At 32.8% G+C, this 229,716-nt stretch overlaps 11 protein-coding genes, 3 long non-coding RNA genes, 5 other non-coding genes and 1 pseudogene across 29 annotated transcripts; 9 read left to right on the top strand and 11 right to left on the bottom strand.

Moving 5' to 3' along the window:
* Nucleotides 1-2,858: 2,858 nt before the first annotated feature.
* On the bottom strand, nt 2,859-4,209 carry LOC128190091 (uncharacterized). Its single transcript, XR_008244322.1, has 3 exons — nt 4,085-4,209; nt 3,103-3,328; nt 2,859-2,934 (listed from the first exon to the last, which is right to left on the bottom strand). It is a non-coding gene; the product is annotated as an uncharacterized LOC128190091 (long non-coding RNA).
* Nucleotides 4,210-5,152: 943 nt separating this feature from the next.
* On the bottom strand, nt 5,153-5,690 carry LOC128190782 (uncharacterized). The gene is made up of 2 exons (XR_008244389.1): nt 5,580-5,690; nt 5,153-5,481 (listed from the first exon to the last, which is right to left on the bottom strand). It is a non-coding gene; the product is annotated as an uncharacterized LOC128190782 (long non-coding RNA).
* Nucleotides 5,691-10,500: 4,810 nt separating this feature from the next.
* LOC128189637 (uncharacterized) lies at nt 10,501-12,199 on the bottom strand. Its single transcript, XR_008244260.1, has 2 exons — nt 11,215-12,199; nt 10,501-10,727 (listed from the first exon to the last, which is right to left on the bottom strand). It is a non-coding gene; the product is annotated as an uncharacterized LOC128189637 (long non-coding RNA).
* A 705-nt stretch (nt 12,200-12,904) lies between these two features.
* Nucleotides 12,905-16,961, top strand: LOC128187604 (uncharacterized; annotated as a pseudogene).
* A 1,102-nt stretch (nt 16,962-18,063) lies between these two features.
* Nucleotides 18,064-24,749, bottom strand: LOC128189743 (caspase-7-like). Its single transcript, XM_052861477.1, has 9 exons — nt 24,670-24,749; nt 24,240-24,395; nt 23,851-24,049; nt 23,380-23,462; nt 22,953-23,159; nt 22,163-22,382; nt 20,989-21,156; nt 19,132-19,241; nt 18,064-18,692 (listed from the first exon to the last, which is right to left on the bottom strand). Exons 2-9 carry the CDS (start codon nt 24,372-24,374, stop codon nt 18,528-18,530), a joined length of 1,287 nt encoding a protein of 428 aa, XP_052717437.1. The 5' UTR covers nt 24,375-24,395; nt 24,670-24,749; the 3' UTR covers nt 18,064-18,527.
* A 4,292-nt stretch (nt 24,750-29,041) lies between these two features.
* Nucleotides 29,042-45,129, bottom strand: LOC128186675 (uncharacterized). Its single transcript, XM_052856518.1, has 6 exons — nt 43,744-45,129; nt 34,863-34,994; nt 34,402-34,516; nt 32,165-32,263; nt 31,621-31,712; nt 29,042-30,836 (listed from the first exon to the last, which is right to left on the bottom strand). The coding sequence occupies exons 1-6, from the start codon at nt 45,019-45,021 to the stop codon at nt 30,642-30,644; spliced, it is 1,911 nt and encodes a 636-aa protein (XP_052712478.1). The 5' UTR covers nt 45,022-45,129; the 3' UTR covers nt 29,042-30,641.
* A 3,584-nt stretch (nt 45,130-48,713) lies between these two features.
* On the top strand, nt 48,714-48,786 carry Trnar-ucg (transfer RNA arginine (anticodon UCG)). Its single transcript has one exon. It is a non-coding gene; the product is annotated as a tRNA-Arg (tRNA).
* Nucleotides 48,787-52,194: 3,408 nt separating this feature from the next.
* Nucleotides 52,195-52,267, top strand: Trnar-ucg (transfer RNA arginine (anticodon UCG)). Its single transcript has one exon. It is a non-coding gene; the product is annotated as a tRNA-Arg (tRNA).
* Nucleotides 52,268-59,191: 6,924 nt separating this feature from the next.
* On the bottom strand, nt 59,192-86,220 carry LOC128189530 (aromatic-L-amino-acid decarboxylase-like). Its single transcript, XM_052861179.1, has 15 exons — nt 86,008-86,220; nt 82,063-82,271; nt 80,127-80,239; nt 79,952-80,004; nt 79,572-79,636; nt 66,386-66,520; nt 65,123-65,233; nt 64,985-65,017; nt 64,614-64,775; nt 64,302-64,369; nt 64,085-64,155; nt 62,370-62,389; nt 62,101-62,199; nt 60,619-60,720; nt 59,192-60,525 (listed from the first exon to the last, which is right to left on the bottom strand). The coding sequence occupies exons 1-15, from the start codon at nt 86,078-86,080 to the stop codon at nt 60,055-60,057; spliced, it is 1,785 nt and encodes a 594-aa protein (XP_052717139.1). The 5' UTR covers nt 86,081-86,220; the 3' UTR covers nt 59,192-60,054.
* A 15,211-nt stretch (nt 86,221-101,431) lies between these two features.
* Nucleotides 101,432-109,858, bottom strand: LOC128187883 (dopamine beta-hydroxylase-like). Its single transcript, XM_052858534.1, has 8 exons — nt 109,721-109,858; nt 108,530-108,710; nt 108,180-108,290; nt 106,272-106,455; nt 105,939-106,136; nt 105,355-105,480; nt 103,422-103,510; nt 101,432-101,570 (listed from the first exon to the last, which is right to left on the bottom strand). Exons 2-8 carry the CDS (start codon nt 108,692-108,694, stop codon nt 101,478-101,480), a joined length of 966 nt encoding a protein of 321 aa, XP_052714494.1. The 5' UTR covers nt 108,695-108,710; nt 109,721-109,858; the 3' UTR covers nt 101,432-101,477.
* A 23-nt stretch (nt 109,859-109,881) lies between these two features.
* Nucleotides 109,882-118,621, bottom strand: LOC128187882 (uncharacterized). 3 transcript variants are annotated; one of them, XM_052858533.1, is made up of 4 exons: nt 117,242-117,384; nt 116,083-116,301; nt 113,681-114,295; nt 109,882-112,259 (listed from the first exon to the last, which is right to left on the bottom strand). In XM_052858533.1, the coding sequence occupies exons 1-4, from the start codon at nt 117,281-117,283 to the stop codon at nt 112,080-112,082; spliced, it is 1,056 nt and encodes a 351-aa protein (XP_052714493.1). In that variant the 5' UTR covers nt 117,284-117,384; the 3' UTR covers nt 109,882-112,079. The 3 variants fall into 3 exon arrangements, with proteins under 3 accessions (XP_052714493.1, XP_052714491.1, XP_052714492.1); XM_052858531.1 differs by lacking the exons at nt 109,882-112,259; nt 117,242-117,384 and adding an exon at nt 118,490-118,621 and having other exon boundaries at nt 113,005-114,295; XM_052858532.1 differs by lacking the exons at nt 109,882-112,259; nt 117,242-117,384 and adding an exon at nt 116,412-116,539 and having other exon boundaries at nt 113,005-114,295.
* A 46,853-nt stretch (nt 118,622-165,474) lies between these two features.
* On the bottom strand, nt 165,475-167,957 carry LOC128188979 (60S ribosomal protein L22-like). The gene is made up of 4 exons (XM_052860334.1): nt 167,865-167,957; nt 166,169-166,291; nt 165,788-165,909; nt 165,475-165,671 (listed from the first exon to the last, which is right to left on the bottom strand). Exons 1-4 carry the CDS (start codon nt 167,871-167,873, stop codon nt 165,527-165,529), a joined length of 399 nt encoding a protein of 132 aa, XP_052716294.1. The 5' UTR covers nt 167,874-167,957; the 3' UTR covers nt 165,475-165,526.
* Nucleotides 167,958-168,120: 163 nt separating this feature from the next.
* Nucleotides 168,121-172,815, top strand: LOC128188978 (AP-2 complex subunit mu). 2 transcript variants are annotated; one of them, XM_052860332.1, is made up of 11 exons: nt 168,121-168,179; nt 169,369-169,462; nt 169,706-169,971; nt 170,166-170,248; nt 170,342-170,477; nt 170,701-170,848; nt 170,943-171,071; nt 171,260-171,395; nt 171,531-171,628; nt 171,776-171,887; nt 171,995-172,815. In XM_052860332.1, the coding sequence occupies exons 2-11, from the start codon at nt 169,389-169,391 to the stop codon at nt 172,127-172,129; spliced, it is 1,317 nt and encodes a 438-aa protein (XP_052716292.1). In that variant the 5' UTR covers nt 168,121-168,179; nt 169,369-169,388; the 3' UTR covers nt 172,130-172,815. The 2 variants fall into 2 exon arrangements, with proteins under 2 accessions (XP_052716292.1, XP_052716293.1); XM_052860333.1 differs by having other exon boundaries at nt 168,160-168,179; nt 169,356-169,462.
* Nucleotides 172,816-174,048: 1,233 nt separating this feature from the next.
* On the bottom strand, nt 174,049-176,564 carry LOC128189031 (uncharacterized). Its single transcript, XM_052860437.1, has 6 exons — nt 176,339-176,564; nt 175,920-175,985; nt 175,344-175,429; nt 174,989-175,106; nt 174,709-174,767; nt 174,049-174,484 (listed from the first exon to the last, which is right to left on the bottom strand). The coding sequence occupies exons 1-6, from the start codon at nt 176,537-176,539 to the stop codon at nt 174,379-174,381; spliced, it is 636 nt and encodes a 211-aa protein (XP_052716397.1). The 5' UTR covers nt 176,540-176,564; the 3' UTR covers nt 174,049-174,378.
* A 10,639-nt stretch (nt 176,565-187,203) lies between these two features.
* LOC128189157 (MDS1 and EVI1 complex locus protein EVI1-B-like) lies at nt 187,204-197,909 on the top strand. 5 transcript variants are annotated; one of them, XM_052860645.1, is made up of 4 exons: nt 187,204-187,414; nt 191,594-191,696; nt 195,268-195,337; nt 195,552-197,909. In XM_052860645.1, the coding sequence occupies exons 1-4, from the start codon at nt 187,345-187,347 to the stop codon at nt 197,415-197,417; spliced, it is 2,109 nt and encodes a 702-aa protein (XP_052716605.1). In that variant the 5' UTR covers nt 187,204-187,344; the 3' UTR covers nt 197,418-197,909. The 5 variants fall into 5 exon arrangements, with proteins under 5 accessions (XP_052716605.1, XP_052716607.1, XP_052716606.1 ...); XM_052860647.1 differs by lacking the exon at nt 187,204-187,414 and adding an exon at nt 187,999-188,198; XM_052860646.1 differs by lacking the exon at nt 187,204-187,414 and adding an exon at nt 188,943-189,788.
* Nucleotides 197,910-211,643: 13,734 nt separating this feature from the next.
* On the top strand, nt 211,644-211,715 carry Trnah-gug (transfer RNA histidin (anticodon GUG)). Its single transcript has one exon. It is a non-coding gene; the product is annotated as a tRNA-His (tRNA).
* Nucleotides 211,716-213,209: 1,494 nt separating this feature from the next.
* Nucleotides 213,210-213,281, top strand: Trnah-gug (transfer RNA histidin (anticodon GUG)). Its single transcript has one exon. It is a non-coding gene; the product is annotated as a tRNA-His (tRNA).
* Nucleotides 213,282-213,570: 289 nt separating this feature from the next.
* LOC128189082 (complement C1q-like protein 4) lies at nt 213,571-217,578 on the top strand. 3 transcript variants are annotated; one of them, XM_052860531.1, is made up of 3 exons: nt 213,571-213,725; nt 213,821-213,925; nt 214,073-214,566. In XM_052860531.1, the coding sequence occupies exons 1-3, from the start codon at nt 213,635-213,637 to the stop codon at nt 214,507-214,509; spliced, it is 633 nt and encodes a 210-aa protein (XP_052716491.1). In that variant the 5' UTR covers nt 213,571-213,634; the 3' UTR covers nt 214,510-214,566. The 3 variants fall into 3 exon arrangements, with proteins under 3 accessions (XP_052716491.1, XP_052716493.1, XP_052716492.1); XM_052860533.1 differs by lacking the exons at nt 213,821-213,925; nt 214,073-214,566 and adding exons at nt 216,838-216,942; nt 217,090-217,578 and having other exon boundaries at nt 213,609-213,725; XM_052860532.1 differs by lacking the exons at nt 213,571-213,725; nt 213,821-213,925; nt 214,073-214,566 and adding exons at nt 216,607-216,737; nt 216,838-216,942; nt 217,090-217,578.
* Nucleotides 217,579-220,117: 2,539 nt separating this feature from the next.
* On the bottom strand, nt 220,118-224,020 carry LOC128189878 (serine dehydratase-like). 2 transcript variants are annotated; one of them, XM_052861663.1, is made up of 8 exons: nt 223,847-224,020; nt 223,329-223,532; nt 222,794-222,946; nt 222,640-222,715; nt 222,106-222,145; nt 221,677-221,904; nt 220,667-220,791; nt 220,118-220,348 (listed from the first exon to the last, which is right to left on the bottom strand). In XM_052861663.1, exons 2-8 carry the CDS (start codon nt 223,500-223,502, stop codon nt 220,161-220,163), a joined length of 984 nt encoding a protein of 327 aa, XP_052717623.1. In that variant the 5' UTR covers nt 223,503-223,532; nt 223,847-224,020; the 3' UTR covers nt 220,118-220,160. The 2 variants fall into 2 exon arrangements, with proteins under 2 accessions (XP_052717623.1, XP_052717622.1); XM_052861662.1 differs by having other exon boundaries at nt 223,329-223,524; nt 223,847-224,019.
* A 4,591-nt stretch (nt 224,021-228,611) lies between these two features.
* On the top strand, nt 228,612-228,683 carry Trnah-gug (transfer RNA histidin (anticodon GUG)). The gene has a single exon. It is a non-coding gene; the product is annotated as a tRNA-His (tRNA).
* Nucleotides 228,684-229,716: the final 1,033 nt, after the last annotated feature.

Here is a 229,716-nt window from a genome sequence, read left to right as displayed (position 1 = left end):
TCAACTCTCGTTTTAAAAGCTGCAGGTCTGTAGCTCTACACCAAAATGAAATACATGTATAATCTAAAATCCGTCAGACCCCTTCCTCCCTCCCCCCCCCCCCCCCCCGGGAAAGATTTTTCTGCATTAGCGCATGCATATGACGTGGAAATGATAGAGCAACATTGAATAAAAATGTCGTGCTTACATTGTCAAAAATAAGCCACATGATTGATGCATTGGCACATTTTCGTACGTTTCCGGCAGGATACTGATTTTTTGTCTTGTCGGAAAGACCCAGGAAATGGCATACTATGATTGACTTCTTTATTTCTGTTGACAACAACATACATTTAGTAACGGAAACTTTAGTTTATTTTAATTACGTAATATACATGTTTTACATGCATATATACACACAACGTTTTTATCGTCCGCGAAAATTGTAAACTTTATTTTGCCTCACCTGCAAACATTTTTCGATGATAATAAAAAAAACCAACAATTCATAATCAAAATATATCTATGATTATTGACAGTTTACTGCGCTACATGTAGCTTTCTAATCTTGTTCAAACCTAGATTTGTATACGGTGATATATCTATAAGGAATAAGGAATCATTCTTTGAGTATTATGAGGTGATAATTTCGGTCGGGGCGTGATCAAATCCAATAAAGCCCGAAGGGCATTATGATAGATTTGATCACGCCCCGACCGAAATTATCACCTCATAATATTCAAAGAATGATTCCTCATTACTTATTGCCTGACGTCATGTTGCCTGACGTCATGACGTCAGGCATATCTAAGGTTTAAAAGTTGCAATCTCCGAAACAGTGCAGACAATGGGACAAGCAGTATCATGATATTTCACAAAAAAGATTAACCGATGCATGTTTAAGATGTCAGCATTTACATTCACAATTGATGAAAATGTTATATGGCATGTAATAACAACAGCGAGCAAGAGTTTTCAAGTAAAAGGGACGGTCACCATGCAGAGCACGTGTGTAATCCTGCTTTAAAAATAGATCAGCATTCCACCATATTTGAACGGTGAAAGGGGAGGGGGTCACCGCAACAAGTTGTAACATATTGTCTATTACAGTACAATGTAAGAAATAATTGGTGTTGGATTATCATTATTACAAGAGAGTCATCAATTTGGATTAAAACAAATAAATATTTATACAGCTGGAATGTTTACTGGAGGAACTAAATCGCCAAAGCGGGGTGTGACCCCATTTTCGTTTAGTTGGGCGATTTCATTAATCTTGAAAAGAGAACATAACTCGCATGTCTTACTAAATGTACATTACCACATTAAAAACTTACTAATCAAGGTGTTTCTTAATTCGATACATTTCTTCCAAAACATCCAATCCAAAGTATAATGTACATATATGTAGCTGTTACAAAACAAAAGTAAAAAAAAAATTCATCTAACCCTCCCCCCCATGGATCTCTGCCAATGGATGAGTTCATTCGTTGCGTGAACGGTAAAGCAGGATTTCGCGCCAAAATGTCTCATTCATAGTTTTTGTGCGTCGATTAGTTGACGAGTCTGTTGGGATCATGCAAATACCCCAGACCCCACCATGTGTTTACATCACAGGCACGTAGCATCGGGGGTTGGGGTGAGGGAGGCTGCTTCCTCTCCCCTCTTTTTATAGAATAAATGGAAATATCATGGATTTACCCCCCCCCCTCCACTTTTGTAGGAGCAAGCAATAATGAAAAGTTCTGCAAATAAGGAATTCTAATTGAATTGAAGTTACAGTTAGGGTTTTTTTTCATGAATTTGAGAATTCATCCTTTTTAATTGCTTGTCAAGATGATTTTAATGAAGCTGCCCACACACATTCAAAAACAATACGTGTTTGTATACCCTCTCATATTTCATAAGGTTGGAAGTTTTAAAAAATGCCTTTCAGTTGATTTTGCAATTAATATAACAAATACAATTTGCAAAAAACGACTATTTACTCTCCAGCTCTCAAACTTACCTGTACTTAAATGATAAGTGTGCATTCCTAAAAAATTGAATTAATAAAATAAAAGAATTTCAAGTGATATACATGTATATATATCTTAAATTTTCGTGTTCCATTTATAGATTTATGATCAGCAGCAAAAATTAAAATTAATTTCTGATAAGATAGCCTAATTGATACATGTATGCTTCCATTGAATAATTTTGTTTAGTCAGGCAAGCTTTTTGGAAAGCTATTACTTGTATTTATATAATTTTAAGCCATCGTACGATCAAATATTTAGATATAAATAAGCAAACTCCGCTGGCGCCTCAATTTGGCGCCATTTGTATTATGGGTTATATAGTACAAAATCGATACGTAGTGTTATCACAGGCAAAGACACTGGAAAATGTAAATATAAGGTAATAAGGTTATAAAATTTTGGATCAGTGGTATATATCTCCTTTGTTTTGATAATTTGGAAATCAAGGATAGAAAAAATTGAGATTTTGATAAAATCTAATCAAATATTCAAGATATGATCTTGACATTCTCAATGGAGAATTTTTGTTCACTAATCAACGAAAAACAAGAAAAAAAACCCCAAAATAAATGCAAGATCAAAGATGTCGACATCGACCGGGGAAAAATGAACGCGCTTCCGTAACTTGTATTTTAAACACGCTATAATATTCAGACAATTCCACATCAACAACTTTTTTGTATAGTCAGTATTCATTATTTTACCGCATTCCTGATTCGAGCGATGATCATTGATATTAACTGTACTCTTCGTTTCATTTCGATTTATGACAGTTTTGAGCAGATCTTTGTTTATATACTTTCTCCATTTCTTGCAAATCTTTATTAAAAATGCTCCCACCAAAACATAAATACAAACGTTTATATACACATGCACATATTTATTTTCAGAATGAATTTATTTGAACAGTATATACACTCTTTGTCTTTGATAACTGCAAAACAACAAAAACACGATATTGAATATAGTATGAATAACTATAACTTAAATAAGAATAACTATTATAGTACTTTAAGTAATATGCGTGTTTGAGAGAGAGAGAAGAGAGAGAGAGAGAGAGAGAGAGAGAGAGAGAGAGAGAGAGAGAGAGAGAGAGACGCACTATTTCACTGTTTAGTGGGGTGTTGTGGGGTGGCAGTGACAGAGGTGATGGTCACAGGTGGGGTAGTGGTCAACATCACAGGCCGCGCACTCGTCCGGGTGGTGGCATTCGTGGGTACTATGGTGGCAGTAGCACTTCCCGTGGTGACAGTGCGGGAACGTCCCCGCGGCGCATTGACAGTCGGCGTCCACCGTGCAGTCGTCCTTCAGGGCACCGGCTACAAAATCTGATAAATATGACCCGGATACGTTGTAGACATAGTCAAACATAAAAACTCTGGTATCATCGTCACCAAAATTTTCAAACTTCCATATTGTAGATATGTTAAACAATAAAAGCCAAAAGTACAAAGCTGTACATGAACGTAATACGATGAGGGCATGGTCAAAAATTGAGATAGCGACTACACAATGTGAGTTAAAAACGTGAAATGTGATAGGCATAGTCAGACATGAAGGACACAACTACACATTGTAAAACATGAACGCAAAATGTTGTATTTTAACGTGAAACGTTTTAGACACAGTCACATATAACCTTTAATGACTCGACTAAAAGTAAATGGACGTGAAGTTTCTGTGTGGCAGTCAAACATGAAGACTCAGTCTGACAATATTTTCATGTAAATATATGTAAATAAACAGGTGTCAATTTCAACTGTTACCCTCCCAAACAGGCACAATTTATTTTATCATACTGAATGTCTTAATATTAGAGAAAATTTTACTGCTTTAATGTAGAAATGACATGAATTCTACAGCGAACCGTACGCACATAATTTACGCGCATGTAACAATGCGTTGTGTTACCCGTTGCCAACTGTGTTGCTAACGCTGAGGGTGATAGAAGGGATTATCAACTGCGTCTAAACCAATCAGATTTCAGTGTTTAACGTGAACAAATATAAAGCAATGCAGACATATACTTCTAGACAGCGACAGCATGAATTAAAATGTATCATTATTATACATAAGATGCTTACCCAATGTCAAACACAAAACACAGAAAATAACTAAATTCTTCATTGCTTTCAGACAGCTACGAGAGAATGAGACTAAGTGGATCAAGGAACGCGATAGCACTAGAAACAACAAGACAAGATAAGACTGACGTTTTCATTAAGTACATAAATCTGACTTTGGGGACTCAGACGAATGATTCTGTTCCTTAATTGGTGAAATAAATGTGGCTGAGAAGTGCGTGTACCACTATTTCCTAATTACCATAATTAGCTCCTTACATACCACTGTACTTAAACCTTTAGAGTTTTGAGGAAAAAATCCGAAATAAATGAAATTCATCTTTTATGTACAACATTTTCAACAAGCTTCATAGTAACCCTACCGATTTTTTTCCTTGATATATCATTCTAAAAGTCCAACAATTTTCACGAGGTTAAACTCATGTTGAAACCCAGTGGATTGAATTATATATGTAACTGTTATGAAAACAGTTTAAACAGCACAGCGGATATGCTGTTTTTAATTGGAAACATGAAGACCCAGAGAAAGGAGAAATCTTGCCCCATTATCATAGGACCATAGTCAGCGCAAGCGCTGTACCTTGCGGAAATACCGAGCGACTGGATACAAGTCCGAGCTGCTGTAGATCTAAAACATTTATACGGAAATGAAATGTTCTTCTCCTGCATAACTCAGCATCAGATTAGCAGAAAGCATTAATGTAATGACTCAATGTTCAATTTGAGTTGAGCGTCGGGCAACTCTGTACTCTTGAACAACAACCGATCTTTCGAGGAAAAAGGAAAGGAAAGGGAGAATTAATAATTTTGTTATAAATAATCTCTTGGTTTTTACTTATAATCTCATACTGAGACCTCAAGCTCCCAGGGACCAATCGAGACGAGACATCACCTTCTATTTCATAGGTCTTGAAAAAGAACCACTTTACATCGCACCTTCGTAAGGTTCGAACCATAACCAAAAGATCTCTTTCTAAGCCTGGAGTCCGTTAAGTAAAAAACCGCGTCACAGATTACGCAAAAAGTTAGTGCTGGGAAAATAACACACAAAAAAAACCACACACACACTGACATTCCAAGTTATTTATTTTAGCATGAGTTACTTATAATGTACAATTGACAATTTCACGAACATTAAATTATGTTTTGTTGCATCATTTGCTGATTGATGATCCATGTATTGGAAAATCAAGCGTGATGTAAGCAGTGACACAAATGGTTATCACATGAGGGGGTACGATTGTGATCGCATGTGCAGTCGTTGTCAAAGTTACACTCGTGTCCACTCATTTGATGACAGTAGCACTGTCCCATGTGACAGTGTGGCATAGTATTAGCAGCACATGTGCAGTCGACTGTAGTTGTGCACGTGTTTTGTGCAGCAAGAAGTGTGCATGCTGTAGCAAATAGTAAAATAGGTTCTATTGCAATATGTTTCAAAAATATTAATATTCAATGAAAAATGAATCACAAAAACACAGCTGGTGGAACTTACTTAAAGAAAAAATCAAACAAAGACCAAAAAGCTGCTTCATATTGATGACAACAAGACAACTGCAGAGAGAATCCACATGTAAATGTGCCCTTTGATTTATATATAAGCAACTTTAGAGATAACATATATAAACCATTTTGAGGATAAGATCAAGGACATAACATTCGCTGTTAATGCTAACTTGTGCAACTATCGTGATATTTAGGTTCGGTTGTGTCCTATATTAATTCTGTATTTCTTCATGTTGTTTCTTGCATATGCCATATACACTGTAGAAGGCAATGTCTTTTGAAATACATGTAGATGGCAGTCAAATAAAAATTAAACAATTCTTCACTTTATTGCAGAACAAATTCAGAGATAAAAAAACCCCTTTGGAGAGAATATTGCATAAACTAAGTAAACCTATTTTTTAGGCAAACTAAACAGCTTGTTTTCTTACATTGAGAGTTTTTAAGAAATATAAAACATTGGTCAACAATATAAAAAAATATTTTGCACATTTTGTAGATAATGTTTTGTTCTCCAAAATGTCGGTAGTTCATTCGGTTTCTCTTGGCTTATCGCGTTAGACACAGTGTACGTGAAGTCTGTCTTTATCTCAAGGTGACCCTTCGAAGAGTTCACTGAACCTGGGACTTGTCCGCCTTGACCTGTGCAGTAGTCTTGAATGACGTCATAAGAACTGCATGTGTCAAATTATTGTATATCGATGCTTTTTGTCTACTGTGGGTAATTTTAATATGTTTTCTTTGGTGTTTCATGTGGGTATATGAAGGTAGCAATCACAGCTGAACACGGGTTTTGTGAATATTTGTCAATGATCACTACCTTCATAGCCCGTATGAAACATCAAATAGCATTTTGATGTTTTAAATCAAGTTAAATTAAATTTTTCTTTGAACCCCCCCCTCAATTATCCATGTAAAGTGAGTACAATTTATTTAATGTTGTATCTGTAATCCAAGGAGAAGGCGTATTCCTAATTTATATCGGATTTTTTGTTAATAAAATTATGAAAAGTGTGGAATCAACATTGATCATGTAATATGAATTTTTAGGGATTTTTTATTTGAAGGGCATACAATGAGGTTTAAGTTTGTGTCTTTATAAATACATAGAAAAATACAGCTGCAAAATACGGTGACTGTTTCTGGTACGTTAATTTGTATTAAAAAGCATGAACCTATTTTAATGTGTGGGATATCAATATAATGTTAACTCGATCTCGTTGCGAGCAACGAGGATGTCTTCCGTCCGATTTAAGAACTTGAGATACATGTATGTATGACTTTGACTTTGCTTTTTAACAGCTACATATGATTTGAAAATAAAAGAAAGGAGTCTTCATTCTAAGGGCAGAGGCTAGAATGCGTTGAGGAATTTGAAAATTTTGGTGACGGTGGAGCCTGGAAAAGAAATTTTTTAGGAGCCGACCCTATAACTCACTAATTTCTCAGTAAAGTGCTATGGATTAAAGACTTCAGAGCCCTTTTCGTCCCTAAATTGAGGGGCCAGTCCCTTTTCCTTGATGTCAAATGAAAAGTCTTTTGATATTAAACATATTTTGTTCAATTTGTTACCGTTCTTGAGCTATCTGGGAAAGAACAACGTAGGGGCTGGCCCCCTTATATCCTTATCGGGGCCACAAAACGAAATTATAATAGTTGAATATTGTTTAGAACATCATTTTAAGCATCCTTAATTTTATATTGCTTTTCAAAATATTTGTCCTTTTTGTAATATAAGTAATAGAATTTTTGGACTTCTGGCCCCTTAAAACCCCTAATTACGTAACGCATGATTTTTTTTATTATGTATAGTTAAATGAATGTAAGATGAACATTTTTGCTTCTAAACCATATTACAAAATATTTCTCAGTAAAGTACTATGGACGAAAGACTTCAGAGCCCTTTTGGCCCCTTAATTAAGGGGCCAGTCCCTTTTTCTTGATGTAAAATAAAAGTTCTTTTGATAACAAACATGTTTTGCTAAATAAGTGTTTAGAAATTTGTTACCGTTATTGAGCTATTTGGGAAAGAACGTTTTAGGGGCTGGCCCCTTAAATCCATATCGGTGCCACAAATCGAAATTATAATGCTTGAATATTGTTAAGAACATCATTTTAAGCATCTTTTATTCTATATTGCTTTCAAAATATTTGTCCTTTTTGTGATATAAGTAATCAAAATTTTGAACTTATGGCCTCTTAAAACCCGTTATTACGTAACGCATGACTTTTTTTTTATGATGTATAGTTAAATAAATGCAAGATAAAAATTTTTGCTTCTCAAACATATCACAGAATATTTCTCAGTAAAGTGTTATGGAGAAAAGACTTCAGAGACGTTTTGGCCCCTAAATTGAGGGTCTAGCCCCTTTTTCTTGATGGCAAATGAAAGATCTTGTAAAAATAAATTTAAATTGTTCAACATGTTTTAACAAAAAATTTTTGATAAAAAAGATATATAGAGAAAACCAAAAAAAAAAAAAAAAATCATTACATTTTTATATCTTAATTTTCGGGTCCAAGCGAGCTTCGGCGCCTTTTGCGCCAGACATAAATGATTCACTTCAGACAAAACTACAATTATTCATCTACAATTCCTGAAAATTTGAATTTGATATTTTTTGTCATTTAGGAGCCGTTCAACGGACAAGCTGACCCTCTAAAAATCGCTAAAACGTCAATATCTCTAAAACAGAAATGACGTCATTGAAATAAAAAAATTTCAATAAGGTTCAGATCAATATCTATCAGATCTAAAAGTTTCATGAAAATCATTACAAAATTTTTAAGAAAAAACCCCAAAAATAATAATTATAGGGAAGAAGAAACCGAACAAAAACAATAAGGTCTTTCGTTGGAAATGGAAGACCTTAATTATGTGAACCTGAAATAGTTATTATGCAATAAAAATATAATCTTGTCGATATATGCTCAGGTAAACGCATCGTCCCAAGTCAAGGGTTTCTGATCCGCTCCGCTCTACATAAACATAGAGCGGAGCGGATCAAAAACTCTTGACTTAGCAATTCAGGGTAAGATATGTGCTTGAAAATAGTATAAAGGATTTGATAGTTTTTTATCTCTGATTGTCATTTATCTCACCATAGGTCATGGATTTAAATTGATACCTTACAGAAACACATCTGTGAGACAGATGAATCTCCTGTATCGGACACAAATTCTTTGTACGATTACTGGAAAACAAACAATTGCATGTAATTTAATTTTTTTCTTGAGAGAACGTATCATTACACAACAGTTAGATACTCATCGAGAATGAATGAACGTTGTTAATACAGTAGCTACGACACGGGAGATACTGATAATGTATTTATAGCCAAACGTCTGTCTAGATTATTAGTGTATATATTTAGGGAGAAAAAGACCACCAAAATTATATAATATAATGTAAAGGTATTGTGAGTTATATCATATAGTATACTGTAAAGGTGTTGTGAGTTATATCATATAGTATACTGTAAAGTTGTTGTGAGTTATATCATATATAGTATACTGTAAAGTTATTGTGAGTTATATCATATAGTATACTGTAAAGGTGTCGGGAGTTATATAGTATACTGTAAAGTTGTTGTGAGTTATATAGTATACTGTAAAGGTATTGTGAGTTATATCATATAGTATACTGTAAAGGTGTTGGGAGTTATATAGTATACTGTAAAGTTGTTGTGAGTAATATCATATAGTATACTGTAAAGGTGTCGTGAGTTATATATTATACGGTAAAGGTGTTGTGATTGATATAGTATACTGTAAAGGTGTTGTGAGTTATATTATATATATTATACTGTAAAGGTGTCGTGAGTTATATCATATAGTATACTGTAAAGGTGTTGTGAGTTATATAGTATACTGTAAAGGTGTTGTGAGTTATATAGTATACTGTAAAGGTGTTGTGAGTTATATCATATAGTATACTGTAAAGGTGTTGTGAGTTATATAGTATACTGTAAAGGTGTTGTGAGTTATATCATATAGTATACTGTAAAGATGTTGTGAGTTATATAGTATACTGTAAAGGTGTCGTGAGTTATATAGTATACTGTAAAGGTGTTGTGAGTTATATAGCATACTGTAAAGGTGTTGTGAGTTATATCATATAGTATACTGTAAAGATGTTGTGAGTTATATTATATAGTTTACTGTAAAGGTGTTGTGAGTTATATTATATAGTTTACTGTAAAGGTGTTGTGAGTTTTATTTCACCACATCTCAATTTTTATGGTCTGAACTTATACTGCGTTTAAATCTCTTTTTGTCAATCATTTGTGAACATGAATGATAACATAATAAGAAATTATGATGATGACGAAATATATCATGCCCTACAGTCATGTATATAAAAAGTGTGTATTCTCTTATTTATTTGATGATTTAAAAATTAAAGAAGTATAAAAATAAAAAATGGCGTGGTTAATTACTGCACTTGTTTGCATATCATGATGGGGTTCGACAGGGTAGACATTTATTCCCTTCTTAGTTTTTTAAATGTAAACAATTAATTTGGAGGGCGTTTTGTCAGGCAAATGTGTTTGTAAAGTATTACATGTGAAGTTGTTTTATTCAGATCTCTGTTGATGATATAGCTTTATAACCAAAAGTACATGTACTGATACTGATGGCCAACAAAACGCATTGAAGGATTTTGTGTATACTTGTTAGGAACTGAATGTTAATGATGACAATACAAAGACTATTTAGTATTTTCTAGAGGGTTAATATCTATGCATTTATTTAAAAACAAATTGTGCATCAGATCGCAGCACTTTGCTCGAGGGTATCGTTGGACGATATGTCGTCAAAACAAAGCCAATATACCGACTGAGAGTCATATTGGCCAAGAATTAATTAAGGCTTGTCAATATATCGATACAAAAAGAAAAAAAGACAAATTGCATTGTAATGTAACATTTATACGATTACGCCGGGTTACAATGGCAATGATGGTGGTCACAAGATGGCGTCTCATTGTCAGCACACGTGCATTCGTTGGCATGGTTGCATTCGTGGACATGGTGACAGTGACATGAGCCGCCATGACAGACGGCGCTCTGGCCTTCATGGCAATTCGTTGCTGCGCAGTCTGTGTCTGATGTACAGGACTGGCTGAGGGCAACTCCTATGAATTAAGATGGCCACGTCGAAAACTTATATCTTATAAAACTTAAATTAAGGGGGCTGAATGGTCGAGAGCATATTTTTGGCTACATTAATCTCCTTAGACGAAGAGCTTTGTATAATAAAAGATGTTATAGGAAAACATTCAAATTTTGAAGACTTAATATTTAGATTTTTCTTAAATAAACAATAATTTAGACTTAAAATATCTTAAACTAGATCTGATGGGTAATTTTGTCAACCATCCAGCCTCCTTAAATTTGACATTCCAATTCACGAAGCTGTAGAATAGAAGCTTTCCAGGAATAGGTTTGGTATCGAACTCGTCTTCCATTCTTTGTCTGGAGAGCAACGGTTCTACAGCTTTATGACAATGTAAATACTAGTACAAAATATAAAATACATGTATACATACTGTATTTACCTAATATATTAAAAAAATATAATCATAGCCAATTAAAATATATCGATTTTGTTAATTTACGTACCCAGAATACAAATTATACTTAAAACGACAAAGGTTCTCATGATTGCGGTAAGTAATAATACAGGTACTTATCTATTTAAGATCCCAACTCTTATATAGCAGGCAATGTACTCGTGATCAAAGCATTGATAAGGCGGTTAATTTCCCCGACCAAGTTTCGTAATAATGATCCTTTGTTTCACCTTTTAACTAGGTTACCTCATATCTATAATATTTACATTTTCAGTGTCTTTGTCTACGATAAAAGTACAAATTGATGTTGTAATTGAAGGTTTAATACATTTCAGCAATGACTATTTTCATATTTAATCGTATAATTACTGAAATTATTTACTTAGAAGAAACAAGGAATCGTTCTTTGAATATTATAAGGTGATCAAATAAGATCGGGCTTGATCAAATCTATCAAAAAGCCCCCCAGGCTTTATTAGTTTTGGTCACTTCCGTCCGGTTTCGATCACCTCATAATAATACTCTAAGAATTATTATCCATTAATATTCCTTATTTAATGCATCAGTTCACTAGTATAGAGTCGAAATTTGCCAAATATTTCTTTCATCAGTTCAAGTTTCAAGTTCATTAATTCTCTCCAACCACACAAAGATAGTACGTGAGGTACAAAACGTAATATCGTGGCGTCAGAGGAGGGCATGTATACCAAAACAAAGAAGAAAAAAGGGGAAAAAATGATGACATAAATAAATACATATATACAAACATGAAACAGAAAGATTTATGGAGGTGTGACGGTGTCATTGCTTTTTTGAATAAAAATACAGTTTTTTAAAAAGTGTTTCTACATTTCTTGAGGTCATAATTTCGTTAAATTTTAAAATATTTGGTCTGGTACAGTATTTACTATAATGGAACTCTTTCCTAACATTAAACTATATGATTTATATTCTAATAAATAATGACTATCATCTATAATTCTATATTCATTACAAAGTTTACATAACCTTCCATTTTGAGGAATATTTCAACATCTGTGTCTATCGGGGGGGGGGGGGGGGGGGGGATAATTAGTTGTACGAGATTTTGAAAATACATTACTAAAATGTTTTGGTAGTTTTTCTATACTGTATATGTTTCTAGACCCAAGTTTGTCTAAAAAAAAAATCCATATGCGTATTGATATCAGGCACGTAGCATCGTTTTGAAAGTGGGGGGGGGGGGGGGGGGGGGGGGGCAGACTCATCCAAGAAATCTTGACAAGCAAAAAAAAAAAAAAAAAAAAAAAAGGAAATTTAAAGTTTCCAAAAATCTTCAAAATCCTAATCCGTGGAAGGAGGGGGTAGTGTAAATTATACTTCCATAATTTTTTCCCCCCAAATCATGAAATTCCTAATCCGTGGGGGGGGGGGGGGGGGGGGGGGGGGGGGGGGGGGGGGGGGGAGTATGTCACTTCAACTTGACTCCTCATTTCCTTATTTCCATATCAATTTCTTACATACCTCCAAAAAAGTGGGGGGGGGGGGGGCAACTCCATGATAATTCACTTTTTTATATGTAAATTTTAAAAAATGTTGCTGCGAGAAAAGTGGGGCAGCCCCCCCCCCCCCCCCCCCGATGCTACGTGACTGGATATAATATATTACCGGGCTGAAGCTAGCAGCCACTAAGCCCGCAGAAGCTATCAGCCAAAAAGGAAATTCATCAAAGTACTGAGAGTACTCGAAGAAAAAATTATATGGACGATCATTTATCTCTAGCCCCAAGTAATAGAGAACCACGGGAATTACTATTAGATGACGAAGTGTCTTTTTTAATGATCTTGAAAGAAATATACTGTTAGAGTCTGGTCAGGATCGGATGAGAGTAGAGTCTAATATTAATAATAGAACCATTTTAACAAGACCTTGGACTTTCGGTAGGACGTAATTGTCTATTTCTTGCGTCATAAAAAGTGATAAATGACGCGGGTTTCAAGCGAAATATACACCGATTACCAGACAGACAGATCTTGTTGATTTCAGAGATACATTTCTGAGTGGCCAGCAATGAAATAAACAGACCTGCACATTGCTGTTTGACGCAACTACCCAAAGTCCAAGCTCGTGTTAAAATGGTTCTAATAATCGTTTTCAGAATTTGCTGAATAAGAACAGATTCTAATCAAACAAGAACTTCTCTGAATGACATTTTTGGAAATGTTTCTTCTACAGAGAAAGAAAAAATTTAAACAAGGCACAAAAAAGAAACCTTGATGAAGTAATGAAGATCATCTGATCCAGGGAAGTTAAAGCTGCTTGGTCCGATTTTATATCAAATTTTATGCACGCTTTTAAACGATGGTTATGCTAAATATATGTATAATAAGAGACATTGCAGTAGTTTTCCCAGTCAATTAAGCCAAATTTCAATAAAGAAAAATACGTACACAATTTGCTAACAAAACAAGCGACATAAAAGGGTACCCCGTTAATTCGCCTCATGTTAAAATTCACCCCTGACGACGAGACGGGTATGGTTGTATTACGACTTTGACATCGCTGTAAATAAAGGTCGAAATGATCAGGCAAATTACAAATAAACATGTGTACGTTTTGTTCGCTAATACTGTATTTCTGAAGTTTGCTTTCTTTACAATCGATGCATAGCATGCGGGTTGAATAACCCCAATTGTTCGGGGGACGAAACCAGACGGTTTCCTTTTCTAAACATTCCCGTGATGCATTTTGGTTTGTTTTTTCGTTTGCCCAAAAAAGAAATAATTTTATTTACTTTGAATATTTTTAACTTTGAAGGGAGACTGATTCTGCTGGTGTAAATAGGAGAAAGTCCATAACTTTTTAAGATAAATGATTTGTTTAGAAAAAAAAATGATGCTGTAATAACGAAAAAAATCGGACCAAGCAGCTTTAACAGAGATGAATACATACAGTGTTTTCAAATACACAAAGATTCTTCAGATTTTCTTAAAGAACTAAGCTTGGATGATATTTTAGAATAAATGCCTCGGAAAAAGCAAGGAAACAAGGCCTAGACTAAAAAAAGTTGGGGTAAAAATAGAAATTTAGTTACACAACCTTTGAAGAACATTGAAACTTTAGCTTATCAAGGACAGATAGCTGCCCGTATGGGTATAATTGCCATAAGATGTATGCAACAAGCTCTTGGAACTTTGTTAAACTCTATTTCTAGTCAAGACGCTGATATAGTACAGTCAATCAAAGATACGTGTATTTTCTCCATGTCCATAAAAAACTATAGATCAGATGGGCAGAACTGGAGCAGCGACTCAAGATACTGGTTCGGTCACATTAAAAGACAGCAATATTAAAATCAAAAGTCTGCCGCTGACTAATGATGGTGTTTTTGGTAAGAAATTAGAAAAAAAGCTCAAAGAACGCAAAGAACACAAAGACTTTATCAAAGATTTAATTCATGAATTTCTTAACGTTTTTGATTTTACGACATTACGGAAATCTTTATTCTATTCTTAGTAATTTCGTCACGCACGAGTGACTTGGCGCATAATATAAATAGTTTTTCATGTGTTATTTTGGTCATTGCGACGTTCGTTACAAGATTGTTAGGGGTTGATAGTAACCCTCCCTGCCCACCCTATACATTGTACTGCATAATTACATGTTTGTTTTTATGGTATGCGATTATTTTATATATACGTTTTGTTTATTAATGTTATTAAATGCGATTTTGTAATGAACGCACCTAACCTATTTCATTTCGTTGTTGTTTTTCAAATTAGACAAGAAAAGATTTATTTTCGGAGTAGTGAAACGAGGGAGAAAATAACAGAATGGAATGAAAGAAATCAAGAGAAAATTTCCAGAAACTTCACGTGAAAACTCAGGAACCTTCAAAAGACCAAAAACAACTGTTGTCCATAATAGAGGACAAACTATTCAAAGATAAAATTTCAGCAGACGATCTTTTGATTACAAGCAAAGGGATGACAATTCTTGAGCCACTTCGGTGGCCACATCTGTTGACAGAATGAATTCCTTTCGAATCCCAAAGAAGACAAGTAAATGACTGGAATCTAGAACAAGTAAACATATTAGCAATGTTTCCTGAGATACCTGTTTGAGGTCGTCTGAAAATTTTCTGTGAAAATTGGAAGCAAATTACTCAGGACGAATGGGTCTTGTCAGTAATCAAAGAAGGATACAAACTAAAATTTATCCAAAAACCTACTCAGTATGTTTATGGGGGCGAAAAAAATTTAATTGCAACTGCACAAATAGATATTTTGTTAAAAGAGGTATAAGAATTATTAAGCGAAATGCAATAGAAATTGTACCACAACGAGAGAAGCTGACAGGTTTTTACAGTACATTTTTCCTTGTACATGTACCAAAGAAATGTAAAAAATGAGACTCATAATAAATTTGAGACATCTCAACCGGTATCTCAAGATGCAACATTTTAAAATGGACACTTTGAACAAAGTTTTGAATGTAGTGAAACCAATGGATTGGGTCATATTAATTGATCTAACAGATGCTTATTTACATATACCAATTTTTCTAAAACACCGAAAATTTTTAAGGTTTTCTGTACAAAACAGTGGTACCAATGGAAAACACTCCGCTTTCGTCCAAAATCGGCATCAAGAGCGTTCACGAAAATGGTAACAGTAGTAGCAGCTTATCTGAGAATACTCAATATTTGCCTTGTAGTATATTTAGACGATCGGTTAGAAGTAAACCAACGCAAAGAAAATTTGATTCAAGATCGAAAGATACGCTTGAATCTTCTGTTTCACCAGGTTTCATAGTCAACAAAAAGAAATCTAGTCTAGTACCTATCAATTAATTGTTTATCTGGAAGCTTTGTCTCGGTTCAAACAAAAAATAGTACTTCCATCTCAAGACAGAATTATAAATTTGGTAAACACAAACAAAATGTTAATGAATGGTCAGAAAACAGCCAGAAATCGTTTTCAATGGTTAGAAATAGTTTCCTCGTGTATAGATCTGATTCCCAATGCACGTCTATATATAAGACCAATACAATTCTATCTTTAAGTTTTTGGAAACCAAGCTCATTAGATTTGGACAAGGTTAATCCTATTACACAACATCTCAAACTGCACCTACAATGGTGGTTTAATACAGCAAACATTTCCAGGGGCAAATCCCTGCAATTGGAAGAGATATGAATGACCATAACAACAGACGCATATCTAATAGGGTATGGGGATCATCTCAACAATCAAATAGTTCAAGGACTATATATGGGACAGTTGTCACCAGAATTGGCAAATCAACTGTCTAGAGATGGAAGCAGTATTTTTGACTTTGAAACATTTTCAAAAACAAATTCAAAACAAAACAATGTTAATCAGATGCAACAACTTAACAGTAGTCCAGTATATAAACCAAACAAGGGGGAACGAAATTTCATCGTCTTTGTTATCAAACTTGGGATCTTTGGAATTGGGCAATAAATCAAAATACATGTATCAAATTTAAGGCTGCACATATACTGGCGGTCAACATCCATATATCATTAGACTTTTGAAAGGGATGTTTAACTCTATACCACCTAAAGTTCAGGGAGTTCCTGAATGGGACTTTCCTAAAGTTTTACAAATGTTACAAAGTGCATCTTTTGAACCTATTGCTAATGCATCTTTGAAACATTTGTCTTTCAAAACAATTTTTAAATAGCAATTACTACTTTCAGAAGATGCAGTGATCTACAAGCTCTCAAACTTCGAAGAATGGGTCAATATTCAGAAAAAGGGAGTAACTTTCATTAGACAAGGTTTGGCAAAACAAGATCGACCTAATCATCATGGAACAGATATTTGTTCCTGCTTTTCCAAAAAATAAATTGTTGGATCCCAGGAGATGCTTTATTTCTATTTGAAAAAAAAACCCCTGAGATTTCAGAGAAAAAACTTAGAGACGGCAACATGTTATTTTGGAGTTTACTTACACCACACCAACCAGTATCTTCACAGACTACATAAAAAATTACATGAAGAATTATTTCTTCGTGATATGTGTATATAGTGTAAACATCTATATGAAGCCTAGATGCTATTAGGAGAAATACCGGAATTCTTACAAGTTTTTGAGGTAAGAAAAAAATTTCTTTCCCTCCATTTTGTTTAGATTGCTTTAGAATCTAATTCATCCTCATGTATGTAATGACTGGTAAGTATAACGAACGAAATATAATCGGAAAATTTGTATTCAAGTTTCACTTTTATGAGTGAGTTATACTTACCAGTCAACTTTCCCACCTCCAACCCAAAAGAAAATTTTTTAAGAGGGAAGGTGATTTTTCATATAGTTGGGAACGTCTTAATTGTTGCCCGCCTAGATGAACCGATTTGGGCGAAAGGTTTAAAGCGCTTGAATCTTATTCTTTAAAATGCTTGCCCGCGAGTTAGGAAAGATATCATTACGTATATAATGACTGGTGAGTATAACTCATTCTATAATTTCTTGTGAAGCGCAGATCACAAGTATGAATCGCCCAAGCCTTTTTTTTTTTAATATTTACGTATACTGATATAAATTAATCTTAGAAATCCATTTTTTTTTATCCAAAAACTGCTTAATATGTTCGCCCATTTGACTTACTTACTTTTCATATATCATGCTATCTTTCACAATCAAATAATTTTCTGCTGATTTGAAAAAAATATTTCAATGTGTAGTGAACCATTTTAAATGCAGTTATATTCCTGAAACACTTGCTACCGCATGAACTACCAAAGAAACCATTTTAAAAATTTAACACGATTATTACAGACATTAAACATTGAGATCTTTATGCCATTTCTTTTACCAGAGCAACAGTGTCCAAATCTAAACAAAATCTGGCATAAGTATCTTTATAATCTAGAATACAAAACTCAACCATAGATTCGATTCATAAATATTATTCTGTATTTATTCATATCATATAATGGATTGTTTCCATTTCAGTTTTATTAATTCTATATACTCTCTAGCTGTTCTTCACAAGAAGCTGTTTTGTGTTATATGTTAAACTGCAGTTTGAAAAAAAAGTAGCAATGTTTCATCTTCTAGCTTGCTTCGATATCTCTTGTAAAATTAATGACTCCGACAGGTGAGCTAAATCTTGGATTATCTGTTGCCTTTTTGTTTTGAAAATTTAAAACTGTTAATATAAAACAGTTCAGAATTTCATGAAAGTTATTCTAAATGTATATCACTGTTACATATATTCTTTCAATCTTCAGAAAGTCAAATGAATCATATGAGTACACTTGTTCTAATTCACTCTCTAAACCTCACACATGTTGGATAACATCTTTTCAAAAATAGAAAAGATATCCAAAGAAAGTCTTGGGTAAGAAATCAGAGTCAGAAAGAAGCTTGTTGGATTCTACTTTGTGGAACTTCCTCGATAAAATAACCTGGGCAGAAATACAAGTCCTTAGACAAGGTGTAGCTGCTCTCAGAAATCGCCACAAATTCTTTGTTCTGTTTGCTGTCTTTTGCCCTTCCTCGTGATACCAGCTGATTAACCTAAAATATCAGAAACATTGTCTTATAAACCTTAGTTCACATACATGTAACAATCCAATGTAAACCTTTAAGTGCATGTAATAAATAAATTTTCAATCTTTTTTTATCCAGTCCATGTAAGGAGCTTGTTAACATATCAGGAGTAAAAGAACTCTCCAATTATTTTAATTCATTGAAATGTTTGCTCTTTATTGCATTAGTTTTATATTTTTACAGGAAAAATTCAGATCCATAATGATATTTAATCATAAAACACAGTGAACAAATTGACAATTCATGTTATACAATATATGGTGTACGTATACCACAGATCTGGATCTCTGCTCTAGGTCTCACACTTAAATCTACTATGGTAAATGAGTAGCATTTACCTAACCACCTTATAACAATAAGAGGAACATGAGGCAAAAGCCCAGTTTGATACCTGGAAAATTCTTACCTTTGTAAGCATTTGATGAATGTCATTTGTATGAGCATATTTAGCAAAAACATAAGCTACAGCTGTCAGAAACCAGGACCCGTATATTTTGTTCCGATAGGAAACCATGCCTGTTCAAAATTCACATGTACAATTAAATGGCAAAATTTGATGATAATGATTATGAAGATGATGATGAAGATAATGACTATGATTTCAGTACTGTCAGTTTTTATTGAGTACAGTAGTGAAGCACAATTGGTTTTCTTAAGGAGATATTACAATGCATAAGTAAATATTATATGATGATAATGCTGTTGGTAATTATAAATATGAAAGTTGAGAAGATTACACTATGAGAGGATTTTGGTTTTCATGATAAATAATGATGATGTGATGATTATTTTACAATGATGATAATTAAATATGGATGATGCATATATTATACTATTTAATAGCGAGCGCAGCTCGCAGGCGCTCAGCACCGGCAAGCGAAGCGAGCTCTAAGAAGCAGTGTGCGCAGGAAAAAGAACAAGCTAAAGCTAGAGTTCATCAAACAAAATTTTTTGTCTACGCCCCATAATGCTCTCTAATGTTTTCACCCGTGGTGCTATGCCAAAAATGGCCGACTTTTAACTCGTAAATTACGGTGACTTAAAGTTTAGACACACGTTTTGAGTACCGCATATGCTTTGGCGAGACTCAAAAGATTTGTTATATTTTTCGTATTGAGTTGAGAAACGCAAACAAAGACGAACAAAGTCATGGATGACGTCACAGTGCACTCGCGCTATATTTCCCTCGATAAATTTAGAGGTGGATCGAACATCTGTAATGAGCGTACTGGCTATTTCAGTATAGTGTGCGATACCTGCCTCATTGACATATGATTTGTTTTTAATCTTTTTTTTAATATAGAAATTATATATATATATATATATATATATATATATATATATATATATATATATATATATATATATATATATATATATATATATATATATATATATATATATAAATCCAAGAAAAACTTAAATAAATGAAAACACAAAGATCGAGTAAAACTTAATGTTTTACTCGATCTTTGTGTTTTCATTTATCTAAGTTTTATATATATATATATATATACACACACACACACACACACCAGCAAGAGCCATACTTAAATGTCATATCGATCCATTTTAAAACTAATTGTGCATGCATGTACAGTAGGCAGGTAAGTATATGAGTAGGAAGGAAATAAACAATAGGACATTTTGAACTAAATAAAAAGGAATAAAATGAAAAAATAAACAGGTAAAAAAATTATGTAGATATTGCATATAGTCAGACCATTAAATTTAAAAGTGGGAAATTACACACTTACAAACAGGTACCGGGCTCTCTCTCTCTCTCTCTCTCTCTCTCTCTCTGGGTAGGGGGTTGCGCTGTATGTATCATAACCATTAAAATTAGTACCTTTGGCATACTTATTGTAGAGCAATACTCTCTCAAAAATTCTTTGACGTTCGTTGATACCTAAATAAAACTATAAGTTGACAATGATGCAAGATATGTGTAATTCTTACTGCGCTCGCCAGAACGGTAGCACCGTAAAACAAAAATGAAAAAGCATGATGATGATGATAATGATGATCGAAATAGAATGATGTGATAATCATATTATAATGATGGTTATACTACGATGATGATGATGATACAATGATGACAATGAAGAAGTTAAAATTATTCAATTGTAACACATGACGTTAGGTGACAATGTATGAAAAACCAGTTGCAATAGCTCACCTGAATCACTAATGTGATCTAAAATTTAACTAAACAGGAAACCTGAGGGATGAAGAATAAGGAATGATTCTAAGCAAAACTTACCTAAAGTTGATGCCATGGCAACAACCATGTGACTCATTGTAGCAGTGACACTCTCACTTTTGGAATCTGAGACAGTGTTTAAGGACAAGTCCTTCAGTATTTCTCCTGTGGATTTTATTTCCTTTTCAATATCTGCCGTTGTCTCTTTCACACCTTCATCTTTTGTTTCTAAATTCATATATAAGTAAAACTAATCAATTTATTATCATTGATAAATTTCCTTTGCATACATATCTAACATTTCAATTCAAAATCAAACAATCTAATTCCAGGAGCTGATCAATGAATGAATTTGTGACTTTGGCCTGATGACCGAAAATCAATTAGGGTCTATGGCTTCAAGTTTTAGAGTTAATATGATAAAAAGTTTTATTGTAAAGGCTCTACAGAAATTAAAGATACTGTATCATCTGGAAACCATTTCATAAATGAATTTCTGAACTTGATTCATTGACTTCAAATTTAACAGACCTATTCTCTAAGCCTTGGATATGCAACAAAAGGCTAAAGGGCATACGGAAGTTGACATAATTGCGACCTAGTTTGGGTATAATCTCTTCCAAATACTTGTACAAGTATAGCAATGATATGCATATTTAAAGGCATCGGTTTTAATTTAATCAACGTACAGGTTAAACTGATGTTTTAACTTTTATCACACAAAGTTTATATAAACATGTTTATAAAGGCATATATTTTGAAAAATTGACACAAACACACAGAGCAGGGAAATCTAAGACCATTTACATAAATTAGACATTTTCCGTCCTCCCTTCAGCCTTCCGTTGCATATCTTAGGTAGTAGATGCCGATTAAGGGGTGATTATTAATAATGACAGATGTAATGTACTGTTCTGGTTGAATCAGTTGTAAGCTTAGGTGCTGAAGGACCAATCGGAAGATAGAGATGATCACAAAATAATTTTACTGATGAGTTTTAAGCAAAAATTCCACATGATGTGACAGTTTTAAATAAATCAAATATGGCGGTGATGTGTACCTTCTGTATTTTTAGGGTATACAGGGTATATATTTAATATATAATGTCATGAGCCTGTGTAAAGGATGCATCATTTTATGAACATTTAAATCCGTTGATATTTTCATTCTAGGCCTGAAAAGGGCTGCGTAGGAAGACAGACAGACTGATGGACAGACAAACAGACAGATGTACCTCCTCTACAGGCTTGAATAAGAAGGACTTTAGGTTTGTCGGCCATTGCAGTGAAGTTCTCTCCATTCAACATCATTTTGATTTCTTCTATGGAGACTGTTTTGCCGTCCACACCATATATGGCTCCTGATGTTCCATGAGTCATTATCACCAAAACAAAACAATCTGCCTTGTGATGGAAATCTTTTTTAACCTCCTCTTTTAGTAACGCCTTGATTTCCTTGAATGAGAAAATTTACTTTCCAAAACTTTTTAATTGAATTAAACCTAATTAAATTTCTACATGTGATTCATAAAGGGACATACATATCAGTAATATGTAGGTGACATTATTACACCAAGACCCACAACCATTTTCACATTAATTGACCCATTTAACCTCCACACTTAACTTTTGCCATTTTCATGAATATTTCACTATTCATACATGTATAAACATTTATCTTATTTTAGCACCTTTCACACTTATTCCTAGTCTTGCCACTAAAAAAGTACAATACATGTACCGGTACACTACTGTACATTATACAAGTATTATAATAGTTTAAACATACTCATGAACTAGATTTGGAAATTGTCTGGTTAATGCAATGTCAAATACATGTATAAGCTAACACATCTGACAAATCGTTTTACATATACCAAATAACCTTACAAGGAATGACTTATATTTTTTGTAGCATAATGTGTTATGATAAAAAAATCCTTCATCTCAGGAGTCATCTTAAGTCTATTTTTAGTAGCATTGCCTTTTGCATTTTTTCCACTCAATTGGTTTACCGGTACTTACTTCACCCTTTTTGTCCATATGTACATCAACAACAAAGAACATTTGTTCGAAGACCTCCTGAATTTTTCTCTCATCTTGTTCTGTTCCCTCGCGTGTTGCTAAGGTAACCCTTTTTTTACCATTTTCATCTTCTTCCAAAGGTCCGAAAAAAATCTTATTATTGATGATGAGGACCCTGCCTCTAGGTCTCCTACCCATTTTGTAACACTGTTAAAGTAAAACAAAAAATATATTGAGCCAAAAAACAATAACAAACCAGGGAAAACATCCGTCTGTCTGTCTGTCTGATGGACAACAAACAGAATAAGTATTACACACATAATAAATGAGATTATTACTAATACAGAACATGAACTTAATCTAATAAATTGTGTAATTAAGCCTCTGATATTTGCAATACAATAAAAATGATTAAAAACATTGATACCCCAGTTTTTTGGAACCTTGAAGCAGAGCATGTAAGAGGTTTGACAGTCAATCGTCCCTCTAAACTCAATGGATCTGGCCATGCTGAAAATAGGAAGAGTTTATTACACAAGGCACTGTAAAACTATTAAATTATATTGAGGTGTACGATATTTGGTAGATGATTTTTCAACAAAGTAGCATAGATTTGAATTTGCATATTAATTGATAATAAGTGTTTCAATTCTTATTCTAATATGTATGGCATTTAGCTATGAACTTGATTTAGCTACTTTTCTCCAATAAACACTAAATACCGAAAATAAACAGCCAAAAATAAGACCTTTTAATCTTCCTCTTTGTTTATCTGTTTAGGTTTGTGAAGGATCGACTACCGTAAAGATAAACAAAGAGCAAGATAAAAGGTACCTACACATTTAATCAGGTTAGTTAACTGGTCTATATTTTAAAAAGATCATAATAAAGTCTGTACTTTGTGGGAGATCATCTTCTCCGTCTTCCTGCCGATGATGGGAATTGTTCTGTGGTGAGATTCCGGATTTCAGTTTAAGTGCAACATGATCATTATTTGTGTCCTGTAGTACTTTTATAAATATCTGGAATGCTTCGGGACCACGTCTTGGTAATATGTCTAAAAGTTTTCTCACTTTCTTTTCTTTAAGTTTTTCAACCTAAAACAAGTACACACATGCATTTAAGACTCAGAGCAAAATATATCTAATTTTGAGCTGTTCATAATCATGTTAGGCCTAACAATAAATTGTGCATTTTGGATAGAATCTATGAAAAACAGATATGTAAAGTATCATAATGCCATATTTTATATATTTTGATTATTCAAAAAGTTTATTTGATCCATACTTCTACTTCATCTTTCATTCCTTCTGTGAAAATTTCATTTGAAAACAACTCGTTGGCAACATCATCAGGGTTGGCTATGTTTTTCACGAGGAACGTCCGATTTACTTGTAAGACCCTTCTGTCCGCATCCTCCATTATATCCAAGAGTTACGTGGACTTCAACACAACAACATTGGATTTAGAATAACATAAAAATATCAAAATTACCAGGATGTGTAACGTTTTAAAAATAGGCCTAATACATGTATCATTGAATTGAACAGTTGAACATTTTGGAATCCGAATGAATCCTATATTGATCAACATGATCAAGCTGCCGAGATATGAATCAGAACTGCAGAACTGAACCAATATAATAACATATATTGTATAAACTATTTGCTCTTTAACCCAAAAGCATATAAAACAGAAGGCAGATAAAAATACTCACGCGATTCTAAATCTATCTCATATCGAAAGTGGAATTCCTTGGTCTATATTTAGATCAGGGTGAGGTGTCCGGAAGTTTCGCCTCACAGAGAACTCGGCCTAAAGACACTTTGACCCAAGTTTTACGAATGGACACTTTGGCCATAATTTTTTTTTATTATTAAGGTCACTTAGTATTGAAGAAGTCAAAAAGTATTATGTTGCAAGACTTTACCCGTTTAATTTGCCCACGATGGGGACTTGTACAGCTGTATTCTCTTTTGAGAAGTGGACAGGCATAAATGCCTTTCCACTTCTCAAAAGAGAATAGATTTACATGTAGGCTATGCCTGTCCACTTTTCAAAAGAGAATAATACAGCTGTTGTACGGAAACTGATTATCAATTTCTGATTTGTTTTAACAAATTAAATTATTAAATTGTTATTAATAATTGATAATTATTTCATTTAAAACAAATTTTAATTAAACCATCTGTAGAATCAATAGACTTTTTACAGAAGCAAAATGTCATTTCAAAAGCAACTTTGAAAAAGATCAAATGTTCGTCACTATCATACAACCATTTGAAACTTGCATTTGAAAGAAAAGGTTTTGATGGTGTGTTTTTCTTGTTAAGTGAAAAGACAAGTGATGGTAAAGCCAGAGTAAGCAGCAATTATAAAGTTGCAAAGAAGGTTGCTGATTTTTTTTCAAGTTTTCAATAAATATTTATCATGTTGTATTTGTTAAAACATTTTGTGTTATTACATTTTATGAATATCAATCTTATAATATATCTACATGTGTATTACATTAGACTGTTGTCACTCTAAATCATCTCAATTCTGCCTTACTAACATGTGTGTTTCAATGCAATCCAACCACACTATAAATAAGAATTTTCAAATGATTCATTATTCTCCTACTGATTGTGAATTTTATCCATTATAAGCAATATTAGCTTTCTACATGGAAAAAAAATCCAGACACAAGATTTGGAAAAATTGGCGTCTTTAACTATGAATTGGGTTTTGAGACACCCCTCTTCATATTTCCAGAGGTAAATACCTTTTTTCTTTTTTCAACTTTTGATAGAGGAAAATGATTTGAATGTAATATACAAATCATTGAATTTCCATCCTCCAAAGTTTGAAAAATATCACACGAATGGCTAAAGATGACCATTCATTTTTACCTTTATATTGGATTTTGAGATGCTCCGTTTTGTATTTTCAAGGGAAACACCCCATTTAATTTTTCTTCATCAGTTTTGAAAGAGGGAGAAATGTTCTATTTTAATATGAAGCATTGCATCTTCCATTTTTTAATATTTAGCCTAGCATAAAACGTTCTGCAAAAGATGACCATTTTCACCTATATATTGGGTTTTGAGACGCTCCCTCTTCATTTTTTTCTTTAGAGAAACACAACATTATCTTCATCAGTTTTGAAAAAGGAAGAATTGATGTGTGTCATATATGCAGAATTGAATCTTCCATCCTATAAAGTTTAGCCTAGCATAAAACGTTCTGCAAAAGATGACCGTTTTCACCTATTAATTGGGTCTTGAGATGCTCCCTCTTCATTTTTTTTAGGGAAACACCACATTGCCTTCATCAATTTTGAAAGAGGAAGAATTGATTTGTGTTTAATATGTAGCATTGAATATTCCACCCTCTAAAGTTTAACCAAGCATAAAAAGTCCTACAAAAGATGACCATTTTCACCTATATATTTGGATTTGAGACGTTCCCTCTTTACATTTTCTAGGGAAACACCCCGCATTTTATATTTATTTTCAAAGACGGAAGTAAAAGTGTTCATATTATATCAATTTTTCTTTTTTCTACCCTCTATAATTTTTTCTACATCAAAAGAAAGACACCAAATTTCCAGTTTCCCTTTATAATGCATACAATTTTCCAACAAAATGAATACATGTTTTGAGACTCCCCCTATTCACTACAATAAGGGAAACATGGTGACTTCTTTACATCACTTAATTGATAGTGTGATTTAATGTATCTACCATATGCATAAAAATCAGCAAATTCCGCACTACAGTTACTGTATTTTAATTATTCAACTAGAATGGGCCTCGTTATTTGGTATTGTGAGACTTAATTATTAACGTTAGGCGTCTCTGGTTTGATGAATTGTACTAATCATACTGGGCCGACCTTTTAGCCTTTTTTCAACTTTATTTGTACACAGGTGATTTTACCCTTTTTATGCGGACTGGTTGGTCTTGGCCATTTTTAGACTATGTGAATCTCCTTCAAATGAAGAGCTCTGTATGGAGATATAGGAAAATGTTAAACATATTTTTTCTTTACTAACGTTAAATTGTTATTCAGTTTCGACCAAAAATTCATCCTAGAACGTGATTTGTTTAAAGGTACATGTAGATCTGATGGTTAATTTGTTGATCATCCAACCTATGGCACGCCAAATTCACAAAAATGAGCTAAACATGGTTTCACATTTTACGAACCACAAACTGTAGTTAACAATTCGTTGTTAACTATAGTTTTCATTTGTAAAACTATATTTAACGGTTGTAAACTATAGTTAACGAATGATAATCTAAGTTTATCTGAAAGGTAATGATATATTTTGCTGATAAATATAGATTCACATCTGTAAACTATAATTTACATTCGTTAACTATAGGTAAAAGTTGTTAATCATAGTTTCACAATCGGGAAACTATATTTATCAGATAAATCATGTTTTGCAATTGCAAATGGTTGTTTGCAGTGTTAATATTAGTTTTACACTGATCACGTTAACCATGGTTTACATATGTGAAATATAGATTAACGGCGTTAACTATAGTTTTCTGTCCGTAAACTATTATTATAGTTTACAACCGTTAAATCTAGTTTATCGACTGTGAAACTATGATTATCTCATTTTTGTGAATTTGGCGTGCCATACCATCCTCCCTTACGTGTTGGGTTCAATGTTCAACACACACTATAAATGTTGTCTGTTTAGATATTGTTTGTGACAGTGTGTGTTTAATATTTTTAATTCTTCCTCAACTATTCTCTGACAAACGTCATCACCATTTGAGTTGTTTGTTTGAGTAAGAATTATTGGTGATACTAATTAAAATCGAACAGACACCCTGCAATACTATATTAATCACCATGTCATTCACACTGATGCAAATACCACGCCAATCCTTTTGTAAATAGCCTTTGTTACACTCCCTTATTTTTACATTTACATTGTACAGTCGGTATGGTCAAAGGAGAGGGGATTAATTAGTCCAAACATGATATAACAACATCTAATTACAGACACTATGAACAGGTATCATTTCAAATGATGTATCATTGTGTAAAGGCGCTAACCGACTGGAAAGCACAATGGATGCGGCTGTAGCCTAATGAGAGCAAAAGAATGACTTGATATACTGATGCACGTATTTAAACGTGAATGTTTGCAGGGAATTACCTGTTATTGCAGTATGTACTTATGTTTTTTCAGAAGCAAAGGTAACATTCCTTGCCTGACGTGATGACGTCAGGCATAAGGCATATCTAAGGTTTTAAAGTTGCAATTGCAGCCTCCGAAACAGTGCAAGAAAAGGAGATAAGCATTATCAATATTTTATATAAAACAGATTATACGATGCATGTTTCTTCTGTCAATATTTACATTTGTAATTAGGATATAATAAGCATTAGTGAGCATGCACGTTAGCCGTGTTTAGTTGGTGAGAGGGAGTTGGGGGGGGGGGGTGTCATCGCAATAAGCTGTTAACCAGACCATTGTCTATTATGGAAGAGTATAATTAGTAATTGATGACGGATTATCATTATTAAACAGTCATAAGCCTGAATTGGAGTAGAAAAATAATTCAATTAGTCTTGTACATATTCTTTCGTCAACAGCTAGGTCGTGCTTTGGATCGCGCGCATACATACATATATATATATATATATATATATATATATATATATATATATATATATATATATATATATATATATATATATATATATATATATACATATATATATATATATATATATATATATATATATATATATATATATTAATTAAATTACAATCCATTTACGTAAAAAATACAGGAAAACACACTTAGTGATGTAAATATACCACAGCAGGCAACAACCATTTCATTTGTCTTATTGCAATTCGAAAAAACCAACCAAAAAAAAAATCGATAATTGATATGCCCTTACAGAAAATGCTAGTCCGATGTTACAAAAATCCCTATACTCCCTGCCTCATCAAAATAAAGTAAGCAAAATAGGTGTCGAAATTTTCATCTAGATAGCAAGCTATTTTTGCTTCGTTATTTTCCCGAAAAACGGATTCATTGGGTAATAGGAAAAAACCAGTTTTGCATAAATAGTAACTTTATTTTGCTTAAAATACTTCAATTCAAACAATGTAAATAAGTTAATGATATTGCAACCAGATCGTCAATCATTGAATAAAAGATCATAACTCACATCGTGACACTGGTTTGGTCATACACACAGTGACTGATCATGATGTTTTTGTATATATAATCGATAAAACAACCATGTAAATACTTTGGCAGTTAATTATATTATCAATGTACATGCATACATTATCATAGAAACAAATCAACACAGGACTGAAATCCACATTTGGTATTCATATCTGCTTATATACTAGTAGTCTTTATAATACGTATAATTATACTGATGCTGCTCACAATGCAGGTAAACGCCATAATACAATATAATTTAACATACATGTAATATCACTATGAAAAATTGTTTTTAAAGCACTTAATGCTTTTTTAAGATAGTATCGGTCCTATGACACTCTAGGCTGTGCAGTCAAATTGAATAGCGCGCGTTAGAACGGTATGATAATTTGTCTGCACAGCCTGGTGTGCTATGGGGTCGTCGTATATATCCAAAAATTAGCATACAATGCTTATATTTCCTCTGACGTTTTTTGTATGAAATGCTTTTGTATCGTCGCTTTAAGCCATTATATATATCGTCTTTGTCAAGAATATGAATAATAGATGGAACAGCCATAAAACACGCTATTTTGTGCGCTTCTGCGGCTAAACATATACTTAGGAGTGTTAAAGACTTTGCAGGAAAAACTGTTTTGATATAAGTATATATCAAATTGTTAAGGTAGCTTTGAACGTATCATTGAATCCAACAATATCTATTAAACACGCATGATGACGTTTTACGACCTTGGACTGTAGGAAAGATGTAACTATCTTTTTCTTGCATCCAAACAGGTTAAAAATTACACTGGTTTCAAGAAGTAAAATATGCACACATAGTCTAAGCCCAAAAGCGAGACAAATCTTGCCAATTTCAAAGAGCCGTGGCTGAGTAGCCAGCAATGAAATAGATAGGCCTACGTCACACAGCTGTTTGACACTACCAAAGGCCAAGCTCTTGTTAAAATCGTCTGGTGCTCTTACGCCGTGATCAGCTTTGTCGTTATTTAAACAATAAAATGTATGTTTTCTTTGGTGATTCATGAGAATATGAAGGTAGCGACATTGCAGAAAAAAACAAAACAAAATGCATAGGCGGGTTATGTGTATTTTGTCTGCAATGATCACTACCTCTGAGTATGGAGAGGGATTACTGCCAAAAGTCTATGTATCTTGCTTTATTCTTATTATGCTTACCTCTTAATTCTTTAGTTTATCAGATCACTTCATTGTTTTCATATCCATGACTCAAAAAAAAGATATTGAAGTCCCTGATTAATGAGTAGTAAACAATTAATGAATATGAATTATACCGATATTGCCATAACAGTATAGGATAGACGTATTATTTATGAAGAAGCAAACAACTCAGCGACAGTAAAAAAGAATTAAAAAATCAACCAATAGGAATTTTTAATACAAAACTCGTATTGGGACTAAGCAATGCATCAACGACATAAAAAGTAAGTGCTGAAAGTGAAAAATGGTCAGACAGACAGACACACTGACGACGTCAAACAATTAAATCCTCCATCGGATTGACGTCCGTGTTTGACGATTGGGATTTGGAGATCAGGGTGCTGTTAGAATCTGTCAATAAGGTTCCAGTCCTTTTCTTCTTTGGCACAAATTTGCAAACCATGCTATCGTTGAATTCGTCCATATCATCTCGGCCTTTCAACCAATAGGTCACCATTTTTCCCTTTCCCTTAAAAAGGATAGAAGTTGTAAAAAATAGTTTGATGGGAAAGAGGAGAACGAAACATATTTGATGAAAATCTGTTTACAATCTTGAATAAGTAAAGAAATAATTAAAATCCATATTTATGTAAATAGGAGATATAAATAAACCAAACGACAACGAAGTTTCTACCCCAAACCACTACTACGGTATTTTTTCCAAAAAGAACATACTAATTTGTTGATGAATGAACTTGCCATGCAGTTAACTGTTTCTTTTACATATTTTGATTAGTGTGTTTCTGCGACTTTCCCCATAACTTTCAGCCTTAAAATGCAATGCTACATGAAGCATTTATAAGCGCATTATCTTATGGCCCTGCCCCTATTGTCACGTATGATCTCATGGCCCAACTCTAACATCCACGATTTCTCTCAGGATCAATCTTCATTATTGCAAGTCCATTCAACGTCTCATTATTTGTACTATCTGTAAACATATTGCTTTATACATGTAGTTATCTCAAGACTCAATCGTTATTTATATTTATCCTCGCACGGTCCCATCCATTTTGCTACAATTTCTCTCTTGGCCCCACCCTCATGCCCCAACCTTTGGCTTTTATGGTCTTATTCTCTATTGTCAAGAGTCTTATCATTACGTCAGCCCTAATGTTACATGTAGATGTCTTTCACGACGGCAATACCATTGCTACATGTCCTATCAAGACCTTTTGTGCTATACAAGTATTACACCACATTATACTATCTCCGGAGTCGCTGCTACACACATTATTACAGTTTATTAGTACCTTGATGTCTATCTCTCCACGTGGAACAAAAGAAAACCCTCCTATTTCGTGAAGGCTTTCGTAGGTTGGATGACTGCAGTGGATCTTCATAGCTGAAACATATTTAACTGTTTGCATACCGGTAACTTGGCGATACATGTAGGTTTGTAGCTCTACAGGGAAAGGGTTGACAACGACATGTCAACCCAAATTTTCCCCTAGAACTACAGACCAGATAGCATAATTTTAAAGTGAGCAAAAGCATGTTTACACATTTTTTTAGGATACTTTTTTAGAATTATATACGTTAGATCACTTTTTGCTGCACACTGTTCGTATATGCTAAATAATTTTCTTTAACTTGACAACATGTACAGTGATTCCTCGTACTATACTATGATTCACTATTTAATCACAATATAACACCAGTTATAGGGACAATACTCAAGAAATTGAGATAAGAAAAAAAATGATCGATGAACCAATTGTATATGACAGTGTATTCAAAAGATGTGCAATTTAGATGGAACTAGTAGTTGCTTTGCTACTACTAGTATATACTTACGAAGTCCACTTGACTCCATGCGAGAGGCTGTATTGACGGTGTCCCCGAACAGACAGTACCGTGGCATCTTTATACCCACAACCCCCGCAACACAGGATCCTGCAACACAAAGTAACATCCGCTGATGACGGGGTGTTTTATTACATTGAAGCAGTATTTGCCAGGGAATAGTATATTTTGGAAATGTGAACATACATGTAACATTACATGTATGTAGGGAATAAATGAAGGGAAATGAGATACAAATGAATAGTGTCACTGTTTATTCCATCGTCTCATAGCATAATAGTAATATTAAGTGTGTACATACCAGGCTTGGGGCGAATTACATTGTAAAGTAATGCATTACATTACCATTACTTCATGAATTTGAGCATTAAATTACCATTACTTGATTTTTTAAAGTAATGCATTACATTACCATTACATGAGTAAAGTAATGCATTACCATTACCATTACTTTTTTTTTTAAAGTAAAGCTAATAAAGAGTTTTTGCAAATGTTTCAAATATACAACACTCTTTAACATATCTACAGCTTCATGCTCAGTATCAGGTTCAAATTCAATGAATAAACAAAAGTCATTCTTTATTTGCTCAATATATAATCATATTGTGGCAATATGAACAACATATTATATAAGTAAAATGATATTTATAGACATTTGGCATGATACAATATCAGATATGAAATAGAGACACAGGATAACATGCGTAACAAAAAACAATTTATGAAATAATGTTGCGGTTTTTAAAAGCTAAATATAGATATATCCCCAGATGAAACAAATCTTTATGATTTTGGACACTTAATTTTATTAATTTATAAACATATGATTTTTCCCAGTTATATTTCTTAATATATTTTAATCGTATTTCTTTTTCGGAGGACACGTTAAGACAAAAGATTGCTGTTGCACTTTATGATCGAAGTTTCAGAGTGTTCATCTTTTAAATGCATCCATCTTCCGGGCTATACTAAATAAATGTTTTGAAAGAGCAGTCAAAGCTTTGACTGGAAATACTGTTTGACGATCTTTATCTTAGGATAAATTAAGTGCAATAATAGATTAAATACATAAATCTTGTATTTTCGATCAGTCCAAACTAATGTACAGTGTAATTAATATACAAGAGAGAGAGAGAGAGAGAGAGAGAGAGAGAGAGAGAGAGAGAGAGAGAGAGAGAGAGAGAGAATAAGTAAGATTATTTTCAAATGGGTTATAATATTGGAAGTGATATTGATTTTCATCATGGATGGACAGTGCATTCATTTTGCTTTTAAAGGTGCATGTCTGTCTCCTATTCTATTGTGACATAGCGAAGGGAAGGGGATTTGGGTGTTTAGCACTTCTAATAACAATAGATTGTTTTGATACTTAGATTATCCTGGGGGCATAGTGTGTTGTTGACACATTTCTTATTGAAGTGCAAACTAATTGGAGTAAATTGTTTAAATGATTTAAAACTCTTAATAACAACACTCTTAAAAATGTTATGAAATTGTGCTGTTATCTTTAGTAATAAAAACAATTCAAAAATGAATTTTAAAAAACCTTTTTTAATAAAACATGTACAATTAAAACATTTTTTTCTTAATTAGAATTATTTCTTTCTTCTTTGAAAATAGATTTAATCAATTTCAACTATTCATTTATTCATCACATTTTTTTAAAGTGAACATGCATAAATATGCATAGATAGTAATGCAAAGTAATGCCATGTAATGCCAGCATTACACTAGATTTTGGAAAGTAATGCATTACATTAGCATTACTTGTAATGCTAAAATTGTGGCATTACACATTACTAGCATTACTTTGAAAATATGTAATGCATTGCAATGCATTACCATTACATTTAGCATTACCCCAAGCCTGGTACATACATCAATTTTCTTTCATTTAAAAACCATTTTCTTTATGCATCTCTTATTAAGTTTAAAACAAAAACACAGATGTTTTTGTTTTGTAAATATTCACGGCTTCTTCTTGATTAAATGACTTTAAAAAGACAATAGAAAAATTATTCGAGAATACTCACATCGATCAAACTAAATATAGGCTGTTTTGAGCTTTTTGGATAAAACTCGCTTTAAATTGACATAATATTTTTTATGGTACACAAAATAAACACATTAGTTCTTATCAAATGCTGTGCATGCTTTCATGGATTAATAATTACTGTATAAATAGATTATTCTGTAACCAAAGCAAAAACTGCTCGTATTGCACGCACCTGTGTGTATTCCGACCCTTATCTGTATGTGGCCCTTTCCCACCGACTTTGGTAGGGCGACTTGTTTCACTGCTGCCAACAAATCAATCGCCATTGTGGCAATTTCACCTACATGCTGCAAACATCAGATTCAATCTTATTGGAAAAAGACACTGCTCGGATAAACAACAACAACATATTTATTCCATTACAGCCCCTTAATTTTGTGTTCATGCCTCAATGTTTACATCCTGTTTCTTAGAATTCAATTTGTACGAAAAACGTCTTATAAATCGAAGTTTCGTGTTTCTCCTTCGATGTTTTGTCGATTTATTAATCAAACAGTTAAGACAGGAAGTTAAGAGCTTAAAGCACTTAGATTACGATAGTTTCGCGCACATGTGATAACACGTGAGATACTGTCATTTAGCAACTTACGTAAACTTGATATTTGTGGATCTTTGAGCAGAAAAGAAACCAACCTTCTGTCCGTTTCTGTTGGGGACTCCGCTTGCCACCATGTAGGCATCGCCGATTGTCTCCACTTTGTAAACGTCATAGGTCTCTATCCTGACGTCAAATATGGAGTAAATTGTGTTCAGTAGCTCCACCACCTGAGAAAAGACCATTTCACGTATTTCTTACTGAATGATCTAATATTTACATTCTGAAATTTAAACATAAGTCGCAAGTACATATTACATTTTATACATTATATATATGAACAGAATTTAAAAATGATGGCAGGGTTGTTTATTTTCTCCTTCTAACTATGGTTTACAAATGACCGTTCAAATCCACCGTAGAAAGAAGGTGAGATTTTAACTTGAACGTGTACTTAGTCTATAGTATACTGTTTTTAAATTTAAGTAAAGAAAGTCCAAAATATCCTAACTTCCTTTCTTTCACTTTGATTTGCATGTAGAAATCTCTATACACAGTTCATCTTGTTTAAAAGATTTACTAGATAGTCTAAGAAATGGCCATGGCCATCCAACCCCTATCGATAAACTAGTTCTTTTTTTTGCCTCGGAATCGAACGTCGCAACATCATTCAGTAATGCGCCTAATGTGATTTCCGTCTATACGTAAAAAAGTTGGTTACATGTTAACATATTATGCATGGTAAAACAAGACTTAAAGAACCATCAATTAATCATCTTCTCGAACTATATAGATAATTGCTCTTTTGAAAATGTCCAATTTTTTAACAGGTTTGCACCGACAGTAAAAACCATGGAACTGGGAAACAGAAAATTTCTCCTTAAAGTTTTTACGGAAGGAAATAGCCTATCAAAATGAACTAAGTATTGAAAGTGAGTATTGTATTGTAGTTCCATATATATATAGAGAGAGAGCCTTTTTTATACTTTATAATTCCCCTTCCCGCATCTTATTTTAGGCATACAGTATTTAATTTGGACTCATTTGCGAAGGAAAATTATTACTTCAGTGAAATTTTCACACTGAATTAAAGGGAACTATTTTTTAGATGCGCATGATGCAACTTCGTGGATGGTTTTGAGTCTGTCAACATGTGGAACTCAACTTCTCTTTCATTAATAATATGCTGAGAGTATAGTTAGTCATCATTGTGCGAGACCTTCAAAAAGCTGACATTTAACATGTACTAAACAGCAGAATTAAGACAAAGATGTTGCATTTGCAACTAAGATACGGAAGAACTAAACGTTTGATAATAGGTACATATTATGAAAACAACTCTCTCCATTAAGAACCTAATTGGTTGAACAGTTAAATACATATTCTCTAAACCAAAATCCCTTTAACGAACTACCTAATGAATTGTTGTAAAAAGAGGAAAACATCCCTTTGCAAGAAAATCCTGCATATCTGACCATAGATAAGACAGACAAACGGAAAAGATACTTAGGGTCATGATATGCTGATACACTTAGACTAGAGTACATAATGTAATTATATACTTCATTATAATATGATTATTTTGTCAATTTAGCTCAACATACTATAGGTTTAGCTTAGAAATATGAAGATTAACCCACTAAGTATATCAAATACAGTGAAAAAAGTAATAAGGAAAACTAATAAAAGCCTAAGAAGGATCCTGTGATGATTGATACAATACAGTTATGAAGGAGCTCAGCAGACACCGGTTTTCAAACTGTAGTTTTCATTTAAAGACTAAATTACCAATCAGATATATCTTAAAGTTTTAGAAATGATTGTATTAGCTTTAAACTAATTAAAGTGCAAAAAGGTCACAAAAAATTAATGCAGCTTCATACAATTTTTTTTCGTAATCCCTCTATTCATTGTGATCATTGTGAATAATTAAGGTATTCTAATCGGGATGAAATCGATTTTAGATGCAAAAAGATCAAATTAAATTGGCCTTTACCCAGAGGGATGAACACTGACCCCCCATTATCTTTTTATTGTGCACTGATTATTCAAATTCCCTCTCTTCCTCTTTAGTATGTTTTGTCTGCAGATTTCAATGATATACTTCTCAAGAGATTCTTGATTCGAGAACATTGCAATTGAGGAGTGGGATACCTTAAGCAATGCCAAAGGTACGTCAAACAATAATTACTTCCAGTATGATGTACATGTAAAATATTGATATATCTCAAACATATCTACATTATTTTTTTTAAAAAAAGGAAAGAAAGATAAAACTTTTTAAAAACGCATTTATCATTCGTGTTTTTTTGCACTTAAATTTCTAAATAGAAAAAAAGCCTTGCTTATCTCTACTTTGATCAGAAATCGTTGCTTAGATAATTTCAAAAAATTATGCTGCTTCCTTCCAAAATTACAATTTCCTTGTCCTGCTTAAAAACTTCTTGTCGTAACAAGAGGAACATGTATCAATCCCGTCTGTTGAGTCACTTTTTTGGATACTTTTTATGGTGCTTTCAATATATTGAACTTAAAAACCAAATATACAGGCTTGGGGACATGCATAAATCATGAAAAACATGATTTTCATTAATATTCAAGGGTATTAGTTTTCGTGGATAAAGTGAAAATCACAGTTTCAAGGATACGTAAATTTGTGGCCAATGACCCTATCAATACAAAATATTAGTAGAAATTGCAGTTCAATGAATACTTAATTTCAAGAATAAACTTAACAACGAAATCAACGAAAATTTGTATTCAACAAATATTGTTGAAACCACAGTACTTTTATAAGGGAGTTTAGTTGTTTTACTTTTGTGATTGGAGGTTGTTAGTTCTTCCTTCAACAGTATTAGTTGGAAAACTGCGCATATTTTGCTTAGTTTAAAATTTTACCGAGATACTACCGTGACGTATGAACATATCATGTGTTTATGCTTGTAAAAATTACGGATGAATAATTTATTTTATTCAATTTTTCATAAAAGTAGGAATCAAGGACAACCTTTTTGGTCCTAATTTAATATTAAATATGATTTTTCAAGCAGCTTCAATGCGTGTTTTTGTGACCTTTATTAGGTTACCAAGCTTTAAGCCGATTGAGACAAAAATCAATATATATATATATATATATATATATATATATATATATATATATATATATATATATATATATATATTTAAGTTAATTGATACACATTTTAAATGAATGGTCCTACTGATTGAGAATTTTATGATATATTTTACTACACAAAAAATAAGAGAACACTTATTTCTCAACTAAATTGTTTGTAAGATTACAAAAAAAATCGCCGGACACTGCACTTATTCAAAGATAACAAAAGCCACGCTTGTCCGTTTTGGAGTTGATAAAACATACAACTTTTGCATTTTCTTAAGATGTTTTTCCTCTCAAACTTGACATCTGACATTATCGATCTCATGCAAGATCTCTGGAATAAGAATAATTAACAGGGAAATCATCCTTATAACAGCCGTCAGAAGAAAAGATGAAAAGGTAGATTTTGATAAAAGTAATCAGATGAAATCTATCGTCTACTTATTCTTGGTCTAGAAGTAAAACCTTAAATGAAGAGTAATTAGAGACACAGATGTGAATGAGTTTCAAGATGTTGTTGAAATAAATCTCCTCTCGACTGCGACAGACTAAGAAATACCATATATAAGAATATCTTAAATTGAATTAAAATTTCTCTAGGTTTATATCATCTCAATTTAGTTAAAAAAGAAAACGAACAAATATGATATTATTCGGCAAATAATAACAGGAACAATTATGGCGGAGAGATGAAATGTGTTCTTTGATTACCGTATTCTGTTATCGAGGTTAATTCGAGTGTCATTTAACGTATATATCATTAATATAACTATCATATAATAGATTGCTTGGAGAAAAGAGTATTGAAGTAATTGCAAGTAAATACGTAAGACAAGTGAACGTTTGATGTGCAATTCGTATGTTTCATTTACGTTTTTTTTTTAGATACTTTGCTATTCGCAACGTGAAACTGTACTTGCGTCTTAAGATTGTCGTTCATTTAGACACTTGTTTCCAGTCAAATAAAGAATATTTCTTTTTTATTATCTTAGGACATACCGGTATATTGAAATCAAAACTAATAATAAAACTGTTGTAAGCAAATGATATTGAAACGTCAAAAAGAAAACTTGAAAAAAAAATGAAAACTATAACTATTCTGTGAACTGGAACACACAAATGAAGAACGTTTGAAAACAAGATTTATCCTTTGTATCTGATACCATAAAAATTGAAAATTTCTCTAAAATCTAGAAGAAAGTGCGCGAAAAAATCTAATTTCCAAAAAATTAATTATCAAACGATATCTATTCCTAGACGTCACAAGACTATATCTTTAAACGCTGTTGAATTTAAAAAAAGACCTTTGACGAAACTTCATTTCAAAGAAAAACATCCACAACGAATTACTTTGCTTTTGCAAATGTTATTATTAAAATAATGACACATACACTTCATTCATTTTAAAAATAAAAAAATAAGTTCTTTTCTGGTATACTGATGTTGATACCATTATTAAAACAACTTTAAAAAGTTTTAATGGTCAAATGAGATAATAATCAATAATTTAAAAAAAATACTCTCTTTTCACACGAAAATTATTATCATGCTCATGGAAATCACTAATATGATACTTATTGGACAGGTTTATAAAAACGGTGTGGCCAATTTTTGCGCTTAGTCCTACAATACTTTATTCTCATAGGATGTGTTATAGTTTTGTGTAGACGGTTATAGCTGGATATATCGTTCTGCGCGTAAATGTCATTCGCATTTTCCTCCCTCTGTAAATGTATATGAATCTACCTTAGCACGCTTGCAAGTCGAAGTGCTTGGAAAGTCTTTCGCCTTTTCTCTGCAATCTACTCTTCTCCTCACTCCAAAGTTGTATAAATGATTCTTTCTTAGCACGCTTGCAATTCGAATCTTCAGCCTCTACAGTTTATTTTGATATGAAAATAACAATAAAAAACTGTCAACCATTTAAAAAATCTATAGTATCTAGTTCCTTCTCGTCCTATGTTTTTGTTTTAGCTTCCTGATTTTTTTTTTATTTAAAGTACTATTTGTTTGCTTAGATTTTGTTTTAAGGGGAGATGCCTAAAAGCTTCGATTTGACTTTGATGACTGATAAAAATGACAATTTTTTTTTTCATTATCAATTTTTTGGTAAAGTGGTACATGTATCTTATTCAGGGGTGATTCACATGCACAACAAGCTATTGATATAAGTATAGCGTATGTTTAATGTCCGTTCACTGTTAGTTCAATGTATATTTTAATAATGGAGACATGGGACTTGCAGTCAACATAAGTGTAAAGCAAGTAACAAGTGGGATCTCCTTAAGTGATTCATGCATGTCAAATCGCACGGTTATCTGTCAAACAGCCACCGTGCGGCTTTCGGGAAGCGCACGTCCATCCATGATCATAAGATGCACTTGCGTGTCTTGCAAGATTTTCATCAAAATCCTCTAGCAGACCACGCGGAGAAAGAAGTACGACCAATTATGACTAAGGCTTTACGTTACATAAATAAAGGCGAAAAACAAAGTTTGTTAGAAATAACAACAGTGATACTGAGTGGTTATAATGCCCTTCCCATTTCATCTCATAATTAAAAAAATATTAAAGGGATATGTTTTCTGTTGCTTAAATTTGTCGTTTTTGCAGGATCTTCAACATGTTTAAATAGATAAAGCCTGGTTTCTTCTTTTTTCAGTACACAGCCGCATATATAAATAATAATGCAATTATTTAACCTGTTTAATAAATGAGAGAAATGCAACTCGTTTCAAGTTAACAACCTAATTACAGGAAATACTAAGTACAATGGAAAGAACTAAGTTTTGTACACGACACCATTAGCATTCAAAGCCTCTAAATAACTTTGTTACGAACTATAGCTGTCAAAAGTTTTTTAACTACAAATTTTTGTCTCTTACATACTAATTTGAAATTTTGTACAATTAATCGATATGAAGCTTGCAGCATATATTGCTTTTATGTTACAGACAACGAAAATGAAATGCTGACATGGTCATCTAGAATTGCTGATATACTTACACAGTAGGCACAATCGCACGTCTTTGTATTAAGCCCCTTTCACAATTGGCGCACGAGCACTTTACAACAGTTGGCGATCGGAATTTTTTAGATTCGCACGAGCTCTCGCATACGTTGCACGAGCTCTCGCATACGTTGCACGAGCTCTCGCATTCGTTGCATGCGTTTTAGTGCTCGCATCAAGTCTCCTCAAAATAGTGGACATGCACACTATTCAGACGCGACCGAATGCGATATCCAAATCATCGCAGTGCAACGCACGAACAATAGTACGAACGTTTTACAACGTTTTGTGTACTCGCAAGAGTGATGCACGATTTTTAAAGGTCGTAAAACGAATCTCTGCTGTATATGCGTGTGTTTTGCGACCATGAGACTGTTGCTCAACATGTCTTATGTAATCTTGCAATGTTTTACCAGTCATTGCACGACTTTTCAGCCTCAATATGCCACTAGTATACAAAATTATACCCTGTATAAGCATCTCTGTTTCAGACCACAATTGACAATATACATTTATTGCATGATGGTGAGGAAAATATGAAGATTTATTACTCCAAGAAAAATCATATTAACCGAGGGTTTTGCCATATGAACATTAATGCAATGAATGTTTTATTATATCGAACAACATTATTATGATTAAACAAAATACGTTGATTTATAAAAATTGTTTGACTTTTCGATAGCAATAACATCTTGATAGCATGAATTCCTATGTTACTGTCTCACTTTTCTTTCATAATTCATAGATAGTTAAGTTGGTTTTGTGATATAAAGAGAATCATAATTACTAAATATTTTTTATTTTATCATGTTTTTCTACATCGTATGCTCATATCGGCTTTTTTATTCCTATGAAATCGCCCTGTCACGTGACTTTCTAGACCAATCAGATATAATAGTCATGTTAAGGATAATAATAAATGCTGCTGCATCTCTGTTTCTTCTTCGGCAGCATGTTCTCTCGCTTATAACTATGTCAACTGATGATCGTCGGAGATGGGCGATATGTACTCTGACTCGCACGAGCATTCGTATTATGGAACACATGATCGCACGTCCAATCGCATTGGCGCACGTTTAATCGTCCGATCCCCTGGTCTCTCGCGCGATCCTATCGCATTATCTTTCAACAGTCGCTTTCATTGTACAACAGTCGCATATAGACACAAGATATATCGCAAGATTTAACGCGTTTGCATCGCACAACGCTCGCTTAGATCGTGCGAATTTCGTACGAATACTTTTTTTCAAATGCGATTATTTCGGCAACAGGTTACAATTCATATCTTATTTTTTCGGTCGCACGAATATTTTGTCGCTTCTGATCGTGCGCCAATTGTGAAAGGGGCTTTACATGTATCGGTATATTAGTATATGTCACCAATTGCAAATTATAAACTGGTGTTGGCTGGTTTAGAAGTTTGTATTACATATATCGGTACATTAGTATTTGTCACCAAATTATAAACTAGTGTTGGCTGGTTTAGAAGTTTGTATTACATGTATCGGTACATTAGTATTTGTCACCAAATTATAAACTAGTGTTGGCTGGTTTAGAAGTTTGTATTACATATATTGGTATATTAATATATGTCACCAAATTATTAACTAGTGTTGGCTGGTTTAAATGTTTGTATTACATATATCGGTATATTAGTATATGTCACCAAATTATAAACTAGTGTTGGCTGGTTTAAAAGTTTGTATTTCATAAATGGGTATATTAGTATTTGTCACCAAATTATTAACTAGTGTTGGCTGGTTTAGAAGTTTGTATTTCGTAAATGGGTATATTAGTATATGTCACCAAATTATAAACTAGTGTTGGCTGGTTTAGAAGTTTGTATTACATATATCGGTATATAAGTATATGTCACCAAATTATAAACTAGTGATTGCTGGTTTAAAAGTTATGCATGTAGTGAAGTTCGAGAATTTAACTTTTATATTTGATATCAGTTGTTTTCTGACCACCCGCGGTAAATTTAGTGCATACACACGGTTGGTTGGCTTGCAATTGGTTAAGATGTTTCCCAAAATTTTCGCATATTCTTATACTTGTCATAATACGAATTGGGAATTTAGAATTGCGCTATTATTCCTGTAAAGATAATTGTCCTTAGTAAGAGTGCAACATGAAATATGTTTTATAGAATTCTACATGAATTTTGTAGCATTTTGGATAAAAATAAAAACGTAATGTTGAACTTTCCATAACAATGATGTTCTTGTTCTGTAAAAGTTGACATCAATACGTCATTTAATCAAATATCAAATATGTTTCCTTTATTATATGCATTGTGAAATATAAATAATTCTTCAAGAAAATTTTTTAACACCTTCTGACTTTTTAAATCGTTAATATGGTTAAATCCAACAACAAAAACAATATGTGAAATAACATCAACAATAATTATAGAAACAGCAATTACAGTGAGAACAATAACAAGAACAACATATATTCAACTTCCGTACCAACTGCAAATAACAACATCAACAAAGAACAACAGGAACATGAAAACAACAGTTAAAACAATAAAAAAAATACCCACTCCAATGCAACAACAGCATTAAAACTACAATAATATTAAAACCAAAAATAAAATTTAAAACAACAGCAACAACAAGAGTATCAAACAATATGATGAAGAATCATAAGATCTCATAAGTTTAAAACATAATATATTTTTGTACATGCATATACATATTTTTTAAATGAAAAAAAAAATGGACTCAGTTTGCACTCAGAATAATATGGCTTTTACGCATTTCTATCAAACAAAGACACACACAAACCCACCACAATTCACTGGTACAAGACCTTTCACACACAAGTAGAAAATTACCTGCATTGGTTCTATCTTGGCAGATATTGATGTGAAACCCACCACGTCGCTGAAAAATACTGTCACCGACTCGAACGTTTCCGCACACACTCCTCTTCTTGTCTTAAGATGACTGACGACTGATTTAGGAATCATTTGAAATAAAATCTCCTCGGTCATTTGTTTTTCTTTCTCCAATAGCATCGTTTTGTCGGATAATTCCTCTGCAAAGCTATATATCCCTTTTTTAAATGTCTTGACAGTTCCGACAACGATAAACAAGAGAACAAAAACAAAGAAGGACAGAATACAGATACAAACGATTCTGGTGACGTGGAATGCCTTCTGCTCGCTAAAAGAAGCCAGCAAATTGTGTTCATGATGGTGCATACGACTCTGCATGTCGTTTGTGACAAATAGCACATAGGAAACAAATGAACTAAACTCGTCTGTATTAGATATATCCAGGCAAACTGAGCTCAGTATACTGTTATTGTAACCGATGTTGTCCACACTGTTTAAGTAAACCAACTTGACTTGATGATAGGTCCGACCAAGAACTGACCTTGCAGGGTCTATAGTAGCTAATCCACATTCTATAACGTCCATCAGAAGAAAGTAACACGATTCCACGGCAGCTTTGTATTTTAAGTAGTTTGATATATCCGCAATTTTGATATCATTTGTTTCTCTGAGTGTTTTTGTAATGATCACAGAAAATCCATTTTCAAAAACCGATTCTTTCAAAAATTGTATATTTTGAATATCAGTTGCATTCAGCTTACTTGGAGAATTACATAAAATGGTGTCATAAACATCTTGGGCACTGCAGTACTCCGACAAGTAATGTTCGGTACTCTTCATAGCCAAAACTATGCTCTTTTGAACAACAGAGTCATTCAAAACTCTCTCGTGTAAAAGAGTTGTTCCCATATACTTCAACAGACCCAAGTACGTCTGTATTTTCTTAGTGTTGGACTGTAAGACAAGACTGGAGGTGTCACACTGTATGATGCTGATGGAGTCCAGAACGATATCCACTGCAGTCAAGGCTACGGTCAGCACGGCAGAAACCACACAGACCAAGTACACCTTTAGCAGGAGGCGCCGACTGTTTTGTCGGAGTCTTTCGTTGGACAAATGATGTTTGGTTGTTTTCTGTAGATGGTCTTTGGTGTCAAAAATTGGACGCACTGTTCCTTTTGTATGTATTTGAAAATTCGCAAAACAAGAAACACACGCCATCGTCAGATAGATCTTTAGGAAGAAGCAAAGTTTTCTTCCATCTACTGTCCTCATTAATTTGCTCTTAATTGCGACTAATAGGATTTCAAATGACTCGAGTGAAAAAATTCCGTATCCGCTTGAATGTCAGTTCATTAGAACTGCGATCCCTTTCTCTACCTGTACAAGTTTTGAGTCTGTTACTCAGCTCGTTCTATACCGGGTGTTTTATCGATAAGATCATGCGCTCTACCGTGGCAGTAGCAAATGATTTGACTCCGTAATTAACGTCATGAAAGGGACTTTTTCCGCCATCCGGTACACTGTGTGTTTGCAGTCTTTATTTTTTTTTTTAAATCAAAAGGTATATATCAATGCCTATAGTTGAATTTGGATTATACACCAGCTTAAGTGTTGAAGTAATAACATATTTATATGTTTTACCTGTTATAGAGACCTGCATTAACCAAACAACTTTTTGTTTCCTGCTGTTGTATGCCTTGGGATCTCACTTCTTTGAGGTTAATCTTTCTCTCTAATGATATGTAAACCGAGCTTGTTTCACATTATTTGATTCATTTTATGTTACCATTGACTATCAATGACAAAACTTGAAAAACCTGTTGCTCTTTCCGATCAGGTCTGATCAAGATGCGTGAAAATATAACAGGTCTTTGAGGTGCGTTATAAAGGCTTCTACCACCAGCTTATAGAGAAACCCTTTCTAACTTGATTGCTTACAATTAAAAAATCCAAACATGAACATTGAAGATACTTTGTACTTTTCTTACATACATGTTAAATACAATAAACTTTAACATTGTTTATTTCGTTTTCAAGTTTGAAGAATAAATCCATATCTTCTCAACAATCCAATTACCGGTGCGATGCTACAGTCACACCTACATGATGCTGTTTCATTAGGTAAGGTAAGCATTTGCCACAGCTAGCTGTTTCATTAGATACGGATAATTTTACTGAATGTCACTTATTTTTCATCAACGTGAACCGGACAAGTTAATTAATTGTCATGTTAAAACTTGTTAATGGAGACGATGATATCTAAAATGACATTTTCATATATGCAATAAAGGTTTTTCTATAGCCTCTACCATTATACAAAGTAGACATTTCAGAGTAATTATTTTGAAAAAGACAGTCTTCGAAAATTTAAGCATTTGACTTTCTTTTATTTAGTTGCATTTTTACAAATTAGAACTCTCTGAACTCGAGCAATACAAAAAAGTTTGAAATAGAGCAGTTAAGGCCTTTCAGAGTAATTTGTAAGATGTTCGAATTTGGTTTAGTTGATTGAAAGTTAAATAAATCGCTATAATATAAACGTAAAAATGTAAGGATCTTGGTGCAACTGGTTTTTGATGATACTGTCTGTCGTTGTTGTAGTTACCAATATGATTTTTTTTGATCAATTTGATATTAATTTCATCGAATACTTTACATCAATGTTGCTATTTCAATACAAAGATTTCTACAGCTTTACTGAACTAAATTGATCAATACAACTTCCAATTCGTGCTTATGAAAGGAATCTAATTTCTGACAGTGGGTTTATTGGAAAATCACGGATGTTAAGGTTACTACAAGGACATGCAGCATAAACATTTATGTACTCGCCTAATGGAATTTGATGTCACATAACATCAATGCACAAATTACCGGAAGTGTCTTCGTCAAATAATTAGGTTCAAAATGTTGATTCGGATTTTGAAACTCAATTCTTTCTAGATCTTTTTTTCCTGAATGTATTGCACTTTATTGACATTTAGAGGAAGAAATGAAATTTCTGAATCCTCAATAAATTAAAAACTTTTTCAAAATCATGAAACAATTTTTTTTTTGCAGTGGATGTTATCATTTTAGTTGTAATACCTTTTCTTTGAAGCAGTCGTAATACTGATTAATCTTTCTTTTTTTTCAGTGAGTGAATATTGATTTGAAACTTTTTGGTTTTTTTATCAAAGGAGTTGTTATATATTGATTTTGTTCAGACATACTGCAGATTTGCAGACACCATTGGTTCTCAAAGATATATATTTTTTTGTAAAGGTTCACTTCATATTATATATTTGTCTGTAAAAGATTCAAAATTGATAATAAGGGACATAACATACGCAAGTTTTGAGTCCTTAATATTTTTGTGTAATGATTAAAGGGGCATGGTCACGATTTTGGTCAAATTCTGTTTTTATTATTTACAACGCTCTAGGAAATCAATGCATTTCTAATAATCAAATGAATATGAGGGTCAGTCGTTCAGTTATAAGCAAGATACAGGGCTCACAATTCTTTGTAATGTAAACAAGGCTCGTGCCCTTTTTTGTTGACAAAGATTCAATATACCAATAACAATCTGTTTCAAGCTGATTTTTCTAGCTTTTATTCATTCATTTTAAGCATAAATAAACAGTTCTTTACATGTAACTTATTCATTTTAGGTCTAAAACTGACATTTTCACTTCAACGTTCAAAATGTAAACAAAAGCTTTGTTTACATAGCAAAGAATTGCAAGCTCTGTAACTCGCATATAACTCAACGAATGACACCGAAATTCTATTAACCTATCAAAAATGCGTTACTGAAGCATTGTAAATATTAAAATCGAAAAAATTATTTTTGACCAAAACGTGACCATGCCCCTTTAATTCAACGATCTCTAGATACAGATACATGTATGGATATTTGAACATTTCAATGCCAATCATCTTTATGACTAGATGAAAATGTAAAAATGAAAAAATAGAAGAAGCACCAATCACTTAATATACAATGTTTATTCAGAAAGTACAGCTCTTGGTAGTACATCGCATCAATATATAATAATTATGATTTAAATTCAAAAGTATACAATATTTAGACTCTCTTGAATCAAAAGTTGGGGGTTGGGGGTGAAATCACAGGTCAAGTGTTCCACAGTTCACCAATATACTGCTCATAATTCCCTATAAATAAAATATATAATAATATAGGTTGTTTATACATGAAGTCGTAAATATAACAAAGTATATAAGGAATAAAGAATCATTCTTTGAGTATTATGAGGTGATAATTTCGGTCGGGGCGTGATCAAATCCAATAAAGCCCGAAGGGCTTTATGATAGATTTGATCACGCCCGACCGAAATTATCATCTCATAATATTCAAAGAATGATTCCTTATTACTTATATTAATATAATTTTAAGCCATCGTACGATTAAATATTTAAATATAAATAAGCAAACCCCGCTGGCGTCTCAATTTGGCGTCATTTGTATTATGGGTTATATTGTACAAAATCGATACGTAATGTTATCACAGGCAAAGACACTGGAAAATGTAAATATACATGTATATGCGACACCATCCTTCTTCGCGAAAAATGGTAAAATCTTCGAATAGATTGATGATTATTAAACGGAATTGATATTAAACATACCTTAACAATATTTAAATAAAAACATGGTATTCCAACTAATATTACAACACTTGTGTGTAACCATACATGTAATATTGCTTTTTTGTTTTTTTTCTACGAACTTGTGTAAAACAAAAAAGTAAAAAGATAATTTTGCACTGATTTTGACTTGCTCTTAACAAAGGAAAATTTGAAATATTTTTTCTTCGGAGTGCAGATGTTTCTACGCAGAATTTAATTAGCATATCATGTTGATTGTTGTAATGCATTAGAGTACTTCATTTGCGTTTTGCATCATTTAAAGATAATTGCTCTCATTCAATATAAAACATATATATTTAACTTATTAATATGACCGCGTGGCCTAATGGATAAGGCGTCCGACTTCGGATCGGAAGATTGCGAGTTCGAGTCTCGTCGTGGTCACTATGAATTTTTTTTTATTAAACTAATACAATTGTTACAAGATTGTTAAAGCTGACATGAATTAATAAAAGCATTTGGTCGCCATATTAGTTTCGAACGCTCCTCTACTGCCACTGGGGTATATATACCGGTTCAGAGAGTTACGGTCGGTTGCTTTCCGATCGAGGCATTCACGTTGCACGGACTTCTAAATGCATGAACTACACACTGTACATGTAGTAAAATGTAGTAATAAAGAATAAAGAAAACAACAATCAATGAAATACAAGATATATTTATTCTTTGAAAGGATGTCCAAGGTATCTGTATTATTTTGCACAGACAGTGCTGCCTTACTTCGCATGCACATCGAACACGTGTGTCGTTCATACAGAGTGCATAACGTCTGCATCTTCTTGAAAACCCTGGCGACACTACATCAAACACAGTAGCTAAATGATAGTAAATCCAAGAAAGTAACAACGTTTCTATCCGTTCCTACAAAAACTCCCCGTTTATAAAATCCATGCGATAATTGACATAAGACATTGCTCAATCTGCCACAGTGTGTGGTTTGCGCATGTGCGATGTTATAACATACACAGGAAAACGGTCCACGGGGAATTTCTGAAGTATCTGCGCCTGGATTTAAGTCTGTCTTGTTTCGTCGTTTATTGGATATATCTTGCCAGTGAAGTGGTTGTCATATTATTTTTGTTCAAAACGCGTTTTTACAAGTCTTTTCGTCCAAGGTAACGTGTTCGGGTGTATGAAATTCCTGAATGCTGTGAAGCATGAAGAGGGCTCTCGGCCTTATATAGGGGGTGTGTAGCGAAGAGCAAAACAATAGAAATCGACAACTAATATGGCGGTAGTCGGAGATAAAAGGGAAGTAATGCGTATTTATGAATTCATGTCAGCTTTAACAGCTGATAATACTATGGTATAACATGATTTAAGCCTCCTCCGCCGCCCAGGAAAAACCATAGATAAAAAAACCAACAACAGATGTTTTGAAAATACTATGGAAACCTGTGAATCCGCGGCCAAATGCGGAGTCAGCAAACACCACCCATGAATCAATTTGAACACGTACACTCAATACTGAAATTTCATTGCCTAAATACTCCATAACAAGGTAATCTTAGTAACCCCACACTTTCGTAATTGTTTACATTTACATTTTACAGGACAATTATTTTTCGCTATACTTCGTAACGCGAAATTTTTTTTATTATACACCACTGCAAATGTGTTCGGAATGTTTTCTTAATTGCGCTTAGTAGGTAATAAATCGAGAGGTGCTCAAATGGAAGTTAACAAGACGTCCTCGAGATTTGCTATATTCCTGTGAAATTTCGAGTGTTGGTTGATTTTAAAACATTGACCACAATGAACAAAACGCAGATAAAAAAATCTGTATGTTCCATAAATAAAGAAATAAATTATGATCCCGTAGTTTGAAAGATGAGCGTTGCCATTTGCTTTTATAGTGTTATAAAATAAAGCAAGCTTTGTAGGGGTACGTTTTAAGAAATACAGTAAAAGAAATAGTAAAAGTGTACGAAATTTACCACAAAGAATTATGCTTTTCTCAGAAGTAATATTTGTATAGTATACAAATTGTTGTATAGTAAACAAATATAAGTAGACCTCAGTCGGAATAATAATAGACAAATAAACTTTAACTAGCATGTGTAGTCTATAGTATAGTAAAAAACCGTTGAATTTTGTTGTACAGATGAAAACTATAGTTAACGAATAGTTAACTATAGCTTAAGGTTCGTAAATTATTGTTAACAGTCGAAAACCTAGTGTATCAACCATCAAACTATTGTCACACATGACCAAGAGACCTAGGGATAATGGGAGATCCCGACCCTCAAATGAAAAGAAGGAATTTTTTTTTACCACAAATGATTAATATCATTCCAAAGTTACACAATACACGAGTTTGTGAAACGATGTCCATATATCTCGAATTGCAGGAGATCACTGCTTTGTTAATAAATGGTCTGCAGTGTGAAGAGGATTTTGGTGAAACGATCCTTAAGATATGGCTCCACTGGTGCTGATCTTCAGAAGGAGGAGGATGCTACTTTCAATATGGTGAGGATGTCTCAGAGAAGCTACCATATAGAAACTAGGAATACACCAAAAAAATACAAGGAAGACTTAGACGTTAGACCTCAGAGAAGCTGAACCATAGGCACAACAAAAAAGATAAGTATTGCTTAAAGCAAAGTAAAAATGTGCCAGGACCATGTACATGAGAGGGGAGAAGTTTAGATTGCGTCCTTCCCCGTGAACTGCCGTGTCCAAACTGTCGCATGGACTGGGTAACTATAATATCTTAAAGGTCCAGTGAGTTTTGGGAATCACAACAGGATAATTACGATTTTCGTAAAAATCAACTGAACTAATGTGTAAATTTGATGAAACAACTACATTGTATGTTGAGATATTGTTTTGTAAATTTGTCGTGCGATATTCACAAAACCAAACTAACCATAGTTTCACAATAAAAAACTAGATTTTTCGGTTTGAAACTATAGTTAATGATGTAAATCTATTTTCTGTATCTGTAAACAATTGGTAATAATATACTCTATGTTTCAGAAGTGTAAACCATAATTAGCACTAAACAAAAATATTTGCAATCCCAACCATAGTTTATCTTAAAAATATATAGTTTCACGATTTGTTAAACTGTGATTAACAACTTTTAACAATAGTTACATGTAACGAATGTAAATTATAGTTTACAGATGTGAATTTATGATCATCAGCAACAAATACGTTTACGGTTAATGATTCGTTAACTATAAGCTTAGTTTATTAACTGTAAAACTATCTTAAGCTCAATTTTTGTAATTTTAGCGCTCAAAAATATGAGAATACATACATATGAATGGGCATATTTGATTACATCAATACAGGACTTACTAATGATTTAATTAATATAATAAAAAAGGAATTCAAAAAAAGAAAGAAATAAAGTACTAAAAATGCCTTCATAAATGGAAAACCATATGTGTTTCGTAAAAGCTAGATTCTCAAAACGACTAAAAGAAATAAAAATAGATGATACTGGTCTTGTCAATTAAAATTTGTTGAAATTAAAAAAAATATAAAGCATGAACAGTTGTGGAGAGTTTTCAAAATAAAGCTTATTATTAAACAAATTTGAATTACAATAAATATCATACTAAACTTTTATAAGAAAACATGTTCTTTTGGCTGCTATTGCAAGCCATCATATGTAATTATTTTATTGCTTATACGACATGTGCAAAAATTAAACATCTTTTTAAATGGGAAACTATAAAGTATACCTGTCGACTGTATTGCATTTGATTAAAATTCTTTTATTTTTCTCTTGTTTTTGTACCATGGAGAGACAATTGCTGATCAAGGATGAAGAAATGTGACCGCGTGGCCTAATGGATAAGGCGTCCGACTTCGAATCGGAAGATTGCGAGTTCGAGTCTCGTCGTGGTCGCTTTGGAAAATTTTTGGCGGTAATATTTATTTGAAAGTTAATTTTGCATCGTAAATAAAAAAAACCCCACGGTGCCGGATAATTATTCCAGTGCCAATTGCAAGGTGGCATTGTTGCACCCACTTAAGATGCAGTTTCGTAAATATCCATTTATTCCAAATAATAGATATTTAAATGTTAAGAGAGTATACAACTAATTTTGTTTTAAGAGTTTCTCACCAGACAAGTGAAATATATATTATAACAATAATTCCAAAAGGAAAATAAACTTTTCTACAGGAAATACTAAACATTCTATAGAATTTTTTAAAAGTCTTATAGGAATTTCCTATGGGAGAAAAGTATTTCCTGCAAGAATTTAATTCAGACAAGTAGTTTTATTTATAGAGACTTTAGATTTCCTATCAATTTTAAAATCCTAGGAGAATTTTGTTCAAATCCTATCAGAATTTAAATTCCTAATATAATAAGTTCTTTTATTCCGGTAGAAAATTTCTAATATTCTATAGAAGAATTTTTCGTACAAGAAAATATTTTCCTGTAGGAATTCATCTTTTAACGGTGAATATCTCAACTGACAGGTGAGATACATTAATTACAAAGGTGGTTTTAAACTCCTTATCAGCGGTGTATCATATGGCATATTTGAATTTTTCGATACATGCAGCTTAGACGGGTGCAAAAATGTCATCTTATCACTGGCATTATTATCTGGCACAGTGTCAAAAAAGGAATGCAATGATATATATCACACTGTATTAATTAGAAGGGAAAACAATTGCAGACTGTTTTTGAAAATTAGGCCTATGTTTTTCAAGTAAATTGAAAACTAATATTCATTTCTCGTAGCATGGACCATTAAAGGGGCATGGTCATGTTTTTGGTGAAATGTTATTGTTTGCAATGCTTATGTAATGCCTCTCTAATGATCAATTTAAATGTCAGTCGTAGAGTTCTAAGAAAGATACAGAACTCACAAATCTTTGTTATGTAAACAAGGTTCATGTCATCTTTTTGTTTACATTGATTCAATAAACCATGTTCAAGTTATTCTTTTCAAGCTGATTTTTTTTTATCTATCATGAAATAAATAATTATTGACATTTCAACATTATTTTAAATTCGTATAACTATGCAAACCCCGCTTGAGCCCAACAATACACAATTAGCGCCATTGATGAAATGTCTAGGATTATATGTCACATTATTGTTACACGGACCAAGACACTGGAAAATATGAATGATCAAATAATAAAATGCTTTCTTTGGTGATTCATGCGGAATATTAAAGTGGCGACATTGCAGATTTTTTTCTGCAATGACAGATACCTATCATCAAAGAAAACATTTTATTGTTTATATTTACATCTTTTTACCACAAATTAATTAATCAATCACTTCTTAAAAATAAGTTAAATTAACTACATTAATGTTAACCATAAGTACGTTAGCCAAAGAAAACAGCAAAATCGTTACCTATCGGATTTGAGTCTGACATCATCATCATTATTTTGTGCAGTCCGCGATTTTAATTAGGTCGCAGTAGGTTTTGACCAATCGATAAACGGGTCGTGTCAATTTCAGTCCTGTCAGTTTTTATAGAGCTATTAATTAAGGTGGTATGTGACACCTCCATGTTGTGACGTATTGTTTGTCGAAAAAAAATAAAATAAAGAGCAATTTAATTAGTAGTTTCTTTCATTACATTGTCACCTAACAGCATAGCGCAGTGGGTTAGAGGGTTAATTCTGTAAGTTATTAGTTCGAATTCCGCTCGAATTTCTGTTTCAGATTATCAGAACCGCTATACAAAACTGGCGATGTCAAATTAATTTTGAAAGATGCTTTAAATTGAAAGAAAACGCAATTACATACTTTCGTGTTCTTGATTGGTTTTCTGTTATTAATTCTTTTTTTTATTGGCATGCCGTTTTACACGTTCAAAGCAAAGAACGTTCAAAGCAAAAAAACAACTGCTCGCAGTTAACGAGTTTTGACTGGGTTCTGATAAGTCAGCAGTACACATCAAAATAGAAAACATCTTAAACGACCCAACTAAATCGAAGTGATTATGGTAAATTAATACCCCACCAGCCATAGTTATTTATTTTATTCACTAGGAAACAAATCCGGACTTTCAATAGATCATAGGACAATTTTACCACTAAAAATATATACAACGGAGCAAGTCTGACAACGATTTATAAATCAATCAATCGCCCTATACCAGTTGACTAATAAAAAATGTCTTCAGGATGATGTTTACAAATCAACGTTTGATTATGATCTATGTATGGACAAACATCTTCAATATCTAATTAACTCATCTATAATTTTTACAACAAATCACATTGTTTAAATGAAGTAAGATATAATGCAAATTTGTGTGTGTGTATATATATATATATATATATATATATATATATATATATATATATATATATATATATATATATATATATATATATATATATATATATATATATATATATATATATCTAACAGGTCTTGTGCTTTAGAAAAAGGAGAAATGCCGGGCAATATAAAGACTTGTGTCTTTCTACGGCTTGATATGAACTATATTACTTCATGGCAATGACACAGGTATCACATCGGCACTGGCAGTGTGTTTGCTTTATCTGATATATAAAATTACCACATACAGATTTCATATTTTACCTGACAATTCACAATATAGATATAAAATGTATGAGCAAAATGAGTAAATTTCTTTTTTGTTATGCAATGGTTGCACTAGAAGACATCTTTTCATTTTGATGTAAAGAAAAATGTATATACTCTGATTTGGTACCAAAATAATTTTGTAATTAATTGTTTTAATTAAAAATAAATTGCCTCAAATCAATCATGGGGTTAAGCTCCAAATGTGAAACATCTGTGCTATAAATCTTCAGTAACTTAAGAAATAGAGGAAGCTTGGTGACAGGACAGTTGATTGGGTATTCTCAGGTTCAAAATTGAAAGAGATCTGAAATTTTTAAAGTCTCTTCAACATAGGTCATGTGTACAAGTTTTAAGAGAGTTGCACGGTCGTTGCCACTTTAAGGCTTTATTTACCTTCTTTCGTAGGAGAGCATTGTATAAAATATTTGAATTTTTCTTTACCAAATCTTAGACTGCCAAAATTATCAGAAAGTAGGTCAGGTGTGGTGGTTAATTTGTTGACCACACCGCCTCCTGGAATCTTTGAGCTACGATTGTCCACATGTACAGTGTATATGGATTCAGTATATTTTGTTTGAACTAATATTGAATCCAGAACATTGAGTACAGATTTACACATGGACAATATATAAGAATTACACATCTTTTTTTAAAATACGTGTTAAATTTCAATTTCTCGTGAAGTATTTCAAATCGGCTTATTTTTATTCGCCAGAATCAGCATACGTCAATATATTGTTACTTTTTATATATACTAACCTTTTAGTAATATCCAAGAATAACCAACATCTGCCTTTATCTACACTGAACGAGGGTTTACTTGATTTTGTTCTCTAAAGAAATTGAATTAATATACGGTATAGGATAGTTGCTTATGACTTTTTCCGCATGATTTCTAAACGTACATGGTTTCTAAAGGTAGCAGGAACTGCAATGATTCTAATGAACAAACATTGTAATCATGAAAGGCTGAGCATTGGATATTATCTTTCCAATAAAAGAAATGTTACCTTCTTGTGATTGTGTTTTGGTTTGTAAGAACTCTGTGCATATTAATAAAGAAGGAGTCATGGTTACTTTTAAATTTTATGCTCGACATCATCTTTTAATCGAATGAATTCCTCAATAGACGTCCACTAAATTGTCTTGCCCTACAAATCTCCATTATTTGAACTCGGTCGTTATCCATGTTATAGATTCAACAAGATTGTGTTTTATGGTTCTATGATACAAAATAGGAACAATTGATTTCTCGGCGTAACTCTAATTAATTTTAAGCCATGACTTCTATGTACATTATAAAGTTGTCACGCTAATGCTAATGAAAAATCAGAAGTCGGATTCTGTAGAAGTAATTTGCTCTAGATTTTCCTAATTCAGTGATTAAACGGTCTGTTATACAAATTCAGTTTTGCTTGATATCTAATCAAAATAAACATCCAGTCATAAAGTTGAGAAGTGATCTTAATTACAATTTCGAAATACAACAGTGCATGTCATGTGTACTAGGGCTTATATTTCTTCAGCTGTTACAGTGGATAAAGGAATATAGTAGTAAAGGGTTGTTGGTATTTTTGCTGTAGTCGTAATTTTTTTTAACAACGTTTACCTGTGCGCTTTGCCTAACACATTGTTATAATAAAATAAATCAAAATAGCAGGAGTGAGTACGAAACTCCTTTTTCAACTTGACTTTTTTTCTGTTTTACACAATTTAACATTTTTAAAAATCTGATATTTTGTGAAATTTTGGTCAAATTTAATATAAATGTATTATTGTTTTTAAGTTTGATCAAAATGTAGTACAATGTATGTACGGGTGAATTTTCAGCGAAAAAACATATCGGATTTCGATGACTGGAGTTTATTTTTGAAACGCAGATATATGACGGTACAGAAAGTCGTGTGATGAATCTTATCGTAGACATAAATTTCTGAAGTCCATACAATGTCTGTAAAATCGAATTCCACGTGGACATACATGTATTTTTAGTTTTATTTCATACATTATCGGAATATAGAATTGATAGCGACACCTAATAACACCCAAAAGTAAAGCAGTGAAAATAATTAATACAAAAGGCAGAATTTTGCCCAAGATTCTCTTTGGATACAATGTAAATTCTTCTATAAGAGTATTATTACAGGCAAATATATTGATTTTGCATCATCATTCTCTTTTAATTTCTATACTTGGATAGTGCTCATACCGCTCGCTGTCTACTTCCTGTCTTTTAGAATGGAAGTCAGCTGTGTTCAATATGCTAAAGACCAGCATCGACCTCGAGAAAAATGCAGTTTTGGGGGGATGATGTATATATCATCAAATTTTTCTAGTTTTGATTTTTTTAAATTTATTTTTTACAGAACAGGTCTAGAAAACTTGGGTACATTAAATGATACTAAGTAAAATGGATTTTCAATACCCAGTTGTATAGAGGAAAAAGAACAAGTGCGTATTTATAATGTAAACACTTGAGTATCATATCCTATGAACCATAAATTTCACGAATTTTAAAGTAGAGACATTCTTGCTGAGTATCCACATAGCTAATTCGTTGCATAGTCGAAAAGTGTTTAAGGGAAGATAATTGTATGTATTCACTATGTGACCAACGTCACAATATTATAATTATATTTATTGTGATTAGGAAAAAGTAAAAATCCAAAAGGAAAGAAAAATGGATGAAAAAATGAAGTTGCATTGTTATTATTATTCTAAAAAGATTTAAAAAAACCCCGATCATTTCATTTGAAATGAACTTCAATCAGTTTACATGTTTTGTTACCAAGAGTTTAAAAATATTAGCTTACATGCCATGTTACAGCTTAAACTTATATTTATTTAAGGATTACAAATACGTTCATAAACTAGATATAGTTTACAGTTATATATAATATGAACCGAGAAAAAAACCATTTGCAATTGTGATAATTTTTTTATAACTTTGTATACGCATGTACTGTATTTAATAAATAATCAAACTCCCTATTGCTTAAGGTACACTTTTAAATGTCAAAAGCATTTTAATTTGCAAAAATATCATCTAATATTCTTAGTCGGCATTATCGTGGCATTCGCCGTGTTATATAAATACATGTATATTTATTTCGAAGTAATTAAAAGTAAACAGAAAAAAAAATGACTTCAGACTAATGCTTGAGACAAAAAAGATGTGGCAATATCAATGTTCTCCGAGTATTGAATACTCTCTGATTGACAAGATCGGAAAATTGATAATTTCAACAATAAAATACATTTCTGAGAGCTTTCATACTCAGGTGCAGTTAATTAAAAAAGATATTGAATTCTGTCATTTTTCCTTGTTAAGGAGAAAACGACGTAAACAATCGACCATCTCAAACGCCTTTTACTTTAGGTGTCGATTGTCATTTTTAAGGTAAAAATAGAAAAGATTCTTCAGCGAAAATTTTCAAAGAGTATTCTTCCAACTGAGATAATCTTCAAATTGTTCATTTAGACAAACACAAAAGGTCAAAACCCTAATTTCAAAGACTAAACAAGGTACAAATGATAATTTTATAGAACAATGAAATGACGCTGCAATTCTTAGCAGTCTCATATGAACACATCTTTCTGGCTAGATTAAAGCGGCACCGTTGATTTTCTTCGATCGAACCTCTTGTTGTTGTTTTTTTTCAAATAAAAACATAAGACCCAGGATCCATATAACTCACCTGAGCAACAAGGCCAACTGACTAAGAGACTTCCTATACACTGCGCACTGATTTCAAGGTATTTTAGGTATAATTAAATGGGATTTGTCATTAATGTAAAAAAAACCCACAACCACCCCAACCTTCCCGATAACCCCTTGCAATACGGTATACATTGAAATTTGTGATCTGTTATGAAGAACATTGACCCAGAGCTACGTTTTTAAAAATGTATTGTTATAGCAATTTAAATCTACATATATGGTAGGTTATTTTCAGTTGTAGTAATGTTATGGCTATGGAGATTGTTTTGGTAAGAATGACACGTTCTCTTGAAATAACGGTAGATAAACTCAAAATGCACACAGTTATGCAATATTATTTTCTCCAATTCAATAATAAAAATTCATTTGTTTATAGAGAGTTCATATTTCAAACCCAAATAGCTTCATCAAATCAAATGCAAAATAAATAAGAATAAAAACAACAGTATCAACGCACAAGTACTTTATTTATAATTCTTCACATTGATTTGACTTTCTACAAATGGTCATTATCTTTGTTTCTACACATAAACTCGGAGACAACACATGTAATAACATCTAAAAATACGAAGCTACAACCCATGAGGACTCACAAATAAAGTAATAAAACCACATAATGAGATACTAACTCGTTGTAACAAGATACTAACTTGTCGTAAGTTAATTGTTTTTACCTTTTTAGCATTAAGCCTATTCAGCTTTTCTAAATATCAAATTATAATTCTAATATTTTTAAACAATCCCCATTGAAATGGATTTGGTCACTATTGATCCTCTCTATTTTTTCTTTTGTAAAGAGTTCTGTGAAACACCTACTCATTTTGTTGCTTAATGCAAACTTGTTAGTTCATTTGATTACAACAATTTTAATCATTTCACATGTTAGTACTTATCATTATACATGGTATATTTTAATATTTTTTAACATATTTTAAATTTTTTGCAACACTGATGATATAGTGTTTAAATATAGCTTTAAATTTCAGTAATTGTTTTAAAGTGGAATTCATAATAATGTGGATTTTATAAATAATACCCCTTTTTAAAAGGTACACACATATGTCAGAGATTAAAATTTCCAAACCGCTAAAATAAGCCAAAACTAGCATCCAGCTAAAACCTTATACGGTATACACATATATTATGAATGATTTTTTTTTCTCAAACTCAAACAATTTCTTTTTAATGATTACATGCACGCATTTATAAGATTAATTTATTTTCACTGAAAAATATTGTAACTCTATGATAACACTATGATAAAGTAACTGGAATTCCGACAGTCGACACGTGAAAATGGTATAAAAACAACAAAAATAGTATGCTTTTTCTAACTCTAAAATTGTTTTTTTTTATAATAATAAATCGTTTTAACAACAAATTACGTGTCATAATCTAGCTCTGTAGAGTTCTCAGAGGGTGTGCTTCTAGTCCTCTTTTTATCGACACAAAGAGCCTTCAGAACCTTAGTGTTGTAACACTTTGGATCAGAAACCATGCGCATAAACAAACTTCGTCGCAGGCGTGCACGATGCAGGTTGCTTTTTTGTTGATCAAAAATGATTTCGTCATCAAAATCTGGGAATACGTCATCGATATCGGGGTTTTTCTGGTCACCATCGCCAACCTTTTCAGTACATATGCCATTCTCAATATTTTCTCTTTCCATCAATAAAGAACTAGCCTCATTCGATACAATTTTCCATGCAAACTCGACATCCTCATCCCTGGCATTTTGTGAACAAATGGCAAATCGTATGACGTATATTTCATTGAGAAGCGCCGGCACCATGTGCAATTTCCCTGATTCATTAATCATGTGTAGAAGTTTCGCTGTTAAAGAGTTTGGTCCCTAGAGCAAAGACCATTTTCTTGATGATAAAACTTTTGTTATTTTTAAGATTAATAGAAACAATTAACATAGTTAGCAAATACCATTTCTTACCTTTAATCGGAAACATACGAGACCCATGGTAACCTTTCCAAGGATTTCAAATCGGGCATCATTCTTTACGTAAGTCTCAAAAAGTCGCGCCAACTTGATGTGCTAATCAATAAAAAGAGTCAGTACTTGAATATGTTATTAAAATGTAGGTCTTTTTTTTTGGGGGGGGGGCTATTACAGTTTCAATTGCTCATACATATACCATTTAAAAAAAAGTTACTGTGGTTTCATCAATATTCGATGAATAGCAATTTTCGTGGTTTTGTTATTACATTGGTCAACGAAATTAAGTGTTCACTGAAGTGCAATTTCTATTGAAATTTTGTATTGATAGGGTCATTGGCCACGTATCCTTGAAACTGTGATTTTCACTTTGTCCACAAAAATTGATACCCTTGAATATTAATGAAACCACTGTGACAGCATACCATTTTACGAATATAAATGTGCGAAATCTTTTTAAAGGATAAAACTACAGATGTATTTAAAGTAAATAGGACATAATAATTGCGCTATACAAACAGAAAAATCATAGGCATCACGATGATCGTCCAGCTAGTTTAGAGCACCGATTGCTTTGGTTGATGATTCAGCACAAACTTTACTTATCGATAACAGATTAAAAGAAAACGTTGAACAAATGCAAATTATATATTTTATCACTGATTAGCATCAACACGTTTGACAGCTAAATTTCGTTAAAATTAGTAATGCCAAAATCATTAAACTAACAGATTCGCCTCAACATCGTGTTTAAAAATCTTTGAGAGCGAAATTTGTTGTATTCAAGAACACTTCTCGGTAACGTTTGCCTTATAAAATCACACATCATTTACATTCATCGTGATGACACTTATAACTACTACACTGTCTACTTTTTTTTTCACAAAAATCTGCAAATTTACAGCGTTTGTTTTTTATTGTAAATTTTCTACTGGGTAATTTTGCTATGTAAAACTACGACGTATAAAATTGGTAGTTCATCTAGATAACGCCTATCGTAAAAAATAGAGTCCCTGCTGTTTGCCCATTGTAAAAAGTCATCAAAACTTCACATTCAAAGTATCGAAGTATCGGCTTGCCAAGGGAAATAGTTACTGTCTCGGGTGAAGACAGACTTTCTATTGTTCTCTTGGCAGTACAGTGAAATGTTTTGTTAGATAATGATTATTTTTTCATAGCGTTTACTTCTTTCAAGGCACTTGAAGCATCTTCCTGGGGAGTGTGCACTGTATTGACATACAAATGGAAAACACGTAGTTTTGAGGGTAGACCTGTTTGGAGCTAGATGTTGTAAAAAAAATGCCGTGACGTTTGCCCTTTTTATTGGTGTTAGCTGATAAGATAGGTGACAATATATCCTCCAAATATGTTGTCACACAGAAAAAATCTAACTGATTTAAAAAAAATGTTTTTCCTCTATATTGTTATATTAATTACCGGTTTGATACCTTATATCATACTCGATGCAATGTTTTATACCTGATGTATTTGATCTTGAAGTCCTTCTATGCCGTATGTTCGTAAAACAAACCAAATCTTCAGAGCTCGAAATCGTCTGCTTAGAGGAATTCCCCAGTGCTTAACGACACAGAATAAAAGAGAATTGTCCCAAATTGTACAATCTAATTATATAATTAAATAATATAATCTTTTAAAAGAAACAATTTGTATATGTATCATTTAATAACTTTAAAAAAATTATAAGTAACAATTTTGAAATATTTATAGTAAGTTTGGGGAAAACTTACCCGTAGATCCACAGTTTTGTCTAGAGTCAATAAAAAAAAATTGATGTAAAAATATATTTTAATTGACCTTAAATGATATCAGCATACTATAATCTTGTTTTGTCGGAAGAAAAATTTCTGATTTCCTACCTTGAATAATACTGCCACATTTATAATGGATAAAGTTTTCATTTGATATCTAAAGTTTTTAAATTCTTTTTTTAAATTGAATAAATTTTAAGACTATAATTATGTCCCAAGTTATCGTTTTCTTCACTTTTTTATCAACTTTAAACGAAAATACATATAACTGTCAAATATTTCAATTACATCTATTTTGAAATATATGGAATCCAAGATTTCTCTATAAATATGTATTCTCTATTCACTCAAAGAAATTCATTGAAACAAAACAGATTTCTTATGTAAATTCACAGGGAAAATCTGACTTCTTTTTCTGTCCGTATATTACCCAGAACAGCTCGCATTTTTTCACACCTTCATCATTTGGGCAAGCAAGAGGGGAGTTTCAAATGAGAAGTTTTGGAATGTTCAAAATGCTATTTAATAGACACTGTTTGAACTCTGTTGTATTTATACAACTAATATCGAAAAATTTATGAAAATGTACTGCAAAAATAATTTTGGACGGAGTTATTTTGATTTATTGATGATTCTTTAAAATTGTTTAGACTTTGGCCCCTGGCCAAATCTTGGGCTTCACAAGTTTGATGTAGGTTTATATTCTATTTGATTTAAATAGAGAAACTGTAATGTTCAATATGTGAAATGACTATACTGTGACAAAAAAAGGAATCAATGATAAACAGAATATCCAGGAAAAAATAATTCTTCTTAAATACAGGATCTGTTAGACTACATTGTCCATATATTTTTGTCTCAGTAAAGTTGATTTTATTATGTATTGTTGCTCAGGTGAGCAATGTGGCCCATTGGCCTCTTGTTATTAAAATAACGTAATAAGTCTTTTAATTAATAATTTCTTCGTAGGACTAGTTTAAACATTAATAATTTAATTCTGGTTGTAACGCGGCATTTGATTGGATAGAAAAATTTAGTTAAATTGTATAACCTATTTTGCATGTCACAAGACACGTCACAATGCACCAACGCCCAAAACCTACTAATCCGCTTGACGTTACATTTGAATTTTGAACAGATTAATGTCATTATTAAAAGAAAAACGGACTCAATTTGTACAGCGAATTACAGAAAATTAAATTATAAGGAATGTACTCAATATCTACCCAAGTTACACTCGTATAACCTTGGTTGGAGCAATTTATGCTTTTCTATAATCCGCTCTGCGGATTATAAAGCGTAAATTGCCCCAAACCAGGTTATACTCGTATAACTTGGGTAAAAATTGAGTTCATTTCCTAAATATTTTGTGTGCAAAGCATATCAAGTTTAAAACATTTTTGGTATAGCGCTAAGGAATATATTTTGTTAATATTTTTTGTTTATATATAAGATTACAGAACAGTTAATTTAAATGAATACCTTGATTTAAACAACTACCGGTCGATAATGATTTGTCTCTTTAAAATATATATTCAGAAATTAGAAATTTGAACATGGTTTATGCAGTAATCCTTGTTATCATAACACCTCATAATTAATTTCCGGAATACAATTTTATTAAGGAAAATGTTGCTAGTCCTATATTTAGAATTCTATAATATAACAAAAGCCAAAACAATAAATCAACTGACCATCGTGTTTATGCTGCAAATAAAGTGGATCGACTGTCATAGACGAAGTCAACAAGTTCTTGTCACTGATCCTGGAAGGTTGAAATAGTCATATAAATATTTTATTTTCAGAGATCATGCATCATATAATCGTGAAATATTTACCTTGTACTGCATTTTATGTTCAGTAAGTTAAACATGAGAATTTTGACGATTCAGGGGAGTATTTAATACTCACCATAATAAAGAACAATCGAAGTTGACTAACAGCCATTTATTAGGATTGAAGTTGATTGACGTAACATTCTGTAATTTGAAATACAGAAACAAAAACTATTAATTTTCAGATAACAGTATATACATTTATATTTTTTCTATTTCTTTCTGTTTTATTTCACATGAAGCAAATAATAATATAACGTTTTTCTTCACATGAAACTGTTTAATTTTATTATATATGTCAATTCATTTAATATATCGATATGCAAAATCTGTCAAACGATGATATTTGACTGCAGCTCTGTTTTTAAATCTTTTTTTTTAAAATTACCTGTATTCCATGAATGAGGAATCTGAACTCCGGACAAATGAGAGCGTTGCCTGCGTAAGCCGCGTCCAGATGCAACCAAACATTTTCCCGGGAACAGACCTCACTCAACTCCGCAACATTGTCAAAGGAACAGCATGCCGTGGTGCCGAGAGTACCACAGACCTAGACATGCAAATGTTCTTTACTTGAATTTTACGAACTGCTCATTAAAATATCTTGGGAAAATGATGAAAAGTGTAATTGTTTATAGTACAATTTAGGAAATTCAGCTGTTGGCTAAGCTTATTATAGAAAAATACTAGTATCAGAGGATTGATGCAACCATAAGTACTACCTATTTTGTTTTTATTCTTAGGTTTATCCATACTTACAAAGAATGGAATCAGTCCGAGCTTACGGTCTTCCTGAAAAAGATGAAAAGTTTTATTTTTTGCTTTTCAAAATTCAAATCTTAAAATTTTTTCGATATTATTTTTGACTTTTGCCAAATACTTATAAAAGGTAACTGCCTCTATTGCACGTTCCAGAACATGTCCTCTCAAAGAGTAATTTACATCCACGTCCAGCTGTCTCATTTTGACAAACCCCAGCATTCCAGCTTTCTCTACACAAGAATGAGCCTTGAAAATATAACGCGCTAGTATCAAAGCACATACATGTATGATTACAAGTAAAAATAAATTTTGATATTTATTCAGTCAACCTCCTAAGATTTTTAAATCTCTTAATTGGTTTGATATATTCTTTAAATATTGATGTTTTTTTTTTCATTTAATAATAATAGTTATGCAATCAGTTGCAACTTGTTGAAAGCTGCAGTCAGAGAAAAGGTCCAATTTCTTAATGTGGACATCATATTACCTTAAACATGATGAACTTATATATAATCAAAGTACTGAAGTACTGTCGGGAGTTAATTTTATTGATTATTATCAATTTTAAAATCAACGACATGTTTTGCAAATTTTTATAATATGAATTCTCGAACTTTTCCGACAAGAATTTCGAGAAAATCCCATATGACTCATGTTGTGTAATATCTAAAGATAGAAATTAATTCCATCAAACTGTGTATCAGTAATCGAAATGTTTCTAAAAATTGTACACGTCTGGATCCAAGCAATATTGAACTCTAGTCTCGTTCAACCATATGCTCGGCTGTCTCCGTTAATCTCCGACTACCAAGAGAGACTCTCTGCTTGTTGGAGATTTATGGAGACAATTAACTGAGCGTCTGGTTGAACGAGACTATATTGAGCTCTCGCGTAGGAATATATACAACTGCAAAAAACAATTGAATTGTTCGTACTATACAAAATCTGACTATTTTCAAGGTATTTATAGATACTTTTCTTTTGAAAAACAATAGTACAGCATACAGTACACCGAATTTATCTATTATTTTCAAGATCTACGTCTTGTCACCGGTGATTATTTGTGCTTAGGTCCAAACACTGTTTCACTTTCGGTTTGCCAGAGTAACCGCATAGGAGAGTTGATTAAAATCAACTCCTAAAAATCCAATTTTCTTATTCACTTAACTTCGCAAAAAATGAAATCACTCTTAACAAAAATATGAATATTTACTCAGAGGTCCTTCATTGTGTTTTTGGTTCAGTTTTTTAAAAGTGTCATAGATTCGGCCTTGGTATATAAACATTTTTTTTTTGCTCAAGACGTTTAATTATTTTGTTCTCACGCTGTTACAATTAAGGCAAAAAATGAGCCATATTAAATTGAGACGCCTTTCACAAGATGAAATAAACAATTACCAGCTTTGATGAATAGGCGACGAGTTTGGATAGAAGCACACCGTCTTCGATATACGGCAATCGTTTCTTGAGTTCTTTCATGGCTTTGTATCTAGCAGCTAACAACATAACGAAAACACACTCACTAGCCGAACCCTATTAAAATGAAAATTTATTATATAACGTGAAGTTAAGTTTTACGTTGTATAAAGTATAAAAATAAATTGATAGCAGTTACTTTGCTTTTTGTATTAATCTTATAATATTATCATCGGCTTTCAATTCTTATTACAGATGAATGTATCACATCCCAACTGTGTATCTTAACAATTAACGTCAATAATCGGTGTCTTTTTTTCGGGGGGGGGGCACTTGTGCTTGTTTATTAAGCTGATAAAAATCAAAATGTACGATGCATGACGTTTCCCACTTTGTCTTCTTACACGATAATTAGAATTTTGGTAAAATATTTCAGGTGTAGATAAAACAAGAGGCTCAGGGGCCACATCGCTCACCTGAGCAACAATTGCCTTAATTCTGATCAAATTAGCATTACAGTTTCAAAATATCTTGACGACTCAGTGCAGTAGATTTTACTAAAAAAAATCTGCCAATTTTTATCCATCTCTTTTGGTGTATATACCAAGCCCCTTTTGTTGCTGTACCTGTAAGAAGATTTTTCTCTATTCCTACATGTATATACCCCCCCCCCCATTTCGTGGCCCCACTTTTCTCTAGGGAATCATGGTTTCATCAAACTTAAATCTGCATAACCTGTGCTTTCACACTAAGTACTGAGTTTTGGACCGAAAACTTTCCCAGAATATTTTTAAAGATTTTCTCTATATATTCCTATGTAAAAATTTAAACCGCCATCACGGCCCCGCCCTACCACTAGGGACTGTGATTTTGCAAACTTGAATTTACACTACCCGAGGATGCCTCTACACAAGTTTAAGCTTTTCTGGCCAAATAGTCTTTAAAGGTCATATGAAACGATATCCTGACCATATTGAGTTATTTACGGGAATGAGTTCATAAGTGCCTATTTAATAAGACTGACATTGTTTTTTGAATATTTTATGCAAAATGTGAGCGCCACAGTCGATCAAAATCACTTAGTCGGGAATAGGAACATTGACTTACGCGGCTTACCTCCCTTGCTTATGACGTCAGTAAGACCCAATCGCCTTATGAAGCTATGTTGTGAATACAAATATCCATGTCATTTTGCAGCATTTTAAAAGAAAAAAAATACTATTTTAAATAAAAACTTATATAATTATACAATAATCAACCACGGCAGTATTTTTTCTCTCAAGAAATGAAATCGTGTGCGTTTATATTTGATAGCGTGAACCTATTCAGTTTAGAGACGTCGCGGAGAATGAATGATTTTCTTCACAGATCTTAAAGCAAGTACAATATAATTTTGATATATGCATGTATATATGTTTTATTTCAATCTTTTAAATGAAATTGTCAAATTAAAAAATAACTGATCGTCTTTCCCCATTTGGACGTTTGTCACGCAAAATTATTTCGTGCTTAGGGTTGTTGTTGTTAAGGTTAGTTTTCTGTAATTGATAAATGGAGTCGATATACAATGAAGATATTTATTCCACAAGGGTCCAGCATAAAGTCAATTATAAACAAATGATAAAAATGATGACAAATAAAACAGAGTACTAAACAATGAGTCTTTACAAAATATGTATAGAGATGCAACATAAAAAGGACCACAATAAAAATGAGTCTTTGCATACTCTAACACGATTGTAACATATACACATGCTAAGTGAATATTGACCACATTAAATCTGTGTTTTATAAGTACATAGCTATATCATATGATTATAAATAAAAATTAAAATAAGGGGAAAATTAACTAAAATGGAGAGATCGCTTGGCTGTGATGAGGACCATAATTATTGAAAAGTCAACTATATTAAAGTTAAATATAGATCTTAAGTTCAAATAAAAGAAAGCGTAGATAGAAATAAACATGTTAAACACTTACATTATAATTTAGGAACGATCGATTGTAATTATATAATGAAATACGCATTCTCTTAACGAAATAGATTTGTAAAACCCGCATTTCCTCTTGGGCGGAAGTATAAACAATGACTAAATTTAGAACCAATCACGTGGTAATTCCGGAAGACGCTTTAGCAATTATCAAAGTGAGAAGCGGGGAATAGTAATTATTGATAAGTAAGAGAATCAAAAATAAATCAAATAACAAAATATTAGAACAGATGGGAAAATGATTATGAACATAAAATGATTGAGAAAATAAACATTCCAGTTAATATTTTTGGCTAACAATATTTTCTTATCAAAGCATGTAATATACATGTAGATAAATGTAATTTCAAGATAAGGTAAAATTCAATGACAGAAAAAGTTGAACGTTTTACCCTTTAAAAAGACAAATAGTTGTAATAAAAATGCATTTAAAAATGTATATAAAATAATGTCCTACCTGTAATTGATAAATGGAGTCGATATACAATGAAGATATTTATTCCACAAGGGTCCAGCATAAAGTGACGCGCTGGGATCTTGGGACAAATATCGACATAGTCCAGGTGAGGTACATTATAGGTTAATTACTTATTGTATCAATAAAAATAAGAAAGGATTCCCTTGCGAGGGCCTCTTGACAAAAAGATAGGTAAAGCGTGGGTACAGACAAAGGGGCTTAATCCGATGACCTGACACTAATTGAGTAGATCAAACATCAAAAGAAATTTCTAATTGAGAAGTGATTTGTTACGTAAAATTTGTTTGACCTTAACTAGATAGATATTTCACTCATCGCCGTGATAAGTGTGAATATTTACGAAACTGATTATCAAGTGAAAGAAAGTATTTCCTTGCGGCGAAATGGGTTTTATAGTGACAAAAGATATTAGTTACTTTTTGTGCATTTTGTTCCTGAAATAGTTTGAAACACAATTACAATGTAAAGACACAATATGTAGAAAATAGGAAAATTTTCTATATTAAAATATTTCTGATAAGGGGTCAAATGTACATTACTCACGCAAAATTATTTCGTGCTTAGGGTTGTTGTTGTTAAGGTTAGTTTTCTGTAATTGATAAATGGAGTCGATATACAATGAAGATATTTATTCCACAAGGGTCCAGCATAAAGTCAATTATAAACAAATGATAAAAATGATGACAAATAAAACAGAGTACTAAACAATGAGTCTTTACAAAATATGTATAGAGATGCAACATAAAAAGGACCACAATAAAAATGAGTCTTTGCATACTCTAACACGATTGTAACATATACACATGCTAAGTGAATATTGACCACATTAAATCTGTGTTTTATAAGTACATAGCTATATCATATGATTATAAATAAAAATTAAAATAAGGGGAAAATTAACTAAAATGGAGAGATCGCTTGGCTGTGATGAGGACCATAATTATTGAAAAGTCAACTATATTAAAGTTAAATATAGATCTTAAGTTCAAATAAAAGAAAGCGTAGATAGAAATAAACATGTTAAACACTTACATTATAATTTAGGAACGATCGATTGTAATTATATAATGAAATACGCATTCTCTTAACGAAATAGATTTGTAAAACCCGCATTTCCTCTTGGGCGGAAGTATAAACAATGACTAAATTTAGAACCAATCACGTGGTAATTCCGGAAGACGCTTTAGCAATTATCAAAGTGAGAAGCGGGGAATAGTAATTATTGATAAGTAAGAGAATCAAAAATAAATCAAATAACAAAATATTAGAACAGATGGGAAAATGATTATGAACATAAAATGATTGAGAAAATAAACATTCCAGTTAATATTTTTGGCTAACAATATTTTCTTATCAAAGCATGTAATATACATGTAGATAAATGTAATTTCAAGATAAGGTAAAATTCAATGACAGAAAAAGTTGAACGTTTTACCCTTTAAAAAGACAAATAGTTGTAATAAAAATGCATTTAAAAATGTATATAAAATAATGTCCTACCTGTAATTGATAAATGGAGTCGATATACAATGAAGATATTTATTCCACAAGGGTCCAGCATAAAGTGACGCGCTGGGATCTTGGGACAAATATCGACATAGTCCAGGTGAGGTACATTATAGGTTAATTACTTATTGTATCAATAAAAATAAGAAAGGATTCCCTTGCGAGGGCCTCTTGACAAAAAGATAGGTAAAGCGTGGGTACAGACAAAGGGGCTTAATCCGATGACCTGACACTAATTGAGTAGATCAAACATCAAAAGAAATTTCTAATTGAGAAGTGATTTGTTACGTAAAATTTGTTTGACCTTAACTAGATAGATATTTCACTCATCGCCGTGATAAGTGTGAATATTTACGAAACTGATTATCAAGTGAAAGAAAGTATTTCCTTGCGGCGAAATGGGTTTTATAGTGACAAAAGATATTAGTTACTTTTTGTGCATTTTGTTCCTGAAATAGTTTGAAACACAATTACAATGTAAAGACACAATATGTAGAAAATAGGAAAATTTTCTATATTAAAATATTTCTGATAAGGGGTCAAATGTACATTACGATAATTCCCTCCTGGTTCGGAAAATTTTTGTCCTCAAAAATAAAAGTTATGGTAGGGGGTAAAAAAAATGGGGGGGGGGGGTGTAATGTAAAGTTGAATAAGCTAGGTATCTAGTTAAATGAATGAATGCGTGCATACAAAATGAAAAAAAAAAAATAACTATCTACTACTAACAACTAAAAATAACATACAAGTAATGAACCGCAAGATGCATGACTCATGATTACTGATAAAAAAACAAGAATCAATATATATGGTTAAAGAATGAACACATAAGAAAAAAAAAAATCATACATAATATGATACAAATCAACATCTATGGTGATGTGAGAAAATGGCATCAGCGGTTGATGCTAAGGTAAAAAAAAAATAGTCAACATCTATGGTGATGTGATGATAGGGCATCAGCGGTTGATGCTGGGTAAAAAAATAATAATGGGCATCTATGGTGATGCGAGGTAAGGGCATCAGTGGTTGATGCTGGGTTAAAAAAAAATATACACGTGTATAATCAACATCTATGGTGATGTGAAAATAGGGCATCAGTGGTTGATGCTGGTAAAAAAAATAAAAATCAACATCTATGGTGATGTGATAGTACAGCATAAATGATTATGCTTGTCAAAAAAATAAAAAAAAAAAAAAACAACAAAACAAAACAACTAAACATGGAGACTATTAAAATTGGTAAATGAGTGAAAAAAAACAACAAAATTTCAACACCAATGGTGATGTTGAAGTACAAAATAAAGATACATCAGTACAGATGAGATAAAAGCATCTCAAAGTACAAAGTATACAACTTGGCTATATACAAAAATCTGAAAAATAACTATACAGGTACGGTTCACAGTTAAAGTTGTACGACACGTGAGGAAATGAAAAAAAAAATAAATGCCATGTACCATATTTCAAGGGAATACATTCATACACACTTCCACACTGTAAGAATTGTGATCCAAGATATTTTTTTATTAAATGATTTTATTCAATTAACTTGAAATATTGATGGTGAGATAATAAGTATGCCGTGTAAGGTTGTTGTAACATTGAGCAGAGTTTGTACGCTTTGACGGGTGAGAGGTTTAATGTTAATGGAATGTTGACTAATTTGTTGGTGTGTTTGTTTTGAATGGTTGGATTAATCGGGACTATAGATGGTCAATGTTGGGTATGCAGGTTGTCAGAGCAAACAGGATGAAGCATGCAGTCAGTACCAGTTGTGAGTTGAGGGTTTAGTGTGGTGGTGTAAAGTTGCTAGTGAGTACAGATAATGTGCACAGGTCATGTATGAGTAAAATGAGGTCATGTATTAGTAAAAATGTAAGTATGCCCAAGAACATGCAATTAATTCATTCAAAACAATACAGGTGAATAGGAAAGTGTTGGGTAGTCCCAGTGACCTAGGGAAGGAAGTTAAGTTCAGATAGATCAGGAGTTATGTATAGTTGTCAATATTGCTCAAGTTAAGGGCTAGGTTTAACTGTTAACATTAGTTCTATGGAAAGAAAATAATGTTAAATATGTACAAGTATACATAACGAGTGGCTCAGTGAGCAAAGAGAGAAGTAAGGATGTAGACAAGGCGGTCAAAGATTAGGACTTGCAACAACTCAAATTCTTCGTAAAAACATGCAAGCTCTGGTTAAACACTGCAACCGGACAAGTTTTGAAAGAATCAGGGTGCATGTTTGTTATTAAACACTTGTTAAGGTTTTGTAAAGGAGTGTTGAAATTGGGTCTATGCATGTTAGTAGACTGGTTTCTTGTTGAGGAACGTGCAGTTAGTGACTATTAGTTAGATAAGTACATTTTGTGAATTGGTGCTTTGTGATTATAATGGTACTGATGTATTTTGGTGTCTGATGAAAGTAATTAAGGTGTTATGTGAATGACTCCTTGTGTTGTACATTTTGAAAAAAAAAGGAATTGAATGAAGGGTAAGAATGTCTTGGAAAACAAGACTTACCATTTTAAATACAGTCTTTTATGTAGTAAAAGTTTGTAGTGGCCATTATTGTCTTGAAGGCTGGTACCACTGTCACAGTGAAGGGAGGTCACAGTGTGGTCTTCCTCTGTTGTTCTGGAGGTCATTGCCTTGGAGATTGGTTACACTGTCTCGTTGCAGTGACAGGAGGATGTAGTGTGGACTGTCACTAATGTTGTGGAGCCCATCACTAAGTTTGCTGTTGAGTTTGCTTTGATGTCAGCTGTGGCGTCTGTTGACTTGTAGGCCATTGCTTAGGTTGTCAGGTAGACTGCCACCATGGTTGTTGTTGGTCCTGCTGTCAGAACTCTTTGTCGAGGCCAATGTCCTGGTTGTTCTCCTTCAGTATCAAGAGGGACTTGTTCTCTAGTCATTAGTTTGTCATGGCTATAGGTCCTGGAGCTTGCTAGTTGACTCTTCAAAGGGATGAACCGTGTTCTTCCACCATTTGTCACGCAAAATTATTTCGTGCTTAGGGTTGTTGTTGTTAAGGTTAGTTTTCTGTAATTGATAAATGGAGTCGATATACAATGAAGATATTTATTCCACAAGGGTCCAGCATAAAGTCAATTATAAACAAATGATAAAAATGATGACAAATAAAACAGAGTACTAAACAATGAGTCTTTACAAAATATGTATAGAGATGCAACATAAAAAGGACCACAATAAAAATGAGTCTTTGCATACTCTAACACGATTGTAACATATACACATGCTAAGTGAATATTGACCACATTAAATCTGTGTTTTATAAGTACATAGCTATATCATATGATTATAAATAAAAATTAAAATAAGGGGAAAATTAACTAAAATGGAGAGATCGCTTGGCTGTGATGAGGACCATAATTATTGAAAAGTCAACTATATTAAAGTTAAATATAGATCTTAAGTTCAAATAAAAGAAAGCGTAGATAGAAATAAACATGTTAAACACTTACATTATAATTTAGGAACGATCGATTGTAATTATATAATGAAATACGCATTCTCTTAACGAAATAGATTTGTAAAACCCGCATTTCCTCTTGGGCGGAAGTATAAACAATGACTAAATTTAGAACCAATCACGTGGTAATTCCGGAAGACGCTTTAGCAATTATCAAAGTGAGAAGCGGGGAATAGTAATTATTGATAAGTAAGAGAATCAAAAATAAATCAAATAACAAAATATTAGAACAGATGGGAAAATGATTATGAACATAAAATGATTGAGAAAATAAACATTCCAGTTAATATTTTTGGCTAACAATATTTTCTTATCAAAGCATGTAATATACATGTAGATAAATGTAATTTCAAGATAAGGTAAAATTCAATGACAGAAAAAGTTGAACGTTTTACCCTTTAAAAAGACAAATAGTTGTAATAAAAATGCATTTAAAAATGTATATAAAATAATGTCCTACCTGTAATTGATAAATGGAGTCGATATACAATGAAGATATTTATTCCACAAGGGTCCAGCATAAAGTGACGCGCTGGGATCTTGGGACAAATATCGACATAGTCCAGGTGAGGTACATTATAGGTTAATTACTTATTGTATCAATAAAAATAAGAAAGGATTCCCTTGCGAGGGCCTCTTGACAAAAAGATAGGTAAAGCGTGGGTACAGACAAAGGGGCTTAATCCGATGACCTGACACTAATTGAGTAGATCAAACATCAAAAGAAATTTCTAATTGAGAAGTGATTTGTTACGTAAAATTTGTTTGACCTTAACTAGATAGATATTTCACTCATCGCCGTGATAAGTGTGAATATTTACGAAACTGATTATCAAGTGAAAGAAAGTATTTCCTTGCGGCGAAATGGGTTTTATAGTGACAAAAGATATTAGTTACTTTTTGTGCATTTTGTTCCTGAAATAGTTTGAAACACAATTACAATGTAAAGACACAATATGTAGAAAATAGGAAAATTTTCTATATTAAAATATTTCTGATAAGGGGTCAAATGTACATTACGATAAACTATCACCGGGGAAAATAAGGTGTTTCTATATATCCGGCGACAATAAAACTAAAATGCTTTAGATGGTAAAAAGCACTTTATTTGAACTTTAGGTCGGTATAGGTGATTTCTGGGAATCCAAAAACTACACCCGAACAATCCGAAACCTAATTCCTCTCTCCCGACAATAGTGTATAACACAATATAAATAAGAATTGAAAACAATAGAAATTAGCACTTAAGCACGAGTGACATATGTCATAGAGTAAAACTTCAATATGAGTGAGTCAATTAAATCAAAGGTGAGGGTAAGAGTTAATAAAATAATTAAGCAATTATAACTGAAGTGAATTATTGTCTTGTACAAAGGGAAAGGCATATTTATGAATAAATAACAGTTACTCAAATTTCACTCCATGATAATTCCCTCGCGCTTCGAAAAATGAGACGTCCTCGTCTAGAAGATCATCGGAATGATTTGTAGGGAATGTGCGGTCTGTATCTCATCGTCGTTTGCTTAGGTCTTGGCCGGAATATGCAAAATATGTTCTACATTGCGGAGGTCCACAACTGCAACACGGCTTTCTGGGCTGAACCATATTTAAAACGAACCTTTGTCGTCGGTCCCCACACCAGGAAAATATTCCTAGGATTCGAATGCAATAAATCGGTCGCTTAAAAGAACATATTAGCATAGTGGCAAAGAAATCCACACACGAAACACACAGAACGAGAACAAGTGTTCGCAGGATGACGTCATCCCGCTCTTGTTACATGCTGGATGGAATCCAGGCGTAGAGTATGTCCGTGCAAGTCCTGGGATGTCCAAAACTCGAAAAGCAGCGACGTTGGTATATGGTCGTAAAAGGCGGTTGAATCTTCTGCTCTTGGGTTGTATTATCGGCGTTTGTTGATGCTCTTGGAAAACTCGCTCGGTTGCTGGTACGCAGGATCTAACTGCTACAAAGTATATGTAGCAGTCCCGGGTAAAATACCCTTAGGATATCTCCACCAAACTATCACCGGGGAAAATAAGGTGTTTCTATATATCCGGCGACAATAAAACTAAAATGCTTTAGATGGTAAAAAGCACTTTATTTGAACTTTAGGTCGGTATAGGTGATTTCTGGGAATCCAAAAACTACACCCGAACAATCCGAAACCTAATTCCTCTCTCCCGACAATAGTGTATAACACAATATAAATAAGAATTGAAAACAATAGAAATTAGCACTTAAGCACGAGTGACATATGTCATAGAGTAAAACTTCAATATGAGTGAGTCAATTAAATCAAAGGTGAGGGTAAGAGTTAATAAAATAATTAAGCAATTATAACTGAAGTGAATTATTGTCTTGTACAAAGGGAAAGGCATATTTATGAATAAATAACAGTTACTCAAATTTCACTCCATGATACGTTCATGCAATTTATTAATAATTTTGTAAACAACTTATACATGTAGGCCTCGTGGTGTCATTCGCTTCACGGTTATACTGTTTGTTTCGATTTCAAATTCACAAATATGTTACCATTTAATTATTTTTAGTAAGAAAAATTTCTTCAAATGATTTGATTTTGAAACGTGTACTTGTATGTGCGGTGTTTTGATTTTACAACATGTACATACATGTGCGGTGTTTACTCACAGATCCCTTCTATCTCACTTTCTTCCGTAATTTTTTCTTTCGTTCTTTTATTATCATTGATGCTTGTTCTTAATAAAATCTGTTGATTATCTTCACATTCGTTCACAACTATATTTATCAAACAACCGATTTATTTTACCCTTAATCCTTAAATGCCATATTTCCGCGATCTAATTTAATAAAACGTTAATACACGTGTACACAAAGTATTTTCTAAAGCCTGATATTTCTTCATTTATATATCAATAAGTCAGAAATTAATATCATTTTGAAATAAAATTTAAGAACTATTTTGCGGTATTTTACAGCAGCTTTAAATACAAACTATGTACACAATGCCTCAAACATTTTCATTGGCCTGCCTTATACTTTTTAATGTGACAAAATTAATCAAACGAATTAAAATGCTATAATTCCCTTTAAATGTAGCTCAATCATTATCCGTATCGAAGAAGAAAATGATGTTTCTATTTCAAAAGGATCAGGATAATTCATTAATCAGCTGTTAATGTTTGGAGCATTTCTTTCGTTAAATTTTCAATGCAGTATGGGATCTTCATCATGATTTTACTCTGGTGAGAAGCTGATATTAGATTTGTTCATTAACGAAACTATAAGTCATCTGTATTACGAAATAAAATGGTCTCATTTGAAAAGAAAGACACGTTCATATATGCAAAAATTACTAAAATTAAATCGATAAACTACTGTAAAATTACACTAGTTTGAGGCATTGTTTACATCAGTGGGTCGATGTGACGTCATAAATCCACAAAATCAAGAACGATAAGCGGGGAAGAATATTTTCAGGTGCTGAGTTTTCACGGTTATTTCTCAGTAATGCAAAGGCAAAAAAACTCACTTCACGTATTTTAACATTTGTTTATACCAAGCTTTATATTTATGAAAGAAAATCATAGTGTTAAAAATCGTTTCATATGACCTTTAAAATAAGATTTTTAAAGATTTTCTCTATATATTCCTATGTAAAAATTCATCCCCCATTGTGGCCTCACCCTACCCCTGGACTATTTTTTAAACAAACTTGAAGCTATACGATCTGGGGATGCTTCCACTCAAATTTGAGCTTTCCTGGCCTAATAGTTTTGAGAAGAAGATTTTTAAAGATTTTCTCTAAATATTCCTATGTCAAACTTGATCCCCCAATTGTGGCCCCACCCTACCCGCGGGGACCATGATTTGAACAATATTGAATCTACACTACCTGAGGATGCTTCCATTATAATTTGACATTTTCTGGTCTAATAGTTTTTGAGAAGAAGATTTTTAAACATTTTTTCTATATATTCCTATGTAAAACTTGATCCCTATATTCTGTCCCCACTCTACACCCGGGGACCATAATTTGAACAATATTGAATCTACACTACCTGAGGATGCTTCCATTTTAATGTGAGCTTTCCTGGCTTAATAGTTTTTGAGAAGATGATTTTTAAAGATTTTCTCTATATATTCCTATGTAAAACATGATCCCCCAATTGTGGCCCCACACTACCCCTGGGGACCATGATTTGAACAAACTTGAATAAACACTACCTGAGAATGCTTCCACTTTAATTTGAGCTTTTCTGTCCAAAAAGGTTTTGAGAAGAAGATTTTAAAAGATTTTCTCTAAATATTCCTATGTCAAACTTGATCCCCCAATTGTGGAACCACCCTTCCCCCGGGGACCATGATTTGAACAATATTGAATCTACACTACCTGAGGATGCTCCCATTTTAATGTGAGCTTTTCTGGCCTAATAGTTTTTGAGAAGATGATTTTTAAAGATTTTCTCTATATATTCCTATGTAAAACATTATCCCCCAATTGTGGCCCCACACTACCCCTGGGGACCATGGTTTGAACAAACTTGAATCTACACTACCTGAGGATGCTTCCATTTTAATTTGAGCTTTCCTGGCCTAATAGTTTTTGAGAAGATGATTTTTAAAGATTTTCTCTATATATTCCTATGTAAAACTTGATTCCCCCATTGTGACCCCACCATACCACCAGGGACAATGATTTAAACAAACTTGAATCTACACTACCTGAGAATGCTTCCACTTTAATTTGAGCTTTTCTGGCCAAAAAGGTTTTGAGAAGAAGATTTTTAAAGATTTTCTCTAAATATTCCTATGTAAAACTTGATCCCCAAATTGTGGCCCCACCCTACCCCCGGGGACCATGATTTAAACAAACTTGAATCTACACTTTCTGAGGATGCTCCCATTTTAATTTGAGCTTTTCTGGCCTAATAGTTTTTTAAAAAGAAGATTTTTAAAGATTTTCTCTATATATTCCTATGTTAAACTTGATCCCCCTCTTAAAGATTTTCTCTATATATTCCTATGTTAAACTTGATCCCCCTCTTGTGGCCCCTCCCTACCCCCGGGGACCATGATTTGAACAAACTTGAATCTACACTACCTGAGGATGCCTCCACACAAGTTTAAGCTTTTCAGGCCGAATAGTTCTTGAGAAGAAGATTTTTGAAAAATACCAACAAATTTTCAATAATTCTCAATTATCTCCCCTTTTAAGAGGGCGTGGCCCTTTATTTGAACAAACTTGAATCCCCTTCACCTAGTGGTGCTTTGTGCCAAATTTGGTTGAAACCTGCCCAGTAGTTCTTGAGAAGAAGATGAAAATGTGAAAAGTTTACAACAACGACGACAACGACAGACAACGGACAAATTGTGATCAGAAAAGCTCACCTGAGCGTTTGGCTTAGGTGAGCTAAGAAGCCATAGCTTAATTTTTTTTTTAAAGAAAATGGGATGTTTTTTTTTATGTAACCACACTTTTTTAACTACTTAAATAAACATAAATTTTTGTCATTACTAAGCTCCCTTTCCATTTTTGAACTTATAACCTGTACCTAGAATTACACTGACCGGTACCTAGAATTACACTGACCTGTACCTAGAATTTCACTGATCGTGTGTCTGAAGGTTTAGAAGTGTGACGCAACATACAGCAATATCAAATTGATGAAGATTTAGATGTTGATTGAGATTTGAAAAAATCAAAAAGTACCTGTATTACTCCTCCACCTGTCCCTTCTTCATGCAAAAACTGTTTCGGCAGACCGATCGTTTTTCCTACAATTGTTTTATGAATTTATAAATTTCATGTTTTTTGTTTTATTGTTAAATTCTCAATGTACCCATCAATCAACAAACACGTATATTTTATATATAAGGGCTGATCATATTTTTGATTTAATTTTGATGGAACAACATTCCAAGAGAAAAGCGAATATATATATACAATCAATGTTATGCGAATCAGATCGATATGAGATATCATTATTCTTTAAAATGTGATGCTCTTACGATCCTTAGAATAGTTTATTTTAAAACATATATGAATTTATACATTTTAAAAATTATTTTTATATCTTTAAGTTTGAGTACCAATCCAGTCCAAAACGAGTGTTTCCAACTCTGTGCAGGCGGGGCTTGCTGCCTGCAAAATGGAAACATGTATCATGTTCAAATGTGTTACTTACAGGTGTTCATAAAATGGGAAATCAAAAGGCTAAATTAGTAAATGGAATACAAACGAATTACATGCTAAATAGGTCCTTCCCATGAGAAGCCTACGCAGCCAATGGCGTTCGAAAGCATGTCACCAAGGATGGAGGGATAGGAGTTACCCGCGGGAAAGTAGGCGTGGAAATTCGGGTGTTGCCAATGGGTGATCTGACAGATATTTCAACAAGTAATATTTCTATCACATAAATAATGTTTATATTGTTTTTTGATTTCAATTTTTAAAAAAAGTGAGTACATATATATATATATATAGAGAGAGAGAGAGAGAGAGAGAGAGAGAGAGAGAGAGAGAGAGAGAGAGAGAGAGAGAGTAAACAAGGTCTGTACTTTTTTATTTATTGTATCGGTGTCAATTTTTACACAAAAATACTTCTTACAGGAAATTTAGATAAAATGATTTAGGAGGAAATCCGTTTTTCTGGGTAGAGATCATGTCTGCTTTTGTAAGTTGGGCTGATTTTGAACAATAGAATGCATTTGTAGCAACCGTTAATGATACTACGCCATTTCATTATATAAATATCATTAAGCATTGCAATTGCAATGTCTTATGATATAAGATATTGCATTAACCGTTAACACCGCCATCAGTTAATGTTGTATCGCTGCTAAAATGTTAGAAATGTATCATTAGGCGTCACAAATGTACAGCAGCCCTTACGCTTAATGAAACAATCAAATATATACACTATATAACCGCTAATGATACTACAAACTTTATCATTAAGCGTTGCAGTCGCACCTTTTAATGATACAAAATTTTAAGACTTTTACGAAATTTTCTTAAAATTGCTAAGCATTAGTAACATATTATTGTACATGTAGCTATTGCTATTTTCCTTTGTATATTTACTATCAGTAAATTATACACACCTCTTCATCGTTTTAAACCAATACATTGATTTGAGTTATTAACGTATAAAACATTCACATAATTTTTACATTGTCAATTAATATTTTAGAGCATCCAAGATTGTTTGAAACAGGTTAATGAAATTCGGAATGAAAAGGGAATAACTCTCTTTTGAAGAATTTTTTTTTCATCGGGATGCTGTTAAATCTGACATCGATGGGGAAAATATATAAATGTTGTACCTTTAATACTTTTGATATTGTGTTTTTTGAATTATGTTTGTAACTATATATTCATTTTTCTTTGTTCATTTTCCAATATTTACATTCAGTGTATATGTTCCCTAATCTCTTCACTGGAAATCTGCGACGTTCGATTTTCTATGAATACACTTTGATAATTCATGCCCCATGTGCACAAACATAAACGTCTCCACGTGTTTTCAGTTCTTTTTTTTTTGTAAGAATAAATGAAAAGAATCTTACAATAACAATTTGATATGTACTTTTAAAAAATAATCATTAAATCATATCTACTCCTGAACAAAAAGGATTATTCTCTACAAAGTTGCTGGCACTATATTTTTACTTACGGATGCGAGATAAATAGCATGTTAATGTGGCTGTTCCACGTATGTTTCATATCCCTGACAAAGGGCGTATATAATGATTTTACAGCGACAATACACACACGTTTCATAAAAATAAACATCATTATGAATATAAATATAAGCATTGAATGATTATTTTTGGATGTCGTCGGTCCTATGACACACCAAACGGTGCAAACAAATTATCATACGACGCTAACGCGCGGTATTCAATTTGTTTGCACCGCTTGGTGTGTAATGACCGACGCCATCCAAAAAATGAGAATTCAATGCTTGAATAAACTACACGTTTTAAGCGAACACAACATGATAAGGTTATATATTTGAGATACTGCCTTCTTTGATAGAAATATGTGACGCGTTTTTTTAAACAAACGATTTATCCGAAATAATTGTATTTTGGCATTGAGATTTAAGCAACAATAACAGTTTTTATTTATTTAAATATCTTTAGCAATGTTTTAACCCAAAAGGCACACATAAACTTTAATTTGTTGCTGTACTCACACCCGGCATAATTGCTCTCTCGACATCATTCATGATGTCCTCAAACTTATCCCCTGTCCTCGGAGGCTTTCCAGGGAGTCGGTTTCTCAGATATCCTGGATCTACTTCTGCGGTGACCCTTCGCTCTGCGATTGTGTCCATGTAGTTAGCTATAAAGTCCACCATTTCCTTTCCTCTTTTGCGGAATTCCACAGAGTCCATTGCGTTTGCTAATTAGTGCGTTTTGATGAAATAAAGAAATTTTATTTAATTTGATAAATTTTCACGGTTGTTTGTATAATTTTTTGGTAGGTTTCTCACGCTCTATTAAATGAAACCTTCCGTCTAGCCCACCAAACATAGGTTACGTAATTTTTGACGAAAAGGTTAAAAATTACTGGATGTGCTTTGATTAGAAACATTATGTTTACAATGTTAGGTTGAAATTGAATGACAGTATAGATCATATAGTGAACATTTTAAGAATCTCCATCATTTTAAAGTTAATTTTTGCTACATAAAATTCGTAACATTTGTGTCTTTATTAATCATAATGAAAGTCGCCATGGTTGTCTTTATTTATTATGATTGCTAGTGAAGAATAGGCGGTCCAAACCTATGTAAGCGAAGAATTGCTTTGTTATAAATTCTGTTCATAACATGATATCCAATAAGATCATCAATGCCTGGTAAGTGCTTTACTTCTATACTTCTTGGTTTGAACTTTATTGTATATGAATTTATCCGTTTTAAAGTGCAGAAGACTTTTGACGTTCATAGTTACTGTATATATTTGTTTTATATACAGTTAATGATTCGTGTGCATGTAAGTTGAAATGACAAATGGAACGAAAAATTCTACCGGAATTTCAAAGGATAACCAGTAAAAATTCATACACTTAACTGTACAACAGATTGTGAGGACTGAGTAGGAAGAACAAAATGTCATATTTATTTACACGATTATTAAAACAATTTTTGTAGGTTTCTAGAGTCCTAAAGTTATTTTAAGTTCAAAGCTGTCGTGTTCTTTTTCCTGATATAGTCAAATTGAAATTTTATTATGGGCTCGTTGATGTAAAAAAAAAAGATATTGATGAAACATGTGGGCATGTTCCTGAAGCTATCTTAGACTTAGATATGTCTCAGTTTATCTTAAGACATATCTTGGTCTTAAGATAGTTTCTCGAAGCAGTCCTAATTTACGATACCTCTTATAAATCATCTTAAATTTTAGATACCTAAACAGCTGTCTAATCCTTAATAGAACCACCTCGTCTTAAAAGAAAAGGAAACCGATGTCTACATCATGTCTAGTACTTTGGGATATTAATAAGCACAAAGACTATATGCACAATAATGTGGGTGTTATGTGAAGATACAGCATTTCTAAACTGCGTGACCTAATATACCTAGCTATACCTATCTGCTTTAGTTTTATTTGACTCTTAAAAATATTCTCAAATATATGGATGAATTATTTACGTTCGCTTACAAGGGTTCGTATTTTTATTGCTGGGAGGAGGTGCCCGATGCCTATTTTTAGTAACTTTACTATGTGAAGTTAATAAAGTTTGAATTTCATACACCCCGACCCGCCCGCCCACCATCCCCGCATTTAGATACGAAAATTGATAATGTAACAGTAAGAAATTTTCAGACGATTTTCTATCTTAAATTTTGTTAACTATTTCTTGATCTAAATGAGCCTTTTGTAGTTTATAATAAGCGGCGAATTATACCTTATCGAAATGAAATGACAAATTGATAATAAAAATGTAACTAATTATTGTGCGACATTTATATATTTTATTAATGTTTAAAAAAATTATCTACGTTTATTTGATAAATGGGGACACTAGCAGTTGATGAGACTCAAATCAAAATCAATGAAAACATAGACGAGTAGTATGTAATGTCTACGTAGGTACCTTTAATTATAATTAGATAAGCTTCTGTTGTTTGATCATCACTCTACTAATATTTCTAAAGTATTTCTAACATAGCATTATAAGCACATCCCCTTTATTAACACAGTGTACAGCGCATAGAAACTACATGTGTTTTTGCGCTATATAAGTCAATATGATATATATATATATATATATATCTATATATATATATATATATATATATATATATATATATATATATATATATATATATATATATATATAATGATGTACATAAACATGTGTACATATCCACCATTGTCTACATATACCTGCACTGGTAAACATTCTTGAAATCGAAACAATTTCCATTGCGCAGATACGACTCCTCATCCTTTGCTTTACAAATCCCTATCCTCTCCCACCCAACCCTGGAGTAACATGTTCATGAGTTCGATTTTGTATCTTATAACTAAGTGTACGGGTGTTTGAATTTATTTGTCGGAGAATTCCGATTCTAATTAAGGTGACTATGGCTCACCGATACTTAAAATGGGTGATTATTTCAAAATCGACGCGAATATACATGAAATGAATAATCGTCACTGGGCCGGTGGATCAAAATCCACATTAGTAACACATTCATTAAAATGTTATTGCTAATTTTCACATAAGATTTGTTGATATTTTTAAAAAGGAAATTAGTCAAAATTCGGTTTACACCTTAAAGGGTACCTGCAGCCCAGCCGATGTGAAACATATGTCAAAGAGTTTAATAACCAAAATCTAATGCAAAAAACCGCATCGAAATCAATGCAAAAGCCTCCTCAAAGTTGCTATTTTTACCTGCTTTGGGAAATCTAATCAAGAGAAAACAGAATTAGGCGATAACGAGGCTTCAGCGGATGTGACGTCACGAGGTCAACAGGAGGGAAATTTCTTTACAAAGCTAAACAAATTAAATTCGATTTTTCAGCCAAAATGATTGATATAGGTCTGATGTTTTGACGTATCTAGTTATCTTAAGTATTGTAGATTTAGAAATTTGTATCCGTAGTTATTTTATTACAGGCAGATTTCCCTTTAAAGGGTTTTAAAATTTGCTATTCTCCTCGCCTTTTTACCGATGAATACGATATCTTAAAACGCTTGCATGGGCAGATTTTTGTTCATTAATCATTTTTTGATTACATAATTATATCCTTTCACAAACGAGTGATCATAGACAATGACACAGGTAAACAGGTAAACTAACGAAACCACTGCTCCAGACACACGTGTATCTGGGGGCCTTTATTGTAACTTATCTAATCACTTATATTATGACCAAATTTACAATTCAACAATTTAAACCTTTTTCATGTGATCAAGTTTACTAATTATTTCGGAAGTAATTACGTTGGTCTTAATTTCTTATCTAATAAAGCGCAACTTTCTTTCGAGCGCTATGGTAAGCAATTAAACGCTTAAACTCCATATAGCTTAAATTGTTATACTGACAACGAATCATTATGAAATCTGAATAAACTTGAACATTGTGTCTTAGAGAGGTCTTACGATATGCCTTAAGATGGTCTTAGATGAAGTGAGTTTGAAAATAGTCCTTTATTTTTAGGATAAACGAGCGATACACAGATACAATTTTTTCAATTATGAAAAATGCAGCAACATTATTATCGAGTGGTCAAGATTAGAAAAGTAATTTTAAGTCTTAACGCATTTTAAGGTCTTTAAGGTAATTTGTAAAATTATATATTTATATAAAAAGTGAATAGGGAAAAAATCATTTTTTGATGTTTTACATAATGAAATCATATCAGATCAGAAATGATTGCATTTCATACTTAAAAAATTCAGACTGTTGGCCAATTTTTTACTCAAATTTTTAAAAATAATTTAAATACACAGTTCACATAATTCTTATATGTGTTCTTGTCTTTAATTCCAACGGTATTATAAATGAAAATCTGGTCAATTTAATCTTAATAAAACATTCATGAAAAAAAAAATAAAAGGATAAACTGTTTTTTGTGCATATAAGATTTTCAATATCCTAAGGTTATCCTAATATTACCTTTTTTTGTCGTCTGTCCCCTGTCTTCTGTCGTCCCATTGAATTTTTTTCTTACTTTAACCATGTCTCCCATCCCACACTTCGATCCCGTCTTTAAAATTTTCTTCTAAATCCGGGCTGCCATTACAAGCCTGACTAAGCATTTGGGAGCGATGGTTGGTGTCTCAATGCGGAATGCACAAATTTAACAGACGGAAGGAGGCTGCCCGTGACATCAGCGCCAATATGTTCGATGGTCTATAAAATTTTTATTTGGTGTTGTTAATCAAGATTTCTGTCTTTAATTGCTGTCCAGATGCATGATAAATGTTGTCAGCGTAGTAAATAGCACCTTTATTTAGCCTTGTGTATTGATGAGTCTAGTATTATTTGAACACTTCTGGTTTTGTCGGTAAGTGATTTCTTCAAAGGAATATTAGTCGTACCAAGTATATTTAACTTGTTTGGTATGGCATAAAAATAGATTTCAAAATTATATCAATTGTTTGAGTTATCTTGTGGAATAAAACATACTTAAACAAGGTTTTAGTAAAATAATATTTTGTTTGAATCTTTGATATAGATAAAAAACAAAACAAAACCGCTACAAAACATTTTCAGATTTTTTCTCGATAACATTTTGTTTTACGGAGTTGTTACGTAATCTAACACGTTTAGTTAACTTGACATTCTTAGTCACGCTCAGCTTTTCTGATTTGTCATGAACTTTACATTGACATTTTAAGTTCAAACGGATAATTGTTCTAAGGTAGCAAGAGACAATTCCCGGTCAATATTTTTGTAAAATTGAGAGTTGCTGTACTTGAAGGGGTATGAGTATTGCTAAAATTCATGAAATAATTTTTAATAACTATTATTAGTTAGAGGGATATCCCTTGTTGAAATTGGTATTTAGGCCCCTAATGTTACAATGTAAGTACATGTACATGTGAAACAGAAGTCAAATGCGAAACATGCGGCTATGACTGTTGTTGACTTTATACAGTGAAATTGCAAGTTACAGATGGGAGGTAAACTAACGTGAAAAGTAGGTGTACTGTAAGCCAACTTTAATTCGTGTGCGAGAAATATTTGCGAGATTTTTTTAGAGCGTCTTTGTCGCGAATATTTCTCGCCAAGAACTAGTCTTTACCGTATGGGTTTAAAAGGCATGGTCACGATTTTGGTCAAATTTTATTTCTCTGTTTTTATTTTATACAATGCTTTATAAATGCGTTTCTAATGATCAAATGGAATTTGAGTGTCATTTGTTGAGTTATAAGCGAGTTACAGGGCTTATAATTCTTCGTCATGTAAACAAGGCACGTGTCCTGTTTTTGTTTACTTATATGACTCTGAAACGTGCTACTACACCTCTAAAACGAACCGTACCGTTCCGTGCAATAAGCGAACCGTTCCGTTCACAAAGCGAACCGTACCGTTCACAAAGCGAACCGTACCGTTCAAAAAGCGTAACGAACCGAACCGTGCAACTGGTGTAGTAGCACGTTCAGGGTCTGTAGGTTCAATATACCAGTGAAATCTTTTTCAAACTTATTTGTCTATCTTATTCATTTTAAGCATGAATTAAGAGTTTCTAACGATTAACAATTTCCTTTTGTGTTTAAAACTAGACTTTTCACTTCAACATTCAAAATGAAAACAAAAGCTTTGTTTACATAACGAAGAATTGTAAGCTCTGTAACTCGCTTATAACTCAACAAATGACCTGAAATTTTGGTTTTTAAAATGCCTTACTGAAGCATTGCAAACATTTAAATCGAAAAAATAATTTTTGACCAAAATCGTGACCATGCCTCTTTAATATCAAAGGAGTGTGGAAAAAGCGAGGTCACGAAAAAGTCATCGGGAACCAGTTTATCTCCGATAAATCGCAAAATAACGTGATTGCGAGTAAAAATTGGTTTAAAGTTCCTTGTTGTGTAATGATTTTATTGTCCAAATTGTAATGCAGATATAAATAAAACACATAAATCATTAATATAAACTTCTGCTATTAAAACATACAAGTGCGTGTGCTTGTTCCATAATGATTTTAATAACAATTCTTTATAAAATCTGTTGAAAAAAAGTTTAATGCTTTAGACTAGTATATCTAAAGGTTAGAAATATTTTGAATGTCAAACACATCATTTAGAGATATTACATGTATGTCATTATGGTCCTAATAGTTTATTGTCAATCATGTTATGTAAATATTTAAATAAAATTCTACATTTTTTTTTTGCTTTTAGGATCATACTGTAAAAGGTTGGCTTATTACTAGACTGATCATAACTAAGCACCAGCTATAGTTTATCATGTATATAATGTATTGTGAAATGAAGCTTAATTATTGTATACTATCACAGAGTAAAAAAGATTGCACTCATGACCGATTTACCAGATGTTCTCATTTAAATAAAATTCTACATTAGTTTTTGCTTCGTGCATCATACATGTACTGTGAAAGGTCGGCTTAGTAGTAAACTTATCATATCTGAGCACTGGTTTCATCACCAATTACATTTAATGTCGTCTGCATTTTGTTTGCTTATAATTTTAGAGATAAATCATTCAAGTGCAAATGCTTTCAGTGGCAGCTAGCTCTTTAAATACATATATTTCTTTTCGTTTCCATATAAAATTTTTAAAAATTGGTTTCTACATTTGGGGTTCGATCCCGGTGCCTTTGGGTTTGGGTGCCGCGCTCAGGCTGTCTTGACTATTCGGTGTTCAATTTATATCGCGTTTTCATAAAGTAACGGTTCCCTTAGGAGTTAATATTATAGCTGGGAACTATTTTCTTGTAAGGAGTTATTCGGTTCTTGTGGTATTTAAACCCAGGACCCAGGCTCTATTGCCATTCGACAACTTAGCTACGACCAATTAGTCGCAAAATTGCTGATGTTTTTCTTTTTTCTCGTTTTTTAAAAGTTAGCTGATCTCGATGTTCTGGCTTCGGCAAGAATATCTTTTTAGGATGCAGTACTTTTTGCGGTGGATACTTTATATTCGGGGCTGGCTGTTCCATGGAAGAAACCAAATTTACTTGTATATAAAAACGATAATAAATTTGGCTAATGTTGTCACCTCCTTCATTATGCGTTTGTTTCGTTTATTTATATGATTATGAACTTGAAATAATTTATGTTCAGCTGAGCGAAGCGAAAGAGAACATAAAATTTATTTTATGGTCTTTATTCTGTATACCACTGACAGGGATGGGGTAATGGTAATTTGTAATGATAATTGAGTGTAATTAATTACAAATTTTGAGGTAATTGAAAGTAATGTGTAATTGGCCAAATTTTCAATTACATGTAATGGTAATTTAATTAATTACTTTCAAAAAAGGCATGTAATTCCAATTACTTTTCAATTACACACTCATGTTCATAAAAATATGAAGCTTTCCAGTACCCATTGTTCCCTACAGTATCAATGGTAAAAGGTCAAGTTAGGAAGAGTAGTTAAAAAGCATTGAACTATTGTTATATATATCCTACTAAATATTTTTCAAAATGAATTTTTTCAGTGATTCAATATTTAATCATAAGTTTCCCAAATTTAATTAAGTACATGTATTTGATGATTTGCTTGATATCTTTTTTCTTAAAAAAATACTCATTTCCCTTCTTATTAGGATAATTAGTGACAATTATCATTGAATTAGTTTTAAAAAATCACTTTTTAATTTATAAACAAAATCAGTGTTATCTAAATTATATAAACTATTAATTAAGCCATTCTTTGTAATTGATAGCCTAATATACATAGAGCTAATATGCATGGATTGAAATGGTGTGAATTGTGTTTTGATAACAATTTAAGTCTGCCCTCTACCTGAGATTAACCTGTATTTGGCATTGTATTTGTAAAGAAAATATAGTGGATAAAAATGCAAAGGAGAAAGTTTTCATATAATAGTTTTGCATGCAGGAAATACTTTAGTTGACATGATAGGTTAGGGGATATGACTTTCAAATGTTTATTGAATATCAAGGTGATATGGGACACCTTCATATTGTGACTACCGGTACCTGCGTTTTGAAATAAACAATAAAACCAACTTTATATTTTTTCTTTCCAAAAATTGTTAATTATAAGAGTAGTTAGCAAATTATCAAACAGTGAAAGTATTTTGATTATGACGAAATTTTATTAACATTATAGACATACCTCCTTAAATGTTTATGTGTTGTAGATAAATCATGGTTTTAGTAAATTTTGATGAAAATGTAATTTGTAATTTAATTAATTACATCTGCAAAGTAATTGTAAGTTAATTAATTACATTTGAAAACTCTTGTAATGGTAATGGTAATTTAATTGAAGAATTTAAGCAAGTAATTGTTATTTAATTAATTACTTTCCATTGCAATTGACCCCATCCCTGACCAATGAAAAGCATTTATATGTAGTAAATACTGTATGTACCTGCTAAACAGAGAGTCGTCCCTAGACTTTGCCAACGCTTTCATCAGTTGTGACCGCTTTGAAGGTACTAATACAGTCAAGTATTTGCTCTTCACAAACGTCCACGTATTCTCTGATCCATATATAATGCCTGCATCAAAAATTCTGTCTTGTAATTCGGGATCAATTCTTAAAAAGTAAAACAAAAACATTTTGTTAAAATCCATTAAACAATCACCATTAGATCAAGAGCTTATTAAAAAAACCCAGGGTACATGAACATTCAGTTGTACATGTATCATCAATATTTGTTGGTTACCAATTATTGTGTATCTCGTTGCTGAGTTTCTCCACAAAATTAAATGTTTAATAAAGTGGTATTATCAATGATTTTTATTGCATTGATAGGATAATTATAGGCACAAATTGACATATCACCGCCATCTTGGATTTATTTCAAACTGTCACATCAGGGGGAAGTTAAGGCAGTAGATGCCAAATTCAAGAAGTGATTTTTATAAAGTACAGACTGGTGTAATGCACCATTCTGGTTGAATCGGTTGTAATCTTTGGTGTTGAAGGAACGAACGGAAGACAGATATGACTGCAGAATAATTCTATCGATGACTTTCAAGTAAAACTTTCACCTGATGTGACAGTTTGCAATAAATCCAAGATGGTGGAAATGTGTACCTTGTGTATTATTTAGTAAGGGGTACATATTTTTTCTTAAGAGAAAATATACATGTATAAAGTCAGTTGCCTGTGACTGAGGACTAAAAATGATTTTAGCCTAAAATGGCCCTTAAAATTCTTTGTTCAGATATAACATCTGAATTTATTTCATTATTTTCATTTTGATACTAGTGGCCACAATTTCGAAATATGGCATCATAAAATTGACATTTTTTGCTATTTCCGCATTTTTAGCATAAGATGGTTTGTTTTCATACAGTTTTTCTTTCTAAAACCATTGCACACATGCTTAAACAAACAAAATATTTTCATCATTCATTTTTCAAAGTGTCTCTCTATATTTCCCATTAGAAAAATGTCCATTTTTGACTGAATTTGAATGAATTATAAGAATAGTGTCAATTAATTGTTACATAATATATTTACTTCAAGTGTGTGCAAATGAATCGAATAAATAGATAAAAAAATATCTATTATCAACGCTTCTAAAAGGTAACATAACAATTTAATGTACTTGAAACACTTTTAAAAACAAGAGACCCATGGGCCCCATCGCTCAACCGAACAATAGTTCTTTGTAACTTTCTATTTCGTAGCACATGCTATATCTATTTTAATCTTGGAACCCTTTTCTGGGGCTCCAGTATTGGTCCGTGGTTTAACAATTTAGAATCTACAATATCTTAAGATGCTTGCATTGTAATCTCACAAACTGTAGCTTTTTAGTTCTCGAAAGAAATTTTTTAAACATTTCCATAATATATTTTTCTATGTTAAACTTTGAACCTCTCTTAGGGCCCCAGTATTAGCCTGGTGGTCATAGCTCTATTGATTTAGAATCTACATCATTTAAGGATGCTTGCAAAGTAATCTCACAAATTGAAGCATTGTAGTTCTTGAGAAGATTTTAAAACATTCGTTATATATATTTTAAACTTTGAACCCCTGCTCGGGCCCTATTTTTGTCCGATGGCCACCATATTTTATTTATATATACTAGCTTTTGTGTAAACATTGGCATTTCTGGTGCAGTAGTTCGTAAGAAGAAAATCTTTAAACATTTTCCCAACGTATTTCTATGTTAAATTTTGAACCCCGCCTGGGACCCCAGGTTTGGTCCGAAGGTCACAATTTTTATACCCGCACTTTCTGAAGAAAGTTCGGGTATATTGTTGTTACAATGTGCCGTCCGTCCGTCCGTCTGTCACGTTTTACTTTCTCAAACTGCTCTTTCATCTTATAAACAAGCAAACTGAACTTCATTTGGGGTGTCATGTTGTTTTGTAAAAAAGTTTCAAAAAACCTTCTTCATCGAAGTCTTCTTACATTTTCAATGGTAGACAAATCATCCCTTGGAATCTATTACAGGGTATCCTAAAGATGCGCAATAAGGTTTCGAAATTTTCAATTTTGTCCTGGGGGTATTTAAATGGCTGAAAAATGACGGGTTTTTGTTGTTGTTGTTTTTTTACTAAAAAAAAACTGGTTTCTAAAACGTCATTTTTTTTCAGGATTCAAATGATCTTCTGATGATTGGGGGTGTCAAATTGAAGTGTGATCAGGTTCCAGAATTTTATTTTTTATTTAGGGGATCAGTGAGCAACAAAATGACGTTTCTTGCAAAAAAAGTATGGTTCCCAGAACTCCTCTTACAATTTTTGGAGTAACTTCGACATCTCTTGGGATATAATTGGGGCTGTCCTATAGATGTGCAATAAGGTTTCAAAAATTCAAATTTCATCGAGGGAGTCAAATAGTAGCAGAAAATTGACGTTTATCACTAAAAAAATTACATAGATCCTAGAACTCCTCTTATGATTTAATGGATAGACACATCATGATCGGGACTGTTCTATAGGTGTACATTACGGTTTTGAAGAATTAAACATTACATACATACCGTGTGATGCCCTTTAAGGATCAAGAATATATATGGTTAAGGGGTCGGGATCTCAACCGTTTTCGAGATATTCGTGCACTTCCTGTTCGAGGGGGGTCACGACTCCCCCCCCCCCCCGTGGCCCATGACCTACATACCGTTTGATGCCCCTTGATATAAGGAACAAGAATATTTGTTTTCCCTTGGACTGAAATGTCACATTTTCATTGGTTTAAACATAGCACATGATTGCCTCATATATCTCTATATTTGTTCTGTGAGAAAGCATTTAATACATAAACCACATGCCGTAAGTTCTTAAAGTATTTGGAGTAGTTGCCCTTTGAAATTTTTTAAAATTAGAGTAGTTGCCCTTAGAATATTGACGTCACATTGTTTTGTCTGGAGCAGAACAAAATTGCAGCGTCGAAATTTGCTCATATCTCTGCAGAGGAAAGGGAGAAAACATTTAAAATTGAATAGCAACAAAACATTGTAAATAAACATGGGTGAAGCAAAGATTTTTTTAAGAGTATTTGAAAGGTGAGATTGAAAATTTTGAAGAGTTTAAATGAGTTAAATTGGACGAGATGTTAGGCATCGTGTACATGGCTTTGCGTAGATCATCGCTATTTGTAAATAAATATGTCGCTTGATAGTCCTCGGGAAAACAAAACACTTCGCCATCTATGAGATTGATCAACTTAATATATTTCCGTAGTGAGTCAGTAACTAACCTAATAATATTTACAATAGAGTTTACGATTCTTCCAATATGGTTCAGTGCTTTTGACCCCCCCCCCACCCAGAAAAGTGGTTGTCTTACCCCAAATGAGAAAAATCAAACCAGGGTGCACAACTAGATATGCAGGCCTATTGTATTCCAGAGTTTTGAACAATTTTGTTCAGCCATCTCTGAGAAACAGTTTCAGAGCGGGAAAGAAGAAAGAATAATACATGTAATATAAAACCGTACAAAAACAATGTCTCCAAATTTCATTTGGGAGACTTAATTATAAAGATTAATTAGAGATAGGATCATCAGACATCAATAATTGACAATTTCTGATTCTAAAGGGGTCAGGATGACTTATTTAAAATCACATCAAAAAAGTGTCAAATATGTATGACTTGGAACCTCCATCTCCCAAACAAACTTAAATATAAACTGTATCGTGTGCACAGATTTAGAGAAGGGGTGGAAGTGAGGGGTCCAGACACCCCCCCCCCCCAATGAAAATTCATTTATATCAATTGTAAAATTACCAAACATACACCTTGGATCCCAATGCTCTTACAGACATGTAAACGCTCTAAGCCATTGCGCTTCAATGTTAGGTAACATTATTTTGGGGGGGGGGGGGGTAAATATTTAATTTATATTTAATATACTTCATTGTTTATCTCAATAGGAAGTATCGTACATCACAATATGCAGGTGTCCTGCACCACCTTAAAGCTGTTATTTACCTAATAAAATAGTGCAAGTGGATTTGAAGAATAGGTCATAAAAATACATACATGTTACAAAAATAACTGATCTTGTCTGAAGTAACGTACGCAACACAGGTCTGCAGGTCTCATTAGCGGGTACTAGTTTTACCCAGCTCTTCGATTGTACATACATGTCTGTGTTTTCCATATGCAGAAAAGGAGTAGTTAAGATCAGCTAAAGGAATTCATTATTGTGTTTTATTTGGATTATCATTATGATGTTGACCAATATAGGTAAGCATAATACATGTAGTAGGAGTAGCACAATATAATGAGATGCCAGCATACATAAGTTCTACTTTCACTTTCTAAATGTGATCTCCCTTTGACAGCATACTGTATCATCATCTTTTAATATTTAAATAAGCTTATCATCGTTACCTATCCTATCACATTTGTAAAGTTTCTGTCATTTTAGTTGCAAAAGTTATTTTTTTCATTTGTCAGACTTGCACTATTGAGTTGACCCCATATTGACCCTGTATAAACAACTTCTTATTAAATTTGTGTATTACATGTAAGTAAGTGTAGACACTTATCATTTTTATATGAGTTATAATAGGAAGGAAGGAGTATTTCTCTCTTAATGTGTTATAATGCATCCAATACAATGCAGGCCATGACCTTATATGGGACTGTTCTGACCCCACGAAAAATTGAATTAGGCAATTTCCAAAATGTTAATGTGCATCAAGAGAGAAAAAGCAATCAAGAAATGATTTAAAATTTGCTACCAAACACATGTAAGAATGTATTAAGAAGACTGAATCTTTAGAACCAGGTTAGATGGGGGGGGGGGGGGTGAATGTGGAGTATAAACATTTATAATTTGAATCATCTATTGTTATTAATTTTAACTTGTCAATGAATACTACTTATTGATCCCAAGGTAGAAATATGACCTCTGATCATATCTCAATAGATCATTTGTCAAATATGTAAGGTGTAATGTAATTTTTTTAAGAATAACGTACATTTTTTACCAGTTTATAAAAGTTTTTAGACACCCAAATTATATTTTGATTTTAATAGATCATTCGACAATTAAGGGGGTGGGGGGGGGAGAGAACAGTTTATATTTGAGTTTGTTTGGGGGTGGGGGTTCCAAGTAATATATTTGACAATTTTTTAATGTAATTTAAAATAAAACTAAGCCATACTAAAGTCATGAACATGAATAGTATAGAACAAAACACAAACTAATACATGTATATATACATAGGAAGTATTACAAAACATAGATGATTGATCTATATCTGGGTTCTTAAATTGAATCATATATCATGTACATATTATATTATTGTTTCTTTGTTCAAGGCATTTCGGATGGTATGTAGGTCATGATCCCAAGTGCTCTTCCTGAAATTATCAAATATCATAAAAACCATTGAGATCCCCACCTTAATCCAAAGATATTATTCCTCCTTAGGTCATGGTAAGGGGTCATACTGACCCCCTTAGAATCAGAAATTGTCAATTATCTTTAAATTATTGATGATTGATGATCCTATCTCTATTTAATCTTTATTATTAAGTCCCCCGAATGAAATTTGGAGACTTATTGTTTTTGTACGATTCTTAATACATGTTTTATTATTCTTCGTCTTCTTCTTTTTCTTCTTTCTCGCTCTAAACTTGTTTCTCAGAGATGGCTGAACAGAATTGTACAAAACTCTAGGATATGATAGGCCTGCATATCTAGTTGTGCACCCTAGTTTGGGTTAGACAACGACTTTTCAAGGGGGGGGGGTGTCAAAAGGGTGTGGGGTCTAACATTGAACCTTGTAGGAAGAATCGTAGACTCTATTGTAAATGGTAACTTGAAAACGGACAAAGATAATAATATAGGGTTTTCATAATCATATATTGACTGTTACTGGCAATATATAGGGTTTATTAGATCTGACCCCTGAGGTCATCCCCACCCCCCAGGAATTTGAAATTACCATATATCTCAGAAACTGTTATAATCATGACCCCTAAACCATATATATTCATGTTTCTGATGTCAAGGGGCATCAAATGTTATGTAGGTCATGGGCCCTGTGGGAGGTCCTGACCCCCTATAACAGCAAGTCCCTTAATATCTTCAAAACAGTTGAGATCCCCACCCTTAAACCATATGTATTCTTGTTCCTTGTGTCAAGGGGCATCAAACGGTATGTAGGTCATGGACCCCGGGGGAGGTCTTGACCCCCCTCGAACAGGAAGTGCACGAATATCTCAAAAACGGTTGAGATCCCCACCCCTTAACCATATATATTCTTGATCCTTAAAGGGCATCAAAAGGTATGTAGGTAATGGGCCTCAGGGTTAAATTTAATTTTTCAAAACTGTAATGCACATCTATGGAACAGTTCCTATCATATCCCAAGATATGATGTGTCTATCCATTAAATCATGAAAGTAGTTCTAGGATCTATGTTTTTTTGAAGTGATAAACGTCAATTTTCTGCGCATCTAGAGGATACCCTAAAACATATTCCAAAAGATGATTTGTCTACTGTTGAAAATGTAGGAGGAGTTCGAGGAAGAAGGTTTTTTGTGGAAAAAACGTCATTATTTACCAATTATTTGACCCCCAGGACTAACAGAGAATTTTTGAAACCTTTTTACAAAACAACATGATACCCCAAATCAAACTCCAAGAGTTCAGTTTGCTGGTTTATAAGATGTAAGAGCAGTTTGAGAAAGTAAAACGTGACAGACGGACGGACGGACGGACGGAACAGGGTAACAACAATATACCCGAACTTTCTTTAGAAAGTGCGGGTGTAATTAATAACAATAAATGATTCAAATTATAAATGTTTATACTCCATATCAACCCCACTCCTCCTGCCCCAATCAAATCTGGTTCTAAAGATTCAGTCTTCTTACATTAATCATTTGATATTCAGTGTATCATCATTCCCTATTTCATAAGGGGGGGGGGGGGGGGGGAGGGGGGGGGGGTTAAAGACAACATCTGGCGGTCATGTACTTTATACTATTTGATGCATCATAATGACATAAGAAGATATTTTGTATTTTCCTGTTTCATGGGGTCAGAGCAATTCCATTGGGTCATGGCCTACATTGTATTTGATGCTTTATAATACATTAAGAAAGAATGACCCCTTCCTTCCAATTATAGCTCATATAATCAAGGTACTGAAGAACTGACGGGAGTTGATTTTGTCGATGTTTATTTATCTTAAAATCAATGATATGTTACTTTGCATGACAAGTACATGTAGTTTCTAATTTGAATTACGCACATTTTTATAATATGAATTTTTGGACTTTTCCGACAAGAATGTCGAGAAACCCCCATATGAATCATGTTAAAGGGACATGGTCACGATTTTGGTCAAAAATTATTTTTCCGATTTTAATATCTACAATGCTTCAGAAAGGCATTTTTAATAGGCAACCGAAATTTGAGTGTCATTTGTTGAGTTATAAGCGAGTTACAGAGCTTAATATTCTTCTGTATGTAAACAAAGCGTTTGTTTACATTTTGAATGTTGAAGTAAAAATTTCAGTTTTAAACCTAAAACGAATGTGTCAAACGTTAGGAACTGTTTATCTATGCTTAAAATAAATTAAAAGACAGACAAATAAGCAAGAAAGCTTTTTTACTGGTATATTGAACCTATGTAAACAAATCAGGGCACGAGCCTTGTTTACATGACAAAGAATTGTGAGCCCTGTATCTTGCTGATAACTCTACGAATGACTCTCAAATTTAATTTGATCATTAGAAATGCATTTCTAAAGCATTGTAAATAATAAAAACATAAAAATAAAAAATTTGACCAAAATCGTGACCATGCTCCTTTAAATAATATCTAAAGATTTAATTAATTTAATTCAATCAAACTATGCCTCAGTAGTAGAAATGTTTCTCGAAAATTGTATGGATCCAAGCTTTATTGAACTCTAGTCTCGTTCAACCAAACGCTCGGCTGACACCGCAAATCTCTGACAAGAATTTACGGAGACAGCCGAGCGTCTAGTTGAGCAAGACTATATTGAACTCTGGCGTAGGAATACATACGACTACAAAAATATATATATTTGTTCTTACTATCTAAAATTTGACTATTTTCAAGGTATTCATAAATAAGTTTCCTTGAAAAACAATGCTTTAGCATACATTACACCGAATTTGTCAATTATTTTCAAGAACTAAGTCTTAAATTGTCAGCAGCAATGATTTGTGCTGAGGTCCAAACACTGTTTCACTTTCGGTTTGGCTGAGTAACTGCATAGGAGAGTTGATTAAAATCAACTCCCAAAAATGATAATTAAATCTCTACACTTACCGGTGTCTCATTGTGCTACTATACATGTATTATGCTTACCTATATTGGTGAACTTCATAATGATCATCCAATTAGAGCACAATATGAATCCCTATAGCTGATCATCACAAAAGAAATGTTTATGCAATGTCTATTGAGACCTGTAGACCTGTGTTGTGTACGTAACTTAAGACAAAGATCAGTTATTTGTAACATGCATTTATTTTTATGACCTATTCTTCAAAACCCCTTGCACTATTTTATTAGGTAAATAACAGCTTTACGATGGTGCAGGACACCTGCATATTGTGATGTATACTTCCTATTGAAAAAAAACAATAAATTTTAGATATAACATTTTCCCCCAAAATAATGTTACCTTACATTGAAGCGCAATGGGTTAGAGCAATTAACTGTAAGGGCATTGGAGTCGGAGATGTATTTTTGGTAATTTTACTATTGATATAAATGAATTTTCATGGGGGGGGGGGGGGGGGAGGGTCTGGACTCCTCACTCCCATCCCTTTTCTAAATCCGTGCACACGATTATGTACATGTAGGCACACAGAAGCAAATCTAAAGCCTACAACCGCCGCGAAGAGAGGGCATACTTTAATTTTGTTTGTAATAATCATATAGACCATTATACTTTCTATGACGTGAAATGTTAAGATAATTGATTACCTTAAAATTCACATGCAAACAGTTCAACCCAAATTGCTGCTTATGTGTATTATCATATGGGAAGGGATCTCATCCTTCAGTTATGAAAATTATGATTTTTAAATGTATGTTATTTAGGGGCAAACACTTGGTGCGGGTATTACTGTCTAATGACAGCATCTAGTTATAAATTGGCATTGGCATTCCTGGTGCAGTGGTTCGTGAGAAGAAATTTTTTTAACATTTTTCCTACGTATTTCTATGTTAAACTTTAAACCCCGCCCGAGGCCCTAGTTTTGATCTGAGGGTCACGATTTTTACAATTTACAATCTTCACTATATCAACAAGCTTTGGTGTAAATATTGGTATTTTTGTGTATTGGTTTTCGAGAAGAAGACGGACAGACAGACGAACAACAGGTAATCAGAAAAGCTCACTTCAACCTCAGGGGAGCTAAAAACAAAACCTGTCTCGTGCCACCTGAAGGGGCATAATCACTATTTTTGTCAAAAATAGTTTTTCCGTTTTTAATGTTTACAATGCTTCAATAAGGCAATTCTAATATTAACCAAAATTTTAATGCCATTGGTCGAGTTATAAGCGATATACAGAACTCACAATTCTTCTTCATATAAACAAAGGTTTTGTTTACATTTGGAATGGTGTAAAGACAATCCCAGATTTAGACGCTACGAACTGCATTATTATTTCAATACGAATTAGCAGATAAACCAGCTTAACGAGCTTTTACCAGTATATTGAACCAATGTAAACAAAAACATAGCATGAACTTTGTTTACATTACACAGAATAGTAAGCCTTGCATAGCTCTTTGAATGATACTCAAATTTTAATTGATCATTAGAAATGCATTACTAAAGCAACTATAAAACTAGTAAAATAAATTTTGACGAAAATCGTGACCATGCTTTTTAAACTTATTAAATCTTATGTCCTGCAACAATCTGCACATATGCATGGATAACGATAACTTAAAATATATTTAAACTGTTAAGTGATCAATACTGTACGAACAATTCTATAACCTTGCTTTTTCTAGCATCATTTCATCTTGATAAACCACTACTTTATCAGAAACATTTTCTTGAATAATATGGAAAATAATCACCGTCAAAAGTCAATGGATCTTGTATTTATTCTTATTTGGCTTACCTCTTTATTTTTCAGTACATTTACACATGTATATCACTTTATTGCTTTCACATCAATGCTTATCAAATTTCACTTTGATTCTTTTGTATTCTTGATGTTTTGCTTAAGTCTATGTTGCAATTCATTATAAAGCAACTGTTTAAACATGCTTCGAAGTTCTGAGGTAACATGCTGCATCTTAACCACTTAAAAAGTGAACACAGAATTATATGACTTCTCTTTCAAATACTGTTTACAGGTCTACTTATAATGTTAGGTCATGTGAAAAGAATACAGACCGACAGAACCAAAAATTTCCAAAGACAAACAAAAATTGGAAAAAAATGTCGTATCACACATGTCAATGATACCCCGAAAGATGAATATAGGGGTATAAGGCAATTGATACTGGATTGAACAGTTTTTAAACATAAACCAAACGCGAACAAAGCGTTTTAAGTTTTGGAAAACCAAAATAGCTTGAATTTATGAACGCTTGTCCAAAAACCGAACTCATTTGCAAAATTTCATATATATATATATATATATATATATATATATATATATATATATATATATATATATATATATATATATACACACACACACACACACACACACACACTAAATTCAACGATAAAAATATTCTGAAACCAAATCAGTGGTAAAATAATCATAAATTTAAAAAACTATATTTAATGTTTTAAATGTATGTTAATTGTGTGCAGACTCAGTTTTTGTTCAAGATAATATATTGGCAAAGAGTAGAAGTTAAAATGTATAAAAGGCTAATCAAGAAGAAATAAAAAAATGTGGAATGTATGGACAATAAACGGTTTGAAATGCACACCATTTAGACATTTTCACTGTCTCTCCATTCTTTATTCATATACATGTATTAACAATTGATATCTATATCACCCATTTGAATACATTGATCAAATCCACGTATTCTCGGAAAGTAGGACACGAAGGCATAACACATCTCAGCCTGAAACAGACATTAAAAAAGGTTTTCAGAGGATGAAGCATGAAATAAAAAAAATATACACAGAATGTGATGATTGTCAATTGATTGATGATGGTTTTCAGAGAACATATGTCAATTTGACAAACAACTTGTGTGCATATACTATATGGACACAGTACGGGAAATCATATGATAATAAAAAAAGCATGAAACAGAAAAAATATAAACAGAATGTGATGATTGTCATACACAAACAAAGTTCAATAACCACCATATGCATGTATCGATACATTTTAATATATTTGTTGCAAAATCATGCATATCCAAACCTAATCATATGATAATAAAATCTTGGTGTATCTTAATTATATCAGTAAGTATCATAAATGACAGATAACATTATGCGTAAGTTGCTATTGACCAGTACGTATAATATAGGGTGAGGGTATATTGATAAAATTTTTCCCTAAAGGACTAGATATGATTTGATGCCAATTTTTAGCATGTAATACTCAATAAAATTATCTATCTTACTCCTTCTTTCAGAACTATACGTACTAAACATGCCATTTTTTTTTATCTATACTCTAAAATTATACTCAGCAAAGCACACATTATTTGATATATGTAAATTTAAAAAAAAAAGGGAGGAGGGATAGTCCGTTTAAATAACTTCGATTCATAAGATTTCTTGGAATTATATAATGCCCGATTCAGTTCTGTACTCTTTTCAGGGAATAACTTCCTGATTTCACTAAAAACTGTCAGAATTATAAATTCTTATTATTATTGTTTATCTCATATGTGTGGTGTATATTACCAGTGTGATAAACCTTTGCTATATCAAACGGGTGATGCTTTATCAAATACTTCCGGTGCGAACTATTTTTGACACAGCCCCTCGCTTCAACGCTTCAGTGACCTATTTTCGAAGATTTGCTAGTACTTTCAACATAACTATATCTACTACAAAAATTGATATAAAATGAATTTTGTCAAAGACTTAAATTACAAATATGAAGGAAAACACATAACTGCGTAGCAACGTTAGGCGTCGGAACCCGGGCTATTGGGGCATGTTTGGGGGGCCTCCCCCCACTTTTTTGCAAAGTTATACATAACCGTAACCAAAAGACCTTTTTTCTTGTTTGTCAAGATTTTTGATAATTTTAGTCCCCTTCAAACTTTCAATTTGCTTTGTGAAGTTTATAAAACTGCAAATTACGTTAACTATATTAAAGGAGTTCATCCTGACAACGCGATGAAAACAGAATGTACCGGTTGTGTTTATATATAAGAACCTACCGAAATAATGTTTCATAAGACTTTGATTCCACCACCAGTAAGCATCCTTATTCACTATTTTCAATCCCGCAATATTAGGCTGGTGTTTGTGTTATAAAACATCAACAACTGTTCCTCGCTCGAGTCAATTCAAACTAACGAGCATTCGCAACTTTGTGGTTGTCAACAAACTTTATTATCCAAGTCACCATTTCAACTCGTTGGATAAAGCAAATATAAAATCACACAATATAGATATCCTCTATATCTCCGATAAATTATTTAATCTAAAAATCGGACATCACTCTCATTGTATATATCAATAATATTTTGGAAAGAAAATATCAATTTCTTACTGATCTATTATGTTAAAACAGTGGCAAGAACAGCTTATAGTAACGTCTATGACATTTTTACATTACGTTTTGTTCATGGTGTCAATGGAAGTTTTTCCTTACACATTTCTTTTAGTTTTATATTTTTCACTCATAATCAAGAATATGTGTGCAATGTGGACGTCTCTGAACATGATTTTCTTATTCCTGTTTGTCATTTGTGATTTTTGAAAAATAAAGACATTTTGTAAACCTCTGATCCTTCACCAAAATACACCATGTTGTCTTTCTTCCTGTGTCCGTCACGTGAGTTGAACGTGCATGTAAGTTTGATTTCTTCACCTAAAATTGCAGGTAAATAGAATGTTCAAAATTTCACTCATTAAATGGAGAGAGTGTTATAACCTGGAAACATTTTATTGAAAGTGACGTTAAGATTTCTTTCAATGCAATTTATCTATATTCTTTTCATTTCTGAAATTGTTTATTTTAACGGTGGTATACAATTATGAAATTAATCCTTAATTCCCAAAATTTTAATAACGACTCAGATTAGCAAATGGCTATAATTCTGTCATACAATAAGAATGTGTACGTAAAATTTTCACTTCCACATTTATGTGGAGTAAATATTAATTTTAGGAGAACAAAAACTTCAAGGCCAAAATTTTAAAAGTTAAAGGCATTGGTTTATTTCATAGTACCTTTGGACCTTCGTGTAATTACCTTACTTTTTTCGTGAAAGTTATTAATTCCTAAAAATTGTGTTTCATTCAAATAGCCAAATACCTGAAATCTACAATCACAATGCACGTAAAGTTCGAGTCAATTTTATTTTGAAATTCCCTTTGTGATTTCCCTCTGAATATTCAAACAATTTTTTCTATATAAACATGTAATATCATATCTATATATATTTGAATACATGCACATGTTAACACTTTTTCGGTCAAATTATTATCTTTATTTATCATTATTTATCAATTTTTATTTTATCATGTAAAATTTAAACATTTCCCCAAACTTCATTGTATACCATTTCTGATATCCAGGAAGTTTTAATGAATATAAAATGGGGATGGGGAATTAATATGGCGCAAATGCCCATTGGTTTCATCGTGAAATACAAATTCAAATTAGGTATCTTTTTTCATCAAAATCTATTGTTGATAACATATTACAATATATTACAACATATTAAAATTTTACAAACGCTCAATTTTAACTTCAGTCTTAGTATTTTAACTAAAACAAAAAAAAAATGGCCTTAAGTTTTGGTGGTATCGAGCCCTTAACTTAAAAATCCTAGTTTTATAAAGCTGCATAAGCTCTGGTGCTTTAACCATTGAGTCATTTCAATGCTATATCTAACTTTTACCATGAATTTATGGACTTTGTATTATTTTCCTAAAGCGATCAATTGTTGGTATTCCAATTTGCATTTCTAACACAGAGTGTGTAAACACTCAAAAGTATTTCTTGATTGAAATTTGTTCGTTGTTCTTTAAACCTCAATAACATAATAACAAAAAATCTGTTTTAATCAATATATTACGAATATTGCACCTATTTAAGGGTTACAAATAATGCATATTTTAGAGCATTTTTATCTAATAGAATTATAAGATTTGTTGATATTTTTGTTTTTCAGTTTTTTATCCATCCTAATATAGGCATTTTACCTGCCTTATCGCCAATCTTCTGTGATATAAAACCTTGTTTCCTCATCTAATTTTCAAACTATGGTTTTTATTTTCACATGACATGTGATAACGAACAGTGTTCAATATTAAAAGTCCAAAGGAAAAACACAAAACAGTGAGCATCCTCTGCTGATCGATTATATCCGCCGTGTGCTATCTGTATTAATCGGGGAAAACGGGAAAAAATCCGAAGATAATTTGGTGATTCATTATGGTCTCACAATCAGTATAAAAAAGTTAGTCTAACGACTATATAAATCTATGTCCTTTTACATTGGTACTTAGCCAACCCCTCTTATGGTCTCTTTGAGATTATGGTATGTTTTTAAATACATTTTAGAAAAATACTTTTCTATGTCAATACATTAATGGTATTATTTTTGCTAACGTTTCATTGCATAACGAAAATCGCCTTTAATGCCCAAAATTTAATCAGCAAGTGTTTACAAGAGTTGTCTCTCTTTGTACCGTAATCTTACATACCAGGTAGAATTTCCACCGGAGTTCCATGTTCATGAATGGGGGATGCATCATAGACATAATCAGCATCTTTAGCTACCAAAGTCTTAAGACTTCCATTTCTGTAAACTTCTAGTCTTCCATTTATGCCTTTCAAATCAATGATTTAGAGGTGAACAATAATATAGTTTACTCAGAATGAACGTGACAAAGGCATACTAGTACTGGTTTATATAGGGCATATCATCTACGGCATTAAATCTGTCTTGACATAAAAAATGGTTAAAAAGAAGACTGCGTTCTAGAAATTAAAGGTAAATGTGTCATTCGATAGATGACCTGCTTATTAAAAGCCGGGTAGGTTTAAATTCCCTAGAATTTTCTATTGTTGCACAATAACCATGTGATTATTTAAACCAATGAAGTACGTAGATAAATATAGCTTCATATCTATATATGGCTTAAAGGGAAATATTTACTGACCTAAAAAATAGTGCATATGAATGTATGTCCTTGTAAGATAGATTGAATGGGGTAAATGGGGTAGAATGGGGTTGATAAATATAGCTTCATATCTATATATGGCTTAGAGGGAAATATTTACTGACCTAAATAGTGCATATGAATGTATGTCCTTGTAAGATAGATTGAATGGGGTAACATCCCGGTACAGCTGGAACTACAACTCCCCTTTATTGTGGTTTCAGATCGCGGCTGTATCGCAATTTGGTTTTGACCAATTTGGACATTCCCAAGGTCATGCTGTCTCAGTCGGGTCGTATAATAAATTCGAAATCCGCTGTCATCTTTCAATACAATATCGTATAAATTACTAATTGGTAAACATAAAATCAATAAAAATTCATGTATGTCTTCAATATCCAAAACCCGTGCAATTTGAAAATGAGAGAGCCATTCAGAATTTAGTATACGCCAATTACCTGTAATGTTTGCAGCCAAATTTTTATTATTCCAGTGAACTTGCAAAAGCAATTTCGTGAAAGAGTCTTTTCCAAACCTAGCACCAACATCGTTTGGTAAACAGATCGGTCCTCTTACACCAAGAGAATACTGAGAGAGCCAGGCACTGCAAGAAGTATCTAAGCCACCACATGGATGGATGTCCTAAAGAAAGACGATTAGCTAAGAATTTTGAAGGAGTTTTCATATTGTAAAGTACTTAAATTACACATTGTAGTTTACACATGACATCTCGTATAGTTCTATTTTTCCTACATGTATGTGAATTTATCGAAGTGTTTAAAATCATAACTAAATGCATACTTTCCGACACAATCAGTCACTACATTTGGCTTGATTTTTTGGCAATCAACAACATATTCAATTCCTGCATATACATATATTGCATTGCAAACTTTTACATGATAAAGGATACAGTGAGTCAGTGACAGTGACAAAGAGTGTGTTAACTATAAAAACAATTAAGTAGGAAGTCATATGATGACTCTTACTATACCGCTTTAATTATTTGATGTTTATTAAAGCAAAAAGATATCCGAGTGACTCAAATGATTTTAAAAAGCCGGAACCCCTGCTACATGGGCTGTAAATTTCACAATTTGAGAAGAGTACATTATGGACATAGTAACAATGCATTTAGTTTCTCAAGACTGTGAAAGTACAGAAGAAAATACTGTAATATCTTACACATTTTTACTATGTGGCCATATTGGCCCTATTCAAGGACCTGAACTCCTGACCCTAAGGGCTTGACTTTCACAATTTAGGCAGGGGGTTTCGTGGACATCATAACCATGCATTTAGTTTTTCTCCCGCTACCGTGAACGTGGAGAAGATTTTATAAGATTTAATCAAGCATATTTACCCCGCCATAGGGCAACAATTTTGGTCAAAAATTATTTTGCCGATTTTGAAGTTTACAGTGCATCAGTAAGGCAACCAAAATTTGAGTGTCATTCGTTGAGTTATAAGTGAGTTACAAAGTTTACAATTCTTTGCTATGTAAACAAAATTTTGTTTACATTTTGAATGTTGAAGAGAAAATTCCAGTTTTAGACCTAAAATGAATGTATTAAACGTTAGGAACTGTTTATTTATGCGTAAAATGAATAAGAAGATAGACAAATCAGCTTGAAAAAGATTTTTAAGGGTTTATTGAATATATGTAACCGAATACAGGGCACGAGCCTTGTTTACATGACAAAGAATTGTGAGCATTGTATCTTGTTCATAACTCTACGCCTTACTCTCAAATTTCACTTCATTATTAGAAATCATTCCTTAAGCATTGTAAATAACAAAAACAGTAAAATTGAATTTGACCAAAATCTTGACAATGTCCCTTTATGGGCTACAAATTTCACAATTTAGGTACAGGGCCTCGTGGACATCACAATTTCTCAAATTAATGTGGAAGTAGAGAGGGAGATTTTTTTAAGATTTAAAACATATTCACTATATGGCCATATTGGCCCCCTAGGGACTAACCCCTAAACCATGGGCCTTCTACCAAAAAATCTTTTGGCTCCATTGACATCAATACTTAACATTTAGTTTTGTTTTCACTTGCGTGGGAGTAGAAAAGATTTTTGAAAGTTTGGCCTTTTTGCATATTTGACCCCGTCAATGAGGCCCGGGGATTGTTGGATAATACATTTCAAAATTCTTATACTAGAAATGGTTTAAACCACAAATCGTAACAATCGGCCTGGGCTTGTAAATTTTTTCAAGACGTAAAAAATGTAAAATTGTTAATTGACGATGAACAACGGACGACGCATGACGACGGACGAAAGCCAATTGCAATAGGTCACCTGAGTGACCCAGGTGACCTCAAAAGTAAAATAATAGGAAGGGTAAATACCAACATCTGTGCCAAAGTCATGGTCACACCCAAACAGCAGCATGTGATGAACAGCATCCTCGTTCCCGATTAGAGGTTCGAATGCTACGGCGTGATACGTCTCAAGATCGGGAACCTGTTGATTATAGTAGTATAAATGCATGTTATTAAACAAAAAGATAAGAAACTTTCCATGCTTAATTATTTTATAGTAATAAAACTAATTGCAATCTGCGATTTTTAAAAAAAAAAATTCATTAAATGGTATTGACTTAACCAGACGTGAGAAATTAAAACGTGTAAGTACATGTACTTTGGTTTTTTTTTCAAATTAAAGAAATACAAGATTTTTTACTATCTATTACAAAGTTTCACCTGAAACTGTTGACAAACATAAGTGGTCTGTTGTTGGGGGACAGGATGGGGTTGAAGACGGACTTCTAGGACCCGGATATCCGCCTGGTGAACAACAGGGCAAGAAGCCCAGGTCTCGACTATACTCTTTACGACAAAGACCACTACAACCAGTAGGCGTTCCATTTATCAACTTTGCGCCCTTAAAAGTAAACGTTTTTGTTATTATTTTCTCTCTTTTTTTTTTTTTTTTGGTTCTTATTTTTCTTTCTCTGCTCTTAATCCTATATGAATTCCAACTTCTTAAATGCTGCAAGAACATGTTTTATATTATATTATATTATATTATGAACGTATTGTATTCTATACCTATTCATCTCTATATAATTAACATGTAACTGAAATATCAGTTGTAACTTTAATCCTTGGGGAGAGGACTAAAATAGGCATAGCCTGATGTCCAATTCTATTTCATGTGTGTACTTGTTTGAATAATAACATATTTGTTAAATTTAAAGTAAACGTTTGTAAAACTGTTACGCTAAAATTAATGTCACCAGCACATACTGGAGTAATTGGTAACTTAAAAGAATCTTAGCCAAGATAAAGCAGTGACTATAGTTAAGCAAAAATTGACCATACGTCGGCTGACACTAATTTTCTTCTGGTTATGTAATTATACATGTAAGTATCATTAGTCTGCCCAATGTAATGTCTTTTGATAAAAAATATTCTGAGATATTTGGTATCGTTTGTAGCATTCCTTTCAAGTTGGCTCTTTAGAATGTACGCAGTGGTTCGTAGCAAAAATTTAATGCAAAACATAATGCTTCTTAGAGGTACAACTTTATACTACATGTTTAATATGTTGATATTAACATTATTCCGACTCACGTTGTTTTAAAATATTTTCTTTTACATAGCAATATATTTATATTAAAATATTTTCTTTTACATAGCAGTATATTAATAAATCTTCTGAATAACAAGTTAAACGATAAAAGGATCAAGTATATTCATTGCTACCTTTCCCATTAGAAGGATCGGCTTGCTTAACTGTTACCTTTGTGCAGTGTGAAAACACAGCCATCTCGTCTCATAGCTATATAGTCTACACATGTACAGCTCATACTAATTTTTCTTCTTCTTTCATGAAATTTGAATAACGTTTAACTACAGATATACTTTTCATTCACTATAATTTGTTCTTACCTTCTGTTGAATATTGCTAGTTGTGTCAAAACTTTTGTCAGATAATAGAGATAAAGATCGGACTGCCTGTAGAAAACAGGAAACTGTTTCCAGATAATAAACGAATATTACATCGCACTTCCTTAAGAAGGCTCACCTTAATCAGAAGAAAAGAAAGAAAATTGAGGTTTTTAGATTTTATTTTGTCTAGCAAGTTTTCGCCATAACAATATACAAATAACAGAGATTTGATTATCATCAATCAATTTTTACATAACAGAAGAATATGTACAAAAAATTATTGCACGGATTTTCATAACAGTAATACTGGATAACAATATTTTTGGAATTGTATATCAGAACGAAAAACGTGTCCTCTTTTAAATAAATGTCTTATTTAAACAGATTTCTATCACAGTTATCACAGCATTCTGCTAAAAAAAAGACCTGGGGAACATGAATAGCCCAACGGAACCTTGTGTTATGCGACACAACATGACCTGGAGAACACGAGTAGCCAAAGGAACCTCGTGCATCGTGGCATCGTGACATCATCAATAATGTGGCTTATATAGGAAACGTGGTAGCTTGTCAAATCTTTAAGGATATTTAGCAAGCCGGTAAAAATGGTAACCTTTCGCCATCATCCCTAACCAATCAAGCTAATGCTCTCTGATGACAATATATTACATCGAATGTATAGATAATGAGAATGTCGATCGAGCAAATGGCTCTCAAAAAATTGGTCGGGCTTTGAAAATTTATTTTAAAACTTTAAAAAAAATATTCATGAATCTGATGATAATTATTTCTGCGACATCACAATAGCTGTCATCTATTTAGCATGACCATTCTTTTTAATAAAGCTTTCTACCTTCAATCTAGTGTTAGTTCCAAGCTTAATTCATGGACATACCATCCCATATTTGAGAAACAGTATGTCCTTTCATTTCAAAAGAGCATGTAATATGCAACTGCATAGAAATCACGTATGGAATCGTTGGAACTATTAGCAAGAGGACGATTCCATACAAACGGGTCGTTCTAAATTTATCAAAACATTTTTAACAAAACGGTTCTGCACATGATTCAAGGAAAGATACAAAAGCAGATCTAAACAGTAATTGATGATTACTTGATGTGGTAAATCAATGAAAATGAATTAATGATTCCAGTATGAAATTTTACAATGAAAATATGTGCATATGGATGCTTTTGTTTAAAAAAAAATACTGTGGCAGTAGTTAATGCTACATATAAAGTTTGACCGAATTAAAGAGAAAACATCAGATCATGAACTTTTGACAAAAGGACAACGTAACTGCTTTATCACAGGGGCCGAGGACATTTTCATGGACAAAACACACCAGTTCTCACTCATATGGAGAAAAAAAAGATAAAAAGATAATGAAACATAAGGAAAAAATGACACGCCCTTTACATAAGGGTTTTAAAAAATCTTAAAATGGGACCATCATAAACTTGTGACAAATCAGTAAATGTCAAAACATTATAGTGCACTTTAGTCTCTCAACAGAGTTGAATATCTGCAGTGTAGGGAATGATTCATTAAATAAAAAACCACATAAAAATTATTTTAAGGATAATTTTTTTAAAAGAATATTCTCCATATGAGTCATTCCTTCCTTATTTCCCCCTTTTGACATGCTGATTATTTTTTTGATATACTGCTTTGATTATATATCTTTGATTCTGCCATGTTGATATTGTAGTATAAAACGTTTGGAGAGAGGATATACTCTTCCTAAATCTTAAAATTCAAAAGGATCATTAGGAAGTGGTTGCAAACATTTAAATATACATGTATCGAAGTGGATTTTTGTTAATTAACTTTAATTTGAACACATTCTTGATTTTACAAAAATAATCAGATATATAACTGTGATAAGGTTGGAGAACAATCATATATGTTTCGACATGTACCAGAAAATTATACACATCCTATTCTTACAGAATTATCTACTATTATCAGGCATCAGCAGGTGCTCTGTCAACTGCCATTGTTTGTCATTTCACAATAAATTAACAACTACACAACAATTTACAAATCAGCAATCTGGTGTATTTACAATTGTACATTGACAGTGGAACAAAACCAATTCCCTGTAAAAGTAAAAAAAAATTGTTAAAAAAAAAATAAAACAAATTCCAACACATACAAAACACAACAGGCATCAAAATCTACTGGACGAATTGAAATCATTGGTGCTTTTCTCAGGTTTGCTGTGGAATGTCTTGCCTGATCATCTACAATCACAGCAAAAGTCCATTTATCTGTGTTGAATCCCATGTCTATATGACCAATATATATAGAAGGAGATAAAAAAAATGCATATCAATTAATGGAATCAAGGGGACATCAGTCTGACATGTTTTCCTCTTTGATGACACACTCTGGGCTCCTCATATGATCACTACAGACATCAGTTTCATCCAAGGTCTTGCCCCTCTGGTATTCAGCTTCCCATGTCATTAATTTTTCAACAAGTTCATCCGAAACGAGGCCAGTATCATCAACATTGGAACAATGATGTTTGTACTGAAAAAAAGTTCAATATTGTAATACTTAATAATATCAAACATTTCGTTTAATACAATGGATGCCCAAATGGGGAATTAGGACTAACTTAAATCTTCTCCCCAAACGCTTTTTTCATTGAATTTAACCATCATGTCATACCTCCAATTAAGTTTTTTTATTAAGTTTGTTAGTACATCTACACCCATTCATGAATTCTTAAACCTAACCATGCACTTTTTAAGACCTTTTTACCTTACCATGTAATTAAAAAAAGAACAATTAACTTCATTCTTTTTTTGTAAATAAATTTTATTATCGAAATGCAACAAAATAGCAAAAAGTAAATATATAAAAATATACATCAATTTGCCCTAAATGTATAATTTAATTCAAAATATTAGATAAACTTTTAAGATAATAGTGTTCACCGAGTTGAATAAATATTTATCAGACACCACATACTAAAAGGAAGTAACCACATCATCAACTAGAATACCATGCCCGCATGGATAAAATAAATTAGACATTTGACTATATAACTATATAAATATATATGAGCAACATTACAAGTTACAAATAGCTAAGAAACTGTCCACTTGCATATAACACATGAACTAGCTCTCAATTTCCGACTGATAATAATTCTCCTTAAGCTTTTTGTTCCTAGTTTTTTTCTTTTTTGTGTTGTTTTTGCTTTTTTCTACTCAAAAATAGATTTTCTCTAGTCATTGGATTAGAACTATCAACATTCAATACATTCTCTAATGCCCCCAATGACTAGAACTATTAATATTTTAATATCCACACACAAGCAATTGTGCAGTTGTGTCTTTTTACACGACACACTAATTGGAGTATTCTGTTACATAACATCTCTGTTCTCACATAAAATCTAGAAAAATTCTCTTAATTACATGGCAAATAAATATGTAAAATTGTCCCTACATAAACCAATGCTAACTCAATTTAAACCTTATAAGTTATTGTATATAACAATTAGTCTGTCTGGCGTTGAATCTGCTTAGTAACTGTGTCTGCAGACAGCGATCTACGCAATGTCTGTTGTTATAAAATAAATATCCAATGAGAATTTCATCACTTATTAAGGGTGAACACCACTTTCCATTCAAGATTTCATTAAAAAATGTCTCAATTTTGATACTGGATTTCCATCTGAATTGTCTTTACCGATACATGGATATCGTGCAAATATCCATGTGAAGCCAATTCACTTTGGAGGTTCAAATGTTCGCACAGTGAGGTATTAGGTTGATATTAAACTAATCACTAACATTACAAGGAAGCACACTCCACTGAATTTACATCTCTTCAAGAATTGTAGGAAGCTGTGGCACGCCTGGAACTTTTGTGTGAACAGCAACAGACTCTGGATCTCCATTAGCTGGCCAGTCTATAGATTTTGATGCACCATTACTAACATTAGAGGCTTTTGAATATCCTAGATCCATCAAAGCCTCAGTCCCCATTTCCATGGCAGTTGAGTCGCGAAGCATAGACAAGAAAGACGTGTTTCCTCCAGTTTGGTTCATCAGACTGAGAGTGTGCTGAGATGAAGTGACGACTGGATTTCCACAGGTTGTTCGAGTACTTCCTAAAGCTATAGAGTTGCGTGCAAGATGAGGTGCTGGATTGTCCATTATTGCTGATCCTCCTTTTCCAGATGGATTTGGATGGTGATGATGATGATGATGTTGTTGTTGTGGATAATGATAATGGCTAGGCTGTGGTAATGGGTTTAGGTAGCTGGAGTATGTGACACTGCAATCTCCACTGGAATGCGGGTAGTATGGGTACGAACTGCATTTTTCTGTAGATGGAACACTACATCCTGATTCTGTGCCATTTTGTTGATAGAATGTCTCTCTGCACACTTCATGTTCATAGCCATTAGTTATGACTGTCCCAACATCTGGTGTGGTCGTGGGAATAAATGGTGCGCCAGAGTTTTCCCCTTTATTCATCACATTTGCAAGATCTTTCAATAATTGCTCTGGAAGTTTTCCTTGGTCAAGATCAACGCAGTACTGTTTGTACTAAAGACAGTAAATAACAAGATAATTTAGCTTCTGATCAGCTAAGAATCCCTATATACTAAATATCAGGGATATACGATTTATGAAGGATAGTAAATCTTAAGTCTACGCGTTTCCTTTCTGGCAGTTTAACCATTTATTTCCCAGTGCCTCCAATTGTTCAGGTCAGTTTTGTACAACTCACTTGCTATATTTTACATAACTGTGCACTGTAGACCTTGACCAAAAACTAACATTGAACTTTTTTTTTTTACAGGAGATAGTAATACTCTAGAAACCATCAAAACACAGCTGTTATTGTCCTCTCCCAATAAAATAAATAGAAAATTATTGTGATGTTTATATTCCTGTTGGAACCAACTGTTTTTCAGTAAATTAGAGAAACAATCATATCAACAAATAAAAAAACCATGAACCAAAAATTTAAGTTGGAAGAAGGCAATGAAATGGTATCTTGAGGTTAACAGAGTAGAAACATATAATAGGAAAAAAAATTGACAGCTATCAGATAGGTGAATGCCAACATGAGCAGATCCAATGTTGGCATTCACCTAAAATTTATCCAGGGGGAGGGGGTACGGCTGGGGGTTCCAGGGAATGATAGTGTTTGCCAGGGCAGTGGGGTGGATTGTAGTGATGTGTGTGTGTTTGAATGGGGGCTGGGCTGATACCATATCCAATAAATTATACATATGTAAATATATCTGAACATTCCAGATGCCCTGGAGTTCAGACCGCACCCCTCTAAATCCATGCTTAGTATTGTTTACAAACTTGCAGGGTCTAATTCATATGCCTACACCCCAGTAAGTATCACAAACTGTATAGCGATTTAAAAAAAAAATTTACTGAGAGAGTATGTCTATACATTCACACTCTCTCACACATCTATAATAGAATCATCTTTAACAAGACCTTGGACTTTCAGTATGAGTATCTCTATGTTTCAAAACAAGTAAAAAATGATGCTGGTGTTCAGCAAAATATGCAAGATTGCAGTCTTTACTTAAAGTCCAGAATAATCTTGTTGATTTCAAAGAGCCATGGCCGAGTGGCCAGCAATGAAACAGACAGGCCTACATCACATCTTTTTTTGACTCAAATACCAAAAACCCAAGCTCTTGTTAAAATGGTTCTAAATAAACAATTGTTTTTGATAGCTGTCAATTGGTATAATTGAGTCAATGTAGCTATATCATAATAGATGCACATTCTCCCTCCCAGTCAGACAATTTCTACTGTTGACTATTTTGACTGAGTGTAGGGGGGAACACTTTCACTATCAGTAAAATAGCTCACACTTTGACAATAACAGAACAACTTAATCTTGTACAAGGTAGATAATTCTTACAGACTAATCAAAGGACTCTTAGTAAAAAACCATTCAACACAAGAGGAATATTCCAACATACAGTAGAATGCCTCTAAACTAATGGATAGATCATTTTGACAGATTTTGTACAAAATCTGTTCAAAATTTTCGAAGATTCTAGAATCTTTGCTATATAATCAATACATGTACATGTATAACGATAATGACGTCTGCTTTTCAGGTAAACTTAAACCAAACAATTCACCCTCCTGTAAATGTCCGTTTATTGGGTCATTGCACGTTACAACTGCTTATCCTTTTGCTTTTTAGTTCATTGGGTCAATGATTTCGATAAGCAGTGCAAGTGCACTACATTTCTAAGGGGCATAATGCAGCCATTCTTATTGAAACTTTGCAAAACTTTCCTGTTACAGTCAGCCGTTTTCTATTGATAATGTCTGTCAATAGTACTTACCGACTCAAGTTCCTCCCGGAGTTTAAAAATGGCCTGTTCCCTATTTGAGACTAAATCCTCAAGATACTGGTATCTCAATTTTTTCCGCGCGCGGCACTCGCGTGCACTCTGGCGGCTTCTTTCTAGTTTCACTTTCACATCCACTTTGTTTCCTCGGCGTCCTGGCCTGCCCCTACCACTTCGCCTCTGCGGCCGATCAGATGTCAACTTCTTCATATCCTGAAAAACAGTCAGGTTAAAATTGCATGTTTTCCTACTTCAACCAACCCAACATTTTACAAATTTTAGCATATACAGCACTGTACATATAGTTTTTTAAAAAAAAGTACCTCCAGAGACATGTTATGTACGTCTCGAATCCAAAATAAAATTTATTAAATGCAATTTTTTCTCTTTTACACAATAGTTGTTGTCTTTCGTTAGTCAAGTCCTTACTCTAAATGGGGCAATTGTACACAACGACATTATTTTTATACATCTTATTTAGTCACACGTGATTTCACCAAACGCATTCCAAGGTACACGTGACGAAAAAACGCAAACGTCAAAAGAACTTTCTAGAAATTTGACCCTCTCCAAATAATCAAAACAACAAAATTCACTAAATTCCCAAGTTACACACTCAGCTTAACAAATGCATAATAAAAAATCGAATATAATCACGGACACACACACATATATATATATATATATATATATATATATATATATATATATATATATATATATATCGGATAAAAATATTTCATATTAAAATTATACAAATGGTAATATAAATCATTTTTAAAAAAATAATTTTGGATATTGTTTATCTAAATATACAGATATACAAGAATTGGGTCATGCTGCAAACTGACTGAAGTAAAATAACGTAGCATCACTGCGAAAGTAGGATGGTTTGGATTACACAATCATTGCTATTCTAAAGACGACCATTCCCTCGCTTAATTTCGTATCATCAAAAGCAATAGTACCACGTACCATACTTTCAATATTTTCAATTTTTAAACTTCAATCACTTGTCGCATTCATGAGCATTACAGATACTGACATATCCCATGCTGGTTGTAATGTTTGTAAACAAATTTTTTCCAGCAACTGCGCACAAGTACATCTATTGTTAAATAACGCGGATATCGATATTCAATGTACTACTTACTGGATCGTTAGTTGGAATTATAGTTACTCCTTCCTCAGTCATAAATGCTCTATTCTCACTGATCACTCACATCGAACTGAGTTCACTCAAAGAGTTCTCGTTTTTATTTACATTCTAGTTTGCGCTCGACACTTACCTTTGAACCCAATTTTCATTGGTCAATTTGTAGCGCAGTGTGCTATTTTTATAACTATCGCTCTGACGTCACGTCGAATGTTTACTTAATCCAGAACCTTCTTACTCGCCGCGATGACGCATGTACTTTTATATTTATTTCAATAAACAATTTTATTTATACTAATCTGCAACCCCACAGACGACAGAGGCTAAATAGCATTTTATTTAAGACCATTTTAAATATTTTTTACTAAAACCTAAGTAGGTGTTTCAGGTAGGTTCTCTATAAATTAATTAAATATTTTGAATAAATAATTTAAGTTTGCCTCATTTATCATTTGACTGCGTTTATTCAACTTTATCACATGTAAGTAAACTTAGAAAAATTACATATCTTAATGCAATAAATTACTTACATATGTTTATATTGCATGCATTGTATACTAACCATTTTCAAAAATCTTGCCCTCGGACTCTATAAAGAACTTTATAAACGGTCCGCCGAACATTAATTTTGCAGTCTAAACCTGAAACACCGCAAATTAAAGAAAAATGAGAAAGTTCGGACTACCATGTTAGAATAAGTCTAGATCTAAAATGACAAACACAGCCTAAAAAATTACACCAAATTTTAAACACATAAAGGTCATTGTTTGTTTGTTTTCTAAGATTAATTCATGTTCGCAGAATTTCAGAATTACTGATGGAAATTCGAGAAATATGAATACATGTAGAATTACGTGCAGGCAAATTTTGCATCTGCAATATTGCACGTTCCACAGGAAACGGTCTTCCTGTTTACACATGCTGCTTTATGATTTAAATACCAAGGACAATGAGCCGATACGATATGACCCCGTTGTGTGATATGTCGAGATGTTGTGACTCAGTTTGTGGACGCGGTACGTAGACGTGGATGATTTAACACGTCCCAATTCTGCAATACTCTTAAAACAGGTATCAGGTATCAGGTATTGAGAACTTCTATATCACACGGAAAATGTTGAAGGATGCGAAAAAAAAATTTCAGTTGAAATATAAATATAAAAGACAAAACAAGCACCAATCAAAAACATTATATATAATATATGGATGTAGACTAAACAATTTAGAAACAAAATCTACACATACCCAGTCTCCATATCCCTCTAAGATAATCATGATTTCAGCTATGAAAAATTCTAACTGAATCGCTGATTTTATATACACAAGTTCGGCCCAAGTTCAGGTTGGTCAATGACCTATCGAACGCGGGCATACGCACCGGAAGCCCCCCCCCCCTTTCAAAACAAAAACAAAACAATTAAGCCATTCATAATTATTACTTCTCGTTTAAAGTATTAGAAGGCTGGACAAGAATCTGATGCATGCTTGTCGAATTTTAACTAGTTTACAGGAAATGAAGTAGCTTATTCAAGGATTGAATAATTCCTATCATCTAGCGGTGATTGCTATTGATTAACTTTTCTGCACTTGTGAGAATTTTTAAAGGATTCGCTCTATTAACCATGACACTGGATATTGTACTCATTACAGTAACAGTACATATCAGTGCAAAAAGGTCTAATGTATTAAAAAAGTCAGTGAATGTAAAAATGACTTAGCTAACTTACCGCTAACTTACTAAATTTCTTTATAATTATCGGATTTTTGAATGAATAAACAAATAAATAAATGGATCGGAGTTTTTAGAGTATAGAGTTATACAGATAATTTATAAATCGTACCATTGATCATTGATGGAATACACAAGATACACCAAGGTAAGAGGGCTGGTTATTTTTAATGTAGAAGTTCTTTGTAAAAAGATATGGAGAACATTCATATTTTAATGGGGCATGGTAACAATTTTGGTCAAAAATCATTTTTCCGATTTTATTGTTTGCAATGCTTCAGGAAGGCATTTTTAATAGGCAACCAAAATCATGTCATTCGTTAAGTAATAAGCGAGTTAAAGAGCTTACAATTCGATCTTTGTTATGTAAAAAAAGCTTTTGTTTACATTTTGAATTTTGAAGTTAACATTTTAATTTTAGACATAAATGAATGTGTTAAACGTTAGGAACTGTTTATTTATGCTTAAAATGAATGAGAAGATAGCAAAATTAACTTAAAAAAGATTTTTTTCACGGGTATACTAGCATTGAACCTCTGTAAACCTCTGTAAACAAAAACAGGGCACAAGCCTTGTTTACATGACAAAGAATTGTAAGGTCTGATCTTGCTTTAAACTCTACTAGTCTACTGACTCATAATTAAATTTCACACGATCTTTGAAATGAATTCCTAAAGCATAATAAATAAATAATAAAAACAGATAATAGATTATAGACAAACAAATTATATTTGGAAAATTCATTGGCCCTTTCCACTAAAAAGCTTACGACTAAAGACAATTATTTCCTTTTCTATAAAAAGTATCTACGCTGTAAAATATCACAAAAACTCTTATTTTACTTCTACTTTTAACAATATTGTAAATGATATTTTAGAAAAAAAATGAATATCTCTTTTAAACGAAAACTTACATGGTTGTGAATTTTTTTTATCTTAGTCCTAAGATTTTTTGTGAAAAGGGCCACTGTAGGTAGATCTGATTTTTTTCCATCAATTTGTTGACCACGCAACCTCCTTAAGACGGCTTGATTGTACAAATGCAACATATACTATTTAACCATGCAAAATGTATTTTACAATTTTATAATCTGAAGGTAGGAAGATTCACATATAGTCTAATGGTTTCGTCACTCTAGATCTGGTAATGTGTTTGACGTCACTTTCTCAAGACACGCTGTGTAGCAAGCATTTTAAAATGTCACAAGTTCTTCGTAATAAGAAATGACAATATCGTACGGCGGTCGGAGACGATGATGTTTTTTCAGGCAGATTTTATTGCATATGACTTTGTTATTCCTCGGACTGAAATATCACACTTTTATTGGTTTATACATGACACGTGACTGCCGGATATCTTTACTTATTAGGTTTATTACCGACTGTCTACAGAAATATATCGGGTTTACCAATCTGAAAGACGTCTCGACTTTGCCCCGCCGTCTATAAGATTGATCAACCTGATATATTTCTTATGTCAGTCAGCAACAAACCTATATCTCGAAGACTTTCAAATGAGACATTTATTCACAAAAAGCGAATATCTACGAAAATCCTTGTAAAATTGGCCTTACATCTCGTCCAAATTTATACAAAAAAAGTCTTCCAAACTTTCAAATATTCTTTGAAAAATCTTCGCTGCACCTATTTCTGTAGTCCGACAGTAACAATAACTTAATAATAAGTAACACTGATGGTATGTATTATATTTTAATAGTATTATACTTATTGAACAAAATAATAGTATTATGTTTTGAACATCATTTCTACAATTTACGACACCTGATGCCTTGTGTATGTGACGGGTTGGGGGGGGGGGGGGGGGGGGGGGTCTAAGACAAAATGTGGGAACGTTATATCCATTATACTATAATGTGTATTATTCATCTATATGCTGACATAAGGTATTACATGTAGATGTACTTTATCTTCTTAATTGAATATAATGTAAAACTACAAGAAAAATTGCACTCTAAATGAAGTGCAAAATTTGATATCGGTATTTTTTTTGTATACTTGGTCCCGAGATTTTCCTCTGTTCACATTTTGCATAATTACTCGATAATCATAAAAACCTCAGGATTCAAACGATGTTCATTAAAAAAACTTTTATTACCCAAATTGACCCATCTGTTTATAACTTTGCCTAAACCCTCTAAACAGTGGATAACACAACTTGAAAAACTATTTTTTCAATTTATTTTGAATGGAAAAAATGATAAGGTGTCAAGAACATTATTAATTCAGAAATATACTGATGGGGGACTCCAAATGGTACACCTGAAATCATATATCAAATCACTTAATTTATCATGGTTCAGAAGAATTTTACAGTCAACAGATGATCTACTGAATGCTCTTTTTGGTGTAATTACAAAAAGTGCAGTCTCAAAATTTTTGCAGATGGGATCTGATTACCGAAGAAATATTTCAAAAAATATTAATAACATATTTTTTGAAAGAATCATTACTGACATTTAGTGAATACATTGACATAGTACAAAGATAATGAAATATACAACAGACCCCAGTGTGGTTTAACCCCCAGATAAACATAGATAGAAAATCAATATCTTTTTAAGTATTGTATAAATAGAGGATATCTATATTGTGTGATTTTATATTTGCTTTATCCAACGAGTTGAAATGGTGTATATATTCGCGAGGCTTGCCGAGCGAATATAACCATTTCAACGAGTTGGATAAAGCAAATATAAAATCACACAATCATAGATGTTCTATTTATCTCATACAATTTGATTTATATTATGAAGCTTTTGAGACAGTCCCTTATGTGACCCGAATTGTTTGTTTTTTTTTTCAAAGATTAAAAACGATGATGCAACGTTGTGTTATGCGGCTATTGTGACCTTGCGCAATACAATTTAGTACGTCATTCCTGAGATAAATCTAACCGTTTAAATGTAAAGTTTCACTGAAATAAACCGTAAAATAATTTTTTAGCTCTAAATAATTTTTCTTAGAGCTTATTCACTTGATTAAATGGAAATTCCGAAGAGAAGACTTGAATAATCAAGTTTGTTGACATAACGTTACACGAAGTTGCGAATGCTCGTTAGTTTGAATTGACTCGAACGAGGAACAGTTGTTGATGTTCTATAAAACAGACACTAGCCTTATGATTCGAAATTAAAGTGAATAAAGATGCTTACTGGTGGTGGAATAAACTTCTTATGAAACATTATTTCGGTAAGTTCTTGTATATAAACACAACCAGGGCGCTCTGTTTTCGTCGCGTCGTCAGGATGAACTCCTTGATAGTTAACGTAGTTTGCAGTTTTATAAAAATCACAAAGCAAATTGAAAGTTGGAAGGGGACTAAACTCATCAAAAATCTGTGGTTACGGTTGTGTATAACTTTCAAAATTGTGGTTACGGTTATGTATAAGCCCCCCCCCCCCCCGCCTTAATTCACAATACCCCCCCCCCCCCCCCCCCATTTCCGACGCCTATGCGACGCAGTTATGTGTTTTCCTTATTTGTAATTTAAATCTTTGACAAAATCCCTTTTATATCAATTTTTGTAGTAAATATAGTTATGTTGAAAGTACTAGATCTTTGTAAAAACATATAGGTCACTGAAGCGTTGAAGCGAGGGGCTGTGTCAAAAATAGTTCGGACCGGAAGTATTTGATATAGCATCACCCGTTTGATATAGCAAAGGTTTATCACACGGGTAATATACACCACACGTATGAGATAAAAAGGGGTTTATATATGTATCTGACTTTTTCAATGAAGATAAAGAGTTCATCCAGCTCAATGATTTCAATGTAAATTTACCATTCACTATTATACTTGGACTTACAAGAGTCCTTTGTCTATTTGTGAACAATGCTAATGAATAGGATAAAACATTGCCTATTTTATCAATATGCATTTCTAATCTTTTTAAAAGCGACAAAGATGTATAAAATGTTATAAGAACACTGTAACTACAATACATGTACTAATGTCAAACACGAAGAAAAATGGAAAACTCTTTTTAACCTTGATGATTCATTCTGTTGGAAAGCAATATGTGATGTACTTTTTAAATGCACAAAAAACAGTAAGCTGCTTTGGCTGGAATATAGAATACTTCACTGAATTTTAGGAACAAAAATGTATTTATTCAATTGTAATATAACTAACAACAACAGATGTAATTCATGCACCACTGATTTTGAGTCAATTGATCATTTTTTTTACTGTAATAAGAGTAAACAACTGTGAATGCAGTTGGAATACTTTATACCAGTCTATTGTCACTTCAATGACCATTTTCCATTGTGTGAAATCATGTTTGTTTATACAAAAGAAAAAAAAATATATTTTTAATTTATTGATTTTGTTAGAAAGAAATATATATTTTACAAATCAAGAAAAAGCTCAAGCCTTTTTATCGGTGAACTTAAAAAATCAATATATTCATATTATTTAATAGAGAAAAAAGGAAATGCCACTAAAATGATGTTAGATAAATTCACTTTAATATGGAGTATGCTTGATAACGTTACATTACTTTGATTATGTATTTAATTTCGTCTTTATTTAGGTTTTTTTGTTCAAGTTTTCTCCTTAATTAATAATCAAAATACAACTAACATGTATGCATACATGTATCTAAAAATGGAAATATTTTCAAAATGATAATAACTATAGTATGATTTTTTAGAACTTTGTACGTTTTGAATGAGTGTGTGTCGCTTCATGTTTTGTTCAAAAATTGGTAATATGTGAAAAAAAAACTCATTTGAAATTCCAAGATTTCTCGTTTAAAACGCCCCTTTTAGCTAATTATAACCAGCTTTTAATACAAGGCTAAAGAAAGTGATGATTACGGAGATTTTGTATTGCAACAGACCCGGATGATAACGTTGAAATTTGTGCGTGATATTCGGGGTGACATCCGAATGGAGAAAAGATGTCAACATTCCCCGGAAGAAATAAGTTATTGTTCCTGTAAATTTTTAAGAGTGAAAATTTGATAATGTGTGAATGATATTATCTTAGATATTTTCCCTTTTATCTATTTCGATTGCACTTCTTTCACAGATATGTGTATTTTCATTAAAACTCGTCCAAATATGCTGAATAAATATCTTGGTACAGATGTATCATGCAAAGTACATACTTCAACGTAAGAGGACCACGTGTTTTCCTCATGTCTGTACCACCGGTATTTACAGTAAAAGTAAAACAATATGCCGCTAATTATGTCAATGCCAAGGTGGCATTTATGCATCCGTCTAAGCTTCATATTTCAAAGATGTCATGACCTTTGTTTGAATCGTTTGTAACTCGTTTGTTGTTGATGAATCTCACCTGCAAGGTTTAATAATAGCATTTAGAAATTAATTTCTCACGGGGAAATAATCTTCCCAAAGGTAAAACAATTTTCCCGTAGGATATTGAAAATTTCCTACCAGAATAAAAGAACATCCTATAGGAATTTTCATTCCGATAGGATTTGAACAAAACTTCTACAGGATTTTATAATCCGATAGAAAATCTTAATTTCCTTTAGGGAAACCACCTTTTGAATTAAATTCCTGTAGGAAATACTTTTATCCTAATGGAAATATGATTTATATTTTCAAAATATTCTATAGACTTTTTGTTCTGGGAGCTATTATTTTTCCCTGAGATGCTTTGTAAAGGACAATATCTCACCTGTCAGTCGAGACACATTCAGTCAAAAGTGGTTAAATGCTATGGATTTTTAAGACACTGTATCTTAAAGGCGTGCAAAAATGAAACCTTGTTGCAGGCATAATAATCCTGCACAGTGTTTTATATATTGGCCGTCAGTCGGTGATATCTCACAATCCTATGGTTGAAAAGTCATTGTGGGAATTTTTTTCATATATTGAATATTTTGAAAGAAAAGGTCAAAAATCGTTTTTACTCTGTCTTAGATTGTTATTTCTATCACTTTAAGTCAATTTTGAAACACATACTAGTACATTAATATACATATATAGATATAGTATTATTATGACCAGTGTGTCTTTCAAAAAAGAATCAATGTACATAGAAAAATACAGTATTTACTTCACTGACTGTTCACTCTTGTTGACTGAAAAGAAAAGAGAGAATAAAAATTGACATATTCATGAGGGTGTACAATCGAAACATGTAACATTTTTTATCTTTTCGGAACGTTTCAAAACACCTCGCACGTATATATTTCATTTTTGTTTGTCATGTAAAATTCCCGTGGACTTCTCACCCCTGTCCTTCAAACTGATTAACCGTTTTTCGACTTAAATTAAAAAAACCCAATTCAATCAGTAAATGATTGATTGCTTGAAAGCACGCCAAAGGGAAATCATTTCGGTCATTTATTAATATAAATGGCCACGTGCAGTTATTTTTAAGCTCCTTGTAATGACGTTATCATAATTAATGAAATCGAAAGGTATCTTTATAAATACCTTTATAACCAACACGAAGGTGCAGAATTGCAGTTCTGCATTTATAACAGTGTCAGTCGTAGAGCTATAAGCAAGATATAGAACTCACAAGTCTTTGATATATGAACAACGCTCGTGCTTGTATATTTGCTCACTATATTAAATTATTTTTTTCTATCTTCTCATTAGTTTCGAACATAAAAAAACATTTCCTTGCATTTGTCACATTCATTTTAGGTCTTAACCAGGAATTTTTCAAATGTAAACAAAAGCAAGACCAGAACAGAGAATGGTGAGCTTTGTAATTCGCTCAACGATTGACTATCAATTTTTTGCCAACTATTAGAAAATAAATGCATTACTGAAGCATTGTTAACGTTGAAATTTTTTTTTACCAAAATTGTGACCATGTCCCTTTAAATGAACATATATTATAAAACATCATTCACCACAAAATTTTTGTCAACATTACCTTCATGATAATATTCTAATTTGTACACATTTGTGAAAACAGAATATACATTGTAATTAGCACTCGTGTGGGACAGCGTGACAACTTCTTATACAACTAATGGTGGTCTAGTAAAGACATCTTTCTGCGGTGTCATTCGCGGTTTACCCTAATCACATAAACAATAACCATATTTTTTATTCTGTGCCATGTTTCTTTATCTTAACTACCTTATATTTACATTTTAAAAACTTCTTGTTTTAAGTCACCTTTTTTAAAATTTTGATCCTGACACAAGTGTATTTTTTTCTTATTTGATTATTTGAGTAATTCCTAAACATGTCCTTTTGCATATAAACTATAATATTGCATTGCTGGGCAGTGTAAGTTTGAAATGATCAAATAGCTTTTTAATTTCATTGTGTTAAGTTAACGTACAACATTATAACAGAGACTCGATGTCCAGTTCATACATGGATGACCTGTAGCTTCAATATGAATAAACCTATAGACAGTATTGCATGTAAAGACATTTAAGTGATAAACTAAATAATTATACTGGTGAACCACAAAAACATTCTTTTGAATAAAAAGAGAGAACAAGTGAACATGGTAAAAAAAAACTTGGTAGGTAGATGGCACACTTTTCCAAAATATGCATAAATAGAGTGCTTTCTGAACTATATGACGACAAAATTCATATAGATAAACCATAATGGCGACTAGTTTCATTCATTGTATACAATAAATACATAACTTTATAAGTGAACCCTTTGGAATGGAATATTTCTATCCAAAAAATTTGTGATTTATGCCCAAATATAACTGTGTCATACATGTATTGGCGAAATAAAGCTGCTTAATGATAAATTGTATTCGACCCTAGGCTATATCTAATCAAACAACGATAGATATGAATAATAATTAATGAAGATTTTAACATTCACGTGTTTATGCACGAGATAATGTGTGATTTATATGCAATTAAAATTAATCATTATAGTTTGTTTGTTGCTTTAATGACATTTTTGTTGATTCACTCAAACCATATTTAGTGCATGTGCGGATATTGAAAGGGGTGTGCAGACCGATCTTTAAATTTTCAGACTGAGTAAACTTTGAGCTAGAGCCACGAAGCATCAAAATGTGCCTTAAAATTTTCACAAAACTCAAGTTTTAAACAATACAAATTATAATTACTTATAATGTAGGGCACAATATTCTGCTTCAATGCATATGAATTTTTTTCACTTCGGCCCCACCGTTTAGCACATGCGCATCATCAAACATACTATGATCGTTAAAAATAGCTGAAAATTGTAGATTTTACTGCAGTATTTCCCAAATTTGAATGTGGCCACACTTGAGTACCTTTTTGAAACTTTTAAAACTGAGAGATATTGCATAAATTCTTCCGCCTGCAAAATTTCGTAGAGGTACTCAAGTGTGGCCAATGTGTATTTTACAAATTTTGAAAATTTTAATAACAGAAAATAACACTGACCACTCTATTTTAGGGTAATTATTTGCTTCCTTTTTATTGAAATAGCAGAATTTAATTAATAATGATAAAGAATTATTTGTGATTATTTACAAAATCATCATTTTATAAAATATTTGAGGAAGAAATGCATATAAACTGAACTTTAACATGTTTTATCTAGTAATTTTATACTGTGTATTCATGCTTACATCGTGCATCATCAATGACGTCATAGTTTGACGTTTGCGACGTCAGTTGAATCGGTACATGGAATCTTGAGTTCTTTCAGTATTTTGCCAATAGAATTGACCAGTGAAGTCTGCATTTTTAAAAAGCACTATTTCTATGTACCACGGTAATATTCAATTTCAATAGAGTATGAGATACATGAACATTGCTAACAAACAGAAAAAATTAAATTGGCAAAGTTAACATTGTACGTACGTAAGTAAATATATATTCCTATACCTTTATAATTTTATAATAAGCGATAGCATGTATAAGTAGCTAGTTGTGGGTTTTTTGTCAAACGGTGAAATGCATTAAACGAAAGGAAAGATGCAAGCGATTTTTTTTCACAAGTACGTTGTTCCTGAATACCGCGGGAGAAAGACAGTCGACATCACGTGTAAACCGGTGCGTCGATTTACCCAAATGGACCCAAATGAACCCAAATGGACCCAAATGAACCCAAATGGACCCAAATGGCGACCCAAATGGACCCAAATGGCGATTAAAGTGGAAAACAATTACAATAAAATCCTTATTACTAATATTAGTACTTATTTTAGTCATTTCATGGGGCTGTTAGCCGTTATTTAGAAAAATGAAGACCCAAATGGCGATTCAAAAGGCGATTCAAGAAAAATATAAATTATAATAAAATCATTTTTACTAATCTTATTACTTGTTTCATGAGGTTGTTAGCCGTTATTCAGACGAATTAAAGATAAATCATGATGAATTAAATGAACGTAACTGTTGGGAACAATTTCATAACATTTTTATAAATAATTATGAATATTATAGCTCTCTTAATTAGCAGGATAAGAGATGAATAAAACAAATTGTATTAACAGTGTTCAAACGTGATGTTAAAAGTGGCAGTGATTTCGTTGCAAAACATTTAATGTGGTAATATGGGATTATAAAAGAGCAGCATTGTAGGTATTTAAGACCAATCATATGAAAATTATATGAAATAAAATGTTAATCAGTCATGAAATGTACACTTTGTTATGCTAGGTATAGATGACATATCTACATGATCTTATATATTATATAGCAAACAAAAGACCACATTTAATACCTTATGGTTACCTTAAAATCATTAGAAAGTAGAATCACTGCACAGTTATTCAATTTAACACAAACAAATGAATTAGTTCCCTTAGTTTACATTTTTGTCAAGGGAGATAACTCCGCCAAAATTATTATTTTTTAATGAAAAAAATATTTATCAAACCTGGATAAAATATTGCATATACGCTGATCATTGAGTGGAATAGATCTAAGAAATGAACATTACAGACAATATAATACTGTATTAATGATGTTAATGACATATTCATATTTGAGATTTGACTTAAGTCTGCTATGGAGGTAACTTAAGTTTTTTCTCAAATTGAGTAAAAAACAGGACTAAGATTTTTTTGTGAAATGCAGATATTTGAGTTTTCTCAAATTTGAGAAAAAACTCAAATATTTGAGAAAAAACTCAGACTTAAGTCTGAGATTTGACTTAAGTTTGTTTTGTGAAATCGGAGCCAGTAAAGTATGCATTTTTAAAAAGCATTATTTCTATGTACCACGGTATTATTCAATTGCAGTAGAATATGAGATACATGAACATTGCTATAAACAGAAAAAAAATGAATTGGCAAAGTTAACATTGTACGTACGTAAGTAAATATATATTCCTATACCTTTATGTAGAATAAGCGATAGCATGCATACGTAGCTAGTTGTGGGTTTTTTGTCAAACGGTGAAATGCATTAAACGAAAGGAAAGATGCAAGCGATTTTTTTCACACAAGTACGTGTTCCTGAATACCGCGGGAGAAAGAAAGTCGACATCACATGAAAACATGTACATATATGATAAACTTAATTTATTCCGTCAAAAAACTTGATTATTTAATTCCTAAGTACAGCTGTAATTGAATATTAAGCCAATCGTCCCTTGCATAAAAAAAATTTTGCAAATGCATACGTCTTTTCTTTATTAGCCACCTGTTGATCAGTGTTGATTTGTCGCGTGGTCAATGTATTTCCGGTGAACCGTTACATGCAGTTACACTCCTTTCTTAAAAGATCGATTGTGTCCGTTTCGATGAAGACAGCTTTTGGTATACACAGCTTAGAATACATTATCAGCATGTGCTCTATATAGAAGTCTAATCCTAATTGCGATGTCTTTGTTGATAATTTGTCCAAAAAAAAAAAAAAATCACCCTAAATGTGTGTATATCGGTGACTTACTTTTGCCTATAAAATTCTCGATTGAAATCATCTTTGATTATTTTATGCGTATTAAATCTAATTAAAGTTTTTCTTGTATGGAATATAGAAAAAAATCAGATTGCCGGGCCCTTTCTTAAAAAAAAAAAACAACGATGAGTACAGACAGTATTTGTTTCCATTCAACCCCCCCCCCCCCTTCCCTACCCTCTGAAAAAATCGATTTACGGCCGAGTTCACTATAAATCTATAGATATGATAACACAAATTCTACAGGCTTGCTAAGAACTCGACTTTTCAAGACAATTTTACAACATTATTTATGTGCTACTGCTTGATGTTTTAAATAAAAATGTTCATTTTAACCTATCTTCGCTCCGAAATAGTAAACCCACATTCTCTCTCTCTCTCTCTCTCTCTCTCTCTCTCTCTCTCTCTCTCTCTCTCTCTCTGAAATATGATCTTAATTCTCAAGACATTTACGGATAGCTTATCACTTGTAACAATTCTCAAAGGACATGAATATCACTAGAAAAAATGAAATGTAAATGAATAGACATTATGGCATTTATAAGAAATAATTAACTCATAAGAATATTTTTAAAGAAATCGATATTCTTTTTTCATTTAATCAATAAAAATTAAATCACTGCTGTAGTGTCATTCCTTTGTTCCAGCAGTCAAAAATTTTACTTGTGACAGTCTGATATATAGAGAGCTTCTTGATATCAGACCATTATCAGTGGTTACAACACTGTTATTCTTTAAAATCAGGCTGTCTCAGGAATCAACAATGATATTCAATGGCTATATATGCCTCAAACACTTCTGTACGAAAAAATATCACTGTTTCGGCCCTATAACGGGCCTCGAAACTGTTTTATATTATTTAAAACAGAACTGCTTTCGGCATACTAGTTCATCCATTACATAAACACAGTCGCTAAAAGGTTTTATTTTTCACTTGAACAGTTCGTGAACGGTGAGCGCACAGTGATTGCGCTCTAAACGAACGGCGAGTGCACGCTGAGCCGAATTTGGATAGCGCTTACGAACGGTGAACTGAGAGCGAATGCAGAGCGCAAAGTGAACGTTGAACGATATATGTTCTCTATGTGAACGCAAAATGAACGATTTATTCGGAGTGCCCCGGGCGGTATTGTTACATTGTGTTTCGTTTGTAATCGGGAAATAATAACAATAAACTACATGTTTGTATTGTTATAAGCCTAAATATAATATTATCTGACTAAATAATAAGTGAACACTGAACGAACGCAGTGAGCGCATGCAAGGCGAAATCTTTGTGAACGCACGGTGGGCCATTTGTGCACGATGAGCGGGAACGGAGCGGAGCGGAGAGCGCACATGAACGCACGGTGAGCCCACGGGAAACTGGGAAAATAAAACATTTCAAAGAACTGAACCCTGGCATCTAACTGCTGTAAAGCGCCAGGATTGGGTGAAAATATCGAAGCCTTGAAACAAGTGAAATAATCATGTAGAATAATGTACACAGACTGTTACAGTAATGCATCAAAATTCGAGATTACATATATCTCTATTAAATTCAATTACCGTATCTCTGACATATTTATATATTTAATTTTAATAATTTGTGATTAAATTGGTAGAATTCAATGATTAATCCTCAGTTATACATTGCGCATCATCAGCATTTATATTTACTTCATGCAGTTTCAAATTGCAGAAAAAAGAACTTTTAAGACACTGACATATATAAATGTACCGCCGTTATATTGACCTTCAGCACTGGTCCTTGTAATATGTATTAAACTATATTGTAAATAAGCTTTTCATGCTATTTTCATCAATAAATTTATTTTCATAAATTAATTATTATGTCTACATGATAATTTTATTTTATTTTTTTTGTTTATTTTATTAGATTCAAGTCATACGTAGTTTTATCATTTCATGACGTTACTTAACAAAAATGACGTCTGTTCTACATTTTTCATTAAAACAATGCCATATTGTAAACTCCGTTTATAAAAAAGTATGATAGATATCGAAAAAAGAAAAAGAGTTATGCAAAGCTAAGATCCTACCCTATATTTTACCAAAACATGGTAATTTTTAATGATAGGGCATTTTTTGATGCTTCGTGGCTCTAGCTCTTTGCATCTATGTGGTCAAATAGAAACCTTATAAAAAATTCACCTCTTTCCCTTTCCTTGAAAAGTAAAGACCCAAATATTTAGATCATAATAACAAAGAGTAATGTTAGAGTAATGTTAGATATGCAAGATATATATGAAAATTTAACCATCCCACCTCCCTCAAACTAGGTTTTGTGCCTTTTGAGAATGATTGATAATTTTTGTTACAGAGAACAAGTCAACTGTGTGCATGCAACAGCAATGATAATTACATGTATATGCAAAATACACAAGGCAATTTCATTTTTGTTATGGAATACATTTATTATTATACAAAAAGCATTGACATTTATTTTAACAATGTGCTAACGCAAAAAAAAATGATGCTGAAAACTTTATAAAATCACCCAGAAAGCCCAGCAACCTTCCTAACTTCCTAATGCATGCCAATTTCATGTAACTCTTCTGATGTGGTAGCAATGTTGTACCCTTTCTGTAAGAGGGTTATCCCGAAATACTGAGGAGAAATAACAATGTCAAGAAAAGGAACATTGTCCAATATAGCTGTTCTTAATTTACAAATATACTGTAAATATAGAGTAAATATACATGTATTTACCTAAAGGTCATATAATAATAGGTTGTCATTCTGTTGACAATGTTTGGTGACTGGTACATATATATAAATAATGCAAATTTCAACTATTATTACATGGGGCCTAATGCCTTTTCGCCTTATTAACAAACTGGCCCCGGAGACAATAAAAATTAGACGAGCTCACTTTTCTTCCCTATATATTCCATTTGTAAAAGTGAGACTTGCAAAAAAAGTGAGCTACTCTAAGTTTTGTGGCCCCGGGGCCAGGTTGACTGATATATTTTAATGAGTCATCATTTCAGTTTCTAAAAGTGCTCACGTGCAGTTGACTGTGGTCTCTATTCTTACAGGTAAAGCACGGAACGACATGTGCATTTCTTATTAAGCTAGATTAATCTCTCTGTTGTCGAGTCAAACAAAATGCGTCCCCATTTGCATCATAAACACTTTTGCTTACAGCTTTTCGTGTACATGTGGCAAAAGTAAAAAAAAAATTAAAAATGAAAATAAAAAAAGAAAAAAGTCGCGCGTCATAGGTACTCATCTGCAACACAAATAATATGGACTACATTTTAAGATGTAGATATCACGTGTTTTTATAGTTAAATCCACTAACTAAATGCATGTATTAACTGACATAGAATACACAACACTTTGTTTTATTAGTTTATTTGTTTTATGCAGTAATTACATGACCAACAAAATTCCATGAAGAATAATGTCAATTTGTATTTTTATTACACCATAATAAATACATGTACATCAATTCATAAATATATCTCAAATGCAACATATGAAACCAGTCGATATTTTTAGTGTGAATTGGCAGAATTACTAATATGTCCAAAATATACACATAAACTGCACTGATTTGTAAACTATATTTTACATCAAAATATTGAAACATTTGTAAACAATTTTTAAAGAGAACTTAATAATCATTTTCTATATACATGTAAATCATTTCCTTTTATCATATGTATTGTAGCCTCTAACGTAGCAGACATATATATAGGTCGTTAATCTGTTTCACCTCAATGCCATTAATGAAATAAGGTGATTTGACGTAGGTGTGAGTATCACAATTTTTTTTATTCACCCTTCTGACAAAATTTACACTCAATATTTTTGTCGTGTATATTTTTAATGTATTGTCTTCTATGGGATTGGTTTATCTTTTTAAATAGCATTATCTCCAATGCTTAAATCTTTGGTCAACCGCCCACTGATGACGCAATTTGGGTTTTACGACATGCTGGGGGATTTGCTGTATAATGCGAAAAAACGATGTTTATATGAAATGGTTGGAAATTGATTTGTATGAAAATACATGTATTAAAGAAGAAAGATGAAGACGGTTCTTGTATTGTTCTAGAAATTATCAAACAATTCAAATACATGTATTTTAGGTAGTTCCCCCTCATGTTAGATCAGAATTATTTTGCAATGCTTAGGAACGCTTAAATTGCGAATGAGTATAAAACGGATTCTTTGTGTACGGATTTTCAGAAAATGGTTTTTATCTACCTTTTGCAAACATTATATGCATTTGACAAATTGATTTTATGGATGTACTTATTCTGTTTTCCTAGCACAATTGTTAACCAATAAATCACAAATTTTGTTTTAATATGCATGTACACAATCAGTGGTACCCTCATATATTCACCCTATGTCAAATGTGATAAACCAGGTTTATTGAGTTTTTCCACCAAATTGAGATTATTGTTTTTTTATATTGCTTTGGGATGAATATTAAATAAAAATACTAAATAATAGAACTTATTTCTTTTTAATTTAGGAGCTACATATATGAAGCTGCAAAAATGAGAAGGGTCTGATTTCATCATAAAGATACCACTCTTAGCATATCATAATAGAAGGCGTAAGATGAAAAATCATTTATCTAATTGTTGCAAACATTCTTTCTATTATAATACTTCACAACTATATAAAAATATAAGGACTAGAATGTTATCAATCAATGTAAATGGTCGTAGATCAAAATCTTTTCTAGACGGAAAGATGTAGTATCGATTGTCCTTTCCCAGAATACCATACATAGCTATTTGCATATTGGAAAAAAAAGATAATTGAAAAGAACTTCAAGTACATGTATTGAAGTTTTTTAACAATTGCAATTTCTTTGTTATTATAATACAATTGTGTAGAACTACTAAACGTTATAGATATTCTAAAAATGAGATCGTCAATATATCTTTCGATATATATATATATATATATATATATATATATATATATATATATATATATATATATATATATATATATATATATATATATATATATATATATACACACACACACACACACACAAAGTAATATTATCAACGCTAACATGTTACGTTTTAAGTCATCATTTTTAATGGCGTTAAGTAAATACCTGAACTTCAATATTCATAAATGTCATAAATCATTTTTAAAACAAACAAAGAATATAAATACTATCTTTATGTTCAACCGAGGAAGCTGTGGAATATGATTGTAAATACATAAACGTACGTAATTTATGTAATATATGTCGAAATAAAAGAGTTTGTCATTTCTGTAAAAAATAAAAGAAATTAGAGCCCCACTAAATGTTAGGTGTTGCATTATCTTTTATTTAAACAAATTAATTGGCACGGAAATTTTTTTTAAACAAATGCTGTAGTGCAAAAACAAATTCAACCCTCCGAACTAAGAGATCAACGTCCTTTGATCATGAGGGACACTTGAGCTAGGTCATCAACCTTTAGTTAATTTCCATAAAGAATGATTGTTCAATGCGTCTTCAAACTACATCTGGCTTGGATGAATGTTTATTGTAATATTCTTATATTCTTAATTGTTACAAAATTATCAAATGTCATGTTCCGTTGATCAAATGAATATCTTTTTTAACCTCCATCAAGGTCTATAAACTTACATGTACTTAGGAATCTGCGGATTCGCTAAGAACACTGAGGTCACCTTTTAACATGAAATAACCTTTTTGCGCCAAACCTTACATCCGTAAATGAATAATGACTGTGGTACATTAATCAAATCACTGGCAACACTTAATAATAAATATTTTAAAGAAAACACGATTACGGTATGTATGTTATGTGACCTTTTTGTCTTTTTTTTGGCATTTTGTTGAATGTATTTATTTTTTAAAAATTTTGATATGTATATTGTCATGAACACAATATACGTTTTTCCTGATACCTGCATTGTCTTTAATAATTATGATCTCTATTATATGCGAAATATCAAATCAATTGTTCGGCAAAGTTATGTTTCGGAGATCAGAAAGAAATTACAAATATACTTTATTACATACATAGCATTTATTAAATTTTAACATAGTAGTACATGTAATGAAAAATTTTGTTTGACGCAAATGAAATTATAGAATTTATTGCCACAAACATGTAGCAACATTCTGCTTGACATATTTTGAAAATTTGACATTCCATACATGTAAATGAAAGACTGTTCAAATTGCATTGGGTCCGTTTTATCAGTATATTTGCCCCAGTGTGTTACTAAATTATAGTACTTTTGTAATCAAATGGCTGGGATTCATACTCACTGTTCTCCGTGATATATATGCATGTTAACTATTCGGTGTTATGTTTAAAACAAATTAGGACTTTTATGTTCATACCAGTATAACGGTTATTGACATTTTATATTAAAAATCGGGAATACCGTGATTTAAGATGTTTTCTGTTTTGTTTCCCATACATTAATGAATTTATACTGTGTACATATAATGACATACTAAGTAAACGCCAATGAAAATATTGTTTACAATATGGCTGATTTAATTCAATGCCTTTGTCAAATCGCTAATGCGTTCAATGATAAAAAAAGAAATTTTTAAATTTTTTTTAGAGAATGGATTTATCTACTACTAATTACATGCTAAACACCCTCTTAGTGACTACTGAACTTCGTGCAGAAACGTTACTAATAACATTGAAGACAGTATGTGAATAAATGTGACAGAGATTATAGAAAATCTGTAAAGACAGATATAATATCTAAATAATCAAAGAAATATAAAAAACTAAAGATCAATAAAAAATTTGCAACAGCTTTAAGGAATTGAATATAGAACTGCATGCAAAAGGACTTGTTTAATCTAAGAGCAAAATGTAAAAAACTAGTTAAAGGAACGAAAAAAATATTTGGTTCGTAGAACCGACATAAAACAACCAGGTCAACTGTTTTAAATAGAGCAGGATATCCGGCAGCTTACTATTCTGTAGATAAAAACAATAAACCCTTTCTTTGTGTGTGTTACTTACCTAATTGGTATTCAGGTTGTTTTATTACTAGCTGAAATACACCATAAATCTTACATGTATATACATGAATGGATGCATATCTGATGACTGTTATCAGCTTAATTTTCCTTGGGGCTAACACGTTGAGAGCGACAGTTAATCGTAAACATCGAAAAAAAAATTTGTAATGTCCAACAATAACTACAATTCTCTTAATGAAATCCATATATGCAGCAGATGGTGAGGATATTGATGAAGGCATCCTCAACCTTTCGTTGACTCGTTAGCATAAAATACAGTTATCATTATTGAGTTAACATCATGCCCCCCCCCCCCCCCCATAGCATCCCTTCATTGTTTGTATCCGTAGATTATATATCCACTAGCATTATCCAAAGATATTTGTCAAAAATAAATCAAGATATTCAATATTTGTTTTCACTTTATTGGTCTTTGACCCAGATGCTATTAATTTTAATAAACTCCGTTTTCCTTATAACAAATTTAAGCGGGTTTATTAAGAAAATCTGTTAGGGATTCAAATATTCATTTATTGTGTCAGAATACATTATAGATATGCAATGTTTGTTCAAAATATGATGATGATGATGATGATGATGATGATGATGATGATACCGTAAAAATTAAATTAATCACGTATTCAGGGCTAAATATGCACTTAAAGTAAATTGTTCTTGAATCGTTCGAGTAAAATCAATTATCTTAAAATTAGGGCAAATAGTTTTGGTACATTACACCAGTGCCCTTTGTTGATTCTGCAATTAGAGAGTACACAAAGAGCGCCGGTTTAGGTTCAGTGCATGAATAAACCGAAACACCGATAAACGAAGTCAAATTATTTTCACATATTTAATTATGTCTGAGAGAGAGAGAGAGAGAGAGAGAGAGAGAGAGAGAGAGAGAGAGAGAGAGAGAGAGAGAGAGAGAGAGGGGGGTTATAAGTAAGTACGAACAAATAGTTTACTTTTTATATATCTAGTAAGTTTTTAAATTACATCACATAAATAATTTAGTTGAATGAGCTGTGACACAACAGTTTGTGACGTCGATGTCGCCGCCGAGAGGTGACTCAGTATTGTCAAGGTCATTTATATAACTTATTTACAAATAGAGATTGTTTAAACCTAGTCACGTGACGTAAACATTGAGTCAACTAGGCTGATGTAAGCTGACAATTTTCTCTCATACACATTATCTATGTCATAAAAGCATATGGGTAGCGAATTTATACACAAAGACATTGTCCTTTCTGACATATTTTATTTCTTATAGATAAAATCTACAATGTCCATACATATAGATCGCCATTGATTGATACATGCAGATGCATATGACTGCACCAAACTACGGAGGCTGTGTCACAAGGGATTGTCGAGTTCTCGTTAAGCTCTGAAGAGCATTTCAATCAATTAATTATGGTCGTAATGAGCAGCGACTTGGATCTTCAAAAATTGTTTATGCATTGAGTCACAGTCGATTTACAACACAGAGGTCGTTTGATGAGTCTTTCGCCATCACTCCAGTTTATAGAGGAGTGACAAAGAAAGATAAAGTCGCTTATTTTTCGAGTTTAATGTACCGGCATACCTCACGGCTGAAAGTTATTTTTTCTTAAAGATATCACCCTCTTCAAACATTTTATCCGGTCGTAGAGTTTTCTCCAGTCAAATATTTTTTTAAAATACGAATTTCTTTTTAGATTATGTGTTCTTAATTTGTTGTCAACCATGCTTATTTTTCATTATTTAAAACTTATATCAAGATATTTTCTGGATTTAACAGTTATCGTTGTCTAAAAGTCCGATGCAACTATACATTTTCAATATTTTTCTTGTAAATAAGACAAACATCGATTAACTCAAAGTCTCTTACTTATAAACTGTTGACCACAAGGTGAATAGTCTTTGGAATAGTGTTACATTATAAGGATAAAAAAAAGATCGCATTATCAGCTAATGAGGCAACTGCAGAAATAGTTCATATATGTTTATACAATATACATCGTAAAGTAAAGACAAACCTAAAGAAATAGTATTAGTTTTGTAAATTGACATACTTTGTAATATGTCGTATCTTTCATAACTTGCACCCTCCTCTTTAAAAAGTTTTGTCCGATTTTAGAGATGTCTCATCAAATCAGTATTATAAGACAATTAGATTTAAAAAATGAGCATAATTCGTATTTTTAATTGCCTGTGAAGAATTTAAAAAAAATATATATTTACTCGCATTTTCAACATATTTCTGAAATCGGTATGTCTGATTTATCTTACCACAAACTAGGACGAAAAGCGAATAATATTGTATTCTTGGTTCGTTGAGTGCATTTTATATACATGTATAGTAAATGATAAAATTATGACCAGTTTGATACATTGATTTTAATTTGTTTCATTATTACGGAGTTCTTTTTAAACATTAAGAATAATTGAATCTCTGCTAGTATTGATCTGTTGTTATAAATACTGCACTAAGCTAATTGTTCTAAAATATAATTCACAAATATGAGGAAGGAAATCTCAGTTGCACAAGTTGTTCTTAATAAATCAAGCTTGTTTCAGTAGAAAAACTTAGTGTTTTTTTAGAACTTAACTGTGTATAAAATAGACATGCGATTAAAATTTCAGTTTGAGACCCATCAAATAGGATAATATACCGATAGAATAATGTTTCAAATGGCATACTTACTTTAAAATATTAATTTTACTTATATTTGTTTATTTTGTACTTAATTACATGTGCATGCAAATTTCTTTCGTGATTTTCAGTTTTATAATACAAGTAATTTAAAAAAAAGCATTAAAAAATTAGCTTTTACATTTCAATGTTACAAAAATGATAAAATTTCTAGCATATTTTAAAAACACGGGTCTAAATAATACATTGCATATTGCAATTTTATACATTCATTACATATTATGCAAGAAATATCAATTTCAAAGCTTTGCTCTGTGTCCCATAGGTTAAATGTTAAGAAAAATGCAAATTTGTATTTTCGATTGACATTTGAAGTCCTATTACTTCCAGCAAGGCCATCCAAAGAGACAAATAGATGAAAAAATATATTTCATGTCATCTCTTCTATTGAATATCAATATTTCATGAACCTGGATCATTTTTTTTTAAAATCTCGATTAATTTGAAGTGACAATTAATATTATACTTACCGGTACTTAATATACATGTAAAGTTATTTATCTGAATTGTTTTTCTGCTTGTTAATTTTCATTTTTAAATTTTTATGGTATTTACACGTATTTCTAAAATATGTGTGAATATTTTGAAACATACATAAAAAAATACATTTTAAACTTCAAAAGTATAGTAATTTGAAGAAAAACGCTTCATAATACAAACAGATAGACAAACATTGTCGGTAACTTGTTGTTTCATAACGATATTAGACCTTACAAAAAAACACAAAATAATCTAAAAAAAATATTATAAAAATGTTTAAAATTTATAAATGATTCGCGAATTTTTAAAAATTATTACAGTTTGTATATGTTTGGTCATTTTTCAGTCATTGATCTTGGACTTTTAATAATCTTAAATTTTGACCATAGATATTTCTACGACCGGGTGAAAATTGTTACTTGATATATATTTTTCCAAAAAAGTACAAATTAGCCGTGAGGTAGGGTAGTACATTAAAATTAAATTTTTGATGGTATTGTCACTCCAAAGGCTGTATGAATGGTGTCTAGAACTCATTGCACTGTACTATTGCCATCTCAATCTACCAACATGTAATATACTATCACATGTTGGTGCATTAAATTTTTTTTAACATTTTTCTAGATGATGGCCATGAATTGGGTCAATTTTTATCATTCGTCGGTGTTCTTTACGTTTCCTTATTGCACCTGGAAGTTAGTATTGAATGGATTTATCGTGAGTTTAAGTTATTTTTAACTTAAAATATTAAATGTACCTGCATTCTTTATAAAGATTTAGAAAAATGCAAACTGTTGGCGATATGAATGAATGTGCGGAAACAGTTCGTTAATAAAGAGAAACCTACAAAGAACATTCCCGTTTGCCGATGGGATCTACATTGTATTCACCCCCAACTTGTGCAGCTACACATAGCGGGGCGTCTTATATAACAAGTAGGTCACACATGTCAAGTATCGAGCAGAGCGTCATGGAACTCATTCAATGAAAATAGAAGCATCTGCATACTACTATGTCAACAAGTCTATTTGATATAGTAAACTATAAGTACTCTTGTAACAATATTGCAGTTACATGAGTAAAGGTGGAATGCTAGAGTTATTTTATGGATGATTAAAGTATCATTTGTGATACATAACTTAAATAAGTTGTCAAAGAATTTTCCCTACTTTCTAAAAAAGAAAAAAAAATCATATAAAATAACTGAGAGCATATGTCCTTCTTTGAACAACAAAACCCATGTCTGACTCTTGCAATCACAACATTCTCCACACCAGGCTACCTTATTATCTATTTCAATGGACTTATAATTTTTTTTTTATTTCTACATAAAACATACTTGTTGAATGCATGCTATTCCTCTTTCAGCAATGGGATTCATGGTTGCAACTCAACTCTGTTATTTACGTTTCTGTCGATTTTCAGCAAATCCTTGTAACATGAAATATGCATTCGAAGTATAAAATAAGGAATAATTGAAAAATAAACATTGTCGGGTATTTATGCCAGTGCCAAAGGGGCAGTTAAGCAACCGTGTAAGGTGCGTGCGGTTTACAAAGAAAAATAAATCAAATTTGTTATGTGATAGACCATTGTCTTTAGATTACATGTCCATTTTCGTTTTTAACGCAACATGGTAACTTTTCAGTTTTTACTCTTTATATTGCTTAAGTAAGGCATTTCTAATGGTCAGAAAAATATAAATATTTACCATCATTTTTCAAGTTGTAAGCGAGATACGTGGCTCACATTTCTTTGTGTATGCATGCAGTGTTTGTGTAATGTTCGTGCCTTGTTTTTGTTTAGATGTGTTGAATATACCGATAAAAGCTAAGATTTTCTTAGATAAAAATATGGATCGAACCTTGTTTACATGACAAAGAATTATTAGTTCTGAAACTAGTTATAACATGAATGTAAAATAAAAATACATGTATGTTGTTGATGAAATTCACTATACAATGTAGAACAACCAAGCAAACTGTTCAAAAAGGGTATTTTGCCGGCATCATACATACTATTCTGTTGATGACTACAAATAGCCATTTCATCGTGTTAGCTACCTAATTAGTAATCCGACTATTTTATAACTAACTGAAATACATCAGGAGTCTTACTATATTTATGCATGCAAATCCGTACCGATGACTGTAATCGATTGAATTTTCCTCAGGGCTAACACTTTGAGGGAGAGAGTTTAATGTAATTCTTTTAACGAAATCACTATACGTAGCATATGTTTAGAAAATTAATGATGATATCCTTAACCAGTCGCTGACTCGTAAGCATAAATTATAATCATCATTTATTCAGTTTATTCAGTTAACCCCCTGTCCTCTTGCTACAAAACACATTTAGCATCACTTGTATGAATTTGTATATTATATCCACTAGCATTCTATACGTGTCTATAATAAGTCAAGTTATTCAATATCCAATTTGACGATTTTTTTTAGTTTTTAGCCTGGCTGTAGGCAGGCAAATCGCCAATGCTACTATAAATAGCACAACTTCAAAAGTAAAAAAAACAAACAAACAGCGTCAAAGTCAAAGCTTCCGCTTTACCAAATAGTTACACAAAGAGCCACGTTTTGTCAAAATTGTTTGCATTTTGTTTCTTTTTTAAATTTCGAGAGAATTGTCTATCTTTTTAGTTTTCTTAATAATAACGTGTTTTAAAAACAAGACTATGCATTTTGGACACATACTATGCGCATGAATTTCCATGAACTACTTTGCTGCGCGTTGAAGAAATGGGGATTGAATATATAACGCTTGTTGCAAAATTCAAGGCAGAAACTGTTGAAGTTTTTTCTACTATACAGACATATTTTTGTTTTTAGCCGGTTACAAAAATTGATCGCTCTCTGATGCTTTGCCGACATTATAACCATGAGAGAGAGAGAGAGAGAGAGAGAGAGAGAGAGAGAGAGAGAGAGAGATTTTCAGTCTTTACTACACAATATGCGTAAAGACACACCAAAAGAGCCCGGCTTTCAGTACTTCAGTACTTTGATTTAGTCTTGGACCCAAATGCAATTAATTCGTATTGCTTTAAAAAAAACGCCTTTCCCTCTAAAAATATAATAAAGATCTGCATGCAAACAAGTATGTTTAATATGAAAACAAAATGTAAGAAACTAGTAGTTAAAAGAACAAAAAAAAATTTCGTTGGTAAAACCGACATAAAACAACCAGGTCAACTGTTTACGAAAGAGCAGGATATCCAGCATCTTACTATTCTGTAGATAAAAACAATAAACCCTTTCTTTGTGTGTGTTACTTACCTAATTGGTATTCAGACTGTTTTATAACTAGCTGAAATACATCGGAAATCTTACATGTACATGTATGGATGCAAATCCGATGACTGTTATCGGTTTAAATTTCCTCGGGGCTTACACGTTGAGAGCGACAGTTAATCGTAAATATCGAAAAAATAATGTACAATGTCCAACAATGACTACAATTCTCTAAATGAAATCCTTATATGCAGCAGATGTTTAGGATATTGATGAAGACAACCTTAACCAGTCGTTGACATGTTAGCATAAAATACAGTTATCGTTATTGAGTTAACCCCATGTCTTCTTGTCACAAAACACATAGCATCCCTTGAATTCGGGGTTTTTGTCTAAAATAAATCAAGAAATTCAATATCTGATTTCATGTGAGTATGTTTTTTCTCTCCAGGTTTTTAGCCTTTGACAAAACTTCTATTAAATTTAGTAAACACCTTTACCTCTAATAAATTAAAGTAAGTTTATTAAGTAAATTTAAAACATCTCTTAACATAGCCAAATTATTAATTCATACATATGTATATAAGTAATCTGAATCTCTACTTTTTTCTCTGCTATGGCATAACATCTTCAAACTAAGACAACAAAGTACTGTTAAAATTCAAACGTAAGTTCCATCATGGCTACGAGATCCAAAAAGAAATACATGTATATGGAACTTTGACATACCTAAGCTGATAGTTTAAAATAATGGTTGAAACACATTTTGTGTAGAAAATGTATGAATGAACATTCTCTATTTATTCAGGAAATATGAATGAATTAAAAAAATAACCTAAAGTTTAATACGTTGAACGTCGCTTGATATTCAAACTACACACATCTTTTGTCTCTTGAACTATTGATCTTGAAGTGTATGACAAAAATTGTCCCAAAAATGGGGTAAATAGTTTTTTGTACATTCCTGACCCTAGAGTCCCTTGATAATTTCGTATCAGCTTAGAGAGTACACAAAGGGCGCCGGTTTAGTGGTGCATGAATTAACACCAATAAAACGACAAATTGTTTTCACATTACGCAGAGAGAGAGAGAGAGAGAGAGAGAGAGAGAGAGAGAGATTGAAATTTATAATAGATCTGGTAAGTTCTTAGATTACGTCACATAATAGTTTGGTAAGATGAGTTATGACAAAGCATTAGTGTGACGTCGGTGACGCCGCCGCCGCCGAGAGGTGATTCAATAGTCAAGGTCATTCATTTAACTTGTTTACAAATGAAGCTCTTTGTTTACTACTTGTGATGAAAATCGGATCAACAAGGCTGATTTTCACTAGAAGTGCAGGACATCGGGACATCCCCTCCGTCTCTCTCTCAAACACATTAGTTATATAGGTCATAAAACCATATGGGTAGCGTGTTAATGAGTGACATTGTTTTGTCGGTCATATTTTATTTGTTAGGTAAAATTTGCTATGTCCATACATACATGCATACATTGCCACTGATTACTACATGCAGATGCACACGCATGTGACGGAAGCTGTGTCACAAGGGAGTATTGGGTACTCGTTGAGCTCTGAAGAGGATTTCAATCACTTAATTATTATACCGATACCGGTAGATTCTCTTTCGCCTCATCTCAGTTTCAAAAGGCCGTGTGAATTGTTGTCTTCGTCTCTATCTTTAAAATTTCACTGTGCTATGACCACCCCAATCACACCTATGCTATGTTAGGTGCATTAAATTGTTTTAACATTCTTCTGGATGCAAGCATGATGGCCATGAATTGGGTCTATTTTTATCATTCGTCGGTGTATTAACGTTTCCCTATAATTGCACCTGGAAGTTAATAGTCAATAGAGTTGTCGTGACCTTAATTCATTTTCAACTTACAGTATTAAATGTTCCTGCATTCTTTAAAAAAAAAAGCGAACTGTTGGCGAGATCAATGGGTATGCGGAAATATACGTGATTCATCAATAAATAGTAATGTATAAAGATCATTCCGGTTTGCTAATGGTACTTTTTTGTTTCATAATTATATTCACCCCAACGTCAGTCTTGTGCAGCTACACGAGCATAACGGGGTTTCTTATATAACAAGTAGGTCACACATGTCAAGTATCGAGCGGAACGACAGAAACACTATCAATGAAAACAGAAGCATCAGCGTACTACTATGTCAACAAGTTTATTTGATATAGTAAACTACAAGTACTCTTGTAACAGTATTGCATTTACAAGACTAAAGGTTGAATGTTACCGTTATACCATACATATATATACTAGTATTTAATGGATTTATTTCCCCCCTACTTTCTAAAAATAAAAAAAAAATCATATAAAATAACTAAAAGCATGTGTCCTTCTTTGAAAAACGAAACTATGTCAGAAACAGTTCAGAAACTAGAGCAGAGCTCGTGGCAAAGCCCCGAGTAGGTCTTCCGTTGTTGCTGCGAGTTGAAAATATATGTTACGATTATAATGACTATACTTTCAGTTCTGCTTTTGTTATAAAAATGTGTTGTAATTGAAAGTCTGTATATAAAACGTGTTTTGAAAAAAGAAAGGAAGAAAATATTTTAGGAAAACTATTTGTCGAGCAGAGTTTATGTAATCGTTTCAAATATTGTTTAAAAAATGAGATCATGTTTAATGGCGAGTTAAATTTTCAAAGGGTAGCAAGCATTGTTATAAACATTAAACAGTATGTACTCATGATTCATGTCAGGAATTGTATTTCTTTTTTAAACTGAACTCGCCTACAAAACACGTAAACTTTTCTCAAAGATAACTTCTATATTAAAATATTTCTAAATTTTAGAAGACTATGTGCAAGTTTAGAATTGCGTGCTGACAAAATTTACAGACCCTAAAACGTACTACTACACCAAAAAAGCGTGCGGCCAACGTGCGAGAAACGTTTCGTGTAAACCTTTTAGAGTTTCATGTAAACCGTTTAGCGTTTCGGGCAAAGCGTGTAAATCGTTTCGAGCAAAGCGTGCGAGAACTGTTTGAAACGTTCATCAGATTTCATTCGGAACTCTCTGACAAGTTAATTGTTTCAAAATGGCGCGCGTGTTTTACATTACTTTAACAAAATTGAACGAATTTTTAACAAACAAAAGAAAGGTATATGTATTAAAAGACGACTAGTTACAATGTACATGTATATTTAACGTTTTCATGCGATGTTTCAGTACTGAAACAATATTAAAATTCGCTATACATAAAAAATATTAAATACAGTTAGCGAAACATGATTTCTATTGGAACAAACCTAAATCAACTTTAACTTGCACGATCATGTTTTGATAAGCATGTATTTTTATTATCTATTTACATCGATAACTCTTACTGAGACCATTCGGCTGCGTACAAGCAGCACACATAACCTCGGACATCGGGCGAGACCTGCACCTGGCTGAACCTGTCAATCAAACTCTGTGTATTTGTTTTCATTGGATGGTCAGGCGTCTCTCTTTTGTCAAAAGCCAATGGAAAATTAATGAATTCAAGGTAATCGGAATCAGAATTTGATAAAGCACACAATTTAAATGATAGAAAATTTATTAATTATTTGAACAAAATTAAATGTAAACATTGAAAGGAAATAAAAAAATGAATTATTATGGGAATCTATACGCATGGTACTCAATTAAAATAGATTATATTATGATTTTATTATTTTATGTAGTAAAATCACCCTTCCAACTGTTACTCAATTACATAACAATTGTTGACCTGGGGCTATAAATGTTCTGAGCTGTGTGCGCTGAAGCGGCACAAGATTCTCGATCGCATGCGGCAATTGAATTAACACAGACTGGCCGAATAAACAAAGGGGTGGGAAAGTGAAACAAAATGTTACACATAAGAAGAAACCACCAAAAATGTTTTTCGACAGATCTTGATATCTTTTCTCCAATTAAAAAAAAATCCAGCGCGAGCACCTGTCAGCGGGGCGGGAGGAGTGGGGGGGGGGGGGGGCAGCAATGAGTTCGCTTCCACAATGAAACTACAGAAGTGATTAATATGTGACCGATAGAATCTAATCTAAAGTTGTTTAAACTCATGTGAATATTTTCTAAAATAATCATCGAATGCCTCAATTAAGGGCATTCTTTTATCGTGCTAGCACCTACCGCAAACATGTAACATGGAACTTTGATTATAATTTGATTTGATTTTTAAACTACCTTGTACGCTATCGTATAAATCAATGCTTAATCAACTGTAAAAGTAAAATAACTTTATCTTAAACCAATATAATAGTTGAAAACATAATAAAATAAAGTTGTGTCCGTGCAAAATATGAAACATAAACGCGTCATAAGGTACATGTAGAAGAACACGAACCGACCGCGGATCACTTAACAACTCGCGCCGGATCTCCTCAGCCATGTGCGAGGGATGATCATTATTTAAAGGTTTAATATTTGAGGGGGGTGGGGTGGGGGGTGTTGATTTAAAACATTAATTGTACAGTTTTTAAAGTAGTTTACATAAACCAACCAACCATTAGTTTATGTCTAACGATTTTTCCGATATGGAGTAATATCGTTCATTAATATTCATCTACACTCAACTATTTAATTAAATATATACAAGTAGGACAAACCTTTATAACATAAAATTAAAACAGTTCTTGTATATACGGCTATATTAACTCAAACACGTTCATATGCATGCAAGTGTAAGTCGCGGTGTGCGAATCTTGTGTATTAAATAACCGCTTACCGCTAGGTAATGCAGCCGTGGCTGATCTCCTCGGCCGTGGGCGAAGGATAGATTACGTAAAGGTACAACGCACAGAAACGCACAGCTCAGAACCAGAAGATTTGAAAAGTTTGCAGTATAATGACCTTACTCTATCAAATAGAAGTTCTTTATTTTAAACTAAAAACCCACAATTGATCTATGTCTATTATTGCTTTAGAGAATGACATTGCTTTTATTAATTAATTGAACTACATGTATTTCTTACTTGACATCCAATCGTTTAATCTACAAAAGATTTTGTGTAATCAAAACTAAAACAATTCTTGAGTTCGCGGCTAAATAAATTCATATATGAGAGACGCAACTCTCGTGTATTAGATAACCACTGACCGCTAGGTAGTCCAGCCGCGACCACGGTGACCGACTTTCTCGGCCGCGGGCGAGGGAGAGCTTACGTAATGGTACACACACAGCTCTGATTCAAGGTAGATTTTGAATGCATGATGTTTATATTAAAAAGGTAATGCATATATTTTTTCATTCCATATTTTGTGTTTTACTAGAAAAGAAAAAGAATGTTTTGTTTTCCAATTCCCGTTTTTAAGGATTGTGCACTATAAGAACTTAACAACGACTTAAACTCCTAAAAAAAAGCATGTATTCTAAAAAAAAAAATTCTTATGAATTAATGCCTCCTGTATAAACCAGCATACTTTCTGCGGTAACTTCATGCCAGTTGTACGCACAAAGTCTTTCGTTAACTTGTCAAATAAAAACAGGTACATGCTAACATGTAAAGCTTTTTACACTCATACTACACAAACCACTTACAAAATAACATTGAAACGACCTTCATGAGATCCCAACAAACAACTTTTCCAGCGACAGCCATATCAAAATCCTAACCGTTTTTGAGTTATTAAGCAAAATTTTTTAGGAGCCATTGGCCCTTAATTTAAGGGGCCAGCCCCTTTTTATTGGTGTCAAATGAAAGCCCTTGTTATTTTGCACAACTTTTATTCTACATGTCTTTACAAAATTTTTTTCGTTCAAAAGATATAAAGGAAAACATGTCTAAATTTTTGCACTTATTTGAATCCTGTTTTTTGACCCCCTACCTTTTCCTAAATAAAAAACGTAATCTAAAAACATAAACAGATGTGCACAACTACAATGTCTCTGTTATTCAAATTCGTTGGATTCCCATTCCCTGCTATCATAGTCTCGGAGCCTTTGTCTGGAAACAAAAGGCCCTAAAAAAATTTAAAAGGGGAATAACTCTTTAACGGAAAGGGAATTCTACATTTTATGAATTGCTTAAGATAGTGTTTTGTAAAGTACATTAGCCCTGAAAATTTGAGCAAAAACCGTTTAGAAATGAGCAAGATATGAAGCCTCAAAGTTCGCGTCTAGGAAACAAAAAAAAAAAAAGAAAAATAAGAATAATCTTAATTTTTTTCCCGCACAATAATAGAAAGGTCTTCCGTTGGAAACGGAAGACCTTAAAAAAATACGTACATGTCACAAGCAATATTTGCCTTCTCTATTTATCTTGTATTTTAATAGATTGGATAATCACTGTCAGGGGCGGATACAGGATTTGTATTTAGGGGGGCGTGGATAAAATTATTGAGGCAGGGGGTCTGGGGGCCGCCTTGATGCCCCCAGTGGGTCCCGGGCAAAGCTCTGGTGGGGGCCCAGGGGCGAAGCCCCCGGAAGCTCCTGGGTTTTCGTGTATTTTGAAGGTAAAAGTGGTATTTTTTCAGTTATGTACACTTTACACAAAAGCCTATTACATATATATAACAATTTGACACATATTGTTACTTATACCTAATACATGTATTGGATTAAAAACAAAACATTTTAGGCATTTATGAACTCCCAAAATTAACTAGGTTATCAAAGTTACAACATTGTAATGACGTTACGGTATCCGACCCCCTATTAGCTGTTAGAAATATCTGATGCATCAAATCTTCAATATTCTTATATTAAAATAGTCTATTTACCTAGAAAAAAATTCAAAAAATATACAGTTATTCAGAAATTTCTGCTTGCGTCGCAATATGGAAATGACAGCGCAGTCTAGACTTGAAACAAAACAAACCATCTACAGTCATGCATACTTTGAAAATTTTAGGGGGGGGGGGCGTGCGCCCTCCACGCCCCCCTTAAATCCGCCAGTGATTGTTGACCTAAAATTAGTATTCCACTGGCTGTAGCTAACCTTGTAGGTAAATTAAGTTGCATGACATCCTCATACCACACAACTTCAATAAAACTTTTTAAAAAAAAATCAATTTTCATATAATTAGCAATAAAGAAAATCCCGAAGAACACATGTCCATCTCACTGAAGTGTAACTTTGAGAAGCGCATATATTTTTTGGGGGGCAGATATGTCGGTATATTATAGTCTGTAAGTCAAGTAAACTAATCTGTCCTAACTTTGATGATTTCTATGGCGACCACCTGCATAGCATAATGTAGTCGTATTTCATAACATCTTATCCCAAGAAAACATTACATTTGACTTAAAACTTTTAATTATAATATATATTATTCTGTTCATAACTATATATAATAGAAGTTTAGCGTGTTCGACATGTTAATTAATTATAGCCACGTTCTCAGATTACGATCCCGCACCTTTAATGTGAAAATGAAAGTCTTGTTGTTTGAAAATTGACCACTTTGAAGAAAGCACCCTTCAAACTGTTGATTAATTTCATAACAATTGATGATCTGCAGCCATAAATAAGCTGGGGCTATATATGTTATGAGCTTTTGCGCTGTTCAAAGTGACACAAGATTTTCGGAAGCACGTGGCAATTGAATTTACGCAATAAAGAAAGTTGAAATTTACAAAGACTGACCGAATAAAAAAACAGGTGGGAAAGAGAAACACGCTCAGGAGAAAATGTTACACATAAGAAGTCACTATCAAATGATTTTCGACAGATCTGGAATTTTAAAAAAAGAGAGCACTTGGCAGCGGGGCGGTGGGAGGGCAACACAGAAATAAGTTCGTTTTCACAATGAAACTAACGACCATGTAGAAACACTACAGAAGTTATTAATATGTGACCGATAGAATCTAAACAAACTTGTTTCAAAACTCATGTGAATATTCTTTAAAATAATCACCGAATGCCTTAATTCAGGGCATTCTCTTATCGTGTCAGCACCTACCGCAAACATGGCACTTTGATCATAATTTGATTTGATTTTTTTAAATTACCTTGTACGCTGTCGTATAAATCAATGCTAAATCAACTGTAAGAGTACAATAAATTTATCGGTTCATCTGAAACCAATATAATAGTTTAAAACATAATAAAAATAGTTGCGTTCGTACAAAATACCAAACATGCACGCGTGATAAGGTATATGTAGAGGTCATTTGCGCGGGATCTCCTCGGCCATGTGCGAGGGATGATCATTATTTAAAGGTTTTAATATTTGTGTTGTTTTTTTTGTTGTTGATTGAAAACATTATTTGTTCAGTTTTTAAAACATTTAAGACTTACAAACCAACCATTCAAATATGTCTCACGAGTATTTCCGATTTGGAGTAATATCGCTTTTATTAATTTTCAGAACGAATTTTTAATTTACTCTCCAATGTTTAATTTAACTAAATACAAAATGAACAAACTTTTATAACATAAAATTAAAACAGTGTACAGTGTATTAACGGCTATATAAACTCAAACACGTTTATATTCATGTAAGTGTGCGGGTGCAAATCTTGTGTATTAGATAACCGTTTACCGCTAGGTAGTGCAGCCGTGGATGATTTCCTCGGCCGCGGGCGAAGGATAGATTACATAAAGGTTTAACGCATACACACGCACAGCTCAGAACCTAGGAAGATTTGAAAAGTTTGCAATTTAATGACTAAATTCTATCAAATAGAAATTCTTTTTTTACTTAAAACCCACAATTGATATATATGTCTGATATTGCATTAGATTGAGAATGGCATTGGTTTTATTAATTAACTGAACGATTTCTTAATTGACACCCTATCGTTTAATCCAATTGAAGAATAAACCTTTATGTGTAATCAAAACTGAAATAATTCTTCAGTTCGCAGCTAGATTAACTCATATATGAGAGACGCAACTCTCGTGTATTACATAACCGCTGACCGCTAGGTAGTCCAGCCGCGACCATGGTGACCGATTTTCTCGGCCGTGGGCGAGGGATAGCTTACGTAATAATACACATCTCTGATTCAAGGTGGATTTTAAATGCATGCAGTATGATAACTAACATGTAATGCATAGAATTTTTTTTCAATAAGTATTTTGTGTTTTACTAGAAAAGAAAAAGAATGTTTTGTTTTTCGATTCTCGTCTTTAAGGATTGTGCACTATAAGAACTAAACAACAATGACTTTAACTTCTATAAAAAAGCATGTGTTCTAATTTTTTTTCTCATGAATTAAAGCCTCCTGTATAAACCATCATACTTTCTGTGGTAACTTTTTGCCAGTTTTACGCGCAAAGACTTTCGTTAACTTGCCAAATGAAAGCAGGTACATGTTAACATGTAAAGCTTTTTACACTCATACTACACAAATCACTTACAAAATAACACTGTAACGACCTTTACGAGATCCCAACAAACAACTTTTCCAGCGACAGCAATATCGAAATCCTAACCGTTTTTGAGTTATTAAGCAAAATCTTTTTAGGGCTACTGGCCCTTAATTTAAGGGGCCAGCCCTTTTTTATTGGTGTCAAATGAAAGCCCTTAACATTATGCACAACTTTTGTTCTATATGTATTTAGGAAATATTTCAAACTAAAAAGTTTCGAAGCTAAAACATGAGAAAAATTTCGCTATTTTTAAAACATAGATTTCGATTGATTAATTCGAGTGGAATAATTGGAAGAAACTAAAATCCAAAAATCAGAGGACAATATTCAAAGTGTCAATAATAAAGATTTTTAACTATAAATTATTTGCTACGGACCATTTCGGAGCCTTTGTCTGGAAACTAACGCCCCTAAAATTTTAGAAAAAGGGGAATAACTCAAAACCGGAAGTTGCGATTTCAATTTTTTTTTGTGCTTTAGAAACCTAATTCAATTTACAATATACCGTGAAAATTTGAATGAAATCAGATGACAAACAAAAAAGTTATTGAGGATTTAAAAACGTCTAGAAGAAGAAAAATTATAATGAAGAAGAACCATCAGAATCAGTACAAGGTCTTCCGTTGGAAACGGAAGACCTTAAAAAGTAATTTTAGGAGTACGAGTCCCCTGTTGTAAGAGAGATACAGGGCGGGACTTGGCTCTAACAACTCTTGAAATCACAACATTCTCCGCACCAGGCTACCTTATTACATGTATCTATATTAATGTAAATGTGATTTTTTCTGGAATTTTAAAGAAATCATATTTGTTGAATGCATGCCCCTCCCTCTTTCAGCAATATAGGGGTTCCATGATTGCAACTCAACTCTGTTCTTTACTTTTCTGTCGATTTCAGCAGATATTGTTGACCATGAAGAATACAAATAAACAAAGCAGGGCATTTATGCCAGTACATGCCGAGGTGACTTTTTAGCAAGCAACCGTCTAAGATGTATGCAGGTTAAACACGTACACAACAAAAATCAAATTTGTAATATGATATAGACCATTGTCTTTAGATTGCATAACCATTTTTGGTTTTAACGCGACATGGTAATTTTTTAAGTTTTTACTGTTTATAATGCTTAACTTAGGTATTTATAACAGTCAGATAAATATGTACAACCATTTCACCCCTGCGTATGTTATTGTCATTTAAATTTAGACCACGTTGTTTTATTTGACCCTTTCAGTTTCGAAGTAAAAATCATGCCTCGTGTTTATCGTCTATTTCCTAGAATCTAGGTACGTATAGTCATATATATATATATATATATATATATATATATATATATATATATATATATATATATATATATATATATATATATATATATATATATATATATATATATATATATATATATATATATATATATATATATATATATATATATATATATATATATATATATATATATATAAAATCTATATGTGTATTGATTTTTACCTTTATCTTCATTATTTTGTGGATAAAATGAGTTCTAGAAATATATGTAACAATACAATATCTATCTATCTATCTATCTATCTATCTATCTATCTATCTATCTATTTATCTATCTATCTATCTATCTATCTATCTATCTATCTATCTATCTATCTATCTATCTATATCGGGTTTTTCCTATGGTTACAACAATTAAAGGGACTTGGACGCGATTTGAGATCACAAATTTTATTTTTGTTTTTTGTGCATAAAATGGCTTACTGGTGCATTTTAAATGATTGACCAAAATATTGAATGTTGAATTCAAGTTACAAGCAAGATACAGAGGTAAGAATGATTGTTATGTAAACAAAGCTCGAGTTTTATAGTTGTTTACAAAAAATGTAATCTACAGAATTAGCATTTCTTAGGAAAAATGACATGTAAAAAAACAATTTAATCTAATTCAATATCTTCATAAATAATATTATCAACAAAGAAAGATACATTTGATTTAACCTTACACCAATACAACACATATGTAAAAAATGACAATATTCGAGCTTTGTTTACAAAATAAATAATTAAGAACTCTGTATCTTGCTTATAACTTGGTATTTGACTTTCAAATTTTGACATAGCATTTCAAACTTCTATATTTATTAGTATAAACATTGAAAATCAAAAATAAGATTTGAAAAGTTTACGTCAAATCATGTCCAAGTCCCTTTAACATGCTTGGTAGCGATCCCCAAAAGGATTACTGTAAACATATTATTTAAAGGGTACCTGCAGCCCAGCCGATGTGAAACATATGTTAAAGAGTTTATTTACCAAAATCTAATGCCAAAAACCGCATCAAAATCGGTGCAAAAATAACGGAGTTACGCCTCTTCAAAGTGGCTATTTTTACCTGCTTTGGGAAATCTAATCAAGAGAAAACAGATTTAGGCGATAACGAGGCTTCAGCGAGAGTGACGTCACGAGGTCAACAGGAGGGAAATTTCCTTTCAAAGCTATTACAATCGGATTTCTTTTAAAAGGATTTTAAAATTTGTTATTCTCGTCGCCTTTTTACCGATGAATACGATATCTTAAAACGCTCACATACGCAAATTCATGTTTATTATTCATTTTTTGATTACATAATATCCTTTCACACACGAGTGATCCGAGACAATGACACAGGTAAACAGGTAAACTAACGAAGCCACTGCTCCAGACACACGTGTATCTGGGGTATGTATACACAAGGTACACGAGTCTGGTGAACGAAGAGAGGGTTTCACACCTCTAGGCGGGTAAATTGATTTGTGTATAATTAGCTACTCAATTGTTAAAAGATAAAACAGAGAAATAAATTAGACTGTGTAAAATCAAGCATTCGTCAGCTAAAAAATGTGTATAGTCCGTCAATCAGTGATCAAAGAATCATGCATGATACTATTAAATAGTAAATCTAGTGTTCGAAGTAAATGCCTTTATTGTTACTTATCTAATCACTTAATAATGACTAAATTTATAATTCAGCAATTGAAACCTTTTTTATGTGATCAAGTAATTATTTCGGAAGTAATTACGTTGTTCTTTATAATTTCTTATTTAATAAAGTGCAACGTTCTTTCGAGCGCCATGGGCAGCAATTAAACGCTTTATAACTCCGTATAGCTTAAATTTTAATACTGACAACGAATCATTATGAAATCTGAATAAACTGGAACATTTTGACAAAGGATGTAAATAAATGTAAAATTAAATTCCATTATCGTATTTTTAAAAGAATACGAGACAGACTTAATCATGCAGCCATCTTGGACTTTCGCCTTTATCCGTTTATAATCCCGTGTTTGTTTGTTAAAGAATGCATACTATTTTGATTGTTATTGGTCCGATATCAATATTATTGAATAATCGGGCGACATCATTTGTAATTTTATGCCTTATACGAGGAATAGACCCCGAGTTACCTTTTACGAAATATCATTATGTATTATCAATATTATTAATCAGTTAATAATGTCACCATGGTCACTGAGAAATCATTCGAAAGAATGACAATATGAACAAAATATGTTTCTTATAACAGTAATGCTTTGATTAATTGTCATTTTGCTACATATGGTGTGCATTTATATGTAAAATGTGTTACACATTTGACGAAATTCATGAAGCAAACAATTGTCCGAATTCGGCATTTTTGTTTGATAAAATACGGGTTAAACTCAAACAACAGTATAATTAGTCTTCCAGGGTTGATAAGGAAATAAAACAACAGAAAAAAATGTTCATATATCGATAAAACAATGCAAGAAAACGAACAGTTTTCATACGATATTCCTGTTTCTCATACAGCGGCGTTGACCCCGTGACGTCACAGTTCATCTCGCGCCAAATCGGCTTGATTCAAAACTCGTTCAGGTGTGAAATCGGGTTTTCCCCAAATATCTCGAAAACTACTGATGCGATCGCTGTAAAATTTTCAGGATGATGTTTTTACACATAGGTCTCCATTATATCAAAAATTGACCGGCACTGCAGGTACCCTTTAATATATTTAGCGTGTACGATATTTGGCGGAAATTAGTTTTTTAACAAGTTGGCGTAAATTTGAATAAGCGTATTCCTGAATGTGACTATTCTTTTACATATACATGTATGTATGGCATTTAGCGATGTACTTGATCTAGCGGAAGTCGCATTCCGCCAAAAGCGCTAAGTAAAACCAAATGTAGTACGTTTACAGTAATTTTCGATCCACTTAATCTAGTAATAGCATCAATAACAGCGTATACTATTTTATGCAGAATGTTCATTGAAAATGGCACGATATATATATACTATATTTTTTTTTATACAAAAGAGACATCCATTCTTTTCTTTTTTTTTTAAAAAGCATGGTATTGCACACCAAAAACATTAAACATGGCTATGACTTTATTAAGCAACCCAATGTTTTATTTTAAACCACGTGTAGAGTGGTTGAACACAAACGATAACATGTTCTTAATATCATCGTTTAGTTTAAATAACCGCCAGATGATGAAATAAGACAAATATATTAATAGATTTTCATACTTTAACATAGATCAGAGTAGAATATCATATGAAAAGCGACTAGAAGTTGCGTATTTTGAGAATATTATTCAAACACTTATACTTCCGCTCGAAATTTTTCAGGAACTGAACAAATCTCGGAGAAGTCTCGTGAACTTTCATTCGAGCACCTCTGAATTTATTACATACTTAGCAGCGATAACGAAAACATTCCGAACACATTCACCGGGGTGATTTGTCAAGTTGTAAGCGAGATACGTAGCTCACATTTCTTTGTGTATGTAAACAATTGAAAGCTTGAGTCTTGTTTTTGTTTAGATGTGTTAAATGTGCCAATAAAAGCTTGTTTTTTTCTTAGATTAAAACATCGATCGAACCTTGTTTACATATTAAAGAATTTTTACATGTAGTTCTGAAACTAGTTAACAAAAACGTAATATAAAATATTTTGTTGGTAAAATTCTATATAAAACAACCAAGTTGTTTTATAAATAGCTGAAATACAACAAGAATCTTACATGTCTACGTATGCATGAAAATCCGAACTGATGACTGTGATCGGTTGAATTTTTCTCGGGGCTAACACGTTAAGAGCGACAGTTAAACATAACAAGAGGCCCATGGGCCACATCGCTCACCTGAGGAACGATAGGTATGATAAAATCAGCTTAATGGAGTCATAATACAAACTATCTGGACAATGTACAATAATACATATAGATCCTGTATAAATTAAATCCATATTCCCCCCTGGATATTCTTATGTTTATAATCATTAGTCCCTTTTCCAACAGGAGGATTTTATAGTTAAGCATGTATCACATGTTGTGTATTGCAGTTCTCAAAAAGATCCTTAACAATTGTTTATATATGGGATATAAAGCTACATCAAACTCTGAACTTTCTTGTGAGGCCGAAGAATTGTCCTGGAGCCAAAGTCTTAAAAATTATAAAGACTCATCTGGCTGATTAGTTTCTGAGAAGAAGATTTTCAAAGATTTACTTTATATATTCCTATGTTAAACTTTAACACCCCCCCCCCCAATGCGGCCCCACTCTACCACCAGGGATCATGATTTTCACAACTTTAAATCTACATTACCTAAGGATACTTCCAACTACAAGTTTCAGCTTTCCTGGCTGATTAGTTTCTGGGAAGAAGATTTTTAAAGATTTATTCTATGTATTCCTATGTAAAACTTCGACCCCCATTGTGGCCCCACCCTACCCCCCGGGGGTCATGATTTTCACAACTTTGAATCTACACTACCTGAGAATGCTTCCACACAAGTTTCAGCTTTCCTGGCTGATTAGTCTCTCAGAAGAAGATTTCTTAAGATTTACTGTATATATTCCTATGTAAAACTTCGAACCCCCCCCCCCATTGTGGCCCCACCCTACCCCCCGGGGGTCATGATTTTCACAACTTTGAATCTACACTACCTGAGAATGCTTCCACACAAGTTTCAGCTTTCCTGGCTGATTAGTTTCTCAGAAGAAGATTTCTTAAGATTTACTGTATATATTCCTATGTAAAACTTCGACCCCCATTGTGGCCCCACCCTACCCCCCGGGGGTCATGATTTTCACAACTTTGAATCTACACTACCTGAGAATGCTTCCACACAAGTTTCAGCTTTCCTGGCTGATTAGTTTCTCAGAAGAAGATTTTTAAGAATTTACTCTATATATTCCTATGTAAAACATCGCCCCCCCCCCCCATTGTGGCCCCACCCTACCTCCGGGGGTCATGATTTTCACAACTTTGAATCTACAATACCTGAGGATGCTTCCATCCAAATTGCAGCTTTCCTGGCTGATTAGTATCTGAGAAGAAGATTTTTAAGAATTTACGCTATATATTCCTATGTAAAACTTCGACCCCCATTGTGGCCCCACCCTACCCCCCGGGGGTAATGATTTTCACAACTTTGAATCTACAATACCTAAGGATGCTTCGTTTGAGAGGTATAATAAACCTAAACTTTAAAACGATGTACGTCGCTTGATACTCAAATTACACGTTCCGTTTTTTTGGAAAAATGTAAAAGATTCAATTAAAATGTTAGAAAGCATAGATATTTAATGTTTGTTAAAAACAGTAATGATAATAATAACCCTAAAAATATATAATTACGTATTCAGTGCCATAAGTGCACTTAAACTATTGATCTTGAATTGTATGACAAAAACTGCTTGTCCCAAAAATGGGTAAAAAGTTTTTGTACACTCATGGCACTAGTGTCCCTTGATAATTCCGCGTCAGCTTAGAGAGAACATAAAGAGCGGCGGTTCAGTGCATTTAACAAAACGAAACACCGATAAAACGACAAATTGTTTTCACACTACGCAGAGAGAGAGAGAGAGAGAGAGAGAGAGAGAGAGAGAGAGAGAGAGAGAGAGAGAGAGAGATTTATAATAGATCTGGTAAGTTCTTAAATTACGTCACATAATAGTTTGGTAAGATGAGTTATGACACAACTGGAGTGTGACGTCGGTGACGCCACCGATATGTGACGCAATATTCAAGGTCATTTATATAACTTGTTTACAATTGGAGCACTTTGTTTAAAATCGGATCAACAAGGCTGGTTTTCACTTGGAGTGCAAGACATCGGGACATCCCTTCCCTTTCTCTCATGTACATTTTGTCAAATTAGTTATATAGGCCATAAATTCATATGGGTAGCGTGTTAATGAGTGACATAATCGCTTTCTGTCAGATTTTATTTGTTGGGTAAAATTTGCGATGTCCATACAAACATGCATACGATGGCGTCGGAAGCAAATTGAAGAGGGGGGGGAAGGGGGGGGGGGTTGACTAATCATCAGAAATCTTGACAAGCAAAAACAACCCAACAAAACCTATTTTCCAAAATCTTAAAATCCATGTGTGTGTGTGTGTGTGGGTGGGGGGGGGGGGGGAAGTATACCTTAAACTCCAAAAAAACCCACAAAATTTTACCTACCATAAATGTTTCCATAAAATGATGAAATTCCTATTCCGTTGGGGGGGGGGGGGGGGGGAGAGGGAGGGCTGGTATAATTTTACATTTTTAATAATACTATTTATATTTCATTCTTTTTAAGGTAAATCCAGGAACAATTATGTTTGCTGGTAGAAAAAGTAGGGGGCTAGCTCCTCCCGGATGCTATACATATGCGTCTAATGGTTAGGTTTAATTTACCCCCCCCCCCCCCCCCCCCGGTTCCGACGCCTTTGCATAGATTGCCACTGATTGCTACATGCAGATGCACACGTTTGCACCTTACGACGGCGGGAGTTGTGGCACAATGCAAAACAGTCTCGAGTCCTCATTCTGAAGGGCGTTTCAATCACTTAGTTATGGTCGTAAAACTGTTTTATCGCATAGATTCACAGTCGATTTACAACACAGAGGTCATCTGATGAGTCTTACGCCTCATCCCAGTTTTAAAACGCTGTAGAGATGGTTTTCTTCGCGTCTCCATCATTAAAATTCCACAGTGCCATGACCACCCCAATCACACCTATATACGAATAGGTGCATTAAATTGTTTTAACATTCTTCTGGATGATGGCCATGAATTGGGTCTATTTTTATCATTCGTCGGTGTTCTTTACGTTTCCTTATTGCACCTGGAAGTTAGTATTGAATGGATTTATCGTGACCTTAATTTATTTTTAACTTCCAGTATTAAAAATGTTCCTGCATTCTTTAAAAAAAATGCAAACTGTTGGCGATATCGATGGGTATGCGGAAATATATCTGATTCATTAATAAATAGTAGTGCATAAAGATCATTCCCGTTTGCCGATGGGGCCTTTTTGTTTCATAATTATATTCACTCCCAACGTCAGTCTTGTGCAGCTACACGAGCATAACGGGGCTTCATATATAACAAGTAGGTCACACATGTCAAGTATCGAGCGGAACGACAGGAACTCTATCAATGAAAACAGAAGCATCAGCCTACTACTATGTCTTGCATGCTGTAGCCTTTATGTTATAATTTTCTTTTGTCTGTCATTTGATTTCATTTTGACTGTATGCCAACATGGTGATATCAATAAACCATTAAATGTCAACAAGTTTAAATGATATAGTAAATTACGAGTATTTCTTTACCCAGTAAGAAAGACAACTCTTATAACAAAATTCATTTTGACAAAAGGTGGAATGTTACAGTAACATCAACATCTTTATTTTATGGCTCGTTAAGCTCTTATTTCTGAAACATTCGCACTTTCAAAAAAAAAATTCATGTAAAATAATTGAAAGCAAGTATTCTTCTTTGAACAACAGAAACATGCCAGTTCAGAAATAATGGAATTGAATTGAACATATTTTATTGATTAAATCAAATGGATAAGACACAAGTTCTAAATAACTTAGATAGTCTTCTCAGAAATAATGATACTTAAACAATGCGTTAAAGCATTCCACCTTAAAACTGTATATAGTTATAATTTATAAATGTAATATAGAGTAGAGTGGATAATATGCAGCTTTGATGCAATTCCAATTTGTTGGGGGTAAAATAAAATCATTCTTTCATGTATTTATGTTCTCTCTCCCCCCCCCCCCCCCCCCCCCCTTTCAGCTATGGGGTCCATGGTTGCAACTTACATGTAACTATGTTCTTTACAATTCTTTCAATTTTCAGGAAATATTGTAGCCCTTGAAGAATAAATTCGCAGTATCAAATAATGAGTATCATTAATACTGAGTTGAACAATAAATAACGGTACTGTATCGGGTAATCATGGTCTAATGTGCAGTATGAAAAAAAAAAATCATGTATATCATATGATAGACCATTGCTTAAAAAAATGCATACACGAGGACTTGACGTCATACATGTATTTTTATTAAACTCGGCTGACATGAATTCATTTATACGCATTATTTCCCTTTTATCTTCGACTACCGCCATATTAGTAGTCGATATCTATTGTTCTGCTCATCGCTATACACCTTCTATATAAAGCTGAGAGCACTATTCATGCTTCATCGCATTCAGGTATTTCATACACTCGAACACGTTATCTTGGACGAAAAGACGTATAGAAACGCGTTTTGAAGAAAGATAAAATGACAACCACTGCACTGACAAGATATATCCAATAAACGACGAAACAAGACAGACTGAAATCCAGGCGCAGATACTTATAAAATTTCTCGGTAATTGTGGACCGTTTTCCTGTGTATGTTATGTGTTAATCGCATATGCGCAAGCAACACACTGTGGCAGATCGAGCAGTCAATGATCATAGGTTTTAGAAACGGGGCGTTTTTGTAGGAAGGGATGAAAACGATGTTACGTTGTTACTTTCTTGGATTTACTATCATGTATTGACTGTGTTGGATGTAGTGCCGCCGGGGTTTTCAAAAAGACGCAGACGTTATTCACTCTGTATGAACGACACACGTGTTCGATGTGAATGCGAAGTAAGCCAGCACTGTCTGTGCAAAATAATAGATATTTCTGGGAAATCCGTTCACAGAATAAATATATTTTGTATTTCATTGATTGTTGTTTCCTTTATTCTTTGCTACAAACATTTAACTACAATGTGTAAGTCTAGATCTTGCATTTAGAAGTCCGTGCAACCTGAATGCAACCGACCGTAACTTTCTGAACCGGTATATATACCCCAGTGGCAGTAGAGGAGCGTTCGAAACTAATATGGCGACCAAATGCTTTTATGAATTCATCTCAGCTTTAAGCTCGTGCCTCGTTTTTGTTTACACATTTTGAATATGCTGACATAAGCTGTTCTCCCTGAGTTTTCTAACTGCAAGTTTTATGACCATATTTCAGCAGTGTTTAGTGTGTTCACTTCTTGCTTTGTTTTAAATAATGTATTTTTCCTTCAATAACTTAGATGTAAACAACTTTGTTTACACATCAAAGAATATTGCAAGCTATGTATTTTGCTTACAGATCGAACTTTGTCAACCGGTGTTAAATGTTGACTGACCATTGGTAATACTTTTGCTAATCGATTTAAATGTTAACACTGGAAAAGTAAAATTATTACGAAATCCTGACAAGGCCCCTTAAATGTATCTCACACGACAGGTGAAATAGTAGAACCATTTTAACTTAAGGTAGTTGTGTCAAACAGCAATGTGACCTAGGCATGTCTACTCTATTGCAATAACCATTCAACCATAGCTCTTTCACCCCTGCGACAATCGCAACTTCTCGGGCCTTTCCGGCAAGCTCGGGAAAACACCTCGAATATATTACCTAAGCGTCCATGACAACCCCCCCCCCCCTTTTTATAAAATTTGATATTAATACAACACACTTTACGATCTGTTGAGATGTAAGCTAGACTTCATTAAAGTAAATAATTTACCCTAAAATATAATACAGAAGCGACTTATAAGGATTTCTAGCCGATACTTATTTTAATGGGAAGCGACTCCATTTTGTATAAAATTCTAACATCCGCTAATGTTAATACATTCGAGGTTTTTTTCCAAGCTTGCGGGAAAGGCCCGAGAAGTTGCGATTGCCCCTGCGAATGTGTTCGGAATGTTGTTCTTTACCGTTGTTAAGTATGTAATAAATCCAGAGGTGCTCGAATGAAAGTTCACGAGACTTCACCGAGATTCGTTCAGTTCCTGTGAAATTTCGAGCGGAAGTACAAATGTTCCGATGATATTCTCAAAATACGTAAGTACTGACCGTGTACAAATCATATCCTACTTTGATTCATGTTAAAACATGGAAATCTTTTAAGATGTATGTCTTATTTCACCATCTAGCGGCTACTGATATTAAAGGGATTCAGAACAGAGTTATCGTTCGTGTTCAACCACGTGTAGAGTGGTTGAAAATATAAACATTGAGTTGCTTAATAAAATCATAGCCATGTTTGAAGCTTGTGGTGTGCAGTACCATGTTTTTAGAAAAATAATGGGTGTCTTTTTTACATAAAAACCTCGTATATCGAGCCATTTTCAAGGAACATTCTGCATAAAATAGTATAGTCTGTTTCACTATTGATGCTATTTCTAGGTCAGGCGCGGATCGAAAATTAATCCTATGGGGGATCTCTATTAAGGCATATTAACTGTTGCAACAGCAGACAAAAACAATTTTTTGTATTGTCACATTTATTTCTAGAACACATTTTATCCGCCAATTAATGAAGATAAAGTTTAAAATCAATAAACCTCCATGTTTATGAGAAGCGTAGTGTATCGGATAGCCTTAACTAGCGGAGATGTAAACCTATAGATTTTATATTTGATTACAAATACCTAGATTCTATGAAATAGACTATAAACACGAGGCATGATATTTACTGCGAAACTGAAAGGGTAAAATGAAACCACGTGGTCTAAAATTTAAATGACAGTAACATTCGCAGGGGTGTCTTTGATATCAAGATTTGTCCGACGTTTGAGCCAAGACTACGCAATCGGTGCATATTTCGCTTGAAACCGCGTCATTTTCAACCTGCTTTGACGCAAGAAATAGCCACGTTTTAACGAGAGTCTAAGGTATTGTAAAAATGGTTTTATTACAAACAGAAAATTCAATTCGGGCAATTTCTCATAAAGACATTAATTTTCCGACTGGTTTTTTTAATCATATTATACAGGGATGTTTTAAAATTCAAATGTTATAGAATATCATTCCGTTCTGCTATGAATTTTACTATCCTGTAGAAAAAAATGTTTCCCCTATAGAAAATAAAGATTTAATAATTGATGAAGCAAGATATAATAATTATAAGTGATTGGCTGTTTCATAACATCTTCAAATAGTGTTTAACACATGTGCAAATTGTCAGACTTTTCTATGCAATAGTAAAAAATTTTAAAGGGGGACAAAATTGCGTCTGTAGACAGACGGATGGACAATGTTATTCCAATACAACCCCCCGTAACTTCGTTTTCAGGGGTATAAAAATATTTTCCCTATAGAAAATAAGGATTTAGTAATTGATGGAGTAAGATATAATAATTTTAAGTGATTGTTTTATTATGCTGTCATTTATTGATCTAGAAGGCCCTAAAGTTTCAATGAAAATTTCAACAAAGAGTACATGCATGTAGATATCCTTAAAATCCTCCAAAAATTTAGACTTAATAATTTCACATAGTTCAGTCCTTAAAACACATTAAATATGCATTTTGTGCTCGCACATCGTTTTGTTTCTTCTTGGCAATTAGCATGTTTAGAATAAAAATTCTGGGAAATATACACCTGTGATTGTCATGTTGCACTGATTTGTATAAGCTTTATCCTGCTCTGCGCCTTGTGACATGGAAATATTACAGCACGAGTATAGACTTTTCTTTTAGCATTAGACATTTAAGTAGCATCATCTTTGTAAAGCCACCTTCTCAAGCTCACTTTTTATACACATATATATAGAAATACACAGGTAAAAGCTGACTATATTTTATTGTACCAACTATGTACAACATATAATGCAGCCTATTCATCTTCATCTTCCTCCTCATCCTCGTTGTTGATCTGGAAGTACCTGAGCTCGTAAGACTCCTTGTTGTTGGCAACTACTCGAAGCCAATCTCTCAGGTTGTTCTTTTTCAGGTATTTCTTGGTCATGTATTTTAGGTACCTGTAATAAAAAATCACAAATACAATCAATTTCCATCTTCATATTTTTTAATTTCAAAATCACTTAACTTCAGCTGGATTCAAAAGTAATGGTCAATGGGTTCCGTTAATGTTTACCTCTTGGAGAAAGGAATATCAGAAGTGAGATTAATCTTGTTCTTATTCCTCTCTAGAGCCACATTATTTCCAAAGTTTCCAGTCTTTCCATTTACTTTGATCCTTTCCTGGAGGAACTTTTCCTGTGAACGACGAAAAGCAAATCCCACTGGATTAGGGAAGGTAACCCTAACCCTGACTAGGGAAGAAAACCCTAGTCCTACTTGTATAAGTACATCTCAAAGCAAAAGTAAACCATTATTTCAGGAACTTGTTTTTGCTGTCTGTGCAAGTTTAACAAACAACTCAAAACAAATTCATAGCCGATCTCTAAACATTAAACTATGAAATTTAATTCCAAAATCGTTCCTTTTAATTTGTTGCAAAGAAATTGATACATACAAAGTTGCCAACATCCATGATTCCATCTTCTACTGGATGAGTGCAGTCAATGGTGTAACGCAGACTGGTCTTCTTCTTTTTGCCCTTTCCTGCAGGCTTGGGCTTGCCAGATCTCTTGACGTTCTACAACATAAAATATACCACTAAAATAAACTGTTTAAATAATATCTTATAAAAATACAGTTCTTGCAAGAAAAGTGGGATGGGGTTTCAATATTTCAAATTTATTATTTCATCCTGCCAAGAGATAACAGATCCCCATTAATAGTACAAATTCTTAATACTACTTGAATGATAATTGTTTTTTCTTGTTGCTGATAATATAGGCTTGCTTTAAAGTTATTCCTTCACTGACACAGTCTGCACAATTACTGTGTCAAGTCTGGTACAATCACTAGATTTAGCTACGTAACTTGATTTACCTACATAGCTTTATTTACCTACCTAAAGAAAGTTTAATTAGCTACCTTTGTGCAATTTTGCATTTTAAGTAAAACAGACAAAAAGTCGCAAGGAACTATCAACGTATATTAGTACTATGTATTTTTATAAAAGCAACCTAGAGCAAAAAAAGTTACAAGGTTGCTGCTTTTGAGCAATTTTAAAAAATACATGCATTTCTATTGTTTGAGTAATTGTATGGCACCTTCTGTGCGATGAGGCTTGGATAAGCGTGATTACTTCACATTGTGCTGAATAGTTACCAATCAATTATCATGTTAACCAGAACTGTTCTTCTTTGTTATTTCTTTTAAGAAGTAGCTTCTTCTTCGTTATTCCATTTAAGAAGTACTGAAGTAGCTGTTTGGAAACACATAAACAGTTCCACATAGCCCCAAAAAATTTTGAACTTTGACAGCATTTGCGCAAAAAGAACAACATTTGAAAGTAATTTTATATGAATTGTTTTCAGATCTGTTCAAAGTTTAAATTTATTGCTGCACTCAGGTGCAACTTTTTCTATAAAAATGCTCATTTATGTCAAAAGTATGATTGAGTAGCTAAATAAACCTACTTCAGGTAGGTAAATAACAGGTTGGGACCACTCTCCCAAATGGGATATAATAGCCCGTTTGGGATATAATAGCCCAAATGGGATATAAATTTTAAGTGCAAAAAAATATATTTTTTTTATTTTAAAATTTTTGAAATAATTCCGCATTATTGTGAATAAAATGCAACAACTTTTGGTTAAGAAGTTTTTCTATATTTCTATAGTTTGTAAGATTGATCCCCAAGAAGTTTTGGATAAACTGAGGGATCAATCTCAGTAATAGTACAGCTACAGAAAAAGTTGTTTACCAAAAGTTGTTGTATTTCATTTATTCTAATGCGGATTTATATCAAAAATTTCAAAATCAATTTTTTTTATTTTTTGCACTTAAAATTTACATCCCATTTGGGCTATTATATCCCAAACGGGCTATTATATCCCATTTGGGAGAGTGGTCCCAACCTGAATAAAGTTATGTAGGTAAATCAAGCTACGTAGCTAAATCTATAGTGATCGTACCGGACCTGTATATAAACGGGTAATTTTTCACCAAGGTTTGATAAAATATATTGTCCTTTCCTGACAATCACAGTCATACAAATCATTAATAAACGTTTTGAAATAATTTTACAAAGAAAATTGACATTAAAATGGACAGGAAAAGAAAAATAGTTGATAATTCTTCGTAAGCTAATTTAGCACCTGCGGCATGTCGGAGACCTCGTGTAAGAAAGAACGAAACCGAGACAAAGCGGAAAATCGGAACAAATCCTATAATTTAGAACCAAGCCTAGATTCCTAGTTTTCCTACATAGAACCAAGAACAAAGTGTTTACTTGTATTTAAAAGGCATTTTTATGAAATAATATCGTCGAAAAACTTTGATAAGATTTCCATATTATAAAATCATAGACGAAACAAAATATTTTAACAATGTCCGGAATCTCCGGTCATGTTTTTCTTTTAGAATCACTCATTATTCAAAACGGAAGTGTATCACCGGATATTGATGAAAAGGTGAGACAGGCCGCAATAATTTTCTAGTTTTAATAAGTTTTGGGATATATGATGCATGCTTTTGAAGTAAGGTGTAATGTTGTGGTTGATTATGAGCTTTTAAAATTGTCATACAAATGGTTTTGATCTTTCTGCACGATAATTGATATGTATGTGTGCTAATTTGTTAATGGGGGCGTTGCTCAGTGTATATTTTATTTTCTTGTAAATTGTATTTCATATCCTTACGTTATTGAACAAACAAATGAAGATATCTGTTGGTAAATGTTGTCTTATGATAATAAAAACCCAATTGTCCCAACTGGAGAGAAGACTATTATAATATCTGTATTTGTATTAGTCGAGCTATAATCTGATAATTTTGTGAGTGAAAATCATTTGCATATGGAACGGGGTTTGTGTTAAAAAAAAAGCACCATTTAAATGGTGGATACTTTGGGAAAAAAAGCAGGAATGCCATTTTGGATACTGCTTTGCTTTATCAGTGAAATTTTCATTTAAATTGTAAAACTAGACATATGTGCTGTTTCACCATTAAAATAGTAGGTACCTTGGGAAAAAAAACAAGGGAGGATGCCATATTGGATATGGCCTTGTTTTATCAACGAAGTTCTCATTTAAATTGTTAAACTAAACATATGTGCTGTTTCATATTCCTTTATAAATGATTCTTCTTTAAGATCTCACCTCCAGTTTAATTCATTAACAAACTTTATCTATTTCTCACATAAACATCCAAAATTTATGTGGACTTGCATTGCAAATAAAATTAATGTACCTGAATGATATTGAAAAAATATTGTTTGATGTGTCATTAGAACTTCCAAATAGATTAAAAGATGTCAGATTTTCCCATGATAAATCTTTGTAAGAAATTTGTTTTTCTCGGTATAAATCGAAGACATCAATTTCAAGTGTTCTTTTATGAAAGGTCTGGGCTTTTAAGAAAATCAACAAAATGTGATGTTAATTGGAACCTGGGATAAACTATATATAAACATCCATTCGTCGTACTTTATTTGCCTTGAGTTAATTAATCCAATTGATGCATCTGTTATTCCACTGAAACGCTAAAAGGAGCTCAGAACATATGAATTATTGCAAGTCATGTGATTATTATAATTTCTTCTTCATTTATTATTATGAATTATTTTGTTTAATCTTTTCTTATTTTAGTAATTTATTGTAGGAAGCAAAGAAGATGACGAAATGATCGGAGGGTTGTTTATATACAACCACAAGGGGGAGGTCCTCATCTCCCGCGTGTACAGGGATGACATAGGGTGAATCATTTCTTCATATCCATAAACTGTATATTGATTTAAAATTCTTTTTGTACCAGTTGTTATTTCTAAGAAAAAATTGAATTACATATAGTACCTAACAGATGTTAGACATCACAATAAATTTATCTTTTTGAATATTATACATCCTGTGTATAAAAATCATAAAACTGAGTATTTATGTACTGGTTGTCATATTTACTGTTTAGTAACATAGAAATGTCACTTATTTTTTCATTTTAGGAGAAATGCAGTAGATGCTTTCAGAGTGAATGTCATTCATGCACGTCAGCAAGTGCGATCCCCTGTCACTAACATTGCACGCACCAGCTTCTTCCACATCAAGCGTTCCAACATCTGGCTAGCTGCTGTCACCAAGCAAAATGTCAATGCTGCCATGGTCTTTGAGTTCCTGCTCAAAATGGTTGAGGTCATGCAGTCTTATTTTGGGAAGATCACAGAAGAGAATGTCAAAAATAACTTTGTGCTGATCTATGAAATATTAGATGGTAATTGAAGCTTTTAATAATGATAAACCCATAAAATCAAATTGTCTATAATATATGATGAAAAATAAAGTGAATTGACATTGAAATTATGAATATTTAAAGATGTGCTTAAATGAATGAAAGTGATTTTCTACAGAAAGTTATGGTACAAGCAATTTGCAGACATATGATCAGTACTTTTATTTGCCTTATAGAAATTTTAGACTTTGGATATCCACAAAACACTGACACAGGCATACTGAAAACCTTCATCACACAACAAGGAGTCAAATCTCAGGTATAGAAAGAACAGATTTAATGAACTGGAATTTGATTGAACCAGCTGTTGCTCTTTTTTTTTTAATGTAAAAGTCTGTTTTGTTTTCAAAAGAGTAAGGAGGAGACCAGTCAAATTACATCACAGGTTACAGGACAGATCGGCTGGAGAAGGGAGGGAATCAAATACCGTCGTAATGAACTCTTTCTGGATGTTCTGGAGTCTGTCAACCTGCTTATGTCTCCTCAAGGTTTGTCTACCACATGTACACTATGAATAGAGGAATATGGAAAAATACATGTACAAGTATAGAAAAGATATCATGCTTATTGTATTCATCTCAGATTATGTTTATGTGTTCATTTTATCTAAAATGTATTGATGATAAAATATTTATTTTCAAGTTGAAACAAAAAGTCAAATCAAAGAGCCTTGATTCAATTGGTCATTTGTTTATATCTGGTACCTTATAGGTCAGGTCTTGAGTGCCCATGTAGCTGGAAGGATTGTCATGAAGAGTTACCTTAGCGGGATGCCAGAGTGCAAGTTTGGCATCAACGATAAAGTGCTAATGGATACTAGAGGACGAAGCAATATGGATGAATCTTCTTCCAGAACTGGGTAAGCTTAATTGCATGGAATTTGCCTGTGACTGTGTCAAAGCCAGCTTATCCCTAATTTCTCCACTGAATTGTTTTTATTTTTTATCTTGCAGAGCTACCAGTGGAAAGAGTTCCATAGCTATAGATGACTGCCAGTTTCACCAGTGTGTTAAGCTCAGTAAGTTTGAGACTGAGCACAGCATCAGCTTCATTCCACCAGATGGAGAGTTTGAACTCATGAAGTATGTATTTTTAACTGGCAGTTCTTTTATTTTAAAGAACTTTGTGTCTTTGGTGTCAAGAAATGTCAATTTTTTTTTTTAAAACAGAGAGATACAAAAATAAGTTAGTGTATGAAATAATTTTGTGTTGAATTGTGAATTCTTTATACATTTAACTCATCCACCTCAATCTCTGTATTTAATAACAGGTACAGAACTACAAAGGACATTAGTCTGCCATTCCGTGTTATACCATTGGTGCGGGAGGTTGGACGTTCCAAAATGGAAGTCAAGGTCGTAGTCAAATCCAACTTCAAACCCTCGCTACTGGCACAAAAAGTAGAGGTAAAACTCATATTGAAGAAAAGGGATCAATCAGATTATTGAAAAAAATTGAAGTAATAGATTGTTGTTAATGCTGAACAGAAACTATATAAAACTTGTAGATTACATTGACTATTCATAAGATTCATTCTGTAGGTACGCATTCCAACTCCACTGAACACCAGTGGTGTACAAGTGATCTGTATGAAGGGGCGTGCCAAGTACAAGGCCAGTGAGAATGCTATTGTGTGGAAGTAAGTGTTATGTTTCTTTCAACAGTCAGCGCTATTGCATTTTCATAAAGGTTAGAATACACATTATTCATTCTGTATAAATACACACATAGGAAATTTCAAAATTGACATTTACATTGTGAAGTGCATGAAAATACTTTAATTCAGAATTAAAAGAATGGGTGGGATGAAGGAATGCCAACTGAGTGCTGAGATTGAGCTTCTGAACACCAGTGATAAGAAGAAGTGGACCAGGCCCCCCATCTCCATGAACTTTGAGGTAATGCTTAAACAATCACTTGTTTTTTTTACCTCTTTTTAAATATGATGCCCCATATTAAAATTTCATAGGTCAGATTTTGTAAAACTTTGTTTCAAATTTTGAAGGTTCCTTTTGCTCCCTCTGGATTCAAAGTTCGCTACCTGAAAGTATTTGAACCCAAACTGAACTACAGTGACCATGATGTGATCAAGTGGGTCAGATACATTGGACGCAGTGGACACTATGAAACCAGATGCTGACCAAAGACTGTCCACACACACAGATTGGTCAACTTTGTCGCTATCAATAAATACATACATAGGTAGACGGATGATTGCTGAACTGTATCTATTATCAAGGGAACTGATGTTGTCATGCTTATTTTTAGACTGAGATTATGTTTAAATGAATATTGTATGGTTGTAGAGAATTTCTCCAGATAGTGGTGACTTGGTTACATCCCTTTAAAAAACTATTATTAACATTTTGGTTTTTGAAACATGAATGAATTGAATTTGAAACATTTGCATATTCCCTCTTAAAGTAAAATATGTCTGTGTATTAGAAAGAAGATTCAGTGTAATAGATATATTATGTTTTGTAACTGATCTATCTATAGGAAATGTTATATTCATGTGTATTTTAAAGTGGGTTTCAACAAGGAAGCAGTTTTTCTGTATAGAAATCAAGGTATTAAAATTTTTTCCTCTATTTGTCTATTGGTAGAAAAAAAACTGTTAACTGTCAGTCATTATTCAATTTAAATTAGAACTGCTTTACAGAATTGTTGCGGAGCATAATGATGATAAGGAAATATTGTAAAAAACAAGATTCTTACTAGAGCAATGCTGTTGTTTGGCAACTTTGAAAATTGTGCATATTATGAGTTGCGGTATCTATAGAAGTGAAATTCTGAATCATTATTTAATAAAAGTTGATTCCCAAATTTTCTCTTATTTTGATCTTGCCTTAACTTCAAGGAATGTGGTCTCTAGTTTGTTTTTAAGTTTTGATAGAATATAGCTTTAAAAATATGTATAGCCTAGAGACTTTAAGGCTCTGAATGTATGAAAGGTATCAAAATATGTTTGTCAACTGCAAGCAAGGACACATACAAAAAGCAGACAAGCTCAACCTAATGCTGGAGTCAACCCCAGCTTAAATTGCTGATAAGGATCAACTATTGAAATTTTTGGGGTGTTTTTGCTTAAAGTGATCCCTTCATCTGTGTTTGAGGTTTGCTTTACATACTTAAAAATGAACAGATATTAAAACTTGTAGCAGCCATTAGAAACCTTGAAGTAACAAGTACATGTATATGGACAATGACATGAAACGCATTTTGTTTTACTCAAGTATAAGAATGGGAGTAAAAAAAAAATGATTTTTGAAAATTTTGCTTTTTTAATGTTGCCCTATCATAAAGGGTTGTAATGATTTAGATTCCTCTTAATCTTGACATGTTTAGAACCAAAAAAGGTAATAATTGGCTTGGAAGTTCAAAATGTTAAAATTTTAATGGTTGTCACAGGACAGCAGACGAAGACCAATTGCCCGAGTGACTCGGGGTGACCTAAAGTTGCAAGTTAAATATAAGTTTAGGAGTTAGCAAAGTTTCCAAAAAATCTGTGCACAAGTTTCTTTTGACATGTCCAAACAAGACTAACAGAACTAACAAAACTAACCATTGATAGACATTGGTGGTTTCAATATGCACCAAATGGGACATAATTCTTAGTTGGTACATTGTATGTAGTGATTCAGCACATCAAATCCTGGAATTTAAAAATAAACTCACCACTGACCACTCACCACAATGAAGTGTAGTTTAAATGAAACAAGAGATGTTTGTAAAACACTTATACAGTGTATATCCCCCCCCCCCCCTTCCCTTTGAGACCTCTGCGAAGATAATGAACGGAAACTGCAAAATATTGAAATTTTTCAAAGTCCAAGGGGCTTAATTAACTCTGTCAAGAATTGCTCGATTGGACATAAAATCAAATTTGACCTAGATATTATTATGATTAATCTGTATATCAAGACAAATTTCATTAGAATTTACAACATCTGCAAAGTAAATGGATGGAAACTGTTGGTGGACCGACAGACAGCAGCAAAGCAATATGCCCTCTGTTCTTCAAAGGGAGGCGATAAAAAAGTAAAATTTAAACACATGTAACAAAAATAGTTTTATTTTAGAAATATATTTACCAAATATAACATGCATATTGTATTTAATTTTTTCTTGTTTAAATATTATCTTGCATGTTTTAAACATTCAAAATAAAAGTATCTTAAAATGTTCAGCATACATGTAAAGTAACAACATGTATACATTCACTATATATACAAAGTCATGTTAAATCTATATATCAAAGATAAAGTAGTAGCTCATAAGAACTTTACTTCTCAGAAGTGGACACCCTTGTGAATTAGCATGATGTAGGTACATGTTTAGAAAAACACTTTCAGATTGTCTTATGATGAAGGTGGAACCCCAGCTCTGTCAAACAGGCAAGGTTTTCTGTACTGTCTTGGTTGCTACTGAGTAAAATACTTTGGAGAAGAACTTGAGTCCTGTCTGACCACCAGGGATATAACTCACAATGTACCTATAAAGTTAAACCATTTGATGATACATTAAGATAATATATGATATTATAATAAGCATTATTTAATCAGAAATTTATTAAAACATAATCATTGAAATAATTTCTTTTTTAAAATAATTAAGCAAAAAAAATATCAATGGAAGAAAGTTTGCATTGAAAATTGACTTCTGTTGGATTAAATTGTATTGCTTCATGTTTCTTATGATGAACACTTATTCACTCACCAAACTAAAGTGATTACTTGGCATATTGCACATACTACAGTCAAGATAGTGCTTTTTACCTAAAACAACAGATTAATAAGATGATATGCATTTGTTCTGCATTAAGTTTTCTTAAAAAGATGAGCTTGCATAAAATGGGATATTCCTATGTAGAGCAACATTATACTGATGAAGATATTTAATCAATATCAAATAAGGAACAAATCCAAAAAGTTTTACTTTATGTATTGATCTATGTAAGAGAATCAAAGTTTTTAATATGATTGCTACATGTATTTACCCATAATGAGAAGTATAATGTGGCTAGTATTGTTCCAATGTAAGCTGTTGTAAATGGTAACCGTGGAACTGAGAACAGGTGCTTTATGTGGTTCATCGGTCCCCAGAGGAAGGAAAAACTGAAAGAAATGTTTAACAGTTCTAATAATTGTATGATTCTTTAAAAAAACAAAACAATGATTCAGAATTTAAATTCATTTTATAGTATTTTGATTTATTTCATCTTCAAATCTTTTATTCATCAATAACAATTTAGTTTCACTGTAAAATTATAAAGGCTACAGAGATACAGAAATAATCATATACACTCTTATCCTTTTGCTTTGAACATATACCAGGTACATAAATAAATTTACCTTGAAATAGCAAATAAACTTCCAAGAGTGTAAAGTGTTGCAAATTTTTTAGGCCTGATAATCATCACAGGAATATAAAGACTAGCCTGAAAATGACAACCAATTTATACATGTAATTCATTAGGCTGAAAGTAAATACATGTATCATAAAACCATGGCTCTCAAAGAAAGACTTAAAATTTCTAGGCTTCTTGAGGGTGAAAATTTTAATGTTTTCATCTTGACAATGATTAAATAACCTCATGTTAGGATCAGGTGTCAAAATTTGTCTGAAAGATCTACATTAGATTTACAGCTGATTCTATTACCAGCTAATATACCCCACCCCCCTTTCCAAAAAAATGTTTGGAGGTGGGAGGGTGTTACAATCATCTGTCTCAATTAACACCATTCAGCATGTTCAGTGTAACAAACCATTCTGATACTGGTAGTTAATATCCATGTAGGCATGCTAAAAAGTGCATATCTAAGTACAAGTTGTATCTATTTCATTTATATTTTGTATTTGAAACCATAAAATTCATTTAGTTTTTTCTTTCCTAAAACAAATTTTTTCAAGAGAACACTTATATTTACCATTGAAAAACAGAAGGTTCCCATCAGTAAAAACATCACAAAGCCCAGAATTCTCTGTTTTTTGGACTGAAAAAGAATATAATTTCCTCATTAAATACCATTAAACATGTTATGAACTAAAGGTACATGTCGTACATTATAATTTTATTAGACTGTTGTGTAATTAATCCATTTCTTGAGAACGGCTCCAAACCATGCAGGCACGTAGCAGATTTTTGCGCAGAAAAGATTTTTCTTAAATTTACATTAAAAAAATTGAATTAACATGGAGTTGCCCCCCCCCCCCCCCTTTTATGGGACCATGTAAAATTGAATTGAAAATGAGGAAATAATCAGTGAAATTGAAGTTAAAAGTATACTTAACCAAATGATCTCACTGTAATACATTTTAATATGGTACATGTTTCTGCGTATCTTACCAAACTCGGCATACACGGGTCTGCTTTCGCCTGGGTAAACCAGCCGTTTGCCACGTCATTTGACTCTGAGACATCATCTGGGGTTTGGTTCTTCTTCTGGAAAAAGTTAAGCTTTCCTAAATTAAATTTACCAAATCCCGATCCGCTATTTTGGTCCCCCTTTGACAAATAACTTTGGAGATTCGTATTTAGATCTGTCATTTTTTGTTGGCGAACACACGCAGGATAATCATTTAGAACAGTAAAAGAAAAAATTGAACTGGCACGCAATAGAAGAATCCGGGATGTTCCTAACCATTTCTTATTATCTGCATGTATACTTTTCATCGTTACATGTGAAAAAATAAAATAAAAAATGATAAATAAATGTAAATTTTGGTACCATTCTAAATTCTAAAATGCTGTACAATGTACACGTAGGGAATTTCACTATAAATCTAAGTTTTCAAGTCAATGTTCACACGAATATAAAACTAAGTATAGCAAGTTTTGCTTAGAGCATATTCTATTGATTGCTCAAAAGGATAAGAAACAAGTTCTAACAATTTACTAGTTCTTTTCCTTAAATATAACAATAATTGTCATGCATATATAAATTTAGAACAATACAAAATTATATATTATAATATTGATATACACAAACAAATTATTTAAATCTCAAATATTCGTCTATAAACTCAAATTTATGCACAGAAACAATTAACAATGCTTTTTTTTTAAACTATGTAAATGTAGGTTGTCATTACCATATAAAAGTAAATTAGAGTCAATATTGAAATCTACATGTAGCATAAATAATTGATCAAACACGTTGTTTCTCGCTCTAGATAGAGATCTTAGCGATGTAGCGTCTGGTTAAACAAGTGTACTTTCTTATTTTCGATCCCTCTATATACTTACTCAATTTACGCTTGTTCTTATTTTATAAAATTTGTTGAGAGAATCTTCGGAAACCTATGAATTAACTGGCTCGCATGTACATGTATCTACAAATTTACATATTAAGAAGAAAAAAATACTGCGATTCAGCACGTCATCACATTAATTACAACTAACCTACCTCTGCGCTATAAAATTCTAATTTATTTGTAATTTATGTACACTAGACTGGTATCCTATATTTAAAAAACCCTGTTAAGTTCCGGAAAGCATTGCATATATATAATATATGTCAATTTTAACACATTTACTCTACAGAAGTCTCTCTACATTTAAATGTATTTCATAATTCTAAATTTGCATGTACCTTCCTTTTGATTAAAAAAAACCAAAACATTTTTTTAAATGTGTACATGTACTTTGATTTTCCTTGGGTAAAAAAGTTAAAAGTTTTTAATAAAAAATGTTTGAGAAACTAAATCCACATGTTTACACACAGGTGCTTGAGGACAGGACCCCCCCCCCCCCCCCCCCCCCCCGAATCTAGACCCCCGGGACTTTACTTTTTTTTTTTTTAATTATCCTTTCATGACACATTTATAATCTTATGTATACATTCGTTACAAAATCATATCCCCGTTACATATAATACAAGTATTATATGTAACGGGGATACGATTTTTTTTCAAAATGTTTATTTTAAGTAATATTATGTAACGAATGTATACATAAGATTATAAATGTGTCATGAAAGGATAATTTTAAAAAAAATAAGTAAAGTCCCGGGGGTCTAGATTCCGGGGGGGGGGGGGGGAGGGGGGAGGTCCTGTCCTCAAGCACCTGTGTGTTTACATTGTATCTTTATTAATTATATACTTAAAAAAAAGCCATAAAAAAAACAAAAACAACGAACCATGATCTTTCATCAAAGTGTATTAAGAATTCTTTAGTTGTAAAAACTGTTTTGGTTTTTGTGGGTGTTTTTTTTTTGGGGGGGGGGGGGTTGTTTTTGTTTTTATGGTTGTCCTGCATATGTTACACGCAAAAGATAATGACATCCCCTAACCAATAAAAACCATTTTGTACAATAATACAAATTCTGTATAGCAACTTAATTTTAGCATATGTAGCGTAGAATTGCTTGCCCAGACATTTCCGATCGAGTTTATCGGAGCTCCACGGATGGCTCTCCAACGCCGCACGTGTCGATGTTTAATGACTTGGTGAATAAAACTGTTTATGACTTTCAAAAAAATCACCAAAGAGAGAAAACACAAACTAATTGACATCAATTTGTGCGTTTCCCTTATCATAGTTTTTGACACAGGTAGGAAAATGTGATTACGGACGCATAAGTGACAAATTCAAACCTAGATCTCCCAAACAGATAAAAGTTTATCAATTCCTATCAAAACATACACCTTTTAAATTCTGTAGATCCTTATCTAAAAAGCGATGGAGATAAATGAATCATATATTTTTCATTAAACTATATTCAGGCTCAATCTTACTTTTGAATTCTAGAATTTACATTAATATCCGTTTGAAAGAACTTTTTGAAATAAACTTTCAGAGAGAGAGAGGACAATGTTAATTATACACCTATGTATATATAAATGCATTGGAAGGCTTTATATCTTTACTATACCATTTCACTACATATCAATTTCATCCACTCAATTCATATATATTCCAGAAGATACAATCTAATTTTCATTATTAAAAAAATCAGCGATTTGTTTCATGCCTTTCTACAGGTCTCTAATACATGTATCTCAATTCAGTTTGAGGCTGGAGAAAGACCGTTTGTCATTTCTTCAACATACAGAACTAAACCCACCCTTGTCGAGTCTGTACCCTGGCTGCAGGTCCTGCTAATGACAGGGAGAAACCGTCAGGATTTGACCCTATTTCTCTGTATTGTGTCTCTGTTGAATAACGCGTAAACAGTTTATCCTGCGGAATGTCGATGTCTCTATCAGGAAAATGTCACCTGTCTCTCAAGGCCGGTTTCTGTGCATCGGAGGCCTCCGACAATCCCCGGGACCACCCAACCGGGTCACAGATTCGACAGAGCCCAAATGTCATATCTTAACACGCATTTGTAGTCATCCTAAACATCTCCTTATCTGTGACAAGATCCGAGTCTAAAGAAATCAAAAATGTTTAGAATTGGACGCAATTAAACTTTGGTAATCCTACGTTGGTTAACGATGCCTCTATTTAAAATGAATGCAATTATACATGTTTGGTTAAGATCCGAGCAGATATCGGCAGTAAGATGGCACGGAATGAGAATTGAATAAGCGTCATTTTGTGATCACGAATCAATCTGTCTTGTGGGTTGTCATCTTTCCGTCGAGGTAGGGACCTCTCTGACAGAGAATTCAACTCCTATCTAGTTCAACGGGGTGCTGTCTGTCACAACCCTGATGATCGGGGTGGTGTGTGTAAACCGTCCCCCCATAAATCACCAATTTGAGGCAAGCTTTGGAACTGACAAAATGAAATGAACTGACTTTTACTTTTATGTTAAGAACTGTGCATACTAACATCTTGAAATCGCCATCACTTTGCACCCGTGTATATTTCAAAATTTCTGCGAAATGCTTGCAATTAAAGTATAGATTTTCTTTACAAATCAATTAGTACAATTATACCCTGAGTTTCAATTCAATATAATTACCAGAAAATACAACTATTTAAAAAAAATGACTGAAAACCAAAAGTCCAAAATTGACATGATTGTCATACTATTTTAGTCTGTCCCAAGTTATTGCTTCCATCACCTTTTGATGATTTTTAATAAAAATTCACATACCTGTGAAAGAAATATAGTTGAAATCGATAAAAGGGAATATATCCAAGATATCTTCATTGAACAATTATTATTTTTTCACCCATAAAAGTTCACAGGAACGAAAACAAATTTCTTACGGAGATTTATAATGGGAAATGTTTACATCTTTTCTCCATTCGGAAGTACTCGGGACACCTCGCGCAATTTTTCAACGTTACCGGGCTTATTAATGGCTGATGCATTGCAAAATCCCCTTAGACTTTCTATTTTGGGATGTGTATTAAAACCTGAAGCGGTAGAGCTAGGGGGCGTTTCAAAACAGATAATCTGGGCATTTTTCATATTAGTGGATAAACTTAGTTTGAGCGCAAAGGTAAATTTCTGATTATCGATATATCAAGCAAAAAGTGGTGGAAGCAAAAAATCGGGACAGAGTATAGATTATAAATCGTCAAGCTAGACATATAATAATATAGAATTAATATAGCGTGTTTGTTTTCACAAGTAAAATATAATATATTTCGGTAACTTTCAAATTAATTACATAACCTTATTATGTATATATAGAATATATGTAACGAGGACCCCATCCGTCCGGTGAAACAAAACTAAATTTTGCTATGAATTATCAACGCCAAATTATAAGAATAATTTCTACTATATACATGTACAATGTACTAGTATACCTGGCAAAATAAATTGATGAGAGATGGAAGGATACTCTTAAAATATTTTTTAGTTTCTAATTGATTTCTATCAGCTGCTTCAACTCTGTAATTTGGGTTGTTTTGGGGGGGTTTTTTTTTTGTTTTTTTTTGGGGGGGGGGTGGTAGTTTTTTAATTTGTTTTACCAAGAAATTGATAAATTTACGAGGCGCTGTCTGACAGAAGGAATTATTAATACCAGCTGCAGTCTTTTTCTAGCCTTTCAATACTCTTAGCAATGCAAGTTACATGAAAAATCAAAATCTATTAACATGTCTCTTCAAATTCTTTTTAATTAGAAAGAACTGTCAATAGTTGCAAATGTACGTATACAGTGTGCAAGTAAGACAATTTCACAATAAGCCAGCCTAAATACACATGCTTCACAATGAAAAGAAAAAATCTAGGTGGGCGGGATTACAATGCATCATTTTGATTTATTCCTAAACTAATTGACTGTACATATATTTGGTAATTAAACACACAAACTATCGTCTGTTTTGGTTGTGGCAGTATTTCGGTGCTGTGATTTGGCGGGGGATGACAAACCGTGGAGGGGGTTATCTAGCCCATCTGACATCCCAAACCCGATAACAAATAATCCTCAACAATAGACTAATGACGGGTCGGAGCTCTGACAGGCAGGTCGCGGCAAAAACTTACCCAGAATGTAACTCGATCCCGCGTGTTACCCAAGTCAGGCTTGTGACGGGGTAGATTGATGCCTTTATCAAATTCCATGTGTTGTTTAATTTCTTATTTATATTATATCACCGGCCTTTAGTAATATTCACATCTAGGGATTTTTACTTGAGGAAATGCAAGGTGCGATATATCCGCTCCTTCTTTTGTAATTAAGGGACTCGGAAGTGACTCCATTCCACAAAATGTGTAATCTGTACAATGTACTGGCATCAAAATGTGTATTTAGTTTTGAAACTTGGTGACATGTAATGTACCCCATTAGCAACTAATTTTTAACAGAAAAGATGAAATTATCTTGTCAGTGAAGATTTTTCTTTTGATCATATGAAGTGTCATTTGGACCTTGAAAGCATTGTTAGAATAGATAGTAAGTTGTTTCTCGTATATAATTGAGAATGGACTCTTCACGCCGGCGAGTGGGCTCCAATTTGTGTGGACGAGATTGTCCAGCTAGTCAGTCTCTTGTCCAGTTTCTGTCCTCATTAAGACTTAATTAATTGTCACATAATGCCACCCTTCCCATCACTCCGAATACCGCTCCAAGATTGGAATCCGGAATACTGGAACAATTCCAAGACTGGCGTCCGTAACATACATATGTATGTAGCAGTAGCATAATATAAAGCTATAATCAGCACTAGTAATTATTCTATTGCATGGTCTTGAGTCCTGAAACATCCAGGAAGATCTCATCAGTGTCTGATTTTAGCATTTTCTTTGGTAAATGTTTAAAAAAATTTGGAAAGCACCATGTCTGAGTGTTTTCAGCAAAACATTTGAAATAACACACTTCAATTCCAAACCAAGATTTGATAAATTTTAATGTTCACTAAATGATTATAAATTTTTTTAAGTTTTAGGCCGAAAAGATCAATTTTGTTGTTGTTGACTGTGATGCATGATTCAAAATCTACAACAACGATCTTGGTCTTTTCGGTCCATTGGGTGGGCGATGGTGAATTATGAAATATAACATTTCCACATTGAGCAGCTGTTGAGGTGGAAACTATGATTTCTTTAGCCATAAACCATTTGTTTTTAATATTTTCATATATATCATTAGGCAAAACTTTCTGTTTCCAGGAAGTCAAAATAGAGTCTGAAATGGTGAACAATCTACCATTTTGAAATTTACAAATTATTTTGTCACAAAAGGTCTGACTTTATGGAGAATACTAACAGCAACTTTGGTCCTGTCTTTAGTGGTCGTGTATTATGGGTAGGACTGACACCTGCTAGAGATTAAAAATTACCTCCATTGTTTAAGGTATAATGCCACATTGATTTAGCACCATTGCCCTATTCGTTTTCTGTTGCCTGGAAACGTTTTGTATAGTATTTGGAGGGTCAAGACCTTGATAACATTGTAAGCTGTTGTGACAAGCGTCCTCTCCGTAAAACTAATTATATTTACTTTGATAGTGTAACTTTGCATTCATTAACTCAATCATTTTGTCGTATCGTCTTTTGCTTGATGATTGAAAACTACAGTATTTTTTTGATGATAATGGTAATTCACTAAAAAGAACGATATAAACTTTTTTGTGCACATATGTATACCGGTAAACATGTAATGCACAATTTATTTGATTTTCTGAAAAATTTTTAGTAAACAGTAACAGAATTCATGTAATTCACATCTAACAATTTGATAACGTTTTCAAGTAATGATAGAAGGAAAACCGATGCCCGTGTACCAACTGATCTTAATTTGATTGCAAAAATAGGGAAACACTAGTCAACTCTTTCCTTCATACCAGAAAAAAATAAAATCTATTAAAAAACAATAAAAAGACCAATTTGTCGTAATGAAAAGGAAGATAGTTTTTAGATGAAAGAAAAATTATGAAGAGCAAGTCTCTTCTCGCGCGAACCATGGGTTTCTAAGTTACAGGAAGTGAAGAAACGCCATCACCACCCTGACCTAGTCCACTTCCGGTAAGATGTTTTTGCGGATCTTCCATAAAATGTCGGTGTACAAGCCCCCTCCTATTTCTGTCTCGACTTGAACTTTACTGTCGGTGTTTAGTAGAATGACGATAACCCACAAGAATGCAGTGGTGCTTCTAAGTGTGGTAAAAATACGTAAGAGCAGAGAGCAACATATAGTATTTCATCTGTTCTTAGAAATACACTCATCCCACAATTAAATAATGCTTGAAGATACTTTAATCTATTTATTTCCCGGTATGTTGAACTTAAGAGGTATATCATGATCTATGAATGATGACATTCTTTTAGACGAATAAGCTTCTTCTGTCAACCCATTGACCACTGCTCATTTGCAGCGTCGCTCACCTGTAATCACATGGTACCAAACAATATTAACATTCTTCGCTACCCGTCATTTGATATTCTTCCATTACAGGTTTTTACCACGCCCTTTCTTATATGACTCAATATTTGTTCTTCTTCATTTAGTCACTTTAACGTCTCTTTATAAGTTACGAGGTTTTCCTGTACAATAATATTAACATTATGGCAAAATATAGTGCATACTTTCGCCTCCCTAAAATTATTTTAATATTTCAAAATTAAGCAAGATGGGTATTAAACCTCCATACAGTTAAGCAGCAGTAAGTTTTCTTTAATTTTTAATTCGAAGATGATAGAGTATGGTTGGAGTTTACCCGACTTTGGCCTTTTGATGTGAATTGAGCAACGGGTGTATGATCTAGGTCCCGTTCTTTACCAGAATCAATTAAGACGCCATATTTCAATGACAATATCAAGTCTGTGATGATTTTATGGGAAAACAACACGAATAGCCAAATGTGGAAAGATTGAAGTCCATCACGGTTTATGATTTTGTAAATGTTTATAGAAATTTGAATAGGAAGGCAGAGATTGAGCCCAGACAAATTTCGCCGGCGGTATTTCCCTTTCTTAAGAGATGAGGGGGTAATACCACTTCCCCCTCCCTCTTCATTCACCTGGGTCCTGTCTGATATCTCCAGGAACAGATAGACAGATGTTTTTCTTTGTTGAAGAGGAGAATTAAGTGCTCATTTATGGACAGAAGTAATCGTCTCTGAATCAGTTTATCAGTGAAAAGTCAACATGGCTAGGGCTCCCGTGTTGACACATCTCTAATAACACCTGAAAAAGATTCTACCTGATAGCTTTGTACATTTGATTGGAATATTTCATTGTCGATTTCGGTGATTATTGGGACCAGATATGAGAAGTCCTAATGATTTTCATTGTCACTAACAAACAAAACCAGACCGATGCTAATTTGCAAGATAAATATCGCATCACTGTGCAAATTTGGGATGAAGCTGGATAAAAAGAAAACTCGCCGAATCTTTTAAGTTATGATTCTGATCGCAAGTGGTCGTGAGTTAGGAATGAAAATACCCCCGCTTCCTCCTTACTTCTTTATGGCCCACTTGAATAAGATTCCCGCAATAAACACGGATATCTCTGATGTCTTAATATACCATCCCATAAGGACAAATATTTCCGCCAAAAACACGTGATATCAATTTATATAAAAACATTATTACCCACAATTAGAAACATTTTTATGCTGTTTTTTGTTATTCATTTACTGAACAGTTTTTGGAAAAATTTAACGAACGGATGTCTTCAACGCATTTTATTTTCAAGTCCAAATTACTACATATAGCATCTGGTTGACGTTAACATATCTGAATTTCTTCACTTTCCCCCTTTTTGTCTGGCAAAAGAATTTTTTTTCCTCAATGATAATATTCTAAAATAGGCTTCATGCAATTCCTGAACAAGCCAGTTCCTGCGCTGTAAGAATTTTCTGTTTACTTGGCTCATTTAAAAAAAGGAACCAGTGTCAGAAATCTCGTTTATATATCGTCTTTCAAAATTACCTCCCGTAACCTGCCTAATGTTCCATGTTGATATGCTCTACCGTTGTGGCATGTTTTGTTTTTTTACAGTGGCCATTGTATTTAGCTTTTAAGATTCATTACTTCTATTCGTCGATGGACTCTCGCACGAATCAATATCATTTTCAGTGAAGAAAATAGTCCCACTATTACTTTCCTTTTGAAATTAAATTTTGCCAATGCGTTTCAAATATCACCAGTTGAAAAAATACCACGAAACAGTTACGTCAAGTAGTTGTAGTATTTCTACTATGAATATAAAGAAACAACAAGAAGCATTTATAGAAATTTCAGATACACTACTGTGACCCCTCTTATCAAAGTGCGTGATCTATGAGTAGAGATGAGAAAGTGTGTTATTACTGAGATCTAGAGTTATATAGTACTATATGCATTCATGAACAGGTCACAAAACATATAGTACTTTAACTCCCCCCTTTATTAAAAAAAAAAAATAAATAAATAAAAAATGAAATGTCCCTCTCAAGACAACTACGTAACAATCACCAACCCGGGATAAATTTCCCTATCTGTCAGCAGGACCCATGAACATAGCTAATATTTCCTAATTAATCCATTTATTGTTTCCCAGTTTACCATGCTCGGCAGACCGGAAGCTGTCCACTTAATTTTAAGGATATAAAGACTTAATTCATGGTACCAGAATACGGGAACCGTCACTGCAAGTATCAGCAATTAGCTGACCAGTTCAAGGAAATACTTTTGGCACCATAGAGAGACATCCATTTTTTATGAATCGTATTAGATATCACGAGATATCACGAACGAGAGAGAGAGAGAGAGAGAGAGAGAGAGAGAGAGAGAGAGAGAGAAGGAGAGAGAGAGGGAGAGAGAGAGAGAGAGAGTTATTTACTTTTTTAAAGTTTCTGTGATACTTTATTTTTAACGTGTATTGAACACTGTCATAAATCAATGCTGTTTGAATATCAACATAGAACAAGGTTCATTTCATTATTCTAGGTACATGCAATAACAATGTTCAAGGCGTTTATCCAGAACCAGCCCTACTTCCGTTTGAATATTACCTGTAATTCAAATTTTTCCAGCATTTTTTCATACTTTTTTGGTCAACGACTGTCTCTTTCTCTCCCCCCTCTCTCTCTCCTGATATAATTTACATTTTGCAAAAAAGATATATATATTTACAAAATCGAGCAGAATATATTATTTTTAAAAAAAAGGCATGTTTAATATCATATTAATCAAAGAACTCAATAAACTGGGTTTAACGTGTATATTTTGTACTCGTGTAATATATCGAAATTTGTAAATATATTAAACAGAACAAATTATACTTGATAATGCGTCTACGGAGGGAATTATATATTTTTCATCATAATGGTTGAAAGTAAAAAAAAACAAAACGCAGTAAAATTGTTAGTTTTACGAATTTGTCCAATAAAGGAGAAAAGGGTTAATTACAAATCTATCCAATTAGATACACATTTCTAAATTTAATATACGCTTTGTCTGATAACAAACATAATTCATTTAATTGTAATTTCATTTTAAAATTTATTCTTTCATTTCTTCTTTCGTTTTAAGATAATGTACATTACTTGTACAACGCACGTCTTTTTTATTAAATATAAAAATAAGACATAATTTAATAATTAGAATTTCTTGAATGTAAAAGGTTTCATTCGTCAAAACCTGACAATACAATCTGTAGAAATTTGGTACTTTATACATCAAATCTGCGTTGAGTTAATTTTAATCACAGTTTTGCAGAAATGTCCCGTTGTCGGATGGAGTTAATCTTTGAAGTCGTGTCATCCACGGACGACACTGATTGGATGATTACATTGTCAATCAAACTCCGGTGAGATGTTGTCTATAACTGGATCTTTTGTCCCATGTGACAGAAGATCGTAATCACAGAACCGTAACCAGTAAGCGCGAACTCTCCGGATAGTGGGGCGATTATTCACTTACCCCTCTCCTGTAGAGCCAATCAACATGCACGCTGACCAATGATAACGGGACAGTGTTTTTTTTTTATTTTGCAAGATAACATTGTCGTCTGAATTATGGTTTTAGATCATTTCGACGGTAGAAAACCAACAGAACAAATTACGACACCATCCGGAGATAAATTTGGTAAGTGATGTTTTATAGATTATTTATTACGACAAAGGATCTAGATAAACAGATATCGGACTTACATGTAAATAACCTGCGCTTGCTAATTCTAAAACGTACGGTCGTGTTTTCCAAATTTTCATGTTAATAACGAGTGTCTTTTGCATGAAATACGTATATTTCTTGTAAAATGAATAACGGTATATTGAATAAATCTAAACAACTCTCTAGAATGGATATGATCGAACACACTGAACTTAGGAAGCATCATAATATCCTGAAATCAATGTGTTTACACTTATTTATACCTGCATATTAAACAAAAAAAGTATGGATATTTTGGGTATAAGCTGAAAGAGTGAACTTAAATTTTAGGAAGCGTTTAGAAATAAAACTTTGAAATATGTGATGAAATTTAAAAAATAAAATTTATTTTGAAAAATAACATTTAAAACTCCGAACCCTTCCGCTAAACGGTATTGTGTGTGACAGCGTATGATAGCGATGGTAAAGTTTTCCTGGGGCCCCCTCATCACCGGTCGCGAGGACTTCCTCATTATCTCAATTCATTAACAAGGATACCACTAATCAGTTCAAACTGACAAACTTCATGTCTAATTGAGATCCAATTACTTAATGATTTTGATTAACTGTTACCAATTATGTCTAATTATGAAGTGAATTCTGTTCACGATTGACACAAACATTTCACGGTGTAAAAACACAGCGGGATTTAAGTTTTTAGTTCAGTCCTGTCCAGTTGTTTCACCTGACCTAATCAACACTGTCAACTGTGCTCCTGGTAAGTCACAGAATAATTACAATTTACATCAAATATGTAAATATCTATATCTTTTCTAAACGATTTTATGGGAATGAAATATTTTCAATCATCTTTTTTGGTCCTATTATATTACCAATACCTTAAGGTCTACCCGATTATCTATCGTTTTATGCATAAAAAATTATTATAAATTCATGGTTTAACGAGTATCGAAATACTTGTACCAATTCCGTTAGATTCAATTCAAGGATAAATTATTAGAAAGTTTAAGATAAAAATAAAAGGATTCGGCATTTTGAGATTGAACCAAAAAAAAAGATTTTTAAGTTTTAGAATATCATTAAAATAAGATAAATTCTAAAAGACAATGTAGACCTTGCAGCAGCAGCTGTTTGGGCTGTAGGGTCAGCATCTGTCCGGGTCATTCTGACCGGTCCGGTCGTGCGACCCTATCTTTTTTTACACGACTTCTTTTTTCTTTTTTATAAATCAGACCCCACCGCGGTGCATCAAGGGACGTGCACAAAGCTTAATCGCTCAATAATTGCCGGTCATCTTCGGTCAATTTGACTTGTTCCGTAGAAATGTTATTTGCAGATCACCTGTCAAGAAAAATGAAATATTTTTTTCCATGCAGCGAAATGCACTCAAAAAACTCCATAGACGGAAATGCCACTGAAACTGAATAAACAACAAGCCTGAATTGGTTGCTCATGTATTTTGACCAGGATGAGAGTCAATTGCATGAGTTTTTAATTAAGATTTCAATTGATAAAAGAACATGTATACTGTATATAACTGTATACTGTTCACAAAACTCTGAAAAAGTAAATGAACTTTGATATATATTTTTTCTGATATGCTGTTGAGTAAATATGAGGGTCAGAGGGAGATTTGGGGTCATGGGATGGACATCTCGGGTCATGGGAAGGGTCATTTAATGCCGATCTCCTCATACTGACCATTCACTGATCTCATTCCGAGTTCATTGAAAGACGGCGATTTATCCTATTAACTGTCATCGTAAATACAATTTAAACTCAGTGGGACAAATCAAAATGCTTCAATTTTCTTCATCTTTTTTTTTTAATTTACGAAGTCTGTTGTATGATACAAATACAATTTTCCATGTGTTGATATCAATTCTAAAAAGTGCTCTGAAGTAATGACAATGCTGAAAATTATACACTTACTCCCCCGTAAAAATAGAATACAAAACAAAACCTAACCTTCTTGAGTACATATTTAGGCAATGACATAAACATGGGAGATCTTTTAAGCCTTAAACATTATTGTCAATTAAGAGAAAGGGGTTTTCCGGTTGCATCGCAAGAAAAAGAGCCTTGCAACTTCACATTGCTGAGACGTTACTCAAAGGACGTACACAATTGAAATCCACTTGACGACAGGCCAAATTTACGCCCTCTAGGAGTTAAGATACCAACGTTAAACAACGGTATTGAAGTCAAAATATTAAACAAGAGCTTCTTGACGCTTCACAGTGTCAACTCCCCATTCCGTAGAATTTACAGTCTGATATCATGAGGCTACTTGACAGATTCGCTTTGTTTGAGAATGAGAGCCAAGACAAACGCTATCTCCCAAAAGGTAAGTCTCTTCGGGTACCTGTACTTCATTCTGCCCAGGGTAACAGATCTCTCGCCCCGCTCTCCCACTTTTTCTCGGTTCCCAGAGTTAGGTATCTAAACAAAGATTGACAATTGAAATCGAGGAGAGGGGTGTGTTCGAAAGTTTTGTTCACAGTGGAATTACATTAAAAGAAATACTAAAAATACATGTCTACAATAGAAAACAATTAGAAAATTTACAAACGGATTTCGTAAGTGAAATATCGTATTTACTCACGGGCAATAAATTCCAGATCTCGAGAGCAGATGGCTCTCTACAATAAAATTTACAACTCTTTAATGTTTTTTCATGTCAACAGCTATTCTTATATTTCACGAACGAAAGAGAGAACAGTTTGAATTGATAAGCTGATGTGATAAGATGCGCGCAATCTTAAATAGACCAAATGCAAATCCGGAAAACCTAAAGCAGGTGTGGGTTTGGTTCTGATTGTTATGCAAACTGCGGGTTGGTGCATCTTCAGCCATTATTATGCATAACAAGAGATGGGTCTCGTTAGTGTAACTCTTCCCCATTTAGCTGATCCTGTCCGCATCTGTCTCTACAATTAACGATTGAATTTCCCTAAAACTGAAAAACCCACATTGTAATCAAAACGACATCTCTAAGTTACCGCCATGCATATCTATTGCTTCAACTAATAATTATTCTTTTCATTCAGAAGATGATATTTTTTTGAATGAAATATCAATTTAGTAAAAGTTTGATCATTGACTTTAAAATATGGAATTATGGTTTAAAAGACATTAAACTTTACTAGCCTTGTTGTTAACCATTGCAATATGACTGGTGCCGCCGCATACTCCATACTTTCTCTTCTGCCGTATGGGGAGAACTGTAAGGATCTAATGTATAAATTATAGAAAGAAAATCAGGAAATACAATACAATTTGAATCGAACGAAAGACTCCAGCATTTGGCATCACCATTTGAAGGTTGACGAACTTTGATATTTCCATCACAATCGTGCGCTGATGTTGTGCATTGATAGACTTAATGATGGGTTATGGACAAAACAAGTTTTTTTTAATATGGTGGGAGCAACTTTGCATTATAAAACAATGAACAAAACTAAAAAAAACAACTCGAAACACCCAAACGATGTTTTTGTATGGTAACAGGAAACAAAGAGCGAAAGTGAAAATATAGGTGGAAATGAAAAAGATGGGAAATGCTTGTCAACAAATGCACATAAATTAGTCATCAATTTCTATTGTCCGAATTTGTTTAATTTATTGATTAGAATTTTAGTCTTATCTGCCGGAGGCATTTGCCAGGATAATCCCGACACTTGTTCATTATAGTAAAGTATCTCAGTACAATGTTTGCCCGATAACAGACCAAAAGTGAAGTGGGGTTTTTGTGTTGAAATGACAGTATAAAATACAGGTATGGTCTTTATTACGTACCACTGCGGACCGCTACATCTGTCTCGCCCAGCCGGGAATACACCATTAAACTCCTCTTCACGACAAACCAGCATTTTCAATAACACCACTCGAATGTTTGCCTTTTTCCTGCCCAGATCCTGACAGTTTTTTCTCTTATCTTTATGGCGCATCGTAAAGGACGAAAAATACAACCAGTCATGGCATAAAAACTTTCAATTGCTCTGTTTTAGTCTAGATCATCCGGGTCCTTTCATCTGATTAAGATAAGGTATTCCCAAATACTTCCCAAATTGGTAGTTTTGACTTCTGCGAGTGATACACCCAAATACAATTAGATTGCAGTATTTTTATATTCAGTGAAATCTTTTGCAGGATCGAAGGATTCTGAAAACGTCGCAACTTTAGAGAAGAAAGAGGGAATGGACAATCTGTCTCAGACTTCCAAAGACAATGAAAACCAGGATGACGATCAGAGGTAATGTTATAATAAATATTTATATGTTGTGGTGACACAATGACAGTGAAATAATATATACATGCAAACATCTCTTGATACAATACGTATTCCTTTTTTAGGAAGGTCGGGGTGCAATGCAATAAAATATTCCATAACTCAAAATAAGTATCGTTTACATAATATATTCCAAAAATGTGTGACTTGGTGTTGGTGAGGATCAAACACTTTTGGGAATATAAAAGGAACGATATTTAATTTGAGTTAATGAATATTTCATTAAATGAGTAACCTATGCAAAATAACGATAGACATCTGATAAAAAAAATTATGAAATTAATATAATGAAAAAATAAGTAAACATTTTGAAAATCTTTTTGTAATCAAAATTAAGTTTCAGTGCGGACTTATAAAAAAGTACATACTTATGTAGATATAGGTTCAAGTATTACATATTCAATAAAAGCTAAAAGAGCACTTCAAGTGCATGGTAAATAATGAGAAAAGGAAATATTTCAGTCAATGCTCATCATTTTTTTAATAACCGCGATTAGATTGCAATTTATTCGGGATAAGAGTTAAGCTATCGATAATTTACACAAAGAATTCAGACCAATTTGTGCCAGTGCTATTCGAATCTCTTGACTTTATCTCTGAACCGGCACATGCTTAAACTGATGGCATATCGTGAAGGGTCTAAAAGCATGAAAAGCTAAATTGCGATTTAACAACACTCGATTGAGTTTTAAGTGAAAACATAGTGAAGATTTTTATCTTGTCGTACGACACTTTAAATTCTGTTTTGTCATCGTCGTATAAAACACCGGCCGATTGACACTTGTCTAAACAGAAGGCAAGGGACAGGAAGACGACATCAGAGATAGGTCGGTAGATACTACCGTCAGTGATTGCGTGAACCCTGTTCCGATCCCAGCCACTGACTGAGGATAGACTTATCCCTTTTTTATTCTCTTATTATTAAGTTGTCAATGTCAACTTCCCAGTCTCTTGTTCTCTCTTTGAGAGAGCATACAATTCTAAACAAAGCTGCACATATTCTTGATTCTGTCAAGAAATTGGTCCCCCAACAACAAACTACTATCAGGAATTCCTTGGCTTAAAAATACAACCCGGAGCATCTTGTCAATGTCTAGTCATCCACCATGCACAAAACACAGGTAGAATTAAAGGCAACGGAATTCTATTTTTGATTGAATTCTTTAAAGAGATGATTAAATAAATCAAAACATCAAACAGGGAAATACTGAATCATTTCACCTTATTTAAACGATCTCTTCAAAAATATTACACTTCTATTAACATAATTGTAGATGTTTTACGATTTTTTGCATCTATCTTTATTTCTATGCGACGAAAACGTTTTCACCATTCCCAAAAATTAATTATCTGTAAATCATGTTAACCTTTTGAAATTTAATTGAAAAATATAAGGAAAATTCTTTACACCCAAATCATAAAAAGATGACTAGGATCTTCAAAAGCCCAACACATTCCTTGTGACCAGCGAGATATGGAATTGCCCCTTGCTTAGTGCACATTCGGAAGTAAAATTGTGTTTGTTTATTATTTTGCGACATAGTTCAGCGCATCGTTTTGCCTAGTACGTGGTAACCTTTTAAGTTTTTGATCAGCGGGAATGACTTGGTATTAAACACGTGCGGTATATCCCTTTGCCATCCGATCGTGAGTTGACTTCATTACCTGCCAGGTCTTCTTCACGCAATCAAATCTGGTCAACTTTAACCGCTACGCTATACCTAATCCTAATCCTCTTAGACGGATTTCAGCTAGATCTATAAAGCACGTAAATGTTTTTGCCAATCAAATATTTTATCATTTAAAAACATTCCAAAACACTGTTTTGAAGAGTCCGGCCAAAACCAGATCATTTTCTGTAAGGTTGACCAACAGTTCTGGAATGGTTGGGACAATAACACTGCTATCCCCGAACAAAGATCGTTTCGTTGTGATCTCATAGGATGTGATCAAGATTAAAAATACATCTTTGAGGATCAGAAAGTCAGATATGTGGAGACGATAAGAAGGGATGTATTACATTAAATAATCTCCTCTAACAAACGCGCATAGTACCGAAAGATTGACAAGGACTTAATGGTTACACAAGAAGACACCAACGGGAGCTCTTCAACAATTCATTTACAATGAAAATGAATCTGATATATCTATTTCTGTCTTTAATTAAAGACCAAGAACTGCAAGTGTTAAGTTATGTCAAAAGTTATATCTGTGTTTGAATTTATAAGCTATTTAAGTAATCGTTTTGTAATACCATACCATGATAAACCTCTCGAACCATTGCATGTTCAAAAAACACACATCATTCTATAGTATTGGTATCAGCTTATGATAGTTAAACTTAAAGCAACATTTTTTATGGTTTTATGATTGGCACTTTTAAAGGACCCCTCAACTCCGAACTGAACACGACATGTATTCTTTCATTAAGTCTTGTAAATGTTCCCATTATCTATGTTGAGGTCACCAGTGCGCCAGGAAAGTGTAGGGTACATTTTTGCCACAAGGCCTCTCAGGTTCCAATAGGAAACACATCGGCGTATTGTTCTATTGTTAAGGAAGCGCATTGCTCTGTTGGCCTACGCATGACGAGACATGGTTTTTTACCTTAAGCGAGCCCACCTTTGCACCCCGATGAGTAAACGGCTCCGTTGAACCGACCAATGAGGGTAGGGGTGTTAAACGACTCAATAACATGTCAATTGCTCCCGTCAAAAAAACTTTGTGCGCATTTAAAGGGCGTGGGTTCAGAACTAAAATCAGTCTTACTTTGAATTTCGTGGGATAAGCATGGTCCAACCAAGGTAAATTCTTTTTTTTAAAAAAAATTGTTTGAATTTTCAAACAAAATTAGGCATGGAAATATTGGCGTTAAAGAAAATAACTACTTTTGAAATCATCGTTGGACTTAAATATAAAACTTATAATGGTGGTATTATATATTATATATTATATTTATATTATAATTATATTGATTCGATATTACTTAAAATAAGGAGGGGGAAATAAATTTCAGTTAGTTTAAATTCAGTAACTGAAAATTAAATACATGTACATGCAGTTACAATTGGATAAAGTGGTTTAAAAACATTTAAAGATACTTAAAAATTTCCATTATAAATATTGTACCCAAGGAACTAAATTTGGTAGGTAATTAACTACAAGTGAAAGCGATATGGTGAATTTGTTTTTTAATATACTGCATGTTCTTTAAGAACTGAAATGAAAAAATATTTAAAAAAAAAAAAATTAAATAGTCAAATAAAACAAAATATGTCAAACTTTTCATATTTACCACCATAAAACAATAAAAATGTAAAAGAAAAAGTAAAAAGAAACTTATAGAGATTTGATAATTCATAAATAAAGAAGAAAAAACAAAATGTTAGGTAACAAGAACTTTAAATACATGTAATTAAAAATAATCAAATCTTTATTCAGTCGAAAAGAAACACTTAATACACGTAACAAGAACTATGAATAACAATGAATAGCTAAATCTATATTTTAAATACTTTGTTTTGTAAATTTTCAGTATCATGGATCGCGAGGAAAAGGACGATATGGAGGCAAGCTTCCCTATGGAGGAGTCCAACTTCCATAAGGTAATAAACAAATTTAAAGATTGCCGGTATTGTCCCACGCTGGGTCAAGTAATCCGTCTTCCTACACACTTTAAAAAACGACAAGATTTCCTTCTTTTTGCGGTTTGGAATAAAAATATTAATTCTTAAGTAAATAAAAGGTTCCATGTAATCATTTTTATATTGTAAATCATTAGCCATATTTGCTAATTTATTGTTACGTTACTCGTGACAGGGAAACGTTGAAAGTGGACGGAAGTTTTGCTGTGAAAATTGTGATAAAGTTTTTACTGACCCAAGTAATCTACAACGCCATATTCGGTCCCAACATATTGGAGCCAGGAGCCACGCCTGTGGAGAATGCGGAAAGACCTTTGCAACATCTAGCGGTCTGAAGCAGCATCAGCACATCCACAGCAGTGTCAAGCCATTCCAATGTGAAGTCTGTCTCAAAGCCTACACCCAGTTCTCCAATCTCTGTCGCCACAAGAGAATGCACGCCGACTGTCGTCAACAGATTAAGTGTAAGGAATGTGGCCAGGCCTTTTCTACGGTGACTTCTTTGAGTAAACATAAAAGATTCTGCGAAGGAGCTCTAAGAAATGGGATGCAGCTGGGATACAGCCAAATCGAGAAAGAATTGAGCGGCGTTCCTTCAGTTGGTGTAGCTCCTCTGAACTCCGCACTGTTACTAGGCCTTTACCGCCACCCTAGTTACCCTCCCCTCTATCATCCAGCGGGGTCCACGTATCCATCACTATCTGGAAACTTTTATAGCGATGTTCCCAACTCCTCACTTGCCTCATTACCGCATAATCTCACATCACCAGAAGAGTTTTTCAAATATCACAGAGCTCGCTTATCTTTGGAAGTGTCGCGAGGTCATTCCGGTAGAAACTCAGTTGAGTCCAACCTGTCAAACAAATCTCTAGTATCACCGAAAAGCGATTACGAACAGTCCACTTCTGATATTGAGCTAGATCACTATCGATCTTCTCCATCTGAATCGAATAAAGCTGTGCCTAATTTTGATACCAAGTTGTTTCTGAAGAAAGAAGAGGGAAACCACGTTTCAGAACTTCCATTCCATATCTCCAAACAGAGCACAAGAAAGCGGGTATCATCGGCGTCCTCTCGTTCTTCCAATGAGCCTATTTCAGAAGATGATGGCAGCGACCAACCCTTGGATCTCACCAAGAAACCAAAAACGGAAATTGCTACACCAGACAACAAAAGAAAAGCCCATGTTTTTGGATATCAGCTTTCACCAGATATTCCAACTAGCTTCCCATTTAGAATGAATAATCCGTTTCTTCTGCAATCACATATTTATTCGAAAGACTTACCACAATCATATGCAGATTTCTCTCACTATCTACCCATTTCAAACGGAAGCTCAACATTCACACTCTCTCAAATTGGACAACAGAAATTGGACCAAGAGAGAAAAAATGGGATTGCAAACCATGGATCCTCTCCCGCTAATTTAGGGTCGTTTGCATTTCAGCCAGGAAGCAAAGCACGAGAACGCTATTCCTGTAGATTTTGCGGGAAAGTCTTCCCAAGGTCAGCAAATTTGACCCGCCACTTAAGAACACACACAGGAGAACAACCGTACAAATGTAAATACTGTGAGCGCTCCTTCAGCATTTCTTCCAATCTTCAAAGGCACGTCAGAAACATCCATAACAAAGAAAAACCTTTCCGATGCGAATTATGTGACCGCTGCTTTGGTCAGCAGACCAACCTAGATAGACATGTGAAAAAGCACGAAACAGGCGGTGAAGATCTAAGGGATTCTCCTGTTGATCCGGAACTTCACGACAGTCGACCAAGTTCTACCGAAATTCCAAGCGATGTTCTCGTAGAAAACGTAAAGACAACCGACATTTCCTTCCATGATGACATTAGCGACGAGGACATTGCAGATGAAGATTCTGAGAGTGAGCCAGATCCCGAAGAGATGAGGAAAACTATTTTGTCAGCGAATGAAACTCAGACCAAATCTGCAAACAGTGAACACGTTAGAATCGAAACAAATGGGTTTGCAAAGTATCACCATTTTGAAATGCAGAAAAACATTGTCGTTTGTCCCTCGTAACTAAACAATATTTACTCTGTTTTTTCTTTCTTTAAGTATTCAATCAGTTTAGTTTGTGTTTTATTTTTTTCTCTCTTGCTGCCATTTATACGATGCTGTGATTAATTATATGTATATGACGTACAATTTTTGTATAGTTTTAGTCTTATACTATTGTGTTATTATTTATTCACAAAAGTGTTCAAATGTATATATTTATTGTTGTAGTGCAATTAGTTTTATAATGTTAGTAGTTCTAAACAGATCGAAGTGCGCCTAAGTTTAGCTTCAGAAACTTTTGTTGTCATATAAAGTGGCAATGAGTATGAACTTTCACTAATTGATAATCAACTCTTCACTTTGCCTGATGATGTAGATAAAATGATTTATGTATATCGTTACTTTTGGGTCATGTATTTATAACTTCAAATAGTTATTTCGTTCAACACACTGATGACACTATTTATTGCAATATATACAATTATGAAATAAATTTTTTTTCTCAGAAAAATGGATTTGATTTCATCCAATTCTTCTTTTATTATATATTTACGTGATTACGAGAGCGATGAATGGATGGATTAGGGAAATAGCTTAAGCATCATGAAAATAAATAGTATAACCGTAATTGTTGATACAGATTAAAGGGAAAGATTCTGATAAATTATATTCGGAGGAACTTGGTCTACATTTTAAACCATTTTGCTGAAGAAAAAATGAAAAACAAAGTTCATAAACATGAAACCGAAGAGTTTTCTGTATGCATTAAATGACAACTATATTTATGAAAGCTAAATCTACTGGAATATTTTTTTTACTTTTTAAAAGCTCAAAAATATGTTTGTTCTTGTTCATATATTTTTTTCATGAACAGAACTGTATTTTTAGGAAAAAAATTAAATTGTATTATTATTTATTATAAACGCTAGACGCCTTTACTGTGATAATAATATATGATTTACTTTCAAAGTATATGTACATGTGATCAAATAATAAAAAATGTTCTGTTTATTTACCCATACAACCCTTCCTATCAATAATTTACTCAACAGACAGGTGAGAAAAAATAATCGGAAGAGGGGGCAACCTAGCAACATTTGAAATCAAACATCGTAAATTTTTTCCTTCGAGTTCTTTTTAGCGCCATTTTCTTGTTCCCATAAAGTATCTTGTCATGTAGCCGTCAATTTGAGAGATTTATGGCGGACTTTAGAAGATCCCTATCTTTCTAAGTAGTTGTGTTCTTGCGATCCACTTATCCGTGATGACACCAGTAAAGGCAAGCCTAAGATAAGACCATATTGGTAAACAAAGAAAGACAGGGTTTGCATCGCTTCCATTTTTAGAGTGAATTACAAGCGGAATCTTCTTTGTGACTAAATTCTTACAATAAATCAAACTTATCAACTATAACTATCCTCAAAAGTATATATTTTATGGACATCTCGGATAGTTTGAGATATTTTAGATTTATATTTAATTTTTATTTGACCTCTTTATCTCAATTAAAGAATTACTATTGTATTGTAATTCCAAGTTGTGACATCAATTAAAAATAAAACTCCATTTATTCGTAAATCGTGTAGCTTACTTCCAAGTACCGAGAACTGTATACGGAAAAAAATGTATTATAAATATGTTCTTACATTACTTTAATATGACTTTGATTTTCATGTTATTCAGTAAAAAATATTAATTTTACAAGATATCATTCACCAATACATTTATCTAATAAGAAATAAATAAAAATATTTATTAAAAATCCTAGTTAGTGTAGAAATAAAGACACTACATTAGTATATAAATTAATAAAAAAGACATTTAATTTACATTTATTGAAATTTGATGCTTTCTTTTGGCATGGATGTAGCTAGCATTGCAGAAAAAAATTCAAAAAATACATAACCCTAACCTTGACCTCTAACCCGCGTTGGCGCGTAACAAATTTTTCCCGACAATATCTGCTACATGTACCTTCATAGCCTGTATGAGTTGTATTGTTTACTGAAACAATAAAATCCTTTCTTTGGTGATTCATGCGGGGTATGAAGGTGGCGACATTGCAGAATGAATACAAAACCCGCGTTAGCGGGTTATATAAATTTTTATGCAATGATTGCTACCTTCATTACCAGCATGGATCATCAATGAACACATTTTATTGTTTATATTTACATCTTTCTTTTAACAAATTAATAAATTGGTTGTAAAAAAAAGTAAGTTAAATTAACTAAATTACTGAAAATGTACATCAGTACGTAAGCTATAAGAAACAGCCAAATCGTATTCTAATTTAATTTGAGTCTGACAACATCATAATTATTTCGTGCAGTCCGGGATTTTCCTTAGGTCGATCGATAAACAGAGCGTGTGGATTTCAGTATTGCTGTTTCTTCAGATCTATGAATTAACTATAAGTTTGCGTAAGAAATAGAGGGAATTATACTCGGTAGATGTAAATATATTTACATTTATGTCTGAATCATTTTTATCAATTATCAATAAAAAGTTAATAAATTATCATGGTTCATTAGAATGTTACACTAATGGAAAAACCCTTTTTTATGTGAAAGTTACTATGGTAGCTACAGCTACAAGGAAGTTTGAGATCAGTCCGTGCAAGCCCGTGGCGTTTGTTCTGTTAATGTAGCTTTAGTTACGATGAAGAAGTAATCCGTAAATCAACACCAAAAGTGCAAGAGGACATCAAAGAACAATCTAAATATGTTTCATTATAGCTACTTGAATTAAGCTAAACAATGCATTTGATAGCATTTTTAAATGTTTAAGAAATTCGTTTATTCATTGAACGCGGTCGAATTGTTCCATTGATTCGCCAAGATTTCAGTCTTGTCAGTTTTTGTTAGAATTTTAGATTGATATTCATTCAGACATCACACCTTTTCAAAATACAGCCTATCAGTATATAGTAAAACTCATTTAGTACGAACACGGTTATAGCGAATTCTCGGATAAAGCGAATTTTTTTTGAGTCCCCAGTAAAGTTCTTAACAAATCATTGCAAAATTTTACGGATATAACGAACTCACATATAGCGAATTTACGGATATAGCGAACTGGTTTTGAGTCCCGTTGAGGTGAATTATGATGAAATTTAACATTTTTATAACGAAGTTCTTTAAAGTTTACAAAGTTTGCATTACTATTTAACATAATAGTTTGAATAAATTTATTTCCATGTACATTTTTCAATTCCTAATCCGATTATTAAAGGTATCAAAGTAATGTATTTTTATTTTAAGACCCAATTAGCAAAAATTATAGTCTTGCGAAAGAAAAATACAGATATAACGAATTACGGATATAACGAAGTAAATCCATTGGTACTTAGGACTTCGCTATAACCGAGTTTTACTGCATTATGACATTGGGTAAATTAACAAGTACATATTTATACTCCTTTGAGTTAAAGTGTGTGTGGGGGGGGGGATACCCCTGGTCAAGTGTTCCACAGTTCCATGATAACGCACGTTATTCAATTTCTCTGCTCACCTGATGGGTCTTAGTGACACACGACGACGTCAAAAAAAAATATTCATTATATTATAAATAAACATTATTTCGTCAAACATTTACCTATTTTAATGATTTTACAATTGTCATATCATCAGATTTTTTTCATATAAATCTATGTTCATCATCTACATATTGTAAATATTTTTTCTTGAATAAGAGTATGAAACGAATAAAAATTCGTAAACTCTTTGTTTAACGGAAAATGTTTTTTTTTCATATTGATTTTCTTTATCATTATATATTGATTTTTTTAATTTTGATTTTAAAAAAAACTGTCAATGCAGTACTTAACCCTCCCAAAATTATATGAGGTATCATACTTGCATGTAATTTGAAGTGAATTGATCAATTTATCCTTTTTTCTTTTTTACAAGAGAAATTAGTCATAATGATATGTGCAAACATTTTTTTTTGTAAATTTTAACCCAGTACCTTAAATGATATGGGTTTTATTCTACTTAAACTTGTTCAATAGATGAAATGACTTTGATTATTATGAAAATAAAAAGCATTACACCTTTTTGAACGGAAGGTCGCCGACTTAAAGAAAAAGTAAAGGGTGAATAAGATTTAATGAAATTTGTGAGGTCTAAAATGGATTTAATCAAGGTTTGATTTATACGACGTGATTAACAATATTTAAACTTGTATTTTGAAATCTTTAAATAATTATTATAATGATAGTTATTAAGGTCTTCCGTTTTCAACGGAAGACCTTGTACTGATTCTGTTGATAATTCTTTTTATTCTTTTTTTTCTTCTAGACGTTTTTTAAAACTTAAATATCTTATTTGTTTGTTGTCCTATAAAGTTCAAATTTTCAGAGCTTATTGGTAGTTACTATTTCTCAATATCTACGGAAAATCGTTGAAATCGACACTTCCGGTACCGAGTTATTCCCCTTTTGCCGAAAAAAATAGGCATTCTTGTGCACGCATAGGCTCTGAAACCGCTCACAGCATGTGTTACAAAGTCACAAATCTTAAAAATAGAGAGTTTGAACGTTGTCCTCCGAGTTTTGTTTTTACAATTTTCCTCCTTTAAAGTTTCAAAAAAGTAATTTGAATTTTTGTTTCAAAAAATGCCGATATTTGGTTGTGTTTTTGTTATGTAGCTCTTTAGTTTAAAATTTTCCCTAAACACATATAGAACAAAATATGTGCAAAATATCAAGGGCTTTTATTTGACACCATTGAAAAAGGGCTGGCCCCTTAAATTAGGGGTCTAGAGCCTCTAAAAGTTTTCGTTTTATAACTCAAAAATGGTTAATATTTCGCTATAGCTGTCGATAAAAAAGTTGTTCATTATTGTGTTATCAATGTCGTTACAAAATTATTTTGTACCGGTAATGCGTAATATGAGTGTAAAAAGCTTGTCTTGTTAACATGTACCTGTATTCATTTGGCAAGTAAGCGAATCGTCTTTGTGCGCAAAACGTACATAAATTAACAGCTGAAAGTGTACCAGCATATACGGGATGCTTTGATTCATTTGAAAAAGTGTCTAAAAAGTATACGTGTACATGTTTTTCTTACAGCCTTTTTTTGGAGTCACCTCTGTTTAGGTCCTATAGTGGACAACCGTTAAGAAAATCAAAAACGAGAAAATATAAACGTTCTTTTTCTTATCTAGTGAGATAAATAAACAAGATTTAAAAAAATAATAACTTCCATGAAATAAATTTGAGTCATTTTACTGCAAGCATTTCAAATCGACCTAAATGCTTAGTTGTGTGCGTATTTACATAACCCATCTCGCCCGCGGCCGAGAAAATCGATCGCCAAGCTCGCGGCTGGACTACCTAGCGGTCAGCGGTTATCTAATACACAAGAATCGCGTGTGTCATATGTGATTTTATTTACCCGCAAACACAAGAATCGTACACAATGACATTAAAGCTAACTCTTCTTAATTTGAATTAAACGAAAGAGTGTCAATAAGAAATCGTTCTGTTTAATCATAAAAGCAATGCCATTCTCGAACTGAAGCAGTATCAGACAGATAGATCAACTGTGGGATTAAAGGGGGAACACTTAGTTTGGTCATCATACTGCAAACATTGTAAATCTTCCTGAGTTCTGAGCTCTCTACGTGTGTTTTAACATTACGTAAGTTATCATATCCCTCATCCGCGGCCGAGGAAATCGGTCGCGGCTGCACTACCTAGAGGTCAGCGGTTATCTAATAACAAGATACATAACTGTTTCAGTTAGTTTGTTCACCTTCAATTTATTTAATTAAATATTAGAATGTGAATTGAGAAGCCCCTCTAAAAATTGATAAAAGCGATATTATTCCAAATCAGAAACATCATCAGACATAAATCAATAGTGAATTTGTAATTCTAAAATGTTCTAAAAACTATACATGTACTGATAATGTTATAGATAAACAACGAAAAACCACAAAGATTAAACCTTAAAATGATGATCACCCCCAGAACATACATGTAGCCAAGGAGATCCCGCGCGAGTGGGCAAGTGATCCGCGGTAGCTTCGTGTTCTTCTACATGTACTTTATCACACGTACATGTTTATTGATATTTTGTACGATTCCAACTATTTGTTTTTTCGAGATTTTGACCGGTACATGTAAGATTGACTTGTGTTTCAATTTAAGATTTTTTTATTTACCCACGAATATTTCCGCTAAATACTGCTGAGAGGTTTTATAGATATCGTGGAAAGTAGTTGACATCTTCATAAAGTTGCACATAAAATGAGAGAGAGAGAGAGAGAGAGAGAGAGAGAGAACCCAAAATTGGAAGCATTATTTAGCCGAATTTAGAAAATGAAACAGCCCCCAAGCGTTCAAGGCAGGATAAAATAAAATCAAATATCAAATTAACACATGCGGTAGAGGCAATTGCAACTTCTCTGGCCTTTCCGGCAAGTTTGGAAAAACACCTCGATGTATTAACATCACCGGATGTTAGAATTTTATACAAAATGGAGTCGCTTCCCATTAAAATAAGTATCGGTAAGAAGTCTTGTATGTCGTTTCTGTGTTATATTTTATTGTATATTGATACCTTTAATGAAGTATAGCTCACATCTCAACAGATCATAAAATGTGTTGTAATTATATCAAGTTTTATAAAAAGGGGGGTTGTCATGGACGCCTATGTAATACATTCGAAGTGTTTTTCCGAGCTTGCCGGAAAGGCCCGAGAAGTTGCGATGGGCGGTAGAGGCTGACACGATAAAAGAATTGTCCAGAATTGAGGGATTAAGTGATTATTTTTAGAATGTTCACATGAGTTTTTAAACAAGATTTGTTTAGATTTTATCGGTTTCTTGATCACAGTGCAAGGGCTTTATTTTTTTTCCAAATGTGGCGAAGACCTATTTTTGGCGACTACTTAACATGTGTACATTTTTCTCCTCAATGTATGTCACTTTCCCACCCGTATGTTTATTCGGTCAGTCTATGCTAAGTCAATCCGCTCCACGTGCGACCGAAAATCTCGTGTCGCGTCAGCGCACATAGCTCAGAATATTGCCCCCGGGCTGCAGACCAGCAATTGATAAATAGTTGAAGGATGCTTTCACTGCAGCGGTCAATTGTTAAACAATAAGTGTCTAAATATTCGATGTCAATCAACCTCACCTTAAAGGTGCGATATCGTAATCTGAGAATGTGGCTAAAAATTAACCTGTTGAACACGCTAAAATTCTATAGTTATGAACAGAATAAAATATATATTATCAGAGACATAAATAACTTAATAAGTTATTTATGTCTCTGGTTTTATAAGTTAACAGTTTTAAGTCAAAGATTAAATAAAATTTGTTCTCAGGATTAGAAGTAATGATATACGACTACATTAAGCAATAATCATTAAATCATCAGAGTACTGCAAGTGTCGACAGTTTCTTATTTCTTTGAAATAATTGTAGTAGTTCAATTGACTTGCAGACTATAATATAGCGACTTTTCTGCCTTCCAAAAATGTATGCATTTAATTGCGATAGATATTTGTTCTTGGGGATTTTACTTATTGTTATATGCAAATTGATAAAAAAAAATCATTGAAGTTGTGTAGTATGAGGTTGTAATGCAGATTAAGTGACCTAAAACTCAGCTGAATATTTTATTTTTAATCTAGCTTGTCAAAATGGGAGATTGTTAACTTGTAGCTTGTTAACTCTGAAAAAGTCTAGAACAGAAGAAATAAAGTCTTTATAGCTTTCGCTACATCTTCCTATTTATGTGTACGCGTACATAAAGCTATTTTAGATTTTTTTTTTTATGTATAAAAAGTGTTGTATTTCCTAACCTTAAATTTAAATCTATAGAAATTCAATATCTACATGTAACATCTCAAAAGCTTTGATAGCTTACCGCTTGGAAATCATTTAGTGATGCAAATTGACAAATGCCCATGAAAAGACATTATTGGACCCCAAGGGTTTCTTATCCTTTCCGACGATGATGAGAAGAACTCAAATATGCATACAAATCATACATTTACATGTATATTTATATGTGACATGATAGAAATAATTGAAAAATATAGGTCTTTTTTGTGCCGCACAAAACGGGCGAAAAGGATTTTTATACCCCACGTAAAAAAATTGAGGGGGGGGGGTTAAATAAAAAACACCTTGTCCGTCCGTACGTCGTGTCCGGTCTATATCTTTCTGATAGAAAAACATTGGAAGTGTTCTTACTTCGTACAAATATTACTCATTACCTAACGAAGCATCATGAGCTAAACCCAAGGTCATTTGGACAAAGTAAAGGTTACTGGCAGGAAAAGTGCAAAATTTGTTTCCGGTCCACTTTGGAATTTCTTACTTCACACAAAGATTGCTTATGACCTGAGGGTGTGTAATGATTTGTCCCTAAGTCATTTAAGGAGAAACATTGGGAGTTTCTATTTCATGTAAAGATTCCTGATGACCGATGATGTGTCATGAACTTGGCCCAGGGTCAGTTGCGCAAGTTCAAAGTCATATTAAACATGTGTCATATCTTGTATTAATGGAAATGAGTAAAAGCTAGAGTTTGACATAAAGAATACTTGTGACCTGTAAATATACCCTGTCTTGTCTGACTCGCTAAAAAAAAGAACCATCCACTATTCTCTAATAGAGAAATACGTGAGTAATGACTTCTTTCTTAGTGGGGATATCATTTGTGAGCTTGCTAACAGTACCTTTTAGATGGTCCAGTGGGAGCAATGCCCCCCCTTTCTCTCAACCAAAATTTCCCTTAAGTTAACGCTTAGAAAATTGATTTTTGGGTCATTTCCCCCACCGCCACATCCACACTTTTATTATAATTAAATTAATTATATACATGTACATAAATGATGTACTTTTTAAAGTTATCCTAAACTTGAAGTAAGTTAAACGAAGAACTTGCCTGGTATGAAAATAATACTTTGAAATTGAGTCTCGTTTTCGATTTCTTGAACTTACTATTATCATATTGATAATCCAGTATCATTAAAAACGATTTCCCTTCTCCTTACACTCGCAAGGTTTTGATAGACTCTGATCTCCACATGACCTCCACATTTGCATACAATCTAAATAAACACCTACTTAGCAAAGATATGCCTTTATCTGTTTAATGAGTGGTGCAATACTCAATTTAGAGGTTACATAAAAACAGGCGTGAATTTATCTTTTTTGTCTCCATTTGAAGATTTCCAATCAATTTTCTAAAGCTCTAATTGGTAAGAAGAAATGGTCGTGTAAAGATGACCTTTTATCAATACAGGGTCTGTCAGGCTCTGACAAGTGTCAGGAGAAGGAGGTGTTTTAGTCAGACTGATGGACAATCCTTTCGCGACACGAAGTTGCGACGGAAGACCTAATCGTTGCTTTGCAACGAGCTCGGCTCTAGTTTTAAATTTACCCTTTTTAGACCACGAAACTTGATACGTTAGATGCATTTACACTCTTTCATATTAACATGTGATATATGCTCGCCTCCTGGTTTTGTTAAACACCTCTATCTACATCTTTGCTCGGTATTACACTGGAAGTCTTAACGATGATTGAATTAAATACAAGTTTAAATGAAAAGGGATGCGTTACCATTGCACCAGAGTAGCTCTGTGTCCCTTTTAACAGCGATGTTATCTTGATATCTAGATGTCACTTAGGAGAGTTAGTCATGGTGCACATGCAATCATGGAATTAATCATCCAAATTATCAGAACAAGACTGTTTAACCTCTGTTTTCATATAATTCAGAGAGTTATGAAGATGTGTGGTACGGATTTCCGATCTAGATGTTTAGCTATCCAAAAGTGTTTCTGATTCCACCCAACGTCTTTATACATCGTTCACGCCCGTTTGCAGCATTATGATAAGTGAATGATGATTTGTTGGCACAATTACTGAATATCCTTCTCTATCGCTTATTATCCCTCACTTATCATGCATTTAATATTATGTTATTAAAGTGCAGGTAGAAAATTATAATATTGGCATAAAAAATACAGCTTGAATATCATAAACAATTGTATAATGATTCGATGAACGAAAAGCATGTTAAATTTAATTTTTTTTACTTTCTTTAAATAAATGAACTGAATACACATGCCTATTATAACAATACACTTTGTGTCAATCACACGATCCTTCAGGGGTGGTCCAATTCTACTGGTCTGTCAGGCAGGCAGGCATACAAGGGGTAAACAGGTACGATAAATAGATAATTTATTGTTTATATTAAAGTACAACAGTGACATTTAAAAGACACATCCGAGGTAGATAGATGATAAGTCTAATTTGACACACAAGGGATTACCAGTTGTTTTCCGGGATAAAGACATGACTCATTTCCGTCAACGGTTCTAGTTGCTAGCGTGTCCTCTCATTGTTTTAGTGTCAGTTTGCACAAAAAGAGGACAACATGAGAGAAATTTAACCCCCAAGTCAAGGAAACGTAAGATTCAATTAACTTGAAATATATATGCTCAGAATACGAAATATAATACTTAAAGTATATCTAATTATCTATTTATGCGACGAATACACTTCAGAAAAATGACGCGGTCCATTTAAAGTTAATAAGGTTGTCATTACAAATTTTGGCAATTATTCTAACACATGATTATTTTTAAAAAAAACCAAGTGAATTCTGTTATCAAAGTAAAAAAAAACAATTATAAACTCAGTTTTTGTCAAAATTACGAAATGTCACATTTTTTGAAAATAAAGAAATATAATTATACATTTTTGAATACTTTTATATTACCAATGTAATATAGATAATTTAATTAAAGATGTATCTTGAATTCAAGTGAATAGATCAAAGACCTGCATATACCAATATCTACAAAAAGGTCAACTGTGATTTACAACCATAGAAATGATATACAAATATTTCAGCTATATACATGTATTATAGATTTATCATAACAACTCTATATTTTATAAAAATTATAAACTTTTTTTGGAATATATCTTTGAGGTTTATATAAAAAAGAAATGTATCTGAACATGCGGTAACAGTAATTTGGTACAATGACCGTTTGTCAGTAAAGAGGAAATTCGGTATTTTATTATTTTGAAATATAAACAATTATCCTTTTTTCTGGATAACGATTTAATGAATTATTAAATCTATATTGGGTACTATATTGTAAAAAGTGAAATTTTACGAAAATGCACTCAAAATTGGTGCAATCGATACAATCAGTGGAATAATTTGCATTGTGTTATTTGAAAACCAGAAACTTTCTCAGAAAAGAAAATGAAAAGTTTTCTAAACATTTTACAGGAAACCTTTTCTGAATAACATTACAGTCAAATTATTTCACAGAGTAAACGGGTCATTTAAAACTTGAATGGAAAAATTGAACTTAATGCCACTTGTTTTATAAAAGAAAAAACTGCAATGACTAAAAAGAGGCAATTACTTGTGTGGGCTGTTGTAGCCGCAACAACAAATTACTAACCATTTTGGAAACATATTCGAGAAATAGCCACAGGTATATGCATGGCCATTGGACTTCAATAAATATTGTAGTAAATCTTATAAATGTAAGTATTATAGTAAATTATACGCGAATTGTTAAACTCCTTCTTCGTCAAGAAAATTACCAATATCTCATGAAAAGTAGAACATTGTTGGCTTCTGCCCTGATTAGGTACTGGTTTAAAGCCAATTCTTGTCATGTACCATGTATCACTACGTTGTTTCATGTGTTGATATTGTGACAATACAGTGCACAGGTGAAAATTGATACTGGGCGAGAATTGGTCCTATGCCAGTAGTATTTCTTCATCCTTTCTAAAAATATTGACGAAATTCAAAACTTTAGAATATCTGGTATCACAGTTAAACTAAGTTATTTATTTAATCGTTATACAAATTAAAAAAATTAACAAAGATACATTTGTAAAAAAAAATATATAAATAAATGTAAAAATAGATCACAATTGATTTTACTGCTGTCAATAAAACTTGTGGAACTAAAAGATTAATAATATGGATTTTTAAGATTTTATGAATTATTTAATTAATGGTTATGGAATAGGAACTTTAGTCATGGTATCTTTAAATTATAACGGTTTCTCTAAAATATTACTATGTAAATTTCTCCAACAATGTACAATATTCATATTAAAAAACATCCATTTTCTTTATAAACGTGTTAATATCTTATTAGTAACATATAGGTTCGGCAAGATGAGAATGATAATGGTATGTTGTATTATAATCTGTATGTTTATTTACATCCATTTTGATACATACATATCCAGACAATTTTTTGCCATTCATCAACTAAATGTCAACAACTGGTAGGTCTGAAAAAGTGATTAAATGGCATAAAATAATACTTAGGCAATACAAAACAAACCCTCGATTTCCTTCGTAGATAACACTAGCTGATAAGAACAAGTGAGCAACACGTATTGTATTTACTAATACGGCGTTTGTACTTAGAAGTATGTATGTGAACTGTTTCAATATTGCAGTAACAACTTTTGCATATCAACAAATTCATGAAAGATTTAACCACATAATTCCTAGATTTAACAATAAAATGCATCTTTATCGTCATTAAAGAGAAATGTTTTACACTTGACCTGTTTAAAATTAAATGTACTATTCCAATAACGAAGAAGTTTACTGGCAATCAATGATAAAACAAATCACAATCCTACAAGAACTACTAACTTGACAAACAAAAGGCATGCAAGTGATTTGTTGAAAATTTGTTGAAAAGTTTTAAATTTGACAAGCAATTCTTTTGATGTATTTTTAAATCTTGGAGTATGTGTACCGATATAAAATCTGTTTCTGTAGAGTATTTGAAACAATGTTGATTTGAAAATATTTTATTATCATACATTATATATTGCAATATTGTTAATTTGAAGAAATTTTAAGTAGTCATTGTCAACAGCTGTCAATATTGCAAAGTGGTTAGTACTAAATGTGCTCAATCATTGTACATGTACATTTTTTTCAATATACTTTAAAATCAGTAGTTATATTCAGTAGTTATACAGTACTGTACTTTATTGCAAAAGAAATGACAACCCTCATTGCAATCATACTCACATGTGATCTCTTTCAAAGGTGATGTGGTCTAACAATAAAGAAATGATAACTTAACCGACAATGTCGTTATATGTTTTCAATATTGCATGTAAGCCAGAACATTACTCTTGTCGCCATATGTTTTCTAATCTACAATTGACAAGAAACGGTTTTAATCAGTCGAAACAGAGATTATAACATATCAATGTTATGGAAATGTTATTTTTGCTTCAGAATCATTTGGTCCAATAACCATGAAGCAGTCTTAGACTTAAAGAGGCATGGTAACGATTTTGGTCAAATTCTATTTTTCTGTTCTTATTATTTACAATGCTTTAGGACTGCATTTCTAATGATCAAATTTAATTTGAGAGTCAGTCTTTAAGTTCTAACTTAAAGGAAGATACAGAGCTCAAAAATTTGTGTCATGTAAACAAGGCTCGTGTCCTGGTTTTGTTTACATAGGTTCAATATACCAATAAACAATCTTCTTCGAGCTGATTTTTCTATCTTCTTATTCTTTTTAAGCATAGATAAATAGTTTCTAATGTTTAACCATTCATTTTAGGTCTAGAATTGGAGGTTTTACTTCAAAGTTCAAAATGTAAACACTGTAACTCGCTTACAACTCAACAAATGACACTCAAATTATGGTTGCCTTTTAAGAATGCATCACTGAATCATTGTAAACATTAAAATCGGAAAAATAATTTTTTGACCAAAATCGTGACCATGCCCCTTTAAGTCAAAATTTGTAGATTGCCTTATTTTCTTAAAGTAAAAACAACAAAACATAAAATGAAATACTATAAAAATGTGTCTCTATATAATGTTGTTATTAAATACAAATTTCAAGCATAATTTTATGATGAATATTCGATTTATAGATGATTGAAATTTGGACGTAGATCAAAAAATGATTCACGATTCTGGGGCCTTATCTTAATTTATTTTATCTCATATCACTCCTAGTAATGAAATGTAATTTACAATTGTTTTGTTATTTCAGATCCAAATTTAAAACACTACAAAACTGAAGAATTAAAAGTCTTTCAAGATTTCTTGTTGTCTTCTTATCAGCAGTGTAAATTAGTTAGTGCATTGGGATTTTGTTACAATATACTCAAGTGGCAAGTGTTAACGAAAATATTGATTATAGGAAACTCACGTTTCCGATACCAACAGATGCCAATATAGCCGTGATCGTATAGTGGTTAGTACTTCGCGTTGTGGCCGCGACAACCCAGGTTCGAATCCTGGTCACGGCAGTGGCTGTGCAGTCGCTGATACGGCATGGCAGTCATTTTTTACTCCATAAATTTATCAAAATCTTCAACTGTAATAACTAATGTGTGCCAGTTATTTTCAAAGATGCATAAACAAGTTCAGTAAAAATGCTAAGTTGATGCACCGATTAAGAGAATTTCGTTGCACTGAATACCATGATACGATCATTAAATCCATGTTGTAAAATGATTTATGTAGAGAAACTCCTGACTAGTCATACAAACGTTTTACAAATATACTAGAAAAATTACATAATATTCTACTAGTATTCCAAATATATACAGCTTTAATCATTCACTGATATGAATACACAAAGATAAGTTTAATAATACAGCTACCTGTTTCAGACATGGTGCTTTTAATCATTTCTATATTTATTTTGGTCTGTAACGGAGCATCGGGAGATAAAATAAAAAAAACAAAAAATACCCAACTTAATTAGTCGAAAATAGACTATAACATAATGTTGTTGAAATGTTCTTGCTTCAGAATCATTTGGTCTCATGACCATGAAGCAGTCTTAGGCTTAAAGAGGCATGATCACGATTTTGGTCAAATTCTATTTTTCTGTTCTTATTATTTACAATGCTTTAGGACTGCATTTCTAATGATCAAATTAAATTTGAGAGTCAGTCTTTAAGTTCTAAGGAAGATACAGAGCTCAAAAATTTGTGTCATGTAAACAAGGCTCGTGTCCTGGTTTTGTTTACATTAGGTTCAATATACCAATAAAAAATCTTCTTCAGGCTGATTTTTCTATCTTCTTATTCTTTTTAAGCATAGATTCTAACGTTTAACCATTCATTTTAAGTTTAGAATTAGAGGTTTTGCTTCAAAGTTCAAAATGTATACAAAAGCTTTGTTTACATGGCAAAAATTTGTAGGCACTGTAACTCGCTTACAACTCAACAAATGACACTCAAATTTTGGTTGCCTTTTAAGAATGCATCACTGAAGCATTGTAAACATTAAAATCGGAAAAAAAAATTTGACCAAAATCGTGACCATGCCCCTTTAAGTCAAAATTTGTAGATTGTCTTATTTTCTTTTAAGTGAAAACAGCAAAACAAAAAGTAAAATACTATAAAAATGTGTCTCTAAATAATGTTATTATTAAATTCAAATTTCAAGTATAATTTTATGATGAATACATGTATTTGATTTATAGATGATTGAGATTTAGACGTAGATCAAAAAATGATTCACAATTCTGGTGCCTTATCTTAATTTATTTTATCTCATATCACTCCTAGTAACGAAATGTAATTTACAATTGTTTTGTTATTTCAGATCCAAATTTAAAACACTACAAAACTGAAGAATTAAAAGTCTCAAGATTTCTTGTTGTCTTCTTATCAGCAGTGTAAATTAGTTAGTGCATTTGGATTTTGTTTCAGTATACTCAAGTGGCAAGTGTTAGCGAAAATATTGATTATAGAAAACTCAAGTTTCCGGTACCAACAGCTGCCAATATAGCCGTGATCGTATAGTGGTTAGTACTTCGCGTTGTGGCCGCGACAACCCAGGTTCGAATCCTGGTCACGGCAGTGGCTGTGCAGTCGCTGATACGGCATGGCAGTCATTTTTTACTCCATAGATTTATCAAAATCTTCAACTGTAATAACTATTGTGTGCCAGTTATTTTTAAAGATGTATAAACAAGTTCAGTAAAAATGCTAAGTTGATGCACCGATTAAGAGAATTTCATTTCAATGAATACCATGATATGATCATGTTGTAAAATGGTTTATGTAGAGAAACTCCTGACTAGTCATACAGACGTTTTACAAATATACTAGAAAAATCACATAATATTTTACTCCAAATATATACAGCTTTAACCATTCACTGATAAGAATACACAAAGATAAGATTAATAATACAGCTACGTGTTTCAGACATGGTGCTTTTAATCATTTCTATATTTATTTTGCTCTGTAACGTAGCATCGGGAGACAAAATATATGAAAAACAACTGGAAGCTCGCCTCTGTAAGTAAAACAAGTATTACTCAAATCGACATAAATAAATTGCAATATTTCTCTTTATGCGATTTCTTCTTATAAAAAATTATGCAATTTTATAGCTAAAACCGAAGCTGATATTAGAGATCTTCGATCTGGTCTGGAGCTCCTAAAACAGCAAAACAAACAACTAATAGCCGAGCTTAAATCTCTTAATACAAAAGAAAGTATGTAGAATTATCTTACAAACCACGAACTTGACCCATTTTTCTTAATTTGGTAAATTATCAAATGATTGTATGATTATATACTTTTACTATAGAGTTTTATAATTGTCAGGTAAGATATATACTAATTTTCAAAATTTGTTTTAGAACGTCTTCTTTTGTCAACGCCATCTCATCAACAGTATGTAGTGTTTACAGCCAAGCTCAATAAACAGTACAACTCCCTGAATGACAGAGAAACTGTCATATTTGACAGTATCGTTACCAACGCTGGACAAGGCTATGACGAAAACACGGGGATATTCGTCTGTCCAATCAGCGGTTACTATCAATTCGCAGCTACTATAGTGTCAGAAAGCGGAACAGATAAGAACTTGGACGCAGAACTAATGCACAACGGGCGACAAATCGTGCGACTGCATGCTACTGTGTATGGATATGACGAGGGAACACAAGTCGTAAATATACACTGCGCTCAAGGAGAAAGAGTTTGGATCCGCCATTTAATGGGAGTTGGTGATTCTGCCATAATGCCGGCTGGATTCAGCACATTCTCTGGAGCACTGCTGCATGCTGACCATTAATGGCATAAATTTGATCATAACATTTTTTACAATAAAAAATGAAAGGATTATTGTTAATTGATTGTCAGAGCTGAGGTTGGTTAGATCTAAACTAAGGATTATTTTCTAGAAAAAAACTAGTTTTCGATAGGATTTTCTTGAAAGCAGATGTCGGTTGATGACATTTAAAAAAAGAGTTAAAAAGCATGAAACTTATTTTTAATGGATAATAATTCAAATGTCGATGATATGACTGTAATGGGATACATTCCGTCGATGTCCTGCATTTAAAGATTCACATAAAAGACAATTCACATAAGTCTAACGACAAAATTGAGAATTAAATGACGGATGATTATTAAAATAAACTATATAGTTAACATTATCTAACAAACTTACTCAGTTTAACTGACAGTAAATATATTACACTTATGGTATTCAAAATCATCGCATTTCTATCAGTTGAACTTGACAATACATCAAAAGTTCCCAAATAACCTTTGATCTGGTCTTACTATATATCATGCCAAGATGTAACGATATAATGATATTGATGCCTTCTGTCAGGTTCTGTGTTTTCGTTTTGCACACACTAAGTTCAGCCCTCGCATAAACCGGTGATCCGCTTGCATAGCCTCTGTCAGAGCGACTTTTGAATTTGAGACTCACATTTACAGTTGAATGGATGTAATTTGAAACACGTATAACGGAAAACTGTCAGGTTTTTTTTCAAACAAATATATTAATACAAGTGATTGTTGTAAATTGTTTATTAATAAAAACGGCATTAAACAAGGAAACCGAGTTTATACGTTTCTTGTAGTTCGCTGTGTTTTGAAACCAATTATTTCAAAGCAGAGTTTCTACTTATAAAAATAGATATATTTAAAGCTTAAATTGAGATAAAACTTTGAAACCCCCATGAATTTTATTTCAGATGGTTAATACAACTAGATTTGGACAGAACGACTGTTAGGCTTTGTTTTCGAAGACATGTATTGTATATTAAGATCAGATGCGACCTATCTTCCATTATTTACTATTTATTTTCCATCTCCTCAATGTGAACATTTCCTCTTCGTAATTCTAAAATTAAATTTCTATGTTATGTGATATTTTTCTGTTTGGAAAATATAAGCTATGAATTTATATATACATTGTATTAATCATTCGATAGCATTTTGCGTGCTGTTATAAGAAACATTCAAAACGTTGTAACTTAAAAAAGAAATCTGGTAATGTTCCTGAATTTTAGGTATTAACAGGTTCAAATGCAGATAAATAAAAAAGAGAAAATTCAAGTAATTAGTACAAACAGCTGCAAAAATTTCGCGATGTGGCTGCGACAACCCAGGTTCGAATCCTGGTCACGGCAGAGGCTGTGCAGTTACTGTTACGACATGGCAGTCATTCCTTGTTCTACAGATTTATCAAAAATTTTCATCTCTAGAAATGTTTTTTCTAATTATTCTTAAGGTATAAATAAAATAAATATGCTTTGTCGCATGGCTCCACTCGAATGATCACTTTCCATTTAATTACCCGTGGTATATCATTGATGCCTGTACGGGTCTTTTTGAATGAAAAGTGTCAATTGATTAATCATTGGACCAAAGACTCTGGCCAGCTATGAGTCTCTTCATAGGACGTAAGACAGACAAATTATTCTAAATTAAGTAAAACATAAATTTAGAACATTAAATAGTGATGTATTGAAATTAACTCTACAAGGGCAATAAACGCAAAAACGCAAATTAAATTGTCATTCTGTCATTTATAACATATTAACACTTTAACACATACAAAAAAGTAAATATATCCTAGAACACTGTTTACAGTTTATCTAACTGCAGTCCTTACCAATAAAACCTGACAAGTTTGATCAATCTAGAAACGAAGACCATACGACAAAATGTTTGTTACACGTGTAACAACTCTCACAAAGTTGATGCACCGATTGCGAGAATTCTGTTATACCATGGCCATTTAATAAATTGTTGTAACATGGTTCATGGAGAGGAACGAGCGACTAGTCAAACAGGGGTTTCATATAATAAAAAATCACGTAATAGTTTATTCCAAATGTAGACAACTTTGAAAACTTTACTGATAAGAATACACAGAGATAAGTTATATAATATAGCTACGTATTTCAGACATGGTGCTTTTAATCATTTCTATATTTTATTTGTTCTGCAATGGAGCTTTGGGTGATAGAACCTATGAAAAGCAATTGGAAGCTCGCCTCTGTAAGTGAAACAACTATTACTTCTACCGACATTATGAAAAAAAAACAATGTTTCTTCTACATGCAATGTGTTCAAATTAAAAATCATCGCAATTTTATAGCTCAATCCGAAGCTGATATAAAAGATCTTCAATCTGGTCTGGAGCTCATGAATCAGCAAAACAAACAACTACTAGCCGAGCTAAAAGCCCAGAATACAAAAGAAAGTATGAGTATCATCCTAAAAACCATATGATATTGACTACCTTTTCTATTCTTTAAATGAGTGCAGAAAGACAATTGTTCTTAAACTCGAACTTTACAACTTAAATTAATAATTGTCAAGTAAAAGAAATGCTCAATTTTTGTTTTAGAGCGTCTTCTTTTGCCAACGCCATCTCATCAACAGTATGTAGCGTTTACAGCCAAACTCAATAAGCAGTACAACTCCTTGAATGACAGAGAAACGGTCATATTTGACAGTATCGTTACCAACGCTGGACAAGGCTATGACGAAAACACGGGGATATTCGTCTGTCCAATCAGCGGTTACTATCAATTCGCAGCTACTGTAGTGTCAGAAGACGGAACAGACAAGAATCTGGACGCAGAGCTAATGCACAACGGGCGACATATCGTGCGACTACATGCTACTGTGTTTGGATATGACGAGGGAACACAAGTCGTGAATATACACTGCGCTCAAGGAGAAAGAGTTTGGATTCGTCATTTAATGGGAGCAGGAGATTCCGCCATAATTCCGGCTGGATTCAGCACATTCTCTGGAGCTCTGCTGCACGCTGATCAATAATGGCCTAAATTTGATCGTAACATTTTTTACAATAAAAAATGTTTATTCTTAATTGATTGTCAGAGGTTGGTTAGATCAAAACAAATGATTATTTTCTTTTAAAATCTAGTTTTCGATTGGATTTTATAGAAAGCAAATGTCGGTCGATGACATTTAAAAAAAGAATTAAGCATGAAACTTATTTTTAATAGATAATAATTCAAATGTCGACGATATGACTGTAATGGGATACATTCCGTCGATGTCCTGCATTTAAAGATTCACATAAAAGACAATTCACATAAGTCTAAAGACAGAATTGAGAGTTAAAGGGACTGACACGATTTCATATCAAAAATTTTATTTTCAGTTTTTATGTATAAAATGGTTTGCTGGCGTATTTTAAATAAGTGACCAACATATTGAATGTTAAAGTCAAGTTACATGTACAAGCGAGATACAGAGGTAAGAATTGATTGTTATGTAAACAAAGCTTGAGTCTTATGGTTGTTTACAAAAAATGTAATGTAGAGAATTACCATTTCTTAGAGAAAATTACTTGTAAAAAAAACAATTTTAACTAATTCAATATCTTCATAAATACTATTATCAACAAAAGAAAGTTATATTTTATTTAACTTACACCAATACAACACATATGTAAACAATGAAAATAATCGAGCTTTGTTTACAAAACAAAGAATTATAAACTCTGTATCTTGCTTATATCTTGATATTAGACTTTCAAATTTTAACATAGCATTATTAACTTCTATATTTATCATAATAAACATTGAAAATGGAAAAATAAAATTTGAAAATTTTAAGTCAAAATCGTGTCGAAGTCCCTTTAAATGACGGACGAATATTCAAATAAACTAAATAGTTGATATTATTTAACGAACTTACTCAGTTTAACTGACAGTAAATATATGGAACTTATGATATTCAAAATCATCTCATTTCTATCAGTTGAACTTGACAATGGATAAAAAGTTCCCAAATAACCTTTGTTCTGGTCTTACTATTTATGCCAAGAGGTTACGAAAAGGTGACATTGATGCCTTCTGTTACATAGCTAGAAAAGAATGTGGTTTCGTTTGACTAAGTCAAACACTAAGTTCATTCCTCGCATGAATCGGTGATCCGCCTGCATAGCCTTTGTCAGAGTAACTTTGAATCTGAGACCCACTTCTACAGTTGAATGGAAGCAATTTGGAACACATATAACCTTAAACTGTCAGTTTTATTCAAACAAATATATTTTTACAATTGATTGTTGTAAATATTTCCTGGAAAAAAAACGGCATCAGACACGAAAACCGAGTTTATAAGTTTCTAATAATTTGCGGTCTTTTGAAATCAATTCTCCTAAAGAAAATTCAATTCAGATGGTCAATCCACTGTACAACTACAATGTAGATTTTGACAGAACAACTTTTAGGGCGCCTTTCTTTTCGAAGATATGTACATGTACTGTGGTTTTTTTTTTCAATGTTTTTGACCTCAAATATGACGTACATGTACCAATCTTATATTAATTCACCCAACGTGCTTTCAATATACTACAAGTATTTGAATTTAAAAGAAATGACAAAGTAACATACAACAAATACTGAACCGGATAATTATACCAGTGCCTAGGTGGCATATCTGCACCCGTCTAATATGCATTTATCAAACTTCAAATATGTTTATGATAGACCATTATTTAAAGAGTTTATAACCAATTTAGCTATATGATGCACTGGCGTCGGAAGCAAATTGAAAGTGGGGGGGGGGGGGCTAGACTAATCCTCGGAAAAAACTAATTCCCAAATTCATGGTAATCCTAATCCATCGGGGGGGGGGGGGGGGGTAATACCTATACTTCCAAAAAAAAATCTTACCTTCCAAAATCCCCCCCCCCAAATTATAAAATTCCTAGGGGGGGGGGGGGTCCTATAGGATTTTCATTGCTTCATGTAGGAAAATTTTTTTACCTAAGTATGCCTATGACTCCAACTTCTCAATCTTTCGAAGTAAATGATGCTATGTCATTAATGGTTAGGTCTAACTTTGCAAAAAAGCCCCCCCCCCCCCCTAGCCCCCCCCCCCCCAGGTTCCGACGCCTATGTGATGTATCTCACCTGTCAGGAGATAGGATTAATAATTTTTATAGGATGATTGGAATATCTCACCAGAATAAAATAACTTTCATTAGAAATTCAAATACTGATAGGATTTGAACAAAACTACAACAAGATTAAAAAATCCGATAGGAAATCCTGTAGGAAAACTACCTTTCTGAATTAAAGTCCTGAAGGAAATACTTTTTACTCAAGAAAAAAAAAATTCCTATAGGATTTTTATTGTTTCATGTAGGAAAAATAATTTACCTAAGGGAATTTTCCTTTTCCCTGTCATGTGAGACACACATAAAATAAAGGAAATATACTCTCCAGGCAATGATCTATCATTTTGTATGTATGGCTTTTTACGAAACTGCATCTTACAAATGTAAGCAAGTGCAAAAATTCCACCTTGGAACTGGCATGATTACCCGGCACAGTGTTAACTGCTCTTGAACTAACCTAAATCTTAAAATGGAAATTCAAAACATGTGTTTGACATTCAGTGTCACATTTTATTTATTACAAACACTTTTACCAATCATTACAAGTCAAATTCTTTTTTCCATTTACTGAGAGCATCAAGGGTGACAGCGCTGCCTCCGCAGACGACAATCAGCGCTGACTTTATTTCACCGAGCTGACCCTGAGTTTGAAGGTCCTTGAGAATACCACTATAAACAGCAGCCAAACTGGCACCACATGCGGGTTCCACCAACTGTCGATGATCGTCTGAAGAATTACAATGACAGAATCTTAGGGTCCTGTGGCGGATAGTTATCATATGAAATGATATGGTAACTATTATCGTACTTTATTTTTTTACATTAAATATATTGAATTTATCCATAATTTTTTTATTCCAAAACCGAAATAAAAAAAACATCGGCTTATAAACTAGAAAACACTCGACTGAGCCAAAACTGTTAAAAACAAAGCCTTAAGTAAATAATGTGTCTGACTGGAACTCAAATTCTTTCTTATGAATTTTAGTACACATAATAAAACTTGATCAAATTTACACTACCTATTTCAATGTAAAAATCTTACCTGCAAACTTAAGACAAGCATTAATAGCTTGTTTGTCTGTACAAAGCTTTGATATGACTTTATTCTTCTGGCACAATTCAAACACTTTTGTGCATGGAGTGAGGGCCCCAAGGCATTTTGCAACGCTGTGAACAAATCGTATAAAATCGTATTTTATCTATTTAGCGAATATTAAACTTGAATTCATTTACCTTTATTTTTTGTAATAACCAACAATGATATTTCGTCATGCATTTAAAGTCGGTCGTTTATTATTTTTGGGAGTTGATTTTAATCAACTCTCCTATGCAGTCACTCTGGCAAACCGAAAGTGAAACAGTGTTTGGACCTAAGCACAAATCATCACCGCTGACAAGTCTTAGTTCTTGAATATAATACAAAAATTCGATGTAATGTATGCTGAAGCATTGTTTTTCAAGGAAACTTATCTATAAACACTTTGAAAATAGTAAAATTTTATATAATACGAACAGTTTAGATATTTATGTAGTCTCATGTATTTCTACGCCAGAGTTTAATATAGTCCCGTTCAACCAAAAACTCGGCTGTCTCCGTAAATCTCCGACAAACAGATAAACGAGACTGGAGTTCAATATCAATAGTGCTTGGATCCATACAATTTTTAGAATTGTTTCGATTACTTATACATAGTTCGAAATCTATCTTTAAATATTACACAACATGATTCATATGGGGTTTCTCTAAATTCTTGTCTGAAAAGTCTAATTAAAATTCATATTATAAAAAAAGTACGTAATTTAAATACAGACTAGAAACTAATTGCCACGCAAGATAAGTTGATTTTAAAATAAATGATAATCGATAAAATCAACTCCCGTCAGTACTTCAGTACTTTGTTTCATCATTACAATGGAATTTTTTGCTAGCTTTTGATACATTTGCTTTGAAATACAAAAAAGCATAATAATTTTCTAAAAGATACAAATCTCTTTTTGAATTGACGTATCAGTCAGGAAAAAAAACAATACAACTTTATTGAGTTAACAAACCTTGTAATTGCTGGAATGGTGGCCACCTTGTTTTCTCTCAGTGACACATTCAGACAGTCAGCTCCTTCAGTCTCCATTGCAACCACTGGGATGTGGCCCCATCCAACTCTCTGCATCCCTTGTATGACCCCACACAAAAGTCCCCCACCTCCTACAGAAGCCACCACAACATCAGGTGGGCAGGGCAGCTGCTGCTTGGTCTCTACTATCAAGGATTCATGTCCCTCCCTACAAGTATTTATGGATCATGATAAGAGACGGTGGTATAAGTCATATTTCTCACATGCAAAAAGAGCATCATTAGTATATCAATTCTTTTTGTAAAATTTTATAACATTTTAAGATAATTTTTATCAATATAATTTGTGTGAAAACAAACAACTAGAATATGTAGTGACAGTTCTTTAATTGGCTCACAGTGCAGCTTACCATATATCTGGATGGTCACATGGATTAACATACAAACATTCTACAAGGATAAGTACATCAATGTTCTAAATGCGTTAAATGAGATTAATATTGAATTTCTTTCTTATTTCATATTTATTTCGATTTCGTAATGGAAGTTGTCAATTTTTTCAACATCGACTGATTTTTTGTTTAGATTATTCCTATCTTCGTGATTGTATCCAGCAATAAAACGTTACAACCTTGATTCTCAGTAAAAACTTGATAAATTGACTTGTCGACTGCAGGACATAGTCAAGTTTTAATAAACGCAGTGGTTTTTACCTGATCAACGGCTTTTGCGAGATTTTCATGAATCACTTTCTATTTTTTGTACGGTCCGTTTAGTGAACAATATTGTTCATTTCTTGCACGGAACGGTGCGGTTCGTTTTAAAGGAGTAGTAACACGTTTTAAAGTCTATAGTTGTTTCTCGTTGTAGGAAATTGCAGAATTTGTTTTATCCGTTTTATGAGTTTTCATATTTTTTACAAAGGTTAAAGGGGTTAATTCTACCTGGATCTTTGGCAAGAGTCATAGCATATTGATTTGATTCATCCCAAACACTGCCTTGGACTTCCACGGTTGCTTCCTAAATAAAAATAAAGAACTAATAAAATACATCATACATCGTGCTACTTTTATACTTTTCAAACGTCATAAAAACAACCTGCTCTCTGATTTTCTGTGCCATAAAGTCCGGAGTAGTTGTAGGGAGAACAATGGTTGCTGGGAGATTCAAAAGTCGAGCAGCATAGGCAGCTGCTAAACCTCCGTTTCCACCTGAGGCACATACCACCCTCTTACAGCCCTTCAACACAGCCTGAAAACAAATGATGACGAGAAAATATTAAGGAATAAGATATTTTCATAAGACTGAATGATATATCAATATACGTTACGCTTATCGATTTCCGTGGCCATTTTTGATTGGACATAAAAGAGCTCTGTCTGTTTTAAAAAATGATCAAAAATTTAAATTGTATTGTTTAAATATATGGTTTTTCTTTACTAGATAATATTTTATAGCAAAACAAAAAACTCAAGGCGATCGCCTGATCAGTAATTTGTTGACAACCCAGTCTCCTTAAATATTGCAGAGCTCCAAATGATACAAATATATTCATGGATCACAGCATAACATGCATCAGTTACTTTGCGTTAAGGTAAGCAACAAGTTTGGAGTTGACAGCGAATGCACAAACCTTCTGACACAAGTTTCCTATTCCCCTAATCTTGAAGCTTCCTGGCACTTGCAAATTTTCAAGCTTTAGGTAAACTTTGAACCCAGTACTATTCGACAAAGGTGTGCTCAAGATGGCCGGAGTTTCGATGTAAATTGGTCTCTGGTGTATGTCACCGTGCGTTAAAGCATCCATCAAAGAGTGTTCCGATCTTTAACTGAAAAACTTTAATGTTATAAAATAGTATCTATTAGAGAAAATCCATATATTTAAGCAAAACAATTTGAATGTTTGATTAAATTTTTAAACAGGGCTTTGTTTTGTCTAATCGAAAATTGCCACGGAAATCCAACCTTTTAAGAGTAAGATATGCGAAACATATAAAACTTTTTGTGCACAAAATACCGATTGATGCAATATTTGAATTATTCTATTTTTTTTTTCAATGATAGAAAAAATAAGTTGAGAATGCTTTACGTTATGTCGATTTCATTTTTACACTGCTAAAGTATTAACATAAATTTACAAACCAAACTGACCGTAAATTACGAAAGCTGTTGATGTTGTTTTCTCTTTTCGTAAGTATAAAATGGCGTCTGAATGTTGAGCTAGAGGGAGCTACTGTAGCTGTAAATGAACGGTTGAATATGTTTCACTTCTTCCTTTTTGTCACGGTGCATTGATTACGCAGTTTAGGTGAGGTAAACGCCAATTTTAAATGTGCAATTTTTCATGTGCATGATGCTTGAATTATAAATGCATAGGTTCATCATAAATTAGGTCACGCCGCAGACATAACAGAAGGTAATAGACAAATAACTAGACGCGATCATGTGGAGAGCAACGAATAGGTCTTCTGTTGATTTTGAAATGTTATTCTACAATCTTAGAGTTTTTTAAATCCCAAAACCATATACAATGTATATCAAAAGTCTCATTAGACACTAAATTGCATTTGCAAACACCATGACAAAAAAAAGAAATCTTGATCGTTAGACTGATATAGAGAACCCGATATACATAAAAAATAATTTTCCGTCGAATTTTCGGGAACACTCCTTTCTGATATTAAGTCAACCAAACCTTCATGGCGCCAATTACCTTAATCTATCATAGCAATTAGAACATATTTACATGATATTTTCAACTATGCCTTATATTGACAGTGTAAGCTCCAGTGTAAGCTTCACTGAATTGAACTTATAATCAAAAGAAAAAAAGAAAGAAAATGTTGGGTTTTTTTTTTTTAAATTTTCACACCTCTTTGTGCATTACCAATTGAGTATATCTCTTAACTTATTTTTAAAAAGAACCTTTTTAAAAATAAGCATTGGTTTGATTTGTGTGTTAAGAAATAGTCTAAACAAGTAAGTTTTAAAAAGAGTTTATATATATATATATATATATATATATATATATATATATATATATATATATATATATATATATATATATATATATATATATATATATATATACCGTTTATCAATACTATTATCGCGTAATACTAGAAAAGCCAAGTGGGACTCTACAAACCTGAAAGATTTACTGGTTAATGATGCAGTGAATAAAACTATTAGAATTTTCATTCGTCTCTTCTGTTGTATGCAAATTAAAAGAAATCAAAGTTCAGTTCGATTCATTTGAAACATAGGCATTAACAATTTCAAAGTTATGGAAATGCTATCGGCAAAGGGCATCTGGTCTAATGTTATATATCTGATGTACGCCATGATAACCAATTAAAACATTTGCATCAGAATAAATTAAAACGACAAAAATGCTTTAAACTGATATCAACAAAAGTCAAAAGTGGAGACTTCTAGCGCAGTTAGTCAGCGAAAACACAGTGTCTGTACCCAAGCGGCAAGGGTATTTGCGATAATGATAATCTGTAAAACTTTTATTCAAGTGGTCATTTAGTATGCCTGCCAATATGATCGTGATTGTATAGTGGTTAGTACTTCGCGTTGTGGCCGCGACACAGGTTCGAATCGGTGTCACGGCAGTGGATGTGCAGTCGCTGTTACGGCATGGTAGTAATATTTATAATCAATAATGCAATCAGATTAGGATCTGTGAAATGCTAACCTTAAAATAAGAATATGTTAAAATAGTGAAGTTTAAATATTTCGTTTTTTCCTTATTATTTTTTATTATGGCCAACAAAATCTTATTCAAATTTTAAGCTAGATTAAAGTTGGCTAGGCAGTTGTTGACCATCTAGCCACTTTGATTACTGTGATACTGGAATACAGTTAAGGCACAAAAAGAAAAAGAAGATTGGGGACTAGGCAAGTAAATTGCCTATAAAAGGATGGATAAAGAAGTGAAAAATAATATTATTAGTTTATATGATTTTTTTCTTCAAAACATTGTTTTAACGATCTATATTTAACATAACATTGATTATAACACTTAAATATGTTCAGTATTTGAAATCAGGTGTTTGGTAACAAAATCGTCATTTGTACTATTTTAAGAACTATATTGCCTTTTATTTTGATAAATAAATCTGTGCTCCGTAGTTTGTCTCTGTCTTAATAAGGTCTGATAAAAGGACAAATTTAAATCATCAAAAAGTGATGACCCACTATACATAAGAAATATCATTTTGTTTCCATATAATTGAACTGCTTCGGAAAATAAATGAAAGTATTGGAAATGGATCATCAAAATATTCATGGTAGTTTTTAGGGCACCGCTTATCCATGATTTAATATTAACATTCAGAGTACTGATAAAAAAGATCTTTCTCCACAAACTTTCTGGCACTATATTTTTAGTCGCGGAAGCGAAGTAAATAACATCTTAATATGGCTGTTCCCTGGTTTTTTTATTTCATTGACTGAGAACGTATATATTGGCTTTACAGCGACAATACACATATACATGTATGTCATACAAATAGACATCAGTATAAAGATAAATAAAAGCATTGAATACCTATTAGGCTGTTTAAAATTAATTCTACGTTTAACGTCACATGAAAATTTAAAACCTACGTGGGAGGGAGGAAAAAAATAAACAAACAAAAATTTCAAACAAGTGTGTATTTATTGAAAGTGACCTGGAGAAGATCAGTGGAGACAGAGGCAAAAGAAGCAGGATTTAGCAGGGCCTAGTTGAAGAAAGTCGCCCAAAAACAAAGTCCGCTGGCGATGAGTGTCCTATGCCCCCTAAGGGGCACACAGGAATAAGTCAACTAAGTCAAGTCAAGCAGTGGTCTATCATTTGGTGTACATATTTACGAAACTCTATCTAATGCTACCTTGGCACTTCCATACAAGTTTATCTGGCACAATGTTTAATGACGTGTATTTACAACACTTTGAAAATACCTCTTTGTAGTATTCAGTGGGAACCGCGATGGAGTTCGTTACTATTAAAAAAGACTGCAATTTTGTTAACTGCAATTGCACAGCCAAAGGAATGCTCTCATCAGATTCCGAACCGGGTGGCCGCGCCCACAACTTTAAGAACTAAGCATTACACGATCACGGTTCTTTAAGCACATAAATTTTGGCCACCTAAGTTATTTAGCTATTTGCAATTTACTTTGCTGTTCATTTTCTTGTCAAAAAAAACACTTAATTAATACCTGACAATAATATCGATAATAGGTAAATGTACAGTTTTAGAGTAACTCAATAAACTTCATACCCCTTTAAGTTTAGAATTTAGTATACATGTAAAAATGAATACATTCTTATTCAAAGATAAAACAAACATGTAGCAGTAATAGGAAATCAAAGATTAAAACAATGCTGACCTCATATAATATGGAATATAATGATTTATCTACGCCATATTATGAACAGTAAAGGAAAACAAATAAACAGCAAAAACTTTTGAAACTACATATAAGGAAAGTCTATGCTTAAATTTTTGTGTGGCGATAGAGACCTCTTATCAAAGAAATGTTATCATAACGGTTAAACACACAAGTATGCTCTTATAGACTGTTGGGAGAGGAAACCCGATAATGTTAATCGTAAGAACTTTCATATAGGTAGCCATTGCCAACAGCTGCTAATAAAGCCGTGATCGTATAGTGGTTAGTACTTCGCGTTGTGGCCGCGACAACCCAGGTTCGAATCCTGGTAACGGCAGTGGCTGTGCAGTCGCTGGTACGGTATGGCAGTTATTTTGATGACTTTGTAGATGTAAGTAAAAAGCTGTGATATCAATATTAAGGTGGCTTACTACGCCTTGAAATATTTTCTCAAATCAGCAGAAAATATTTGATTATGAGAAGTATTTAAGTAAAATTGGTAAAAAAATGTGCAACTTTGGATGAAAATAACATTTTCGAAAATTTAATTCAGTAAACATGAACAAAAGCTCCGGGCGGATTCGAACTCATGATCTTAAGTTCAGAAGCCCAGTACTTTAACCACTGAGCTACGACGATATACAACCCATATGTGGGACCATCATCAATTTACATTTCAAAAGACAAACTTGTTATTGATTATATTGCAAAATGTTAATATATAATCTTAACCTTTAAGTACCTTTTGATTCAATGGATTTTTTGGTGATTTCTTTGCATCGTATTGAATCTGATAATTGTTGAGTATGCTAAAAGAGATTTGGCCTAATTAACGTTGTTTTCTGTGGTACATTGTAATAATCGCTTCTTTTGCAATTATACATGTATAACTATAATATAAGGCTTGACAAGTATAATCACAGGTACCCACAAAATATATAACTTAAAGTAACGAATGAGTAACAAGACTATTTTTTTTTCGGGGGGGGGGGGGATTGGCGGTTGCCATGCCGTAGCATTCTACTCACATTTTCAATTCACATTGTATGGGTTATTGATTATCAAATAAGACTGCCAAGCCGTAACAGCGACTGCATATTCGTCTTAAGATAAAAACTTCAGATATCGAATGGGAACATTCTTGAAGTAACTCAAAATTCCTGTTAGCTTTTATTTTATAATTAAAGTCAGTTTTCATGTATAAATGAATACGTTATTATGAAAATTAAGAATAAGAAGTAATAATTTTTTCACATGAATATTTTAACTTTATTATGCCATATAAAATAAATGTATGTGATAACCAACTAGTGTATTTTAACCATCAAAATGTTATTAAAAAAATATATTAAAACTTAAGAAGTTCTGAAACTAATTATAAAGAAAGCATGTACTTAAATTTTAAAGACGCGGTAGAAACATTTCATGATATAATAGGCTAATGAAACAAGGAAGACTAGTTTCGCCATAAGTTGAATATAAAGGAATGTCATTTAAATGGTCATAAATTGTTAATATCTGCCAATTTAGCCGTGATCGTATAGTGGTTAGTACTTCGCGTTGTGGCCGCGACAACCCAGGTTCGAATCCTGGTCACGGCAGTGGCTGTGCAGTCGCTGTTACGGCATGGCAGTCATTTTTGATGACCAAACCACGGCATTCCCCCCCCCCCCCCAAAATAGACTTTGACAAAACAATAGCGGCAGCTTTTCATCCTGTTTTTGAAATGGATATATGCCAGAAACAGTTTGGTGTGAAAACTATTTTTTGGGTCAAGAACTGTTTGGTATTTTTTATACAGAAGTATTTGAGGCATACATGTACATCGTACATAAAACAATGCCATTGAATTGTTAATTTACCTTACAGTCTGATTGAGAAGGATATCAGCACTGTAAACACTGGTAACGGTCTCATATTAAGAAGCTCACTAATATCGGACTGTCAGAGGTAAAATTTTAGACTTCTGGTGCAAAGGAATGACATCACAGCAGTGTGTCAAGAAGAAGGCCGAGTAATTATGCAAACAGTCTATATAATTTGTCACAGCGGTACACGTTGAAAACGTTACGGTAAACGACATACATATTCACCTTTATTAGAATCACTTCGTTTTCACTTTGATATTCATTAATTTTACATTACTTTATAACCAAAACGCCTGCTATCATTAGGTGTGTCTACAAAATTTTGATTCATAAATAACCATATTCGAAGAACAATGTAGTACACTTTTTGATGTTTCGAACGAACATATTTTGAAGGACGGTATCAATAAATGCATATTTTTACAAACTCGCCACAAAAGAAGCCAGCAGACATATAAAGGCTTATTTTTAAAAGATAGAAATTTTATTTTTATATATGAGCTTTTAAGCTTAGTGTCTGTTTTACTTTAAAACTACATGTATATGCGCATTTAAACTTGCAGATCTTAAGCTTAATTAACTATAAATATGGAAAACAGAAAGACGACAATACATGTACAGGAAATTTTCGTAGAATAGTCACAGACAACACCTGAATTGAGATTCTTCGATTAAACTATTTCGCTATTTGTTTTCATCCACTTAAGCCTATAAGATTCTTTGTCAAAGATTTTTTGAATACACGATGATACTATTTATATTTTGT

The sequence above is a fragment of the Crassostrea angulata genome, chromosome 6 (genome assembly GCF_025612915.1).
Source record: "Crassostrea angulata isolate pt1a10 chromosome 6, ASM2561291v2, whole genome shotgun sequence".
Taxonomy (NCBI): Eukaryota; Metazoa; Mollusca; class Bivalvia; order Ostreida; family Ostreidae; genus Magallana; species Magallana angulata.
The sequence above is the reverse complement of the archived record's forward strand: the minus strand, read 5'-3'. Positions and strand labels throughout refer to the sequence as shown.

Excerpts from the sequence above, each read along its gene's own strand:
- LOC128188979 (XM_052860334.1), bottom strand. Across the intron at positions 165,910-166,168 it reads TCATGGATGTTGGCAACTTT|GAAAAGTTCCTCCAGGAAAG; the intron begins GTATGTATCAAT and ends CGTCGTTCACAG. Across the intron at positions 165,672-165,787 it reads GATATTCCTTTCTCCAAGAG|GTACCTAAAATACATGACCA; the intron begins GTAAACATTAAC and ends TTTTTATTACAG.
- LOC128189530 (XM_052861179.1), bottom strand. The coding sequence starts at position 86,080 with ATGGGAGACATGGTTAAAGTAAGAAAAAAATTCAATGGGACGACAGAA. Across the intron at positions 64,776-64,984 it reads TCGGACTGATTCCATTCTTT|GTCTGTGGTACTCTCGGCAC; the intron begins GTAAGTATGGAT and ends TTGCATGTCTAG. Across the intron at positions 64,370-64,613 it reads TCCTCATTCATGGAATACAG|AATGTTACGTCAATCAACTT; the intron begins GTAATTTTAAAA and ends TTCAAATTACAG.
- LOC128189031 (XM_052860437.1), bottom strand. The coding sequence starts at position 176,539 with ATGACAGATCTAAATACGAATCTCCAAAGTTATTTGTCAAAGGGGGAC. Across the intron at positions 175,986-176,338 it reads ACCCGTGTATGCCGAGTTTG|TCCAAAAAACAGAGAATTCT; the intron begins GTAAGATACGCA and ends ATTCTTTTTCAG. Across the intron at positions 174,768-174,988 it reads CATTATACTTCTCATTATGG|GTAAAAAGCACTATCTTGAC; the intron begins GTAAATACATGT and ends CTGTTGTTTTAG.
- LOC128187883 (XM_052858534.1), bottom strand. The coding sequence starts at position 108,694 with ATGGAACGCCTACTGGTTGTAGTGGTCTTTGTCGTAAAGAGTATAGTC. Across the intron at positions 103,511-105,354 it reads TCCGGTGGAAATTCTACCTG|GTGAAGAAATCAAACTTACA; the intron begins GTATGTAAGATT and ends CTGCAATTTTAG. Across the intron at positions 101,571-103,421 it reads ATTTTGGTGAAGGATCAGAG|GCTGAGATGTGTTATGCCTT; the intron begins GTTTACAAAATG and ends TGTCTGTTTCAG.
- LOC128188978 (XM_052860332.1), top strand. The coding sequence starts at position 169,389 with ATGATCGGAGGGTTGTTTATATACAACCACAAGGGGGAGGTCCTCATC. Across the intron at positions 170,478-170,700 it reads CCTGCTTATGTCTCCTCAAG|GTCAGGTCTTGAGTGCCCAT; the intron begins GTTTGTCTACCA and ends GGTACCTTATAG. Across the intron at positions 171,888-171,994 it reads CCATCTCCATGAACTTTGAG|GTTCCTTTTGCTCCCTCTGG; the intron begins GTAATGCTTAAA and ends CAAATTTTGAAG.
- LOC128187882 (XM_052858533.1), bottom strand. The coding sequence starts at position 117,283 with ATGACTGAGGAAGGAGTAACTATAATTCCAACTAACGATCCA. Across the intron at positions 116,302-117,241 it reads TAATTCCAACTAACGATCCA|GATATGAAGAAGTTGACATC; the intron begins GTAAGTAGTACA and ends ACTGTTTTTCAG. Across the intron at positions 114,296-116,082 it reads TCCGGGAGGAACTTGAGTCG|TACAAACAGTACTGCGTTGA; the intron begins GTAAGTACTATT and ends TACTGTCTTTAG.
- LOC128189878 (XM_052861663.1), bottom strand. The coding sequence starts at position 223,502 with ATGGATGCTTTAACGCACGGTGACATACACCAGAGACCAATTTACATC. Across the intron at positions 221,905-222,105 it reads TGTGACCATCCAGATATATG|GGAGGGACATGAATCCTTGA; the intron begins GTAAGCTGCACT and ends AAATACTTGTAG. Across the intron at positions 220,792-221,676 it reads ACCATTCCAGCAATTACAAG|CGTTGCAAAATGCCTTGGGG; the intron begins GTTTGTTAACTC and ends ATTTGTTCACAG.
- LOC128189082 (XM_052860533.1), top strand. The coding sequence starts at position 213,635 with ATGGTGCTTTTAATCATTTCTATATTTATTTTGCTCTGTAACGTAGCA. Across the intron at positions 213,726-216,837 it reads ACAACTGGAAGCTCGCCTCT|CTCAATCCGAAGCTGATATA; the intron begins GTAAGTAAAACA and ends GCAATTTTATAG. Across the intron at positions 216,943-217,089 it reads AGCCCAGAATACAAAAGAAA|AGCGTCTTCTTTTGCCAACG; the intron begins GTATGAGTATCA and ends TTTTTGTTTTAG.
- LOC128189157 (XM_052860645.1), top strand. The coding sequence starts at position 187,345 with ATGGTTTTAGATCATTTCGACGGTAGAAAACCAACAGAACAAATTACG. Across the intron at positions 187,415-191,593 it reads ACCATCCGGAGATAAATTTG|GATCGAAGGATTCTGAAAAC; the intron begins GTAAGTGATGTT and ends AATCTTTTGCAG. Across the intron at positions 191,697-195,267 it reads AACCAGGATGACGATCAGAG|TATCATGGATCGCGAGGAAA; the intron begins GTAATGTTATAA and ends GTAAATTTTCAG.
- LOC128189743 (XM_052861477.1), bottom strand. The coding sequence starts at position 24,374 with ATGGAGGATGCGGACAGAAGGGTCTTACAAGTAAATCGGACGTTCCTC. Across the intron at positions 21,157-22,162 it reads TATTCAAGCCTGTAGAGGAG|AAACAAAAGATGAAGGTGTG; the intron begins GTACATCTGTCT and ends ATATGAATTTAG. Across the intron at positions 19,242-20,988 it reads TGCCATGGCATCAACTTTAG|GCATGGTTTCCTATCGGAAC; the intron begins GTAAGTTTTGCT and ends AATTTTGAACAG.
- LOC128186675 (XM_052856518.1), bottom strand. The coding sequence starts at position 45,021 with ATGAGGACAGTAGATGGAAGAAAACTTTGCTTCTTCCTAAAGATCTAT. Across the intron at positions 31,713-32,164 it reads CATGGAGTCAAGTGGACTTC|CTATGAAGATCCACTGCAGT; the intron begins GTAAGTATATAC and ends AATATGTTTCAG. Across the intron at positions 30,837-31,620 it reads GTGGAGAGATAGACATCAAG|GGAAAGGGAAAAATGGTGAC; the intron begins GTACTAATAAAC and ends ATCCTTTTTAAG.